Genomic DNA, 261,170 nt, shown 5'->3' with positions numbered 1-261,170 from the left:
AGCATAGAGTGGACTCCTCGCTGTGTGCTTTTATTTGGTTACAGTTTGGTGTTTTTGTTTCTTTTTGCTTGGTATTTTATCTTGTTTCCTTGGTTTAGGAGGATTCTGTTATATTGATTTTTTTCTTTGTTTTTTGAGAAATAACTTAAATTTGGGCAGTTAGGGAGGGGAAAAGGATCTGTGGAGACTAGGGGAGGAGAGGATATGATCAAAATATATTCAAAGTTAAAAACTATTTTAAATAATAAACACTATAAAGCCACTATCATGCATGTACCCATTACATGCACATGTAGCATCTATGTATGTACACATCTGTCATTTATTATCTATCAATCATCTATTAATCACCTATTAATTATCTAATAGCCATTTTCTATCTATCCATCTACTTTATTGATCATCTATTGGTCATTTACCTATCATCTATATCAATCATTATTTGTATCCATGTGACAATCATCTATCAGTCATCTATTATTGATCATCTATTGGTCATTTACCTATCATCTATATCAATCATATGAGCCAGTCATCTATCATTTATCATCTTCCAATCACCTACCATATAACCTAGTATCTATCTATCTAGCTATCTACTTAAACATAGGAGGACTGACTCAAGTAGTCATGGGGACCGCTGGGTTTAAGCTCTGCTGAGCAGGCTGGCAGGTTAGGGTCAGAGAACAGCAATGCTGCAGTTTTCACAGTGAATGAGGTCTTTGAGGCCGAACTTTTTCTCAAGAGACCTAAATCTTTTCTCCAAAGGCCTTCAGTTGCCTGGAAAAGAATCACACACTTGTGGGATGATAACTGTCTTTGCCCAGCCTATTGGTTTAAAGGAAACCACCACTGGAAAACACCTTCACAGCATCACCTGGAGGCATGTGTGTATGAGTAAAATGACATAAAATTAACATTACACCGAGGTTGTGCACCATTTCATGAGTTTATAGCAATCGATGTATCCTTTGTGTGCTGTGGATTGACTTGGATAAAAATACCTTATCAATATTCATGAATATTTCAGCTGAATTGCTTATTATTATTAAATTGTATCGATAAACGCTATGTTACAGATATAAAGCACTTACTAGAAATACCTTGAAGTATCTATCTGCTTTTGTTCTGTACGCTTTTTATTTTCCTCGTGGTATTAATTTAAGCACAAACATTTCCCTGGTATTTAATTTACCATCTCCTCCCTTATCGCTAATGTCCTATAGGACAAATCATGAGGCCACAATTATTTATTCTTGTTTTTTTTACTAGGAGTTTTTAGTCTTCAGTTTGTATAGTTAGAGTCATGACCATTTTGGAGTAAACTTTTGCGTGTGGTATACGATTCTTGAGTTGTTCTACTATTGTTTCTTGAAGAGATTATCCTTTCTCGTCAAATTGTCAGGGCATCCGTGCCAGAAAGCAATTGACCATAATATTAAAGCTTTCTTTATGAATGCTCGACTCTGTTCCATTCGTTTGTGTGTTAACTTTTAAGCCACAAGATGGCAGTGTTTCACGGCCAGGTCCCTCGAGGCTGACAGTGAGGCAGGGTCACTACCCAAACGGGAGGGAAGCGAGGGATTCTGGGACAGGTGATTGGACCAGGTGACTTTCCTCACAGGCAAGACGAGGTAGGGGTGGGGACGCGGGATGAGGTGCAGGTTGGGGGTGGGGGTGGGGGCTCCCAGCGTCAGGGAGCTCCAGAGTGCAGAAGTTTGGTTTTTTAATTGCCACAGAGTTTGTCTAATGTAAGGGTGAGGGCGTTACTTGTGTTACGTAATCAGTCTTTACCCAGCTAAGCAAGTGTTTATCTTGCTTGTATTTAATGGAGTGCATGTGTAAGAAAGACCTTGAGGTTTGCCACTAGATAGCTTTGATGGTCTCACTGCTGTGAGAAGGAAAACACACAGTAGGACACCACTTGATTACCACAGACAGAGGTGAGCCTTAAGCTTTAAGATGAGGAAGTGAATCCTCCAATTCTGTTCTTTGCCAAGGTTACTTTGGGTTTTAGGATCAGTTCCTTCAGTTTCCCTGGATGAGCTAGCTACAATTTTGGTAGGAAAACTATGCTGTCATGTAAACAGTCCTACATTTTCTGAGCCTCAAATATGAGCAACCCTTTCCCATTTATTTATGCCTTACTTAATTTATTACAACAATATTTTATAGTTTTTAGGGGACAAGTTTTTTTTAACTTGTCCTGCTAAATTTATATATGAATACTTTTTAAAAATATCTTTTATTATTTGCAATTATTTATGTATCTCTGTGGTGTGTATGTGTGTGTGTGTGTGTGTGTGTGTGTGTGTGTGTCTGTGTCTGTGTCTGTGTCTGTGTGCACGCCTGTAATGCAGAAGACCAGAAAAGGACATGAATCTCCTGGAGCTAGAATTTCAGGTGTCTGAGCCACTTGATATGGATGCTAGGAACCGAACTCAGGTCCTCTGCAAGAACAGCAAAATCTCTTAACTACTGAGCAATCTCACCAGCCCCCTATACCTATTCACTTTGTTGTCACTGTACACAATGCCATTTGTTTCGACTTTACTGTGAACTGTTCAGAGCCGGTGTATAAAAATAGAACTGATCTTCTGTATTGATCTTACCAAACGCTTTTGCTAATTTTTAAAATTTAGTGGATTCCATAAGTGTCTGGGAGGAAGCTCGACCAAACTGCTGGTTTATGGAGAAGTTTAAGTAAAACCAAAGAACGCACATCGCCCGTTAGCTGGTAGCTTACATTAACAATCATGCACGAACCCTAAACAAAAACCAATAAAGCAAACCAGAGAGACAGAAAATGACGGTGCATCACAGACAAGTTAGGTTTAATGCCTCAGTGGTGGTTTTAACATTTCAAAAGCAAATATTAAGGGCGGGGCATGCAACTCAGTGGTGAGCACAAGGCCCTGAGTTCTACCCCAACTCTACATAAGCCACACACGTGTAACAGCACACGCCACAATCCTAAGCAGTTTGGAGGATGAGAGGGCTGAAGTTCAAGAGCATCTTTAGCTACAACTTGAGACCAGATTGGGCTACATATGACCCTTTTTAAAAAAGAAACAGGGATGGAGAGACAGCTCAGCAGTTAAGAGCACTGACTGCTCTTCCAGAGGTCCTGAGTTCAAATCCCAGCAACCACATGGTGGCTCACAACCATCTGTAATGGGATCTGATGCCCTCTTCTGGTGTGTCTGAAGACAGCTATGGTGTACTCAGAGAAATAAATGTTAAAAATAAACAAAAAAATTTAAAAAACAAAGAAGTATTTTAAAAGGAGAAATAATAACACAGAAGTATCTGAACAGCACAAATTGGAGCCAATAATGATGATGATGATGATGATGATGATGATGATGATGATGATGATGATAATAATAATAATAATAATAATAATAATAATAAGAAGAAGAAGAAGAAGAAGAAGAAGAAGAAAAGTTTAGAAAAGGCAAGGAAATAGGCAGTTCTGGGAAGAGATGGGAATGTATGATCAAGATAACTGTCATTTCTCCAAGAAATACTAAAAATATTTTAAAAGAAACCATTAAAATTAGTTTCATTACTCTAATGAAGAAGAAAATACATATAAGCACATGAAAATATGTAAAAAATACATTTGACAAACATCAACATCCAAGGTATATCATTTTGAAAACTTTTCGTTTTGTTGTTGTTCTTTTGTTGTTTTTTCTTTTTGTTTTTGTTGTTGTTTGGGGGTTTGTTTGTTTGGTTCGTTTCGTTTTTGAGGTGGGGTTTCTCTGTGTAATCCTGGGACTCTGTAGATCAGGATGGCCTAGAACTTGAGATCTGCCTGTCTTTGCTTCTTGAGTGCTAGGATAAAGGCATGCACCACTACATTAAATATACTACCTGGTTAAAGCATAGATATTTTAATGTATGAGAAGAACATAAACACTACAGTAAACACCTTACTTTGTGCTGAGAGCAAGAATCCACACCATGGTGGTTTGAATAGGAGCGGCCTCCATATTCTTGAATGCTTGGTCATTAGGGAGTGGCACTACCTGAGAGAGATTATGAGGTTTAGCCTTGTTGGACAAAGTGTGTCACTGGGGCATCGGTTTTGAGGTTTTAGAAGCCCAAGACAAGGCCAGCAGCTCTTTCTCTTTCTGTAGCCCATGCGTCTGGATGTAGAACTCTCAGCTCCTTCTCCAGCGCCCTGCCTACCTGTGCGCTTCCCATCACGGTAATAATGGACGAAACCCCTGAAACTGCCAGCCAGCCCCAGTCAAATGCTCTCTTTCACAAGAGTTGCTGTGGTCATGGGTTTCTTTACAACAGTGGCTCTTAACCTACCTAATGCCCCTTTATACAGCTCCCCATGTAGTGGTGACTCCCCAAATTATTTTATTGCTACTTCATAACTGTAATTTTCTCCTGTTATGAATCATAATGCAAGTATCTGATATGCAGGCCATCTGATATGTGGGGGTCATGACCCACAGGCGGAGAACCACTGCTTTACAGCACTAGAACACTGATCAAGACACACACCAAGACCGGGACCGAGTCCACATAAAACTCTCACTGTGAAGGCTTGCTGGCCACGAAGGCTTGTTCTTTGTGCTCACTGGCCAGCTCAGCAAGTCCAAAAACAAGCAAACAAAAAGTAACATTAGAGTGATTACAGGATTATCTGCAAATTGTACAATTAGTGCTTTGAAAGCAAAACCAAATATACTCATTTATGCCTGCAGCAAACAATTAGAAAATGTGACCAGTACATGCATTGAAGTGAGCACATTACATCTTACAAATAGCTAAAATTATCATGCACTGATCAAACAACCTAAATGTTTAAGAAAGTGAAAGTGCCAATCACTCTGGTTTGATAATTACACATTGTATACATGTAACTAATTAACATACTGGGCCCCACAAATATGCATAATTATTAATAAAATTAAAGAGTATTTAAAATATTAATTAAAACTCTCAAATGTGTATAGGAATAAATACACTAGGCAAAACAACGCTTAATGCAAAATCATTGTATCAAAATGTAACAATGTAGCATGGCTGGGGTGGCTGTATTTGAAGTGACTGCTGCACACAGCATGGAGACCTGAATCTGCAACCTCAGTCCTTCTGTAAAAGACTCCGGTATGGGTTAGCACCTATGATCTAAGTAATCAGAGGCAGAGACGCTAGGACCCTCAGGGATCACCACCAGCCAACCCAGCCAATCAGTGAACTCCAAATTCACTCTGAAAACTTGTTTCTAAAAATAAGGCGGAAAGTGAGAGAGGAAGATGCCTAGCGGCAACCTTTGATCTCCACATGTGCACACATGGGTGCAAGTACTGTCAGACATGCATGCACACCTATACATGCATACACATGTGTAGGTATTGTCAGACATGCATACACATATATACATGCATACACGGGTGTAGGTACTGCCAGACATCCATGGACGCCTGTACATGCATACATGGGTGGAGGTACTGTCAGATGTGCATGTAATACCTATATATGCACACACATGAATACAGTTACTGGCGGATATGCATGAACTCCTATACATGCACACATGGGTCATTTACTAGCAGACATGCATGCGACATCTATACATGCCACACATGGATACAGTTATTTGCTGACATACATACATACCCATGTACATGTCACACATAAACACACACCAATTCTAAACATGTTAGTGAAACCTAAGGATGAATGGAGGGCATAACAGGCTAATGTATGAAAGGCTGTGTATAATGATTTTAAGGTATAGAATCTATATTAATGGATTAAAATATGCAAGGCAGCTCTCCAAAAATTGATCAACGTATTCAATACATTTCAAACTTATAATTCCAGCAGGTTTCTTTGTTATAAAAGTTTGCAAGTTAGTTCTAAATTTTACTTGGAATTGAAAAAAATGCCAAGAATATTGACGAAAATTAAAGGCTTCCACTGCTGGATAGGATTTATTATAATGTCACAGAAATTATCCACAAGGATAGCTACATGCACAGAGCAGAGAACCCACACTCAGCCCACACCAAAGTCGATGGCTGATGTATGGAAAAGCACACACAGCTAACTGGTGCACAAAGAGTAGCCCGTCTAACCAAATGCTTTGGGGCAAGTGGGAATCTAAATATACAGAATTATTCTTGACCCCAGACAAAAATTCCAATCTAAAGGGGGAAGGAAGGTAGGCATGAAATCCTATAGAGAGGCCATTGCCATTTGGTGAAGTTTCTGGGAGATGGAGGTTGTTTCCTTTAAGGGTCCCCGGTAAGTCGAGCGGGCTCTAGTGGATGACCTCATACACAGGAGTATGTGGATGACATAAATTGGACAGGATGAGTTATTTTTTTTTAAGAAAGGACAGACGCAAAGTTAAAGAAGATAGGGAGGTGTGGACTAATCTGGGAGGAGCTAGGAGAGAAACATGTCTAACATGCATTGCTTCACAATTCTGAAGTGTGTGTGTGTGTGTGTGTGTGTGTGTGTGTGTGTGTGTGTGTGCCTATGCGCATGGATATATATGCATGAATATACATATATGTGCTGGTTTGAATATGCTTGGCCCAGAGAGTGGTATACTATTGAGAGGTGTGGCCTTGTTGGAGGAAGTGTGTTACATTGTGGGTGAGCTTCTCCTAGCTACCTAGAACAGAGAGTCTGCTCCTGGCTTCCCTTGAATGAAGATGTGGAACTCTCAGCTCCTTCTGCAGTGCCATGTCTGACTGGATGCTACCATGCCTCCTGTCTTAATGGTAATGGAACTTCTGAACCTGTAAGGTAGTCCTAATTAAATGTTGTCCTTTATAAAAGTTGCCTTGGCCATGGTGTCTCTTCACAGTAATGGAAATCCTAACCAAGAAAAACAAAACAAAACAAACAAATATATACATATATATACATATATATGTGTGTGTGTATATATATGTGTGTGTATATATATAAACATATATACATATCCCTTAAAATTATACACACACACACACACACACACACACACACACACACTCACACACACACATGCCTTAGAACCAGGTGCTGCTCATGGGTCATTTGCCAGCCCTCTAGTGGGTCCTCAGGATATGGGAGATCTTAAAATCTGGGCAATCAACAAAACAATTTTTCTGTGGATAGGACCAAGTAGTCTTATGCAAAACCATCACTTTATATCTTTGTAGTTTTCAAGTTTGGAGAATTTGGAGAATTTGCCTTTAAGTTGTCAGATCTTACACTGTTAAGAGTTAGGGGAAGCGGGAGGTTAGGCCATGCATCTGTAAGACTACCTCATGCAAGTTAAGGAAGTGTTTTATTGTATCAGAAGAGAAGAATGGCCACTGTGTCCTTAGAAATCCAATTTGCTCAGAAACAAATCATCGTACAAAATGACAACTCATGCTCAAAAGGTCACAAGGCCAACTCAGCAATATTCCTGTGTTGAATCACTCATTCAATAATATTGACTCTCGCCTGGAGGTTACAGTCCAAAAGGAAAATATCACATTATGCACGATTTTTATCTTTACTACATACATCAAACTCGAAAGAAAATCACATTAATGCAAGGAAGAGAAAGGGCTCGAATGACCCTTCTAAACCCCTGGAAATGGCACAATGTCTCTGGCTCCTGTTAACATCCTAGGCTGCTGCTTCCTAGCTCAATGCAGAAGAAATATCTCATCCTCTGCTTCCAAAGCTTTGCCTGGCCTAGGCTATAAAATTACAGTTGTCAATGCCAGGAGTAATAGAAAACTGTCAGGCCTGGTTCAGATTTACAGTTAGATGAAAACCATACCTCTTCTCTTCTTCCCCTTGACGTCCACCAAAATCCTTCTTAGGATGGTCTTACATAGCTGACTTAGGAAATATGGCACGGGGAACAGATGCAGTGTATTGGATCTAAACCATGTATAAAAATTCCATTAAATAACCATTTGTATATAGTCTAAAGGGGAGATTCAAAGGCCAGAAGTATGTCATGGGCCATTACCCCCATTTATTTATTAACCTGATAACGTATAAGTACAACATGACATGAACTGGAGGTTGGTAAAAGGAAGAGATCGTAAAGTATGGCATAAGTACACAGAATGCACTTTGATGTCCTGGGACTCTACAACTGGATTCTTGATGGCGTAGCAAAATATGAGGCATAGAAGTGTGGAGAGGTTCCACTGAACTGGAGAATATAATTTTTCTAAATATTGCAAGAAAATCGGTTGAGTCTCTAAGCACACAAGGTAAATGATCTAAAGGAAGCTAATCAAACAGTTTAATTTTAACATCCTTAAAACTAAAATATTTAGGAACAAGATCAACCAAGGAGACAGAGGATTCATCCTGGACAGCAACTGTCCTCAGATGTGGACTCGGTGGTGAGCCCACGGGACTGCAGTGGGTAGTTCCAAACTTGTGGCCATGCAGACATCACTGGATAAAGTCATGGGTTACAAATCAGGAAGACAGGAATGTGGGAAAGGGAGAGGTGTGTTTGGGAAGGAGTGATAGATATATAAGAGAGGGGTGGGTAAGAATAGATACAATGTACCATAAGAATGTATGAAGTAGTCAGTGAGCAAATTTAGTCAGTTAATGAGAGTTTGGAAATGGATGTACATGGAAAAGCATTTTCAGTTTGTGGGTTGGAAAACTCAATGTTCTGAAACATCACATTGCCGGAAGTCATTCCATCCACGGCAACTCTTTAAAGATTCCGTTTTTTTGTAGCAATAAAAAAAGTCCTACCCCAGATGCATTGTTTTTTAATCACAAAGGATCTGGGACAGCCAAAACAATATTGAAAAGGAAGAACAAGTGGATATTATTATAATCTCCTAATGTTCAAACCTATAAAAGCCAGGCATGGCGGGGGCATGCCTTTAATCCCAGCAGTCAGGAGGCAGAGCCAGGTGGATCTGGGTTAGTTAAAGACCAGTCTTGTCTACACAGTGCATTTCAGGATAGCCAGGGCTATGTAGAAAGACTCTCTTTTAAAGAACAAACAAACAAACAAACAAACAAACAAACAAAGAGTTTATAAAGTTTAGCAAGCAAGATAGCGTGGTGGAGAGAGACAGAGACACAGACTAATACAACAGAACAAAAAGCCTGCAAGTAACTTCATGTGTGTAGTTGCGTGTTCTCCAGCAGATTCTGAGAGCACTCGGTAAAGAAATGAAAGTTCCTTCACCAAACGACATTTGGCCCATTAGACATCCATACTCGAAAGACCCAAGGGCAAAAACTACCTTAAATGAGTTAAAGTCACAAACACAAGACCTAATATTATAAAGTACTTAGGGAAAAGCACTGGATTTGGCAGCAGTTTCTTGAATATGATATAAAAAACACACGCAATTAAAGTAGATGAACTGGGCTCCCTCACAATTTAAACACTGCACAGATCAAAAAGCACTATCAATAGAAGAAAAAGGCAATCCACAGAAATCGAAATGGTCCCAATTCTTATATCTCATAAGAAGTTCATATACAGAATATATAGAAAAACCTTCTCCTGGTTCAAACATTCTGATTTTAAAATGGATAAAGAACACGAATAGACACTCGATCTCCAAACAAATACAAATTATTATGTAGTACACAGAATATTCAACTTTACCTATGAACATAGAAGTGCAAATCACATTTAGAATGAGATGCCATGTTGTGCCTATTCGTGTGGCTATGAGTTGCATTTTAAAGTACATGCCAGAGAAAACTTTGTGATGGTTGGAATGTAAAAGATGTGGCCACGGGGTTGGGGATTTAGCTCAGTGGTAGAGCACTTGCCTAGCAAGCACAAGGCTCTGGGTTCAGTCCCCAGCTCCGAAAAAAAGAAAAAAAAAAGATGTGGCCACAAAGGAAAACAATCTATAGTTCCTCAATATACTCCAAATAGAATTTTAATAAAGTTTAGCACATCTACTTCTGAGCGTATGCCAAAAGAACTGAAACCAAGCTCTTAAAGTCATACATACCCCCCCCCCCACACTGGCATTAATCATAGTAGTCAAACACGAGAACCAACCCAAATGTCCATAGTAGGATGAATGGGTGAGTCAGATATCACACACATATATAAGGCAGTCATAATTATCCAACTTCACAAAGCTTTGAAGTAAGGGAATTCTGATGCGTGCTCACACATTATAGGCAAACCATGACACTAGATGAAACAAGCCAGTCAGAAAAGGGAAAATGCTGTATGAGTCCCTCAGTACCATGTAGCTGGAGTAGTCCAATTCTTAAAGATAGAAAGTAGCCTAGTGGTTTCAAGGGATGAGGAAGGGGTGGGCAGTGGGTGTAGAGTGGTGCAGAGCCTCATCTGAGGGCAATGAAAACTCTGGAGACAGATGGTGATGACGGCTGGAAAGAATGTGTCTAAAGTCACAAATGACATATTTCAAAATGACTAAGGTGATAAAACTTTATGAAAAGTATATTTTAGTGCAATGAAAACTGAAGACAAACTTACAAGAACAGTTAAGGATAATATAAGACAACTAAGTTATTTTGTATCTCTTACAACCAAAGGTCCTTTTTTTTTAAAAGATGTATTTATTTTATCTATGTGAGGTCTGTGAGTCTTTGCTCTGTGCTTAGGTTAGGAGAGCAGCGTTGGCAACTGTCTTCCCAGGTGCTCAGGAACAGAAAGATACTGTAGCAATGGAGGAGAGAAGAGATGTGTTTGTTTCCAGAGGGACTTCTTGGGAGGGTTTTGGGGCCCCTGTTGTATAGAATTAGATCTGGAAATGTTCAAGTCTCTGGGCCATGGAGGCAATTCAGAAAAATGCCAGAAAAACAATGAACAATGTACACAGATGCACGTGTGTGTGTGTGCGTGTACACACACATGCCCACATGCACACACACTTAAAAATGATAGAAGTAAATGTCTTTAAAATCTAATATTGCTCTACCCTAGTATTCCTGAAGTAATGAGAGTCGGCACCTACTTCATGTACAGCACTCTCCACAATGGTCTACTTACGGAATCAGCCTGGGCATCCACCATGGATCAACAACTGAAGAAAGTGCACTGCATATAGAAGCACATTTGTTAGCCATAAAGAGGAGGCAAATTATGCCATTGTAGTAGTCAAGGTTCTCTACAGTTATGGAACATAGGGAATGTCTCTATAGATTAAGGGAATGTATTGTGATGGCTTACAAATCTGTAGTCCAACTAACCCAACAATGGGCAGCTGTGGATGGGAAGTCCCAGGATCTAGTAGTTGCTCAGTCCCACGGCAAGGCTGGTTGTGTCAGCTGCTCTTCTGTGCAGTCGGTTCCAACAGATGTGCTGGCATGGCAACAGAAGTGCAAACAGTGGAAGAGGAGGGAATCTCCCTTCTTCTGATGTCCTAGAGTAGGCCTCCAGCAGAAGGTGTGGCCCAGATTAAGGTGTGCACCACCACAGCCAGATCTGGCTTATTCCAGGCTGACCTTGAACTCAGAGATCTCCTTTTCTCAGTCTCCTGGGATTAAAGGCATCTACTGCCTTTCCTCGGCCTAAGCTTTCCATGGCCGCTATACCTCAAGACCTCTATGCCAGGATCCAGGTCAGAAACGTGTGTCTTCCAGCCTCCAGATCTGAATCACAGGCTCCTATTCTGGGTTGTAGTTAATTTCTGCTGTAGTCAGGTTGACAACCAGGAGTAGCCACTACAGTCCTCTTCCAGAAACTGGACGGAACCTGCAGAGAGCATCATTGAAGCCGAGTCAGGCCAGAAAGACAAACGTCCTCTCACATACGTAAAATCTAAATGTTCTTTTAGAAAGAATATCAAAGCCAATGAGGACCATTAGGGAAGGAGGGGACGTGCATTGGAGAGGGACAAAAGGAGTGTCCTGTTAACTGTGGTTGAGATACATTAAACACGTGTAGAATGTCATCATGGAAGCCATTGTTTTACTGTGAGTGAATGCTAACAGAGGGGGAAACTTGGACCGTGCTTGCTTTGCTGCCAGTTCACTTTTCTTAAGGATGAATTATTGGTGGCTAGTGAGAGAAGAAAGGAAGACAAACCTAGCTGAGCTTCCTGGTCAGCGGGGGACTCAGTAATTAAGGGTTGGCAACATCAATGGATGTTATTTAAAAATGCATGACGAATGCCCAGCTGTCACACTACCACACTAGCCTGCGAAATGCCTGCGGTGCCCAGAATGACTCCTGCAGAACGTTTTGACAAGTGCTATGTATTAAGAAGAGTGAACATCTGACTTCAGCCCTCTGGGATGTGGAAAAAGGAAAATGCTGACACCTCTTCCAAGGCCATGCATCGTAGCGACCGACCTCTAAATGCTTCTCCACCCCACACATCTTTAAAGTTTATATGTTGCTCAACTCACTCACCCCTCAGCCCATAGCACTTTCTCTCCCCAGGTTCTAATGCCAGCCTTGGGTTGGGATGTTTGGGGAGTTTCCACATCATTGTTGATCTCCCCCAGGCCGTCTTCCTAGTTGTTCATTCTCTGACATCCCACCTGAAGGTGCCATTTGTTGCCACAAGAATAGCTGGCACTGTAAGCTGTCCATTAGCTTTGTGGTGCCAGGCGAGTAGTTTAATATCTCCTTTCAAGTCTGTTATGTTAAGAACACCCATAAAGTAATAGCTCAAACCATGTCAGAATGACAACCTGTGACCAGTCCTGACCTACGTACGCAAGGTGCAATTTCATATGCTGGGAGAACTAATTAAACATGGACTGATTCGAATGGTGCCGGGCACAACACTCACCCTCTATAAATTCTGCCTTTGCCCAAGGGTGGCAAACTTGGGATCTGGGCTGCCTCTTCCTCTGGTGTGCCCAAGTCAGCACTGCGAATTGATTGGGAGACTCTGCACATTGAATGGCTGGGGGTACTGCGTGTCCGCTCCATTCATACTCTTCTGGCTTTGTTCAGCTTGTCTATTAGAAGGATACTCCTGCTCTTCTGTGTGGGCACAGGGATCCTGGCATTTCGTGTAGTTGTCCTGTGTGGTGCTAAGGGCTTACGCTCTGCTAATACTTGGCACCACTGCGGATTTCCTATTGGGTAGTTGGGTTTTGCTGGGTCCCTTAATGACCAGAGAAACGTGACACAATTTTGGCTCCTTAGAACATTAATATCTGCAGTTCAAACTCTCTATACTCTGGCATAAGGGCTTATGGGGAACTCGATGTGTAATCTGGTTAGCTGAATACAACCCGTCCAAGGCTAAAGAGCAGCCAGTATGTGTGAAGGGGCAGTTTCCACAGATAAGGATTCTCCGTACAACTTAAAGCATGCATGTGTGCCTAGACACTTCTCACTACCCCTGTCTCAGTGTCAGCCTCGCCTGCAGTTCGGTTGTTAGAACTCCTCACTCACCACGTAAGCTGTCAGTGTTACTAGCCTCTAACTTCCGAAAGGGCATTCTTCACCACCTGGGCACTGGCAGGGACCTTCCTGACCCTGTCCTTTGAGGTAGGTTCCATCGATGTGCCAGGTTCCCACACAGCTGGACGAGATGTGGGAGCACGTTAATGAAGATGGAGTGGTGAAAAGCCAGGCTTACCCGGAACGTTGAAGAAAAACAAGAAAACAGAGGCTAAGCATCCCACCCTCTGGAAATGAAATGTTGAAACAGAGTGCCTCTTTTTTTTTTTTAATTAAATGATAATAGTGAAGTTCACTTTTCAAGACTTGAGTGAGGTCTGGTGCCAGAGACTCGGTTTCTGGCCACGCACACAAGACAGGCTTTCCCACGCACACAGCAATTATTTTCAGGTGACAAAATGAATGGCTTTCCTGTCACACAGGCAAAACCCACTGGGAATGAATGCAAATCCAATCAACTTAAAGTGGAAACACTTGTTTCTACACTGTTGCTCAGGGGTATGGAAGGCACCCGCCCTCAGGAGGAGGAGGGTAACAGCAAGCAGATTCAGGCTGAAGAAAAGACTCGTCTGGCTGGTCTGGAGATGAGACTGGGGCTGATAAAACAGCCTACTGGAGATGCTTTCAAAGTTGGTTGTCTTGTCCTGTTACAGTTAACTTTGTCATCTCCACTTTGAACATGTAGCCGGACAATTATACACTGATTCTGTTTCACACACAGGAAGTTTGTATGCATGCCCTAACTACACCCTAAGCACAAGCTTAGCAGATATTTCCCTTAAGGATCTGTGAGCTTCTTCTGTACGTTAAGAATCCAAGCACTGGTGAAATTACGTCTGGGGACTCGGAGGGAACACTAATACTGGGTTTCCAGCCTGCCTGGGCAGGTTTTTTTTCTTGCTAACCCAGGTTTAACCTTCACACAGATCACATTTGTTCTAAATTTAAATGCTGCCGGATTTGTATCACACTTCACGGTTCGGCGTGTTTGAGGCACCGCTTTAAGAGGCTGCGATATTCTGGGGAGAGTTTGATTCCGCTATCCACAGTTTTGTTGGAAGGTTTGGATTTATTTTTGGTTTGGGTTACAAACTTGAATTTCAAAGGTCTTGCTCTTGAATATTGCACAGCCAACTAAAAGGGGCATCTGGGGACCAGGGGGTGGGGCTGGTCAGTTTGCTGCCTTGTGTTAAATGTGAGCGTCCTGCTTCACCCGCAACCACACCTGGACTTATTCAAGCCTGAACTTATTCAAGCCTGTGCTTCCAGATTGCCACCCATGGCTTTCAAGGTGGCTTTTTCGGTAGCCTCACATAGTGGCCCATTTTTAAAAGGTAATCTGGACCACTCCTTCAGAGGTGCCCCTCAACTCTGATGACACAGGTGGGCATAAGATGTAAGCACCAGGTTTTATACCTGTGCGGGCGGCATGAAAACCTACACGACTGCCCTATTCTGTTCAAGTCTCAGGTCCACTTGGCTGCATTTGTCAAGTTGTTTTTTTGATTTGTTTTGTTTTTAAGAAAGCAGTAGAGGCAGAGATTATAAAATCTGGAAAAGGGGGTGCATGGAAATTCACCTTCCATGCAGCAATTGCTGTAACAAAGACGTGGGCCCATCATCTGGCTTTTGAAATGCCAGTAACTGCGGTTCCATAGTTTGCAAACCACATTTTCCACATCGAGGCTAGTCACGACCGACTGAGTCCAGCTTCTTCACTGTGAGCTCAAAGCCATTCTTAATGACTCTCCTCCACCCCACAACCCAGACTGCAAACCTGCCCATCACAGCTCGTTTTTAATTTTATTTCCTGCCACTGTGATCAATTCCCTGAAAAAGGCCATTTCTTAGAGAGAAATGGTTCAGTTGGCTCACAACCCTAGGTTGAGTCCTTCCTTGCAGGGAAGTGAAGAGGCGGGAGCTTTAAACAGGCACCCCGGTCATACCCACTGTCGAGAGCGGAAAGCAATGAAATACTGTATACAGCAGGTGCTCAGCTTCCTGTCTGCCCTCATGCAGCCCCCCCCATCCCCGCCCCCGCCCCCATCCCCACCCCCACCCAGGGAATGGTGCTGCTCACAGCGAGTGAGTCTGAGCACCGCAACTGCTTATTCCTCTCGGAAATGCCCAGGAAACGACCAAATCTAGACAGTCTTCATTGAGCTCAGACCCCCTTCTCGGGTCTCTCTAGACGTGTTAACAGTTTAAACCACTGGCCACTCTGTGCCTCCACAGGGTTGTCATGGCGTTCGCTGATGGCAAACACTCCCTTACACCACTTTCTAACATTTTTACTCAATGACACACATAGTGTGCCATCATTTCGCATGACGAAGGGGAGTAAAAAGGAGTATATTAGGATATTTCTCTTCTTTTATTAGATATTTTTTATTTACATTTCAAATGTTATTCCCTTTCCTGGTCTCCCATCCATAAACCTCCTATCCCACCCCCTCCCTCTTCTTCTATATGGGTGTTCCCTCTCCCCAACCACCTGCCCTTGCCACCTCCCCACCCTGACATTCCCCTACACTGGGGGGTCCAGCCTTGGCAGGACCAAGGGCTTCTCCTCCCATTGGTGACCAACAAGGCCATTCTCTGCTACATGTGCAGCTGGAGCCATGGGTCTATCCATGTGTAGAATATTCCTGGCTTTTAAAATTAAATCGATTTTTTTCAGATGGCGATAATCATATAATGCACGAGATAATTCTAACTTTAAATAATATTTTGAAGTGACATGTTTTAGGTAGGGCCTGGAGAGACATATCAGTGGTTAAAAGCTTGGAGTCATGATTCAGTGCCCAGCACCCATATCGTGCAGCTCACAGCTATCCGTGACACAGCTCCCAGGGATCTGTCACCTCAGCTAGCCTCCAGAGCCACCCCCACGCACTCATTTCTGCACGCCCCCCACAAAGGCCTGCATGAGCACATAATCAAAAGCAAAAGCAAATCTTTCAAAGAAAAATCCCTTTTCAAATGTTAGTGACTGACCTTGTTCCTTCCCTGTATATGGATTTTAAATACCTGCTGTGTGTGTGCCTGAATGGTTCTATGGTTCCCAAACATGGGAAATTTCAATGAAGATTTCTTCAAATCATGGTAATCTTCACTGACAAGAGACTTTCACTATCAGCAACCGGTAGAGCTTATAAATCAATGATGGTGCCTTCATTCAGGATTTGAAAGGCAGCTGATGTTTTTAAACCCCTTAACAACTCATACTGATAACTACACTCTAATTCCTTAGATGATTTTTCTTCTCCAACTATACATAGGAACTGCTCAATACATTCACTGAAGTGCTCATAATTTTTATTGACTTTTAGATTATTGCTTATTAATTTTCAAATTCTACTCTACTTTCCAGTGAACCCACCCCCAAACACAGGGACCACGAAGAATCTGTTCCCCACAGACTTCCCATCCTACTCAGAGGAGACAAACAGTAAATTTAAGTAGAATATTTAATGCATCCAGTAAGCAATTTTGTAGTCAAAACTAGCTGGCCAGCTTTGATTAGTCTCACTAAGAAAAACCTTACCAAGAGAGGTGGCCTCGTCCTGGTACATGTATGGATCTCCAGGTTGACCCGAGTTCCTACTAACCCAGTATCTGGATAGCAAAGTTTGGCTTTGATACAATCCTTTGCCTGAGTTTGATGATGTGGGGAGGAACTTATTAATCCCTAAATAGTGGGTGCTGTGCAACAATCTTAAGGCCCAAAATCTCTTCCCCATTTTCCTCCACAGTTTCAATTGGTCTCATTCTTCAAGATTTAACCCAGACCTCAGTGCCATGTGTTCACAGTGAACCATCACACCAAGTTCCCTTCAGCATGTGGCTAGCACCAGATGTGGGACAGTATATCGAAAGCGTCCTTAGGTCTTTACTGCCAGAGACGATGGTAGAACTGCCTCTAAATTGGAAGCATTGCTATGTTCTTGGCTGTCAGAAATAATACATCTATTTCTAACTTCCTAAGATCTACCACACTTAGCTCGATTAAGAGTTGCAGAATCCAAGCTCCCCTGCCTTGTAAATGTCGTACAACCAGCTCAGATAGTTCGAATTGACTTTTTCCTCCTATGAAATCTAGCCAGAACCGAAAGAGTTAAAGATGTACATTTCCTCTAATTATTGATCTCGGTGGGGGCTTCCTCTGTTGTTCAGTTAGACCTAAGCTTCATGATTGTGAGAACTATGCCTGTGGGCAGTTACACAGGGAACTGTATCTGCCTGGTGTCTGACACCCACATACTCCAAAGACAAAGCCTAGACCCTCCATTTGCTCATTTATTTCATCCTAGGTGAGAAAAGTTGGCTGGAAGCTCTGCTTCAGTGACTGTGAACATCATTAATATTCAAGATATTACATGGATGTTTTATCAATAAAAAGTGGTTAAAACTTGGGACTTTATTTCAATATTAGATTCACGTTCTTTCTGATCTCTGAAAGGAAATCCATTGAGATCCCCGTGGATAAACCCTACAAGGAATTAAAAGCTACATGTTTGCCTACACTTTTCCAAAGGTTGTAGGTTTTTGACACTTTGATGTTGAAATTATTATAAGAAACAAAATTATTATTAAAAACTAAGTTCTATGTGATATTCTCATGGCTTACAAATATAATTTGATGGGTATTGCTATTCTCTAAAATTAATGTTGGTATATGAAAACTAATATTATAAAACCTGCATTAAAATATAAAATCCACATTAATTTTCACTTTTTCCTTCCTTCCTTCCTTTCTTCCATGTGTATCTGTGTGTGTGTGTGTGTGTGTGTGTGTGTGTGAGATCAGTTAACAGAAAGAATGAAGGACAGTTAACAACTCTAAAGTATATTTTCTAGAGCCAGGATCATATCATGAGACTTCTTTGTCATGGTGAGAAGGTAAGAGCTCCATGGGAACCTGCTGACATCAAGGGTAGAGGTGGATTTGGGGGGGTTGGTCCGGGGGGGACAATGGAAAAAGAGAAAAAACTCTTGAAAGTTGAGCTCTGATCTCTATCCACACAGTGTGGCATAAATGTGACTGAGTGTACCGGTTAGAGCACTTGAGTGCACATGCACAGAAACTGGGGGGGGGGGGAGTCAGAGAGTCATAGTGTATGTCAGAGAGAGTGTGCGTGTCAGAGAGAGAGTCAGAGAAGGAGAAGAGTGTGTGTGTCAGAGAGAGTCAAGAGAGAGAGAGAGAGAGAGTGTGTGTGTGTGTGTGTGTGTGTGAGAGAGAGAGAGAGAGAGAGAGAGAGAGAGAGAGAGAGAGAGAGAGTCAGAGAAAGAATGTGTGTATTGGAGAGCGAGACAGACAGACAGACAGAGAAGTGGGGGGAGGTAGGTTGTTTTTAAAGATTCACATTTAGAACATCAAATCAGCTTGGAGCTGATTTGGGGGAAAGCAAATACCCTGTCTATAATACACCTAATGGACAATATGAGAGAAAGAGTTTTAAAAATCATTTAATACGTTTTGTTACTTTAGAACATTGTGGCTTTTGAAAACCAAATGCAAAATTACTGTAAAATGTTTTCCAATCCAGAGCTGACTGCAAATTCTCAGCAGCCTGCAGAGTTTGAACAAGTAGTTATTTTTAGGGGCTCCTATTATTGTGTCTGACTTTATATTTAATGACCCGCCTGTCAGGTTGCTATACATGTTTCATTTCACTTTCTTACAACATGACAGGAACTTTGAAGTTTCAAAATAACAAGTAGTAGACTAGAGAGTTAGATACAAGGAAATGTAGCCAGATGATACTTTTAAGGCATCCAAAGGGCAATTAGCACGCCCACCCACACACACTAGTATATTGGAAATGGTCTTGAAAGTAACTATGTTTTAAATAAGGCGTTGTTACATTTTTATTCATCACTGCGGAACAGCACCGCACACGTCATCCAGGCATCTCGTCTTACTTGGCTCTCACCGGGGGCGTTTGAATAACTTTGTCCTTCAAATCTACTCAAGGAAGAGATCAACAGCAGCAAACATCCCTTACATTTAATTACTTCAAAATAACTTTCTAACAACCTCTGAAATATGTGTTACAGCCTGCAACAGTTTTGAGAGACCAGATCTTTTGGGCTCAGACTCTTAGAGAACCTGACCTAAGGTTGACCGAGTTAACTAACAGGCAGGTACCTAGCACCAGTTTCCAGGTTATTCCCCAACAAATCTGCACCTCCAGGTTACAGTCCTGCCCCTGACACTTTACTTCCTAACAACCACCAATCAGGAGAAAAACAGAAGTTAAGTTTAAGGTTTGACTCTCAGCACCGTACAGTTATGTTAAAGGTCATAATGCCTCCCACCTCCACCCCACCCCCAATCAAAGGTATGCCAGGCTAGATACCCCCTTCTTGCCTCTACCTGAAACTGGGTTCACTGCTGCCCCCTCCCATTCTGCTACATCAGAGAGGTAGTGTGACCCAAGCTCGAAGTTGAATAAAGAGACCCTAGTGTGATTGCACCTGAATCAGCTCCTTGGTGGTCCTTTGGGTGTTGATGGTCTCATGTTTCCTGGCACAACAGTGTATGTTCTGAAGATCGAAGGCCAGGGGTTCTTCCCACTGCTGTAGCTTAAAACTCGAAATCTTCCCACCCTCCAGAGGCCAACATTCAGACGCTTTGCCTTCAGTTTGGTGCTGTTGGAAGGTAGAAGTCTGTTTGATAACTAGGATCTGTCTAGTGGGAGGTTCTGGGTCGCAGAGGACACATCTGGGAAGGGGTGGTAGAAGGCTAGCCTCTTACTCCTCGGAACCCAGCAGTACCCACTCCCAACAGATGTATTGTGTTGTGACACAGCCCAGGGCAGTGAACCACATCAGGGATTGAAACCACCAAAGCTGGGTTCCATTCTTCTTAGGTTCTTCTTCTTAGGTCTTTGTTGAAAACCGAAAATTGGAAGTCTACATAACATACCCGGATAATTCCAGTCCGGTTCAACAGCCCTGGAGCTGTTTGTAGTGTTCGGGTCTAAAGCAGGTTCACCGAGCAGATGACGTGGCTCAGTGGGTAAAGGTGACCGTTGCCAGGCCGGACAACCTGAGTTCAATTCCAGAACCCACGTGGTAGAAGGAGAGAACTGGCTTGTGCAACCTGTCCCCTGACCTCCATAAGCTTAAACGTGCCTTAAGATAGTGGTTCTCAAGCACTTTGCTTCCTGGACATCTTTGCGCTGTTGACATCACGGTGAGCCCTAAGCCTTACTTCACTAGTCTCAACAGAGAGCTGTGTCATCGTATGATTTGTGGCTCATGAAAAAGAGATGGCAGTTTCCTTTTGAGAGATTGCAAGAACAACCTAGAACCTAGGGCTTTATCCCTGTGAAAAGTCCCACTAATTTCTTATGTGCTTCTGAATGTTGGATTCATCTCGACTTTTGGTTAAGCCATTTGTAATTTCAAATTCGATAATTCCCTTCTCTTGGCGCCATGATCCATAAATTTCCTATTCAGATTAAATTAGCGTACCTTAGATACTTCTTCGTGCCTCAGGAGATGTTGAGACGTTTAGAGTTCTTGATCTGTATAAAATGCGAGGTCTCTGCATACTGAAGTCTTTGGCATTGCGTTTGTAACTCTTTACCCTGATTCTCTTCTGGATGTTAATCCCACAATGTGCGTGTGAGATAAGCCTGTCTCTGAATAATGTTAGCATCAAAACTACTCTAAACATAACTACAAAACGATAACTTTCATTTTGTTTTTCTTCCTCTAAACTCAGAAAGACAAACTGTCCCCATGTCTGTGATGATCATTTTGACCATAGGGATGGTAATTTAATTTTGATATTTATTATGAATACATGAATATTCTTGTGTTATTTGGGTGATCTATGAATAGTACATTCTGTTAAAAAGCTGTAAGGCCTAAAGGCACCATTACAATTTCAATTCTAACTTCCTTCAAGGAGTTTTTACATTTACATTACAAAATACTGTCTCATTTCCATCTGATATTTTATAAGTTGTTGTAAGGCAAGGTGTTCAAAGGGAAAGAAAATTAGATCAGAAATTGTGGAAATTTGTAGCTTGTTGTATAATGCAAAGTGCTAAGCTTTGAAGCTCTGACTGAATTTCACCCACTCACATTTCGTAGACTGTCTTTACCTCAACAAGTCACCCTTCCTTCCTGAACCTTAAGCTTCCTCACCTATGAGTTTGGACACAGTACACAAGAGGCTCTCCTCACCTTGGTACTCACCTGTCTCCACCATGAGTTCTGAGACGCTGGGCAGCTAATAGCCTGCAAAGGCACCAATTTCTGTATTTATAGCTAAGAGACAGAATGAGTACATTTTAAATTCCCCTTCAATGCTGCGTTTTCTATTTCAGTGTCTGATATACATTTCCCACTATTTCCATCTTCTCCTGGAATCTGTTCACATTAAGGTCTTTCAAGGTTATCAGGTGGCTCCATCTCCACACAGCAGACCTTGCAAACCCCTCCACCATGCCCAGATCGCCTTGCCTCCTGAGAGGAAAATCTCCTTAGACCTGCTGTGATGCCACTTGCCATCAATCCTGGCACCGGGGATGTCGAAGCAGGTGGGTGATCTTGGTGAGTTTCAGCACAACTTGGTTGATGTAGCAAGTCCCAGGCCAGCTAAGACTACATAGCAAGGCTCAGTACCAAAAAAAAAAAAAATTGTGTACATACGTACATGCATGCATGCATACACACATACTCTTTAGGTATCTTTCCCACCTTTGCCTGCTGAGAGATACCTGCACCCAGGTTCTATTATTAATTTATTACTTAACAGTGATTTGTTTTTTAAACATTAAACATTAAAACATCGCCGTGGCACAAAATAGTATGTATTTGGTAAAAGACATAGTTGAAATTTTTAATTTTGGCAACTTCTCTAAGCTGGTGATTCTTCAGCCTGTTTGGTTTTGTTTGTTTGTTTTGTTTGTGTGGCCATTATGATGCTGAGCTGGGGCAAGCAACCGCAGCTACCATTCTGTTCCGTAAGCGCGATTGATCCAACCGACGCTCTTCGGGATCCCCATTGCTGGACGCGGTGTCCCGTAGGCTTGGTGAGTTAGGCACGTTTTCGGCTAGGGCTGGTGGGAACAAGTCATTCAACTGTAAATCATCTGCCCGTGGCAATTGCTGTCATTTGAAGTAATTAATTGAAGAACAAACGGGTAAACAGAGATGCGAGCCCAACTATGACAGATGGATGTGTGGACGGTGCATCTGCTTCCTCATGAAACAAACAGGAGCTTAAACAATAAATATATATAAGGTCTGGGGATAGAGCTCTAACATGCAGCCACTGGCAGGGCCACACCCTCTCTGAAACCTATGCTCTGCTCTTGTCCTTCCTGATTTGGATATTCTGCAGTGATCGTTGGTGTTCCTCCGCTTGAAGATGCGCTGAGTCAAATCTCTACTGTCACATGATGCCCTCAACTCTTCATCTGTGTTTTGGTCCCTTCCCATAAGGGCACTGGTCATACTGAGTTAATGAATTACCCCGCTGTATGGTGAACTCTTTCCTCCTTATGTCTGTGGCAACCATTTCCAAATAAGGCGGCCTCAGAGGTGCTGGGTTAGAGCTTTGAGTTGCCTTTTGAGTGAGAAGTTTCCATTTCTAGATCAAATCCTCATCAGACTACCTAAACTCTCTTCTCTTGACTTCTGGACTCCGTGTCTACCTTAATTATCCAATTTTCACAAGAATCTAGTCAGAGTCCTTCATAAACACCTTCAATATCTACCAAATTCTTTTGTTTCCAGCAGTAAGGCTTGAATGAGTCTCCTGCGTGCTGCACAAGGTCAGTCTGGGCCACACCAAAGTCTGTCTTCAAGGAAAGGAAATAGGGGCTGGAGAAATGGCACAGAGGTTAAAAGCAACTGTTGCTCTTCCAGAAGATCCCAGTTCCATTCCCAACACCCAGATGGCAGCTAAGGACTGTCTGTAACTCCAGTTCCAAAGAATCTAATGCTCTCTTCTGGCCTACACATACACTGCACGCATGTGGCAGAGGGAGAATAACAATATATACTTAAAAACACAAGTTAATACATTTTAATCAAACCTTTCTGTAATCAGGTAGAACTTAATGACTTAATAGAACTTATAATACCATCACAGTAGAACTTAATCCCTGGATAGTCCTGCATAAAGTTAGGAGTTGGAGATTGATAATGAGAAAAATAAAATAGACCCAGGTAGATAAAAAAAAAAGAGCCCAACCGTTAGCTATCCTGTGAGGTGGGTCTTCTCATCTGTGGGTCACTCTTCAGGCAGGAGAAAAAGATTCATTTCACACCCTCCATCTGCAACTGGAAGCCTTCAGTGACAGGACTGGGATCTGTGGTGCTTTTGAAAGTTCAACCTTCCATCAGATGTCACCGAAATTACAGGCAGGGGGAATAAAGTGGAACAGGCGCCGTTGGCATTTCCCACTTCCTGCCGAAGTGCTTTATCTCCGTGCAATTATTGTAAAGTACCAAAGCCCTTGTTTTTACCTCGCCCTATCATCTTGTACTTAATAGAGACAGTGACAATGCAAGCCCTGCCCTCAAATTATGCAAGCACAAAGGTGCTTTTATCTATTTTGTTCAGTTTGCCCTTGAATACAGTGTCCATTCACGAGATGGATACAATAGGAGAGGGTATTCAGCTGTGCAGGAAGGTAACATTTCCAAAGACATCTTCAAAATACTGTGTGGGCCCCCTCTGGGATCCAAGGTCTATTTGCTACATTTTCTGTTTAGAGACCTTCAAAGAGTGAATAGATAATTCACTCCTAACACAATGACCGCCTGCTGATAATGTAGAATGTACTCAGATGTGACCCTGACCACCACAGCACAAAGGAAGGATTTGAGGGTCCACACATGCTATATCCCTAACTGCCTGTTGACTGAAACCAGGCCCTCCTAACAACCTTTCAAATAGCAAACTTTTATCCTTCTGTAAGAACCTTAGCCTAGATACTTTTTGATTGTTTTGTGTTTAATTTGTGAAGTTCTTCACAAACTCTGGCTAATAGCACCCTGATATGAAGTATAGTTGGGAAAGACTTTCTCCCATCCTGTGGGCCACCTGTTTGCTCTGTTGATAGATTCTTTCTCTGTGCAAAAATAAATGTCATCCAAATGGCATAGCGCTAAGGCAAACATTTGGTCTTAGAAAAGGGGTGAGATTATATCCCTGCAAACTCGGTGATATTTAGACAGTTTTTTCTCAATGTTATTTCTTTATCAGATTCCAAATACATACTTGTGTCACTTTTATTTCCTCAGATGAAGTGATGAGACGAGAGTCATACCCAAACTGTGTGAATACAGTATTTAGGCTGAGCTCAGAGCATTTCCTTCTCTTTCCTAACTATCCCTTGGCCTAGGCCTGGAAGCTTCTAGCCTTCTTATAACCTAATCTTCCAAGCTGATTGATTCAGTCTGGCTTCTTTCAGCTTTTGCATCAAGTGCTCTGTCTAGCCTCATACTCACTCTGGCCATCTGTTCTAATCTTCTGGCCCCTTCTCATTCTCTGACTCTTTCTGTCTTCACCTGTGTCTAGCTTGTTCTCTCTGTAATGTCTCTGTAAAACTATCCCAGTAAAACTGCCACACACACACATACACACATGCACATGCACACACAAACCACACTGCACACATTTTTTCTCCTTCATTGCTTTTAAGTAGCCCCTCTTTCTCTGCTGTTCTTGTGTGAGTTGGGTGGATCGTATCTCTCACTCATCCTGTCAAATCCTTCTCTGAATTGTCACTTTGTCTGCCCCTCAACTAGATGTTACTTTTAAGCATGGCTGCTTCCTTCTACAAACTAACCTTTCCTTCACTGTTAGAGATTAAATGTGTGTACTAAGGGCATGTCTGTATTCCAGCTGGATCGTATCTTTGGATGCCATCCCTTGCCAGAGTAGCCATATTGCCAGACTAAAATTCCTCTACACGTATTTCCATGACGCAAAAAGGAAGGAAAGCACAACAGGATCTTCTCATGGGGACCAAAACAGAAGCCAAGGAAAGCAGTCAAGAGCTGACTTGATAGGGAGCTATAAAGGAGAGTGGAGGTAGAGATACAGAAAAGAGAAATGGACTCAGAAATGTAGACTTAATGTGTACAGGCTCTGTGGTACATTACCTGGTTTTTGCCCTTGACAGTCTCTTTAAGTGACTTGACAAAGATGGGATGAGCCAGGCCTCTGTTTTCTAAGTAAAGACTGAAATGCACTGGAAATGTTCCACTAGTCTTTTTCTTTTCCTTTTTGTGATAGATGTCTGGCATTATGTTCCCTAGGCTGGTCTTGAACTCATGGCCCAAGTGATCATCCCGCATCACCCTCCAGAGTAGCGTGTGTCCACTGAAAATGTATTCCAAACTAATATAGTTTATTTTAGTTAGCAAATACCATTCCCATAATTCTGAAGATATTTGGCATTTGTCTAATTATGATAGAAGACCAAGAGTTGGTGGAGGCAGGTGCTGAGGAAGGGGGTCGGGAGAACAATGGGACACGTGACATGAAAGCAAACAGGAGACTGGAGGGGGAGGTACAGAAAGTAGGGAGACTGAAGGGAGACAAGAAGATAAAAGAATTAACTAAAACGCATGCACCTAGGAAAGGCTCACATGGCATCCAGTATTATGTATGCTAATTGAAGATTTTATTTAAAAAAATAAAACAATGCCATTTGGGATTATTTTTAATCCGTTCCGAGATCTCTATGCAGAAAGAGACGTAACACAACAGGCTTGAGGAGAAAATTCTATGGCTTCTATTACGTTCCTTCAATTCGAAGATGCTCCCTAAAATCTCTGCAGTTGGGATGAGTGTTGGAACAGATTGTGTGAAGTCCTACAAACAACAGTATCTTGAGTGAATAGAATAATATATTCCTTGGAGCACAGGAAAGTCTTGTTTGACCATCATAAGTTTATGATTTGTTGTATATCAGTTTTCTCACTAGACACATATCCAAATCAGTAGTTATCTGTGGCTGTTCTCAAGATCCGGGGTAGGCACTGCCGGAAATAAAGATCGTTTATTGATGCATGTGATAATTGCACATTAACTTGTCAATATTTGCTTCATTCACAATGACTTTTGATGATTTAAACAGGAAAGGTCTCTGTATTCAAGAGCCTGTACTCTCATATGGAAAAAAAATGAAAACATAAGCAAAATGTACAAACAAAATGTGACATGCTTTAAGTATTTTGGGGCAGAATATTTACATTAAACAGCTCCATTGTTCATGTATTGAGGTGGGGTTTTGTCAACCGGCGTACCTCTTCATCAACATCTTTAGAGAGCCATCATTGCTTTCTCCGCAGTGTGTGTTTGAAGAACCACTACAGAAGGTCTAACGCGAGTGATTACAATAAACGGAGAGTAGGCACCTTTTGGGGTTCATTATAGTATTTTGTATAATTATTGGTGTCCCCTTGAAAACTCTTACCTTTTGTCACTTTGGTTATTTCTGTAATCCTTATAGCTGCCCTCTCATTGCCTGAGGTACGGAGCCCTGCACTTCCGCCCCAGGGAGGCTGTTGTTGATTGGCGGGTGCTGATGATTGGCAGGTGTTGCTGATTGATTGGAGAGTGCTGCTGGTGCTACTGCTGCTGATTGGCGGATGCTGAAGATTGGTGCTGATTGATTGGCAAATGCGTCTGGATGGGCTGCTGCTGCTGATTGCATTGCCCTGCCATCCCTGCCTCTTGGAGTTTTAGCAGTCGCCCCATTTGATCTCCAGGACCCCCAAGATGCAGCATATCAACAGGCATCTGCTTACACCATCCCATAAGGTGACTTCAGAGTATCATCTGCACACAGCTCTACGGCAGTGTGGATGTGGCGGATTTGATTCCCTTTGTAGAATAAAAATCACAGCAGGTCAAGAAGGCTGTCGCTCAGATCTCAGTGTAAGCCAGTGATTCCCACAGTCTGAACACCAGATCATGAGAACTTGCTAAATCGGCTCTTTGTTGGGAATGAAACCTAGGATTGTAACAGCCCTCTCAGGTGCCTCTGATGCGTGCTCAGGCTTGACACCACTTTACTCGGATGATCTGTGCACTTAAAATAACAGTAAGCTCAGGCTCCTACCTGCAGACCGATTACTTTAGGCTCCCTGGATTGAAGATGCAGTTTCAGGATTATTGAAAACACTTTTAGGTGATGCTCATGTGAAGCTAGAATTGAGATGCATTGCTGTGGTCTCTCTGTAGTCCGACTTCCTTCTGTCTCAGTGATTCCAAGCACTAAGGCGTCAGACAGGAGCCTAATCAGACACACGAAGCTTGGAATACAGTCATTTGCTGACTGTCACGTAAAAGCTGTCAGTGCAGACATAAACCTCAGTGTAGGAAAAAAAAAACCCCACTGAACCCACAGATAGGTGCATACCTGCTTAGAAACGCACCCTGTCAATTGTGATGTGTTGGTCATGAGAACATGCAGAGTTAAGTTTATGAATTCGAAGCACACATTCTCAACAGGCCCTGACGGTTCATGCCAGGTTCACTATTTCATTGACAAAATTAAATTTTCACCACAGAAAAGCATAAAAACAGTAACAGAACTGTGCCTTTTTTTTTTTTTTTTTTTTTTTTTTTTTGCTGCATGTCTCCACAAATTGGTCCAAATGACTGCAGATCCTGGAAAAGATCCTGTCGCTACTATTATTGCATAATATACTGTTGTTATTGGTCTCTTTGTTTAAAAATTATAATTTGATTTTTTTTTTAAACTTAAGCTATGTTGTCAACTTTGGAAAAAAAAATCCTGATTTTCTGTATTGAGTTTGGCATTACAAAAATTAATAGCCGGGTGTTTACTGGGAGTCCCAAACCCTCGGATCCCGGCCCGCAGCAGCTCTCTGCTCCCAGACCCCGTGGGAGAGAGACCTCACCGCCTGGTCAGGTGGGCACTCCTGAGGCTGCAGAGCGGAAGAGACCACCAACACTGCCCACCCCTGCCCACATCTCTGGCCCAAGAGGAAACTATATAAGGCCTCTGGGCTCCCGTGGGGGAGGGCCCAGGAGCGGCAGGACCCCTGCGTCTGAGACACCGCTGGAACCTGAAGGGACTGACCGGATAAACAGTTCTCTGCACCCAAATCCTGTGGGAGGGAGAGCTAAACCTTCAGAGAGGCAGACACGCCTGGGAAACCAGAAGAGACTGCACTCTGCAGACATCTCTGACGCCAGAGGAAAACACCAAATGCCATCTGGAACCCTGGTGCACAGAGGCTCCCGGAAAGGGCAGCACAGATCTTCCTGGTTGCTGCCGCCTCGGAGAGCTCGTAGGCAGCACCCCACGAGCAAACTTGAGCCTCGGGACCACAGGTAAGACCAACTTTTCTGCTGCAAGTGACCTGCCTGGTGAACACCAGACACAGGCCCACAGGAACAGCTGAATACCTGTAGATAGGAAAAACTACACGCCCGAAAGCAGAACACTCTGTCCCCATAACTGGCTGAAAGAAAACAGGAAAAGAGGTCTACAGCACTCCTGACACACAGGCTTATAGGACAGTCTAGCCACTGTCAGAAATAGCAGAACAAAGTAACACTAGAGATAATCTGATGGCGAGAGGCAAGCACAGGAACCCAAGCAATAGAAACCAAGACTACATGGCATCATCGGAGCCCAATTCTCCCACCAAAGCAAACACGGAATATCCAAACACACCAGAAAAGCAAGATCTAGTTTCAAAATCATACTTGATCATGATGCTGGAGGACTTCAAGAAAGACGTGAAGAACTCCCTTAGAGAACATGTAGAAGCCTACAGAGAGGAATCCCAAAAATCCCTGAAAGAATTCCAGGAAATCATAAATAAACAAGTAGAAGCCCATAGAGAGGAGTCACAAAAATCCCTGAAAGAATTCCAGGAAAACACAATCAAACAGTTGAAGGAATTAAAAATGGAAATAGAAGCAATCAAAAAAGAACACATGGAAACAACCCTGGATATAGAAAACCAAAAGAAGAGACAAGGAGCTGTAGATACGAGCTTCACCAACAGAATACAAGAGATGGAAGAGAGAATCTCAGGAGCAGAAGATTCCATAGAAATCATTGACTCAACTGTCAAAGAGAATGTAAAGCGGAAAAAGCTACTGGTCCAAAACATACAGGAAATCCAGGACTCAATGAGAAGATCAAACCTAAGGATAATAGGTATAGAAGAGAGTGAAGACTCCCAGCTCAAAGGACCAGTAAATATCTTCAACAAAATCATAGAAGAAAACTTCCCTAACCTAAAAAAAGAGATACCCATAGGCATACAAGAAGCCTACAGAACTCCAAATAGATTGGACCAGAAAAGAAACACCTCCTATCACATAATAGTCAAAACACCAAACGCACAAAATAAAGAAAGAATATTAACAGCAGTAAGGGAAAATGTCAAGTAACATATAAAGGCAGACCTATCAGAATTACACCAGACTTTTCGCCAGAAACTATGAAAGCCAGAAGATCCTGGACAGATGTCATACAGACCCTAAGAGAACACAAATGCCAGCCCAGGTTACTGTATCCTGCAAAACTCTCAATTAACATAGATGGAGAAACCAAGATATTCCATGACAAAACCAAATTTACACAATATCTTTCTACAAATCCAGCACTACAAAGGATAATAAATGGTAAAGCCCAACATAAGGAGGCAAGCTATACCCTAGAAAAAGCAAGTAACTAATCGTCTTGGCAACAAAACAAAGAGAAGAAAAGCACACAAACATAACCTCACATCTAAATATGAATATAACAGGAAGCAATAATCACTATTCCTTAATATCTCTCAACATCAATGGCCTCAACTCCCCAATAAAAAGACATAGATTAACAAAATGGATACGCAACGAGGACCCTGCATTCTGCTGCCTACAGGAAACACACCTCAGAGACAAAGACAGATACTACCTCAGAGTGAAAGGCTGGAAAACAACTTTCCAAGAAATGGTCAGAAGAAGCAAGCTGGAGTAGCCATTCTAATATCAAATAAAATCAATTTTCAACTAAAATTCATCAAAAAAGATAAGGAAGGACACTTCATATTCATCAAAGGAAAAATCCACCAAGATGAACTCTCAATCCTAAATATCTATGCCCCAAATACAAGGGCACCTACATACGTAAAAGAAACCTTACTAAAGCTTAAAACACACATTGCACCTCACACAATAATAGTAGGAGACTTCAACACCCCACTCTCATCAATGGACAGATCATGGAAACAGAAATTAAACAGAGATGTAGACAGACTAAGAGAAGTCATGAGCCAAATGGACTTAACAGATATTTATAGAACATTCTATCCTAAAGCAAAAGGTTATACCTTCTTCTCAGCTCCTCATGGTACTTTCTCCAAAACTGACCATATAATTGGTCAAAAAACGGGCCTCAACAGGTACAGAAAGATAGAAATAATCCCATGTGTGCTATTGGACCACCACGGCCTAAAACTGGTCTTCAATAACAATAAGGGAAGAATGCCCACATATACGTGGAAATTGAACAATGCTCTACTCAATGATAATCTGGTCAAGGAAGAAATAAAGAAAGAAATTAAAGACTTTTTAGAATTTAATGAAAATGAAGGTACAACATACCCAAACTTATGGGACACAATGAAAGCTGTGCTAAGAGGAAAACTCATAGCGCTGAGTGCCTGCAGAAAGAAACAGGAAAGAGCATATGTCAGCAGCTTGACAGCACACCTAAAAGCTCTAGAACAAAAAGAAGCAAATACACCCAGGAGGAGTAGAAGGCAGGAAATAATCAAACTCAGAGCTGAAATCAACCAAGTAGAAACAAAAAGGACGATAGAAAGAATCAACAGAACCAAAAGTTGGTTCTTTGAGAAAATCAACAAGATAGATAAACCCTTAGCCAGACTAATGAGAGGACACAGAGAGTGTATCCAAATTAACAAAATCAGAAATGAAAAGGGAGACATAACTACAGATTCAGAGGAAACTCAAAAAATCATCAGATCTTACTATAAAAGCCTATATTCAACAAAACTTGAAAATCTTCAGGAAATGGACAATTTCCTGGACAGATACCAGGTACCGAAGTTAAATCAGGAACAGAAAAACCAGTTAAACAACCCCATAACTCCTAAGGAAATAGAAGCAGTCATTAAAGGTCTCCCAACCAAAAAGAGCCCAGGTCCAGACGGGTTTAGTGCAGAATTCTATCAGACCTTCATAGAAGACCTCATACCAATATTATCCAAACTATTCCACAAAGTTGAAACAGATGGATCACTCCCGAATTCCTTCTATGAAGCCACAATTACTCTTATACCTAAACCACACAAAGACCCAACAAAGAAAGAGAACTTCAGACCAATTTCCCTTATGAATATTGACGCAAAAATACTCAATAAAATTCTGGCAAACTGAATCCAAGAGCACATCAAAACAATCATCCACCATGATCAAGTAGGCTTCATCCCAGGCATGCAGGGATGGTTTAATAACCATCAACGTGATCCATTATATAAACAAACTGAAAGAACAAAACCACATGATCATTTCATTAGATGCTGAGAAAGCATTTGACAAAATTCAACACCCCTTCATGATAAAAGTCCTAGAAAGAATAGGAATTCAAGGCCCATACCTAAACATAGTAAAAGCCATATACAGCAAACCAGTTGCTAACATTAAACTAAATGGAGAGAAACTTGAAGCAATCCCACTAAAATCAGGGACTAGACAAGGCTGCCCACTCTCTCCCTACTTATTCAATATAGTTCTTGAAGTTCTAGCCAGAGCAATCAGACAACAAAAGGAGGTCAAGGGGATACAGATTGGAAAAGAAGAATTCAAAATATCACTATTTGCAGATGATATGATAGTATATTTAAGTGATCCCAAAAGTTCCACCAGAGAACTACTAAAACTGATAAACAACTTCAGCAAAGTAGCTGGGTATAAAATTAACTCAAATAAATCAGTAGCCTTCCCCTACACAAAAGAGAAACAAGCCGAGAAAGAAATTAGGGAAACGACACCCTTCATAATAGACCCAAATAATATAAAGTACCTCGGTGTGACTTTAACCAAGCAAGTAAAAGATTTGTACAATAAGAACTTCAAGACACTGAGGAAAGAAATTGAAGAAGACCTCAGAAGATGGAAAGATCTCCCATGCTCATGGATTGGCAGGATTAATATAGTAAAAATGGCCATTTTACCAAAAGCAATCTACAGATTCAATGCAATCCCCATCAAAATACCAATCCAATTCTTCAAAGAGTTAGACAGAACAATTTGCAAATTCATCTGGAATAACAAAAAACCCAGGATAGCTAAAGCTATCCTCAACAATAAAAGGACTTCAGGGGGAATCACTATCCCTGAACTCAAGCAGTATTACAGAGCAATAGTGATAAAAACTGCATGGTATTGGTACAGGGACAGACAGATAGACCAATGGAATAGAATTGAAGACCCAGAAATGAACCCACACACCTATGGTCACTTGATTTTTGACAAAGGAGCCAAAACCATCCAATGGAAAAAAGATAGCATTTTCAGCAAATGGTGCTGGTTCAACTGGAGGGCAACATGTAGAAGAATGCAGATCGATCCATGCTTATCACCCTGTACAAAGCTTAAGTCCAAGTGGATCAAGGACCTCCACATCAAACCAGACACACTCAAACTAATAGAAGAAAAACTAGGGAAACATCTGGAACACATGGGCACTGGAAAAAATTTCCTGAACAAAACACCAATGGCTTATGCTCTAAGATCAAGAATCGACAAATGGGATCTCATAAAACTGCAAAGCTTCTGTAAGGCAAAGGACACTGTGGTTAGGACAAAACGGCAACCAACAGATTGGGAAAAGATCTTTACCAATCCTACAACAGATAGAGACCTTATATCCAAAATATACAAAGAACTCAAGAAGTTAGACCGCAGGGAAACAAATAACCCTATTAAAAAATGGGGTTCAGAGCTAAACAAAGAATTCACAGCTGAGGAATGCCGAATGGCTGAGAAACACCTAAAGAAATGTTCAACATCTTTAGTCATAAGGGAAATGCAAATCAAAACAACCCTGAGATTTCACCTCACACCAGTGAGAATGGCTAAGATCAAAAACTCAGGTGACAGCAGATGCTGGCGAGGATGCGGAGAAAGAGGTACACTCCTCCATTGTTGGTGGGATTGCAGACTGGTACAACCATTCTGGAAATCAGTCTGGAGGTTCCTCAGAAAATTGGACATTGAACTACCTGAGGATCCAGCTATACCTCTCTTGGGCATATACCCAAAAGATGCCCCAACATATAAAAAAGACACATGCTCCACTATGTTCATCGCAGCCTTATTTATAATAGCCAGAAGCTGGAAAGAACACAGATGCCCTTCAACAGAGGAATGGATACAGAAAATGTGGTACATCTACACAATGGAATATTACTCAGCTATCAAAAACAATGACTTTATGAAATTCATAGGCACATGGTTGGAACTGGAAAATATCATCCTGAGTGAGGTAACCCAATCACAGAAAAACACACATGGGATGCAGTCATTGATAAGTGGCTATTAGCCCAAATGCTTGAATTACCGTAGATGCCTAGAACACATGAAACTCAAGAAGGATGATCAAAATGTGAATGCTTCACCCCTTCTTTAAAAGGGAACAAGAATACCCTTGGCAGGGAATAGAGAGGCAAAGATTAAAACAGAGACAGAAGGAACACCCATTCAGAGCCTGCCCCACATGTGGCCCATACATATACAGCCATCCAATTAGACAAGATGGATGAAGCAAAGAAGTGCAGACCGACAGGAGCCGGATGTAGATCTCTCCTGAGAGACACAGCCAGAATACAGCAAATACGGAGGCGAATGCCAGCAGCAAACCACTGAACTGAGAATAGGACCCCCATTGAAGGAATCAGAGAAAGAACTGGAAGATCTTGAAGGGGCTCGAGACCCCATATGTACAACAATGCCAAGCAACCAGAGCTTCCAGGGACTAAGCCACTACCTAAAGACTATACATGGACTGACCCTGGACTCTGACCTCATAGGTAGCAATGAATATCCTAGTAAGAGCACCAGTGGAAGGGGAAGCCCTGGGTCCTGCTAAGACTGAACCCCCAGTGAACTAGATTGTTGGGGGGAGGGCGGCAACGGGGGGGGATGGTCGGGAGGGGAACACCCATAAAGAAGGGGAGGGGGGAGGGGGATGTTTGCCCGGAAACTGGGAAAGGGAATAACACTCGAAATGTATATAAGAAATACTCAAGTTAATAAAAAAAATTAATAGCCACTTTGTTCTAGAAATATTAAACTTATTTTTTCCCACTAGCACAAAGGTTACATGCTATACTAAATACATAAGGTCTTATATATGGAGGGTCTGATCATAGAAACTAATGCGAAGTTCTCTAAATATACAATGTACATAAAAGTAATCATATATTTCTGGCGTGTCCCTGAAAGGGATAAGACCTGACTTCCGTACCGGAAGGGATTCCGGATGTGAACACTCTCGGCACCAGGATTCCAGTGCAGGATGGTGGTTTTGCACAGTGGAGGGTCTCCATTCCCAGGCATGTTTTCCTAAGTAGAGGCTACTATCCGGAACTGACATAAGCCAGCTTGAGTTCTCATTACAGATTGACACTGAGAATGAGAACATTACCAGGAAATCAGACGACCATCGATGTCATCATTGGACAGCCAGTGACGTCATTGTACGTTTTGCAAATAACTCTTCTCATAGGTTCTTGTCTGGTCACCTGGTTCCTCTCACAGACTAAGCATTCTTATCACGGCCCCTCTACCGCCGTGGATCTCTACTTAGCACTAAGTCATGAGGAACACGTGAGGAGCACGTGAGGAACACGTGAGGAGCATGCGCCCTGAGGCTACAGGTGGAAGAGGTAGATGCAAGGGCGCTGACCCAGACACTTTGCGTATTTATTCAGGCCAAGCTTGCTTAAACAGAGATAGGACAGCTTTATGTATAGGAAAGGAACAGTTAAGCAGAACCCAGGGAGGCTTATCTTTGAATTATCTGGTGGCGATACTTAAATTTACTTTTATGGCACACTAAATAGCATCCCTAAAAAGCAAACGTAAAAGCCTATGTTGCTAATGTGCCTCTAAGGAGCAGCTTATCCATTTATAAAGACCCCAACATCTAGTGTTGCTATAAATAACTTCGTTATCTATAGTAGAAACCCATCTATCACCATTTTAATTAGAAGGTGACTAAGAAAGTCAGCGTTTAACAAAGGCATCTGTAACGTTCCGTGATGGTAATAATGGCCTTGAAGTCCAAGGGAAAAGTTCCCCAAATTTCTTCTCATTTACATGTGCTTTGTGTTCCATTATTATTAGTTTCTATATAAAATTATTGACATTGTTCCTTTAATTGCTTTTCTAAACACAGTATAATCATAGTGATGGGGATTTTGGAAGACTGGGAAAGCAGAGAGAAGAAAGCACTCAGCCGATGCTCTCCCACTTGACTCTCCCAGACATTCTTTGCACAGACAAGCATGCTCTAATTAGTACCATTGTCTGCACACGTTCAGGTTACTCCTTGGGATTATTTAACAACGTATATTAGGTTTGGTTTCCTCTCTCTTGACATTTTATAATTTTTTTTTGGTGGTTATATCATATTCTATGACTGTAAACGCAACACAGATTTCCCTCTTTGTGGACATTTGGGTGCTCACTTGTTTACTCCTGTTAAAAGTAGTCGGTCATTTTCATACATCGGCTCCTGGCTACATCATCTTTAAGATCCATTCCCCAGGGGCGATGAGCTAGGTCTCAAGCTCTGGTGTTCATGGCTACACATCTGCAGGAGCGTTGCCCAGATGAACTGCAGACCAGGCAGAGTGCCCCGACGGTTTCTGCTTTGCTCCTTGCTAATGCTTAGAGCTAGAGCTGTTTTAGCTGGTTTGATCTTTGGGGGATTACACTGTACCCACGTGTATACTTCTTTGCTGTTGCTCGTCTTAAGAATAATTAAGAAGGGGAAGGAGTAGGTCTGAAATTCAGGCAACAAGTATTCTAGCTGTTGTCCAAAGATTTGGACGATTTTAGAAATTTATGTAACACTGCTCTTCTTTGGGGTTACAAGAATCTGACTAACCTCTTACAGGGTGCAGTTATCTCAAAGACACTTAAGAGGTCATTCATTCATATATTTTCTCTCTCTCTCTCTCTCTCTCTCTCTCTCTCTCTCTCTCTCTCTCTCTCTCTCTCTCTGCTACTGCTTCCATTAGATTTTATCGACTATTCTAGAAACTGGAGCTGTGATGGTTTGGATGAAAATGTCCCGATATAGTCTCAGGCATCAGGCATTTGAATGCTGGGTCCTCGGCAGTGCCAACTCAGGGACTCTCAGGAGGTGGGGCCTTGTTGGAGAAAGTATGTCACTGGAGACGTGCTTTGAGAGTTTAAAGGCTTGCACTAGTTCAAGTTTGCTCTGTCTGCTTTGAGCTTGCTGTTTAAGGTATGAGCTCTCAGCTTGCTGGTCCAGGCACCAGGTCTGCCTGTTGACGTGCTTCCCCACCTCGATGATGATCAGCCCTCGCTCCTCTGAACTGTAAGCCCAAAATTATCCTTATAAATTGCTTTGGCCATGGTGTTTTATCAAAGCAATAGAAAAGTAACTAATGCAGGAGCTCAAGGAATTTTTGGAAACTGGAGAATTTACACACGTGGACCTCAGTACGCACATGCGCCTCACTATACACTGGGGTCTCAGTACGCACATGCGCCTCACTATGCTCTGGGTCTCAGTACGCGCATGCGCCTCACTATGCACTGGGTCTCAGTACATGCATGCGCCTCACTAGCATCTGCTTCCTTATCCCAGGTCTTTTAATTAGCTACACATTTCCTCTCATTAAAGAAAAGACAGGGGTTGGGGATTTAGCTCAGTGGTAGCGCGCTTGCCTAGCAAGCGCAAGGCCCTGGGTTCGGTCCCCAGCTCCGAAAAAAAGAAAAAGAAAAAAAAAAAAAAAAAGAAAAAGCGCAAGGCCCTGGGTTCGGTCCCCAGCTCCGAAAAAAAGAACCAAAAAAAAAAAAAAAAAAAAAAAAGAAAAGACAGTTGTTAAATATGCATCCTTGAAACTGCGCATAGGACAGTGTAAAATGTATTCACAGAGGTAAAAGAATAACGCTATGGTTTGAATGAAGAAAGTCTCCTTCTCCCAGACTCAGGGGTTTAAATACCTAGTCCCCGAAGTAGAGATTGTTTTGGACATGGGGTCCAGCTGTAAGACATAGAGCCAGCAGGGCCAAGGGTGAGGGTTGTAGCTCGGCTCTGTTTCTAGGCTCCCTACTTCCTGGTCAGTTGCTAAGAGGAGGGAATTGTATGAGCCTCCCTTAACCCTCAGGAGGCGTCTGCTGTTGACCTGCTCCATCGTGGTGGGCTGCATTCCCTGAACTGGGAACCATAGCCCTTCCTCCCTTAAGGTACCTCTGTCAGAAATGTGGGCACATTATTGAGAAAAGCTACTACCATTGACAGCATCGTTAGGAACAGTCCTTAGCTTCCAGGTGAGCTTTCTGATCAGATCTCTGCCTTCCCTCTTTTCAAAATTATCCCGATTTTGTGTTAATCATTTTAATGGTTTTTAAGTATTAGTAATCTTTCCAATACACACATCTTTCCCTCAGTAAGCATAGTTGGGGTGACTAGGAGAGTAAGGGGAGGCCACTTCCTGTGATTTCTTAAGAGACCATGGATTGTGGTAATGATCCCACTTTCAGCCACTTCATAGCTGTGTGGATGGTGCTTCCTGGATGAAGTAAGGCCAATCAGCAGACGTGCACTAGTTCACCCATCCGGTAAGGGAACTAAAAGCAACACGCCACTCTTAATGGTGAATTTTCAGGACGAGGCCACGCCTTGCTCCTGGGGAGTGTCGCTTCTCCCCCCTTTTAAGGAGTGGCTCAGGGATGATGGAAATGGAGCTCCTGAGGGCTTTGCAGAAGGAATTGTTTCTGTTAGGAGCTTCTCCTCCAGTTGAAACATTTCCTGTTTCAGTCCCATAAACATTTTTATGCTTCAGAGAAAATCCAGGAAAAAAAAATGGTGTCTCAAAGTTTGTAAAAAGAAACCCTTGCCGATTCAGTCCCATGTACAAATATCGAGCACCATTCCAAAGGGTAGGCACTGTGACGGATGGGCTACTTTCTCTGACTCATGGCATCCAGAAGAGATACCATCGGAAAACCCACAGATAGCTCAAAATCGTAACCCTGGCATGTTATATTTGGCAGCGTTGGTTCCAGACACGATGTGCAGCTAGAGTAGCATTTGGGAGGCTGAGGAAAGACAGCGGTGAGTTCAAGGCTGGGCAGGCTATGCCCAGAGATCTTGTCTCCAAAATGAAAGTGGCTATGCCGTTTGGGAGACACAGAACAAGGAGAGCTGAGAGGGACGTTTGAGGTTAGATCTGAAGTGAAATCAAGGCTGTGTGAAGAGCTGAAGATAACTCCTTTACTCAGAGAGGGCTGCAGCAAAGAGTGTAGAGGTCAGAGAGTGGGTAACACAGTGCCGGTCACGTGACTCAAAGAGTGGGTAGGAGCTAACCCATGCACAACCTCAGATCTGCTAGGCGGAGCCACAAAACGTGACAAGTCCTGGTTAACCTTACCTGTCTGTGAACCCCGTGAGCAACAGTAATAACCGTCGGACACGCTCACTGGTGGAAGAGTGTCATGCGCATCCTGGGAGCAACCAACTGATTAGAGTCTTTTCTCATCAAGATGAAGCCCATATTTGGCCTCAAGCCTGAGCAAAGAACCTATGGTTAAAGACAGGCACTAGGGGGGAACGACAGCTATTACTCTGTTACATGGACGTAGTATTAAACCAGCCCTTAATGATTTATTGTTATGTCTGTAAAGAATGGTATCTTTTCAACCCTAGTCAAAGAAGCCTCTCCCTTCAGAGACTCACAACTGGCAAAGTTGCAAGAGAACAAAAGACTTCAGAATGTTCGCCCCTAGAAGGGCATCATGCATACCCTTCTCACCTCCTCCCAAGCCTCAGGGCTGAGGTGGCATGGGACAGGAAGGCTGTAAGAGCCAGAGGCAGAGATGATTACAAGAAAATGTTCTCTTCTGGAGATAGCAGGGCAGTCACATATATGACCCCACGGCAGTTGTGATAGCATGCAGAAGACCCGTGCAAACTCAAACCATACAGAATGCTGGCCTGGAGGAGGGATGTGCACGAGGTCCCAGCCCTAACCTAGGAGAGACTTGCAATTGACAGCTGTTGGCTGTTGACAGTGGAGTTTGTTTTCACTAAGTGTAGCCCCTGGAGGTCAATCATGCTTCATGGGAAGCCATACATCCCAGTGAAAGTGCCTGGCATTTTCTGTTTTTTTTTTTTTTTTTTTTTTTGATGGATTTGGACCAAAGACCGCACAGTTTGAAGAGAGGGTAGAGCTGGGAAGAGTTGTGGGATAGGTTGGGGAGCCTCAGAGCACATTGTGGGTGAATATTTCTGAGAACTGGCAAACAAATAATTCAGGGACGAGCCACACACACATTTCACAAAAGCGATAAACTCTGCTTCTTAGAAGACAGCAAACTGGGGCGGAGGAAGCCAGGGAACACTCGGGGGTCGACAATGGGAACATTTGTCAGGGGGCTACGGGAATGGGAATGGTCGGGGTATGGAGCCGTGGTTAAAGTGAGGACATCCAGGAAGTGTCGTTGGTAAGCTAAGGAAATCGTGTGAGATAGGTGTGAACAGTCTCCCAGGTTCTTGGCTTACATAACAGAACGAGTAAGAACGAATACAAATGAGCTGTTTTTTTGTTTTTTAATAGACTTCCATGCTACGCTTATTTATACATCTGACTTCTTCAAATTAGATGCCCTCTAGTGTTTGTTATGATTTTGATATGAAATGTCCCCCTGATGTGTTCAGGGCATAGACAGTCTCCAGTGCAGCGTATACAGGTCAGGTTTTAGAAAGTGATTAGGGCTTTGCCCTCACTGAGGGCTTAGTCTGTTGATGGATTTATAACTCACCAGACTGTGAAGGGGTATGGAAACTGGTTTACTGAAGAGCACGGGTGGCTGGAGGTGTGCCTTTGAAGGATCTGGCTTATCTTGAGCCTTTTCCTTCTCTTTGTTTCCTGTCGTGAGGTGAGAGCAGAATCATCTGTCAAATGCCTCTGCTGACGTCATATCCTGCTTCACCACCGCTTCAACGCGGTGAAGTCAGCTGAGACCAAAAGCCAAAATATTTCTTCATTTACCCTGTTTATCCAAGGCCTGTTGTCATAGTGATAAAAAAGTGACAGATGTCCTTGTCGTTTGGTGGCATTAAAGGACCTGTGAGGCACAATGTCACAAGAAGGACAAGGGAGACCCTGTGAGGGAGGGCTGGGTTTCTGCTGCGCTCATCCTCATTCCCGGAGCTGAGTGCCTGCGTGTGTGCACATGCACATGCGTGTGTGCACAGCACAACGCCTGGGGGATCACCAGCTCTTTCTCCTCCCCACCTAAATCACAGGTCTCCTCTAGGATTCTGTCTGTCAGAATGCCATTTCCAAGATCAAGATGGGTTAAGAATAGAACACTCTGGTTTGACTTCACGAATAAACATCTAGCAAAATGCATCTCTATGGCAAACCAAGGCAGGCACTTCTTATATGGGTTAATGGAGTGAGAAAGAATATAATTGAGACATACCTAATCATGTTTTATAAATTAGAAATAATTTCGAATTTAAGTTCTTTCTTTTGATATTTAAACATGTGGCTAAATTTGCTATTAACTCTCTATACCATAGGAACGCTTTGAAGAAGTTCATATATAACAAAGACTGAAGACTACAACCATCATAAAATGAGCCCAAGGGTGCGTGACCTCCGTCACCCTCAGAAGGAGCTCTGAGATTTAAAAGCCATTGTCTTAGTTAGGGTTTTACTGCTGTGAACAGAAACCATGACCTTACAGGTGCAGAGGTTCAGCCCCTTATCATCAAGGCAGGAGCATGGCAGCATCCAGGCAGACATGGGGCTGGAGGAGCTGAGGGTTCTGCCTTTTGTTCTGAAGGCTGCTAGCAGAAGGCTGGCTTCTAGGCAGCTGAGGGCATTAAAGTCCACACCCACAGTGACACACCTATTCCAACAAGGCTACACCTCTTAATGGTGACACTCCCTGGGTCAAGCATATACAAGCCATGACAGCCCTACAGTTGAGAAAGGAATACGTTCTTTCAAGAAAGCAAAATGATTTGTGATGCCCATATCAGCCATCTGTCCTCATTCCCCTCCCCGAGAATGTGTCTCTTAGCATCTCTAGAGTTGTCTGTTCATCCCTGTGCAAGGATGTCTCTCCACATAGCCAGGTACCTAGATGAGCCATGGATGGGAAGTATGAGTATTTGATTTTAAGATTTATTTTTATTTTATGTGTATCATTGTTTCACCTGAGCATATTCAACCTGTACCATGTGGTGTGGTGCCAAAGGGGGTCAGAAGAAGGTGTTACATTCTCTGGAACTGGGGTTGCAGACCAATGGCAGCTGCCGTGTGGGTGCTGAGAACTGAGCCCAGGTCCGCTGAGAGATTTACTAGTGTGCTCTTTGCCTCTGAGCCATCGTGGAAGCAGGGATATTTTACCTGCATGGTTTTTCATTGGATCCAGGGATTCACTTTGTATTTAGAGAAAAACACAAAAAAGTTTTTAAAAGCTGTCAAGACAAAGCTAAGGTTTCTGTAGACCACGGTCAAAACCATGTGTCACGTCACAGTTTGTATCTTTGCAACTTTGTGCTTATTCAAAATAATTGTACATTCTGGCTTTCTTGCCACCCTGGGCTGGAATCTGAGAGCAAACTGAGAAGCACACTTTTCAGCGAGGCAAACATCTTCCAGAAGTGGAATTGTTGTAGCTTCTAAAAGTATACCTGAGGACATTTTCATAATATCGTAGCGACACTAAACCCTTCAGCATTACTTAAGTCTTGCACATGACTAAGCCAGGTTTATACATGAGTGAAATCGAGGAACAGGGGAGACTTGATAGTGGCTAATGAATTACTGAATCGAGAAATAAAATTTGCAGACACTGCGAGCAGGAATCACGTCTTGTGTCTAATTAGAAGCTGTCGTTATAGTGGGAGCCACACCCTCGGTTGGGCTATACCATATATGGCAGTGCCGTGACACAGCCTCATCCCTAACAACACTGAATGCTGGAGTTTCTGGTGTATAGTTTTTAAGAAGCAAAAAAGAGCTCCATAGCATTAAAAACAACCAAGTGTAAGGAGGGAGACTTGTAAGTACATCCTTCTCCAGAGACAGACTGGAAGTACAGAATTCCCCAATGAAGCCTCCAGAAGAGACACCAAGACCCAGCAGACATCCTAACTCTAGTGGTACTAAATCAAATACATGTGTGTGCATGGATGTGCGCGCGCGCACACACACACACACACACACACACACACACACACACACACACAGAGAGACAGAGAGAGAGACAGAGATACAGAGAGAGAGACAGAGAGACAGAGAGAGAGACAGAGATACAGAGAGAGAGACAGAGAGACAGAGAGAGAGACAGAGATACAGAGAGAGAGACAGAGAGACAGAGAGACTGAGACAGAGATACAGAGAGAGAGACAGAGAGACAGAGAGAGAGACAGAGAGACAGAGAGAGAGACAGAGATACAGAGAGAGAGACAGAGAGACAGAGAGAGAGAGACAGAGATACAGAGAGAGAGACAGAGAGACTGAGACAGAGAGACAGAGAGACTGAGAGAGAGACAGACTCCAGACCCAGAGAAACCACAAGGCAAAGGTATGTTTTGTCTCTAGTTGCTAATTTTATAGTAATTAACACATAACAACAACAAAAATCCTCAGGTTTTAGCATTTAACAGAAAAGTACTTCTAGTAGAAAAACCTAACTACGTAGGAGAGACATTTGGAACCTGCTGAGCATGGCGGAAGCTGGGAGATGTGTGTGAGTGTTGTGGAGAACAAAAACAATACTGGAAACATATGACTCTGTTGACGACGCCTGTTGCTGCTAAGGTGAGGAACACGAGAGCATTTAAGAACGAATGCCCGCCCTGCGTAAAACTTGGGACATCAACCTGGCAGGCAGTTGCAGGCAGTCTGAGGACACCCTGTGCCACTTTTATATGTTAACTAAAGTATTAACGTTTGTGGGAAAACTCTGCTAATTCAGGTCTGAATCCACCCTGACCGGATAGCCTCTGGGCTCAGTGCAAATGCGAGACTCCCTTTATTTAGCTGGGCTTGTCCTTCTCCGACCTCGTCTGAGGACTTCTAAGCCCCCACATACCCCTCTACCTGAGGAATGCCATGCAGCTTTAGTCTGATTACAGGATCAAATTCCTTTCTCCTGATAAAATGTTCGGCCAGCACCTGAGATTCCTGAAATGCTTCCCCATGCTAATGAGGCATGTCATGTACCCACAATCCTCCAGCCAATGACCTTTGCCCATCCTGGATGTTCCTACCTTCAGTTCCCCCAATCTTTGTAAGCCTTGAATCACCCTTAGTAGTTCATCGGCCTCCTGATTGCTGGTCCCAGTGTGGTCATTCACTGTCCTTACTCACAGGGCTTCTGCCCGTCCATCCCCACACTGTCTCTGCTTCCCCTGTCCTCATGGACGGAATCTGCCAACAAGTCACGAGAGCAGGGAGACCCACACACTTTCTGAATGTAGCGTGGGAAGTTCTCCTTCGCTACAAGCTAACCTTGGATGCTCCTTGGGAGCTGTCCACCTTGTATTTTCGAGGTAGGGTCTCTCACTGGTCTGGAAGTCATTGATTAGGCCAGGCTGGCTGGCCAGTAAACTACAACAATCCTGTCTCCTCCTCTCCAGCACTGGAGCCCAAGCACACACGACCACACTGGACTTTAAGAAGGACTTAGTTTTATATGTATCGGTATTTGCCCCCCATGTCTGTTTGCACACCATGTGCATGCCCGGTGCCTGCAGAGGCAAGAGAGGGTTTTAGGGTTCTTGGAACTATGGTGACAACTGCCATGTGGGTACTGGGAACCAAACTTGGGGTCCTCTGCAAGAGTAGAATAGAAAGTGGTCTTAACCATTGAGCCATCTTACCAGCCTCAGACCCCCTCCCCCCAACCCCGTCTTATGTCAATTCCGGGGCTAGAATTCATTTCTCACATTTGTATGACGGCAACTTGCCCACTAAGTTGTAAATGTCCTCATTTTTGAAGTCAGAACTCATGGCAAACCATGACACGAAGACGTCAATAAAGGCAGGCATTCCTTTGGATCTTGGCTTTCATGTTTACGACGTGAGGAACGTGACAGGATGAGGTCATGCAGGCCTTTGCAATGCTATCTGATTTATTCTGGTGGAGCCGGTGTCTGACAGAGCAGTGCTTCCTGGCTAGACTAAAAGCATTCAGAAACAAAAAGCACCCTTTCTCCTAGAACTGAAATATGACAGCCCACAATGGCCCTTTTGAAGCCATTGTAGGGAACTGAATATTTATATAAATGTATTTTGCTATCATCCCTAACCCATCAAAGTCTGCATACCACAGAGTGAATGTGTGAATCTCTAACCCCGACTACAGGATCATTCCGAATTTCAGTCAGACGGGGCCTTGGATGTGAGGCATGAGGTGCGTGTGAACTCTGGGCACTAAAACCACACAGAATGGCAACCACTCCACACTGGAGACGAGAGCTTTCAATGCATTTGCCATTTTTATTTCGCGATGCGGTGACATCATTCACGACGGGCTGTGATGCAGTTGACAGTGTAGTGGACAATATATCTTTCTGGAGGCTATTTATAACTGAACACTAAATATTTTAATTACAGTGGAAATTCTGTACAATTTAAGGCTTGGTTCTGAACTAGATTGTAAGTATGGACCAGATTTGTAAATAAAACACCTTTTTGTTCAAGTAAAAGAAGAAAAAAAAAATCAATGAAAAAGAAAAAAGAACAGAAAGTAAAGGTAGCCAGACAGGTATTCCCTGGAGTGAATTTTCATAATATTATAAACTAACAAAAAATATGTATTTTCTTCCCACACAAATGATAATTTACATTATTGAGGGTTTGCTTAGGTAATTCTGGGAATCTTTCTGGGTCGAATAGAGACCAGAGCAAGTGTGGAAGAAGAAACCACATCAGTGTGCTAAAACCAATGCTACCTTACAGCAAATTAGAGACATAAAGCAAGGTTTGTAAGCATTAAACATTTCTAGAGGGTCAGAGAGTTGTAACTGCTTATGGGCGAGAATAACAAAACCAGATTAGACAAGGACACGATTCAAGTTGTTTACTGGATAAGGTTGGTTATTGGCACATCTAATCTGGGGTAAATCTGACACACCAGAAGGACCTAGACGGCTGACAGCATTGTAGGGTGATTACCATTTATTGTAAACAGAGAATTTGTCATCTATGAAACTGCAACTTTGTTGAGACTTTTAATAATAAACTAGGAAAGGCATGAGTTGTCGATGGGTTACATGAGATCACGGCTTACACTGTTGGTTATGAACGTGCAGGTAGAGTTGAAAACGGAGATATTTTGGTGAAAATTAAAAGTGCTGCTCCTTTGTGATTTTTTTTTATCGTTGCTTCATGCAGTATCAGTTTAATGATGCTGATTTTGGATTGCTTTATTATGGGAAGATCTCTCTGCCAGGGTCTTTCATCTAACGGTCAAAGTCAGCTTTCCTGGATCGGAATTTTCCACGGACGGTTATGAGTCAGTTGGGTTAGAAGAGGGAATCCCACATAGGCTCCGGTTTTCCTGACGGCTTACACGACTGGGTTCACGTGCTAGCTGAGTTATTCCTGTGGGAGGAGAAAAAAAAGATTTCACTACTTTCTCGTTGGAAAACATCTGAGTAGTCACAAAAAGTACCTCGGAAGCTCGAGTGCTCACATCGGCAGCCTGAAAACTGCATCATCCAAGCCCACTGCGGGGGAGTGGGGGGAACGATCTTTCATTCCCTTTTGTTTTCAAGAATTGTATTAACTTAAATCTGAGTGGGTTTAGCATTTACTTTCTTATTTTAAAGAGATATTACTCATGAATCTAAATGCTAAACCTGAGATGAAACCGGAAAAAAAAATCCTTTTCAATGTCTTATTCCAGAAGCACAGGAGCAAGTTGCTACAAGGGCATTAGTCAGCATTCACAGCACACCCAGGGATGCGCACGGCCACCTGAGTGTCTGCATGGCGGGTCGGCATACACGACAAGGCTGTGCACACAGAGGGTACAGTTTGCTCACCACGCCGACCACACAGCTTGGCAAGGCATGCACTTCCAGGAAGGAAACAGAACCACAGGTCTGCATGTTTGCCCCCTCCCCCAACCCCCAGACAAAACAGTGTACCCCAGAGAAAGTCACTCACGAAATGCAGGAGATATAAGACATTCAAAAAAAAAAAAAAAAGTTAGTGCTCAGTTCCGAACCAAACCAAACAGTCGGAGGCACAGACATTTATCTTGGAAGCGTGAGGGCGCTTCCAAGGGGCGATGCTGTATCAAAAGCAGGAAGGGGCACGGCTAATCCCTCTACAGCTCCAAGCTGAAACATGGATTCAGCTAGTCGTTAGAACCCGCCGTGGTTCTTACCAGGCAGAAGGGCAGGGGAAGTCAAATTTGACAATTCAAATTTGGGTAACGAGGACAAGGGGAAGCCCAGACGGCGAGAGTGGCGGCAGTAAGGCCTGTGCAAGCAAGGAGCCTCCTTTCCCTTTTCCTCTCACTGGCATGGGTGCCCCCTTTCCCCCTCACTTGAGTGGGTGCCGACACAACCCTGAAGACTGAACCTCTACAACCCGGGACCCACGAAACAGTTCTCCTCCTTCTTGCTTGCCAGGCCCGACAGGCGCCAGTGAGAGAATGAGGGAGAGGGCAGGTCAGGCGAAGGGTGGGAGGGAGTGCCCCATGCCGCATGCCACCGAGGCCAGCCTGGAGAATCCGTGCCACCTCTTACCTGCGGTCAATCCTCTCCATCTTCTGGTGTGATTTCTGTCTCTTTATGGACCACTACTTTGGTTACTGACATGTCGGGGTGCTGCTCTTTGGCCTCTTTAATTGCCTGAGCCAGCGCCTATCCCCGGGAAATCACAGGAGGGCAAAAACAAAAAGGAGGTGGGACATGCATGAGCGGTAGCAAGATGTAGACTTACACACGCTAAATCTATCCCCACAGCTAACACCGAGGCACAACGGTCGAGGGAGGGGTCAAAGGCATCTACTGGAAGGTTAACTCGGAAACTTATTGTCGAATACGCACTGGGCTGGGAAGATTAGCACTGGGAACCCAAAGGGCCAACATGGTCACGTTTACCCCTCTGACAGAGCGTTTACCGTCTCGCCCATACTACCTGGTCATGGTCAATGTCGGCATCTCCCGTGATGACTATTCGCTTCTCAATCCTCGTCTCCGAAATGCCTCCTTTCACAGTCTAAAGGAAGCAGAAGAGCTCTGTGAGCTATCCGCTGGGGTGACGGGGAGGCCTAGCTGCCATTCGATCTTATAGAACTAAAATAGGAGTCGACCACAGACGTTTAACGTGTTTACTTTCAAAAGTGAGGGTAGGGTTGAGTTCTTCGGGTTTGGTAGGGCCAGTTTCTGTGAGATCCACTCTACGCCCACCACTGGAGAGAACACTGAGGACCCTCAACAGAAATTAGCATACCGTGGGAGATGCACGGTAAATACATGTGTTTTTAAGCTTACTTTTTTGTATTAAGCGTTTTTTTTACTGGGTGTTTTATGTATTTACTTTTCAAATGTTATCCCCTTTCCCCCCTCTCCCATATCCCCTCCTTCCCCTGGTTCTATGAAGATTAGAGCTCACTTTAATAGAGCTATCTGTGCAGCCTAATCTGTCCAAGGCTCTGAGGAGCGATGGCTTTCCCCAGTGGTCAGGAACGCTGTCGGGTGTCTCCCCACTTACTTTGGTGATATGTGTGGTGGTGGTAGTACTCGTGGTTTCAGACGTGATCGTTTGGGCGCTCATTAGCACACCTGGCTCCAGATCTGCCCCAGGATCGACCTAAGCGAGACAGGAACACACAGAGCACACGGGCACCGTTATATTTCCTCTCCTCAGGACTGGTCTGTTCTTTAATGCACTACAGTGAGTGAACACAGCCCTCCCACCTAGGACTCAATCAACCACAGACAGAAAAACACTCAAATCTATCTGCAAGCAGACCGAACGTGTGCAGACCCTGGCCAAGTAGCGGAGCGTGACAACTGCCCGCTCAGCATTCATGTTGTGCAAGGCTGTCCAAGCCACCTAGAGATTATTTAAATGGTGCCGAGGACATTCGCAAGTTACAAGCAGATGTTGTAACTCTAGGTGAGGGACCGCAGCACCCACGGAAGGAACACGCTTCTTCGGAAGGAACAGTTGCTTCTCACCATCCTTGCACAGTTCAGATGAAAGGTGAGAGCTGCCAAGAGTAAGCTCTAGGCAATGAGGGTCAACAAACTGAGACTTAATAAATGTGAGCTGAGTGTGGCTGAGTGAGCCCTCTTCCTTATCCATAGCTGTACACTCAGGTTATCTGAGGCCCAGGCTGAGCACCGACACCTCCATAATCAGCGATCAAACTAACGGTTGCACTGCACTGTTCTTCAAGACGAGGCTTGGCTGCAGGATCCTCCAGCCTCTTAGACTGATGCCATGTAGTTAAACTTGAATGCCCAAAGCCATGCAGTCGCCAGGTTCTCACAGACCGTCTTACCTGAGAAGACTCGTACGTGATGGTTTTCGTCTCTGTGTGGACCACTGGCACCTCCTTGGTAGAGGTCTCTAGCTTCACTCCTCCTGGAGAGACACTGCCCACACTTATGCTTTCTACCTTCACAGTGGACGACTGTATCGTGGGAAGCAAGGGGAGAGGTTATGGAGGCGGGCGCACAATCTGAGCTGCTTGCTCTTGGTTCACTGTGCTCAGGACTAAGTGAGGGGGTGACGTGGGGTTCGTGGCACAGAACAAATCTACGTTAGTCTCTCCGAGTTACAGTGTTGCTAATGTAGATTGTTCAAGGCAATGGAAACATTTGAAAGGAAATTAAAGAATAAGCTCTTCCTTCTGCCCAATCGCATATGCGAACACTGATGCTGTTAAACTTATAGATGAGTTCTTAAATTAGCAACCAAGGATGATGAGGCAAGTATTACATCATCGGTTGCCACCCACCGATGTTTGGAGAATCTCAGTAAAAGGATAAAGGATGAGGTTCTGTAAGTGGGAGGAGAGATTTCTGGTATTCCTAGTAAAGTCAATAATAGATCAGAAATAAATGCCAAGTTTTCTTTTTAAAATCTATTATTATTAGTGTGTGTATGTGTACATGTGTATGTATATGTGTGTATATGTGTGGGTATGTGGGTATGTATGTGTATGTGTATATATATGTGTATATGTGTGGGTATATGTGTATATGTGCATGTGTATATGTATGTGTATGTGTGTATGCATATGTGTGTATAGGTATGTGTATTTGTGTGTATATGTGTTGGTATTTGTGTATGTATATATGTGTATGTGTACATATGTGTATATGTATATATGTGTGCATGTATGTATGTTGTGCATGTATGTATTTTTGTATATACGTGTGCATATGTACACATGTGTATGTACATATGTGTATGTATATGTATGTATATGTGTATATGTGTATGTATGTGTGCATGTGTATATGCATGTATATGTGTGTATGTGTGTGTGTGTGTGTGTGTGTGTGTGTGTGTGTGTGTGTATTTTAGAGGACAACTCTCAGAACATGGTTCTCCCCTTCCACCGTAAGTCCCAGGGACCAGGGATTGAACTGAGGTCCTCAGGCTTGTGTGCCAAGCACTGCTAGCCACTGAGCCATCTTCGTGGCCCTCCAAATCTTCAATGTGTAATCATGGGTCTCCCGTGTTTTCACAGTCATAATTTCAAAGACAGAAATCGCATCCTAGAATTACACATCAACACTACTAGTTTCTGTGAACCAAAATCGTGGAAACCCTGACATGTGATGCAAAGGAAAAGAACAGAAAGAAAGACTAAAGGCCGTGCACGACGGGGCGTAACGTTAAATCTAGCTGCACGTTAACTCCGATCTGAATCTCGGCATCACAGGAAGAGAGTAACGACCACTTACCTCAAAATGAGACTTTTGTTCCAAACCCTCAGAAGAGTGGATGGCCGACACCTGATCCTCCTCCTGGGAGACAGTGGCTGGTTGTTCCTGCTCCGGGGCAGACTTGTCAGCCTCCTCTCCTCTCTGTTCCTTAGCTGCTTCTGTCACAGAAGAGCCCTCCTTCCCATTCCCACTGTGACGGTCTGCGGGTGCTGATTCTGTGGCATCCACATCATCCCTGGCTGTGTGAGAAGCGTCCCCACTGGCGTGCACGTTCATCACGTGCCTCTCCTCTACCAGCACCGTTTCCTGCAACACCTTCTCCGTGCTGAGGGGCTGAGGGTGTGGGGTGGGTTCCACCTCTGTTTCAATGGTCTCAGTCTTCGTTTCCAGTTTCTGTATGGGAAGAGTACAGGGTCTGGGTGGGTGACCTTTTATAAAATGAAACAAACAAAACCCCTGAAGTTCCCCTGCTAGGATGTTCACAGCCACCATCAAGAGCTCACAGGCACAAATGCTGATGGAAATAAAAATTAGCTTTCCTTCCTTCCTCTCACCAGCTCTGAGGTGAGCCTCTTTGATATACACACTGGGTCTTGCATAGCTTCCTCGGAGCACAGTCAAAAAATACACAAGTAGAGAAAAGAAAGGAAGAGCATTTTCTTAGACCCAACAGATGAGACAAAATGTTTTTAAAAGTTAAACGCTATTGAAGTCTCCTGACACAGTTGCTTTTGAGTACAGGAAGCACGTTCTTGAAGTGGAGTGGAAGGAACACGATGGATACATGGAGCAGCCAAAGCGCAACTGAGGACACCTTTGGGATGCAGGAAGGCAAGGCGGCTTGCATGCAAAACACACACATACTCAATGCATGCACCTAGGAGCGCACCCATCCACCACAAACTCACAAAGCAAAGCAAATGGATACATTCAGAAACAAATGGCCACCTGCACCCAGCTCTGGGTAGTAGATGAAACCCCTCCTATGAACTCTGTGGGTTTCCTCGCAGACTCTAATAGACTGAGGATCTCCGAGCCATCCATGAGCTTCTCCCCAGAAGATTGTTTAGTCTGAGTGAATAAAGAAATGAGAGTCAAGGAGGAGAAAGACAGCTAGGACACATAGTTGCAGCTTGTTAGACAAAACTGGAGGCAGAGGAAAGGGAGCAGGAAGGAAGGAGTCCAGGAACAGAGCTTAGAAACAGAAAAGAACGGGGCGTAATGGAGCGGACTAGGCGACGGAGCCCTCGTGTGCTAAAGCAGAGAGTTATTGGGATCAGGGTGGTGGCGATCTAAGCTGGTCACTTCCCCTCATCATTGCAAGCCACAGAAGCATCATCGCACCTTGGGAATGAGCAGCTGGAAATAAAATGGGAAAATGTTTTAATGCTGACTTTGGACTGCAATATTGATTTAATCATTGGAAGGGAAAAAAAAAAAGGGTAAGCTGGGCTCGCTGCTGCTCTCAACATAAAGCTAAGCGGCAAGAGAAACGGAAAAGGTTCAGGGTGGAAGGGCGCCGTTTCAGAAACTGTCATGCTGGAATCTTAAGCGGTGACCGAATGAGAGCCACTGGTTACCACCACTTGGGATGCGGACGACTCGGTGACGTAGTGAGCAGTAGCTACTGTAAAGGCCGGCTCTCGGGAGTACCGCCACTCAGACAGGCTCTTCCTGCGAGGGCCAAAGGGCCCCACCTTGAGGACCTCACACTCCGGCACCTGCTGGGTTTTGCTGGACCGGAGGTGGGCAGGTGCATCCTCTCCCAGCTTTGGAGCCTTCTGGGTATCATCTTCCTCAGGGCTTTGCCGACGAGATTCAGCCTCCTTGATGGGTGCCAGGGATTCTGACAATCTCCGCTTCGGGGTCTGGACCTCGGGTGCTCTTCCGGATTTCTCTGTCAGGGCTTCCAGGACCTCGTATTCCACCAACAGGGGGCCCACCCTCAGGGCCTCCGAGGCACCACTCTCCATCTTCTGCAGGCCTTCCAGCGTGGAGGGCTGCGGTCCTCTCTCGCTGTCTTTAGCTTTCCCAGTCATGGTGACGATTCTTCCGGAGACAGTGTCATAGGATTTCCCCAGCGTGTATACCTTCTGCTTGTTCTCTTCTTTGAGCTGCATTTCTCTGGCCAAGTCGTCGAAGCCATACATGTCTACCATGCCCGATTTTAGCAAGTCGGCTGGGATCTCCCCAGTTTTACTGCTCACGGTCACCACCTTGTAAGTCACAATCTTTTTCGAATCACCATCAACTACCTCAGTGGGTATTTTGTCTACAATAACCCAATCCTCTGTGCCCTATATTCGAAATATAAAAGCTAAGTTAGAATAGCCCATGGTATCCGGTTTCTAAAATAAGAATTCTTTACTAAAATGTCAGAGCATAACCTACACTCAGGCATGGGACAGGACAGAAGCAAAGGACTGCTGTCATCTAAGGATTTGTGACCTCAGTCTTTGTTCACCTAAAATCTACTAATTTCAACCTAGAATATGTTCTATGAGGCAGCGTTCCAATTTTAAGTTTCTTCAAATAGGAATGTATTTTGACAATGAATTTTATAAAAAACCTATTGACCCTATGGTTGGCATCTGGTTGCTTTTTAATCTAAGGTTGGATGGTATAACTGAGCTCCCTATCCTTGAACACACATATAAGTACAAAAGACACATTTCCTTGTTTGCTGCTGTTACACGGCGCTCCGCATACTGGTATTTTTCACAAGGAAGTTGCCGGTGTCCTCCAAGTTTCTGTAAAAACCATTTTCCACACATGCAAAGTCCTTATCTAGGGACATCAACTCGTGACGATATATGACATCAACGCACACTGAATGCACCTGGATTCAAGGCACTGGAATGGCACTTCCCCTGACGTGATACTACTGACCGGATCATCCTTTTATAGATAAGACTTAGTGGCTTTTAGGGTGTTCCAATCTTAACTATGGTCCGATGTCTCAGTAGTTTCTCTCCCGCTTTCTTTAGCACTAGTTCCAACTAGGGAGAAACCTTGGCCTACATGGAATCTAAGAGGGTAAGATGGGCTAACAGCTAGGCTGCCTGCCAGGTTAAAGAAGGAAGGGCGACCAAGGTAGGGACAGCTGAGCACCGTGTTTCACGCCTCACACTCAAGGTGCTCTCTCGTCTGCATTTACTGTTGCCTGAGAACTTGAATCTGGACACATGTTTATGTGAAGCAAAAAATAATTACAGGTTGATCTACATGCTGTTGTTGGGGTAAAAAGGAAATGAATTGGAAAAAATAACCTCTAGGGTCGATGGGACGCTTTTCTGGAAGATTATTTGATGGGAGGTGGCCGCAGAATCAGCAGAGACTCCCTCCCGCGTTTTCTTAGTCACACTTGGCTAGTAAGGAAACCAGTGTAAGTTCAGCGTGTTCAAAACCAGTCAAAGGCCATTTACAGCAGCAGCTTCCATAAAACAGGCACCGTGGAGGCCACGATTACCACAAGTAGAACTGAAGCTTCGAAGCAACTTTTGCCATGTAGAAGTCATAAGCCATAGGTAATCGACTATGGACACGCTCAGAAAATTCCCCTCCCCAAAGCCTAAGCGAATTAACATACCCACCTTAGCTTCCGACAAGAAACACTAAGGACGTAAAAACTAGACATTCTGATGATGCTGGAGAGTGATCCTTTATGCAACTACCCCGTGTTTGCCTTTTACCTGAGACTCAAGGAATGGCGAGGTTCCTTGCTGTAAAAATACAACTTTCTCAGAAATCTCTCTCTCTTCTTTGGTCTGTTTGAATAGAAGGGTTGGGTTGGGGAAGAGGAAGTAGACATTTTCCAGAAAGATGAGTTAGGAAGCAATGCCGTGTCTCATACACATGCACATCATTCATGACCTCCTTGAAGAAGTATGAATTTGAGAAAAGTAAAAACCGATCTAGAGCCATTGCGAGTGTTAATAAGCCTACCTAGAGGAGAGGGCAGTGCTATTTTCTGATATGGATGCTCACACAACTCCCAACATTTTTTACATTTCCACAGACACAGAACACACGAGAGCGATGGGAAGGGTTTCCTAGCATTTCTATGGGTCCCTATCATAGCCCTCATAGTACTGAGAGGAAGTGTGAGGAAAATATTTCTAAAGGTAAGTTAGGAGGAAACACTCTCTTTGCTTCTCCCAAGTAGCCAACCATATCCTTCCTCACTCACATGTTGCTTGGTAATGAAGAAAATGTGTACACATGTGGTTGGCCTGTTAGCCACTTGTCCTGGTTAGCTTTAACGGTTAACTTGATAGAATGGAGTCATTTGAGAAGGAAAAAACGTCAGCTGGTAAATCCCCCAGCCCCCCAGGTCAGACTGGCCTGCAGGTGTATCTGTGGGGGACTGTCTTGAGTGTTATTTGTGTAGGTGATGTCATTCCCTGGGCAGAGGGTTCTGGGATGCACGAGAAAGAGAGCTAAGCTTGAACCTGCGGGTGAATCATCAGGGAGACTACTCCATGGACTCTGCTTGAATCCTACCCTGACTCCCTTCAGTGACGGACTGGGAACTAGATAAGCCAAATAAGTCTCTTTGTCCCTTAAGTTGCTTCTGGGCAGAGTGCTTTTTTTTTTTTTTTTTTTTTTGAAATCACAGTACAGAAAGCAAACCGGGACACCATTCACTTGAATAAACCCAGTTAGTTTTGGAAAGACGTCTTTGCTGGCCACTAAGCAAACGAGAGTCAGGCTTTGTTTGAACATCTACCCTACAGTGAATAAATGATTTTAAAGTTAATTTCAGATGATCTGATTGGAAACTTTATATCAAACCGTGGTTTTCTCTAATGTATAGAATTGAGGAACTACATCATCCTTTGATATAGGAAGCAACCCTGGAGTTTTAAGTGACCCCTTTGTTACTTCCGTTACCCTTAAACAGACCTAATTCACATGGTAATCCCATTACTATTAGGCCAGACTCTGCAGGGCGTACAACTCCATACGGTAGGGACAGAAAGAATATTTTTAAAAATTAACCTTAAAAAACTAATCAGGCAAATTTCCAAATCTCTGGAAGAATGGAATTCTTTTAACAGTATCATCATAAACTTTATACTTTTAGGAAACTAGAGGTTAGCCCACATTCAGAACCACGTGCCACTCACAGAAACAGCCAACACAGTTGGATATGTTTAGAATTAAATTCTATACACGGTCTGCCTCCCAACCTAATCAGCCCTATTGAAGTGACTTGGTTTGTCTACTAGTCATTTAGTAAGGACAACGCTGAACTGCTTGCCTATAGGAGGTTGTAGGGGAACATCTAGAACATTCTGCAGGGCCTACTATAGATAGTGACAATACTATTCTCAGATGATTCTTTTTAAAAGAGCGGTGAGTAACCAATTTTCATAGGAGAAAAATAATTCTCATCCTGTTGCAATTCTGGAGGAAGACTATTACTGCAATTATTAAATGCAGATATATAAAAAAAACATTTCTCACTCACAGCCTCTATTTTTTTTTCAAATGGAAGTGGGGAGCAGGAAGAGAAGATCAAAATTATAGGTGCTCTTCCAGAAAAAAAAATTTAGACCTCTAATTACAATGACTGAGATAAATGTTAACCCAAAGATAAAAGCTAGGGGCAAAAGTCTGGCAACTAAATGGTGGTTTCCAGGAAATGTCCTGGCTGAAAAATAACCAACGAAACCCTAATTTTAAGAAACACGTGCCTGCGGTTGGACACGTCAACAAGTCATGTTTAGAACTGTGTGTCAATAACAGAAGCAGCTAACATTTGTAACCCAGCGGTCGCCTCTACTAATGAAGTGACATGCGTCTGATGAATGCGAATTCTCTACACAGGAGCCTTCACGACAGCCAAGCAGACAGTCACGAGCACGTGACAGCCATTTTTTTTTTTGGTTCTTTTTTTTCGGAGCTGGGGATCGAACCCAGGGCCTTGCGCTTCCTAGGTAAGCGCTCTACCACTGAGCTAAATCCCCAGCCCCTTGACAGCCATTTTTATCGAATGGCTAACCATTACTCTGCAGTGTACTTGGATGGCCAAGTCCAAAATTCACAAACTAACCTCTGGATTATTAATGTTTCCTACTAATACATGTGAGAGAGTGGGTGAAGTTGAAAATATGAATGCTGCCAATAATGGGAGTCAACCAATCATTATCTATCTGTACTGTCTTAGGCTCACTACGTGTATCGGGCTCCCCATATCACACGGGAAGTGCATCTGTGAGCTCAGCACTCACACGGAGAGAGGGACAATCCTGGTTCTGCACAGGTATTAACACCGCTCTTTTAATCGGGATTTGGAAAATCTGGGTATCCAAGTAACAGTCAAAGAGCCCGTGTGCTTGGCCCATGAGCCATGTGCAGGGTCATTGTGGAAACTCAGTCCTCAGTGGTTCTGATCACACGCCTCGTTTACACGAACCAATCTGTTGCTAGTGTCGTGAGGGAGTGATTTTATCCACTGCTTTGGGGGCACCTCTGCTATTTCTCTGCTGTTTCTTCACTCAGACGTATGAAACGTGGACACACCAGCAAGCAACGTCTGACCTCACAAACAGTGAACACATGGCATTCTCAGAGTAATCATTATCAGTCGTTATATAGTCACTATTATTAGTCAATAATAACCATTATTAGTTCACTACACAGTTGACCTCAGTATCTTCCTAATTGTTCACAAGTGGTAGCATCTTACAGAAATAACGGTTGGCATTCAATCACTACAGATGAAAAGAAAACTACGTTAAAAATAAGTTATTAGATTTTTTCCCCCCCAACATATCGTTTTCTCACCGGAATTCACCAAAAGACAAAAACAAAGCAGAAACCATTTAAGTTGGGCCATAAATTTGAATCTAAGTCTCTTCCTGGTTCTGACACGAAATAGCACTATTTTATTTGGGATGTCAATTAAAGAATAAATTAAATATTACTCTGTAGGCATAACCGGGCTTCTTTCTGCACTGGATAATTAAAGTGGCCACATCAAATAATAGAGAGATACCAAATAATAGATATTCTTTGAGAAACAGTTCCCATCCAAAACAAAAAACAAAAAAAACTGATTGCTTATGTGTCTGTGAACCAATAGGTTTTGTACATGCCTAGGTGCAGGCTAAAACGATTGCCTGCTTTTCAGAAAGCCAGAAGGAAAAGCCAAGGTGCAAACATAGTTACTGGAGTTGATTCGGACAACAGGAATGTTTCAATTGCTTTTAAGTGTATCTTTAGGGCTCTGGGCTGAACTACAGTCACTGACAACTGTCTGGTCCTAGTCTGGTCCTAGGAGTGTAGAGGTCGCTCTGCCTGGCTTGGGCCATGTGAAGACTGCTCTCACTCTGGCTATCCAGCATGCCTCACTCTCAAGCTCATTATACTCAGACAAGCGCCTCCTGATTTCATCTGTGTAAGAGAGTGATGGCATATGGAACTCCTGCACACTTCAGGGGAGAGTGAAGAGTAGCCACACTGGGCCTGCTCTGAACTACAAAGGGATGTTTCTATTCGGTTGAAAAGACCTTTCTGGGCTGTCTCTGTTGTTTGCATGGACACAGAAGGCATGGCTATCTACGGACCATTCAGAGCACCATCTCCTTCGATTACTAATTCAACACCATTCCCTAAGATTCAAGAGTGAAAGGTTTTGGGCTGGAGAAACAGCTCAGTGGTTAAGAGCACTGACTGCTCTTCTAGAGGTCCTGAGTTCAATTCCCAGCAACGACATGGTGGCTCACAACCATCTGTAGTGAGATCCGATGCCCTTTTCTGGTGTGTCTGAAGACAGCACACTCAGCTAAATAAAATAAATCTTTAAAAAAACAAACCTTTAGGTCGAGAGTAAAAGGTTTTAATCAGTCTTATGTCTTTTTTTTCAGTCTTATGTCTTTGACTTTTAAAGTCTTTGCATTTATTAACATCTCCAATTACCCAAATTATCATTCAGAAAGTATATCAACCGTGACTTTGTCCAGTATCATCATGGAAAGGGATGCTGGCCTTTCGTTTTTCTCTGTTTTGCTTTGGTGGCTCTTTGTTTTGTGTATTTATAACTTAAGCTCTAACATGTTCAGAGCCAGAACACTGTATCCAAAAGAGATAACTGAAATAAAGTGTGTGTGGTCATGCTCGAGTGCACACACGTGTATATGTGCGTGAGTGAGGCACACACGTGTCACGGCGTGTATGGGTTCTAGTTCTTGTCTTCTAGCATGTTTGAGACAGGGTCTGTTGTTCACTGCTGCGTGTGCCAACCCAGGTGGCTCAGGGCCTTCTGGGGACTCCTTGGTTTCTGGCTCTTTTCTCAGCATGGACTCTGGGACTACAGAGACACACTCCACATCTGGCTTTAGGAAGCATTTTGGAGACCCAAACTCCTGTCCTCAGGATCGCACAGCAAGTGCTTTATTAACCAAGGAGTCATTTCCTTAGTCGGTTAGTGCCCTTCTTGATAATGCAAAGGCAATAACGATTAAATCGACAAATGTGAAACTCTGTCTCCCGGTACTTAAGCAATTTGAGTGGAACAACCGGTGTTTAATGGTACGGGGAGACTTTGGTGACAATACTTTTATTCTACCTAAGGGAAAAAATAACTTCCTCACAGTAACTCGAATGGGTATCCATCTCTTCTCTTTTCATCCGGGACAGGCTTTGTCATGAATACAGTGATAATGAGATACTGGCAACTTTTGATAAACAGTGTTCAAAGGAGGATAAGGAGATGTTGAACAATACATGTAATTTGATTCTTATTCTCTCTGCAAGGACTTAGCAAATGCATATACGGGACTGCTTAATGGCTTTCTCTCACACAGCAGCTGGAGTTTTAACTTTCCATTCTAACACAGCTTCTTGGGCAAGCATCTCACAATGAAAGGATCTTGATAAGGAGGGCAATCAATATGGCGGCGCTCCAAAGATGCAATTTCCAGAAACGATTTATTTTGAAAGAGAGCAGGATGCTCTCTAGTGGGTGACTGAATGGTCACTACACAAGCTGAGTGTGAGCCCTGGGGTGACACAGCTGTCCCCATTCTGTAATTTAAAGTCAGTTTTTCTTATCTGAGAAAGTTTTACTGAAAAAGGGGGGGCTTCTCTCACTTGAAAAAAGGAAAGAATCACTGATTTAGAGTTGGTTAAAATAACCAGTTACGATTAAAATAAAAGACATTAAATTAAATAAAAGCCCAGTATTGTATGCCAGAGGGACGTCTGTCCTGACGTGCTATCAACTTCTCTCATTTAAACAGCAGACAGTCTCATCTTCTCATCAACGAGAAGAAGACACGAGTGTTCGTGGGCAATTCTCAACGTAGGAGAGGAAAGTGTGTTTACAGAAGGCACCGGCTCATTAAGAGATCACCAGCTTCTCCCAAGTATAAAACTGAAAGTCCGGGTAAGAACCTGGCAATGAGCTCTGGAGTCCCCTGAACTTGCCCAGTTATCAGCTCCATCTGAGGCTGAGGTCCCCTGCACCCTTTAGCCACCTGCTCTCTTTACCTGGTAGCTTTCTTGGGAGCCCTGAACACCTACTGTTCCAGAGGTCACCACCCCTCTGCCTAGTCCCAGATCCTGCACCACAGAGCAGACAACCAGCCGAAATACTGACCTCCTCAGGTACAAGTGGCTCAATCATGGGCGCATCCTCCTGCCTGGCAGCCAGCCGCACGGGGGATGTGGAGAGCCTCTTTTCCCATTCGTTTGTTAAGGCAGTTTCTGTAGAGGTTTCTAAGAAGGTTCTTTTCAGTTCGCTAATATTGGTTTGGTGTTTCACCAGCTCATCTTGAGTTTTATCTAGCTCCTATAGTCAGAGCAAGACAAGAGTCCAGCGGTCAGACTTCCACAGTGATTTTCTACTCCTCCCCCACTCTCTCTCTCTCTCTCTCTCTCTCTCTCTCTCTCTCTCTCTCTCTCTCTCTTTCTCTTAAAAGTATATCAAACATATTAGCAGTCAAACGGAAATGGGATTTGGATCGAGGTTTCAAGACACTACCACAAACGCACTAGTGAAAATGTAGTATTTCCAGGAAAAGAAAAAAAAAAAAGAAAAGAAAAAGAAAAATAATTTAGGTTCACACAAGCATTAAAAATAAATAATAAAAAACCAAAAACCAAAAAAAAAAAAAAACAAGTTAAAGGTAAATTCTACAGAGTGTGGAGCATGGTTTATGTGTAACCAGAAAGTATTAAAACAAATACACACGCAGGAAAAGGGGCTAAGTCTAGGGGAGAATAAGAAACCAGAGTGAGCCAAGAAATCACCCCGTTGCTGACAGCTGGGCACACGGTCATGCATCACGGTTCAAGGCCACAGGGATGCCATGGGAGGAGACCACCACACAGAAGCATGCACCGGTATACACCAATACCAACCTCTAACATAAGATTACTATGTTTGACATACACATTTTCACCCTTTATTCGCTTAATCAGACTATTCTGAAAAAAGTGGAGAAGAGAGGGAAAGGTAAGGGACACACGGTAGTCACGGGGACAAACGCCATTCTACACGCTGCCGGTAACCGAGAGGGAACATGCGGAAGATGCCTGGACACGGCAGACAAACAATGGTTTATCACACACTGGTCGTGGGGGGGGGCTTGCTGTATCTTTAATCTTCTACCTGTGCCTTGAGCTCTGCGTCTTCCTCCTGGTCCGACTGCCAGCATCGAGAAAGAGTGGGAGATAAAGACTTAACCAAGGGATTCGCTCTAAGGTTGAAGACCTGTGGTCTACACTCGATGCTCACTGGCCGTGGGCACCACAGTTCTCTCGTATGCAGGTGCAATGCTATCTTAGACAGGAAGGGTAACACTCACGGAAGAGGCTTCATTAAGAACAAGGGGTTCCTTGCTCAGTGGTTTGAGAGGCAGAGACGCCTGTGCTCTGGAAAGGGGTAGGGAAGGCTTAGCAGGTTGTCCTCACTGAACATCAGCAAAGACTTTGGAGTCTGGAAGTTGGGGAGTCAGTTCATTACATGTAGAATCTTACAGGGATCACATGTCAGCTATTTCAACTTTGTTTGTAGACCGCAGGACCGCAGCTGAAAGAGCTTAATACACAGTGTCCTGCATTTCTAAGTCGTGAGGAATCTTGGCTGCCTCGTACCTACGAACTTTGCTTTTTAAAATTATTATTTATTTTGTGTGTTAGTGTCTTGCTTGCTGGCAATTTTATTCTTAATTAAAATATACCTATCAAAAACATCCCACAGCCAATTCACTATTCTTCCTTCCCCAGTTTTAAGGGCCTAGTTTTTCCCTTGGCCTGATACTGAAGGACCAATGTTCAAGCACGGAAAAGCTGCTTCCCACTGCAGCTCTCCGACCTGAGTCGGCTCTGGATCCTCGTAAGAGTCACAGGACAGATGAGAATCAGGTCATACTCAAGCAAGCAGCCACGGGTGAAGCAGTCAGTCTGTTGAGGGCTCAGCATGTCATTTTGTTTTTGCTGAGACGGAGTCTTGCTACATAGCCCAGGCTGGCCATATACTTTGTTTCCATTTTCCAAGTGTTGGGATTACGGGTATGTATAGCCACATACGTCTTAACTGGTCTTCAATGTCTTATCAGCCAATGGGACCATGGGGCCTTCTCTGCACAGCTCCATAGTATATATAGCAATGCCCAGTGACACGAAGGGAAGGGGATGTGTTCACAATGGCAACAGGACAGCAACCCTGGACAGGTGGTGTGCTGGTTCTTATGTGTTGGGTCCCAGCTCTTTATTTCATCTCTAGGTTCCCAAGTATACAGGGCTACATAGACACAGCCACTTGCTTTAATGCTGTGCAACAAACTTAAAAATTGCTATAGAGATTTTTTTATCGCTATAGGCATCGTTGGTGAATTGCCATTCGCTTCTAGCACAGATCAGGTTTGGAAGGCATCTCCCTAATGTACTAGTCTGTGGTTGCTTACAACCGCAGGGAATTGCCTGTGGATATTTACAACCGTCTCTCACAGTTCACTTAGTTATGGCAACTGAAGAGAGTCTGCAAAGGGATTCTACGCTATATCCTTTCACTCTAGAATATGATCTATAAGCTGTGGCATTTCTAAAGGAAGAAACCCTATAGAGTGCCCACCAGAAAATAAAGTCTCTCTGAAGGCATTTTCAGTTAACTGATCTATGGAGATAACATAGCATTTTTCTCCTCAAAAATCCAACCAGAAAGTGTGATTATTATTGAATTGCGTAAGAAAAGATCACATTGCTTAAAGTATACTTTGTCACCAAGTAAAACAGGTTCATCCCGCATTGTGAGAAGCGAGTCCACCTTGATTTCATTCCTATAGAATGTTTTTACTGTTATTTGAAATATTTGGATGTTTTAGCCATATGAATATGTGTGAGAGGGTATATACATGAATTTAGGTAACTGTAGAGGCCACAAGCATTAGATGACCCCAGAGCAGCCTGATGTGATGCTTGGATGCACTCCCAATTGCTAAGCCATCTCTCCAATCCCAATTTTATAGTATTTTCACTGTTCCTAAAGGGGCAGATTTTTAACAACAACAAGTCACATACAGGAGAAATAATAGGATTCTGTCTGAATGCAATTTTTGCAAGTAGTAAAGCTGCTGGTCTCCTTTCTTTAAGGAATTCATTTCCTAAGAGTGACTTGTGTGGTAGCCAAGGGCTCAAAATGTGTTAAGTGTTACTTTACTAAGTGTTAGGTGGCCCCTGGGGATTTACAAATGTATCTGTATGCAGCCAATCAGCTAATTCAATTATCCATGGACCTTCCTCCTCATTCATCATGGCTGCTAGTATACACAAACAGCCTCCTATCTGAGCCAGGAGTATCACTGTCTGCCTCTCCTTCCTCCCAGCATGTTCCCATTTTGTCTTTAAGATACCGTTAGTTAGATAACAGTTTCTCAAAATGCAATCCCAAGACCAGACATTTGGGAACCGGTTAGAACTATAAATTGCCCTTGCCTCAGCCCGTTAGAACCAGAAGCAGGAAGCGAGGACCATTTCAGACCACTCGGACAGATGTCAGAGTCTGAAAACCACTGGCTTAGGCAAGAACAAACAAACCAAGAAACTAAAAACGAAACAAAACTTATTCGGTTTCTGCCCAAGGCCAGCATTTCCTTCCAGTCCGAAAGCTAAAGCAGAAATCTTGCGCTTCTGGTCGCCCTCAGTGTATCTGTGCTAGGAACCGTCAGCTCTCGCCCTGACTCTGTCCTCACCTCTGTGGCACTGGTCTCTCCATCAGCCGCAGTGTCTGTCCGCTCACTGTCAGTCTGTGGATCACAGAAGAAATCAGATCCAAGGAGGAAGCAGGGATAGAAAACAAACCGGTCTGGTTAGAGAGCACGCACTGGTAGGGCCATTCACATTCTTTCTCTGGGACCTGTGGCATCCTACCTTCCCACGGGGGTAAGGGGATGAGCGAAGCAAAGAGGAGGCAGAGCTTGGGGTCTTCAGCAGAGCCCCTCCGAGGTCAAGACCCGAGGCACACACACAGTGGGCCGCCCTGACCTGTCTGCTTTTACAGTTCAGAACCTCAAGTTGTTCTCCGCCTCCCCCAACCCCATTTCTACAGATGCCTCACACAAGCTCTCCTAAAAAACCAGTGAGCACCAATCAAATGGAGGTTCACGTACACACATCTTACTCTAGGAATGCCACATCTTAAAAGTACATGAATTTAGATTTATGCTCATGGCTACTGAAACAGTCGCTGGACTTTCAGCCCCTCATTTATTCTATTGGATCATTTGCACCCACTATATGACCACCAGGCTGTCTGCATTACCAATTAGTGATTGGAGCATACGCTGGTGATTCACGGGCATGTATTTTATATAGAAAGCATAACTTAATTTTCAAACAGCATCGCTAGTGGGTAGCAGCTCTGGTCGCTTTGCCCCATTCTCCAATATAAAGAGGTAGGGTTGGGTATGCATTTAAACGTCTCATTGCAAAAGTACCATTCAAATGATGCAAATGATAGCAGTACTAATGAGAGAGAGAGAGAGAGAGAGAGAGAGAGAGAGAGAGAGAGAGAGAGAGAGAGAGAGAGAGAGATATTTTTAGAGACACGTAAAACAAAGCACAGCATTGGGCAGAGCAGAGGATTCTGGGGGACTGCGAGAGCCGGTTCTGGCTCACTTTTGAGGTCTATGTGTTTCCATGTGTTTAAAGGGGCTCACGGTTTGAAACAGACACTACATCCTCTTAGGAAGATGAGCCGTCAGATACAAACCGATACTTTTTTTCATCCACAAATTTCAACCTGTTAGTAAGTTTCTCTCGGTCAAAGCCTTGCGGCTGATAGTTTGAAACTAAGTATCTGAATCAGAGGCTGGAGAGTTGTGCTCTAAATACAACTCTTACCTAAAAGGGGTGTTAGACATGGTGGCCAGGACTGCTTTGCCTCTCTTGACCTATCTCTGGCAGGACGGTGTCCTGGCTCTACCTCAAACTCCGGTTTTATATATTCCTAAAACAAAGGAATTGAACTGCGCACTTGGCAGGTGTGCCTGAGAATGGAGGACAAGGTTTCAACAGATTTTTCATGGCCTAATCACTTCAGCTTAAAAAGTGTGGCAGGGAGGCCAGGGGTGTCTATTAATTCTCCTTCAGGACTAAGGCATGGCTGTGGTGATCCCAGAGCCTCCACAACTGACAGCCAGGGAAGGATGGTTCGGGATAGTACAGAACACAGACTAACTGGAAGACAGTTTAGGTTTTCAAGAAAACAGGAACCAGCCATGCCTGGAATCGTAATTAGCTGTGTCGGACACAACTGATGTTATGGAGGAAATCCTCTTCCTACCTTAACGGGTTTTCATACAATTTTAAAATTTACTTCATGAACTCTCCAACCTGATGAGCATTCAGTCACAGGCAAGAGTGAGGAGTTGACGGATTAAATATACTCAAATCCTTGCTTTTCAAGCCTGGGATACACTGGTCATGTTTCATAATTTAACTCCTGGGTTTTTTTTTGTTTTTTTTTTTTTTTGGTGAAAATGGAGACAGTAACAGCTGTAGCTACATTGCACCAGGGAGGCCAAGTGCTTTATGGAATTTCCACCACACAGAATTGAAAGTCGCGAATGAGAAACTAAAATACAATATACTGTTAGTTGTTATTATTCTGGTTTTCCTAGTTATCGGATGTTGCTGGCCATATCTAAACCCTCACAACCTGGGTGCAGGGCGTACACCCGTAACGAGGCATAAGGACCCAAAGTTCTATGATAGGGGGGTTGGATAGGATGGGATCCTGTGTTTAAAAACTCATCTGTAGACCCTGAAATTCCTACTTTATAGTCCACTCTATCAACAAAAATAATAGTTCGAATAAGGCGGTTTTGACAGCAGCCGTTATGTATACTGTATATTATTAATAATATATACTATGTACCTGTGAGGACACAAAGCTGTAGGGCAGAATGTCATGAATTACTTATACGATACTATGTCTACACAATTTAGAGTTATAAATCAGTTGGCGAATCATTTTTTTCCTTGCATAGTTGAACAGATCTCCCTCTTCTTGGCACTAGAAAGAACTACTCAGAGACTCAGAGACCATCGTACCCGACGCCACAGCAAACTAAACTCATCTAAGCGTCTCCTGGAAGGCGACTTGATTTTCTGCCTCTCACCTGACCATTCTGAAAGCTAAGAGGAATACGGCTGGGCCAGTTACCGCTCCATTATCTGAAGTGATTGAGTGTTCATATGCTGGGCTTTGCTTTGGAGAAAGGCAGTAACTGACTGACTCCCTGTGGCAGGAGGGATGTGTTAAAAGGACCACTGTCTTTAGTGGTTTTGCAAAAGAGCGAGGCAGAGATGAACTGTGTTTTAAGAGGCCATCCAGTTTGGCTGCCAGAGCAGGTGAGGCCTACAGAATTAAAATAAGCCATGTAAACAAATGCCATTTTAAGAAATGTAGTGACCCAGATGTTGGTGACTCTCAACACCGGGGATTGAGAGTCAACACTGAACAGATGGCCAAACCCAGAGCCTGGTGGCCAGAGCTCTCTCTCAGGAGGCTGGAGACACATGGAAGGCTGCTCTGGTCAGCGCTGACTCAGCCTCAGAGTTTGCAGTACCGAGGACGGAGGGCCTGGGAAGCCCCTACTCTTCGTCCACTAGCTTAAAACAGGGCTGCTGTGATTTGCTTTGCTGATGTAATGCAGACATGCCCAAGTCAACACTGGTTCTCATGCACCGACTCCAACAAGATGTAAACCCTGGATTAGGCACAAGATCTGTGTGGTTAGCGCTGGGAACGTTCAAACGGCAATTCAGAATTTAGAAAAAGCGTAGAGCAGGAATCATCTTATCATGTGAGCATGAGGACTTTTTCCTCCGCTAAGAGGAAAAATAGAAACCCTAAATTTCCATGTGAGAGACCCATCAATGGTCTTTGTACATAATATTCTATTTCCAATGGCAGCACGCTCTATAGACAATGTTTGATAACGCTGCCACTGTGAAAACGTCACATCGAAAGCCTAAGGCTGGAAGTGTCCAAAGTCTGCAGCAGAAACATGGTTATCTATTTATGCAGCAGAAACATGGTTATCTATTTATGCACACGTACCCAGAATATGGAAAGGGACTCGTCAGCAGCCTAGACTCCCCTTTAAAACACTGGTGAGATGGTTTGTATTTTCCCCTTTGCTGCTCAGAAACAGTCACACTGCTACTAAAAATACAGGTACTAACACCTCTGGCAGCTCCATGGGCTAACGGGCAGGGGCAGGTCAGATTACGGAACCACATAATTCTCTTCTCTCTTTCTTCTTCTTCTTCTTCTTCTTCTTCTTCTTCTTCTTCTTCTTCTCTCTCTCTCTCTCTCTCTCTCTCTCTCTCTCTCTCTCTCTCTCTCTCTGTGTGTGTGTGTGTGTGTGTGTGTGTGTGTGTGTGTCTGTCTCTCTCACATTGCCTTGACTTTGTGATTTTCTTCTCATGCAAGGAGTGCCTAGCATGTCTCCTGTCATATAAAATGCTTGCCTTGTGGGTCTGGGTAAGCTTGGGGCTCCTAGGGAGTGGTACAGGAGACACAAAAGCCAGTGCCTCTGGGGGTTTGGCGGGGGCCAGAGTCTATTCTTTTCCCTCTGCTTTGACTGAAGTCCTTTGAAAAGAAAACCGCTGTGCTATTCACAGGGCCGTGGAGCCAGGGGAGGGGGAGTAATCAAGAGGGAAAGGTGCTAGTTACACTGACTTACCTAGGGGCTGGGAGGAGGGACGAGATGGACAGGCTCAAAGTTCAGGTTTTTCTCCCTGTATAAGAATACCTAGCCAAGGGCCAGAGATATCAAGACGATTTTCTGGCCGTACCTCACTACAAAATGTACACATTTTGGGTCTTATGCTGCTGTCAGGTACATACAAAGGTACGGCCAGCATAGGAGAGGAAAGAAACATCGGCTACATCTTGCCCCGAGTTTCTGCGGAAACCACAGCACTGCATCTGTGGTTGTTCATGTGGTTCTTTCTGGTCCTATTGATGGCCTTCCAAGATGAGTGATGTCAAGTGGGTGCTACAAACTGTTGTAGGCATTTCCTTCTGCCTCAACAGCAAGAACTTTTATCTCACTTGACTGTGGAAGCACCTTGGATGGTGGCAGGAGGAGAAACGTGGACAATCTGGGGATGCTTCTTAGAAGGTGATATTTAACGCCCAGTACAATTGCTTGGTAACTAAGACGTGACCTCTCTGCCTTGAGTGAGTTATGTGAAATCGAATTCCAGCTGAGTCCTTAGCCCACGTAGAACTCAGTGGGTAGCAGAATGGCTAGTCGGCTACAGGCTGCCACATCCCACATGGTGTTGTGCCTAACCCTGGGGCCTGGCTTGGACTCCCCAACACAGAAACCCTCAACGTCGTGGCACACACAATAAATGAGGCTCTGAAAGTAGGACCGCTATGGCAGCAGCCAGCTAAAACTGGTTCGGACTGAAGCACAGAACACGCAGGGAAATGTGTTCTATGCTGAGGTACACACCTCTTCCTCTGAACTGTCACTCGGGTCATTGTCTAGGGAGGCGCTCAAGGAGGCCGCCTTGGGCTCCAGGAAGCAGAGGCACAGAGCCAGAGGGAAGGAGAGAGTGAGGGCGTATGGTACTGAGAAGGAGGCAGACAGCAGGAAGAAGAAGATGAAGAGGAAGCAGGGAAGGAGGGAGGGCGAGCGGATGGGCAAGAAATGCTGCCAACTCTGGGGCAGGAGGTTGGTTTCAGACAGGTTGGGGAAAGAGAGGTACCCGTCTTCATCTAGGAGCGAGGGGAATGACTCTGGGAGCTGCAAGGAGAAGGAAAACAGTGTGGTTCCTTTGCCAGCCGGCTGCCTGTAACTAAATGCCACATCTTGGTCCCCTAGGTAGGCCTTCCCCTGGGCATCAGACTCCGAGGACAGCTCTGCTCTAGGCACAGCAGAACCTGGAGAGGCCCTTTCTTTCTCCTTGCACCTCCTACGGAGCTCTGTGGGAGAGGGAGGGTCAAGATGGGCTGATGGAGGTGACAGGGGACATGAGTCAGAGCCATGCCCTGGTGACTGATGTGAAAGAGGATGGAGGAAGACAGACAGGAAGCAGTAAACGTGGATGCAAAAAGGACAAAAAGAAAAGTGCAATTAGTCAACTTTCTCATGGGCATCGGCATAAAATCCGTAAAACAAGAGCTTTAAAGTAGTCAGTGCTGCTTGGCAGCGACCCTGAGGATGACTACGGCTCTCCCAGTAGACCGTCTGTCATTCAGAGGCTGAGACACCAAACCTCAGAACAGAATCTGCTGCGAGGAATCCCCCCGCAGAAACATGCCTGAAGACTGGACAACTCTAATAAACAAAAGCCAAGACTTTCAATAACGTTCTTCTGATCTCCAGGTAACAGATCAGCCTGTAGCTTGGCTGGATTGAGAAATGGAAACAAAGCACAATTCACATTTTGACTGTGTTCAAACGTTTTCTAGTCATCTTCTTTTCCTTGGTTAGCCAATTATACCCTTCTAATTAGGAAGTTTCTGGCCCCACTCCTGTCTGAAAGCAGTTACCGATGGGATGAGGGTGTCAGCAGTGAGCACTTCAGGGTCTCTGGTTCTCCATGGAGAAACGAGGTTCCTCCAAGTCACCCATCTGTGGCTTCTTTATCTATGCTGCTAAGGAGGACCTCAGCTCTCATCAGTGGTTTAAGGCAGTTAACCAGCAGAGAGAACAGGTTTCCGGTTTCCTGTACTGTGGTTTCTATGTGTTTGGTTTCTGCCACATACGGTCTACAAATAACAGAATGATGAAATTTTGTAGTCTTCCTATTTCTCTGAGCAGACAAAGGGTATATTTACAGCTGAGGTTTGACTCCTTCACACAGTGATAAAGCGGGCATTTCCACTGAAGTGCTCCCCATGAGTGCCTGCCTTTATGAGCTTGGAGAATCGACTCCATTCCCAGCAGTCTCAATGGCCAGAGCCCAAAGCAAAGAGTCCCTAAACAGGCTGGGGCAAAGCACGGGGGCTGGTATAGCTGATACGTTCCAGACTGGGGCATGTGGAGCCTGAGATAGCTTTCTTCAGCTACTCTGCCTCTGTGCGTGTGTGTGTGTTACCAAGCATCTTAAGAACATAAAATTATTCCGCCTCTGCTTGGTGGTGGCTATCCAATCCTGAGTTAGAGAGATGTGATAAATGCATCGGCACACGGGAAGAAAATGTACAAAGCAAATCACATGTGAGGCACCGGGAAGGGAGACAATGGCCTGGATAAAAGTTTATCTGGATAGGTCAACCTCTGAAATTTTTCCCTGACACTCATGCCTGATACTAAAGCATCCCCCAACGAGCCATTTGAAGAGGGAAAAGAAAGGAATTTTGGGAAGACAGCTTTGGGGTGGGGAGATAAAGACAGCCAGCACTGGAATTGAGCTACAGCCCTCCAGAAGGCGCTGTCGAAAGGCTGTCTTCCAGGGGCCTAGGGCTATGAGGGTCGTAGTTCTCTATGTCCTTCATTTCCCCTGGGGATGGCGATGGCGCAGAGGGAGGTAGACGGGCGCTGTGCATCCCTGCATGTAAGGATCACGGGGTGGTCTTTAGAAAACAGAACGAAGAGCAGAAAACCCAGATCTACTTTGGAAGAGAACATAAAATCCTTTCTCTCTGTTGGCCATTTAAGTGTCTCTTCCCAGCCATTGAGAATCCTCTGCAGGCACCAATTATCTCAAGAGAACGGGGAACAAACCAACCTAAGAACAGCCCATGTTTACACTCCTGGTGGGTCATCTCCCCTTCCCACGCCGCCCCAGTTATAAGATCTGACTTTTGGACAGCAGAAGTGACCCGAAGGTCCTGCCAGCCGTCACTTCTGACTCTGTGCTGATTTCCGTGTTTGGGAAACAAAGGATCAGTTCCTAATGGGAGAAATGGGATGGTCCATGGGGTGACCTGAAATACTTTTATCTACTACAGAAAGTGTTTGTCTCTTCTGCTTAGGCTTTTGAGGTCTCGGATATTAAACTAAGGCGCTGTGCATGCTAGGCCAGCTCCTCACCACTAAGACACAGTTAGAGGACTGAGAGATGAGATATAAACACACAGGTTATGGTCATGCAGGGTACACGTCATCGGAAATGAAGCTGTGTTTCCTTCCTATCTAAGCTAGCATAGCATACTGGGGTAGGGGGAGAGTGAGGCCAGAAACATTCAATAGCTTTAGTGACGGTTATAAACTGGGAGCCCGGGCAAAGTATCATACCATCCAAGAACATTTCTAAAGAGACCCATACAGAACGGCTGTTGAAAGTCTCGTAAAACACACCCCCTGCTAAAATTATCCAAAAACGTCAAAGTTTTTAAGGAAACAACTTTTAGAGAAAAACGCTGAAATAATAATAATAATAATAATAATAATAATAATAATAATAATAATAATAATATAAAATCTGACATGAACATGACCAGTGCTGGAGTCTGGGTACCCCTCCACCCTAACGCACTCCTGGCCGACCATCTCGGAATGACCGAGCTGTTAGTACGAGCTGCGGGCAGCTCTGGAAGGCAGCCGAGAGCTGTACCTTTCCCTCGTGCCGGAGGGCTGCGACGGGCGTGGCTTCCTCGGCCTTCTTCCTTCTGTCCTCTTCCTCCACGTGCTCCTCCTCAGCCTTTTTCTCCGGGGTCACAGTGGTGATCAGGTTGGTCTGAGAGATGACCTTGGTTGTGGCGTACTGGCCTGTACCAACCTCTGCAGCAGACATAGAATCCTTCATGTATATTTCATGGTTTTCATTCACTGAGGCTAAAAGCAAATACAACCGGGGAAATAAAATCCCAAACAGTTACGTCAGGAGACAAAACAACAACACCACGTGGTATCATCCCTAGGAGTAAAACCCCAGTATAAACTATCAGGCTGGTTTGAGGAAAGCAAGGGAGAGTTCTGCACGGACCTTCATCCCTCGTCCAAGCACTGCATCTTTCTACATCACAATACTGGTGTTTTAAGATGATTTAAATGCCGTGTCTCAAACCCTCCTGCTCTCTGGTGGGGTGGGGAGGACTTGAGGGAGAGGAGGCTGCTTTCACCGGCAAGAGCAGTGGCTGGACCCTTGGACCAGATTCACACCAAGCCCAACAATTCACAGCAGTATTTACGGCAAAGGCTCCAATCACTTGGCTTTGAGCATGTCCGAGGAAGTGCCCGCCATCAAAGGAGCGGTGGGTTGACTCTATTATCTTTTCAGTGTTGAACAGTCCGGCACACTTCCGGTACGAAAGCTCGAAGCACAGTAATGAGGTTTAAGCATTTTGGCGGAGACTGTAGAATTTGGAAGGTCATTCCTCTCAATGCTGATGTAAGGGAGTGTTTTCATTTCCACCGCCATGAAGATGTGCCTGAACATTCTCAGCGCTACTACGTGGGGAAAACAAGACAAACACTGCCAGCAAGCCAAACCCATGCAAGGGCAGAGCGTGGGAGCGGAGCGTGGGGATGCAGGCTCAGCCCCTCATCCCAGCTGCTGTCTTAGTGAAGGACGCTTCATTCTGGCCAGCGCTTAATTCAGATAGATTTTAAATGTTTTCAGTCATTCTTTTAGAGCTTGAATGTCATAAAAAACAAACTGAGACCTAAAAGCATTGCTTTTCAAATACTCCACAGCTGATCACGGACAAAAATAGGACCAGAATTCACATTTCTGGCACTTTAAGACACCAACTAAAAAACAGAGAAGAATTCTAAAGGGAAGCCTTCACTAAGATAGACGCTGCCTCTCTATGCTGATGAAAGGCTCACACAAGGCATGGCTGCTTAGTGGCCATTTGTGCTGTTATATACAGGCTGCTGCCTTGTCAGAAAGCAGTTTAATGCTCCCACATGCAGGAATGGCACCCGCTCCACAGCAGGGGACAGACTCGAAACGTCAGAAGGGGACAGCACATACTAACGTCACTTTTGGGCAGAAAGGAAGAGATAGCATGGTATTAGTCCACTGAGTTCACAAGTGTCTTCTGTTTTCTCAACAGTCATTTTCACACAAAGACCAAGAGGAAAGAAACAAGACAACAACAGCACCTTTCCCTTGGTATCCAGGGGAAAGGAAGGCTCGAGTCTATGCAAGTCCCTTGAATACCGACACAGAGGACATACAAACGGTTAGCAAAGAGTCTCTAAAGGGCAGGAAAAAAGTTCTGGCGCCAACGTGGAGATTTTCACGTCCTAATACAATCCTGCAAGCGGACCTGGGTCTAGAAACACAGAAAGGTATCTAACGGCAGTATCCTCTCTTGACATCTATTGTGGGTTGTTGCTGGGACGTCTCTGAATAGAGGCTCAAGTCCCTTATGGAGAATGACACGTCTTTTATACACACAATTTGTCTCTAGTGTTTAGGCCACTCTCTACTGGTTTTAATGCCTAGCACAATATAAATAAGACGTGAGTAGTTAGCACAACGCAATGTTTAGGGATGATGAAGGGAACACAGCCTGTGTATTCCGTATGGATATAATCTTCTAAGGGGCAGGAATACTGGAGGTTGTAGTTATCTGTTGGCTGTCTGTAAGTCTGTCTATTATGTTTTCTGGTGCTGGAGATGGAGCTGAACCTAGGGTCCTGGGCCTGCTTGGTAAAGGAAACCCCTATCCACCCTGGAGTCTCTCATATTTTCAACCCACAGTTTCGATCTACACTAGGCTGACTGCAGAGCGAGAACCTTTACACGTGGAGACCGATGGTAATCATGCTGTGGCCAGCTCACAGGAGCCTCTAAGAATAACTACCAACATAATTATGGCGACAGTTCTATTAACACGAAGACTGCTTTCCACATATCTTTCCTCTTCATAACAACCCCGGGGAAGGGTGAAGCTGTTCTAATGTCTTTTTTGCTTGACTAAAACCTAGGACCACATAGCCCTGGCTCCAGTTGTATTTTCCTACGTATAAGCCTTGTTTCTGTACTAATAGCAATATATACAACACAGCACTCACAATAAAAGCATGGCTGCTTCTTAATCAGGGGTTCTAGGGAACCCCTCACCCACTGCTACTTTGGGATAAGGTAAGTGGAATGGGGGTTGTTACGACCCAACAAGGAACAGCAGAAACACACAGACGAGGAAAGAGGGCCCAAGCAACCTAACTTTTCCCATTTTAATTTAGGTTTACTTATGAACACTGTGTATACTTTTCAGAAATGTCTAATTCTTTATCCATTCAGAGGACAGAAGGAGTCTTCCAAGGGCCAGCCAGGCCATGGCCAGGTGCTGAATTAGATCCGCCCACACCCAGGTCCTAAGTGTTACTATTGCTAGCGTACTCTGGGGCAAAGAGCAGAGCCCTCTGTTGTGAGGGATAATACCGCATGCCATAGACAAAACTACCCCCTACTGAAAACTCAGGATGAAGCTCTTCCTGACCAAGGGTCATCGTTGGCTGGACTTGTCTGACTAGACAGCAGACAGGGTCATCGACTACAGCAATGCTTTCTCCCAGGTATGATCATGGTTTTTAGTCTCCCTAATTTTTTTTTTTTAGAAACAGAGATGTATTTAATGTATAGTTTTCCTCCAGTTAATCCCTGAAGATCTGCCTGGAAGAGAATGGATTCCGGGAGGCTAATCCCTGTCCCGACAGTGAAGACATCTTCCCCAGGTTCTTATCTGAGGTACCCTACTCCTACATGAGCTCCCAATAAAACCCACCGACCAAGACATACTGTGGAGATGAGATGGTTCAAAAACCCGCCCTTCAGCCGTTCAGACTCACATAGTGACATCTTGCAGTGTTAGGAGATGTCTGTTTAGCCAAAACCCACAGTGGTTTCACACACCCTGCTGTGCGGCTATCAAGAGCTACTGAGACCAGTCAGCAGTGCCTACCTCCATCCAAGCTGCGAGACATGGTGTATCGTTTGCTGGACGAGCGTTCGAAGTAAGGCGCCGGGCGGTCTATCAATGCACTGGCTCTTCTCGTCTGCGCCTGGGTTCTGCCACTGTAGCGGAACTTGGAGCCCAAGGTCAGGAATTTCTTTGGAGGTGCTTCTGGTAGCAGTAGTCTAAGGGTATTCAAGAAAACACCAGAAATGGGAGCTCACCTTTAGATGGTGTTTGAAGCCCAGCACTGTGCTTTCTGTGCTAAAAGTTTAATGCACAACTTGCAGCTAAGTGAATCTGAGTTGACAGGAAACACTATCAACACATACAGCACACATTAACTGGGGGTGCATGTGGGGTTGGGCAAAATAGGAAGGAATGTTCTGAGGATATAGCTTGATGGTAGAACGTCTGCCTACTATGCCAAGGCCCTGGGTTCTATCCCTAGCACTACAAATTTTTTTATAAAAAGATAAAAGATATAGTAAGTCAGGCGAGGTGGTACATGCCTGAAACTCTTGCAGTTAGAAGGTGAAAGCAGAAGGGTAAGAAGTTTGAGGTCAACACACACACCTACACACACAAGCACATACACACACACACACATATATACATATACATACATATATACACACATATACACACACATACACATACACACATACATACACAATACATATATACACATATGTACATACATATACACACAGACATATACACACAAGCATACATAAATACATACATACAGGCATACACACAGACATACACACATATATATACATACACATACATATCATATATACACACATATACACAGAGACATATGACATATACACACATATACAGAGACATACAGACATATACACATACACACATACATGCATATATACACACATACATATACACACATACATATACACATATACACATAGACATACACACATACATATATACACACATATAACATACATACACAATTCATAATACATATACACATAAATACATATATACATACATATACACAGAGATACACACATACATACACACATATACATACATCATATATACATACATACAAATACATATACACATATATGTACATACATACACACAGACATATACACACATACATACATATATAAATACAGAGATACACACAGACATATAGACATACACTCATACATATACACAAATACATACATGCATACATATACACAAACACACAGACATTCACACATACATATAAACACACACACATAGAGGACCAGACAGTATAACTGACAATTATGAAATATAATGTTGAAGACACACAACATAAAAAAAGGACAAGAGCAGGTAAGTCAAGATAAATTACGGAAAACCTTCACGTTTGTCAGATGTTCCTTTAGAATTTCACACCAGCTCTCAGTGTGTGAGCTGGGAATAGAAGCACAGGCCTGCGACCCCAGCTCTCCAGAGGTTGAGGGAGTTGGATTGGGAGCCTCAGGACAGCTTGGATTACATAGTGTGCTGTCTCAATACGTGATGTACTTGCCTCGTAAGCATGAGAACCTGAGTTTGGATTCCCCAGAGCCCACTTAAATCTGGCAAGGCAGATCCTGTAATACCAGCATATCTATAGGGAGCCAGGAGTTGAGCCAGGAGAGCTCAGCTAGCTGTATGAATAGCACGTAGCAGCAGTAAAGAATGGACTCTGTCTTAAAGACGGTGGGAAGGGAGGAGGGATATATCCAAGGTTATCCTCTGGCCTCCATGTGTAAAGTGACATGTATAACCTACACACACACACACACACACACACACAGAAACACAGGCACACATATACATAAACATACACACATGCACACATATAGGCACACACACGCACATGTACACACACACATACACACACACGTGCATAGAGAGAGAAAGAGAGAGAGAAACCGACACACACACACACACACACACACACACACAGAAACACAGGCACACACACATAAACACAGGCACACATACATAAACATACACACATGCACACACACAGGCACACACACGCACATACACACACACTCGAGCATAGAGAGAGAAAGAGAGAAACCTACATACACGCACACGCACACAAACACAGGCATACACACACATACACATACACACACACAGGCACACACACACATACACACACATGCACACACAGGCATACACACATGCACACATATGCACTCATATAGGCATACAGATACACACACGCACACACACACGTGTGTGCACATGCAAGCATACACTTGCACACACACATATACAGAGGGGGGGGGGAGAGACAGAGACACTCATCCATGTATATTTTTAAAATGGAAGGAAGGGTCCATGACCCTTTCCTCTATAAACTTTTTGTTTTCCCCAAGTAAAAGTATCTCCAACAGTTCAAAATTTTGTTAGGAAGAAACAAACATTTGCTTCCTACCTGAAAAATGTATGATGTTCCACACATACTTTCCAGAGGCGCTTGGCAGCCCTATGGTTCGGCAACTTGAAGCCAATGGTGCTTTCGAATTGTTCAAACTAGAAATTAAAGAGAGAAAACCAGGAGAGATTAAAATGACCTTTGCTATTATAAATAAAAACTCTGCAAATAACATACAGACATAGAGTCCATCCTAACTCTTTCTGTTACTCACAGATTTGGTGATTATGCACAGACTTGACTCTAAGGAATCCATTCATTTTTACCTGTTATCTTTCACCTTAAAAATGCGTGAAGTGTAGATAACTGTGTTAGGCATGGGGTGCCTATACGATCACGAGTCTTGCAAAAGTCTGAACTCAAATCAAGGAGATGCATGGATCCCCTCCAGAGACCAGTTCATCCTGATCTCACCTCGAGCTTGAACTAAACTAACAGAAATGTAGCAGTTGTTCACTGCAGACATAGAAATAACATCTTCCAGTACCTGATGGAAATATATATATCCTTTCTCCATAGCTGATGCCTTGCTATTTACATGATATTGCTGAGGTCTCCCACGTGGTCTGCTGTGGTTACAGGACTGACTGCTAACACATCTCTCTATTGAACATCACAGACGAGCAGAGCAAATTTTTATATTTCCCATCTTGTTGAGAATCTTCATAGGATACTCTGTCAGCCATTTTTATGCTTTTGAAGATAAATATCTACTCTTCTGTATCATGTTTTGATATTATTACAGATGCACCACCACCTGCTTTTGGCGTCTGCAGGAGTCATAATCCATCAGGCCAGCAGAGGGCAATGACCTTAAACATAAAAGCTCATTCCACCGAGCACAGAACAACCGCAGCGTTGGTACTGACAGCAAAAGTTACTTATGAGGCAAAGTATCAAGGTGAGGGAATCATGGGAGATGTGATTACCCCTGACCTCTTTTGCTTGTCTGCTCAGGTAAATGGGGGAATCAGGAAATACATCAGAAGTGGCCTTCCCCAGTTTTGCATTGGATTCAGTCATCCCTGTAAAGTGGTAGTTGGAAAAACTGCTGTTGTCTGAAGGTCCCAGTAAGTACTGTGGCTGTGGACTAAGCACCACCGCCTTTAGCAGTGCATCTAACATCTAAGAGCAGAACACCCAGGCCAGGGGGTGTTGAGAGCTGGCCCATTCTCCATGCAAGACCAGGAGAAATTGCTCTTCTCTTTTTAAGAAAATCTCAAAAACATTTATGGTCATACAGTAACTGTCCATATTTTTGGAGTATCAAAAAAATTAGGGGTCGTTTGGGATACTCATCTCCTGAAACGGGCTCATGATTTAATGCTGGGGATATTCGAAATCGTCCCTACTAGGTGTTTTGAAATGTATTCCCTGTCAACTCTATTTACAGACTGAGCTACAGAACACTGGAGCCCTTCCTCCTATCCAAGTGCAGATGGGTCTGATAGCTATTTTCTTTCTAACTCAGCTGCCCCTGTAACCCTTTGGACGCACCCCCATCCTTCTCTCCAACTCTAGCGGCTCGTTGGTGGGAACAGAGAGGCTTCCCACTCTGGTTTGTGTCCGCAGAGCTTGTATGCCATGGGTAATTAACTCAAATGGGAGTAATAAAGGGTGCACATTTCTATGCGCCTGCTTCTGACACACCCCAAAGCCTTATTCACTGTTGTCTGTCATACCTTAGGATACTGTCTGTCACCCCCAAGAGCTGACCACTCACTGACCCTCAAGCCTCTGAACTCTTACATGGTCATTGAACACTTTTCCCTGGTTCCCATTCTGCACGTCCTCTGTGTAGTCCACAACACCACTAGTGAATCATTTGACACAGAGACTCATGTGGAGATTAGTCCCTTGTTGTCTGTGGCTGTCAGCTCCTCCATATGTTGCTTCTCCATCTGTCCTCTCTTTAAGGCACCCTATGATGGTTTGTATATGATTGGACCAGGGAGTGGCACTATTAGGAGGTGTGGCCTTGTTGGAGTAGATGTGTCACTGTGGGTGTGAGCTTTAAGACTCATCCTAGCTGCCTGGAAGTCAGTCTTCTCCTAGCTGCCTTCAGGTGGAGATGTAGAACTCTCAGCTCCTCCTGCACCATGCCTGCCAGGATGCTGCCATGTTCCTGCCTTGATGACAATGGACTGAACCTCTGATCCTGTAAGCCGGCCCCAATTAACTGTTGTCCTTCTAAGAGTTGCCTTGGCCATGGTGTCTGTTCGCAGCAGTAAAACCCTAACTAACACACATCCACACACTGTTTTTATTAAGGCCTCCTTTTGAACCCTTCTTTTTTTTTTCCTGTTCAATTTATGCCATGCCTAAGGCCTTCGATAAGTTGTATACAGCTGGTGACTCATTATTGTCTACCATGCAAGAATGAACCCTTAAAGTCTGCCTTCACTCTGCCAAGCTTCTCAAGTGACTGAGCGGTTTTTGTGTTTTTTATTTCATGATGTCTCCTGACTTTATTTCTCCATTGTGATCCTTAAAACTCAACATCAAAACAGACGTCAAAGTGTTAATAACTAAGAGACCCCAAAGAGCTGGGAGTAGATCCGCGTGAAGAGAATTTCAGTATCATTTTCTGAAAAATTTTGCCAACTCTTTCCTCACGGTTAAGATCATGTCTGCCAATGCCGCTCATGGGAATAGAAGAGTCATGGGAAATGACTCTTTTAGAAGCTTCTCCCTTTATTCCCATCCCAATCCTGCTCCAGAGCTTACCAGTTCTGCCTGGAACCCTCTCGCAAGCCTGTTCTGTCCAATCTTCCCTCACAGCCTCTGAGCCAATTGGGTCTTAGCATTGTCTCATTAGAGTTGGGATTTTGTTATGAAATTTACAAAAGCAAAGTATTCCTCCTGGACATTATGCCCTTATTTAAGCCTCCATGACTCATGGCTGTCCGGTCAGCTCATGTCACCAACTCTCCCCTCGACCTCCCCCAACACTTCTTGCTCCACATCTACAGAACGCCACGTCGTGTGCAGCGTGGTGTTACAGCCTCAGCTCCCACTGTTCCTCTGCTCAACAGAAGGCAAATGGAAAACGCCTTAAGTGAAAGAGCAGGTAACGTCTGTCTGTCTCTCATGCTCGACCCTGGCTGGGAAGAAGCTGCTGCTCACCTAGGTTTTCACTGAGTTCAAGTGAGTGCAGGTGCATTAAGTTTAAAAACACCACAACTTCAGGTGCAATCACGTGGAAGGCTTACGTATTACACCATTATCGATAATTATTGCTTTAAATTCATATTGCATTTGATCCTTGCTGTATATTTTAATTTAATTTTCAACTTTCTAAAGATATATGTGTGTGTGTGTGTGTGTGTATGTATATAAATGTTTTGCCTGCATGCTTTGTGCCCGAGGAAACGTCTGGAAGAGGGCATTGTATCCTCTGGAAATGGGGCTACAGATGTTTGTGAGCCACTGTGTGGGTGCTGGTGATAGAATCTATCTGGTCCTCTGCAAGAGCAACGAGCGAGTGCACTTAACTACAGAGCCCGTCTCTCCAGCCTTACACTTTCATTTTGAGAAATGATTTTCCACTAAGAGGCTTCAGTGGAGGGATGAAAGCCTCAGAGAGATTATGCCAGAAAATGTTCAGAGATACAAAAGGGCAGGGATCTTTGAGGCTTGAGAGCCTTTAATATATTAAATCCCACCTGTTAGAAATTAGAGGTACTTGTTAATTTTCTCCTAAGGGGGGGGGACAGCTGGCATTCACAGCTCGCTGTGCACAGATCGTCAAGGATGATGGAAGTTCATTGGGTAGACTGTGGCTTAAAGAGTATTAACAATTCTTATTCTTTTACTGGTTTCTCTAACGAATGAATAAAATAGATAATAATTGGCATTCAGAACTCCACTCCTTAGACCTTAGAGCATGTATCTTTAAGTTACTGGTGTGAAGAACACCCAGATTAACAGGAGAACACGACGACAAGACACCAGGGAAGAGAGATATTCACCACAGTTTGAGGCATCTCGATTCTACATTAAAATATAACTTTAAAGGTCCTTTCAGTCAATGTATGCCATTGGTTTAAAACAACAAAACAAAACAAAACAAAACAAAACACTGGACTAGCCTAATAAAGAAGAGAACATGTTGTTACCATTTCCTGGAGAAACCTACAATGAATTCTCAGAGGCATTTAGACGTGAAAATTCCCCGTGTCCCACAGTGCTTGCAATTCCCCAACACATGGTTTATATTTCTGCTTGCACTTGGGAATCTTCCTTCCAAGAGCTTATGGAGATATGGACTACTTACCTCTCCTGGCCGGATTTTAATGTAAAAGTTGTTCCGTTTATAAGAAATTTTTAGGACCTTGGGCCAAGCAAATCTGTTTATTCGAAGCCGGTCACGATAGATCAACAGGCCGCTGGCACAGACCCCTAACATGATCTCCACGCCTTCCGAATCCTGGAAGAAATAACGGGGCAGGTTCTCACTCATTTCCATTTTCTTGCAGGTACGAGATTATTTAGGACTCCATGACAGAAGGTATAATTGACTAATTTAAATACAAAAAATACTGTTGCAGTTTGTCAAGCACCACTACCACATAATAGCATTTTAATGATGATATTTTTCACTGTGGAGGGCTGGAAAAGTTAAATCAATTCCCCGAGTATCCTCAGACTTACAGCACTAATACTGCATACAGAGTGTGCAATACATGTGTGTGTGTGTGTGTGTGTTTGTGTGTGTGTGCAGACATACACATATGCACAAGCACGCACAAGCAGGCACACACACAGAGACACACATGCACAAGCATGCACAAGCACACAATACACACACATGCACACACATACACACACATGCACACACGCATACACATGCACACACATACACACACACACATGCACACACATGCACACACATCCATAGTCTTTATAATGAAATTCTGAGGTGTAGAGTGGCCCAGTCACCTTGTTTACAAGGTATCATTGTGACATCTGTCCCGCCTTGGAATGTTTTATGCATGGAAGTCTGTAAAATGGACTCTGCTGTGGCTTGTGAAGGATAAGACAGGACAACATCACAATGTATGTAAGGGGCAATGCCCCAACAGCTCTGGAAGCAGAGGACAGGAAACTTCACAAGCAGGTCCAGCCCACCCAGGAAGTGACAGGGAGGTCTCTGCTAGCTGTCACGGGCCTGCCATCTTGGAGTCACTGTGCAGCACCAGATAGGTAAAGAGGGAAGAACAGAAGAGCCAGACATGGGCACCTCATTCTCCTATGTGGTAGGAGTTACTAACCCCAAGACCCTCGCCATAAGCAAAAAGGAAGGGTCTTGCCTCTGTAACTGGCCAGTGTTGGGTCCGTCCAGCATGTATCAATCAACATGTTTGTTAGAAGCAAAGGTGAATAAAACAATGGAACTATGGAGTCTGTAGCTCATTAACTGCATACGAGCAAAAGATATTTCTGTCAAAATTCTGCCAGGGGCTACCCCTTGAGCCAATCTCAAGGATCTCAGGCAGTAAAGTTTTCATCGTTCTTCTTGGAGGCATCTCCCTGTGACGGCATTCATATACCTACTGCACTGGCTCTGTAGACAGACCTGAGGTGGGTCTGCCTGTCCTGGTGAAGGCAATGGGTTCTGTTATCAACTTAATTGATTTTAATTCATTTCTTTATGATTTCTGGCAGCAACAAGGAATTAACTTGGATCTTTGCTTTGAACAACAGACTTGGACTTGATTGTCTGAGGTCTTGCTACGTGGCTCTGGTGGTCTTATACATGCTCAATCTTCCTGCCTCTGTCACTGCAATGCTCACAGTGTTTACCAACATATGCAGTCTTTCTCTCCACTACTGAACTATTACTGTCCTTCAATATTTCAATCATAGGGCACCTGAGAGGAATACACACACATGCGCGCATGCACACACACATACACACACACACAAACACACATATGCACACACACATATACACACATACTGCACACACATGTACACACACATACACACACACATATATATACACAAATGCACACATACACATATACACACACCACACACATACACACACACATAGACACATACACACATATATACACACACATACCACACACACACACACACACACACTTTATAAACTTACATCAAATAAAAAAATTTGACAAAACCTAGTAAGACAGATATTAAGGGATTAAACAAGCACATACAGATTTCCTAAGAGAAAACAAATTATTTAGGGTCGGTTTTCCAAACACAAGACCATTCTCAAATACAGGTATTTCTTATGGGGTCCAAGGTGGCAATCTGGAATGTTTAAATGAATCTGGAGCTTAAAGACACACGTGCCATCCACATAAGAGAAGCATCTCACTGATGCCATCCACATAAGAGAAGCATCTCACTGATGACCGGAGATTAGCACTAATTTAATCAGTTTAATTTCCTTCTTGAAACGATGGAGCACGGCTTCACGAGAAAGTGAAGTCTACAACCGAATCGTTTGTTATACTTAATATTCAGATAAAAATCCTGTAACAGGATGCATTCCACTTCCATAACTCATTCTTCTTAATTGGCATAATTTCAAATCATATTATTAAACAAAAAGCAGCCATCTATTTAAGTTCAGTGGCTACTGCTATGTTAAGTGGTTTGATTTCCTGGTAGCAATGACCCATCCGGTGCTGCACTTCCCTAAAGGATGCACTAATCTTTATTTCTAGGTAGTGAAAGGATCACGGTGTGTGAGGTAAAGCAAAACTTGCTGCATTCACTCAGATTATCTTGCCATGCTCGTTTCTTCACCTTTTAGCCAACTGGAGAAAACATGAAGATTTAAAATAAAGTTTCACTGGATGTCTTTAGTTTTATTTTGAAAGCACTACCCAGATATATACCTGGCATAGCAGAAAAGACAAAACAAAACACCAAAAACAAGCAAAAAAGGACCATGCAGCTGACATCACCCCCCCCCACACACACACACACTTACACATACACACACACACACACACATACACACACACACACACACAGCAAGGAGATTGGGCATGTAGCATATTAGCATCCGCCTGGCATAACCCATCAAATCAAACAGACATCACCCATCAAACCACACAGACATCACCCATCAAACCACACAGACATTACCCATCAAACCAGATGCCTACCATTTTCCTGTCTAATCTCACAGTAGACTTGCCTTGTTTCCCAAGAGCTCCCCCAGAACAGGCTGACACACCCCAACTCTGTCTACACAGCCAGCACAGTAGGCATGTGAATGTCGTCATAGAGAGATGCCCCCAAGGACAGAGAAAAGTTTATTATCCACAGCACTTACAGAGCAGAGACCTCATTCTCTTTGTTTATCATGGTTGTGAGATTTGCTTGACCTTGGCCACCTGGAATCTCTTTATCCCTAGGCTTCAGGATGGACAGTGAAAAAGACTTTGCTTCCTTAGAAGCTGTAATCACACATTCTTTTGAGTTCTAGACTGTAGCTGGGGACATCTAACAGAGGTCAAATCCTTGTTCCTTTATAAGATGGATATTATCTTGTGAGCCTCAGGCAGATGGAACTACCCAGTATTGTTAAGGACCAACCCTTTGAAAAGGTCAAAAGAGATTCCGTCTCTAGAGTCCCAACCAAGTTCACGTATTTTGTCGATAGGAGCTTTTAAAAGTGCTTCTTATATTTTCACAGCATGTTTGCTCCCAGTTGTCTAAATAGTAGACTTGCAGTCATGTACTCAGTCTGGCAATGCTGAGGAGGATAATTCTAGAAAAACCATCACAAGGGGTCAAAACTGTTCTATGTCCTTGAACGATCAAAACGCTCCTGCGACTTAATTCCAACTTCTTCCTTCCCAGATGCACTTCAAACATTACTAATAACTACGTCCCTTACTAGTTGGGAAGGCAGTCCTTACCCTGAATGGCTACCCCCTAAGTTGCTGTACTTTTAAAGAAATCTCATTTCAAAGCACTGTTATATGGGTCAGAGTAGTTAAACTTCAGAGACAGGATTCTTTAAATTAAACACAAACTCACTGAGTGGTTTGGTGGGTTCAAAACGGGAGAGTTAGAAACAGTGCACAACACATAACAGATGAACGTGCGTGGCTTTGGACAACGTCAGACAGACAGACAGGAGCAGGACTGTTCAGATAAGGAGGGTATGTTTAAGGACGGGGGGGTGAGACGGGGTAGGGGGCACAAAGGTCACATGTCAGCGGAGAGTGAGAGATAGGTTTATATCAGGGAGGCAGGGAGAGTTAGGGCTCCTAGGTCAAGGGCAAGTACTGTGAATCAACAGGAAACAGAGACTTCACCTAGGCCTGGTTCCCATGAATGTATGTCTGAGCCAGGAAGTGTGCCTACCTCCCTATAAAGATGAACACTGTTTTGTTTGTTTGTTTGTTTGTTTGTTTTAACATGGAATAGAGTTCAAAAGCCCACAGGTTTGAAGCACAGAAATATTCGTTTCCATGAAGTGAGTCACAAGCACCTACCTTTGCGTGGTGTAAGTCTACCCCATACATGGAGAGCTTTTTGGCATTCTCCAGGAAGTGCATCTCTGCCTCGGCTGGCGTCATTCCTCTGGTCAGGAAAAATTTAAGTGTTACATCTTTTCCAATCAACTAGAATTGAAAATGGAAAAGCAACTGGCCCGCTCCTGCAGGCCCGTCTGTCTGCTGCTTCCCTTTACCTGGGAGGCCTGAAAGATCTCTCACTTAGTTCCCTCCTAATCTGGTACAAAGGCCTCCACTGGGAAACCAGCACATTCAAGTTTGAGCATCCCTAATTCAAAATTCCAAAGCTGAAATGCTCTAAAAATCCCAATCTTTTAAAGTATTGAGATGATGGTTTGAGGCATTCCAAAAAAATACTGTATAAGGTCACCTGGAGGTCACGCACGTCAGGTGTTTATTAAACATAACTGGGATTTCCTATTTAGATTCTCATCTCATCCCAAACATAGTTACTATGCCATATGTCCATAGTCTGAAAACATCTGAAATCTGAAACACCTCTGCTCCCAACCATTGTGAGTAACAGATACTTAGCAAAAGCGTGGGAAAATAATCTTGAGACATACAGCTTTGTAGGAACATTAAAAAAAAAAATGCCTGGCTACTTTGAGAGCGAGTTTACCTAGGCCACCATTTTAAGCACGTGTAGGCTCCGCCCCTCCCTTAGACCCTCCCACCGCAAAGCCCACAATGAGCGCACAAGGGCTCTCGGTACCGACCTGTGGCTCTTGTGCAGCTCGATCACTTTATCCTCCAGTTCTTTCGTGTGGTTTGGCGCAAAGCGGAACTCGCTAATGTAGTCATTTCCACATTCATCAGGATCATAGTCCCCAAGCTCTGACTGCACTGTGTAGGAGCCCAGCAGGGCGAGGGTCACGAAGGAACAGGGTAGGCGTCCAGACACAATATCATCTCGCAGCTGCAAGCAGAGGTAGTACCTTCCAGGGGCCAGAAGAACAAAGAGAAAGCTAGCGTTACTGCGCGCTGAAAGATGCGGAAGGGGCCATTCAGGGAGAACACGGTTCTACAAACACCATATTCGTGCATGAGATTACCAAGGAATCAGACTTAGTATTCATAAACAATTTCTCCCAGGCCAGTTAACTCTGTAAGGGTACATCTGCACACTCTTTTAACAATGTCAACTATAATCAATCAATCTATGTAAGGAGAAGCGAGTGGGTTATGAATGGTATTTAGAGAACTTACAAGCAGGACCTTTTCATAATAAAACAAGGCTTAATCAACCAAGCTCAGAGTGAAAGACATTTAAAGATGTATTTTCCTAGTATTTCCATCAGCAGTTGGGGTGAGTTGAGGATGGCCTTGTCTGGCATCAATTCGAGGAGATACCCTTGGTCCTGTCAAGGCTCGATGCCCCAGGGCAGGGAGGTGGGTGGATGGGTGGACACCCTTATAGAATCAGGGGGAAGGGAGATGGGATAGGAGGTTTCTGGAGGGAAAATTGGGAAAGGAGATAACATTTGAAATGTAAATTTAAAAAAATCCAATAAAAAAAAAAAAACAAAGGATGTTCTTATGTAAAATCACCAGAGCCAGGCAGCCTTCCGGGAGGGCTTATCCTCCTGAAGTCTAGACAACAGGACTTGTAATTCAACCAAGCCAACCCGAGATAACCCAACAGCTGAGGGTTAGGAGCTCTACCTAACCCTGGTTTTCTAAAAACCAGCAATTTCTACTCTTTTATATCGCTCTCTCTAGTATGATGTCTTCCTGGAATCTTGCTGACACAAATTCTATAAAAGTCTCCTACCTTGAAATCTGGGAACATTGTCATCATAGGCAAACAGTTTTAAAAGGAAGAGATATAACCCCCCTGTTTTTCATATAATTCTGCCATGATGTCGTAAAGCAACTGCATTAGTGGCCGATCTGTTTTTTGTTTATGTGAGATTCATAGATAGAAAACATGAAATAATAAAAAGATTGACAGATAACCTCCCCACAGGTGACAGTAACAAGCTTTAATGGTTATATAGTCATCTATGTGAGAGAAGTCTGCAGTAAGTTTGGCCACAGACAGATGCAAAGTCTGTGTAACTCAGATATTAGAATTCTTACACATCCCACGGTTCTAAGGATTCTACACCAGAAGGCGGGAGCTGTGCATTAATTGATAAGTCCAAGAATATTTAGGGTCTATAAGCACAAATCAGTCTTAACTAAGCGCTCAGTCCTGAGCAGAAGCGTCTTTATAAAAGACAAAGCACACATTTTCTCTAATTCGTTACAAACATAAAAGATATCCCTGGAACTGATCACTACTCTTTTCAAGAATTTTGATAAAATTGTCTTCCAATGCAGCAAGTGGAGGGGCACTGTTTTGAGAAATTTCTTTTCTTTGAAAAACCTTCCAAAAAAAAGAGTATGAGGCTTACACAGAAAATCGTGTGCACACGGGACCAAGTCATCTTGGTCATAGCCTCACCACTATGCATGGCAAGGGATGGGAAATTGAAATCACAGTGTGGAAACATCAACTGAGACATGCAGACTGAGAACAACGGTCCGGAATGCCCACGTCTTAGTGTCTGCCCCGAGATCCAAACGCTGAAAGGCTAGTCCAATCCCACGTGATGAGCTGGGTGGGGCTTCCAGGGGTGGTTAGATTCGGAGGGAGGAGCTTCATAAATGCGATTGGTGCCTTTAAAACAAGCTACAGGAAGTCTCCCCAGGGAGGGCACAGTAACAAGTCAGTGGTCTGCGACTAGGAAGCAGACCCTCACCATAAAGACTACCACTAGCAAACTTGTCTTGAACTCGTAGGCTCCAGAATGTATCAAGTAAATTTCTGTTTGTCAACCACAGTCTCTGGGGTTTGGGGAAGGGAGCAAGAACGGACTAAGTTACACGGTATGATTTTTGTAAAGGGAACCCCCTTTCGTTCTCTAAGCTCAGCCACCAATCGGGAATATTTGTCTGTTAGACCCATTTCTTAATATCTTCCCAGATACTATATTATATATTCCCAACTCTTTCACTGATTCGTGTCTTCTCCTCCCTCCTAATCTCTCCCTCCGTTGGGCTGTGAACTTTCAGGTTGGTAACACAGAGAGAAGCATGTAAAGACATTTGTAATTTAAGCTTAAAGCAGGATCCCTCAGTGTTGCCGCTATATCATGTATGGCTGGATCCCATGCAGGGTGGGTGGCTATCTCCGTTTTGCACGTTTCCCCGAAGTCCAGACAGACGGACATATCAGCCTCTCACTGGGGGATACAGTGGTGGGAACCCACGTTTGAGCTCATTTGGTTGCCTTTCCTTTGCCCTGTGCGAGGCAGTGACTGTCAGGCTACCACAGACGCTCTTTCTTAGCACACCCAAGACAGGCATGGCTCTCCCAGCATGCTACTGTTCCCACAGCCAACTTTCAAATACCTGGTGATATCTTCTGATAGCTGGGCAGGGTCTGGTGGGTAAAACTTCACATTAAATGAAAAATGCCAAGCACCACCTGCAGGGATAGGGCAGAAATCAGAAGAAATCCTTAGGGAACTACCATCTACGTGTGATTTTAAGTCAAAGCTCGTAGTGCCCCGACGACGCAGGGCAGTAACATCAGGTACCTTTGGACCACTGTTATCCGGACTCCATAGATAATTTAATTTTAAACCTTGACCCCAATCAAGTCATTTACTGGCCCCTTTAGGAAACAAGGAAAGTGACCAAATTTTCTCCTTTCTCTCATAATCAAGGATTTGCCTCTGTTGAAGGGAAGGGAAGCAAACCACAGAGGTGACCTTGCACCAGAGAGCTGGAACTGGCTAGATCCACTGCTATGAATTTCTCGGTAGCATGTATGCCAATCGCCAACAGAACTCACGTCTATTAGGGCCTTTCCACTCTGTTATTGCAAGCCAAATCCCATTAGGATAAATGTCAAGGTATGAGCAAACATATATTTATTTTATGGGAAAGGTCTGTGGTAGTGAATACTGCTTTCAATAAATGGGCTGCTCTGTAGCTGCTGAGAATTCCTTTCTGACCCAAGAGAACTTTCGTGGATACCCGGATGCATCAGAGGGACATCATCCAATCCCACTCACACCTCACACCAGCCTTTTTATACATTGGGCTATGTTTGGCCCATGGCATCGTTTAAGTCTTCTCCAGAAGCAAAAGTGTCAAGCAGATGTTGGCATCTCCATTCCCTGACCCGTCTGTACACTGCTACCCTTAAAGTGTCACCTTGATTTACTGAGTTTTTGGATTTAAGATGTTCCCTCGGAGCTCATGTTGAAGGCTTGGTCGTCACTGAAGCTGTGCTTAGGCAGGGCCTCTGGGATGTGACTGGATTATGCCAGCTACAACTTCATGACTGGATCAATCCCTTTACAGATTCATAGCATCATGGGAGGTAGAGGAGGGACACTTATAAAAGTAAGTCCTTCTCCTGCCACCTCCCCCTCCCTGGGAGTAAATGAGTCAAGCGACCACGGAGCTAAAACCAACCGTTTTTCCTTTAGGCTGGCTCCTGTCAGAAGCTATTGGGCACACTGAACTCCATGCTCCGGTAACGGAGCAACTGCCGTCAACATAAACAGGAAGCAGAGACACACTCGCTTTGACCTTTTCTGTATCTTTGTTTTTAGACATAATCTCTTATTTCTCTTGCTCATTTCTCTTGGCTTTAAGATACAGTGACCTGTCAAATTCTGGGCATCCCTCCTCTGTGACACCGAACTTGTTTCCCTCCGTCAGTGAGTACACTAATGGTTCTCTAGCATTTCCTCTGGAAGGATCTGCAAAGCTCCTCAAAGGTGCACTGACATTTGTGCCATGGGCTTGCTCATTCCGTGTTTCTGTGACCTAGTCCTCTCACACTGTCTTCCTCTGCCTGTGGAAGGACTTTTGGGAACTCCAGGTGCCCCACAAGCCATTCTCAGACAGCCCAGACAAAGGAGCACCACCATATATGTTTCCCCACTTCCGTCTCCTGCAGGGGTGGCAATGCTTGGCTCTGTCAGTGTCTACATTTCTGTCACCAAGGTCACAGCTCCACTTGTGACTCCTTGTTTATTCTCAGAACTACCACCACCTACCTCCTGCTTAAGGTTCTACATGCCAAAGAGTCGACAGCATCCAGTCAGCCATTACTGGGTGCTCAATACCATTTTCAAGATATTCAAGACACGAATGAAACACGGGCTTTAAGAATCATAATGCATAAATGTCTGCCATTCAAATATATTTTTTGGTGATCCTTTTCCTACCCTTTCAAAAAGAATCTTTATTATTGTGAAACCTGTCTTATTTTGTTTTATGTTCCTATTGATTCTAGCTCGGTTCTCACTAAAACAGATCCCCTTCAGTGTCTAACAATAGTCAGGTGACATCAGGAGCTGGCTTTACACCAAGCAAGTGGGATTCAAACTAATGGATTACTCATGGGAAGAAGATTGATTGCTCCTCGTAATTTTCATGGACTTCAAGTAAGCCTTGGCTCCATTGACAACTCAGAGTTGGAAACCAATCACCAGAGAGTATAAGCGACTTTTCAACACAAAACCCTCATTCTACTTATTGATTTGTAGACGACAGTGAGCCCAAACGTGTTCTGAGAAATGCCAAGTTTCTAAGCTTTATTCTGGAGGCTTCCATTCCTAAGCCTTGGAATATTGTGTTGAACCTTTGGTTTTAGTAAGCATCCTAATTTGGGAGGTGGCTGTGATGACCTCTATTACAAAGGAGTCACCTTCTTAAGCTCATGCTGGAACAACTCCAAAGTCTTTCAGTGCATTTGCAAACAAGTGGAAATTTTAAGGAGAGAGTGACACAATCTACATGCCAATCATGGACCCAAACAAAAGCCAGGGAGATGAGACACTGAACCAGAGATTACCGAGAAAATGAAATTAGGAGAGAGGAAAAGCGAGGGAGAGGAGGGGGTGGGAGGGAAGAAGGAAGGGAGAGAGAGAGAGAGAGAGAGAGAGAGAGAGAGAGAGAGAGACAGACAGACATGGTGAGGAAGGAGGGGCTCATGTAAAAGGACTGACAGCCTCTGCTCCAAGGATGGCCTAGAGGGAAAGAGAAAGCAGTCCCAACACAGTGATGTAAATACTGTGTGTGCACCATGCAGTATTTCAAATGATAAACTTTTGATAAACAAAGGGCTGCCTTTTATTAAAAGGTTATTAATCTTCAACACTGGTCAGATATTCAAATCTAACCATCTTTTCCTAACACAAGTCACTGTATATCACATTGCTATTACAGGTCATAAACTACCTTATTCTATACCATACGATTCACATTATATAGTAGAAGGCAAGATTTTTAAGCTCTAGTGTGGGTGTATAAAACACACGACCCTGAGTGCTTTCCTAAGAACAAGCTGTCCAGTGTCAGCATTTACATGAATCCGAGACTTAAGAGTTCACCAGCTTGGTCTCCAGTCTCTGAAAGATCTCATCCTACCAGTTGGGTAGGGTCTTGCTAGTAAAGATGTTGACCTTATGCAATCTTCACTAAGACAAATAAGTGGAAAAACACTTCCATTTTAATCTACATCTGAACACTAGATCTTAGCAACTTGCTTAATATCATTAGCTACTTCTGTCCCAGATCTGAGCTGTGCTTATGGAATGGTCTCTGTCAATTAGGAGACATACACTTTTTTGTTGTTCATGACTCTCTGTCTCTTTGAGACGGAGTCCTACTTAGTATCCCAGGCTGGGTATTGAACCCATGATCATCATGCCCTAGCCTCCTCAAAGCTGGGATTTACAAACATGTGCCACTAGGCCCAGCAGAAATGTCCATCTCTTGTCCTTAGGGAGAGAGGAAAGGTTGCCAAGGACAACGGATTAACTGGTTTGCTACCCCCTTTCAAAGTCACCAAACAGTTAATTTTAGCGTGGCTCTGTACATTAGTGACCATTTTAACATGAATAATTAAGTTTGGAACTTTAAATACTTAAGTGGTAAGTGCGGCAAAACCTGATTAAATTGTATTTCACATCTGGGTACAGGCAAGAAGCAGGTCACCTGTCAAAGCCATTTTAGTTTCTGAGCTGTGAGGACAAAAACAAGCCTTCCTGGAGCCAGACCCATGTGTCAGACCACATTTCACCTGGCAATGGTCTCCGAGCCCTTTCTTCTTCTTAGGAGCCACTTGGGTGTCGGTTACCAGTCCACGCAACACCCCTTCCACACACCGCCGCCATGCCACATAAAAGAACTAGAAGGAACTTACTTCGAATCTGCTTTTTAATTTCCTTAGCAGGGTCCAACCAGTTCTGAAAAAAGAAATGGACAGTATGAATTTGAATCAAAAAGAGGAGATAAATCGAGCAATGATTGGACATAGACAAGCCTTGTGAGAGCACAAATGCTAAATCAGGAGACACGTGCATTTACAGGGCCTGATAAAATTCTCCTGGGAAAAGCCAGATGTTTAATAATAAATCAGATTTTGCCTGTCACTTCAGTAGGAATATTCTTGACTTGTGTGCAATAAAAACAAACGATCCGTATGAACGGAACTTCCACACTTGGCTTTCAGTGTCCACGCAATGGAAACAGGGCCCCTCTTTGCTTCCTGCTTAGTTATGGGATAAATCTCTGAACTGCTGCACTTAGTCAAGTATAAGCATGTAGAGATATCATCCTAGACACCGAACACCTACTCACACGTGGTACAGGCGCTCACACACTGCACAGGTGCTCACATACTGCACAGGTCCTCACACACCGCACAGGTGCTCACACACTGCACAGGTCCTCACATACTGCACAGGTGCTCACACTGCACAGGTGCTCACACACATCGCACAGGTCCTCACACATTCTACACAGGTGCTCACATACTGCACAGGTGCTCACATACTGCACAGGTGCTCTCACATACCACACAGGTGCTCTCACACACCACACAGGTTCTCACACACACTGCACAGGTGCTCACACACACTGCACAGGTGCTCACGTACTGCACAGGTGCTCACACACACCACACAGGTGCTCTCACACACCACACAGGTCCTCACACACTGCACAGGTGCTCTCACACACCACACAGGTCCTCACACACCACACAGGTGCTCTCACACACCACACAGGTCCTCACACACCACACAGGTGCTCACACACTGCACAGGTGCTCTCACACACCACACAGGTCCTCACACACCACACAGGTGCTCTCACACACCACACAGGTGCTCTCACACACTGCACAAGTGCTCACACACACTGCCCAGGTGCTTACACACTGCCCAGGTGCTCACACTGCACAGGTGCTCACACACACCACACAGGTGTTCTCACACACCACACAGGTGCTCACACACTACACAGGTACTCAAACACTGGATAGGTTACCAGTTGGCAAATATCATTCTAATTTTTTATGTCACATCCACAGTTTCTTCACAGAGTTGGGGGGTATACATATGTTTTCCACATAGGATCTAAATATTTGGCTACCATGAGATCAAGAGAGATGTATTATGGGGAAAAGCCCTTGATCAAATGGTTCCCCAGCATTAAATCTAGAAGATGAAAACTGCCGCTGACCTACTGTTTCAAAATTCAAGGATACGGGAAGTTGCCTAGGATTCTCTTCATGAAGGAAAAGGGAGACAAGTCACATTTAGGGACCCAAAGATGCATGCGCATGGGGCAGGGGTTGTACACAGAGAAAGCTGCATGTCCCTTTGATTTCACGTCACTTCTGTACAGTAACACACAACCAGCCTTTATGGTTCACAGTCTTTGACCTCTCACCTTCTGATTCTCTGCGTCTCGATACGTGAGACCGAAGTAGTCTTTTTCTAGCAAGTTCAGATGTTCGCACACTTTGTCAAACAGCACTTGTCCTCGGGAGCGCTTCTGTACAGGAGGGAAGAGAGAAGAAGCTATTCAACACATGCAGAAAATCTCCCAAGAGACTAAAGCACAACAGGGCCAAGCATAGAAAGCAGACTGTTGGAAGGGGTTGGTGAGTGTCGGTCTCAGTGGCCCATGTCTGTGACCCCAGACCAGGGCCAGATGAGACAGGGGGATGCCCAGTGCTCTCTATCTGGCCACTCAGTGACTTCCAGGCTCAGCGAGAGGCTGTGTGAGCTCATGCTCATAGCTCATCACCGAGCAGACAGCATGGAGATAAGCCTCAGGGCGTTTCTGGTTGGATTTACCTAGATTAGGTCAGCCTCTGTGTGTACCTGTGAGGGTATGTATGAAGTAGAGATGTTGACGCAGGAAGACCCATATTTACTATGCATCCCACCTTTACACGGGCAGGGGTTCTAAACTATGAATCAAGAGAGAAAGGAAACCAGTTTGGTGTGAGCGCTCGTCACTCTGCATTTACAGCTCGGGAACAATAAATAGAACAATCACTGTTGGCAGAGCAGACTCCGAGTCGGTGGTTAGAGGCCTCTGAAGCACGAGGTGGAAACAGAAGTTATCACGATCCGATTGTTCAGCTGATGGCTATCTCCCCCACCTGATTAACCTTTTCCCCTCCCAGAGATTCACCCCACAACAAAGCCGCGATGCCCTGCTTTCTCCACCACAAGAAACTGTAGCCCCAATCTGTGAGTCAAAGTGAACCACTCCTTCCTTCCAACTTGTCATCACACGATGAGACAAATAACTGGTATTCCTTCTATCAGAAGATGAGGGGCAAAGTGATAAAGACGGCTGAGGTTGACCTCTGGCCCTGAAACCCGGAGTCATGCCTATGTACATCCACACATGACACAAATACACAAACATCCATGCACCACACCCCTGCACACACACACCTGTATATATACACATACACATCAACACACACACCTGTACACACACACCTACAGACACCCACCTGCACACACACACATCTACACACAAACACACCTGCATACACACACCTGCACACACCTGTACACACATACACCCATACACACACCTGTATACACACACACCTGTGCACACTTGTACACACACACCTGCACACACACACCTGTATACACACACACCTGTACAGACACCTGTACACACACACCTGTACAGACACCTGTACACACACACCTGTACAGACACCTGTACACACACACACACACACACACCTGTACAGACACCTGTACACACACATACACACACACCTGTTCAGACACCTGTATACACACACCTGTACACACATATCTGTACACACCTGCACACACACATACCTACACATACACACCTGCACACTGACACACACACACAACTACCACCAGCAGGCTTAGCAGTTTTATGCTCTCAAGATGCTAGGTAACACACACACACACACACACACACACACACACACACACACACACACACAAAGAGATCCTCATCCTACAAATGAATATACAACAACAACAACAACAACAACAACAACAACAAAATGTTACTGGTGTCACCAAGGAAGAATGGGTGACTGGGGGCTGACTCTTACGTAGAAGTATCTGGAGAAAGCCTGATGCTCAGTGTCAAACGCTCTGAAACACAAACCGTCTGAGAGCTGGAGAGAGCACACAGGACTTACACAGCCATGTTCAGAATGATCAGACACAACAGCTCCCCGGGTCTGGGGAGAGCTAGCTCTGTGTCTTATCCCTTCACATTCTATTCCGATCTTCACTCAACTTCTTATAGGTGATGTCCCCCTTAGCTGTGCTCATTTCTGTAATTTCGTTGTGACATTCGGTCTTGTGTAATGGTAGTCCGAATTTTCTCACCTCCCTTGAGAAGAAATAAGGCGAACATGACGACACGGAGGTAGCAAAACACTAAGTTTAAAGATTACAGTTAGGTCACACGAATAAGTGACACCAACGGATGTGCTGCACCGTGGATCCTCAAGCAGTCATCTAGCAAGGGGGGGCATTAATCACTGGGGAAACGGCCATCAGCTGGAATATTGTGCTAATGTCCATCAATTTCCGTCAAGTGCTTCAAAGGCCTTTAAACGCAGCCATGGAGTCTGCAATGTAACTGCCAACGATTAAGCTAAATTACTTTCCTGCTCTGCGGTATTGATATTTTATATGCAATATGCTAAGCATATTTATCTTTGAAATTTGATGTATTAACAGTGAGATAAAAGAAAATTGGTAAACTCTGTCCGTGACAAAATAATAACCATGAAAAGACCTGTGAGTGGAGCGGGTAACTGTGCATTTGTAATTATCCTGAAAGCTAGTCACTCAGTCCTCCCAAAGCCTAAGTGTTTGAGGAAAGGGATACATTCTGATGGGGAGGTAATGTGGAAATTATAGCAAGCTACAAAAGCAATGGCGTGTTCCACGGAGTAAGAAAATAACGACTCGCTGGCCAAACTAAAACACACGACTCAGAAATGTGAAAAAGCGGTTTATTCTACAGCATTTCTGAACTGTGACTGAAACACTGTAAAGTCTGTCTGTTAACACGGGTTCTTCCACCAGGGTGACCGACTCAGGAAGATGACTTCCAGTGTTCTCCCCTTGACCTGGCAGGGACACAGACAGCCTGAGGACTTCGTCATTTCCTGTTTGTCAGAAATGATTTACATTAATGACTCCTAGTTCCCTCTGTAGTAGTCTGCCTTTTTTTATAATTTGAACATATTCTGTTCATAGTGGTCCCTCCCTCACAGCCATGATATCTCGTTTCTTGGCCTTAAAAACCTTTAAGCCAGTTACTGAACAACTACTATACACCCATCTCTGATACATGTGACTACTACATCCATCCATCTGTCCATCCATCTACTACAAGTGCATCTACCTACTACATGTGCATGTACTATACGTCCATCTACTACACGTGTATCTACTTACTACATGTGCATCTTCTTACTACACATGTATCTACTACACATGTATGTACTTACTACATGTGTATCTACTTACTACATGTGCATCTTCTTACTACAAATGTATCTACTACACGTGTATCTACTTACTACACATGTATCTACTACATGTGTATCTACTTACTACATGTGTATCTACTTACTACATGTGTATCTACTACACATGTACAATATGGACTAGAAACAATGACATCTCTACCTCTAAGTGTCAGATACTCAGAGGTTCGAGAATGTTTGTCACCTCTCCATTTTCCTGCTGCCGTAGGGCCATGACAGGCATGAGGCTACTTGATGGTGTAGGGCTATGGCGGGTGTGAAGCTATAACTCACCTCCTGAGGTTGACTGGGTTTAAAATAATTTTCCTTGTCTCTTGGGTCTCTGGCAGCCCCACATTCTGGCAACAAAGAAGCTGCTAGTGGTGAGAGCTAAGACTTTAAACTTGTTTTCCACATTGAGACTGCTCCACTCCCTGAAATCTCTTCCTGATAGGAACAGGTCTTGATTTTTCTAACTCAGATTTTGTTTTTGAGTGGATTACTCAACTATTCCTACTTCTTGACATCTGTTACTTCTCCACTGCTGTGATGAAATACCACAGTCAAAAGCAACTTCAGGAAGAATTTTATTTTGGCTTATAGTTCCAGGGACCTTGGCGCCCATAATGGCTGGAGACGCAGCGGTGCAGGGGCAGGGAACTGAGAGACCACATCTCGTCTGTACACCGGAAACAGAAAGACAACTAGAGGTGGGGTGAGGCTACAGGTTCTCAAAGCCCGCCTCCAGTGATAATACTTCCTCCAACCATGCTTCACATACTAAAGTTTCCATAACATCCCCTAAAACACCACCAGGGGACCAAGTGTTCAAGTACCAACCATAGGGAGCTTTTCTCATTTGAAGCACAACTCGTAAATAAATACACGACTAAGGCCCAACAGATGAGAAGTTTTAGAGAATTTGTATTTATCTGTGATAGCTCTCAAAGACATGCTTTTCATTAAATGATTAAATAAAGGTTCCTTGTCATTAGACTGGGGGCCATGCGATTGCTTAATGCCAACTCGATGGGATTTAGAATCAGTTTGGAGACCTGGAGATGTCTGTGAGGGATTTACAGAGAGACGTACGTGAGGATAGAGGACCCACCCTGAACATGGGCAGTGCCATCCTATGTCCTGATTGTCTGGACTGAGTGAAATGGGGGAGGGGTAGAGTCCTGCATTGGCACTCATTCTGCCTGTTCACCGCAGACTCAGTGTGACAGTGCTCCTACATTCTTGCCACCATGTTGTCTTCCTCTCAAACTGTAAGCCAAAATAAATCTTCCCTTTCTGAGTCACCTGTTCTTATCTACATCATCACAGCACGAGAAAAATAAAAGAATACAGGGACATAAATGGATATTTTGAGTCAAATGAGGAAATGTATGTATATATACACATGCACACACATACATATATACACATATGTACATGTATATGTTTATACATATATATATACATACATGCACACACATAAACATATGTACATACACACATGTACACATATACATATGTGTGCATATACAAACATGCACATATACATACATGCACATACATGTCTACATGTTTATATGTATGTTTACATACACATGTCTATATGTGTATACATGTAGATATATGTATACATACATGTACATGTATATATCTTTGTATGTAGCTATGTACATATATGTGTGTGTATGTATGTGCATATGCATTTTTTCACTCATTCCAAATTAATGGATCAGTTACCTAACCAGGTAAGATTAAGTTTTAACGCTTGTCCCTTGAGAGTTAAGTCATCTTTGACTTTCTCAAGGAGTTCCTTGTTCACATGCAGCATTTCCTATGGTATCTTCTGTGGAAGAAGTTGTTTTGGTCCCAGAGGAGCATACCTGTGTTCACACCTACTTAGGTTCCTAATTTTAAAATTCCCCAACAGGAGGATTCTAAAGCAACTTTAATTTCTGTGAGAAAATACTCACTTTTTCAAATTCGCTTTAGGCCCACTTGGGCACATTTCAAGCCTCTTGTATCAATACTCTGTGTTATGAGAAAACTGACTTACCTGCATTAATGCTTAAAATCTGACAACATCCCTTCCCAACAAACATTCTCAGAAAAAAAATGTTCTCAAGAAATGACGGATGAACCAGCCAGAATCTTCAATGAAATGATACAAATAACCATCTAAAACACTGACAAAATCCTACAGAAGATTAACTTGCCTTTGAAGCTATTCTCAACATGTGTGCATGAAAGTTACAAATGTCTTACACGGCTTCTGAGTTCTGCAATTTAAGGAGACATCTAAAATGCACATTGTTTTTGCCTGGGTTCTGGGGATGAAAACCAAGTGCCCTGAATGCCTGGTCACCAGGCAAGTGTTCTACCACTGAGCTCCATGCCCAGCATGCACAGGCTTTCACCGCAGTGCCTGCTAGCTGACAAATGCTGTCAGGCAAGATTATCAGTGTGGCGATCTCCTTCCTACCTGAGCAGAAGCGTAAGCACCATTCCTGGCAGGCTGAAATGACTGACAGAACAACCCCACCCCTGACTGAAGAAAGAAGAGCAAAGGGGGAGCCACTCCACTCAGGGGTGCCCCCCTCAAACAGGGTGACTTGTCCACCTTGGAGCCCCTGGAAATAATTTCTTAATTCGTGTTTACATAAATAGTACAAAAGGAGAGACACAAAGTTGCATGCAGTCTCAGCCCAAGACCGACAGGAGGGACTGGTGTGAAGGAGGCTCTCCCAAAAAGACTAAACCTGAAATGAGAGAAGTTTGACACGTCAAACATCACCCTCTGCTTTAGGAACCAGGCTGCAGCTAAGCATCAGAGCGGGTTGATCAGGGCAGAAATGAGAAATGGGTTTGTTTGAGAGCACGGGGCTGACCAGTACCACCTAATCCTCAGTGATGCGACTGGGAGCCACATTAGATGTGCTTGTCATCAGAGTGTGCATTTACAGACCTGTGCACAAGCACACAGAAAATGGAACAACAACAACGACAACAGTGAGAACAATTAACAATAAAGACAACAATGACAATGACAACAGTGAAAACAAAGACAATGACAATAAAAACAATGGTGATGAAGACAATGACAATAACAACAACAACAGTGAGAACAACTACAACAACAGTGAGAACAACAATAAGAACAACAACGACAACAACAGCGAGAACAACAACAACAGTGAGAACAACAATAAGAACAACAACAACAGTGAGAACAACTACAACAACAGTGAGAACAACAATAAGAACAACAACGACAACAACAGTGAGAACAACAACAACAGTGAGAACAACAATAAGAACAACAACAACAGTGAGAACAACAACAGTGAGAACAACAATAAGAACAACGACAACAACAGTGAGAACAATAAGAACAACAACGACAACAACAGTGAGAACAATAAGAACAACAATGACAACAACAGTGAGAACAATGACAACAACAGTGAGAACAACAATAAGAACAACAACGACAACAGTGAGAACAACAACAGTGAGAACAACAACCTCGACAACAACAACAGTGAGAACAATTAACAATAAAGACAACAATGACAATGACAACAGTGAAAACAAACAACAATGACAATAAAAACAATGGTGATGAAGACAATGACAACAACAATGAGAACAATGACAACAATGACAATGACAACAGTGAGAACAACAAAGACGACAATGACAATGAAAATAACAATGATGATGAAGGCAACGACAATGATGACAGTGAGAACAATGACAACAAAGACAATGACAACGATGAACATGAAAACGACACTGACAACAATGAGAACAACATAAAGGATAACAACAAAAATGACAACAACAGTGACGATGACAAAAACAATGACAATGACACTGACAACAGTGAGAACAGTGATGACAATGATGTTGACAATGACGAAGATGATGACAACAACAATGACGAAGTCAACAAGAAAGATGGCAATGACAACAACGATAATGAAGCCAACTACAACAACAATGACGGTGAAAACGACAACAATGACAACACGAGGGAGGTAACCCAATCATAGAAAAACACATATGGTTTCCACACTGATAAGAGGATATCAGCCCAAAAGCTCAAATTACCCAAGATGCAATCCACAGACCACATGAAGCTCAAGAAGGATGACCAAAATGCAGATGCTTCATTCCTTAAAAGGGGGAACAAAAATATTCATAGGAGGGGATGTGGAGGCAAAGTCTGGAGCAGAGACTGAAGAAACGGCCATTCAGAGCCTGCCCCACTTGTGCCATATATATATAATGTATAGTCACCAAACTAGATAAGATGGATGAAGCTAAGAAGTGCAGGCTGACAGGAACCGGATATAGCTCTCTCCTGAGAGACACAACCAGAACATGTCAAATACAGAGGTGAATGCCAGCAGCAAACCACTGAACTGAGAACGGGACCCCCGTTGGAGGAATTAGAGGAAGGACTGAAAGAGCTGAAGGGGCTGCAACCCCATAACAACAATGCCAGCCAACCAGAGCTTCCAGGGACTAAGCCACTACCCAAAGACTATACATGGACTGACCCTGGACTCTGACCTCATAGGTAGAAGAGGATGGCCTTGTTGGGGCACCAGGGGAAGGGGAAGCCCTTGGTCCTGCCAAGGCTGGACCCCCAGTGCAGGGGAATATGGGGGGGGGATGCATGGGTGAGGAGAACACCCTTATGGGGGAGAGGGAGGAGATGAGGGCTTATAGGCAGGAAATCGGGAAAGGGAATTATATTTTAAATGTAAATAAAGAAATATATCCAATTTAAAAAATAAAAAAAAAGACAATGTCAACAAAGAGAAAAACAATGACAAGGACAACAAGAGAAATGGTAACAACAACCACATCCAAATTAAAAACAAAAGCCAAACAAGCCATACTGTGACAACTTAGCTACAAGCCGCAGGGAGGGGACACTGAGGCTCCACAGCCTCTCACATACTCTGAATCCAGATGGCCACACTGGTGCCCCTCACGTCCCATCAGGAGCCTTCCTTACACAGAGCACCGGTTTTCCTGGGAAGTTCCCCTCTTGGGTGGCTGCAGTGCCCATTCCTGTTTGTATTTCTGCTGCCTGAGGAGGGGAAAGCTCTCACTTTCTATTGCTGGGTAAACAAGGAAGGGGCCTCTGTGCCACAGAAGCCTGCTGGCCGGATCCTAAGGAAGAATTCCTGCTCACACCATGTTGGATTAATCTTGAGGCAAAACTCCACCTTTAAAAACAATGTCTCCCCCATGCGCTTCCTTTTCTCATTGCATTTTCTCATTGGATGCTTGAGTATTCCCTGCATCTCTGAGGATCATTGGAAACTTCATTTCTAAGGGATTGCACTACTGTTTCCCTTGGGCCCCGGGAGCTCACGAAGACCTCGATGGACTCCGTGTGCCAGGGCTCCAGCCTCTGTGGCCAGCTCAGCTCTGTTCACCATCCTGCCCTGGGCCTTCCTTTTCTCTACCATGCTCTCGGCAAAAGCATTCTAACACCGTGTGTTGTGGGAGTGGGTTTGCTCTTCAACTTATACGTGACTGCAGTCAAAGCCAGGGACAAACAGAGCTGGTGTCTGGACAACTGAATCCACAAGGTCTCTTAAAGGAGCTGGAGACAGACGGAGCCCTGGGAACCAAGACGTGCTATAAGCTGTCCTTGACGCAGCTACCGTGCTTTATACTTTCTGTCTCCAGTGTACAGTCAAAGCCACATCCAATAAGCACGCTGGAAAGTTCATTATCCCCATCGCCCCTGCCACAACCATTCCCACGGGAGGGGGGCAGGCATAATGGCAGCTACCAGCATATGCAGGCCCATGTGGGATGCGGGCTGCACACGCATGAAGACTGACACGTGAGGCAGAGATTAAATGTATAGAGGACACATATGTCTGCTTCCAGCCTCCTTTTTTAATTTTATAGGCTACCAGCTCCCCACCTCACCCCCAAACAGTAGTCCTTTCAAACAAGAAGCTAGCAATTAGTCAACAACTATCTTGCCATACTCTTCCTGTGTGGTTAGGTGATCACCACCTAGGGCAGTCTGTTGAAATGGAAATATGGAATGGTGTCCTGGTCCTGAGATGATTTTAGGAAAAATAGTTAATATGTGACTTATTTACCTGTCTAAATTGACTACATGTTCGAGTTTACCTAACGTCACTTAAACATCTTAAGATGGGTAATTTCACGTTTATTTTTACGTTTCATTGGAGCACATTAGACAGCCCCAGTTTAGACTCTGGTTGTGCAACTACCCGGCTATGGGTTAGCAAAGAGGTCACCCAATGTCTCTTGAGTTTTACTGTCTCCATCACAAGACAGAAGTGTGATTAGCGCTCCTTTGCAGGGTAGTGTGTGAGGCAAGCGGAGAGGCATACAGCCCAGATCCTGGAAAGCAGTAAGGAAAAAGCACTGCTAATCATCCTTAGGTCCCTTCAGTAAGCTCAAGGCAGTTTCTAATCCCGAAAGTCTCAGAAACTCAAGTACTTCTATCGAAGGCCCATTTCTTCTATGACGAATCCGCAAAAATCATTACGCTGCTCTTATGACTCACACGGTCATACTCGCCGTAGAGGTAAAAAACGACAAAATGATCTTTGCAAAACGCCATCCCTACCGTCAGTGACATGGGTATGCTTTCAGCCTTTTACACACAGGATGGTTCTGAATATGCATCGGGGAGACTGGCACATTTGGCTATCTCTTAGGCCAAGGCATAAGACGGGCATATATTGTCATGGAGACGGCATGCCACACCGTCAAAACAGAAGTGAGTGATGAGAGCGCATTAGCATCATCCCCCCCAGCATCTTCCACAAGATTCAAGGCACAAACACTTCCGGCACATACATCATCCAAGTCCCCTCTTGCAATTAAGCCCTGGGACCTTTTTATTTTTGTAAAGCTGCCTCTCTCTTTCACCCGTAATTGGTTTCTGCCCTCGTTTGTTGCAGCAATTGGAGCCTGTGTTTGAAATCAGACTTTTGTGTTTAGAGTTGAGTGTGGTGGCAGATAATAGCATTTGAGTGGAGCGTGCTTCTTCTTGGCCAGCAACCACACTTGGCTTCATTTCTCACAAAGGCTCGCACAGCACACGTGAGAGCCTGGCAGCTGCTAGACAACATTTCCTGTTGTCAATCTGCTACAGATTCAGGTCACTATGCCAATGTGTGCAAAGCGAATGCGGGAGGAGCAGCCGAAGAAAGAGGAATTTATGAGAGATACACAACAACTTAAACTCGACTTGTGTCTAAGGCCCCCATCAGCTCATTCTGAGTAATAGGCTTTGGGGACTTTTGCCTTTAACAGGATACAGTTTTCTGATATCCCCAAACCAACTGACTGACAGACAAAACCCACACAGACATCCACACTGTCATTTCCAATTCAGCAATCTACTTGGTCAAATAAAGAGCCACGGGGAATGGGACTGCAGAGAAGGAAATGTGACTTCTAAGTGTGCCAGCAGTCTGGATTTGACACACCTTTTAACCCTGTAAGACACTGAGGATCAAAATGATACAGTAATGGTGCTGATACTGCTCTAAAATTATGCATTAAGTCAAGCTGTGTCGTTTATTTCCATAAGATCTTTTAAGCTATGAACTGGGCAAGGTTGTGATCAACCTTAAAAGAATGTCCAGATCACTACAGAAATGCCCCACGATTGTTATAGCATTTACCAGGGGGAAATGGTAAAGGCTGCAGTACATGTGAAAAGAAAGGATGAAACTGGATGAGATGTAAGTGACTTGGACCACTCTTCATTTTACTTCACATTTAAAGCAAAAGGCATTGCTATTAAGGGCACTGTTATTCTATCTAATCCCACCCCAAGGTAACGAGAGACCTGCTAGATCACACCCCCTTCCTCAGGAAGTCTTTTCGTGAATGCTGATCGCAGGTTTTGAAAGTTCTACATAGAGTTACCATACCACTAAAAGGTCTCTTTTTCCACACCCAACTACAGAGACATCAGAACAACACACTTGGAGTACTACTCATATATTCTACCACCTGTATGCGTCATGGCCACTTATGGAGGTCTCACAGCAAGGTTGATGTTTTTGCTGTAGTCACATATTTCATGGGCTTAAGCTCAATAATTTTATATGGAAAATAATCTCATTTGCATATCTGAGCACAATGCTTGCTTTGAGCTTATCCTGAAGAGTAAAGGAAAGCATTGTGATGGTTCAGCTTCAATGCCCTGAGTGCTTTGGGGTTTATATGGCATGGAATGACTGAAATCATGTCCTGTGAACTGCAGTTTGGTTGTCTTGAGCCTCCTGTGGTCTCTCTACAATGGTGTTGTTTCAGATGCAAGGTGAATTTAAGTTAAGGCTCAGGGATTGTATGGCCCGTGTCCTTGAATAAGGAGGGTGACAAACTCCGTTAATGTGTCCTTGTCAAGTCCCCATCTCTCAAGAGAAGATGTCAATCATCTGAGAGTTAAACAACAGTTCTGATACACTGTTGAGACACTGAAACTACATGACTCCTTCTCATCAGCTTCAACTAGGAGGGTGGTAGCCTAATGTCACTCGGCTGCTATAAGGTCATGGCAGCTTTATGTACACTGTGTCCCAGTCCTTCAAGGGGGACAGCCAGGGAAGTCAAGCTGGGAGCCCAGGACATCTCTTGTGATGTTCCTGTCACCTTGAACTTGGGCGAGGGGGATGGGAAGTCCTACTGGTATCCCATCCATGCCACTGTATCTGGTTTTATGCACAGTAAAATTCTGTCGTGGTAAAAATAAAAAGGGGCTGGCAGTTGTGCTCTCTCACTAGTTCTGGCTCCAGTGGGTCACTGGAACTAGTGTTAATTTATATCAGCGTTGCCACGTTGTCCCCATCCACTTTCTAACCTGCTGTCTGAGAGTCATTCTAGCATGACATCTTGTCAGGCTGCCCCGCCCTCACTCACAGCTTTCTTGCCTGGTTTCTACCATGCCAGGCATACACATCCCAATTCCGTGGCAGCCCTGTGTATCTTGCCACTATACACTTTCTTGAAGTCAATTAAGTTGCAACACACAAAAGAACACATCACACAATATCCTCTGATCTAATGATAAGATATAATTTGCCCATCTAGACAACATAAAATTCTATACTCATCCATCCCTTAAGAACAGTCAAAGCCACCTCTAATATGTGTAAGAAAAAAATCTTAACATCCACCACAATGTTCTCTCAGCTCCCTCCTTGCTCCGGTCTCCTCTGCCTCTCTAAAACCCTTTTCCCACCCATCCTTCCTTCTCGTCCAATGACAGGCCTCTTTCTATCCTGTACCTGCCTTCACCTGCATAATGACATCAACCTACAAAATTCCTGTTGAATAAAATGTGTGTGTGTGTGTGTGTGTGTGTGTGTGTGTGTGTGTGTGTGTGTGTGTGTGAGAGAGAGAGAGAGACACAGAGAGAGAGACAGAGAGACAGAGAGAGGGAGAGAGAGACAGAGAGACAGGGAGATAGAGACAGAGAGAGACAAAAGGAGAAGACAGGTAGATAAGAGACAGAGAGAAAGATAGACGGTAGGTAGGTAGATAGATAGATAGATAGATAGATAGATAGATAGATGATAGCTAGAGATAGAGATCTTTAAATACCAACAAGAAGCCAAATCGTGGATATTTCTCTTATAGAACAACATACAGGAAGCTTATGCTGGGAGGACCGACCAACACAACTTGCTGACCGGGAAGGAAGGTACCTTGTGTGGCCGTAATCTTAACCTGACAGGTAATTACCCAGTGCATTTCAGGTTTGACTGAGAGAAGCATGAATCAGCACCAACAGTTATTTATAATCAGTCCTAGGGTAAGACATGGGGGCTGCAGCCGCAAGGCTCCAATGACTTCCCCGGCATAAGTGGGCTTCTCCTGAACAGCCGGTTTGGACACTGAGTGGTAGCAGCTCTCCCATCAGAGCCTTCCCGGGAGAGATCAGTCTGTGAGCTCTTCTCACATCCAGGTTTATATTCATTTTCTCTTTGTTGGTGTTGTCCATCTACTTAGCACCTTCTCGTTACACTCCGTGTCCTCATGGGAAGTGAAACATTAAAAAAAAAAATCCTTGGAGAGTGAGACAAAGCCCAAGTTAAACTGTGTCTCTGAAACTGACCAGAGCTCTAGCTGGGGGTGGGGTTAGGGGCCCTCTTGCCATCAAGACAAATTCCTACTGCTGTATTCTTTAGGAAAACTCTGCAAGCCATGACGTTCTAGGCAAGACTTTATCTAAAGGGAAAACTGGGGACGTTCATTCGGCATTTGGCTTGGGGTGATTATCTCAAACTATTCATGCGTTCTCCCAGCTCAGGCTAATGGCATTTCCCTGAAGAATGTGGCGCCTCTTTGGTGACTTGTATTTGCTGTCACCATGGCATTCCATAAGAAATAACGAGTCTCTGTATGCCTTTCCGTTTCCCGAACATCAGGACAAGAACGGTTTCTTGTGTGGCTGTACATCTGCTCTCTGTCACTCATTCCCGAGAGGCAGTCGGGGGGAGCAGGGGCCTTGTTACCAGTAAACATGGCTCCAAGAAACGGTCTCCTTTGCCCTTACTGAGGAATTTCAAATATACATACCAATGAGGGAGACACAGCTGTCTGTCACACGGAAATGCAACACCCCCATCCAACAAAGATATCGTGCACACTGGGAAGAACTCTATACCCCACGGAATAGAGTAGTTCATAAATTAACAGCTACCCCAGGCTGTTTAGGCTCAAGTTCGTCACCTATAGGGTTCTCTCTGTCCTGAATAGCAAAAGGTCACAGATGACACCACACACCAACCATAAATTACATTCATCTGGAAGCACATGGTCCATTAATACTCATCCAACAAGGAAAAGCGCAGTTACTGGAGGCTAACTTTATTGACAGAAATGTTGTGTGTTTCAAGAAAGGTTGCTGCAACAGGAAGTCTGTGACCTCTGGTAGAAAAACATGTTAAGAATCTGATGATGCAAAAGCTGACAATATGACTCTCCGAGTGGAAAGAGAAGACAATCTTTTGCTTTCCTGAAGAGAGGGAGTGAGACCAGATGTCTGTGCAGGGACCAGAGGGGAAAGACTCCCAAAAGAGAGGCGAGGGAGTGGGGGACAGGGTACTAATTTAGTTTCATGCTGGGTAAATATGAGGTTACGCTTACAGAGATTTACTTTTTTTCTCATTTGAAGAGTGTGTCTAGAAGAACTAACGGAATCATGTCACTTCCTCCTGCCTCATCATATGATGGCACAACCTTTAGAAAACAATACTGCAGAACACCAGTAGAGCTGCTAGTGCTCCCTAGTGTATCGACATGCAAGGTCGATACAAGTCCAAATTCAATAAATAAGAGAGACTTGGCAACAGGTTCAAGGAAGGCAAACTGGGACCAACCTCAAAGCATGACAGCACTCCACTACTCTTCCACAAGTGGCAACCTGTCCCTTTTCCTGCACCTTACAGAGAAACACCTTCAGTGGGAGACAAAACAGAAAATGCTTTCCTATATAGTTTTCATATAGTTCCTATATGAAAACTGCTTGAAGGAATGTAATTCAACCAGGGCCACGCACAGTCATCTCTCTAGGGAACAGCATACCCGGGTGACTCATCAGGCCATGCCTACATGTAGAGGGTGGTTCTGATGCTAAGGTCCTGTTTCCCAATTGGTTCGTGATCCATCAATCAAATTGCTTGGCTGAAGGAAAGAGGTGGGACTTCTGGGTCCCTGGAGGAAGGCTGAGACTCAGGGAAGGAAGGGAGATTTTTTTTGCCATGTTTCAGAGGAAGAAAATGTGACCAGCCATGTGAGATCTCGGGCACAGCAGCCATAGGCCACTTGCCCAGGCGGAGATTAGAAACATAACTAAGCTGAAGGCAGATTGAGGGGGCTGAGCTGGGACTAAAGGTAGCTGAGCAACTGAAGCTGGGGGTAGGTTAAGAGGTGCTGAACTACAGAGAACTGGGAAGAGCACACCAGCCATCGAGGATTGGAAGTACCCAGCAATTGAGCCAATAGGACAGGTTAAAAATAGTGTGTGTGTGTGTGTGTGTGTGTGTGCGCGCGCGCACGCGTTTCATTTGCAGATCCTAGAAAACCTGGTCGGGGCTGGTAGTGTGGTCCACCCTGAGCTTAAAGGGGGGTAGCAAAAATTACATGCTACACCTAAAAGGAGAAATGGGTTCTGTGTAGGAGGGCGACCTTAAGAGCTGACTGGTTGGATGAGTGGGGAGGGAGGGGGAAAGGTCTCCCCACTCCCTTACTTTTAATGTCAGTATTCCCTAGACTGAGCTAGAAACTAATGACCTTTTCTTTCCTTCACTCACGCCATGTTTGAATTAATGTGGAATATAATGGCCCCCACAGCCTGCCGGTCTGACATCTTTCTGACACCAAAGGAAACATGCAGGTGCAGCAAATCGCCACTTTCCTAGTTGAGATCGTAAGCATTCTTCCTGCGTCCCATGCCTATGAGTTCAGATTCCACATTGTTTGAGTGGTTTGCGTGCATCTCCCAAAAGTTCACAGGATGGAAACTTACTTCATAAACTCGTGCTAATGGTCTGGGGAGAGGGGACCCTTGAGAGGCAGCTGGGATGGGACGAGAACTCGAGTGTGAGGCCCTTATGAGAGGAGGAGCAGCGGTGGGCCCTGGGGTGCCTGCTCAGTCTGGAGCCATCCCTGGCCGTTTTAAATCCTGAGAAGGCCCTTGGCAGATGTCAGCCATGTGCCTCAGATCTCAGCTGCCGGACCACACGTTAACTGAGCCCCTATTTTTTAACCTGGTCACGGATGATCACGGTGACACAGAGCAGACTCAAAGAGAAGTTACGGTGTCCTTCTGTCTTGTTACTAACCCACCTGCACAAACCCAACCGATTCAGTTTGCTGACCTTCGAGGCAGGCCTTTGAGATACACTTTCACCTCTACGCTGGACGCCTCTGCTTTGGCTGGCACCTCAGCACCCCTCGACAAGTTTACTGCAAGAGGACTAAGCGGCCTCCACGTTTCCGGTCTCTTCCATTAGTTACTGCTTCACAGAGCCCAAACCTGAAACACGTAGGTGCGTCAACCGACTTCATGATGCGGTGCGTGGAACCCAGCTGTGATCGGGAGAATGCCACGTGCCCCTTACTCTTCCTGCCTCTCTGGTGTGTAAGCCCTTCTACTCCTTGAGACTATCAAGAAAATGAACCCCGCTGTGATTAAGTGTGATTCAAGGCCCATGCTCAGGCTTTATGCGTTGAATAGGAAAGCCATGTACCAGCGACACAGATGGCACCCTTCTACCACACGCATCGAATTGATCCTCATGGTCCTCTGGTCCTCCCCTCTGGCTCTCCTCACCCTAACGACAGAAATGCAAACAGTGCCCGCCCCTCACAGCCTCGTATCTGCCTAAGGGATCGAAGCTCTGAGCAGTGTGACGTAAATATTATGTGTACAGTATGGATTCCGTATGCTGGAGGGAAGAAAGGGAGGCAGAGGTGTGAGTATACCACAATATCAAGAGACCCCAGTAAAACACACATGAACGCTCCTCCCCTCAATCCTGCCTCAGCACGGACTGCCAGCGCGTTTTGATAATTAATTCCTCCCTGCCAAGAGTAGCTGGGGACCCATTCATCATGGTCAACAATCTGAACCACTCTGGCGGAGTCTTCACTCCCAGGGAAGTATTTATAGCCAGCTGAGGGCTGCCGGTCCTCCATCAAAGCCTAAACCTAAAAAGACACAGAAGAATCCAGTCCTCAAAGAGCCAAACCCTCTCCAGACAGGAAAGTTCCCGGGAGAGCAAAGGATCCGTCCCAAGGCAAAACAGAGTGACAGCCTGGTTTCCATCTCTTTTCTGTTCCCGGGGGCTTCCACTGTGTTTCTCATTGTTTTAAGAAAACTCATCTTAGTACAGAACTTCTCGTGAGATGAGGGGCAGGAAGAGAGAGGTCCTAGCCTATCCTTGGCTTGGGCAGGCAGGTACAGGATGAGCTACAATTTCAAAGATGCTTCTAATCAAACCGAACACTGAGGAAGCCTCTACCCATGCGGGGTTACTAGGTAAGTTACCACGTAATCCAACAACTGGAGGCTCTGTGGAGAAGAATGTTCCACACCACCTTCAGAGGCACTCAGCATGTAGGAAAAGCAGGGTGGATCCCGTCATGTGGTTCCCTCCATCCACTGACCATCCTAGGCCATCTGAGGAGTTCATTACAGAAGGGAAGAACTACAGTTCCTTGCTTGCCGTAAAACATGAATCAGCAGAGAGGCAAGCACTGCCTGCTGGGATGGCATGTGCGTAATTTCGCACACAGCGTGTCCATGCTTGCTCAGCACCTCCTGGTGTCTGACACGGGGGTCCCCAGGTTGCAGCGGGGTCACCACAGCTGTCTGTGTGAGCAAAAGCTCCCCGGGTGGGCTGCTCCGCCCTCCACTGTCTGGTCAGAGGGCACGACGACTTCCCACGCTCTCATGAAATTGTCGAGTGTTTCTAAACGTGCCGAACGAAAGGTTAGCACAGCGAACACCCTGATGCCAGTTCCTGGTTTCGAAAACACTGGAAATGGGGAGTCAACATGGAGCTTCCTTTCTCAGAAGGTGAAGCTCACTGTCCAGTGTCTGATACAGCATAACGAGGAAGGTGGTTTTTAAGACAGCAGGAGGGAGGTGACTCCAGTTCACCAGACACAGAGTGTTTTATATTCACACTCATTCTTAGCTACTTTCCAGAAGGATATGCTTTATGCTGTACGGGATGACCACGTCACTAAGGCGGGGTAGCCTCTGAACTTGCAAAGTGCTGCAGACCATTCCCTGGCATCTGAAGAGCATTCGCTCTCCCCATTTCTTACGGTGACCCCGAGCCTATGTTTTACAGAGGGAAGAACTGAGGACTTCGAAGGGTGAGACAAGTACAGGTGGCAAAGGTGACAAGCCACCAAGGTGAATAGTGACACACAACTTTCTGAAGGCTGGGACACTTGAGCCCAGCACGCACTTCTTCTGTAGAGCGGGCCAGGGAGACCTAGCTTAGATGGTGTGACAACATCCTCGCCCGCCTTTAGTCATCTTTCTCTCTGCCAAGACTCAGTCCTCCCATTGTTAGGGTATTTATATGAGTTTCAAAAAGATATATTTAAAGCCTGGGTATGTGTGAGTCCTTTAAATAAAATGCTAACTTGTGCCAATTTCCTACCAGTGAGTGAGAGGAGAGAAGATGTGATTTTTCACATCCTGTCTTAATGAACTCTAGATAACTTCAGGAGTGGATCATGAGACAGACACAGCAAGTTCCTCTCAACAAGCCCTTAAGAAAACACGAGTTTGTTAAGTTGATTTCCCAATTTCGGATGGCTGTTTGCTGGAGAAAGCAGCTGCTGTCAGCGTGTCTGACGCAGAAACCAGAAGAGATGGCTAGATGGTGTCAGAGAAAAGCCAGGGACAGGGGAGGCAGCGAGTCAGTGAAGTGTTTGTTTTGCAAGCCCGAGGACCTGAGTCTGAACATTCAGGATCCACTTAAGAAACTGCACCTGGTGGTCACCTGCAACCCCAGAAACCAGGAAAGGAGAGAAAGGTGGATTCCTGGAAGCTCACAGGTCATGCAGCCTGGTGTATTCGGAGAACCACCAGGTCAGTGAGAGAGTCTTCTCAGACAAAAGGACTGACCCTTGAAATGCCCTTTGGCTTTTCAGGCACCTTGCAAACACCCTTCCCCCCATCATAACCCCCCTACCCCACCCCGGACACCTTCCAATCCAAACCAATCCATAAAACAACAACAAAAATCCCAGGCAAGAATGATTAGTAATCACTTACGCAGGTGTAGCTGTAGCCTCAGATCCAAAGGACGGCTGGCTTTATAGTAAACACACCCTTTGCCTGAAACAAGGGGCCAAACCAACCGCTGCTAGAATTTACTCAGTTGCCTGTAAATACTAACTAGGGAGGGAAGATGCTTTGCCACCATTAACAAACCGAGGGGTGGGTGTCTGTTAAATTCCACCACGTAACATGAAACAGGGCTTTCGCTCTATTTCGTTTTCATGTGTTGCGTCTCCCAATGAATTATTTAGTTGGGAGCCGACAACACTGGGCGAAGACGTTACCATGGCAAATCTTTCCTTTGTGTCTGCTGTCAACATTAACAAGATCACAGGAGCAGTTCAGCCACAAGGTACTCATAAATCCACTCGAACATTTCCCTCGAGTTCGAAAATGTCTCCAAACCAACGGCCCCATTTTTCCCTTTGGTGATGAAAGCTAAAAGAACGTGTTACCTGTCTTAATCTGCCAATCAGATGCTGGACTCCAGTACAGGCAAGCGAGCCAAATTTAGAAACTAATGACTGCCAATGTGTACCTGCACCTCGGCAGAATTATCCAGCGTGTGACATCCCCAGAGCTGGGTGAATCGCTTTGTCAATATTTTACTATCCATATGACAGGTCCTCCAACAGTATGCCTACCTGGATCTTTCCTAGATGTACATCTATATTTTGCTGAATTTAAGCCACACACCCCCACACAGATACACACACAGATACATACACATAGATACACACACACAGAGATACACACACACACACACACACACACACACACACACACTGAACCAAATAAAAATAAAAATTTAGAGACTGAACGATGGACTGTGTCCCCCTGTGCTTCTAAGAACAGAACTGTGGTCAAAGAGATCACAGGTGTCATTTGCAAGGTGCATGATTTGGGGACAAGGGTTAAGATAATTCTTCTCCAAAGCAGACTGAAATAATGGAGGAGGAGCGTGAAGCCAAAGAGGCAAGCGATGTCACTCCCAGTTGAGTTCTATCCATGCAGATTTATCCTCATCTCCTGGCTAATGCCGGCAGGCTGACTTCCCACATGTCCTCAAGGGCTGAGCGTGCGCTCATTAAAGCCTGGCATGGACTTCAACACTCAGCTGACACCAGTGACAATTTGGCAAAGTCGTAACCTGCCTTCGGTGGGGAAATACTGTGATTATGAAATGAACTTGACTAGGGAAGTTGAAAAGGAGATCACTCCACGGTGAAGTTTTCCTCTCAGGAAATCGTGGTTGGGGACCCCAGGCTTGCTGGGGAATGCCAAGTGATGACTACAGAGTTCCCCTGATATGGTCCCACACAAAGATAAAGACTGAGGGGAGTCTTGAATCTTGCTCCATGCAAGGGCTGGAGGAGCACTTTACACATTTTATCTCTCCACCTGTCTTCCTCTTCTCAGTGGAAACAAAAGGCGGTGTTTTCAAGCTCCGCCCATCCCATCCCATCCTCAGAGCTCAGAGAGTGGTCTGCACTGGAGCTGACCATTCATTTTCAGAAATAAGCTTTTAAGAAATACTGGGAGACTGTCCTGTAACCTTGCGCTCGCTCTTGAATGGGCTCTGTTCAGAATCTCAGCTCATCTGCTCCAAGATACGACTTGAAAGGAATCCACTGCCAGCTCCCAGCTTTTTGAGAAAAGGCACTTGCTACGCAGTCCATTACAGCTCCCAGCCACAGGAAGGGGACAGGGAGGACACATTAAAAGGCGGGAGAGCTTTTAGGAGCCTCTCTTCCTTCTCTCAAGCTATATTTATGATAGTAAGAAAATAAATCGATCAGCCTTGAAGTCATATGCTTACAGAATTTAAATAGAGTGAGTGACCAAACATCTATTTCTTCTTTTGGGTGGTGCATGTGTGTGTTTGTGTGCATGCACACGTGCAAACGGGTGTGCCTGCATGTGGAGGCCAGAAGTCGATGCCAAATGCCTCCCTTAGCTGCTTACCACCTTATTCTATTGAGACAAGGTCTCTCACTGGACCCGAAGCTCACCGATGGAGCTAGACTGCTTGAGTAGTGAGCCTCTGGGTCCCTCCCAACTTTACATCCCTCCTCCACACTGAGATCCATGCCACACCCAGCTCTTTACAGGAGTTCTAGGTGACTGAACTCAGGCCCTGAGGCTTGTGCAGCTGACGTTTTACCAATGGAACCCTTGCCTCAGCCCCCAAATCTGTTTCTTCTTGAGAGACCACTGGTACTCCACATAGAAAAGTCCTCCCTCTTTTTCTTTCAAGTAGAGTTTCCTGAGTCCAAGCTGAGGGCAAATCATAACATTTGCTCGATACCTCTTCCTGGTGTAGGCTTTGCACTTTTTTGGTGAGGTGGTTATAGAACCTTTGGGTCGGGGGGAGTGGTGTGTGGATTCCTGTCCTTCTCCACCCTCCAGACAGTGTCTTCTCAGGCAGGATATTAACTTCTCTGAGCCGATTTTCCCAGTCGAGAAACAATGTAAAGCCATAGTTATATCCGGTGCTTCTTGTGATCAAACAGCCTGCCTCTACCATGAAGTATCCACTCAGCTGTTCCACAGTGACTGAGACAGAAGGTGCCCTAAGAAACACTTCCTACTAAAGCCTTTGTGAAAATTAGCATAGGTTAATATGCTCGGGCAAACAGAAGAGGTGCACTGTTTGAATACTTGATGCCAGCCAGCACTCACCTTGCACAACGCATCCCTGTGTCTGAGAATAGACAATTTTAGTAGATGCCCGCCATTTTTACTGAAGAAGGTTTTGAAGCCATACGTATAGACACGCTGTTAGGAAGGAGTCTGGAACAGCTGCACTTGCCCTAGGGTCACGGAGCACCTAGAACTCCACAGATGAGAGGCTCTGCTGTCCATGCATGGCACGGCCGCAGCCACCATGTTAGAAAGACTTTCCTAAATAAAGCAGTTGAGTGATGCTTTAGACTAAAGCCTTCCCCAGGACTCAAGCCAGGAAAGGCCTGGCCTCAACTTGGAGCCATGGAATGGGGAGAGTAGCTAGCAGTGGCCATGAGGGAGCACAGTGAGTTCTGTGCAGGACAATGAGTAGCAAAGTATCCTCTGCTTTGGTCTTCTGTGAGATGTGCCATGGGGTACCAGGCTGGCTTTTACGTGACGCTGGAGCCAAGAGTGAGCAGCCTTCCTCTGCAGCCATGGGTTCAAGGCAACCCCGCATGGCGATGTCGGCATCTCACGGGCACTGAGGTAACTGCGTCACTCACTGCTGACAAGGATTTCTCTCAGGGGACACATAACAGCCCTCAGCTGCAAGGACGGGAAAGATACTGAAAGACATGGGTTCTGAGCTCGTAAGCTAGACAGAAAGTACAAAGCAAGACTTGAACTCTTGCATTGTCAGTAAAGAAGGAAGTCGTGCATATGACGCCTTGCAGATGTGTGACAAGACGCCTGGACGGGCGGCAGAAATAGCAATGAGGCAGGCAGTGGTGCTGTGGGAATCGCAGACAGAACAAGTTTGTCAGCATGGAACCACAATTAGCAAACAGTGGCCCAGTAACAAAGTTAGGGAATGAGGGCTCACTAGGTGGGTCGGTTAGAAAAGGGCGTGTCGTAGAAGCCCAAGGACCAGAGTTTGATCCCCCAGAATTGATCTAAAAAAACTGGGAACAGTGCTGAGGCAGGAGGATTCTGGCTTACACACATACACACATGTACACATACATATGCAGTCAAATCCACCTATACAAGCAGGCACACATACATGTTTACAATGTTGGTAGCTGGTGTAAACACTGAAAGAATTCCTTAGTGAGTTTTCTTCTGTAATGTTTAATGTATTGCCCAGCACCTGATCACTCAGTATTCCTTAGTAAAACTGAATGTATTACCCACCATCTAATGACTTAAGCTCTCACTCAAGCTCTCGGAGTCTACTTGGCCTTCCGTACACAACCTACAACAGATGACACAGACGGTTTTGCAGTTCCTACTTCTCTAAATATATGCTCACCATTTTAACATCTAATATCCCTTAGAGGACTTAATAGGCCATGACCACCCTCACAATGGACTATAAAAGCTTATTACTTTTAAAATGTGAATACTAGGAGAACAGTTTTAAATTATTTTAGTAAGAAAGTCTGTCACCATGGAGCTTTAATGAAGACAATCCTCAGTGCCTTGGGGAACACGTCATGGCATCTCCCTCAGGCACCTCTCTCAGGCACGAGAGACAGTAACCGCCCTGTGTGCAACGTTCCTATGGCTGCACACAGAGTCATCACGTGAAGGAAAAAAGGTGAGCCAATGTCCTCCCATCCCCCAAGAGTCTGGGAGTGGGTCATTCTTCAAGCAGGAAATTGCTGCTGCCGGATGGGGCCATTAGGTTAGGGCATGAGACAGACATGTGGTGTGATAAGCCATTCCACTGAGAAGAGCAGCGTATTACAGGAGAAGACTGAATCTGCAGTCACACAGAGTGGAATCCTGATTTATGAGGCTTTTTCCTTGAAAGAACAATATTTGTACAGACTGTGAAAATGTCATGTTTCATATTTTATATTTATCTGTTTTAGGTAATTCAAGAAAGGTAATGAGCGTTTCGAGTCAACTTGCCCAATTAGGGTGATTCAAATGGTCAAGAAACCCTCCCCCCACATAACCCACGGAAATAGAGAGGCTTAGACATGGAATCATTTCTTCTAGCCAAATCTTGCTCGGTAAAGAGAGTGAAATAAGACAATCAAACAGCCACAGAGACAGACCACGGGCAGCTTCCGAAAGCATTTTTCTGATCACAATTAGAGGACCAAGCACACTTAACCCTGCTTGCTCAACAAAATCCCCAGGTTACAAGAGATGCTGCTGTCCCTACCCAAATTTGTCCCACCGTGGAGGGACCTCATGAAGTCTCTAAAGAGGGGCTAAGGCTTTTATGATGTCACTAAACCTTTCAAAAGCTACATTTGATTTGTTCCACTCTGGATTCAATTCTTTCTCCAGTGCGACTGGCTCAAAGGCACTTTTCCTGGGCTATGGGTCTAGAATGGATATACCTGGGTTGCTGTCTCACTGCCTAACTTGAAATGATTGACAGCCTAAGTAACTGGGAATTCAAATGGGGAGAGGAAGCCAGCAGGACCTCTTAAATAACCCTTGCAACAGAAACCTTCCCCCTTTCTAGTCATTTTTCATCTGTTTCCCAGGAGCTGGATAGGTCTCAGGATAGCTATGAATGTACCACCACCCATTTGTATACTACAATATCCGGCCAAAGTGTCAGAAGCCTGGACGCCCTCGCCATTCCACATGCAGGGACCTGAGTGAAATGCAAGGCAAACTATGCTGTATAATGTTTCAAATATTTTAGCCAAACTCCTGATAGAGTATGAAATACAGAATCAGGTCCAAGTTATTTTTCTAAAATCAAGGTCATATGAGATAAAGGGGTCCACCAGTAGGATATATCAAATGTCTTATTAGATGATATGATTGTGGGGGATGTTATCTATTCATCAGTGAGAGGCACAGCTGTCTGCCTCATGTAGAAGCATCCGGGTAGCAAACAGTGAGGTGAGGACTGTGCCCTGTGCTGTATGGGATGGGACATTTCTCTTTCAAAGGTCAACAAACTGGAATGGGAAGTCATGTGTCTTCTCCCGGAGGTCAAGACTACAAGGTGAATTCTGTTCATAATTTTGTTCACACATACAAATTTCGGAGGCATATATGTATTCCACAAACACGCATCCCGTGAAGTGGCCAAGATGACCTTTTTTATACTGTGATCGGTCAAGCAAAATGCCTGAAAAAAAATGACAGAGGCAAAGACCTCTCAAGTGGAAAGTCACTGCACACAATAATGATGTAAGTCAACGGTCATAAGGACGTTTAAAGAACTCACCAACGTGAGCATCAAGGCACGGGGCTTGCTCTGAACATGAGAATTCAGTCATGGTGTCAGAGACATGTTCCTTAAACTTCCCTTTCCTGGGTCTCTAGTTCTCTTCCCACTGTAGAACTTCTGAACAAGGGAAAATACAACTTTTAAGGTTTCAAAAGAAAAGAGGAAGGGTGCGTGTGCATGTGTGTGGGTGCATGTGTGCATGTGTGTGTGTGCGTGCATATGTGCATGTGTGTGTGCATGTGTGTGCATGTGCGTGCATGTGTGCGTGCGTGTGTGCATGCGTGTGTGTGCGTGTGCGTGTGTGTGTGTGTGTGTGTGTGTGTGTGTGTGTGTAGACAGGTGCCTTCTGTAGGTGACAAGCCTCAGGATTAAGTGACACAGCTGAGCCTTGTTCATTTTGCTGAATTAATGGCAGCATTAGGTTAGCTATGGGGAAAGACACAGTTTCATTAAAGTAGAACAAAGCTTTATTAAGTGCACAGAGAGGTCTTGCCTTTTGTTCCTAATTTCCCACAACTACACATCTTGGGGCAGCTGCCAGGGAGGCGATGCTGCTTCTCTCTCTCAGGATTGTGGCCTTTTCGTTCTACCACAAGGAGGAGGTTGGAGCCTGTCTGAGGGAAACTTGGTTTCTCTAAATGCGTCTAGTTTCTCTCCCAAGCTCCTTTCAGTGAAGGTCTGAGCATGAACAGCCTAACCCAAGATTAACATTTAGAAATTCTCTGAAGAACGATTTCCTATGCCTATGGCCTTAAGTTTGCTTTCTGTAAACTTTTCCCCGTTCTGAGCACCTTTCAGTGGGACTTCTCTAAGTCCTTGAGAATGGGTCATCTAGTCCCTCTGAGGACTCATGCTCAATACATCCAGTCCTTCCTGAGAAGGGTTTTGGATTACCCCCTTCTAAAGTTCTCTGATTTACAAAAAAAAGCTGCTATCGGATTCTGTATCTCTTACTTTCATTATAAAACAGCTCCTGGAGAATTGCTTCCTAGGAATAGGCTACATCAAACCCAGAAGAGACTGCCAAACAGGGTCTCTCTGACCCCAGAGAGGCAGCCTGCTGATTCATCACCTCTTCTCACCCAACCAAGCAGCAATGAATGAATCTTGTGAACTCAGCCACATCCCCTCTCTGCCGTCCCCAGAACGAGGCTAGTAGTGAACACACTCCTTTTTTGTTATACCTGTTATGAAACTTACAACTATTCTGCAAAGGAAGCCATCATCATCGTTTGGACAAAGTTGGCAGCCTACAGAGTGGGAGAAGAGTTTAGGTGCCCGACATGCACTGCACAAGACTGAATTCTATGTACATCAGCATATGACAGAGCAATTACCTCTACTTAATGTAAGGATCTAATGTTCTATGCTCCTGCAGGCTGAGATAACTTAGCAATCCATCTTTTATTTTCATCAAGATGATACTAACTCTGAAATTAATTTAAATGTTCTGTTGCAAAAATTAAAAAAAAAATAACGCACTACACCAAATATAACCAGAATGATACATCGGTTATAAGCTGAGGAAAGAGAGATGGGAGCTAGAGAGAGGGCTCCCTGGCTAACAGTTCCTCCAGTTTCCAGTACCCATTCCTGGGGCTCACAAGTACCTGGACCTCCCCACCCCCAGCTCCACAGGATCTGATGCCCCCTTTAGGTCTCTACAGGTACTGCATTCATGTGCACACACACCCACCCACATAGACAAACACACAGAAACTTAATTTTTAAAATAAAATAAACATTTTGAGAAAGAGAGAGGAAGAGGGGGCGGGACAGATGGATGTGAAAGAAGAGAACCCACAGACAACAAAGAAGACCGGGATGGGGGGGTAGGGGGTCGGGGAGGCTCGAAGTCTACTGCATGTGATATTTTTTGTCTTTTTGTAAAGAAAGAAATTACTCAGAAAGAAAAGGGCATGGACATTTTAAGTCATCCAACTACTGCTATCTGAAGGATTGGCACAGGGTGTCGGCCCTAAGTGATGCCAAGAGGAAGGGTAAAGTCGATCGAAATGTTTTTCGTAGCCAGAGTATTAGAGCGAAGTTCCCTTTGACGTGGGAACGCTAAGAGAGCCCATCCAGTTCTGGGTTTAGAAACACTATTTCTTAAAAGGGCGTACTTTTCACTACAATATTTTGGGACACTGCAAACTTGTGGTAATTTAATCTCCCATTAGAGCCGGATAATTTCATCTTTTGAATTCAGATGAGTGAGCTTTAGCATTCTGGAAAACGCCATCTGGCAGGTTTTGGGGCAGTTTTCCGTGTTTAAGTGCACACTTACATCTACATCACAGCCGTACTCAGATCCATCCAGAAGCGTCACTTTGCACTGCATGCTTTTAGGCCTTTTCACGATCTTCAATGGGGACCGTGAGAGTTTGCTGCTGGATGACTTCTGAGAGAGCTTATCGTCCTCAAACTGCTGATACTCAAGCTGTTTCGCAGCTGCGGCGGCGAAGTCCCGGTCTTTGTCGCTGACCTGTGAACGGCAACAATGAGCACCTTTCATAACAGGCAGGAAATGGACACTGGGCTGCTCAGACAGCGCGGCTTCAGAGAGGCAGGCTGCACTTCCCACTTCCAGAGGATGAGGGCTGTCTCAGCTGTGAGGCTACAAGTCAAGACTCAGATGTGAATGTTCCTGAAGCTCAGTTACACCTATATAACTCCGCCCACTCAAATGTCCCACTGGGCCCACTTCTCAGTCACCCCAAGACTTGACAGAGAAGAGAAGTTGCCAGTTCTGCTGAGATCTCACCAAATGAAGAAGGAAAGCCACTCCTGACATTTAAAAGGCATTGGGTAGGGGAAGGCCCTCGATCACATCTGGATCTCCTTTTGCACTCTGTTTTCGGAATTCATCGGATGCTCTTACATCCCCTGGCCTGCTAGATCCACCCCCCGGACACTTACAAGATGTACTTATAAACATTAAGGCTTAGAGGGTTGCAAGTGTTAAGCTTGTCTGCAATCTTCCAGCTGCTGAAATGTTTGATTCTACTCTGAATCAGTCCAGGGAAGTCAGCAAGGTTAAAGCTCAACGCAGAGTAGTCTCCTAGGCCCGTCTCTCTTCCTGGTGTGTATAAAGACCTCGGTCTGTCTCTGAGTCTCTTCCTCTGTTCTAGATCAGCCTCTTAACCACAGAGAAACGCCTCACAGAACGTGAAATTCTCCCTCACGTCAGCTCCCCAGATGTTTCTGCACCCCTCTGTTGTCCAATCATGAAAACAGTGGCGTGCAAATCTGACGCATGGTTGGGTGGTCTGTAGTGATTTCCTGCCTCGTAAGCAAGTGCTCAGTGCCATGGTGACGTGTTAGAACACCGTGAGCTCCAGAGCATTCATGGACAGGCTAATTCCGTGCCCACTCACTAGACATTTTCTACAATTTCTAAGTACACAACCGCTTCAGAATGCTGAGGCCGGTTAGGCCTCAGGCTCCGGATTCCTTCATTACCACAAGTTAGTGCTCTGACACATGCTGATTCCTGGTGTGACGTTTCAAGACTGCAGTGGTTCATCCTAACCACCCTCGGCCTTTATCCTTTTGATTGGAAGTGTCTGTACCTATTGATTGTGTTTTAATTTGGTAATAGTGGTGATGACACCAAGCTTCCACAGGCTAAGTGTGTACCCTATCAGTGAACTCCGTGTCATGGGGGTGTAAGTACACATTCATGCCGCGTGCAAGGAGCAGCAATGTACCTAGAGATGTATAGGAGGGAGAGGGAGCCTCGTCAAAACAGTCTTTTAAATTAAACAGTAACGCTCGGGTCAGAATAATGGCCGGGGAAATCAGTTTTGGCCTCGCACTTTGCAGCTTGAAATACGAAAACAGCCAGAGGCATAGTCAGGGCTGCCAGCTTGCTGTCTGTCTGTCCTGTAAACCCAGATCTAAGGGAGTTCAGCTGAGTGTAACTTTTTATCAAAGGTGGGATGGATGAGTGCTGTGGTGGGACGGTGGAGAGACGCCACACACTGGAAGCCTTCAATGGCACCACCGTTATCCCTCTGGTGAGAAGGCAAAGGGAGGTGACCTTCACAGTAGGGCTGACAGCAAGCAGCACGGCTCAGCCAGGTTGGCCTTCCCCAGAGATGTCCTAGGCTCACCTCCCTCTTCACCGGCGTGCTGTGTGCAGCAGCTTCAGGGAACTGCTCTAGTCCTGGCTGCTCCTCGACGTTTCCGCCAGCAGGCTCAGGTGCAGCCTGTGCCCCTGCTTGCTCCTGAGGTCCTGCTGCCTCCTGGGGCTCAGCCTCCTGGTCTGGCTTGGATTCTGAGTCTGATCCTGATTCGGTTGTCATGGTTGATTGTTCTGCAAGCAGAAAACAAGGCAGGGGCTGGTCACTAGAGGAAGCACAGACAAGCACAGTCTTACACCACACACCAGAGCAGCTCTGTGCAGAGGTACCCAGAGAACTTCTCGAAATGCCTTCCCCTCTCCCTCCATCCCATGCCTTTCCTGGGTCCCCAATACTTCCTATGTCCACTGGAAAACGATTATATCACATCTCATGTGAAATCTCATGTTGCTACACCCTAACAACACATCTTGGGGTGCAGAACTACCATCTTCTAAGGGAGGGCTAGGCCACACGAGGATTCTGTGTCTCGGTTTCCACATATGCCAGGTGAGAAGGCTGAGCATGTTCAAACCTAAACAACAGATTTGCTCAGCCACTTCTGTCTCTGGCTTGCAGATCTGCCTGATGTCTTAAAGCATATTCTTGTTATACGCAGTAAGAGACACGCTATGCCAAGCACACTGAGCACATTGTGCAATCTGTGTATGTATGGTAAATGCTCTAAAGACAACGCATCTTTTACAATTTCCTCCCACAATTCTAATCCCCCTTGTGAGAAAGAAAACATTCTGGGCAAAGGGCTAATGTAACTCCTTAAGTAAATGACAGATGTACCGGTGTGATATGGGATTACGCAGCTTTGACTCTTAACTGCACCGCAAACCCATCACTTAGTAATTTAACCATCTCAGCAAAGGGACGTTACGGACACCAATCATTGCTTTATGTACGCTCTTTACATAGGGCTCCTTCTCTCAGTTATCAACGCCAATCATTGCTTTGTGTATGATCTTTACATAGGGTTCCTTCTCTGTTACAAACACCAATCATTGCTTTATGTATGATCTTTATATAGGGTTCCTTCTCTCAGTCATGAGCTGTTCCTTTTGTTGGAAAAAAAGAAAGACATATCAACTTGGCATGTGCTGAGCTACCCTAAGCAATGTAAATATCAAACCTAGAATAAGACTGTGTGCTAACCTCTCCCCCAACCCTGCCCATCACAGTTTAAAGCTTTTTAAACACATCTTGAAAGCAAATATTATCTTTCCTTCGTCTGCTTATCCTGGAAACTGGTTTGAGTACCACGACATTGTGTGTGTATGGGGGGAGGTGGGGCAGGGTTAACCGTGTGGAATTCAGATCCCATGTGGATTCCAGGCTTGGGAAGGCCAGAGGATAATATTAGTAGTCAATTTATCTGAATATTGACACACAAATGCAAAACAGTGAGCGTGGTTTTACAGCAGTTACAGCATAGTATGTGAGGATAGGATCAAGTTTGAACATCAAGACAACTGAAAATACATGCAAACACCATTGGTGGGCTAAGAACCTATGGCTAGATAAGTCACGGGCTATAAGGAGACCTTAATATTAGCATTCTGTTAAATGGGCATAGTAATAAACAGACTCCTAGTAACTTATCCTTACACCCAGACATTAGTGCATCTTCAAACTTCACCAGTGAGGCTATTTTTAAAGTAGATGATGATTAACACATTGATCCACAACTGGTCAAGGGGAAACAAAAATCAGAGTCCAGAGCATTCGCTCTGCCCAGAATGGAAGGACTATTTCAGAATTCCCCTCCTATGGCTCACTGAGGAAGAAGAGGCAGAAAGATGCTTCGATGGTTTGTAAATGCTCGGCCCAGGGAGTGGCACTCTTAGGAGGTGTGGTCCTGTTGGAGTGAGTGTCACTGTGGGTGTGGGCTTTAAGACCCTCATCTTAGCTGCCTGGAAGTCAGTGTCCTGTTGTCAGCCTTCAGATGAAGATGTAGAGCTCTCAGCTCCTCCTGCACCAGGCCTCCCTGGAAGCTTCCGTGTTCCCACTTTGATGATGATGGACTGAACCTCTGAACCTGTAAGCCAGCCCCAATTAAATGTTGTCCTTGGTCATGCCTTGCCTCGGTCATGGTGTCTGCTCACAGAAGTAAAACCTTAACTAAGACAGATGCTAAGAGCCGGAAGTGGTGAGCAAATGCAATAAGAGTACCTTCTAGATATGACGGGGCAGCTGCACATAGGCACTTGCAGCAGTCAGGACAGCACACACAGAACCCATGCAATCTCAAGGCAGTCAGGAGGAGGGCACCAAGTCCCACCCATAAGTGAGGCGCTACTGGCAACTGAATACAACTAGGAGAGGTGGTGGGCGTGGTTCCTGGAAGGTTAGCCATGCTCCAGGGGATGGCCCCCAACACAAGTATTTGTGTGTCTATAGCCATCTATATACAAACCACTTGTCCCTGACTTCCATCTGACTGGAAAGTGACAACAAATTACAGAGTCTCCTCAGACATAAGAGGACATGCGAGCCTCCTGTTTCTGATTATTCTGAGACACGACTGTGTCCTCCTTGTTTGCGTCTTAGCACGCACACCTTCCGGCAGTCTACTACACAAAAGGCAGATCCTGCACCCCCTTCAGCTACCAGCATGTTCCTATCTTCCTTGCTCCCTCTTTTCTGTGACACCCCCAATATGAGCTGGTGACGTCACCCTAGCAGCCACCGTATCTAACCATCAGCTCGGGCCTGTTCCTCATCGGATTCCTTGGCAGTTCTAACTGGGTAAGATGCCCTGGTTATTGGAGCGTTCTTCTACACCCCAGTGCATGTTGGTCTTGGGGATCAGGCACACCATTCACTCTCTTCCTGCCTTGGTTCCTCTTCTAAGCTGCAAGCTGCTCCTCCAGCCAGGTCGTATACCCAGTCCAAGCAGGGAATTCTATTCTACACCTTCTGGTCTCCTCACCTTTCCTCTAAGCACACACAGCATGCTTTCCTGTAAGACAGTGGTTACATGTTCCCATCTTCAGCTCAGATCGCTGCTCTGTGCTGGGAGCTGGGATCAAGCCGCCCACTGCCAACGCTCAGGACTCCCTTTCTGATCTACTAAAGCAGCTTCTCCCCATCCCCCCTTCCCTTGCCTCAGAAATGGCAATGTTGTTTTCTTCGAGTCAGAATTTCAGAAACCTGTTATTTCCCTTATCTTACTTATAATTTTTTTTTTGGTTCTATTTCTGGAATCCATCTGGAACTGGCTCCCCATCACTACCTGAACCCCATTATTTTTCTACTCTGTTTTTTTAAAGCCTCCAATTGATCTTCGCAGACCCACTGCTGCTTGCCTGTGTAATCTTCATAAAACATAACCCTGATCTACAGCTCACTGTGGGAACCCTTTAACCACTTCCCAGTGCACACAAGTGGAATCTAAGTCCCTAGCTGCTATGGCCTTTTAACACCAAGGTCCAGGATCCAATTCCCTGCCTGGCAGCCACTGTCCACCCCCTCTCACACAAAAGGAGCTCTCTCTAAGCGTCTATATCATTTCAGTCTTCTGCGCATGAAAACTTGTTTCTTGTCACCCTTAAGTAGTTAAGAGTGTTGACTAAGAGAAACCCTTTTCAGTCACACAGCTGCTCTGTGTCTTAAGAGTTTCCTCTTTATCACTCCCCAATTTCATAGTAATTCTCTGCCCTGTAGAAATTCCATCTATATATTTCAGAGTGAGAGTCATGTATACTTGTGCTTCAATGTCCTCGGCACCAGGATACAAGCAAGAGTATACTCCTGCGATAATTATTTGCAAACCCAGCTTCTCTGGTTCATAGGTATGCATAAAGGAGAGACAGCTTAATCTTTGGGGAAGTCTCTCAAGCGTTTATACAAGTTTTTGTTTTATGCCTAAGAGAAGTTGCTTCAGTTTCCGAGCTGATGAACCTGAGGAGAAAAGAATTATATAAAGAATGAAAATGGCATATGTACGTCTGGGAAATCTGAGAAAAGAAACCTTTGTGTTTCCCTCGACAATGTGAGAAACATAAGGCTATACTCAACGTCCAGTGGGAGGACACTGGTGTCTGCACTGTGGTGCTTTGGCCAATAGAATGAACCTTCCCAACGAATGAAAGGCAGGGGTTCAGCTGTCTCTCAGAATCTCTCGAGACCACAAACAAAACACCAGTGGCCAAGTCATGAGCACAGCAAACTATAAATGACTATGAAAAAGGCGTGCTGTAAATAAAGCTCTATTTTCCTATGCCAAGGTACTTTTTACATATAAATCATGTTCACACTACCAAAATGATTTGGGGGTATCATTAAGGCCTTTTAATTATGTTTTATGAATATCATATTTGGGATTTTTTATCGTGTTATTATAAGTGGTTGAGCAAATGACAGCTATAATTTAATAACCGGATGTCAAAATTGTTACTAGGGACAGGCAAGGGCACCTGCTGGCAAGCCGACAAGGCCTGAGTTCAACTTCCAAAACCCACGTGGTGGAAGGAAGGAACTGACTCCCCAGAGTTACCTTCTGACCTCTACCTGTGTGCTGTAGCATGTGCGCACACACATGCACATGTGCACACATACAAACACTATCTGTGACAGAAAATTCAAAGCACATAAACTATGAGCAATTAAAAGTCTAGGACCTCATCTCAAGGTAGAAATGCTTCTGTCTCTTTCTCTGTACAACGTTATGGACAGAACCCCTGGAAATGACTGCCAGCAACATAAGTGTCACATATGATGCGTTTTAGTTTTCAGCAATGTATCATGCCTCTCTCTCATGGTCCTCATGGTTTCTGTATTTTCCTACCTTTTCAACGTAAGGGCATTCTAAGAAGAGCGCTTATACCGTAACATATCTCTCATATCCACGTGGCGTAAATGTAGTTACATGGAGAGTGGAGCTACAGCACTGTGAATCACTAGTTGTGCAAGGAAGTACAATACTTGAGTCAGAATCCCAGCAACCATCTGAAAAGTCAGCTGTGGGGAGACATATTATCCCACTGCTGGGTGGACAGAGATAGGCAGATCCCGGAAGCTCACATGCCAGCCGGCCTGGCTCAATCAGTGAGTCCCAGTTCAGTGAGCGATCCTGTCTCAGTAATAAAGTCTAAAGTGACAGAGGAAGACGCCTAGCGTTGACATTTGATCTCAAAATGCATGCATACACCACAGACGCAGTACGCATATGCACACACATGCACACAATATACAAACACAGAAAAACCTCTTAACTGTGCCTCCAGACAGGAATCTTTCTAAACATGATGCCGGTCTCCAGATTCGCTCAACATGAAGTGTAAGAGGAAAACAGTGCAGGGTTCAGTGTGGATGCCAATGCCGTAGGTCTAGTTATAAAACTAGTTCTTGCTTTGTCTTTACTTCTAAGACTCATCTCCAGGACAGTGAGTCAGAATGCTGGCTAGTTTTTATGTTGACTTCACATGGCCTAGAGCCATTTAAAAAGAGGGGACCTCAAATGAGAAAGAGCCCCCACGAGAGTGGCCTGTGGTGGACTCTTTGATGAATGATTACTATAGGAGCGTCCAGCTCACCGTGAGTAGTTCTGCCTTGAGCAGGTGGTCCTGGGATCTATAAGCAGGCTGACCAAGACATTAGGAGCAAGGCAGTAGGCAGCAGCCCTCCGTGGCCTCTGCATCAGCTCCTGCCTCCAGCTTCCTGCCCTGTTTGATAAGCAATGAGGTGGAATAGTAACCTGAAATAAATCCTTTCCCCTTCAAGATGCTTTTCGATGTGGTGTTTTCTCACAGGAATAGAAACTAGAAGAAAAGTGCAAGATAAACAGAGTTCAACAGCCACCCACTAGCTATTTAAATAAAAAAATAAACCCACCATCAGTTTTTTTAACCTATGAATATTCCATATCACACCTTGTCTATCATATACTACATGAATCGTAGAACTCAATAACTCAAAATAAATGTGTATGGTGCCATCAAACCTCTCTTAGGCATGTTACTGTTTCCAGCCCCCACACAGATGATAGAGTGAATGAACACCTCACTGTGATTTGATGACCTTTTATAAAATAGAACTTTCAAGGGTATGAGAGACAGCAGGGCAACATGCCTTTAAAAATGTAAGGCTTCTTAATGCTGTATTCTCACCAGAATCAAAAAATCAATATCCAATTTCACCTATATAAAAGGGCATAAATTCATCTCTCTCTCTCTCTCTCTCTCTCTCTCTCTCTCTCTCTCTCTCTCTCTCTCACACACACACACACACACACACACACACACACAGTGAATCCACCTTATGGCCTAGAGTAGTAAATTCCATCCCTACCCATATGCCAATATAACCAAGAAACAAATGATGCTGTGAACAGCAACCAGAACCAATCAACCAAAGACACTACTGATATCTTTGTTACCTCAACAAGTTCACAGCACTTCCCCACTGGGCCTCGGCATCAAAGCACTTCTGCAATTTTGACTTTTCATGGTTACTGTCCATATGGCTTTTTCTTCTGTTCCCCATAACTTGCTTCCTTGGGAACTTACAGCATCACTGCCCCCTTGCAGTGGACCTGAATCAGCATCAGGACCCCACCTATACCATCCAGGATGCCTTATTCTCTGCTTGTTCTTACAGCCAGGGATCTGGAAAGACTTTCCTCACACGACCACCACCTCCTCTTCTCTGCTCAAGTTTTAGACACTCCACATTATCCTAGAAAACTTACAAAGGTCCCAGGGACCTTTCAGGAGACAATGGATCCTAGGTGACACTGACTCTCCAATGTTCCCTGTGTGTGACGCTGTGGTCTTCCCTTCTCTCTTTTCTGCTCAGTCTGTCCCCTTTCTTATCACCATTTCCAAGTCAAGCAGAAATCTGTCTCACACTCCCCTTTCTTGGAAAGTTTTTCCACTTAAAATTCAAATACAAAGACAATTCCAAAATACACATCCCTCCATGTGTGGCCTCTCCCTGGATCTCAGACTCAACTGGGCAGCTGTCCTTCTTCCCACTCTACCTAGCAACCCCAGGGGAACCTGGGAGCAGCCATTTCTGCATCCAGACCTTAGATTGCCTCCATCCAGCAGGTATCTCTGCCACTGTTGAGTCCTAATCTGTTACATTTCTGTCATACCCACTTTACCAAGCAGCCTCCTCTGGGTTCACAATACCTCCTTCCTCCCATACATACAAGTTTAATCCTCTGCCTATTGAGTTCTGTTTAAAGAAATAACAGTATGCAAAAAGGAAGGAGTCAAAGGCAGAGACTACCAGACAGGTAAATGCAGACCAAGGGTGAAGCTCACACTTCTGTGAGGTCACAGCGTCTGCTGTGGGTGGCACAGCACCTCACCAGAGGCAGGTGAAGGCAGCTGCTAGGCAGAGAGGTGGGAGCTCTGCAAGGTCAGTTGTGTCAAGCTTTCTGCTCTCATTCCAAGACTTCACTCGTTCCAGGACAACACTGTTGCAGCCATGAGGGGCAACAGATCAAAGGGTCCAGCTAAAGTCTGTCAGCCTTTAGGTCAAAAGCAGACCAAACATCGAGATGGGTAGCGGTGGGGCAAGTTAGTCCTTAGAAGGCACAGAAGCTGCACTCGGGGCTGCTCATCTCCTATCTCCACAAGTGTTAACAGTACAGAATTGACATACTGATTACTGCTAATGACAGGGACAATCCTGACACACCCATGTGCAAGTACACACACAGGGGCGTGCACACACATACACACACATGCACACATGCATTACATATAAATCATATTGGCTGACATATAAAGATCATGCAAGAAGCTAAAAGTTGGAGTCTTTGTGAAGAAGATCTAAGTCAAAATCCACCACAATTATGGCCGTTGCAAACTCTTGGAAGATGTTAACACCTACCAACAGGGAGAGAATTTGACAGTCATGTTATAGCTGCAAGTTGGTGTTGTAAGCTGAGAAGTTAACCAGACCAAATACGTAAGTAGATAAAATACTCCTCTAATTCAAGAATATGCACTCTGAGTGGTAAAGGCAGAGGTCAAGCAATTCCTGTATCAGGCTAGGACTCAGCCCAGAGAGGAGACTTTCAACAGATCCGTGAAGCCAGGAAAGGTTTCCATAACAAGCAGTACACACGCACCTTCAGTCCCTAACTAGGTTGCTAATTTTAAACTTTAGATATCATTAAAGTCAAAGCCTACTTCAGAAAGATCAACTGGGAATAAAAGTGTCATGGAGGCACCATGACAGGGGTGTGTGGTAATAGAGCAGGAACATGCAAAGTGGTCAGGAGACCCTTGGGGGTATCTGGACCCACCCATGACATGGTTCTGTAACCTCAACAGATTTTGATTTTACTTTCTGTTCTAAAACTCCCAAATTCTACGTTTACAGAGAGACACTGGGGTGGGAACAGCCTGAGGCTGAAGGAAGTCATTTGTGTAAGGGAGGTGACTAGGTACAAGGCACATGCTCCCCTGGACACGCAACTGTTAACATCTAACAAGCTGCTAAGAAGGCTAGCCTTGTCCCACTGCCCAGGTTGGCTGAAGCTTCCTTAACTATTAGCCCATTAAGGTTCACTCAGCTCACTGAAATACTACACAGACCATGAGGGAAAACTGGAAGACATACTTGTACCTAACAAGATTAGAAAACAGGCTCCTTTTCTGAATTAGCTTTTCAAATTAAAAAGTTTTTAGATCTATGGGTAAGCAGAAACAGATTCAATAAGCATGCACATTTAAAAACATACAATAACTGTGTAAGCGTGAGGGACAACTGGTCTACCACCATTCATACTTTACGTCCAACTGGCGCCAGATTCTAAAGTGTAAAACTCCCTCTCTTTAAAATACTATGAGTCTTCCCTATTTGTTTCCACAAGTCTCCCAAATACACTTCAATAAAATAGGCTGTCCCTCTTCGGAAAGGGCGATTTGAGCGCCAGGGGACTTTTAATAAGAGTTCAGGAACCCTACTGAAAGAAGAGAAAGGATCCCGGTGGGTAGAGTTTTCTGGAATCAAGTCTATAGAGGGAGCAGCCAGTCAAACTTTGTTTTAGGATCTTTGCATCTGTGTATTCCATCGGGCACCGAGGTGTCCACACTATGGACTACTGGCCCTCAGAGATCTGGGAGGGAGGCTGAGCACACTACAGTATAGCTACTTAAAGGACAATACACACAGCCACCCTGACCAACACACCTGCTCTAAGGCAGAGGAGAATCTGCGGAGGTTATAAATACTGCCCTCATCCCTGCTCCGTGTATAAGTACATTCCTTCTGTGAACATTCCTAGAGCAGCCGTTCCGACACCTGGGGACACGGGATAAACCCGTATGAGTTCTCTGTTCTGATAGAACCCGCCTTCTATTTGAACTAGAACAAGAAATTACGCTCAGTCTGCGAGGGTTGGATGTTTTCGAGTTGACCTGTTAAAGTAGACTCCGGCTACTTCTAGTTGAGGGGTTAAAGATGGCTTTATCCAGGGGAAGGGGCATTTAGGTGAACTTGCTGTGGTCCGGTCACAAGGCAAATGTGGAGTAGCTGGGATGAGGAGGAGTGGGAGAGGGGGAGCTTCAGGGAAGATGGAGTAGGTCAGGTCCAGCTGGGTCCTTCCACAAGCATGGAGAAGCCTTTGAAGTGGGCAGGGAGAGTCTTCTGCACACTTAATGGGTCTCTTTGGCTTCTTGAATGGATGAGTGTTAGCGAAAAGGAACCAGATACCAGGCAATGCCAGCAATTGAAGGGGCGGGAAATGCCACCCAGGCCAGGGAGCAGAGGAGGCACAGGCAGCAGCATTGCCTAAGGCCATTCCACATTCTCCCTATGGCTTTGTGATTTAGGGATAGGAGAGGTTGGGGGGTTGATGCTATGGACCAATCCTCCAGGCAAAACGAATGTCTTACAAATGTTAGGTCTCATAAAGAAAAGGGTCTTCAGGGTAAAAATGTTTCACTCTCCTACAGACCGTAAGGCAGGGGCAGGCATCACAGGGTTAGGGTTAGGTCTTGTCTACAACAGTGGCTCCTCCATTTTTTTGACCCCACGAGTGATCCTAACAGTCCTCAGGCAGGGGAGAAGCAAGGCTTGCCCTCCTCTCTAGCAGTTGTTCCTGTGGCTTGGGTCACAGCTCCAGCCTCCCCCACAGGTAAAGGATTCAGTTGTAGGTCTGCAGTTGGACTTCTAGCCTTCACCTGAGAATTCACTAGAAGATGAACTGCAATTGTACCTAGTCTCCACGGATTTAATACGACTCTGCCTGATACTGCCACCGGGAACCCAAACAGGTACTATTTAGTTTCTGTCAGGCCCATACAACAATCTCTCTGATGCCACCAATGTCTTTCATTTTCTACACTGTGGACTTGCCTATTCTGTCTTGCTCTGAACTAGAGCAGAACAAACTCCTCACATCCAGCACGGGGCATGGTTGTTCTGTAATTCATGTATGTTTCTCATTTTAACAGAGTTCAGTGTACCACAGAAATACTCAAGGAGTTGTTCCTGGGATTAGAAAGTAGTAAAAAAAAATCTGTATTTTTAGATGTTAACACGAATACATGGGTTCTTTTTCCTGATAGCTACCATTATGGCAAATCATGAGTATTCCCTAGCCCTGAAATGGAGATCAGAATTGGCGATGGCTTCATTTCCTTTACCCAGAGGCAACCAGTTAATAGCATTCTGGAGATTTCATGAAGAATCCATTAAATCAAAATAGAAGTCTCAGAGCACCATGAAATATATAATAGCAAACTCTTCATGGTGAATTAAATCCTGGAAAGAGTCCGTGGATAAACTAAGGACCACAACTGTCAAAAACTATTGTTATGTCCTAAATGTATACAGTATAACTTAAACACTTGTGTGTGGAGGGGCGGGGGTCAGTTCTCAACCAGTCTTTAAACAAAAACTGCCTCTAAGCCAAAGGCAGCCTCTTGGTTCCCTAAAAGACAAGGACATTGGCTCTTCAGAAGCTCGGCCTTTTGTGATGTTCCTGTCACTTACCAGCAAGTTGTACCCATCAAATAAAGGGAGGCTGGTCACAGGGAAGACGTCTGTGAGCTTACTGTGACAGCTGGGGACACACGTCTCTCTAACACAGCTAGGTCTGTGCACAATTCACACAGGTCATAGGACACTGTTTAAATGATGTGTATGATGAGGCTAGTCTACAAAGAAAGTTCAATCTCTGCCCCCAACAGCATAGCTCTCTGTCTGTCTGTCCATCCATCTACCTATCCTGCACGAGTTGTACATGCTGTAGGACCACGAATTCTCCACTTGACCCATTTTTATTGCGGAACCGAACAATTTCCCTAACTTACTAGATTACATGTCCATCTGTAATTCCATCGGCTCATCTGGTTACATCATCCTTTTTTACTTAACAACCCAAGCACTAGCAAATCAAACCTTTGGTAAAAATCATATTTTGTCTTAAAGCTTATTTTCCCTAGTACTCGATGATCTTTTGAATCCAGGTGCGAAACCACAAGACCCCACCATCTTCCTTCATAAGTCGGGGCCTGAGGGGTAATAAGCCTTCAAGATTCTATCACCGGTCGTCTTGTAGCAGGCCGAGAGGTCAGAGGTCACCGGGGTCCAACCCCACCGCTCAGAATCCCCAGGCGTTCCCTTTCAGAGGCACTGGGATGGAGACGGCCCATTTACTTCCCTGCACTCTCGCCCAAGTCCATCTGGGAAGAACTTATTAGCAAAAAGATAAGTTTGGCACCTTAATTCAGGAGCATGTTTTTCTATTACGCAGCATCTGACTTTGCGTCTGTGAGAAATATGGTGTGAAGGAATAAATTACAACAGGCTCTGTTAAAGTCATCACCCCCTCCCCCGTCCCCAACCCAACGCCAAGAGCTCTTCCTGGAGGAGGCTTCCACTTCATGCAGGTCTCCCACTCACCTAATTCACTAGGTTTAAGGACAGGGAGAAGTTTAAGACTAAGATGTCCGACTTAGGCACCCAGGGAGGGGGGCAGTATGTATCTCTCCTCCTATCTAAGGACCTGTGGTCATGACACTGGTGAGCAGGTGCTGCAGACAAATAGAACAAAGATGGCTGCCGCCACTGCCGCTAACCTGTGAGTCCAGTGCCATTCTGTCCGGGAGAGCTTTTCCAGCAAGTAGAGCCTGCATGATTAGTGATTAGAGCAAAAAGAGCAGTCTGCTTCCCGCCCCTCACAAACACAACAGCACAGAGGGCCTCCAGCACTGTTGGAGTCCTGTTAATTCAAACAACAGGCAAGGCAAGCAGCTAGCCTGCCTGCTTTCCGAGGCCCTTGGCAAGTCCCAAGGCTTTGATCTCTGCGGTTAGCTCTTGACAGTAAGTTTCACAGTACCCCCCCCCCCCGTACACCCCCAAAACCAGTCTCGGTCAGGACACATGGTGATAATTAGAAACAAAAGAGACAGAGAAAGAAAGCAGAGAGCCAAGGGCTGCTCAGGAACTCAGAGCACCAGGCAGGCAGTGCACAAACGTCTTATCTCTAGGCGGTAAGTCCTGACGGCCTGTGTGTATCAGGCACAACATTAGGTCGAATCAACAAAGAGGAAAAAGCTACTCCTACTCTGATGAACTGAATGTGTATAAAATCCTAGAAGTCTATCTCTGTTTCTATTTAGTGCTCATGAAAATCATGCCTGGTGGTGGCCATTAAGTATTCAAAAGGACTAACGTTTGGATGTGGTGCCTCTGTTAGCATAAATGCTGCCTAAGTGACTAATGACAGTCTTGGAAAACCAGATCCAGGTCAGGCTGACCCCAAGCCCTTGGCTGTCCGGTGGTCTACTGAACTGAGCCGTAATGAATACAGATTACCAGCACTCAGTTCCCTTTCCACAGAATATGCTCCATTGCCTCAGTTACCCTTCAGCCCTAACATTCCCAGGACACTTATGGTATCCCAAAGACAAATTAATAGAATTTAGTCTTCCCGGACCTTCTGCAGTATGGCGCCTCTCATGTCTAACACCTAATTAACTCAAAACTGTGCCTAGCCTGGCTCACAGAGAGAGAGGAAGCAGAGAACCCTTCTGACATGTTAGACTGCTCTACACGCCGAAGGTCCAACAGACAACTGAGGTTTTCAATCTCTAAGATGAGTCTGAGGCCAACTGTTTAATTATCCTGATTTTCCTGTAATGTGCCCTCTCATCTCCCTGCTAGCTAGAAAGGACGGTGACTATACGGAGTGTCCTTATAACGACCTCGCTGGCATACAGAATTGGTGCATGACAATGGCACCTCCTCAAGTTCCCTGGAGGCTCAGATGAGAGGACTTCCTTGTCCAGGGCTGTTTGTGTCAGGTCTCCACCACTAAGAAGGTTCCCAATTTGCACCTGAAATGCGTGACCAGGAACGCTTTAGGAAAGGAGCCCATGTCTTGTCTCCTTTCTGCATGGGAGGGAACTCAGCTTGCAAAACAGTGGCTAGTGATCAAAGAATCTACCTGCTGCTATCCTGATTATAGGGGCTGGTTGACTCACACAATTTACTGGGAAGAAAATGATTGAACAGCTACAAGGTGTGATATTTTGTTCACATTACTTTTCTCCAAGGGGCAACTAAGCTGATAAATAGCTCTTTCCATTTTCAAATCCACATATCTCCAGGTCAATGAGAAGCCAAAATCTTCCAGTCAAAAATAATACATTTGAGGGGAAACTGAAAGGCTAACCTGCAGCTCATCTCTAGAATTCTTATGGGGTTTTTTTACTACTTTGTTTAATGTCTGATCACAGCAAAATGTGCTACCTGTCATGTGTTGGTGGTCTTTAATTACTGTATTTGTCACAGTGAAATCAGTTCAGATCCTTCAGGCTGTGTATTTGAAATGTTGAGGTGAAAGCAAGTTTGTCCAGGCAAAACCTTTATGTGCAGCATATGAGATTCTGCACTGACTTTCCACCCGCCCCACCATCATCAGTGGGAAGCAGTGTACTGACTCTTCCACCTGCCCTGCCATCCCGAGGGGTCTGCACACAGTAGGGAAGGAGCCACTGATTCCTTCCTCCCACCCCACCATCCCGAGGGGTCTGCACAGAGTAGGGAAAGAGTGCTTGCTTTTCACAGTCTCCAGTGCAGAAGAAACTGAAAAGGAAGTGTGTTGCTGTTCAAGGAAAAAACTGGAACTGATAAGAGGGTATTGTTGGTTCTGAGGACCATGGGGGTCTTCAGTCATCAGCCACGAGTGCTGAAAAAGATTGCATCATGGTTTTTTCCCATTATTTTTGAAAAAATATATTTGAAAAATATCTGAATGTATTTAAAACTTACTTGAAAACTACATTCGGAAAAAATAATGTTCAAAGTATTCTGAGCAAAACAAAATAAGTATGCCAATAATGTTTCAGGTTTTCTGTAAAATGCTACTTTGATAAACCAAAGGACATGTGAACTGAAAGTTCCCCCCAGAAAGCCACGTTACATTTGAGATTCTGCAAAGGCTGATTGGAGGGGATTCCACTGTTGTGAGAGGTTGGAATGTTACAAGTCCAACGCCCAATCACAAATTATCTTGAACTTTCTCTAGCCCCTTTAACAGCTACTTATGGCCTCCCTGAGCCTGACTAATGTCCTTGTCACATGAAGCATGTCCTTTGGGATGTATTAGTTTGACAGATGGCCAGCTTCCAGGAGCCCCAACACTGAGGATGTCATCAGATAAAACACACCACCTGTATCCAATGTCTCCCTGCACTCCCACCAGTGTCTCTGAAAGGGTTTTGGTTTATGACTTTATCTTTTACTATCAAAACTTCATGAACCTATTAACATGTAGGAACATGGAGTTTGTGGGGGAAGTTAAATCACTGTTCACAGGCCATCGCTGCCCATATTTGGCTCCAGACTAAACTATTTTGTATCCCTTTCAAGGTGGTGGGTGTGTTTTTGACATCAAACCATCAAGAACAAATTAGTGAAATAGATACGAATAATAGTCAAAATTATATTTATCACTTTCTGTGCATATAGTACACATGCATGCTGTGATCTGTATATGTTTGTGTTTGTGTGTGTGTGTGTGTGTGTGTGTGTGTGTGTGTGTGTGTGTGTGAAAGAGAGATAGAGAGTCAGATACTCAGACAGACAGAGGTAGACACACAGACAGACACCCAGATACCGGTAGACAGACATAGACAGACAGACAGATTCTGTATTTACCCAGAAGTTGCCATTGGGATGACTTCCTCAACTGTTCCTCCATTTTTGTTCCTAGACAAAGTCTCTCATTGAACCTGTACTGAACTCCGCTGGGCTGACTGGACAGTGAGCCTCTGGGATCCACCCATGTCTGCCGTAGAGCTCTGGGGTGCATGCATGTGCTATCATTCCAGCTTGTACAGGTAGGCATGTCCCCAGTCCTTCACGCTTTCTCAACAAACTCTTAGCTAATAATGTAGTTTACTACCAAGTTACTTTGTATGGAAATAATTATAATTTTGATTTGTTTTGATGATTCTCAAGCAAATCTTACTTATCCAGCTTCGTTAATGAACCCAGCGGCAGCACACAGTGAATGGAACAAAGAGGAGGTTAGAAGCTTGTGAAGGATAATGTTCTGGTCATCAGCTCAGATGCATCTCAAGCCCTATTAGACTTTTAGATCGTTCAGGCCTACGTATACGTGCATAGAACCTCTGAGTGGAGAACTCTTACATCCCCATTGCTACCTCAAACTAAATCCTCCCAAGTCCCTCCCTCCCAGCCTGCAGGCTTCCAGGGGCTTACACTCAGAGCAACAAAACAAACAAATCCCCACAATGTCATCTCCTCGTGCTACAGCTCAGTCTTCAGCATATCCTGTGGCCATCTTATCACCTTCACCAGGGTACACTACACCTTTACCATCACCACGGCAGCCCTCCATGCCTCCTCGTCTGTTGAACACCTCTTCCTCAAACTGGACTTCCTGGCTTGGCCATTTCCTCTAGTAATTACCAACAACTGTGCACCAGATGCCTCCATGTTTAATGTCTGATGGTCTCCACGGTGGCTCGATGTGGAGTGGATTTCTTGGTGGAGACGTCTCTGGAACCTAATCTTTGCCCGTCCCTTCCTCTCTTCCCAAAGACCCTGGGCAAACAGCTCCTCTTGGTCCTGCCATGATGGGTTGGTTGTGTTGTGCCTCCAGAGACACGGAACCACACAGCCAAGTGACCACAGACTGAAACCTAAGCCATGGCTTCACAAGCCTTTGCTTGGGCATCAAGGGAAGCTGTCAGGGTTTCAATTCACTAACGGTAAAACTGAAAGGTGGGGGACTGTTGTCCCTCTGTGGATGGCGGCACATTCAGTCCTTGACAACCGCCTGCACTCTAGGGACAGCGTCATGGAATGTGACCAAAGCCACATGCTCGTGACATACTGTGGAGGTGGTGACACTCCTCAACCAGATAGATCCTTCCATGTCTTGTGAAAACAGGGCTAAATGATGGAATGAAGGCCCCCGCCTCTGGGCCTTACGGACGGTCTGACTCACCTCCCCGAGGCCTACATGGAGGAATGGCTCCCAAATGCAGGGAACCTTCATGACAGTTTGCATGAGGGAATGGATGAGACCAGACTTAGAGCACAGCCTCAGCTAACTGGCATTGAAAACACCTGCACAGTATTCAACGGTCCCAATGCACGGAGGTGGCCATGAGTGCTCCAGAAAGAGACAAAACTGAGGAGGAACACTTCATTCTGTGTAAAGAGCACACATGTCTTTATGATTCCTAAAGTCACTTTAAAGAATGACATACCTGTCCCAAACCCTGACTCTCTCGGGAATTAGCGTTTGTCTGAGGGCTAACGAGAGCATACTAGCCAAGGAACAAAAAGCCCAGATCAACCATAGAAGCACACTAGCAATCAACAGAGATGACGTGTGGCTTTATGCAATTTGGGATGAGCCCCATCTTTCACACAGATTCGCAATCAGAAACAAAGACAAACACTGAAACGCCAAGGATAACCCTGATCGGTCACTTGCAGATTCACATCAGTCATCCTTCCACATGCGGCTACACTTAACAGAATGCGTTGGTGGCTGTGTGAGTTCACATTATACTAGCTCTCTCAAAATCAAATTATATCAGTTGTAAAACACAGACAAGATATGTCATAAGAGCATGCAGAGTGATATCCAACATGGGGACATGCCCAGGAAGCACCCAGCAAATGGCTGTCACTTTTACATTAAGAGGACGTCTCCTGTGACCATCTCCTGGCTGGAATTTATGCCAGTCCTAATGAGAAAAAGATGGACATCTTGTTAAACTCAAGTAACGAGTGGGGTCAGGTTCTTTAAGATTAATGACATACTGTGCACTCTCCAGTAATCGCTAGGCTGTAAGGATCACATGTGCTAACAAGGATCATAGTTAACGTGAGCTAAATTACGGGACAGGCCAAACTCTAAGTGTAGACCTGTCAGGACAGTAACAGCAGCATCTATCAGTTTGGGCACTTGTCATCTCCAGTGTCCTGCCTAGATGGCACTCAAGAAAGACTGGGCCCCTCCCCCACACATTACACACCTTCATTAATAGACGCTGATATAATGTTAAGAAATACCTCTGAAATGATCTAAATGGCTTTGCATTTGCCCGAAAGAATAAATGCCTCAAGATTTCTTTGCAGATTTCTGAAAACTGAGGTCTCCTTTGCCAGGGCTCTACTAACTTAGTTTTTTGTTTGTTTGTTTGTTTGTTTGTTTGTTTTTTTAAATCACTGAATATGTTAAACGAGTAACCTCAACCCGGACTCTGGTCACAAGTTGCCTGCCTTACTAGAACCCACAATTCCACTAAACCCCATATCAGAGAAAGTTGATATCTAAACCTCGATTTTAAAGTAATGGTTAAGAGCTGACAAAGGTCTCCTCTATTTCCTCTCAGGAAAGGCTTTGACATTACATAGTTAAATAAGTGCTGCTTAACTTCATTATGAAATCAGTGCCGGGGGCCCAGACAGACTCGGGTGCGTGTGCTTAATGGGGCATCCTTGGAGCATCATGGTCTGGTTGGCATTTAGACATAGCACGCTGGTATAAAGAGAAGGACGAAGAGGGTGCAGACCTGGGAAAAAGTTAACGGAAGTTAGAATAGAGAAGAGTAGGTTTCTGTGGTGTAGCAGGAGGAGGAAGATCAGGGCCTGGAAGACTACACACGTGTGAAAATAAGAGGACCTTTTGGGAAGAAGCAAGGAGAACAGGGTCGTCATCATCACCACCAGCGTTTAAAATGGTGGACTGTATAGACACCGTGGAAGGTACACCTTTGAGTTCCCCATTTCACATACTTTCCATGGTTAGGTTCCGCCCACATAAAAAAGCTACAACCAATATTGAGACATTTGAGAGGATTCTAGAAAGGAACCGCAGACTGTTGTGGACTCAGGACAAGAAGGTCCTATGGGATGGTCAGTGCACCTTACCTCCCTGCTCCAATTGGGCAGTGCATCCCACTTCCCTGTTCCAATTGGTCAGTGTGCCCCACCTCCCTGTTCCAATTGGTCAGTGCGCCCCACCTCCCTGTTCCAATTGGTCAGTGCGCCCCACCTCCCTGTTCCAATTGGTCAGTGCGCCCCACCTCCCTGTTCCAATTGGACAGTGCGCCCCACCTTCCTGTTCCAATTGGACAGTGAGCTCTAGTTCCCTGTTCTGATGGGCAGAGCGCCCAACCTCCCTGTTAAGGAAACCAAGGTAGAGAACCACATTGCCCTCTCCCAGACATTTCTTTCTTTTCTTTCCACGCAGGGTCACATTTACCAGTCACGCTGACTCCCATCCCCCATTATTAGAGTAACTAAGGGCGCTTTGTAAGCTCCGATGCCTGTAGAGTGTCAGTAAGAAATGGATGTTTTATTAAGGACCTTTAAAGAGATGTGGTGGTCACCACAGCAGATTAACTGCCTGCTCTTGGGGGGCCGAACTGGAGAAGAAGGCCATGCACTTTATAAACAGAGAGAGGACAAAGATGGCGGCATTTGTGTTGAGTCTGAAATACCTGGGAAAGGAGAAAATGTGCGCTGGTGCGATGGAGACAACGTAGTGGGGGAAAACCGATCAGCCCTTGTTTGTCTCCTCCGTGGTGCTCGCAGCCTATTGCTGGACTCCCGGGAGACTTGGCAGGGAAGGGAAGAAGTTTGAGGCCTGCAGCCATAGTCCTGGGAATCAACTACCTCAGTAATTTGCTGTGTGACTTAGGGTAACTAACAGTTTCCTGGTGCCTTGGATTCATAAACGGGAATATCAATCATATTCACAAACTCAAAAAAGAATCATTGGTTTTTGAGAATACAGAGGCAATAAAATTCTTTAAAAATCCAGATACTACTTATTATTTACATATAATGTTCTAAACCCAATACATACAGAAACCAAATTGATAATCTGACCAAAAAAAAAAAAAAAAAAAAAAAAAAAAAAAAAAAAAAAAAGGATGAGGCAAAGCCAAAGTTCCATTTTCTCCCAATTTTTAAAAAAATCAGTTGTTTGAAATAGCATACACCATATCTTGATTATATCCCCCTATAACTCTTCCCAGATCCCTACCCTCCCAACCTTGTTCCTTTTTAAAAAGAAATAACTCAAATGACTCCAACATGTGTTCCCTATATGCTCCTGGGTGGGGCATCACTGGATGTGGTTCACCTACTAAGGGTCACCCCTTTCAAAGAATTCCCACCAGATCAACCGTTCAGACTCTCAGTTAGGGGCAGCAGCTCACGGATCCCTCTCCACTCTGCTCAAGTCACATTTTTAAACCTTAAGGTTCATATCCATAAAAAAAAAGCAATAAGCCCCTCATTCACGTCAGCGCAGGAGCAGAAGTGTAATTATAAGGCTACAAAAGTGGGAGAGAACGACCATTTCTCCCAGCATGTCTTCTGTATTAAATTACAGCCCTTAGCGGCAACGGAGATGACATCAGCCCTCAACTCGGTGATTATTTCAGTACCCGAACACTTCTTCTGATTTCTAGCCCCACCTTAACCGAAACAGAACGCCCAAACATCTGGCAACACTTGTGCATCTTCCCCTAGTGCTGTGAGAATACACGTTTGTGTGTGACGCCGACAGCAAATGGTATACATTCTTGTACCGGTTCTGGGCAGTTTGAAACTATAACCAAGCTCAAAGATACATTACACTCAAATGGTGGAAGCATAGGCTCCTTTCCGGAACATTCTTGATATTTTCTTCCCCCATGGGAAGTACGGTGGCTCATTTGCACAAATACGGCTTCTATAACCAAAGTGACTGTCTAAAGAAGGTTTAGACAAGAAGCCAGAAGACCTAGCCTTATACGCATGGCAGACTACTGAACATGCCTGTCTTACGCTTTATCAAAAGGCCTGAAAACTAGTAAAGACTGAAAAAAAATGTAGTTATAAATTGATTTTTTTTAAATGAAAACTGCTAAGACTTGAGCACGTAGCACCTCATAGGAATCATTGTTACTTTTCTGGTAGTCCTTGTGCTTGAGTTTTTATTTAAATAAAATAAATGAAGCAATAAAAACAAGACTCACACATATGCTAGAAGGTGGGATTTCCTTCATGTTAGAATTCATGAGGGCAGGCAGGGTACAGCTGTACCCATAATATTCTGATATTCCAAATGACCTTGTGTAATATTCATCTCCTCGGCTACCTTTCTGTTAACGTGCCCTGGGCAAACCTATGCTTTCACGGCATAATTCTAAGCTATCAAAGATAAGCATGTGTCCCCTTGCTCCCAGACCTCTGGAGCCAACGCTTTCAATAATTGGCCACCAATCTATTATTATCAGCCATAAGTAGAGTGATTCTGCAAGTGTGTAAGGCCGGCAAATGCTGGATAGGACATGTTATTTTTATTCTACATGAACCTTGGCTCCCTGGTGCCCAAGGCAGACAGCTGTCATTTGCTTCAGGCCTTTTGCTAACACTTTCTGAAATTCCTCAGGGGCTTCCCACACTATAATTAGGACCTGCCAGCTGCAGCCATGGATATTGAGGGCATCGCAGAGGTCTCTGCTTTACTGCGGTCCCTGCAAAGATCCTCCACTGCTCCAGTCACACTGCTTGGGATTCAGCTTGGATAGAAAACATGAATCCTTAGCCATTTGCTACGAACAAGTCTGTTTAACAGCAAGGTCTGCATTGAGGTGAACTCTGGGTCAGCCACGCGGGAGAGGAATCGAGCATATATGAAAGGGAAGAGAAATGCAATTGCATAAGCTCCTGACATGAACATTCAGACAGCGCTGGGGCTGTCTGGGTTAAGGCAGTCCTCTAGGGGATTCGAGTAATTCCCCTTCCCAGACAGCGGCATCAGAACGGAAATGACGCAGCATGAATGAACTAAGAGAGGCATCCTACTTCCGGTTCACAGTACCAGAGCAAGAGGAAGAAGCAAGATTTAGGTTAGGGTTAAGTCTTCCAAATGAAATGTAAGGAAAGCATTTAACCCAGCTTAGCCACTCACCACTATCCTCAATCGGCCTGAGTGTCCCAGGAAACACATGCACAAGGAAGATCTACCCTATTCCTCCCGAGCCACAGGGGTCTGGCAGACCCCGTGCAACTGCAGAAAGCAGCCTGGGTTTCAGTACCATCTTCCACCTCAGAAAGCTGCTGTTGCCCTGACTATGAAATCTGCTAGAACCGGGGTTGTGGGGTGGGGAAAAGAGCTCATTGGTGTCGCTTCAATCCCCAACACCAACGATATAAAACAAAAACAAAACCCTGCCTGTATTCTAGGAAACCAGATAGCCAATAACTGATACAGAATTAGGCAATGAGATACAGTTAGACGATCCCGAGTTCTTGGCGCTGTAGATGTCTGTGGTCTGAGGTCCTGAAACCTGCCATGTTTGTCTAGCACAGCTGTGCCCTTCCAGGCAGGTAATTCCTGCCCACTACTGGGAACTCACTGAGGTTCTTAAGTCCCAACAGACCAGGGAAAACCATGGCTCCCTTTACTTTATGGGAAGTGTCAAACCCTGACAATGAGGCGAGGGCACTTTTGTTAACCTTCTGTGACTACATCGAATAACCCAAAGGATCATTTACAGAGAGACAAGGTTAATTTTGGGTAGATCATCTTTGAAAGCTCTATTGAGAGCCCAGGATGTTATGAATGGTGGACGAAACTTCTCCAGGAGACTGAAAACAAGAGACCTCAAAGGACCTGGACCCTCTAAAGCAGTGGTTCTCACCATCCCTACTGCTATGAACCTTTAATACAGTTCCTTATGTTGTAGTGACTCCCAAACCATAAATTTGTTTTCCTTGCTACCTCTTAATGGTAATTTTGCTGCAGTTATAAACTGTAATGTAAATATCCCATATACAACTCCTAGAGGGGTTGCTACCCACAGGATGAGAACTGCTGTCCTCAAGTTTCTATCACCCCCCTTCAACATCAAGCTGGGTACCAAGCCTCGACAGCAGACCTCTGGGGGCAATCAAGTTATAGGAAAGTTGTACTGGGGTCTCTTATTCCGACCTTCTGCTTGCCAGTAAACAAGTTGTTCTTCAAAGGCTTCCCATTGAAGTCTTATCCAGGACAAATGTGGACAGTGTTTAGTGGAATCTTGCAGACCTGTGTGAATGGACTCCTTAAGCTCTGTGGGAGAAGCCAGCCCCATAGCATGATAAGAAAGAACATTTGTCTATTCTGCCCATTTCTGTCACCACATGTTTCAGGCAATTTCTGGAACATATGAGACTAACCCAATTGAAGTTCTGAAAGTGATTACAGTGAGCGGTTGGATGGTTTCCACATTCAGAAAAATTCAAAGCAGTTACAAGGAGATAAAGGAGGGCAGGAGACTGGGGTCCGTTGTCAACTCAAGGGCTTGACTGGAAATAGCCTATATATGTACTTAGGACTAGCCGTGACAGTTGGATGGAAATGCCCCATCTTGCCCTACTACAGCCCCAGTTTCATATCATAGAAGAAACAATGTCAAGCTTTGAGGTTATTCCAAGAATTTTACTATCATATTTAAGCATGCATGTGTGTGCAAAACACATTCATTCTGAAGCACATAAAGGAGAGGAGGATGAGCTGGAGGAGGAGGGGGAGCAGGAGAAGTGGGAGGAAGAGGGACTGAAAGAAAAGGGATGGGAGGAAAAGCAGAAAGAGGAGTAGGAGGAGGAAGAAGAAGAGTGGGAGGAGCAGGGGGAGCAGGGTCAGGAGGACCCACCACACAGAGCTCCTTGCTATGCCTTTCTGTTGGATATCACTTCCTTCTCCGTTGATCAGTTCCTTCTTTAAGAACCTGCGTGCTGGGCTTCAGGATCTCTGCCCTCCTCACTAGCGGACCACAGCCCTACAATGGGCTCAACATCTTCTCTGTGAGCCTCTCCCTCATCCCCTTTCTCACAGAGCACTCTATGGACTTGCTAGAGGTTTCTGAAAATGTAAGGTTGTGTGAATGAATCCCTGTGGCTAAGACTTCCATCAACTTCCCATGATTCGCAGGGAGGCCACAGCCTTCCCCTGGCAAGCACAGCCCTCCCATGTGTGATCTTTTCTGTACGATTTGCCATCTGTCTCACTCATGGATCTCCCCTAAAGTATTCCTGAACTGTTCTACCCAGACTCTCAACGATGGATCCCAGTCCTATCCTTGGCTTTATCCCACCCCCATGTGTAGGATGATGTCATTATACAGGGGAAGGCAGGTACAAGACAGAATGAGAACTGTCATTGGATGAGAAGGAAGGATGGGCAGGAGAAAAGTTTTACAGAGGGAAGGAGACTGGAAGAAGAGAGGCAGCTGAGAGAACATGGAGGCGGATGTTAAGATTCCCCTCTGCACACTTACAGGTTGTTATGAATATTCTAAGGGATGGATGTGTACAGGGCTTTGTATGTCTAGGTGGGCAATTATATCTTATCAATTGGATCAGAGGTTATGGTGTTGTGTGCTCTTACATGTGGTGATTTAAATGAATTCAAGAGAGTTGTGTGGTGGCTGGAGACGTGTGTTTCTGGCATGGTGGCAGCCTGCCTTGGGAACTAGATGGGTAGAGAGATTGCCAGGCTCAGAGAGAAGTCATCAGCAGTGTGATGTGGGATGGAGCAGAGTGGGTGAGACGCTTTGCTGACTGAGATGAAGATGTCTACCAGATGTCTTGGGGCACTAGGGTACCGGACCTAGTGCGAGGTAAAAGACAGCATTTTTTATTTTAATTGTACAGCAACACCCATGATACATACAGATTTCATATCTGTATAGATCTTCCACTTATTTTCTGTGTCCCACCTCAGTAGTATAAACAAGATTTCTTTCAATTCTTTTTGTTTGTTGGCTGTTCAGCTGCTAAAAACCAGAACTTGGGAAGTACAGGCTGAACGCCCATAATCTGAACACCCCAAACCCAAAATGTCCTAATGCCTAAAACCGACACACACTACAAGTGGAAAATCCTTTAGCATGAATCGAATGCCAGGGCCACATCAAATGCACTAACAACATACTATAACATCACCCTCAGGATATGCATTAGATTCAAACAACACAAAAGTGAGCTGAATTTTACATTGGAATGGCCTCACTGCCAACATATCTCATTATGTATTTATGTATGTATGTATGTATGTATGTATGTATATATATATATATGTATGTGTGTATGTATCACCCAAAGTCTGAAAGAAGTCTAAGATTCAAAACCCTTCTGGCCCCAAGTATTGCACATAAGGGCCCTGCAATCTGTATTTGTTACAAAAGCAGATAAAGTCGTGTCCCATCAACTTCTCTATCACATAGCTAGAATGTCCTCCTCACAGTTATCACAGGGCCAGCTTGCCCACCTCTGGGCTCCCAACATGTATCTGTGTCACCAGCCACAGAAGGGCATCTGGGGTTCCCCAGTCATTCATTGTCCAGGAACAGGAGCTCAGCCTTTCACTGAACAGACATTTGTAAAGATGGGATACTAAAACGCAAACCGTGGGCTTCCCCTTCCATGACATATACCTTAAAATTTAATAAGAATAAGCAGAAACCCATTTAAAAGTAGGTAAACATGTCTGTGGGCCTACGAGCAGGCAATCTGTTTGCTGGGCTGAGATGCATCTTAGATTGTGTCAAGTGACATCCCATAGCGGATTATTATGTTAAATTATAGGTTTGATAAAAGAGAAAAATTACAGGGAAAACGTCTCATGTTAAGCTTTGTGGAGGGCAAAACACAGCGCGGAACAACAGAAAGCCCCCAACAGTTGTTTTTGGTAAAGGACGGATCACGTTTCTAGAAAAAAAACAAAAAAACAAAACAACTTCCCTTGTTTTCCGGCAAAGCATTTGGCCCTCTTTATGGGAACCTGGCAGAAAGGCAGCGAGGATGGAAACACTCAGGTCTGATTGTCAGAAGAGGGGACATCTGTCAGAACCCAACTGTCCCTGTGTCAGAGCTATTCAAGCCGGCCCACATTGAAGCTACTTCCCAGCATGCCTCACTTCTTCCTCTTTTTCCCTTCACAAAATCCTCAAGGAAGAGTCGCTCGGTTATCTGCTATAAGCAGCACCAGACATCCACAAAGCAAGTGCCAACTGTGTTTGTAGAACAGAAGTTGGTTCCCTGTAAGTGTTCCACTCGCTTTTTGCAGAAGGAGGTGACGACATAAACTGTGTCCCACACACAGAGATGCCCTTGGCCCCCGCAGTTATAGAGCCACGTGCCAGTCAGGGCAGGCGGACAGGGGCTTGCCCTACTTTCAAGGCAATCACCAGCTCTTCCAGCCCTCTCCCTGCATCGGAAGGAGCTGCAAGCTCAGTAATCAGGGATGCGTCATCTCTACTTGTCCTGATTCCACAGACTCTCTCCGTTTTCAGGGCAATCACACAAATGCGGACTGGCACCGGAAACACCGCACACATCCTGGTTAGTGCAACGCAAACCTAAAAGGTCTGTGTGGTTTGGGGCAAGGGATTCTCGGTCCTGGAACAGTTTTCTTTCTGAAGTGAAGTCCAGAGCTTTGTCCATGATGTAGTGTTAAACTTCCCAAATCCACTGCTGGGCCCAGGGAACCGACTAACTATGCAAATTATCCTGCTATCTCTACTTTTGAAGATGTCACAAATTAAGACTCAGCCCCAAAAGAGACGCAACTCCAATCAAGGAGAAGATAATCAAAGCTGAATAAACTAGGTCACTGGATTTACTTCTGAATTCAGTGAGTTGGACATGTGTCTCAGTATTAATCTACAAGAGCAATCACACTGCCCGCCTCACATTATACAGAGGAAGAAGCCAGGAACGAGGTAATGGTGACTAAATGCTTTCTAGTAAACTACATTGCTCTCTTTAGATGATGCCACAGTACAATAGTTTGCAGTGTGATTTTTGTTGTTAAGCTTGTGAATAATCAAGCAACTTTTCAAGCCAACATTTCTGTAGTCCTTACAAAGATGAACACTTCTGAGGGACGTGAACACTCTTACTGGTGCTAAGGTGGTGTGATTAAGGTTGCCCCCTATAGGCTCATGTGCTTGAATACTTGGTCCCCAGCTGGTAGAACTGTTTGGGAAGGATTGGGAGGCGTGGTCTTAGAGAAGGTGAGTCACTGGGAGGTGAGCGGTGAGGTTTCAAAAGATGCAAATCTCATTCTTTCTCTGTGTTATGCCTGTAAATCAACAGGGAATGTGGTGCTGTAAGCTCTCTCTTCACCCTATCATCATGGATACCCAACCTTCTGAGATCATAAGCCAAACTAAAGACTTTCTTTAAAAGTTGCCTTAGCCTAGGTGTTTTATCATATCAATATCAAAGTAACTGAGACAGATGCCTATCATTTGGCAACACAGATAAAATGGTACCTAATTAACACCAGCTTCCCTTCTGAATACTATCATCCCTGCACCATGGACATAAATATATATATATATATATATATATATATATATATATAATAACATACATATGTGGTAGAGAATATATAATATACAGACAGCTGACACAAGATTAAAAAACAACCCCTAAGATTTAAAATTCTGGTAACTCAACTTCCACTCTACTGACCAGACTATTCTGTCACCAAAATAAATGCAGAGCAGGGAGCTTCCACTGCCCAAGGCTGGCAGCCCTGAGCAGGACTGTACTCTTCAACTTTTGTTACATGACTCGTGATTGGAAGCACTCGGTAAGATAACCCCAAAGGGCCTCTCAGCTCTTATAAAAAATAAAGCACTAAATACGTAATTTTAGCTTGTCAGAACTAAATAGATAAGTTTTGAAAGAAAAATATTTCCCAAAATGGGGCCTCAGTCACAGGAGGCAAGAAGAAACCAAACCAAACCAAAACAGAAGGCTGCACACTCCACAAGCTCCTTGTCACTCAACTCTTAAAATCAAAACATCGCGAGAAATTAGCAACATTATCGGAAACGGCTGTGACTGAAACTAAATAAACTAAAATGAAATGAAACATTTCTAGAATCCCTCATGATTTTAACAGAGACCCACTCGTAAATAAGAGCCCCCACTCCTCCTTTGTTATTCAAACCTAAATACTTTCAAACAAGTGGCTGCTAAAGAATGAGCCAGGCACTGATTAATTTTCTTTTAAGCGCTTCGTCTAAATGATTGATTAACATGGCATATTCTTCACCAAGGTACGCTCACCTCGGAGCCCCAAAACAGCACATGGCCTAGAATTTCGTGTCAGATTTCTTGGGGGTGGGATGAGTACTTACTGGTGCCAACTAGAAGGATCTTGCTTGAGTCTATATTTAGCTAACACATAGCCCATCCAATTAATCTCAAATACTATCTGATTTAACACCAAACAGGAGGAGCTTGTATTGCTGGTCCCCATCATTTGTGTGTATGTGCGCGCTCGTGCGTGTGCGTGTGCATGCGGTATTTACGTGACAATAAATACAATAAATACTATCACGACAGTGACCATGGCTAGCTAAATACTGCAACTGTCAAAAGTAGAAATGTTTGAGTTTTAAAACCATCACAGCACTGGTCAGCCACACTCAGAGGGCACTTTCTCACAACGAAGGGAAAAAAAAAATAATCAGTGCCAAAGAAATTGCTTTGAAACTGGACGGTCTCAAATTCTAAATCTGCCTTCGCTAAACGTATGCTGTTGGACAATTCGTTTAACTTCTTCAAGTTCAGTGTCCTGTGTGTGAAACCCAGGTGGATGACAGTTAGCAGACGGCTGTGAGCTCACAGCTCTCAGGATCCCATGAGAACAGACGTTCAGTAGGGGCACACAAATTTGCTTCTGACTCACTGTCGTAGGCAAAAACTTTCTGGCACATAATGGGTGTTCAAGAAGTGAAGAACAACAATATCAACCAACCAGAACCCCCCAACACTCCGAGGGACTAAACCACCAACCAGAGAGTACACATGGAGGGACCCATGGCTCTAGCCACATATGTAGCAGAGGATGGCACGGTCAGACATCACTGGAAGGGGAGTCCCTCAGTCCAGTGGAGGCTTGATGACCCACAGTAGGGGAATGCTAGGGCAGTGAGGAGAGAGTGGGTGGGCTGGTGGGGGAGTACCCTCATAGAGGCAAGGGAGTGGGGAGGGGAAACTGGGAAAGGGGGACAACATCTGAAATATCAATAAGTAAAATAACCAATAAAAAATGAAAAAAAGAAAGAGAAGTGTTTGGGTGAACTGGTGAATCCACGGTGCCAGAGGAATGCTCAACAGGTAAATGCACCTGCCTCTGACTAAGCCTGCAGACTTGAGTTCAATCTCTGAGACTACAGAACAGACGAGAAGGAACTTCTCCGTGTTGTTCACATTAGTGTGTGAAAATACAACACACACACACACACACACACACACACACACACACACGATGTGGTCAAAGCATTTAAAAGACCATCACACCTGGCACTCAAAGTATCCCTGGGTTAAAACATACATAAGCTATCAGAATGTTGGTAATGAATCTTAACACAGGAACCTTAATCAGGGGGCTGGAAGGATAGCTTACCATGTAAGAGGGCTTACCGCTTCAAGAGGACTTGAGTTTGGTTCCCTATGAGCACACCCTAAAGTTCATAACATCTGCAATGCAATTCTAGTTCCAGGGCTCTGATACTTTCTTCTCACTTTCATGGGTGGGTGTACGAGTTTGCATGCACACGCAGAAAGAATATTAAACAAACACACGTATGAACAAAACTTCAAAAGCAACCTTAATTCGTCTCAAGGATGCAACAAAACACTATGAACAGCAAACCCCATGGGGTTAGTGCACGTAAGAGTGTTATCTTTGTACAGCAAAATGATCTCTCTTTGAAATGCCAAATACATTTTAGCTGAATTATAATACAATTCATCTATAAAATCGTGATCCAGATGGACGTAAACATTTGTCATTTCCACACCTACAGGCTTCTATTTCCCCTCTCTTCTTAGACAGAGTCTAAGGTGCACAGGTGCGGCCAACAGATGCTGTGCATCAAAATATCACACAGCAGGCACCTAGACGTTAGGTTTTTGGTTTTTTTGTTTTTGTTGTTTTACCAGTGCCTACTACATATGATGAGCCAGAATGGGGGTGGGGCATTGGAGTTACTTTTAAATCCCATGCTAATGATTGTGGGGGACTCTTAAACAATGAAAAAAAAAATCAGAGAAACAGATGCAGAACAACAGATATGTTTTTCGTTCTTTATCTCAAAAACCGTACACCGACTTGTTTTAATATTGAAAAAATGACAAGGATCTAACCAATATCGGCAACTTCTTAGACCTTAACACAGAGATATAGAACATGAGCAAGTCTGATGGGAAAATGAGTTTACGTTTATTTAGCGTGGGTCTGGGTGCTGAATACTTGGTACAGCATCCTGTGGAGGTCAGAGGACGACTTGTAGGAGGTGGTTCTTTTTCCAACAGATAAGCCCCAGAGACCAAACTCAGGATATAACCAGTCCCCATGAAGATCTTTCCCAAGGGCAGCCTGTACCCTGACATTACTATTTGACACGCGTTGACTCCATAGACTGGTAATACAACATTATGTGACATCAGAGGGATTCAGAATGACGCTGCAGCAAAATGTATCCACGCTGGCTTCTGAATAAAGGCCTTGGAAGTGTCAGCAAAATGTATCCACGCTGGCTTCTGAATAAAGGCCTTGGAAGTGTCAAGTCTTTATCCTTCTGTCTTCTCAGATCTTCCCTTGACTCTTAGCCACCATATGAATGAACAACCTCACCTCAACATTCAGAACTTCTTTTATAACACAAGGCTCCACCCCGATCACAATATGCAGTTATCATATGCATATGCATATGCATATAAAGATGATTAGTATCTGTTATCGGTAATATGTAACTTAAAATCTACATAGATTTCAAATCTTTTTAGAGCTCAGAAGGAAAAGAAAGATTTCAGGTGGAGCAGGCCTCCTGCATTTTCAGTTGCTAGAGAATGTCTCGGTTGAAGTCTCTTTGCTGCTCAAACTCTCCCACCATGATCACTGCGGAGGTCTTAATATGCTTGCTCCGTTCAGAAGGGTGCCCGTGGCATGCTTCTCACTTATGAGCCCTGTGATGCGGCCGTGACGACGTTAGAATTCTGTCTACTGAACACTTTCCATCTTACCCACCTCCCCAAAAGGACAGAAAGCGATGAAATATTACACACCCATTGGAGACCCTAAGAGCTTCTGTTAGCAAAGCTACTGGCGCAGGCTTGAGACCAAATCCTGGCTTCAAGGTACAGTAACTTCCAGTGGACTCATAATTAAGAGACATTCCAAACTCAGTGAGGCCAGTTTCAGGTGAAGCCAAAGAGTGTGAGCGTCCGTGGTTCTCCTTCAGACCTTCTGGTGCCGCTCAGCGCTGGCGTCGTTCACACAGAAGACTGAGCAGAGGCTGGGTCTCACATGCCTCCAGTTGGTAGAGAATATATCTAGGTTGCTGTTTTTAACACCCCACTTCTCCTCACAAGGCAGTTGCATGAAAACCACTGCATTAACCCTACACCTTCATTTGAAAAACTCACAGAACGACTCAGAACAACTGACATCAAGAACAATGGGATACAAATCTAAGAACGAGTTAGAACAGTCAATGTCACCAACATGTGGAGTGAGCGATCCAGGATCTAAAGGGGGATTCTTGATTTTTGCCCTCCTGAGTCTAGATGTGATGAAATTTAAAGAAACATTCAAGTTTCTAGAAATAAAAATAAGGCAGAGAAGTCATTCTTCTGGATGAGAAGGTCTTCAAAATTGAGTTTAAAATCCTTTGGCCAGAAAGGAAGCATGTATACATGACTTTAGACTTTGGAACTGTGCCATAACAGAGGTCCGGATGGAAATGTATTCCGTTCTCGTTAATCAGAACTCCAACCAAACTCTTGTTTACACATGAAGTGCTTAACTAAAGAACTCAATAATGAGAACCAACTGCATTTTGATTTCCCCAGCACTGAGTATAGAAGTGAAAGTTAGGTACACAGTTTATTTTTCAAATTGTAAGGCAATGGGATATTCACTGGTAAGAAAAATTGCGTTTCCTGGGGCTGTGATAGAACCGGGAGAATGTGAAATGAGCAGACCAGATGATACAGCAGAGAAAGTGCTGGCTCAGCAATGCTCATTCTCAGGGAGCACGGAGAGTCCCATGATTCCCATGTCCTGGTCACTCTCAGTGCTGTGTGGGCAAAGTCCTCCCATACCCCTAGGAAGCTTCTGGGGGCATTACAGGCAAGCTCTCCTCCTCAGGAAGGCCCACATTGAGGTCCTATTTACAATTTACAGTCAAGTTGTTTTCAACGAAGCCATTATCTTTCAGTGAAAACATCAAGGATTGATGAAGAATTTTCCTTCGTAAGTTCATCAGACAATTTCACATAGTAAACTCCTTTATTTATTGAGGACCGGAGGGGCAGAGTTAAGTGATGCTTAGAATAAACAAAGCCAGACAAAAATTCTTATTCTCTTCTCCCTCACTCCCCTCCACCACGCTGTCTCCAACCCCCAAAATATATATGCTAACAGTCATTAAATAAAATTGTTATGATTTTTTTCTAAAAGAGCTAGAGAGAGGGTGCCTGTGGCAGGACACAAACGCACGATTCTGAAGACAGAATTGTAAGAGGAAAATGCATCAGCAGGGTGAAAAGCAAGCAGAAGAAGGTCTGGGCTGGGTTGGGTGAACAGGGGGAAGGAGAAATGAAGCCAAGGATTGTTAAGAGATGAAAGCTCAGGTTTGTACACTGGGAGAGGAGATTCCAGGCTGAGGAGTTGGTGAGTACAGTTCTCCCGAGGCAGACGCATATCACGGGACCTTGCTTAACTCCACTTAATAATACAAAACATATGAGCCCTTCAGATAGAATGTAGGCAGGCTCTAATCATAACGTCAAACCAAAGGGCGGGAAACTCACATATTAAAGTATTTCGAGCACTAAAAGTAATACCACAGATGATGACCTAGTGATCCAGTCATGGAAAGAGAACTTACGATTGTGACAAACACAGACTGGGAAGATTCTTCCCAGGAAGAAGGGGTGTCTGGAGGAGGGGAATGTTGGGAGACTGACCAATTTCGGAAATGCTCACTTAAGATTAGACGCTATCTTATACTCCCATTCAATCTTTTAGTGTGTCAGAACTATTCATATTGCTTTTCAAACAGAATCCACATCGCATTTCAGCAGGTCATTCTTGGCTCGATTGACACTTCAACTCACGAGGAAGGCAACCCCAATCCGCCTTGGTCAGCTATGATCAAGAACACCCTGCTATTGTTTGAACAGATTTTGTTATGAGCAGAAAGAGCAAACTAAGGGGATTAAGAGGTGTCTTGGGCCTCTTCAGTTCTCTGTAACTGCACATGGAGCAGAAAGGGGCTTCATGAAAGAACATACAGCAAATCTTAGGGTCAACGCTCTCAGCTGAGATGCCTGTCTGAGGGCAAATGCAGCCCTTGATCTACATAGGAGATACAGACTCTCAGCAATGCCACTTTGCTTCTCAATAAAGTCCTTGAAACAAAATCAAACCCGGTGAATCAAAATGGCACCTTATTCCCCATATAACTATCTCTCGTCTTCTCTTTGGGTTTTCTGGAGTTTCCAGATGGCCCTGCTGTGTGCATTGATGTTTCCATGTCTTGAATTTCTCTCACTGAGCTACCATAACCTGGCGTTCACCCCAAGAAGAAAGCACTCAGGGATGAAGAGAAGACAGAGATGTGGAGGCTGGGTGTGCACAGCCTGCATAGTGATGCCTCCTTTATACTTCCTCACCATCAGCTGGGCCAAGGGAAGCAAGGGCTCACAGGACCATCTGAATCCCTGAAGGCTGAGCAGATCCCACCTAGAATCAAGTTTCCCGTGTTTTCCCTCCCTGTCCAATCTTTTGCTGTTCCTCTACCAAGGTTCATTCTGCTCTACTGCAGTCCTGGTGAGTTTGCTTTCCACGGTCAGAGTCACCTTCCTATTTCAGTGATTTTCAAGTTTTAGCTGGACCTCTCAGGCTCTCAGACTGACGAGGCTTTTAAGGCATCACTACACAGACATCCCCAGGACCTTCCCGAAGGACCTTCCCTTGGGTTCTCCCACTGTTATCTATCCAATCCCAGTAACTCCTCTGACGGATGCAAACTCTGGGAACGGTAGGGTCATCCACCCTCACCGGCCTTGGCAGTAAGCATTAAAATTACCCTCCTAAACAAGCAGGATTCTTCATGCCTCAGTCTCTCTCCTAATTTTCACGATCTTTATTCTTCCTCGAAGCACCCGTTGCCACCGCTGCCTCTGTCCTAACCAGGAGCAGACTTGCACACATGCTTGTCTCAGGACTGAAGCTCGGTGGTGATTGGTCTGACCACTCTGATTGTACAAAAAAAGAATGTGAAGCCTTTAAAATTAGGCACTTTGCATAAAGGTACAGAGTGGTGGAACCAGGGTGTGTTCATGTGTTCTCCAAAAGCTAACATGGCCCCTAATCTAAGGCATTTCTTTTCCCAAAGACAATATAAAATTGTTTAAATGGCCATTTTGGATTTAGTACTTGAATGACCAAACAAAACACTGAAAAAAACTTAATAGCGTGTTACATTTCTTCACAAATTGCATTATTTTTTCCTATGTGAGTTTTAGCTTATGTCGGTGATTTTTTTTTAATTTTTTTCTGTATGTGTGATATATGCACCTGCTAGCCTGTGTGCTGTGTGTGTGTGTGTGTGTGTGTGTGTGAACATGTGTGCAATGTCATGCATGTGTGTATGTGTATGTGTATGGAGGCCAGAGGTCAACATCTGGGGTCTTTCTCATTTTCTATCTTATTCTTTTAGACAGGGTCTCTCTTACTGAGTCTGGATTTCACCAAGTGATCAGACGAGACCATCAGCATTGAGCTTACAGACGTAAGTCACCACATCCGGTACTTGTATGGTCAATAGGGATCTGTATTCAAGTCCTCATGCTTGAAGTGGGAGGTACTTTAACAGCTGTGTTATTTCCGATTGTGAATCTCAATCTCAATCTCCCTCCCACCCTCCCTCCCTCCCTCCCTCCCCTTTGTGTGTGTGTGTGTGTGAGTCTGTCTGTCTGTCTGTCTGTCTGTCTGTCTGTCTGTCTCTCTTTAATGGGCGAATGATTATCCTGCTAGGATAAATCATAATATGAGAATGTCAGTGCACACCCACAGGCTGAAGGCAGATCAGGAAGCTGACTCTAGATGGTTGGTTTATTTTGTGCTGCTGTTTCTTTAGGTCAAGAGACACTTGAACTTGACATCTAGAGACAGGATAATTCTAACGTTGGCCCGGATTCCTCTTGAAGGACAGGAAAACAATCCACTCAGATAAGGAGCCTAGGGAGCTATCTTTGATCAGACCGGTAATACAGGCACTCAACTACACTAATGTGACCAAATAAGACATTTTACAATTTTAGCCAGAAGAGGCCCCAGGCAAGAAAAACACTAAACTGAAATCCAACTCCTAAATGGGAGTCTGCAGGAATAACAGGTCTGATGGTAAGCCAATACAATTACATTTCCCCTCCATTGAATATTTTACTGAAAATTGAGTGGGAAAAGTTTAATTTACTACTATATGTTTAGATTTTATTCTGGACTACAGGGCCTTTTAAGGTTCTTCTCCATAGGCATTTGTAGAGATGGCCTCCATTTTGGAAATGTGATGTGGCCCCGAAGAAGGGAACATGAGGGAAAGAGGCTGATGCCCAAAGGGGATGACAGCTCACAGGTGTGAGAGCGCAGCAGCAGGTAAGGCCAGACTCTTAGAAAAAGTTCAGCTTCATGACCAGATAGATCACTGCAGCTCCAAAGGTCTCCTTTGGATTCTATTTTGAATTCTAAGGACCAACTAGGCTGTAGTTTACAGTGACTAAGGGTTCCAGGGTGTGGCTCACATTAGTGTATCTTCTCCAGATATGAATAAAAGGGAAATAACTTTGTATAACCACAGTGTACCTGCCCCCTTCAGCCCCAGCACTACTAACATCAAGTATAACATCTGCACTGAAAAGTTCTGGCCCCATTGAGTTCCATATATATGAGAGCTTTGTAAGACAGAAAGATATCTTCAAGACCCAAACAGCTCTGGGGGAGGACCCAGCTTAAGGGCTTCAAACCCTTAAGACAAACGTTTCATCACTGAGCTACACGCTTGTTGTAATTTTGATCAAATGATCCTATCTACTCAGACAAATATCCTATCAGGGTCAAGGAAAATTAATTCCAGCTGCAGATATAGTAAGAACATATACTTTCAATTTTTATTTAATCCTTTTGGATCATCTGGCTATTTAATTGTTATCATTCCTATTTAATAGATAATAAAATCTATTTAATAGAAAATAAAAACCTTTATTCAACCTGTTTTAAACTTAAATTTTACAGAACTTCCCAGGGCAAGTATGGGTCCCAAGTGGTAGACCAGTAGGCTGGTATGGATTACAAGTGGTAGACCAGTAGGCCATTCACAATGAAACCCATACCTTCTGAGTCAAGGCCAGGGCTCTTTGACTCTCTCTTGAACATCTGTACTATTAATTTACTATTTATTTATAGTGCACCATCTCCCTAGAGTAAATGCTCACCTAACAACAACCAGAAAGCTGGAGAGTTGCTGAGTCAGCAGTCCCTAAGGCACTATCACTGAAATGTGTCTCAGACCCAGTTCTATCAGAGGTCACCAGAGACTCTAAGAATAATGGCTGCCCAGACCCAACTCCAGTCTCACTAAAGGTGAATCGATGAATGCCCCTAGAATTTCCTTTTTCACTGCCCCCCTCCCCTGATCATTCTGTTACATTTGAAATCCATCGTGTCTTATTCTTTGCAAAGCTGTATTGTCATTTGGAGTCTTGCACTTGATGGAAACCCTATATTCTGCTAGGTGATTATCTTTTAGATTCTGGGAATTTTACACAAAGCATCACATAATTGTCTTTGAGAGTCACCCTTGGATCAAAATCCCTAATGTTTGCCTCTATGGAACAAAGCAGGGAAATAAACATGGTAGCAAAAGTGTTAAGGCATGTACTCTGAACAGGCCTACCTACTCTGAACACACACCTAGAGATCCAGTCAGCTGATCTCATTTGATCTTTCAGGTGGCACCAGCACCACTTCAGAGATGGACAACTTTGTGAATTGATGACCAGCTCCATATCTTTCCGTTGGTGGTTCTCTAACTCATAGCATTCTCATCATTCACAAAGACAGCTGCTCCCTGTGGGTTTCTGTTATCTACATCTCAAGAATTTCAAGTGTCTTAGGCTGAACAAGTAAGTCCATCCCATTTCAAAGCCGTATACTTAGCCCGAATAGAGAGCTACAATCAGGCTGTTCATTGTCCTCTAAAAGCACACATTCCCACCACAAGGACCCACCTAGCCACAGGCCCAAAGCAACATGCCCACGTAACTCTGGAGGTGCAGGGTTGGGGGCAGGACACTGAACACTGAATAACTCAGAGTAAGCAGGCTGAGATCATCCCTCTGTGAAGAGAGGACATTAAAATTGAAGAAACTGGTAAGTAGGTAGTGGACATCTGGTTGTTTTCCTTCGTTAAAACTAAATGTCCACACATAGCAAAGAGGAATATATATTTACCCTTAGAAAACTTAATTGTGCTTACTGTTTGCTGTGTGTCAGGGAAAGCCTTTTGATGTGCAGCCCAGAAGGGAACAACTCAAAGTATAGAAAGAAAGAAGCAGAGAGAGGTGGGGCCGGAAGACATGGCTTCTAAATTTCTCCTTCTTTAAGGTAACGATCAACACTGTGCAAGACCGACAGGAAATAATTGTTGTTAAAGAGTGTGAATAAGAATTTGTGTTTAATAACTATATATTATTAGACATTTCCCTTCCCTTCCCAGTCTCTTTACTCTTTACTCTCATAAAACGTCCATGACTTTACTGTCCAAGGTGTGAGGGGACCCATGTATACGTGAAAAATCTTCTCCCGAAATTCTGCGATGCAGAGAGAATGGCTGCCCAGCAGCACTGAAGGTGGAATTCTGTTGACATAAGCTATGATATCATTCATGTGGATGACTCTACATGCATGGAAATAATATCACTGGTTCAAACACTTATGAAACCCTACGCATCCCGCTCAGTGTTTGCATGTGGTGACATTTAACCCTCACGCCTTGGAGAGTTAAGAGTCAGGGAAAGCTTATAAATGAGTAAAGAGACTAAGAAGGAAAGGAAATTGACCAACATGATAGAGTTATTTACAAAAAAGGCAACAATGGGGGGCTCACACCGGGTGCGCCTTATTTTTAGACACAATGTCATGCATTCGGGAAGATGCTTGTCAAGGATGCATCTCCAGACAGCGACGAGATCTCCGTGTTTTCAGTGCTGTCAGAATACATTTTAAAGTGAGTGCCTATTACTTTTAGGAATGAAGATGTTTTCGTTGGAAGGGTAAATAGAAAGGAAGATTTTTCTCATCTTCTGTCTATCTCACTTCTGTCTCTAATGACTGGGAAGTAATATTTAATCTCTAACTACACACACACACACACACACACACACACACACACACACACACACACACACACACGTATTTGGAGTTAAATGCCAAAATGTCAATCACTCAGAAGAAAAATTGTTACTCTTGATTTCTGAAAAAAAAAAGTAAAAGGATTAGTTAAACAGGAAAAATATCCGTTGCTAGATCCTCGGTCTTGTGGTTCATTCTCCATGGATCACCAGATGAAGTCTTCCTCCCTGCTCGAACACTTTCAATGGCTCCTCCTCTCTACAGAGCAAATGCAAAGCCCTTCCACAATCACTCATAGCTTCATCTCTCACTACTACTTCCTGGTATGAAAGGTAAATCTTAAATCTCACTAGTCTTAGGCTCCTTACTTCTGAAATGTCTTCACAATGTCCATATCTTAATAAAGGCCAAACTGTCCACCAGGGTCAAAACAGTCAGATATAGGGGGGAAAAAAGGGAGGGCTCAGTCTTCCAGCAAGATGGCGTATCTAAGAAGGGTAGTTACCTCTCACACACACAAAGACACAAACATAAACACTCAACAACATAAGGTGTCAAAAATGCACAGCTGGGGTTGGAGAGATGGTCCTGCATTTAAAGCACTGACAGCTCTTACAGAGGACCTGGGTTCAACTCCCAGCATCTCCATGGCAGCTCACAACCGTCCTATTCCAGGGGATCCTACACCCTCTCTGGCTTCCTTGGGTAGCAGGCATACATAGGGTACACAGACATATATGCAGGCAAATCACCATACACATAAAATAACAAATGAATTCACAAAACATTTTTATATGTTGCCTCTGGTTCAGATTTGGAATGGTCCCCACAGGCCCATTCTTGAAGCACTGGTCCCCAGACTGGGGCATGACTAGAAACTTATCGAGTAGATAGAGCCTAACTTGAGTGAATTGGGCTGAGGGGAGGGTCTTTTGGAAGGTGACATTAGGGTCTGTTCTCTTCGCTTTCCTTTTACTTCCAGCGGATATGAGGAATTTACACCATCAGCCCTCCAGTCATGATGTGTTGCCCCACTACAGGTCTGAAACCAAAGGTCAGGGACTGAATCCTCTAAAACCAGGGCTCAAAATAAACATCTCCCCTTTCAGTCAACCGCCTCAGGTATTTGGTACACCGAGAGATCCCTACCATACTCCACACGAATGGCAAACCATACCCATGTAGATTATGACATCAGGTATGTGGCAGCATTAAGTTACGGAGCACTCCTCCAACTGAGTGATGGCCCATGCACTGTTTTTTAAAACCAGAATTTTAAATTTCAGCTGGTTTAAAGAACTCTGGGACTTCTGTGTGCATTCGGTGCATAAAGAAAACGTAAGCAAAACGAAATCATCTAGGCATTTATGAAACTACAAAATACTTGATTGATCCTATGGCTCGTGACTGCACAGTCACCACCACTGTCTTTCTGCATGCTACCACCCGTGTGTCGTCACCAGGAGCACCAGACGCGTGCATGCTCCAGTGCATTCTTCTGAGTGTCTGTAGATGCAGCTGGTGTCCAGCTTCCTGTTTCTAACACACAGACCCTAACCTATGAGTCAGAGCCTCAGCATTCTCTCGGCCGCACAACTGACACCGTGAAATACAACCCAGCACTTTGAGTCTTTAAGAGGAGGAAACTGGGGATTTATGTGATGAGATTTGGAGCTTGGGTTAGAGGAACACACTACTTGAGAATGCAAACTATATATATATATATATATATATATATATATATATATATATATAGTTATATATATATATATAGTTATAGATATAGATACAGGTACAGGTACAGATACAGATAGATATAGATATAGATATAGATATAGATATAGATATAGATATAGATATGGATATGGATATGGATGTAGATGTAGATGTAGATATAGATATAGATATAGATATAGATATAGATGTAGATATAGATATAGGTACAGGTACAGATACAGATACAGATAGATAGATATATAGATATAGTTATATAGATATAGATAGATAGAGAGGGGGGCATACACAGGGTATACAGATATATATGCAGGCAAAACACCATACACATAAAATAATGAATGAATTCAGAAAAAAGTTTTACATGTCGCCTATGGTTCAGACTTGGAATGGTCCCCACAGGCCCATTCTTGATTCACTGGTCCCCAGACAGGGGCATGACTGGAAACTTAAAGAGTAGATAGAGCCTAACTCATATATACACACACACATATATATACACACACATATATATCTTATGTGTGTATATCTATATATATATATATATCTTATATGTATATATATATCTTATATATATATCTTGTGTGTATATCTATCTATCTATATCTTATATGTATATATATCTTCTATGTATATATATATCTTGTGTGTATATCTATCTATATCTTGTATGTATATGTATATATGTATATCTTGTATATATATATCTTGTATGTGTATATATATATCTTATGTGTGTATATCTATATCTATATATATCTTATATGTATATATATCTTGTATGTATATATATATCTTGTGTATATATCTATCTATATCTTGTATGTATATGTATATATATATCTTGTATATATATATATCTTGTATGTGTATATATATATCTTATGTGTGTATATCTATATCTATATATATCTTATACGTATATATATCTTGTATGTATATATATCCTGTGTGTATCTATATCTTGTATGTATATATCTTGTATGTATATATATATATTGTATGTATAATATGTATTTATGTATCTTGTATATACACATTATATACATACAGCGTTTTCCCCCTTTTGTATCACAGGAAGGACCAGTACCATCGCCCAGCACTGAATTACTTCAGCTTTTGCCCTGCTTCCATCTGCTACCTCCCTTCTCAGTGATCATCTCCCTACACTACACTGGTTCTCCCTGACACCGACTAGAGTTGGTGGGAAAGGAGACAGAATGCCCACAGTCCTCCCTTGGAAGGTGCCATCCTCCTGTGTGCTTAATACCTTGTAGCATGCTCTTCTGATACAGCAAGCCTGCTGGAGCCTGTGCACTATACGCTACAGCCAGGGAACACGGAGGACACCAGAGGATCTTTCTATTAGAAATAACCGCTGCATATATGACCAGGTGACTTCAGTGCTGCGAGCGGTAGCGATGCTTCCTGGGCATTTCTTCTTAAGTAACATGCCCCAAATTATCTCTTATTCAGTTGCATAAATACTGAATGAGTGAGGAGTTAAAACTGTTCAGGGATAAAACCCAGGACGAATAAATCCCAGCCCATACCATGCACTCGATCTAGTATGATTGGAGGGAAAACAATAATCACAGAAAAAAAAAAAGTTAGACAATGTATTTGTTTTCTAGGCTTAACATAAGGCTACCTCCCTCCGTGTGTGTGTGTGTGTGTGTGTGTGTGTGTGTGTGTGTGTGCACATGCACATGTGCAAATGCTTCTGTGGATGCACATATGTGTGGTTTGTAAGAAAGTCTGTAAGAACAATGTATCAAAATGTCAGCGATCTTAAAATTAAGTTGTCAGCCTTTCTTCCACACTGCAAATTACAAAAGAATTAGGGGGTTTGGAACTAATAGAAGCTTCCAGTCCTGCAGCGTGCAATTTAACCAATCATCGCAAGGTCTAAAACCACAGCACCAGAGACATTTCACCAGTGATCTGCAGGCCTAGCGCCTAATTTAGACTCCTCTACCTCCACTGTTCTCAAGTCCTTTTTTCTTCTCTCTGCTTCAGAAGCGTGTCCTGGAATAGCCGAGTCATTTAGTAGGAACCACCCTGACTTCCTACACCATTACCTCATCAAGGCGAAAGCATGGCAGTCATCTTTGCAAAGAGCCGTGCAGAAGACAGCTGTGACCCATGCACGGCTCTTCCCTTTCCCCTGCTGAGATCACACCAGGTTCATAATCAAAGCAGCAAATGTACTTCCTGGTCTATAAGGCGCAACGGTAGAGCATAGGGACACCCTGAACCTGAGGTCGTCTTATCACCCGTTAGGACGAGACGACGTGTCTCCGCACTAGAATTCTACAAGGCTCAAAAGGTCAAATTACAAGATAATATCAGCAAAGAAAGCCAAGTTGTAATGGAAACTAATTACCCGCAAATCATGGCAGAGAGCTCCTACATCTGTCAAGTCCCTCTGGCTTTTCCACCTTTCCCCAGTCAGCAACAGTGAGTACATCGCATAGTGCCACCAACTTGGAGGGTATAAAAGATACTAGATATTTCAAAGACAGCCCTAATGATCTAAACCCCCCAAAAATGTAAGTACGACATTGCAACAGAACAACAGCGCAGACAGGATGAACTACCCACTTAATGAATCGAAAGACGACGGACTTGCTCCTTCTTTAATTTTTAAAAGACCCTTAAAAGAAAAAACCCACAGTATTTTCTTATGGAACAGGATTATTCAATGATTTTTACTCTTTCCCATCCGTATGATACCTTGTGGTGCTGTTCACCGTGAAAGCCTCATTGCAGGCATCTGTAGGCTTCGATGGTACTCCAATGGTTCTGCCTGCCCCGCCCTAATTTCCTTTGAGCCATAGTGATGTCACAGCCCCAGCCCAGGGATGATGTCACTGCTCCAGGCCCTGCTTCCTTTGTATCCATGACAAAGGCAGTGGCAATGGAGCCCTCCAAGGGCCCTGAGTGTCTGATGAACTCCCAACAAATCAGTGACCAGTAAACCTCTGGAAAGGAAGGGTTGCTGCAGAGAAACCTGAGATATGGGTCTCCGTGAGGAGCCTACACTCTACCCTAAAGCTGACACTCAGAGGGGAAAGCTGTGAAAGGTACTTGGAAAAGACTCTGAGGACGGAATTATTAAGATGGCCAGCGTACTCCACTTATGACACCTCTCTTCCGTTATACTTGAACTCTCACCAGAAGAAAATATTTCTCAGGCTACTCTGGGACCAGGTCCACTTTCACTGCCATGCAATCACCAATTTGCACTTATCAACTGTAGAACTTCTGCGGCGCTAACTTTAAAAAGATGGCCGCACTGGCCTACAAGAGGGGAAAGCAAAGCTAAGCCAATCTCTCCACACTCACTCCAGCTCAGCCACCAAGGGCAGCAGCAACAGCTCTCTGAGGTCACAGGTGTCTGCTGCCTCTCTGCACCCTACCTTAGTGCACCCTACCTCAGTGCACCCTACCTCAGTGCGCCCTACCTCAGTGCACCCTTAGTGGCTTTGCCACTGGGTTTTCTTTAAAATAAGGTTTTCTCATAATTTATCTGTGTTTATTTTATGTGCGTTGATGTTTCCTCTACATGCCTGTCTCTGTGAAGATGTAGGGTCCCCTGAAAATGGAGTTATGGACAGTTGTGAACTGCCATGTGGTTGCTGGGAATTGAATCAGGGTCTTCTGGTACTGACTCATCTCTTTCAACCCTGACATCAGAGTTTTAAAAAGACACACACACACACACACACACACACACACACACACACACACACCCAGTCAAGAGAAATAAACTCGAATCTTGTATTTCCACAGAAACCAAAGTTGGCCTCAGTCCAAGGACCCAGTGGGAACTGGCAAATGCACTCTCTAATCTAAACCATATTTACACCTAAGGAACTTCCTAAAAATTAAATGTAAATATGTCACGGGACACTGGCCTTTGACCTTTAGCTCTACAGTCCTTGGCCTAAAGGTGTTTACGCGCTACAGAGGTCGCTCTTCTGGTTTCCGATAAACCTCTCAGAACACAGGCTCTGTTTCTGAAAGAACTTGCTGCGAGACCAGTTCACGCAGTTGCTTGTGCTTCTAATTATCTTGCTTCTCTAAACCGTTGGGGGAAAAAAAATCATAGTGTAAATAATTCAATACTAGGCATTCAGCTTATTCGATCAGTGTTTTGAAAACTAACAAGGGAGAAGCATGCTTCTTCAATTTAGAGATTATTTCCGCTCACAGTAACTTTGTTACTCCAAACAAAGGTTTAAAGGTTGATGCCACAAGGACCATGCAAGTCAAAGACAACAGTAAGGACCACTGCTGAGTCAAGATTAGGATCATCAAATCCCTTCCTTGTCCTCAGGTTCACTCCTGCGGAGCCCCACTAGACAGTAATGGCGCTGCATTCATGGCCTCCGGATATACGTGGAGTTTCATCAATTTTGTTTCATGGAGGATTTAAAAGGCCGAGTAAGATGCAAAAAAGAAATTTCTTTTTAGCACCGTACATCATGACTCCTTTTCTTGGTTAAGTTATGCTACCAAGAGTAACTCTCAGAACATCCAATCGCCCTATAGATCCCGAAAAGGGCCCCTGAAAACCACAGCCAAGGATGTCTGCAAAAGCAATTCCATAAAGTAATGTAAAAAAAAAAAAAAAAAAAAAAAAAGCTGAAACGCCAACTTAAACACGTAATGGAAGCATTGCGTTATATTAGCAGGACTGCCTGGCCCTCTCAGGACTGCTCAGACTCCGTGCTTAATTAATACCACATGTTCCCTTTATCATTCGATTTGTTCTGTAGCACTCTTCCCAACTTGAACCCTGTTCTGCAAAGACAGGAGGGTAAATCCCCCCGCGACCTCCAAGAAAACTTCAGATCAGTAAATCTAAAAGGAGAAAGGGCAAGAATGCTCCCACCAGAAGGACCACACTTACAATCTGAGAGGTAACCACACCCACCGCATTGCAGAAGCTGTGAACTTGGCACCCGGTGCAGGGGGTAGGGGGAAGGGGAAGAAGTAGGGCGCGATTAGAGAGCAACCCGAAAAAGCAAGCCCCCCTGGTGCAGGAGCCTAGGCGCGCCACTCGCAACTAGTAGGGATCCGAGTCCTGCGGCCCCCCAGCCTCCCCGCCCCCACCCCTCCCTCGACCCGCAGTCCGGAGGGCGCCAGGTGAGCCGCGCCCGCCCGGGTGCACTGGTCTGCAGGCCCGGGCGCGTTCCCGCCCCATGCAGGGAGCCGTCCCAGGGGCGCGCGGCCGGCAGGTGCCCAGGCCCGGAGCAACCTGGCTGGCCGGCCAACGGCCCGGGGACGCTGGCCACTCGGGGAAGGAGGCAAGTTACGTAAAACCGGCCGGCCCCGCCGCGGAGCCGAGATGCTCCGAGCTCCGCCGCGCCCGCCCAGGGCAGGGACGCAGAGGCAGCCGCAGCCTGCAGGCGCACAGCCCCTCCCGCGCACAGTCCCCGGCCTGGCGCCGCAGTGTCGCCCCGAGCCCCCGCAAGCTCCGAACATGGCGCCCCGACCCTGGGCTCCGCGCCGATGGCTAGAGAGGGGCGCAGGGCCCGGTCGCCCCCGGGGGCCGGAGCTCGGAGGGAGGCCCCCAGGGCGGAGGCCGAGCTAGGCGAACGCAGCGCAGCGCAGCGCACCGGGGTCCCGGAGCCCCGCGCGCCTCGGAAGTGAGCCCCCCTCGGAGCCCCTCGGCCGCCAAGGGCAGAAAAGTTACCTGGGGGAGACGCGAAGGCCGGGCGCGCCGCGGCGTGGGGACCGGGCTGGCGCTGGCGTCCTGCTCGGCGGTGCGCAGGAGACTCCGCGCGGGAGGAAGCCGCAGCTCAGGGCTCCCCCGCCCCCCTTTGCAGGAGGCACGGAGGCTCCGCGGAGCTGCGGCGGGGCCCACGCCCAGACACCAGAGCGAGGGAGGCCAACCTCGTCCCGGCTTCCCTCCCGCGCGGGGGAGGGGGCCGCCGCAGTTCTTTAGGACACCTAGGTCCTCTAGATCCTAGCTCTGGGGACCGCGACCGCGTAGCAGTAGCCTTTGGATTTCACTTGGAATATTACAGGGCCTCTGGGTCCCCTCCACTCCCTTTGCAGAACCCCGCAGGGAGAGTGGAGAGAGGCTTTTTTTTTTCTTTGACCTTCCGGTGAATTCTTTATGGGCTTGGGAACTGCAGTATCTCCCCTCCCTGCCCCCAACCCTCCCGTTTTGAAATTGGAAGCGTCTTACACAGGTTCAATACTCCAGATATTTAAGTTCCTAGAGAAGACCCGAGTTAATTAGGATGGTAACTAGGTTTTGGGTCTCTCTGCAGCTCCCTCTTTCCTGGCATCTAGAAAGCTGAAACTGAAATGGAGAGAGAGATAGACATACATCCTGACTTGCTGGTGAAAGAGACTGCTTAGTTCTCTGGTCATCTCACACACACAACTGCCCTGTTTCTTTAAGGCTCCTAAGGCCTTTCTCAAAGCACCTAGTCACTGGCCTGAACTCCTTAAGGGAGGGAAAGAGATTCACGAACTATTGAATTTACTAATGGATGGCATAGATACACTGCAAAATGAATGTCTCCAGCAGAGATGTGTGGTGGCTCCCTCTGTGAGCAGGCCTGAGGAGATAGAGTCTTGGCCTGGGTATCTAGAATAGAGACTATGTCAGTAGAGACTATGTCCATTGCCTTGGCTGGAGAAGAGGGAACTTTGATACCTCTCTGGAAGAGAAGGTTAGGAAATTATGTTACTAGTCTGCTATAGAGTTTAGGGACTTGTGTTCTGTAGATGTGCACCTCTGGGAATTTAAATTCTGAGTGAAGTAGTCTGACATAAGCCATGCTTAAAGAAAAAAAAAAAATCACAGACCATAGGGTAGATAAGCAGATTCCCGGCTGCAGAGAGAAGGAGCCTATGGTTCAGATCCAAGAGCCGGAGGTAAAAAGCACCCAGAGTTCTTTACGATTAACGTGTAAGGGTTCAAATATCTAGTATGCGCGAGGGCCACCCATGTTAGTATAGAGACATGTGTACATGTTATATATGCACATCCGTGGCTATGTTTCATAAATCAATGAATGGAGGCAGTGTGTGTGTGTGTGTGTGTGTGTGTGTGTGTGTGTGTGTGTGTGTACAATGAAGGCCTCTTCTTTGAAAGTGGACACGAACAAACCGTATCGTTTACAACAAACACAAACTTAGCAATTATCATTTGAGACCCAGATGGCTCCAGGCTTTCATTCATTTTGATGCAATGTTTTCTAGATTTTTTTTAAAGGAGTTGAATGCAGACTGTTCTCTCTGTGACTCATGAATCCTCGTGGATACATCGGTGGTGGCATGTGGGTGACTATTCTCCAGGGAGGAGGGAAAAAAAGCAGTAGAAGGCTAACTGTTCTGTTTGGAAGCAGGAGTACCTAGTTAGTTATCCTAACAACCTGCAAGTTTAAGGACTGCATTAAGAACTATATATGTAGCTGGGTTGGTAGAGAACTTGTCCTGGTGTACAGGAAACCCCAGTGCATGCTGGATCCCTAATCTCAGCACTTAGCTAGGTAGGGGCAGGAGGATCAGAAGTTCAAGTCTTCCTCGGCAACACAGCAAATTTTAGGCTAGCTCGTCTCACATGAGACAGCATCTCATCCCCCTCACACACCTCGCCCCCTGCATACACATCCTGTATTGCAGGAGCCTTTGGTAGTCCTCTCTGTCTCCCCACGGTGCCTCGCAGGGAGCATTGCAAGCCAGACCCATATCTTTGCTAAATGAATGGAGAGATGTTGACTATTGGCCGATGCTGCCTCTTTACATGGAGGATTCAGGCTCCTTATGTAGGCAACAGCAAGGCTATTTTCAAAATTCCTTAAGCTTCCATGTTCTAGGATTCCATAAAGCTCAAAAGACGCCGTGGACTGAGGAGCTAGCCACCGCTCAGGGCTTGCCTTGTGATCGAGAGGACCTGAGTTTGGTCATTCAAAACCAGGATAAGAGAATCAGTCCTGGTGATGGCACATCAGCACTTTGAAGGTGGAGACAGGGCTTGGAGGAGAAACAGCAAGAATAATGGATAGGACTTCCAGGCCTATCAAAAACTCTCATGTCAAAAAACAAGGAAGGTCAGGCATATAAGGAGCGACATTCGACGTTGACCTCTAGCCTGTACAAGCACACACACACACACACACACACACACACGCGCGCGCGCATGTATCCACCTACAAATAACATATACATCTTAAGGCCTTCCCAGTACAAGTAATATACTAGTAGCCCATCTAACGCCCATTGGAAAATAAAATATCCAACTCTTCCACATAGAAAGGAGAGGGAGAAATAGTAGAAAGTAAAAGTTTGGGTAACGCGATTCTATCGATCACAGCTGGATTTGCCTGAATTCTTCACAACCCCTTTCACTATTGCAGGTAAAGTGGCTCAGACCTCAGGGAAGCCCTCACCTTCCTAGTGCAGAAACCCCGTGCTGCTTCTTCTCCAACAGGTTACAGAGAAGTGGTTTTGTAGTCCATTTCTAACTGAGATTTACAGCAATGCTACCAGGTAAAAGCCTCTCTGCGCTGCCCCCAGAACGAGTGGTCATTTTACAGGAGAATCCGGGTTTGGTATAGACGGTATCACATGGGGGACGCCGCGCAAATGCAGAAGCCTACGAAATGCAGGGAAAGACTCTGTCTCTGCAGCTTAGGTCTCAGGATCCCCGTTCTGTTCTCCCCCACACACACTCAGGCTTGCTCGATAACGTTTATGTTACTTCTATGCTTCCTACTGTTGCTTTACTGCGTACACTATGTAAGCATCACTGAAGGCCAACAGCCATGCAGAATTCTATCCATGGCTCGACCTGAGAAATGCAGCCTCTCTCTGATACAAAATGAAGAGGCAGGTTTCCCCAAGAAGCTCCATCCATATGCAGGCAGCTGTGTGCAGCGGATTCCTCCGTACTCACAGCCCCTCCACCGTCTGAACAACAGTGATTGCTCCCACTCAATAACCAAGGCAGGGCGAACAGAATTTCCAGGTGGCCTTGGCGGCAAGATACGTCAGCTTTACGAACAAGATACCACAAGAAGTGATGGGAATCTGACTGTTGACCCTATCTGAAGATCCTCCAAACATTCGAGGAAGGAAGACTGGGGTTTGAGCAAACCCCCGGACGTACTGCTTCATTAGGCAAACACACCATTTGTTCTCATCTGCTCACTTTAGGCTGCAGGCTTAGTAACAAGTTAACAGCCTTTGAAGGAACCAGTCTAGGCCTGCTTTACGTTCAGAGGAATGTCGGGCACCCGGATTGCATATCGAATCCTTGAAATCAGGACACAAGTCTTTAGTCACAGTGTTACCGGAGATCGTAAATAAGAAATACGAGGATGGAGGCATAATTCAAAAGCAACGGGCGTCTCTCCCTCTGAAATAAGAATTCATTTAAGAGTGCCTAGTGTCTAGATGCTCAGAATGGTGCTAAGCTTATAGCTCATTAAGGCTTCCAGATGCTGGTCCCATCGTGGGTGTGTGTACTGATCAGTTTAGAGGCTGGATAGATGCACGGCACAGACGGAAGGCACGATTCTAAACCCACCAGCAGCTACAAATGCACCACAAAGTGCGCAGAAAAAAAAATATGAGCATTTGCGAAGGAGCGAGTTTTGACATGCTAACATCACTGAGGGAAGTCACTCCCGTTCGGCAGAATTCCTGACTTGTCTCCTTTCCCTCATATAGAACCTAAAAGTCGGGTCAGTACACCTTGTGTTTCACTTTATTAAAACACACCCTTATAATTTTATTTTCTCTAAATGTTAGAGCTTGGTCTCGGTGCTTTTCAATAGAGTAACACCTAGCAATACAATTGTAAGAGTTGTTTTAACACCTAGTCCTTTGTAGAGCTGAAAACACTCAATGATTTTATTCTTCTCTTAAATAAAAATAAGACTCCATTGTGAATGGTTTCTATCTGGGAGTCTGGTATATAATATAAAGAAGAGAGCTGCATGGAAGAAATGGAAGCTAGAACGGTGCAATTTCATCCCACTTCCAAATAAAATAAATACACACACAATGTTTTGACTCTTGGGAATTCTCCATTTTGGGTAAAAACATTGAGAATGGAAGATGCTAATATGTAATAATTGCTAAATTCAACTCCCAAACAGCTGACTTGCACTGAGCTGTTCTGAGATGTTTAAGGTTCTTGACATTTTCTACCTCCCTAAAAAGGCACAGCAATAACAGCAGCCAGCCTCCAGCCTCCGTGTCTCTCATACAATCGTCAATTCTCCTAATCACCAATTATATTTCTTTCAGTGGTTATTAACAATTAGTGGAGGGAGCGAGGAGTGAGAGGCATCCGGAAGCTGGCTTGCTGACTTGCCAGACAAACTCAGGTTTACATTGCCCTCTTTAGGCAAGCTGGGGATGGTGGCCAAAGGAGACAGCTTTGGGTCTTAATTGGTTCCTGATGTCCAGGACTCCCCACCCCCACCCTGAACCCCTGTCCCTGCTCACTGCTGTTTTTGTCCAGCATGGGCCCACCCTGAAAATCTGATTTCATTATAGTGTGCAGCTTCCAGACCGCTTTCAGAATCAACAAAAATGATATACGGGATGTCTGTGTCACTTGAAACCAATTTTCAGGGCATTTCAAAACAGCCATAGTTGCCGTCTCTGCCCTTATCAGACTTGTATCAGGGATATATCCACATATCCATGACTCGTTTGCAGACGGTAGAGATTGGGAAAAAATATCAGTCTCCCAAACTAGATTGCACACAAAACCACCTTCTGAGCTGATTCTGTCTCCGGAACAAACATAATCACAGCACTTATGTCAGACTCACCTTGACATATGACTAATAATGAAATGTTTACGGGTGGTGGCCCAGACTATGCAAATCAGAAGAGGTTGGGTAGCAATTCCCCCAAGTGATTATAACTCGCTTAATCTTGATAGCCACTGATCTAGGTGATTGATCAAATGACCATGGGTCCCCATGGGTGACATGTTTCACAGAAAGGTAAAAGAATACAAACTGTAAGAAGAACTTTGCACACACACACAGACATGTGTGCACATACAGAGACACACACGACATACACACACACACACACACACACACACACATACACACTCACACACATACAATCTGGACTGCAGCAGCCTCATTAAGACCCAGAAGTGAGATATGCCCAAAGCATCCACACCATGCACATACACACACATACCATATATACACACCACACACACATATACATACATACACACATATACATACATACACACACATACACCACATATACACACCACACACACACACCACACACACACCACACACATACACACCACACACACACATACACCACACACACATACACCACACACCCACACCCACACATACACACACACACACACACATACACCACACACACACACACACACACACACACACACACACAGGGGATCTGGACTGGAACAGCCTCATTGAGACCCAGAGGTGAGCTATACCCGTGGCACCCACACCACGCAGTTACTTCACATTTTCCAGAAGAGCTATTGCTTGGAACTTGTCCTTGGATGCATCAGCCTGCAACAGCAGTTCATTAGCAGTAAGTGCAGCAATAAATAACAATGAGAGATCGTTCTGTTCCCAGCCCCAGCAATAATTGCATTAGAAGGCCATTTATGGAAGACTGCAATAATGGTACATCCCTCACCTTATTTTCCAAGCACAGGAAACATCTTTACAGAATTACCAAGGGGTGCCACACTGAGATGGGCAATCAAGGACTCATGTCTGGCTGTTTGGGGTAAGTCTGGCATTTGACTGATTGAAACCCAAGAGATAGATTTTCCTAGATTAATATGTGTTGGGTTAATGTACCCAAAGAGGCATTTCTCATGCTAACTAGTAACCACATTAGGTAAACTGATGAGAGCTTACAACTTTCTCTCCAAAGGCATAGAACACAGGATTTTCATGAAACAATGCTTTTAAATCAACACGCTGTTGATTTTTTTTCTATGAACCTTGTGTTTGTACATCGATTTAAAGCACTCTTTGGTTTTATGAAAGGACCCACAAGCATTAGAAATCAAGGTGTGGTTTCATATCTATAGTGTGTGGAACCAGTGATGCTTTCCTTGTTCAGGCCATGTCAAAGAATTAGGATTTGGCTCAGTAAGTGAGGATGGATCATGGTTGTGATGTGATCAGGGCTGTCTTGAGAGCACTGCATCCTGTGGCTGTGCCATTCAAGGAGACACCAGCAGCTACCTGTTAACGCTCCAAGGGACTCCTCTTGCTACAGGGTATTTGGGCAAGAGCATCCATAAAATACTATCCAATACAGAGATGAAATTGATCTTCAAGGGTCTGTCACCCAGGAATACAGGGGTGTGTGCCTGTATTTCCCATACCTGCAAGCTTTGCCTATTACAGATTGAGATACATTTGATGCTGTGGTGGCGCTTTCCTCTAGGAGTCTAAAGACACCCCCCCACCTCCCCTTCCCTGAGAAGGCTCTCTCAGACCCTCCAACCAATCTGATCTGCTCAACTTACTGTCGCTCAGAAGACCTGTTTTTAACCTCTGAGCCAGACTTTACCAAGTTACTGTTTGAAGTCAAGGCATAAATACTCAAAATGGAAAACCCAAAAGGTTTTTTGCTGAATCCTTCTGAGGCATCACAATGTTGGTTCCTAAATTGTATGGTTGTTAAAATCTAAGAAGCACACACACACACACACACACACACACACACACACACACACACGTGTGTGTGTGTGTGTGTGTGTGTGTGTGTGTGTGTGTGTTCTCATGAGGGCCATTATAATTGATAGGCAGAATACTAGATAATGTTAGGACCTATAGGCTTCAGATTTTTTTCTTAGTATCATCATCTCATCATCCCTCAAAACATTCTTACATTTTCTGATTAATTAAAATAGAGTGGTGCTTCTGAACTGTGAATCCATAGTAGGACCCGGTGAGAAACTTCCTACAGCAGCTGAAGTTAATTATTGTGGCTGGAAGACAAGAATATGTGGTGTATGAAAACATTCTCCCTGTGTGGTACACACTTGAAATATATTACAAAAGTTTCAATGAGGAGAAATTTAATACAATGTGGACATGTCATGACTAATCTTAAGTATCAACTCCACTGGGCTTTGATTGACCATGGAAACACACACCTCTGTCCATGACTCTAAACATGTTTCCAAAAAGGCTTGACTGGAGAGAGAAGACCCACTCACTGTGGGTGCTGCCAACCCATGAGCTGGGGTCCCAGACTCTAGAGAAAAGACAGAACATAAGCAGAGCATTCTCTCTGCTCCACAACTGCAGATACAATGTATCCATCTGTGTCATGCTCCCTCTGCCATGCCTTCCCTGCCATGATGAACTGTATCTTCAAGGAACCAATGTAAGCCTTTCTTTCCCTGAGAGGCTTTTGTTAGATCTTTTGTCAGTGCAGTGATAAAGGGAACTGACTGGGTCTCACCAGGTAGCTCTTTGTCTGTGCTTTGGTAACAGTGAACAAATGGTCACCAACACGGGTATTCAGTGTGTCTGTTTACTGAATGGAGGGAGGGAAGGGAGGAATGAATAAGTGGATGGGTGAATGAGTGAATGAGTGATTGAGTGAATGAGTGAATGAGTGAATGAATGAATGAATGAATGAATTAGACAGGATTACAAAATATGGGATTCTATGTGAGCCATAACTATAGAACTGGAGCCCGGACCGCAGCAGCTCTCTGCTCCCAAACCCCGTGGGAGAGAGACCTCACCGCCTGATCAAGTGGGCACTCCTGAGGCTGCAGAGCGGAGGAGACCACCAACACTGCCCACCCCTGCCCACATCCCTGGCCCAAGAGGCAACTGTATAAGGCCTCTGGGTTCCCGTAGGGGAGGGCCCGGGAGCGGCAGGACCCCTGCGCCTGAGACACTGCCGGAACCTGAAGGAAACAGACCGGATAAACAGTTCTCTGCACCCAAATCCCGTGGGAGGGAGAGCTGAACCTTCAGAGAGGCGGACACGCCTGGGAAACCAGAAGAGACTGCACTCTGTGCACATCCAGGCGCCAGAGGAAAACACCAAACACCATCTGGAACCCTGGTGCACGGAGGCTCCTGGAAAGAGCGGCGCAGATCTTCCCGGTTGCTGCCACAGCGGAGAGGACTTAGGCAGTACCCCACGAGCAAACTTGAGCCTTGGAACTGCAGGTAGGACCAACTTTTCCCCTGCAAGAAACCTGCCTGGTGAACTCAGGACACACAGAGGCAAAATTCCTCTAAGGCCGGGCACTTCCTGTGTTTACCGGAAGTCCCACACCGGCGGATCCCGGACCGCAGCAGCTCTCTGCTCCCAAACCCCGTGGGAGAGAGACCTCACCGCCTGATCAGGTGGGCACTCCTGAGGCTGCAGAGCGGAGGAGACCACCAACACTGCCCACCCCTGCCCACATCCCTGGCCCAAGAGGCAACTGTATAAGGCCTCTGGGTTCCCGTAGGGGAGGGCCCGGGAGCGGCAGGACCCCTGCGCCTGAGACACTGCCGGAACCTGAAGGAAACAGACTGGATAAACAGTTCTCTGCAACCAAATCCCGTGGGAGGGAGAGCTGAACCTTCAGACAGGCGGACACGCCTGGGAAACCAGAAGAGACTGCACTCTGTGCACATCCAGGCGCCAGAGGAAAACACCAAACGTCATCTGAAACCCTGGTGCACAGAGGCTCCCGGAAGGAGCGGCACAGATTTTCCCGGTTGCTGCCACAGCGGAGAGGACTTAGGCAGTACCCCACGAGCAAACTTGAGCCTTGGAACCGCAGGTAGGACCAACTTTTCCCCTGCAAGAAACCTGCCTGGTGAACTCAAGACACAGGCCCACAGGAACAGCTGAAGACCTGTAGAGAGGAAAAACTACACGCCCGAAAGCAGAACACTCTGTCCCCATAACAGGCTGAAAGAAAACAGGAAAACAGGTCTACAGCACTCCTGACACACAGGTTATAGGACAGTCTAGCCACTGTCAGAAATAGCAGAACAAAGTAACACTAGAGATAATCTGATGGCGAGAGGCAAGCGCAGGAACCCAAGCAACAGAAACCAAGACTACATGGCATCATCGGAGCCCAATTCTCCCACCAAAGCAAACACGGAATATCCAAACACACCAGAAAAGCAAGACCTAGTTTCAAAATCATATTTGATCATGATGCTGGAGGACTTCAAGAAAGACATAAAGAACTCCCTTAGAGAACAAGTAGAAGCCTACAGAGAGGAATCGCAAAAATCCCTGAAAGAATTCCAGGAAAACACAATCAAACAGTTGAAGGAATTAAAAATGGAAATAGAAGCAATCAAGAAAGAACACATGGAAACAACCCTGGACATAGAAAATCAAAAGAAAAGACAAGGAGCTGTAGATACAAGCTTCACCAACAGAATTCAAGAGATGGAAGAGAGAATCTCGGGAGCAGAAGATTCCATAGAAATCATTGACTCAACTGTCAAAGATAATGTAAAGCGGAAAAAGCTACTGGTCCAAAACATACAGGAAATCCAGGACTCAATGAGAAGATCAAACCTAAGGATAATAGGTATAGAAGAGAGTGAAGACTCCCAGCTCAAAGGACCAGTAAATATCTTCAACAAAATCATAGAAGAAAACTTCCCTAACCTAAAAAAAGAGATACCCATAGGCATACAAGAAGCCTACAGAACTCCAAATAGATTGGACCAGAAAAGAAACACCTCCCGTCACATAATTGTCAAAACACCAAACGCACAAAATAAAGAAAGAATATTAAAAGCAGTAAGGGAAAAAGGTCAAGTAACATATAAAGGCAGACCTATCAGAATCACACCAGACTTTTCGCCAGAAACTATGAAGGCCAGAAGATCCTGGACAGATGTCATACAGACCCTAAGAGAACACAAATGCCAGCCCAGGTTACTGTATCCTGCAAAACTCTCAATTAACATAGATGGAGAAACCAAGATATTCCATGACAAAACCAAATTTACACAATATCTTTCTACAAGTCCAGCACTACAAAGGATAATAAAGGGTAAAGCCCAACATAAGGAGGCAAGCTATACCCTAGAAGCAAGAAACTAATCATCTTGGCAACAAAACAAAGAGAATGAAAGCACACAAACATAACCTCACTTCCAAATATGAATATAACGGGAAGCAATAATCACTATTCCTTAATATCTCTCAATATCAATGGCCTCAACTCCCCAATAAAAAGACATAGATTAACAAACTGGATACGCAACGAGGACCCTGCATTCTGCTGCCTACAGGAAACACACCTCAGAGACAAAGACAGACATTACCTCAGAGTGAAAGGCTGGAAAACAATTTTCCAAGCAAATGGTCAGAAGAAGCAAGCTGGAGTAGCCATTCTAATATCAAATAAAATCAATTTTCAACTAAAAGTCATCAAAAAAGATAAGGAAGGACACTTCATATTCATCAAAGGAAAAATCCACCAAGATGAACTCTCAATCCTAAATATCTATGCCCCAAATACAAGGGCACCTACATATGTAAAAGAAACCTTACTAAAGCTCAAAACACACATTGCACCTCACACAATAATAGTGGGAGATTTCAACACCCCACTCTCATCAATGGACAGATCATGGAAACAGAAATTAAACAGAGATGTAGACAGACTAAGAGAAGTCATGAGCCAAATGGACTTAACGGATATTTATAGAACATTCTATCCTAAAGCAAAAGGATATACCTTCTTCTCAGCTCCTCATGGTACTTTCTCCAAAATTGACCATATAATTGGTCAAAAAACGGGCCTCAACAGGTACAGAAAGATAGAAATAATCCCATGCGTGCTATCGGACCACCACGGCCTAAAACTGGTCTTCAATAACAATAAGGGAAGAATCCCCACATATACGTGGAAATTGAACAATGCTCTACTCAATGATAACCTGGTCAAGGAAGAAATAAAGAAAGAAATTAAAAACTTTTTAGAATTTAATGAAAATGAAGGTACAACATACCCAAACTTATGGGACACAATGAAAGCTGTGCTAAGAGGAAAACTCATAGCGCTGAGTGCCTGCAGAAAGAAACAGGAAAGAGCATATGTCAGCAGCTTGACAGCACACCTAAAAGCTCTAGAACAAAAAGAAGCAAATACACCCAGGAGGAGTAGAAGGCAGGAAATAATCAAACTCAGAGCTGAAATCAACCAAGTAGAAACAAAAAGGACCATAGAAAGAATCAACAGAACCAAAAGTTGGTTCTTTGAGAAAATCAACAAGATAGATAAACCCTTAGCCAGACTAATGAGAGGACACAGAGAGTGCGTCCAAATTAACAAAATCAGAAATGAAAAGGGAGACATAACTACAGATTCAGAGGAAATTCAAAAAATCATCAGATCTTACTATAAAAACCTATATTCAACAAAACTTGAAAATCTTCAGGAAATGGACAATTTCCTAGACAGATACCAGGTATCGAAGTTAAATCAGGAACAGATAAACCAGTTAAACAACCCCATAACTCCTAAGGAAATAGAAGCAGTCATTAAAGGTCTCCCAACCAAAAAGAGCCCAGGTCCAGACGGGTTTAGTGCAGAATTCTATCAAACCTTCATAGAAGACCTTATACCAATATTATCCAAACTATTCCACAAAATCGAAACAGATGGAGCCCTACCGAATTCCTTCTATGAAGCCACAATTACTCTTATACCTAAACCACACAAAGACCCAACAAAGAAAGAGAACTTCAGACCAATTTCCCTTATGAATATCGACGCAAAAATACTCAATAAAATTCTGGCAAACCGAATCCAAGAGCACATCAAAACAATCATCCACCATGATCAAGTAGGCTTCATCCCAGGCATGCAGGGATGGTTTAATATACAGAAAACCATCAACGTGATCCATTATATAAACAAACTGAAAGAACAAAACCACATGATCATTTCATTAGATGGTGAGAAAGCATTTGACAAAATTCAACACCCCTTCATGATAAAAGTCCTGGAAAGAATAGGTATTCAAGGCCCATACCTAAACATAGTAAAAGCCATATACAGCAAACCAGTTGCTAACATTAAACTAAATGGAGAGAAACTTGAAGCAATCCCACTAAAATCAGGGACTAGACAAGGCTGCCCACTCTCTCCCTACTTATTCAATATAGTTCTTGAAGTTCTAGCCAGAGCAATCAGACAACAAAAGGAGATCAAGGGGATACAGATCGGAAAAGAAGAGGTCAAAATATCACTATTTGCAGACGACATGATAGTATATTTAAGTGATCCCAAAAGTTCCACCAGAGAACTACTAAAGCTGATAAACAACTTCAGCAAAGTGGCTGGGTATAAAATTAACTCAAATAAATCAGTTGCCTTCCTCTATACAAAAGAGAAACAAGCCGAGAAAGAAATTAGGGAAACGACACCCTTCATAATAGACCCAAATAATATAAAGTACCTCGGTGTGACTTTAACCAAGCAAGTAAAAGATCTGTACAATAAGAACTTCAAGACACTGAGGAAAGAAATTGAAGAAGACCTCAGGAGATGGAAAGATCTCCCATGCTCATGGATTGGCAGGATTAATATAGTAAAAATGGCCATTTTACCAAAAGCAATCTACAGATTCAATGCAATCCCCATCAAAATACCAATCCAATTCTTCAAAGAGTTAGACAGAACAATTTGCAAATTCATCTGGAATAACAAAAAACCCAGGATAGCTAAAGCTATCCTCAACAATAAGAGGACTTCAGGGGGAATCACTATCCCTGAACTCAAGCAGTATTACAGAGCAATAGTGATAAAAACTGCATGGTATTGGTACAGAGACAGACAGATAGACCAATGGAATAGAATTGAAGACCCAGAAATGAAACCCCACACCTATGGTCACTTGATTTTTGACAAAGGAGCCAAAACCATCCAATGGAAAAAAGATAGCATTTTCAGCAAATGGTGCTGGTTCAACTGGAGGACAACATGCAGAAGAATGCAGATCGATCCATGCTTATCACCCTGTACAAAGCTTAAGTCCAAGTGGATCAAGGACCTCCACATCAAACCAGACACACTCAAACTAATAGAAGAAAAACTAGGGAAGCATCTGGAACACATGGGCACTGGAAAAAATTTCCTGAACAAAACACCAATGGCTTATGCTCTAAGATCAAGAATCGACAAATGGGATCTCATAAAACTGCAAAGCTTCTGTAAGGCAAAGGACACTGTGGTTAGGACAAAACGACAACCAACAGATTGGGAAAAGATCTTTACCAATCCTATAACAGATAGAGGCCTTATATCCAAAATATACAAAGAACTCAAGAAGTTAGACCGCAGGGAAACAAATAACCCTATTAAAAAATGGGGTTCAGAGCTGAACAAAGAATTCACAGCTGAGGAATGCCGAATGGCTGAGAAACACCTAAAGAAATGTTCAACATCTTTAGTCATAAGGGAAATGCAAATCAAAACAACCCTGAGATTTCACCTCACACCAGTGAGAATGGCTAAGATCAAAAACTCAGGTGACAGCAGATGCTGGCGAGGATGTGGAGAAAGAGGAACACTCCTCCATTGTTGGTGGGATTGCAGACTGGTAAAACCATTCTGGAAATCAGTCTGGAGGTTCCTCAGAAAATTGGACATTGAACTGCCTGAGGATCCAGCCATACCTCTCTTGGGCATATACCCAAAAGATGCCTCAACATATAAAAGAGACACGTGCTCCACTATGTTCATCGCAGCCTTATTTATAATAGCCAGAAACTGGAAAGAACCCAGATGCCCTTCAACAGAGGAATGGATACAGAAAATGTGGTACATCTACACAATGGAATATTACTCAGCTATCAAAAACAACGAGTTTATGAAATTCGTAGGCAAATGGTTGGAACTGGAAAATATCATCCTGAGTGAGCTAACCCACTCACAGAAAGACATACATGGTATGCACTCATTGATAAGTGGCTATTAGCCCAAATGCTTGAATTACCCTAGATCCCTAGAACAAAGGAAACTCAAGACGGATGATCAAAATGTGAATGCTTCACTCCTTCTTTAAATGAGGAAAAAGAATATCCTTGGCAGGGAAGGGAGAGGCAAAGATTAAAACAGAGACTGAAGGAACACCCATTCAGAGCCTGCCCCACATGTGGCCCATACATATACAGCCACCCAATTGGACAAGATGGATGAAGCAAAGAAGTGCAGACCGACAGGAGCCGGATGTAGATCGCTCCTGAGAGACACAGCCAGAATACAGCAAATACAGAGGCGAATGCCAGCAGCAAACCACTGAACTGAGAATAGGTCCCCCGTTGAAGGAATCAGAGAAAGAACTGGAAGAGCTTGAAGGTGCTCGAGACCCCAAAAGTACAACAATGTCAAGCAACCAGAGCTTCCAGGGACTAAGCCACTACCTAAAGACTATACATGGACTGACCCTGGACTCTGTCCCCATAGGTAGCAATGAATATCCTAGTAAGAGCACCAGTGGAAGGGGAAGCCCTGGGTCCTGCTAAGACTGAACCCCCAGTGAACTAGACTATGCGGGGAGGGTGGCAATGGGGGGAGGTTTGGGTGGGGAACACCCACAAGGAAGGGGAGGGGGGAGGGTGATGTCTGTCCGGAAACCGGGAAAGGGAATAACACTTGAAATGTATATAAGAAATACTCAAGATAAAAAAAAAAAAAACTATAGAACTGGAAAGAACATAATTGTGGAAGTGTGATACCCAGGACTGAGATGAGACGCTGAAGATTCGTAAGGGAGAAACCAAATACAATGGTAACAGTCGATGTACGATAAAAGTGTGTGCAGAGCTATATGGGACACAGAAGAAGCATCTATTTAGCTGGGGGAGATGCATAGGGTACACACTGAAACCAGAGTCGGTATTGAACCCATATATGCTATTGTTCTTGTGGATTTAACTGCGGTAAAATTTAATTTACACATTAGACATAGTACGAGACTGATGGTAACAAAATTAAAGTATAAGAATACTCTGTAATAAAAGTGCAAATGTGGTCTGTTCACATCTCTCTTGAGATAGCTTACTATTCTCTACTCATCCTTTTCCTATTAACTAGGGGTAACCCAAGCCTTACAAGTGAAGCTGAGGGTAAGCAGGGCAACTATATGTCGATTCCAGCCAACCGTGCTAAGAAGTACCCCATCCTTGCTCCGAAGACAACTGAGGGTCTACCTGCAGGGTCCTTCACTGTGCACCCAGAGATGAATATAGATCTGATATACTGAGTGTGTAGACGCCCTGTGCACAAGTCACTGGGCCATTCTCTAACAGCTGGGGCATTGACAAGCACTTATCTCCTCAGAGCAAGAGACAGCATGACAGGATGGGAGAAGGACCGTCTTTGCTCGTGTGCACAGACCGTGGAGATGACCACAGCAGTGGAAAATATCAGATCATCTGAGGCAGAAGTGTCCAGGCTAATATTAGTTTTCATATCAATGGTTGCCATGGTGATACCTATAAAGATTTAGTGATGGCCAGGCGGTTCGCGGCTTTAAAAGAGGCTGCTGCTGAAGTAAAAAGAAATTGCGACCCACTTTTTGTCCTCGGATCACTCATCCCATGGGTTCCCGTGAAACAACTCACGTCTTTTAATTGTTCTTGGCGTGCCTACGAAAGACCCAAGTAGAGCCTGCCATTTGACGCTCGAAGGCTCCCATGTGGTTTTGAGTTAAGGTTCGACTCGGTGGTTCTGAGCATTCTTCCATACACCGCCAGGCCATTCGTGCATCTGCGTCCTGATCTCCAGTCTTTTCCTTCTAAGAGTTTCTTCGCTCCAGTTTTAGGGCCTCACTGCCCTATCACCTTTTAGTGGGGCATTCATATGTAGTGTCCTTTATTACTTACAACTAGCATGCCTCAAGCATGAAGACAGCGTGGTGTCAGATAATCTTAATTCCCCAGTCTCCACAGATAGACCGCCAACTCCGTCTTCCGGTGTCCTAAGCCCGGGACATAGATGATAAAAAGAGGAAAGTCCTCAAACCACGTGCCATACACCGTAAGAGCCGAGAAGAAAAGTTACTAATCCTGGCTCGTGCGAGTTCGAAACTCTCAGTATGAAATTGGCCTCCGTACGATCTGGCTTTTGGCAAGCCTAGAGCGCATGTTAAAAAAATGAGCGATTGATGGAGGTAGGGTGGACCCCGCCCACGGTGGGTGGAGTCACTTCTGGGCTGGTGGTCCCAGGTTCTATAAGCAAGCAAGCTGAGCCAGCCACAAGCGGCAAGCCGGTGAGGAGCACTCCTCCGGGGCCTCTGTATCAACTCCTGCGTTCACACTCCGCACCTGACTTCCCTGTCATACATCTCGAAACGCAAAATGAAGCAAACCCTTTCTTTCCCAGTTTGATTTTGTTTCTGGTGTTCTATCACAACAATGGTAACCCTAACTAATACAGATGCTTTCCTATAACTTTATTCTCCCCAACCCTCTTGGCACATCCAGTACCAAGTCCTCCAGACTTTACCTTGGATACTCTGCGTCTGTCCATATCCAGTCCTAAGCTGCACTGCTCTCTCCTCTGGTCTCCTGCCCAGTTTCCCCTCACATGAATGAGTTCTCTGGTTACAAAGGAGATGCTCTCACCTAGGCCTCCAGCCTCCACGTCCCATCCTCGTGGCAAGGACAGCATTCTCCAATGCCGAGCGTTTGCTTCCTTCACTCCAGTCAGCAGAACCACACATATCCATCTGCTTTTTCAATGTCACGAAGGTCACGCCTCAGGGAGTATGGTCCCTCTACTTTTCTAAGGCTACCACTGCACTTGTGCACTTGGGGACTATTTGATGGATCCCTTCATCGACTGAAAGTTCTCCTTAGGATCTTGGGACACTGCTGTTTGTGCCCCCAGCCTGTACACTGCCTGATGTGTGTGATATGCACACTGGATACTGTTGGTAGACACTGATGGGTTTCCAGCATTGGAAGCAGTGTAGTACACACAGTTGGGGGTCAGCCTGCAGAGTTGCTGGTCAGGGGCTCCCTACTTCTGCTGCCTACACAAGGAAAAGCAAATCCACAGACAGAAATCAACAGGCTTTGTAGATTTTGCTCACATAAATGAGGCACACAGCTTATACTCAAAGATCCAGATATTTTCCCTTATCATTTGCAAACACGGATGGGACACCTGTTCTGAGGAGAGGAGAGGACAGGACAGGAGAGAACAAGATAGGACAAGACAGGACAGGACAAGACAGGAGAGGACAGGACAGGAGAGCACAAGATAGGACAAGACAGGACAGGAGAGAACAAGATAGGACAGGACAGGACAGGACAGGACAGGACAGGACAGGACAGGACAGGACTGCTGATGGTGCTTCAGAAACCCAAACCTTGCCACTCTTCTTAGCTGGATTGGGGCAGGGTTGAAACACAGCTTCTTAAGGTCAGCATAACTATTCTTCACTCTGGAGTCTGAAGTCAGGTACTGGTTCACACTCCACAAGCACTCCCTGAGAACCAGTGACTAATTGTGACGGGGAAGCCCAAGGCAGAAAATCAAGAGACTTTGGTCTGAAGGTCCTGGATGGGTTAAAGAAGCACGGCACAGACAAGTTTTCCTGTCTGCCTATGGAGCTTGGGAAAGTCGGAGTAGGACTCTTGAGGTCTCCAGACCCACCAGCTCTTCTCCTTGTTCCTGTGTTAACCTTAGCTGGCCTGCATAGCCTAGGTTACCTTTACCCGTGTTCTTGTTGTCCACCTCATTGACTAAACCTGTTTCAAGAGCATAGAGAGGGTTAACTAAAGCAGCTGACTTAGCAAGCACCAGGCTCTAAATACCACATGGAGCTGTACCTCAGCCACTTCCCTCTATGGGACAGAGGACTCTCATTCTTGTTTGACCTCCATGGACACAGAGTACAGGATGTTGAACATGAAGCTCTTGTAGAGCCCTGTCTTTGACAGTGTGAGGGGGGAGGGCTCTCAGCCTTTCTGAGTTATGCTGCACCAACTCCACTTCACAGGAGAAGAATGCTGAGAAAATGCAGTCAGCATTCCAGGCAGCTTGGCTGCTGTGGCTGCTGACTGGGTTACTTTTATTTTGCTTGAGTTAGGGAGGCAGATGCAGGAACTGCATTAGTTCAGAGACACCGGGGCTGACATGGAACCGGTGTGTGAGAACGGATGGCAGCGTGTACGTTCCCGACCCCTTTCTCCAGCTGGCAGCCAGTTTCTACCCCTGTTTATTGGATGACAAGATCTTGTGTGGTTTAGATTAGCCCAGAATTTACTTCATATTCCAGGCTGTCCCCAAATTTGTGATTCTCCTGCCTCAGTTTCCTAAGTGCTGGGTGCACCACTCTAGCTGGAAGGTAAAACCATGTTTGAAGTATTTATTTGAGAATATTTCTAGACACCATACACTACACATAAATCAAATAGACATCCTGTTAAAGTTGGATCTTTTCTTCTATTGTTTTTAAGGGACCCAACGTGGCTTAGCACCAAGATAAAGAAGTAAATAAAATGTTAAGCCTGGTCAGAGCCCGTTGTCATCCGTCAAAAGAAAACCACGGAACAGCAACAACCAACAAAACAAACTAACAAAAAACAAACACAAAGCAAACACACCTTTGGACTGTACAGAGCTCAGCTGTATCATAAATAATTCTTAAGATAGTTTGATGAGCTACTCACAGAGAAAACTCAAAAGTTAGTTTTCAAAAAGGCTTTGAGCTACAGGATCATCTTCCCCTCAAAATAACCTCCTTTCATTGGTAAGCACTTAGTAGGTGGCAGGCTTAAGTACATAGTGGGTGACAGGTACTCTGGGAGCACTGTACATCTATCGTTTAAACGTCAGAGAACCCCTAACCCTATCACTCTTACCTCAAAAATGAGAAATTAACAAAATGGTCTGAGGCCACAACTAGGGAACGCATTTACTGACATAGGTGTACTTCCTTCCCTTCTCTGATTATCTGGCCTCACTGAAATTTTGAGATAAAAGAAACCCCTTGTCCCTGATGGTGCTTCAGTCAGTCAGTCAGTCATTTGAATGGGAGGTGATATCACCCCTCACCCCGCAATACCCATGGTTGAACACATAGTCCCTAGCTGGTACTAGGGGAGGTTATAGAATCTTGTTGGCCAAGGGGGGTAGCTGATGGAGTAGACCACTAGGGTGAGTCTTTGCAGTTATGTCTTACCTTGCTTCCCATCTGGCGGTCTCCTTCCTGGTCGATGCCATGTGAGAGACTACCACACTCGAGGTCACAGGCTCCTTCCAGACTCTGTGCCCTCCCTATTGTGATTGAGTCAACCATCTGAAATGATGGGACAAAAAAAAAAAGCTCTCCTCCCTCAGGTGCTTCTGTTAGCTACTTGGTCACAGTGAGAAGGCAGGAGACGAATAACACTATGTCTGAGTTTCCTGCCTCCATATTCTCCAATCACAGATCAGAAATACTCAGAAAAAATAGAGTAGGCTGCATAGACTTTTCCGGTCCTTATTCCTAAATTACACAGAGAGCGACCATTTACACAGGAGTTACACTGAATCGGTATTATAAGTGGTCTAGCTATGGCTTAAAATATATGGGATATGTGTGCTGGTTGAGTGAATATTCCATGCCTTTGGCTAGATGAAGCTCTAGTTTGTGTTGTCAGGATACCCGTGAAGTAACCTCAGAACTGTGCCCCATGGATACCAGAAGAGCACGCGTACTTTATATCGCCCTCCTCTTCAAGGAGACATCGTCCCTTTGAATGAAGACAACTTACTTTGTTTTGTTTTCTAAAACCCTTTTATCCCTTACCAAGTGGCCTTCGCTGAGCCAGTACACAGCATCCCTGAGGAAGATAGGCAGAGACCTTTGGGTCTGTGAGAAGAGAGCTTTGGAAATGTACAGCATCCCCTAACGCTGAGACCAAGAGTAATGAGAGCCTTCCAAATGGGAGGCAGAAATGAACCTAATAGAAACCTGGGGAAGCATCCCCATGCTTCTGTGCAGAGATTGAGCCCTTCATATTTATAAACAGTATGCGTGTGTTGGTTTATTTACTTACATAGTGCTTACACAACACTCAGTTTGTATGGTCTGGACATTAAGCGCTCTGATTGATAGCAAGAGTAACGATTAGTAATAGTGAGATTAGGCCTCACTAACCAGTTCCTAAGTGTTAGCATTCCCTTAGAATATCTTCTAGGCTCCACCTCACAGTTACCTGGCAACAGCTAGAAATACCTGGCTCACTATAAAAGGGCTGTTTGCCCCCTCCTCTCTCTCTTAGTCTCTTATTCTCTTACTCTTTCTGTCCCTTCCCTCCCCATTCCCCTCCTTCCTCTCTCTGCATGTGTTGTTCATAGCTGGCATCTATTCCTCTACTCTCTCTCTCTCTCTCTCTTTCTCTCTCTCTCACTGTCTCTGTCTCTCTCTGTGTCTCTGCCCCCCTCCCTTTCTCTATCTGTACTCTCTCCTCATCCCCCATCCCCATTCCCTAAATAAACTCTATTCCATACCATATCTGTCTATGGCTGGTACCTCAGGGAGAAAGAATGTCTCAGCATGGGACAGCAGAGACACCCCCTTCCACCTCACCATACCGTGCCTCAGCAAAACATATCCCTGGCTTCCTTTTCTTTGGTATAAAGCACATCAGTGAGGCCTTAGTTTATACTTGGTTCAGGGAACTGCTGGCAGTGAAGAAAATTACTGAAACCTTAACACCTCATTGTCTTCATCATATACTGCACACCATTGTACAGTGAGGACAACCAAGTGTCCTCTTTATGGGGCTGCCTGGGAATCAAGGTCATTGAACGTATCCAGCTGTGCCTAAGCTACAGTGGTAAGCACACTGTGGTGGTTTGAATGAGAATGGCCCCATAGGCTTATGTATTTGAATGCTTGGACCCTCAGCTGGGGGAACTGCTTGGGAAGGATTAGGAGGTATGGCCTTGTTGGAGGAGTTACGTCACCGGGGGGTGGGTTTTGCAGTTTTAAAAGAGCCATGCCAGATCCAGTCTCACTCTCTGCCTCCAACTTGCAGATGAGGGTGTAAGCCTCTCAGTTATTGCTCCAGCACTGGGCCTGTAAGTAGACCCCCATCAAATGTTTTATTTTATGCCAAGAAGTGCATGCTGGCAGGAGCCTGATATAGCTGTCTCCTGAGAGGCTCTGCTAGAGCCTGACAAATACAGAGGCAGATACACGTAGCCAACCATTGAACTGAAAACAGGGTCCCCAATGGAGGAGTTAGAGAAAGGACTGAAGTAGTTGAAGGGGTTTGCAACCCCATAAGAAGAATAACAATATCACTCCCCAGAGCTCCCAGGGACTAAACCACCATCCCAAGAGTCCACAGAGATAGACCTATAGCTCCATCTGCATATGTAGCAGAGAATGGCCTTGTAGTGCATCAAATGGAGGAGAGGCCCTTGGTCCTGTTAAAGCTTGGGAGGCAAGAGGGAGTGAGGGAGCACCCTCATAGAAGCAGGGGGTGGAGGGATGGGATAGCAGGTTTCTGGAGGGGAAACTGGGAAAGGTGATAACACTTAAAATATAAATTAAAAAATATCCAATAAAAATGTTTTATTTTACAAATTGCCTTGGTCATAGTGTCTCTTCACATCTATAGAAAAGTAAGGCATAAATATATTTAAATGTTGTTATTAATGTCTATGTGAGCACATTAACTTTTGCTCATAGTCATTATCTGTAGGAGATCATAACGGCATTTGTCTTGGACTTTAGTAGGCTAACTTAATTTAATTTAATTGGACTACATTAAGTATGAGGAGTTTTTGTTTGTTTAAGATTAAGAGTGATTTCTTTGTCAATATTACTGTGTCTGGGATTAATGAAAAGATCCTTGGACCATTCCTGTATAAGTCCTGGGAAAGAAATCATCTGGTGTGTGCTCTTCAGAATGTGAACAGCCATCTTTACTTTCCCGTGGAAGGCTTTGTGATGTTTAGAATGCATGGCCACAGTTTTATAACATTTTACAACAAAGTTGCAGACCAAGGAAATAGAGGAAATATTTCCTTGGATCATTAGCCTTGATCTTATTAGAAGAAAATTCCCTCATCAAGAACATCTATGCTATGCTAAGAGAGAAGTATGGACAGCAGAGAGTCTTCTCTGAGCAAAGGAGGTCCCTGAGGGACCTGTGGTGTGGGGTGAGAGGGCTCGACTCACAACAGCCATCAGGTAGAACAGGGAAGGCAGACTCCCACCTCAGAGAGAAGGGCAATGGATTTGATGTGACTGACATCAGGCAGTTTTCCCATACCTGAAGCATGTCATGGATTTAAAGGGCTTTTGTCCAGTTATCGGGGATACCAACCAAAATAATCTTTTGAAGAGAAGATGTTGTCAGGGTTACAGATGATCAGGCTGTATATATATAAAAAGGTTCTGTTATCTGTTGTTCCTTTTCACTTCTTACTTTTTTGGGGATTGGGAATCGCTGTGTAACCCTTGCCAACCTGGTGCTCAGTATGTATGAAGCTCAAACTAAGGGAGTCCTCCTGCCTATGCCTCACCAGTTGCTATCATTACTGAGTACACCATCAAGCCCAACCAAATAAAACACTCTCTATCTCTTCCATAAGCACCAATAAGACCACAGAAAATCTCCCTTGTCTATCAATGTCTGTCTGTATGTCTATATATCCTCTTTTTATCTCTCTATCATCTATCATTGATCTACATAACATCTATTTACTACCTATCAATCAATCAATCAATCATCTATCTACCCATCTATCTAGATATCTCTCTATACTTCTCTTTATCTATCTGGCATCTATATTATGATCTCAGCTTTCATATTTAACATTTCCACATATGTGCTCTTCACCAACAGCCCATTGCTTAGTAATTTCAAATGATTTTTCTTTTCATCTTATTTTCTTGATCTTTTGCCCAAATGCAGATGCCATGCAGATATTAAAGCACACGCATCTCCATTGATCTTGTCTGAAATGATCTGTTTCCACCAGTTTCTACTTAAATTCTTATGCTGGAGTGGAATTTTCTATAACTTTGGGTTACAGAAATAATAAGAGTAATTTAAGGTGTGTTTTATAGAAAGATGATATAAAAATAGAAGTAGCAGAGGAGCTGACTAAAGTGAAACCTAATGTTCATATGGGTTCCCTTGATTGATGGCAACAGCCTGAAGAGGGATGGGTGGGAACAGCCCTGCTCTAGACTCACTCTCTCAGGAGGAAGAGCTTGGGGTTTCACTTTCAAATTAATGTCAAAGAAGACTCTCCCCTGTGAGACACAGCTGCTGCCTGAACAGTTTTGGCATAACTTTCCATCTTGATAGTTGTTTTAACTTTTCACATTTAATTCACTTTGAAGGAAGAGACAACTGACTACTGAGCTCAGTCACAGCCTCAGGTGAAGAAAAAGATTCACCTGAGTGGGGCACTAGGCTTACAGACACTAAAAGTTGTTATGAACGCAGCAGGCACCCTGCCATACCCCCTGTGCCATTCCAAACATCTGCATTTGTTTGGGAACGTCTATTAGGAAGGAGAACATTTGCACAGTAATTGAGAGCAAATTAGAATGCAGGCATTTGAGACGTGGTTGGAATATGCTACACTCCACACATTACAAAGGTAACTGTCAAGACGTTATGTTGGGGCAGAACCTGGAGAAGAACACGAGTTACTGTTTCTGAGGTCACCTGAGAGAAATCCTTCACAATAGATTCAAGCAGCTAAAAATATAGTTAACAGACCAGGTGAGTGAGATAGACTAGGAGAACTCTTTTGACATGGAGTTTTACTAAGTATCCGCTGGTGACTGCAAACTTGTAACAATCATCTTGCCTCAGCCTCCCACATTCTAGGATAGCAGGCATTCACTGCTATGGGGGCCTCCTGATAATACACTTTGGTGTCTAAGTATGATATGAAGTTGCAATTAAAATTTTAAGGTTTTTAATTTTCTGAGCATCAGTAAGTGACAAAAGAAAAAAATCCCAAATAAACAAAAGAAAGCACTTTAAAAAAACTTTTCTAAAAAGGACAAACTGAGGGCCTATTGAAAGGACCCTGAAGACTTCCTAATGGTGAGGGTCAGACCGTCCCCAGAAAACTGTGATATAAAGACAGTATAGAATCAAACTCAAGAACACAGGACTTGATGTTGCTCTAAGTGATTGAGCAAATAAAAGGAGGGGGAGGGGCGTGTCTTGCTACAGAAGATTTAATTTAAAATCTGTAGGAGGGTGGTAGAAGCAGAAATATCATCAGAAGCCCACTGTACTGGTTCATATATGCTCGGCCCAGGGAGTGGCACTATTAGAGGGTGTGACCCTGTTGGAGCGGATGTGTCACTGTGGGTGTGGGCTTGAAGACCCTCATCCTAGCGGCCAGCATTCTGCTAGTAGCCTTGAGAGGAAGATGTAGAACTCTCAGCTCCTCCTGCACCATGCCTGCCTGGATGCTGCCATGCTCCAGCCTTGATAATTTTCATGGCGCTAAGCTGTGATTCAGTAGCAGGGACAAGAGGAAGCAAGAGAAAGAAGCATGCTGGTGGGAAAATGCTCTTTGAGATTTGACCACTTATTACCATCTATTTTTCCTTTGTCTGCGAATCGGCAGGTTAAATTTTTGATAGACACATAGAGGTATACTTATTTGCGGTATTTACTAATGTATATATGGTGCTCGATGGTTTGATCAGGGTAATGAGCCTCTTGAACATCTGTCATTTCTTCATATTGAACATCTACAAGTCTCTGCATCATAACACACAAGCCGCCATAACCTGTAGTCACACTGTGCATTGCAGAGCATTAGAACACGCATCCTTTTATGCTTCTAATCTCATCGTCTGACTCTCTCCAGCCCCCTTCTTTGATGTCAGGTCCTTTGCACAGTGTTGATTGTATTAACTTCTGACTATTGAAGGAGGGGTCTGCGTTGAGCCTACCAGGTTTCCAGATGAGGTGCTGGCTTACTTTATCAGTGAAAGAGAGAAGAGTAGACTAATGAAATGTATTTGGAAGAAGAGTGGAAAGAGTGTCAGATAAGCTAATAAAATCTTTGGGGTACATATTTAGTCTAAGTCATTCCTATGATATTTAATTCAGACTTTTAATAAATGATCAATAAAATATTTACCTGCGGCTCACAGGACCCGGAACTAGGTAAAAAGCTAAGCTACTTAGGAGCACAGAAAATGTCACCAAGAGGCGTGGAAATAATAACGTGGCTAAAGATGGTTTTCTCAGGAACAGCATGAGTTCCTGCCTGGTTGGGAAGAGAAAGATCAAGAAATAGCCGTCTAAAAAATTAGCTCAAGAGATTTTTACAGGATTTTGAATGTAAAAGTTACAAGTGACCACATCTGAGACATTTCCAATGAGTTGGAGGATAAGTAATTCAATGGATTGAGGGGTTAAAGACACCGAGACTCCAGACCTGGTGAAATAGGTTTGTAATCCTAGGTGTTCAGGAGGCTGGGGCAGAGGCAAGAGCATTGTGAAATTAAGGCCACCTTGATTACAGCATAGGTTCAAATCTAAAGTAACCCTCAAAGCTCACCCTTGATGTCATAGTTCCTTCAGCAATGCCACACCTCCTAAACCCACCCACACAGGGAAAAGGAACCCACTCACAAATCATAAAGAAAGGAGAAAAGGTCAACTTTTCATCTTACTTTCCAGAGAAATTTTGCTGCTCACCCCATTTCCCCCATTCTCTTCCATCCAGCTCCCTGCCACCCCAGCGACCACAAGGGCTCATATGTCACAGGGCTGACCAGCGGGGAGGAACATGGACATCAGAATTCTACCCCAAAGGACAAATGCATTCCTAATCAAGAACTATTCTCCAAGAACAAGCAGCCACACGAGAACTATTCATCATTTACGGTGGAGAGCGTCTTCATCTTGGAGCACCAGATCACTCAAAGAAGCATGCCTAGGCTTACCCAGTCCCATCTCACTTTGCTTGGCCCTTTTTCTTTTCTTTTCTTCAGTGCTGGGAATCGAATTTAGGACCTGTCCATGTTGAAATAGTGTTTGTCTCATTTTAAGAGGCTAAGTTTCCTCTCTGGAGGAGAGCTGTCAGGAGGACTTCCTCTCTGCCCTCTTCTTCACAACCTTCCTTTTCACACTGGGCAGTACAGAGGTAGGTCAGCCTCTGTTTCGTCTGTGCAGTGTCAGGAAGTGACCTCCAGTGGTCAGAAGGGGAACCTTCTCTAATACTTGTGCCAGATTTGAGAAATTTCTTTCTTCAATTATCTGAATTATTTTCAATGCTAATTAACAAATTCTCCACACCTCAGGTAAGCAACTACTTTTTCCTTCCTGCAAAATTGAAAGAGAAAATGAAGTAGGTGATAAGGTGATTCAGAAACTTGGAGGGCAGATGGGTAACATGGGTTCTTTGAGAATGAAAGGGGGAGGAAGGGAAGGAAGAAGGGGAAGGAGGGGAGGGAGAGAGGGAGGAAGAGGAAGGAAGAGAGGGAGGAAGAGGAAGGAAGGAGAGAAGGAAGGAAGGGAGGGAGGGAGGAGGAGGAAGAAAGGAAGGAAGGAAGGGAGGAGGGGAGGAAGGAAGGGCAGAAGGAAGGAAGAGGGAAGCAGAGAGGGAAAGAATTCTAAATTCTATTTCATTATGGCAAAATGTCAGTTTTCCACAAACACATGCAATAACAGAAAATACTGTGCTTGTACTGATATTTTTTAGCCATTCTGTTTTTTGTATTTTATAAGTATTCATTTGTAGTATATTTTGTGTTGTTTATATCTAATATATATCACTAATAATCATGATTATTCTGTAATTCAGAAGTTATTTTCAAAACCTAGTGTTTTATTCAGATAAAGTAACAATGGAAGTCCCTCTCCCTCTCCCTCTCCCTCCCTCCCTTCCCCCTCTCTGTGTGTTCATTTTATTGGATTAAGTTATGAGGCAATTAGCAAACTACTTCTTCCAGCCTAAAGATATTGTTAGGGTAACATTCTGTAGAGGAAATAGAATGTAAACAAAAGTTTTTGGAGGTAAAAACATATGCATGGTATCTTTTTAAAACATCCTCCTGTGGTTATGAAGTATATGATGGTATATGATGAACTGTTATGGAATTTAAAAGACATAAAAAGGGAGGTGTGTTGGCTATAAAAAGTAAGATATATACACGATGTCTGAAATTGCGTGCTGTAGGACTATTTAAAGATAAAATCCTTAGATGTGAATTTCTAAATGTGTAAGGAGTATATAGCTTCATCAAGTGGTGCTAAGTAGCCTACAGTCACAACAGGAAAGACAAGGGGAGAGAAATACCTCCAAAGCCCACCCACAGTCTTCCCTAAAAGCAAAGGTTCTGTTGGTATTCCAGAAAATGTTCTGAAACTGTAAATGTTAAGTATGACTCTAGCTTTTCCCAAGGGGACATCCGCATTTGACCGGCAGGGGGCACTCTCAAGTCCTGATTAGATGCAAAACATCCGTGAGTGGCACTGACTATATATCAACAGGAAAGCAACAGAGTTGCAAGTTCCCCAAGGAATCTCCCCAGAGGCTTGCCTTCAAAACAACCACGGGCTCTCTAATGGAAGAAGCCTGTTCAATGGTTTGTTCTTAGCGTTCGTAGTTTTGGACTCCTGATTTTCCAAATGGCGAAGTTGTTAATTGTGCTGACCCTTTTTGCATCAGAATATTGTAAAAGCTTTGGCATGACACTGACATGCTTCAGGACTCTTGTAAGAACTTGAGGTGGAAGCTATACACGGTAATGTCCACCTGTCTGTCATCTGGGAGGCTGAGACAGGTATGCTGTGGGGGTGGGGCCAGCCAAGGCTAAATGATAAGACTCAGCCCCAAACAAAACAAAACTCAAAGGACAATATAGAACAGCAACAATGACCATGAAGGAAACTCAGATTGAACACCTAGGAACGAAAACTCGAAGTATATATAGTCCTAAAAACCCTGCAGGAGCTGGTTTGAGACGTAGCTCAGTGGGCAGAGTACTTGTTTAGTATGCAGGAAGCCATGGGTTCGATGCCCAGAGCTGTATACAGTAGTAGTTCATACTTGCAATCCCAGCATGCAGAGGTGGAACCAGGAAGATGAAACTCAGCCTCATAGTGTATCTGGGCCAGGCTAGGATAGATAAAACCTTCAAACAAAATCCAAGAAGGCACTGCAGAATGAAAGGACCAGTAAAGCTTGATTTGGGCTCTACTTATTGGGTCTCCTGAGGCAGACTTCCCTAAATCCAAGGTTACAAAATGTATCCTGAGGATAGACCACAGATAGACACACAACTACATGCTTCAACAGGACAGCACAGTGTTCTTAAAGAATTTGCACATCTGGAACATATAGTCAGGTCCTTCTGGTATGAGGCAATCTACAGAGGCAAAGATAAGACAGTGACAGTGTCCAGGCTCCAGGAAACAGTTTCCCCTCAGCCATTTGCAGCCTGAGGAGGAGCGAGCTGATGAGTTTCGGTACACATATATAGAGTTAATCAAGTGCTTAGTACCAGTCGCTCACCTTTTAATTTGGAATTACTCTTACTGCTGCGTGCATGACAAAAACAGTAATTATGAGTCTGCAGGGTTCGAGAACAATTAGATTAAAGTGTTGCCGAGGCATAATATATAAAGTATTCTCCCTAATCGGAGGCGTCCCTTGGGAATCAGTAGCCCTGCGAACAGGCACTTGAGGGACGAGGGTGAAGTAAAGAGTAAAGAGGGCCATGTACAGTCTTGGGTTCCTTGGTGACAAACGGTTTTACAAAAGAATTTTAACACCTTAGAGACTCCTCTGAGGCAGGAATTTCTCTCCTCAGAGGTGAAAATATCTCTCTGTGTTTCCTCAGAGCAGGCAGTTTTCTGCGGTTAGTACTCAATGTCTGTAAGTCGGGGATACATATGTGACATGTCTAATTCCAGCTCATAATAAATTTCTCTGACCGTGCTTCAATTACAAGTATAATTAACTTATATAATTACATAGGAAACTCCAACTTATTGTGCCTTCTACATTAATTTTAGGTTAGCACATAAAACAATTAGTTTCATTCTGGTTTTTCCATACATATATGTCAGACATATATGATACGGACTATTTGGGCCTGGGATAAGGAAGAGAGCCAGCCTGAGGTGGACAGAAGGCATTGGGGAGAGAAACAGCAGAGAGGAAAAAATAAGAATGCAGTAAAGTTCACCTCTGCAAACTCTTGAATTTTGTCACTAAATGAAAGAGGTCACAATAAATGCTATTTTCAATGTCAACCATAAGTAACGCAAGCTTTCCAAAGTACACAGTTGAGAATCTAGAAATGGAACATAATTTTATTTATTATGATTGTTCTTTTAAAAAAAACACCTTACAGGATAGCCCACGGTGACCTCCAATTCACTATGCCACTAAGGTCAACCTAAAACATATAGTTCTCCACCTCAGTCTCCTGAGTTTTGGAGATTACAGGTATGTCCCACCAGTTCTGTGTGGTTATGATGGTTATGATAGTGTGTGTGTGTGTGTGTGTGTGTGTGTGTGTACATGTGTGTGCATGTGTGTGATAATGTGTGTGCACGTGTGTGTGCACATGCATGCGTGTGCGATGCACAAACACATGTGAGCATGTACATGCATGCCAATGTTTGGGCAATCCACCACATATGTGTACAGGTTAGAGAACAGCTTGTGGATTCCATTTTCTCAGTCTACCAAGTGGGTGCTTAGACATGGCTCTTGGGTTTTCAGCCTTGGTGACAGCCACCGTAACCTGCTGATACAGGTATGACAATCCTTGCATGCAGGGACAATACTGGGAGCTTTCAGGAGTTTTGAAGGCAGAAGTTGCTTTCTACAGCTGCAAAAGGCAACAGACAGCTGTGCTTAGACTGCAAAAGGCATTCAGTGCCCACTCTGGCCTCATCTACTAGTGGTCATTTCTAAATTTTGTCTGTCTATTTCCTTTTGTCACCCATCTCCATACCCTTTTAAATCCAAAAGCAAGACTTAAGAATGCCCTGAGTAAGATACTCAGGCTTAGACTTCGCCTAGCTTCCCCCATAGCTAAGAAGGCACATTCTATACACAGGCTTTACAATACCTCATGGCTGTTCAGTGATATTTCTCATTTCCTAGGATCTGGCATTTGGAATAAAAGAATCATCAATTTTCTAGATAGTGAAGGTATTTCTGTTCAGTGCTTCAAGAGAGTTATGAATTGTATAGGCGTATAACGAGTAGATTAGGTACAGGGGAAAATGCTTTTAAATCCTTAAAACCCGGCTTGCCTGCTTCTACAGTGCAGCCCATTCTTAGGCTGGGAACTTCAGTCACTCAGGTTTTATTTCTGCTGCTGTTGCCTGGCAACAAGATATGGCCAGAGATGTCAGAGGTCAGAGAGCAAATCAATGTCATGGAACATTGCCCTATCAGCATTTCCCATCAAACTTTGGAATCTTTGCAGCAAAATAGGTCTCATTGTATTAAATGCCTGTATTTCTCTTCTTATCAAATGCCAAGTTTTTAGAGACATTTTTTTCCTTTCTGAATATGATTCCATTACACATGGGGAATTATGATGGTGGACGTGGCTTTGTGACAGGCCTCTCTATTACAGCAGGCTACTTTGAAGGTTAAAGTGAACAGCATCTGGTGTTATGAAGCCCAGGCTATAAGGGACATGCTTGTGGACAGTTTTTGAATGTATTCCAAGTATTAGAAACAGTCAGTCCCTCGCTGGGAAGCATCGGTTAATATCACATTAAATTTATTTTTTGAAGTGTAGCTCTCTACTTACTAGGAAAAAAGTAATTAAAGCAGACCTAGAACCTTCTTTGTCTCTACTTCAAAATGGGAAAAGTTGTGTTCATGATTTAAATGTCATCCCCAGTTCAGTTTTTCAGTCAGTTCTGTACCAAGCTCCGGAGGGACACTCTGTGGGGGTAGTAAATGAAGTGAGGTTTTGGTAGGATGAAGTCTAAAGGTTAATTTCCGGTCTGGATAACACACTAGGCTTCAGTGACAAGTCACTCGAAAGAATGATCACAACCCCTGGTCCAAATGCTTAGCGTTTCCAAGTTAACCTCAGTCTAAACAAGACAGCTGAGTTAAGATCACTTCCTATATTGGTTTGAAAGAGATCTCTGATGGTTAGTGCCCCTCTCTAGGTGAAGCAATGGCTACCAGCCACTTAAGAATGTACCCCTTGACTTTATCAGTGAAAAATACCTATGTCCTTCCTCCTTTCTCAAAGGCTCTGGAAATGCTGACCCTTAAGTTCCAGCTAAGTCAGTTCTAAACCAGGAACCTACACTGAGTAATTTCTTACCAATTATAAATAATTCCTATTCATGGGAAAGTATGCCCATGAATATAATTAGCTAAAGGGATCTGCCTATTGTTCCCAAATTTCATCCCTTTTCTCTTCTAAAGAGATACAGACACCATGATGCCAGCTGTCTACTTATTCTCGCTGTCGCTTCCTGCACTAGGGGACATAGGGCTTCTCTAGTGTACAGGCCTGCTTTGAAGGTTAGAGTTGATGCGTGACATTACGAAGTCATGTAGTGTGTGAAAAGTAATAGCAGTTCTCTAAGAAGTAGCAGACGTAGGTGAGAGCCACACCAGAGGACAGGGAGACCTCATTCTGTGATACTTGTGATTACAGGGTCCCCTCTAAGGAAAGTACAAGCTGGGACCCACTTGTATTACATCCCAAAGTGACATTTAAGATCCGAACACACACTACACTTGAGAGTGTCACGCATGCAGTCCACATTTATGATATAGTCGTGTTGAAAATGATGCAGGACATCATCAAAGTCCTGAATGACAGCCCTGGGAAGAAAAGCTCATTTCTCCATCGAATTCCAGCTTAGAAAGATTTTTTTTTAATTCTACAAAAAGAATGGATTCATTGAAAAGGTATCAGAGATACTTCATAGTTAAGTGTGTAAAAGAAGATGGGGTGTGCTGTAAATGTAGGAATGCTTAAAATGTCACATGCCCTGTGGCTTTCTCAGAGTCCAGCTTGGTGTTTTGAAAGCCATGATCAGCAGAGGAGGGGGGAGGGAGGGAGGGGGAGGGGGGGGGAGAGAGAGGGAGAGAGGGAGAGAGGGAGAGAGATGCAGGAGACAGGTTGGGTTCTTATGCATTCACTGCCCCATGACCCTCAGGATGAGGCATGTAAAACAGATAGGCACTGTCTTGGGACATTAAGAGCCCTTTGTGAACTAGATAGAAAGACTAACGCTTTCCCCAAGAGAAGTTCCTGAGGTCCCTGAGTTTCTGCTGCTTCTCTCTGGTCACCAGTCACTTCTAGTCCCGGTCACTGCTGACATCCACTATTTAAAGATCAAATAAAGATCAACACAGGCTCCAGGAAACCCAGGCATGAGGCGCTCTCTCCTGAAATAGCTGAGCTGGGTTAAAAGCAGCCACATCCTTTGATTGTTGGGAAATTAACAACCATGCATCAGTGAAGTTGGGTTACCAGTCATTTTTTTTTTTTACAATTACTTACAAAGTAAACTTAAATTTCATTGCACTGTTCTTCTGTTTAATTCTTGGCACAGAATGAAATGAATCACAACTTGTGAGCTGCAGGGACGAAGCCCGAGAAGAAAATACTCTTGTCTTTGGAGAGAGTTCAAACTTCTCTTAACTACTTCCTAAACTCTAAGTTGCCATCACAACTGGAAAACTGTTTCCAGATTGTTCAAACATGTTTTGCCAGAGCAGAGAATTCCTAACGAATGGGTCAGACTGCTGTTTGCAAGGGAGGAAAAAAACCCAGGTAAGGTGACATTGTAGCTAAGTTCCATGACCTCTTGTCCCCAAATTTCCCTGCTAAAACCGACAAGCACAGCTTTCTAAGGGGAGGACCGGAAGCAGAGCAAAAGTCACAAGCGAGCAAACGTTTTAAGAGTATCATTCAGTAAGAATAATTTCCATGTTCCCCTTGTAGAATCCATATGTTAATTTGTTTAATGGCTTATCATATTCAGACTCTGATTACAATTATAATTCCTAACTGCTGTCACTCCGAAAAGGTACGCATTTGTGTTAGTGATAGAGAGAAAATTTACCTCCGAATCCTAAGAGAGACTTTGAGCACAGACATATGGAGGAAGGCATATTCTGCAGTACAGCGACCTCAGTAGTACAGCGACCTCAGCAGTACAGCGACCTCAGCAGTATGGTGACATCCACAAGCAGCAGCTCCACTCCTCTAGAAAACTGCACTCCCAGGAAAACACGGAGCTCCAGGCGGTAAAGGCAACCTTCTACCTTCTACCACGCCTTCTAAATTCCCCTCCGGAATGCAGCCTCAAAGATCAAGCCAGGAGCCAGAATCGGCTAGTAACTGTATAGCATTTCTGAACGTCCTTGGGATTCTGCTTCTAGCTCTTCCCCGGGTTCCCAGTGCAGCAGCTGGCTCTGCATGACTGTGCGGTGTTCTCCAGAACTCGGTAGAAGGAGATTCTAGGAGAGACACGGAAACCCTGAAGCATCTAGGTTTCCCTGTGAGCCTGGCTTCTAGGCAGCAATATGGAATCTGCCGTTTGGTACCAGCTTTGTGGTTTTCTTGGGTATAATTTCCAAGTCATTTCATCCCCCAATTGTCATATTAATCCATGCATCAAACAGTCTACAGGAAGACTGTTAAGGTCACAGAGCAATTACAGCCAATTTCACCCCCCCCTTTTTTTTTATCTCTTCTTTTTGATTTGTTTCCTTACTGATTTTCCAAGTAGGTCTATCTATACTGTCTATAAGTTGCTTTAGTTCTAAAATATTAATGCTAGCAGAAATATGCTGGTCACACCAAATCAGCGAAGTCTCTCCTCTAAGAAGATGGATGGGGCAAATCTCCAATAGAATCAGTCCATTGATGGGTGGTTCCTGTGGGAAGGGGGAAAGCTCACCCAGCAAGGAAGAAGCAACCTTTCACAGTGATCTAGGATGCTCTCTGGACAAATACCAAGTACCATTTGCAAACACTAACTTATTTTCAAGTCAACCCAATGAACATTATATTATCATTCCATCCTTAGCTGATGAGGAAAAATGTCTCCAAGCAGTCAAGTGATACGGTCCAACATATTCCAGCAAATCAGCGAGAAAATCACAACTCTGCTGCAAAACAATGGGAACTGGGAATACACGTGTCGTGCCTGGAAGGAGATGAGCTGTTGTGTGACAAGAAGTCTTTATCACCGTCATTCATCAGAGAAAAACAAATTCGGGATGGAACAGGGGACAACTGCATCAAGTAATAGAAATTGAATTTCTTACCCACATACATCAAATAACAAGCACCAAAGAACCGAATCCCAAAAAATCCCAAGTCTTGGGAGAAGCATAGACCCACACTCTAATGCCGAAGTAATTAAGACAGCAAGACAGAGCTGGACAGTTAAATACCCTGTGGTCCAGCAACCTGCAGGGCATGAATTATTCTTATTGTCAATTGAAAGATGAGGTGACCGAAAGCAAAGGGGGTTAAGAAATTTCCCCAAAGTCAAATAGTTATGATGAAAGGTGGACACGGGTCCATCCTGCCTCGTTCATGCCCTTATCATCTCACATGTATATATGTGCAGCCGGCATGCATGTAGACACATGTGTAGATATACACATATACACTCATAGGATCAGATACACACATGTGCACATGCAAACACTAATATTGCACATAAGTAAACATATACACAAGTATAGACTGCTGAGTGCATGTGCATACATGCCTTTTAGTGGGAAGAAGCAAAGAGTGGGGAAGGGCCTGGGGCTTGGACGTGATCTTCCAGGCTTCGGGGGGTTCCACTTCCTGTAGACATAAGTCCTCCCGCTTAAAGTTTCCAGTCTCCCAAAACAGTGACATGTTGTTCACGAATTATCCTGTGAGTAATATACATTCAGACACATATATAGATATACAATCACGCAACTGTGTGGAGGACACATCCATACATATATGTACAGTCACACAGGTATATATACATGCATGCTGTCCCTCTTAATACAGAAAAAAAACAGACAAGTGAGTACATGTGACTGTGAGTGTGTTTTCTACACCTGTTTGGGTATGAACACATCACTCTATATTGTGTAGACATGTATAAATGTATGCCTATATACACACTGATACACGCATACATACAGGTGTATGTATTTTCACATATGCATATACAGACACATATATAGAAACATTTAGATGACAGGAACAGAAAAATAGTTTGGAAGTTAAGAGAAGTTGCTACTCTTTCAGAGGTTTGGGGTTTGGTTCCCAGCCCCCACTTTGGGTAGCTTATTACTTCCTCTAACTCCAGATCTAGTGCACCTGACATCTTCTTGTTTCCATAGGCGACTGCACATATACATGCAGACAATACTGTGGTCGGCCTAGGGAGTGGCACTACTAGGAGGTGTGGCCTTGTGGGAGTCAGCGTGGCCTTGTTAGAGGAAGTGTGTCTTGTGGGGGTGGGCCCTGAGACCCTCCTCCTAGCTGCTTGGAAGACAGTCTGCTCCTGTTTGCCTTCGGAACAATATGTAGAACTCTCAGCTCCTCCAGCACCATGCCTGCCTGGACCCTGCCATGCCTGCCTGGACGCTGCCGTGATTCCCGCCATGATAATAATGGACTGAACCTCTGAACCTCTAAGCCAATCTTAATTAAATATTGTCCTTTATAAGAGTTACCTTGGTCACTGTGTCTCTTCACAGCATTGGAAACCCTAACTAAGACAGATACATACACATGCACATAAAGAATAAGATAAATTGTAAGAAACACAACGCACACACATATACACACATTCATGAACAAGCATGAAGGTCAATATACTTCCATAAGTACTGGACTGTCACGGTATTCATACATATGTATGTATAGGTGATTACACCTATAGCTATATAGATAGACATGCATGGATGCACATAGATACACATAAACATGCACTAATACATATGTTCATACACACAGGTATAGATAACACACATGCACACTCACACACATATGCATACACACGCAAACATGGGTCTGGCTTTTTTTCTGCGCTGCTCAAGAGGTGCAGGAACTGATGCCTACTCCGTCTCCCTCCAGCATATGTGTCACAGCCTTAGACTCGAGGAAAGCAAGGTGAGTGGATTCCATGGAGCCCTCAGCCCCGTAACTTCCATTTGGGGTCTCCTGCTTAAATCCACCATACATCTGTAGCACACAGACCTCAGCATGGCTTGTCCTTTCACCTCAGAGGGCAACCACAGGCACCTCTGGCTGTACACAGTGTCTAATTCTATGGAGAATAAGAGTCAAACCCATAAGTGACTACACAAGGTAAACTTAGAAGAAGCTAAGTAGCCAATATTTGAAATCATGCGTTTGGGGAAAAGTTATGAAATATTATTTATATATAGTTCAGCTACAAAAATTATTTATATTTGTGTATGGAAGACAGAGGTTAGATTAAAAAACCAAAATGAATAGGTAGCAATTCTTATCATGAAAATAATTTAAAACACCAGTAATTATTATTATAATTACTAAGAAATTATAAATATATTTATATAAGTATATAAATTATAATTACTTATTATTATATAGGAAACTAATTATGGGCCCTTTGAGAGCTAGAGCCTAGAGTATGTTGGTCTTTGGAGAAATAGCCACAGGAAGTAATGGATCCCAGGCTACCCTTCCTCCCCTCACTTTCCAGAGAAAGGTGAGAGTTTCCTCCGTCCTGAATATCCATCATGATGCCCTACTCCACAGGCCCAAAGGCCACAGCCAATCAGCTGTGAACTGAGGCATCTGAAGCCAGCAGTGAAGCAAACCCCTCCAGCTGACTGTCTCTCATGTTCCGTCACAGGATGGAAAGCCAAGGAGGAGAAAGGGACACACAAGAAGAAGAAGGGTGGCTATGAGACCCTTTCCACATCCGTGCTGATGTGATTAGTGAGATGGCTGAAGAGTCAGACACAGAATGCAGAAGTGCCAGCGCCCAAAAGGGGCCTCCTCAAACTCTCAGAATAGACAGAGGGATAAAACTATGTAGTTAGTACAGGAACAAAAGTGAATAGACAACACACGTGTGTAAACATGTGCAGGCATGTGCACACATATATGCCTGCATGCACACATACATACACACATGCATATACACACATGCACAACACTGCACACATGCATGCATATACACATGTGCACACTCACACACATACATACACACATTATAGTTTACTTTGACACAGTCTGTCAAACATCCTCTAGGTCTCAGTATATTAATCTAATTTCCTAACGATGAAGATGTTGCATTTCCAGCTAGACTTTCAACATACAATGCAGGAAAAGAAAAAAAAATACATGTGTGAACTTTTATCTCGAACTAGAAATTTTGGTTTTCTCATGTTTTTATAGAAAAAAAGTCCCAGGAGATTTCAATTGAAAGAGCAAAGCATTTTCTCTCAAACTCATTCTCAAGGCTAGAGACCGCATGGTCTCTCAGTGTCTTTTTTTCACATGACAGCAATCAGCAAACGGGTCAAGAACTATAATCTGATAGCTGCAGGGAGCTGTTGCCAGAGGGAGAGGTACAAAAACCCCACATGAACTGTATAGTTCTTCATCCCAGATGAGGAAGAAGGTAGAGGAAGGATCGTGGTGGAAGATTCAAAACTTGGCAGCTGCCTCGAGGCTTGTTAGAAAGTTGCAATTTAAATAAATACTGCCACAGAGAATCGAACTACATCTGGAGTCTACAGTTTAATCTCTCTCGGCATTCAACAGATGTTTACGTATTGAATTTTAAATAGGATATGTTTAAGGATAGTTTAAAGCTAATGTTTTCTAAATACTGTAGATGGGACTTGGTATATTTATGCTGCTCAAGTGATCTTTATCCTAGAACAACAGCCCTAAGAAAGTCCGAGGCAGTGAGCTCACAAGCCCTCCGTTCTGAGTTAAAGAAACTGGGCCTCCAGGGGTTAGGTACCGAGTTACCGGACTGTACAAATTGTGTCTGAGCTGCAAGCAGAACCTGAGTGGTGAGTTTCACCTTAAATGTTTAAAATCTCCTGAAAGTTTTTGCGCCTCTCTCATAGAATGTAAAAGCACACATCATAAGTGTATACACACAAACTAGGACTATCTCCCAAGACCCAGGGGCACCACGAGACTAAGCAACACCCAGTAGAAAGCTGAGCCCACAATGGCTGAAAGGGTGGCAGAGAAGCAGCTAGCCACGCCTACCAGCCGCTGCAGACCTCTTGGCAGGGAGCCACAGAGCAGCCAGGAAGCTGGCAGGTACCCTGGGGGAACTCAAGGGTCCCAGAGGTGAGACAGCCCTGTTGGACAGTGTAGGGAAAGCTTCTAAATACAGATAGGAGAAACTTGAAAGATTTTAGAGTTCTTGAGCCGTAGACAGAGAGGGGGAGATTTCGTCAAATAATCATTGTTCACTGTTTTTAACGCGCTAGTCTAACTCCTTGGTAAGGCGGCTGAGACCTATATGCCACAAATCAGTGCAGAACACTGTGACTGTCCCCACCAGTGTATGTTAGCCCCCACTAAACCGAACCCAGCAGAGGTCCTGCTGAGCCGCTGTATGATTTCTCCATCAATTTAATAACAGCTTTTTATTGAGGGGGATTTGCGAGACAGGCAATCAGCTTCTCACTGTGAAAATGAAGTCTGAAGACTCAGAGTGACAGAGTGCAGCTGAGTCTCGATTTTGCACACATCCACCTAAACTGGGGCCCTCCTCCCACCCATCCCCACACTCCCAGGCATCTAACCTCACTGCCATTCTCTGAGGTCACATGTAAATCTCTAGACAGCCACATAGTTCTGAACCAACAGCCTTTGCTCCATTTCTAAAGATGATCCAGGGAGGCTGACCACAAGCGGAGAAGTTTGCCACCAGAAAACATGGCAGAGCACCTCTTTACTTCCTCCTCTTCCTCATTCCCTTTCCCCAGATGTATCAGCATATCTGCACACCATATGAAGCCAACCTGGCGTCCATTGCTGTAGTGATTCGTCACTAACCACAGGCATCTCAGAAGAGGAGAGTCAGGGTGTCCTCGGCCAGGCAGTCAGTACCTTTGAAACGGATGGGCTGAGAACTTGTGGCGATATGGCTGTGAAAACACAATTCTCACGAGTTTACCCTGCATGTTTCTGATCTTGATCAAATCTTTTGTGTGCAGGCTCTTTACCTACAACGCCACTGGAAATCAATGCACAGAAAAGCTGGCCAATAACCCGACTGTATTTTACAACCATAGGAGTATATGCGGATCAGTTAGGCAGATCCAAAATTCTTGGAATACATTTGCCACAAGGGTCAGATTCTTTTTTTTTTTTTTTTGGTTCTTTTTTTCGGAGCTGGGGACCGAACCCAGGGCCTTGCGCTTCCTAGGCAAGCGCGTTACCACTGAGCTAAATCCCCAACCCCTCAGATTCTTTTAAAAGGAAATAAATCACATTCTCACAACCCCACAGCACTCACTGGATCTGACACGTTTCACTATTTTGTTAGCCAGTGACCGGATTCCTTATCAGCTTTCGTCTAAATGCATGAGTCCTAGTGATAGTTTTTACAAAATCATTCCACTCTCTGAACCTTCCTTTTCCTCATCTTCAAAGTGGAATGGTAGACCAGCCAGTGCTGTAAGGGTTAAAAATGTATCAACAAAAAATAATTTCAAAATTCTTTCTAGAAAAAAAAAGTGAGGTACTAGGAGAAGACTAAATGAAAAGACGAAGATATCATGGCAGGTGGTAGGCAGTTAAGTGGAAATTTCTTACCAGAGCACTTAATAAACATATGAAAACAATTTAGACCCATCCGTGGCCAGGCTTCCCCATTTATCAAGTGAGAATGTGCCGTAAATTAAAACCAAAGCAAAGCGCCTCAAAGAGAAGACGGACTAGAATGAAAACAAATGGGCACTAAGCGCGAACGGAGACGATGACTCAGGAAATCGGATCGTGCGCAGAACCGCGAGGCTCCTCTTACTGTATCCGTCAATGGCTGCCTTGTTTCCAGGAGCGAGCTATTTCCCAAACATTAATATAATGATCTTTTTATCCCTCCGGTGTTTATCTGATACTTTTTAAAAAAATGAACTCAAAAACTGAAATCTAAAACAAAACTGGAAATAAACACTCCTAGTGCTTGGGTCCATGTTACCTTCCGATCTTCGGAATTTCCCTTTTGCTTGACCGGGCGGGGCTTGCTTCTAAGTGCGTGTTGGAGTCTGGCTGGGGAAAATCTATCGCCAATGTGTGAAATCTGTCTACTTGCTACATACAGCATCTATGGCGTGTCAGATTATGTGTATTTTTATGTATGTACACTTACATGCTCATGTGTACACTTGAGTGTGCATCCACGTGGAAGCCAGATGTTGGCACTAGCTGTTTTTCTCCGACCGATTGTCTTTGAGACAGCGTTTCACTGACTCTGAAGCCTTCAGGTCAGCTACTCTGGTTGGCCAGTGAGCCCCAGCATCCCAACTCTGCCTCCCCGGGGATTACAAGTATACACAGCCACACCCAGATTTTTTTTACATGGGTTCAAACATCTGTTCATGCGTGTATAAAAAGTGCTTTGTTGAATCAGCCATCTCTAAGCTCATATGCATATTTTCAAAGACATTTATTTGTCAAGGCCGCACTAGACGGCGAAATGCAGACTCACTGACGTTATGAGCAAGTAGTCTAAAGAGAGTTTAAAGAACTAATGAATTGTATTATATTGTGATTGTGCGTGGAGTTATTTGAAATAAATAGGATTTCGTGTATGGTAATTTAAGCTCTTCCTGAAGAGAATTATTTGGCAGCTTGGCTATTCAGTCTGCTTCATGAAGCCTGAAAACACAGCACATTTACAGGCAGGTGTTGGAAATACAGACTCTGTCTTTGAATCCTCAGTGTCCCGGATAATCAGAGCTATCAGGCTCCAATCTGTTCGGAAAACTCACAGTTTATTAGCCGTGTACACGTGTAACTAGGTAGCAAATCTTTAATATTCTAAAGCAGCTTGAGAAATCGGACGAAGTTGTGTGTTTTGGTTTAGAGAATGTATAAAATTCCCTAAAATAGACGTGGATGTACATCTTGAACCCCCCCAAAATTCAATTAAGTCACCATTGCTGCCAGATAACCATCGGTCAGGGTTATAACCATGCAGCTGTGGGGAACTAGAAGTCTTCGGGGTAAGATAGGAAAGTGTGGGGGCTTAGTCCGGCAGAAGGCTGAGAGAAGGTAATCCTGGGGAAGGCATGTGCCGGTGTGGACCAGACCAGGAGCAGCCAAGAAACCTTGTCCTCTTCCTGCTTCTGCTCTTGAGGAAACGTTTATAAGAATTTCCCAATAGCATAAAAAGAACCAATGGAGGTTAATATTTTTTTAAAAGGACATTTATTTGTTTTTATGTGTGAATGTAAACCTATTTGAAGGAAGGACTTAGGTCCCCCAGGCAACACTGAAACTCCACTTAACAGGACCACAACTTAGCTCACACAGGAGTCCAGGAATGCTCTGGAAAGCTGTATCAGTTCACCACCACAGACAATGAAGGCAGTACTGAGTGAACCGAGTATTAGGTGCCATTGCTCAACCACTGAGCTAGGAAATGCAAACTAAAATGACAATTCTCTTCTCTGCAGGAGTTGCAAGGACTCACCTAGCCTCCTGAAAATGTGTGTGGTAAACTCGGAGAACAGCCATGGGGTAGGCTATAAGAATATTAAGGTCATCCACAACTCAAGACCCAGTGATTCCAACGTTAGAACTGGTATCCTCAAAATGCAAAGAGGTTTGGTGAACAAGGATATTTCTTAAGATGCTTTCAATGATACAAAATAATGGCCTTTTGCCAACTACAAACAAGGAAGAGTAGTTTTTAAAAAACAATACCTCCAACATTTAAATATGAAGCATACACCCTATGTAGGTATTATACAATGGCACGTGTGTGTACATATTGAGTGTAGGAGTAGGAAGACAATAGTGGGTTCATTTCTGCATCAGCAAATACCTACACGGTGCTTCTCCTGTTCCCCAGGTTGAAGTTCTGCATGCTTTAGATGGGAAAATAAGACAAAGACAGAGAAGAGACTGAGGGAAGGGAGGCACAGTGACAGGCCCAACTTGGGATCCGATTCAAGGGGAGGCTCAAAGGCCTGACACTATTACTGATGCTAAGGTGTGCTTACACGGCTGCCCTCTGAGAGGCCCTACCAGCAGCTGACTGAGACAGAGGTAGATACTTACACCTAACCAATGGACTGAAGTTGGGGACCTCTGTGGTTAGGGAAAGGTTGGAAGAAGCTGAGGGGGAGAGAAACCCTATAGAAAGACCAGCAGTCTCAACTAACCTGGACCCCTGAGATCTCTCAGACATTGAGCCACCAACCAGGCAGCATACACCAGCTGATATGAGGCCCCAGACATGTATACAGCAGAGTCTGGCCTCAGTGAGAGAAGATGCACCTAACCCTTGAGAAACTTGAGGCCCCAGGGAGTGGGGAGGCCTGGCAGTGGAGAGAACATCCTCCTAGAGGGGGTGGGGTGGGATGAGGAACTGTGGGAGGGCAGACAGGGAGGGAACAATGACTGGACTGCAAAAACAGTAATAAAAATAAATGAATAAGACACAAGGACGTCACATACATGGCCCAAGGTGACAGAGCATAGGTTGTGAGTAAACTCCAGCGTCTGTGTCTCTGAGAGCTGAAGGTCATCTCTCTGCCACAATTAAGCAACATTCTTATTTCTTTGTGTTGGTAAACTGAAGAAAAAAAATACTAAGTAAAATCTCAAGGCATCCAAGATAGGATCCATTAAATAAGTATGATTTTAATTTTGGAAGAAAGTAATAGGTGTCGCCAACCGTCCTGAGATTTATTTCTAGAAACCTAAGTATTTATGATGTCTTAATTTCATAAAAAAAGGAGAAATGGTTGTAGTGCAATGAGGAAATGTTTTTAGTATCTGTGCTGTGCTGCACATAGCAGGATGAAGGCACACTGTGTTCCCATAAATGTGTAAGTGATTTGGCAGGTGACACCGGAAGTTAACAGATAAAGCCATGTACAGTGACAGCAAAACAAAAAGACACGTTCTCCCCCTTTTCATTGAGGGCAACTCAAATTTATCTTATGGCACACACTGTGGTCTTAGAAACTCTAATGGTTACAGGAAACCAGGGAAGCGATCAGCAAACCATAGCAGACTTTCTTTCCCTGTCAACTTCCGGTGCCAAAAAGTAACGGTCAAATTACTTAAGCTTCATCTAAAGGACGCATAAGTGTGGCAATTACAGAAAGTTACTTCTCAACTCTACCAGGTCCCTCTACCTGAAGCTGTTGCCAAGAAACCTGGGATCCGGGTCACCAGCACGGAGGAGTTTGAGGGTAGGAATACCATTCGGAACCATGGCAACGATGAGAAACAACACAGCCTAGTAACGTGGATGGGATTTGGGGTGTGTCTTTTTCTTTCGTAAAATTATACGCAACTGCCTCTCTACTCAGACCCCCAAGTAAAAGGTAAAAACGTAACATCAAGAGGAAGAGAGCAAAGACTCTCCAATTGTTGTTGTTGTTGTTGTTATTATTATTATTATTATTATTATTATTATTATTATTTTGGTTCTTTTTTTCAGAGCTGGGGACCGAACCCAGGGCCTTGTGCTTCCTAGGCAAGCGCTCTACCACTGAGCTAAATCCCCAACCCCGACTCTCCAATTATTTAACCCATCATTTCTTTCTTTCTTTCTTTCTTTCTTTTTTTTTGTTCTAAAAGCAAGGAGACCACATTAAAGATACACAATGTAACCTTTACAACAATCCCGTAGTCCAGAAAAATGGGGAAACTGCCAAGCCACAGTTTGTCTACTCTAAAGAATATTAAGCTAAGTAAAGTTTTTATTTATGCAAAATGCTTTAGAGAATGGGATATTTCCTCAGTGTCTTATCTTTGAAAACCGAAAGACAGTGAGCTAATCATCAATAACTCAGCTAAATTAAAGCTGTATTAGAAAAATCATTCCGTTGTAGTGGAGATTTCTTCTTTTTTGCTTTTGTTTTTGTTAAATAAGAACACCCATCAGGGCACCAGTCTTCCACGTTGCCAAAATTAAAAGTCACAGTTTATTTAACAAGTAGACGCTGTTACAAAAGTTTAGGACAAAAATTAAGCACAATGAATTTCAACACAAAAGCGGTGCGCAAGTGTACAAACTCTAGTGCAGAGTTGCAAAAATCAAAGGATTGGGAAACAAATGTAAATCATACTATAAATCACGTCAGAGGGACACGAGGGACCACCTAGTCCACAGTATGATTGGCCACAGCTCTGCATCACCACAGGGAGCTGGAGACTTCTGGGAATGGGCCGTGCTATCTCTGGCTTTATCTACCATATACTCCCAAATCAATGCCATTAAAAACCACTCTGTTCCTCTTGGCCGTATCGCTTGGCATTTTTCCATCAGTCGCATCACTATACTGACCTGGCTCCCAAGGAAGGACCAAACAGGCTAATGCTACTGCACTTGAGAATTGCCCAAGCCCTTTAGAAAACAATCACCAGGGCCCAGACTCAGGGCATAGGGGCTTCATCATGGATGGACTTCAATCACAATATGGATAAAGGAACAAAGTGGCTGACAAGACATGGGTCTTTTCCTCCCCTGGCTGACTGTTTTCGTTGATAAACTTTTTTTTAAAGATGTATTTATTTATTATATATAAGCACACTGTAGCTGTCTTCAGACACACCAGAAGAAGACATCAGATCTCATTACAGATGGTTGTGAGCCACCATGTGGTTGCTGGGATATGAACTCAGGACCTCTGGAAGAACAGTCAGTGCTCTCAACCACTGAGCTATCTCCCCAGCCTAGACAGACTTCTTAACTGCAGATAACAAAGCTAGGATACTGAACTCTAATTCCATGTGACTGCGGATGATAGGTATATGAGAATTCTTGTAGGGTCTTACACTGAAATAAAATAGACAAAAAGGTATAACACCACACACACACACACACACACACACACACACACACACACACACACACACTATAAAACCTTGATGTTCAGCAATATCACCCCACATTTTGATACAGACTAGATGTCTTTTAGCTTTGGGGTAGACATGACATCATGACATATGACTATGGTGCTGGGGATTGAACCTGGGGCCCTGTATATGTCTGCAAAGCATTCAACCCCTGAGTTGCTTCCAGCTCTGTTTCTACATTGTAGTTTCAGGTGGCCTCTCACAAGCTGCCCAGGCTGGCTTAGAACCCCTCTGTATCCCAGGCAGGCCTTGAACCTGCAGTATCCCTGCCTCACTCTCCAAAGCTTCTGAATCACAGGTCTCTGCCTCCAGGTCAGCTCACCAAACTGTTTAGAAGGCAGACATAAGAACCAGCTCTGGGGGATAAAGAGATGGCTCAGCTGTTAAAGAGCACTGGCTGCTCTTCCAGAGGTCCTGAGTTCAATTTGCAGCAACCACATAGTGGCTCACAAGCGTCTGTAATGGGATCTGGCACCCTCTTCTGGTGTGACTGAAGATAATGACAGTGTACTCACATACATAAAACAAACAAATCTGAAGAAGAAAGGAGGAGGAAGAAGAGGAGGAGGAGGAGGAGGAGGAGAAGCAGCAGAAGCAGCAGAAGCAGCAGCAGCTCTATAAGTGGCTTCCTTCACACGGAGTTCAAGCAGCCCTCAGTGCCCCCTCCCGTGCCACACACACACACACACACACACACACGAGCCCAAAGGTGATCTAGCAGGGAAGACTAAGGCTGAGCAATTAATTAACTCAGAAAAACACTTCCCTACTGCCCTTATTTCCTCCAGAATTGAATGATCAAGAAATAGTGCTGGGTGATGTGAGGTCACCAAGACAAAACTATCATAATTGGGAAGGTCTATGAATTAACGAGGAAATTACCTTCCTTGCAAGAATTAATTAAGATCGTGTTGGAAGACTGTAAAACACTACCTCACAAACACCTATTAAGTATGTAGAATTAATGGATTCACACCAGGCGCCTTACTTGCCACTAAACTCTCAATGCTAAAATAGAACTACCGTTCAAAGTGCTGGGCAGTGTCTTCTGGGTACACAGCCATAACTTACGCAGTACGGAGGGCAGCCTAACTGTTGAAGACCCAATACCTTCGGTTGGGAGGAATTCTATTTCCAAGAGACTCCCTGGAGCTACAGTAGGGACTAAAGAGTGCAGCCAGTGTAGGAAAAGGCTTAACCTCATCCCTGCTTTGGAGCTGTATAACAGCCTAACAGGAGCCAGGAGTTCTCACTGAAAGCTTCTCATTGATTCTGACAGCCTAACTCCTAATAATCTTCTCACTTTCCATCTACGTCTCTAGCCATCTTCTTAGCATACTGAGGCTCTTCCTCTTCCTGTCGGACTTGAGAACCACCAGAAGGTCAGTTCCTGGGCTTTGTCTGTTAAGAAACACCTCTCCTTAGAATAAAGAATCTGCTAATCATCTGGAATCTATGCTGCCCACGTTCACAACCATACTATGAAATTTATGAGGAGTAGAGAGACAACCCTCCCCAGGGCCCAAAACTGTGCCTTCCCTATTAGAAAGAACTTGGTACATAGTCTACAAGCAACAGACACTGGAGGCATTTATAGAATGTGTTTGTTTTCCTTAACCTTGTATCAAAACATTTAATAAGTCAGTGCTACTTAACCATGAGCTTGAGGGGCAGGGATGGCCAAAGGGAAGGCTGTCACCTCCAGAAATCACACACAGCTAGTAGACCTAGTAGCCCCCACTTTCCACAGATTCCACATCTAGAGGTTCAACAAACTGTGGATGCAACATATTTGCAGATCTTGTGTCTGTTGTTGAAGATACAGACATTTTCTCTTCTCTAATTTCCTAAACCATGGCGCATAACAAACTCTTGCATACTGGGTAGCATCTATGTGACTCGGTATGAAAACGTAGGTGGAAAAAGACTTTCTCTTGTAAGGTCCTGCACTGAAATAGAATACACGAACAACTGTTTTTTAAAAAATATAATTTCTCTTTTTAGTCTGTATTTCGGTAGGCAGCTGTACAAACCAGCTCTTTGTGTGGCTTTTCACGCTCATACATCACTTAAATCATATGTAGATGCTTTCAAACCTGAGATAATGTGCATGGGGTATAAGCCAATTATATTGTATCTGAGGGACTTGAACAGATGCAGGTTTGGGTATCTAGAACATATTGCCCATGGATATTGAGGAAATGTATTCTGCCTGCTGGCAAACATGATATACTTTTATTATGTGATTCATTCTCTCTCTCTCTCTCTCTCTCTCTCTCTCTCTGGAAAAGTTTAAATTTTAAAGCTACTATAATCTTGGAACAATTTAGAAATCTTAGTGTATTTTTATTTTAGTGTAAATTTAGTGTACTTTTGACAGTTATTTTCTTTTTTTCCTTCCTTCCTTCCTCTCTCTCTTTCTTTCTTTCTTTCTTTCTTTCTTTCTTTCTTTCTTTCTTTCTTTCTTTCTTTTCTTTCCTCCTGTCTTTCTTTCTTTCCTTCTAAGACAGACAGGGTCTCACTATGTAGCATTGGCTGTCCTAGACTTCACTCTGCAAAGCAGTCTGGCCTTGAACTCACAGAGATCCATCCATCTCTGCCTCTCATGTGCTGGAACCAAGCCTGTGCACCGCCGTGGCTGGCTGACAGCTATTTCATTTTTATTAATATGTTTTTAATTGAAAGAGAACGGCATTACTTTGCCCTTCCCTTTTCTTCCTCTAACCTCCCCTATGTCCCCTACTCTCAAGTTGAGAGCATTTTCTTCTTCGATGAGTATTGTTACACACACATGTATATGTGCACACATATACAAATGTACCCTGTGAAGTCTGTTTTGCTCTAACTGTATTTTTGTGCAGACCATACTGTCTGAGAGCTTTATGAGATGACTCATCAACGGGAGGAGACACCTAAGATAACCCTCATCTTCTGGATATTTCAAAAGTACAACTCTCTGTTCTGATTGGTCCAGACAGCCCCATCCCTCATCTTAGTTAACTGATCTGTTGCTGAAAGAGACACAGTGGCTATGATAACTCACAAAAGTAAGCATTTAATTGGGGCTTGGCTTGCGGTTTTACAGCGTTAGTTCATGATCATCAAGATGGGAAGGAGAGAGGCATGTTGCTGGAATAGGAACTGAGTTTTACATCTTGATCCACAAGCAGCAAGGAGAGGGAAGGAGAGGAGAATGGACAGGAGGGGAGGGGGAGGGGGAGGGGAGGGGGAGGGGGGAGGGGAGACTAGGTCTAACCTGAACTTTTGAAACCTCGAAGCCCTCCTCCAGTGATAAATCTCCCCTAACACGGACACACCTAATCCTTGTAATGCTTCACCAACTGTGGACCCAGCACATTAGTATAATCCTATGGGTGTGTGGGGTGTGTGAGATTTTCATTCAAACCATCACATTCCTTAAGGCCAGAATAAAGCATGCGACCTCTCAGAATCTTAGGCTGAGAAAGTTGCAGAGAACCTCAGAGGGCAACCAATCCAGTGGGCCCCGAGCTGTGACATGCACAGATGTCTGTAAAGCTCGGGAAGGCACGTCTCGCCATCTCCCGCCTCTACAATCTATATTCTGGTAGGCATGGGAGGGGCCCACGACGCATTTCTAACAAATTCTCGTCAATGCTGATGTACACCTCGTGGAAGACCATCTGAGGAACGCTTGACCCGACCTTGTCTCCTATAGCATCAGTCAGCAGATGGAGACCCTGTAGATCGGAATGTGTTCTAATCAAAGTAGCATAGTCAAATATGAGACCAGAGGTCTGGCCACATTCTGATCTCGGACCACGTCAGACATTAAAATGTGTCTCAACCAGAGACACTCAAGCTTGATCACGCCAACTTCACGTGGTTCCAGTGAGAGGGTGTAGAGAGAGGAATCCCTTAACCGAAGAGTCTGTGAAAGGCCGTGCCCTCCTCCCCTCTCTCCCCCAACTTCATAAAGATGAATTGTTTGTGGTAATTTTATTGCCACAGCTAAAGTGTTCTTTCAAAAATGAAAGCATGATGCCATCTTTCTGATAATGCAATGAGAAAACTATTTTTTATAGGTCACTTGCACACAGCTTCAATAATTAAGTAATTTTCCATGAGCCTCCTGAATGCATTTTAAAAATGACTTTTCAGAACTGTATTTCCCAGCATTTCACAGTCTCCCTCTCCAAGCCCTTGACGCCATTCAGCAAGATCATAAAATGCTCAACAAGCTTTGGTTTAGCGCAAACTTCCACATTGCATGGCAACATTCCCCGTGGCAGGTTGCTAAGGGTCTAGCTACAGTCGGTTCTTCGCCCACCTGTGATGTCATCAGATCCATTCAATACCCGTTTGCTTTTGTAGGCCGTGCTTCACTGACCTGTCTTACGATCTCAGTACCTTCTAACACTTACACTTACACTTGGGGTTCTTGGACTAGGGTGGGGTCTCTCCTGTTGGTCCCTGGGCATTCCTGTAACTGTCAGGTCTCAGAGCTCCCACCCACAGAGGAGAGAGCTCTGGAGCCCCGGGTACTGCTCAGTGCCTGCTGTGTGGACTGTGAGCCTTTGCCTCCTCAGGAGTTCTCTCTTCATTTTCATGGTGTTTGTTCTCTATTAGTTTAGGGGAAACTACTCATTATTCTGTCATTCGTTAAATATTGAATCCCACATTCAATATGAACGCACAATATAAAAATCCATACACACATAGACATACACAAACACACACATACACAAATACACAAATACACACAGACACATACATACACAGATATATACACATACACACAGACACACACAGACATACACACAGACATGCACACAGACACATACACACATACACACACAGATATATACACATACACACAGACACACACACAAACACACACAGACACATACACACATAGACATACACAAACACACACATACACACAGACACATACATACACACACAGATATATACACATACACACAGACACACACACAGACACACACAGACATACACACAGACATGCACACAGACCCATACACACATACACACACAGATATATACACATACAGACATACACACACAGATATATACACATACACACAGACACACACACAGACACACACAGACATACACACAGACATGCACACAGACACACACACACATATACACACAGACACACAAACACACACACAGACACATACAAACACACACAGACATATACCCATACACACAGAGATACACACAGACATACACACAGACACACATGCACAGACACACACACAGACACACATACACACACAGAAACACATGCACAGACACATACACAGACATACATGTACACATACTCACACATGCACCTACACTCATTACAGAATAATGCCCAAATATAAGAGAATACAATTGTCACACAATTGTTTTCTGTTAAGATAGATGAAAAAAAGATGGCCAAGCAGTTCAGAGACCCCAGCTTCAGCCTCCAGCATCCACATCAGGAGACTCAAAGACACCCACAAACCCCATTCCAAAGGATCAGACGCCCTCCTCTGGCCTCCTGGAGCACTTGCAGACAGGTGGTGCCCATACACACCCTCTAGTTTAAAGCGCTTTAGAGTCACACATAAGAACCCTTATATCACCAGAGTCACATCTGACTCTGTAAGCCAGCTAGTTGAGTCACTTCTGATGGTGGTCCCATGATACCATACCATCCAAGGATATCCTGGGGACACCAGCATTGAGGCCAGCTCAGCTTGCACTCTGTAGTGTTCACTCAAAAGCAAAACCATCTAGTGACTGGGGGAGGCAGAGAGACAAAGAGACAGAAACAGAGACAGCTACCTGAGAACTGAGTGGGCTTTTGAAATCAAAGATCATTCCTAGCGACACAACTCCTCAAAAAGTATCATGCCTTCTTTTTTTTTTTTTTTTTTTTCGGAGCTGGGGACCGAACCCAGGGCCTTGCGCTTCCTAGGTAAGCGCTCTACCACTGAGCTAAATCCCCAGCCCCAGTATCATGCCTTCTAATCCTCCCCAAGCAGCTCCACCAGTGAAAGACCAAGAATTCAAATCTATGAGCCGCTGGGAACCATTCTTGTTCAAACGTCCACACTGAACCACACGTAGCACCTGAATTTCCTCTCTGTGAGCAGAAAATAGGAGGGAACCCAGTTCTATTTTCAAAACTGAAGAAGTTACCATGCCAACTGCAGGATAATTCCATTTGGTTACTAAGTAAACAAGTCTAAATCATAAAGTGGCATATAACCCAGGAGCTTTCCAAATGTAATTTAATGACATTGTTAAAATTTTAATCAAACTGCCCATCAAAACCCAATCCCCAGTTTACAACAACGAAGCAAACCAGACGGTGACTGTAAGCCAACTGCTTGAGTCATTTCTGAGCTTTTTAATTTTAAGGTATCTCCCTTGCTTTATCACCAGAAAATTACATCTAAATCTATTGACCACAGGAGAAGGTAACAATTACAACTTAAAACCGAAATCAGATACATAATTGCCTTTAAAAAAAAGTCTATGAAATAAGAACTTTTGGAGAAAGGAGGGACTGGTTAAGAACTTTTCTGTGGACCAGTGTGTAAGTCACTTGTCACCAAGCTTGTAACCAAATGAGAGAGAGAGAGAGAGAGAGAGAGAGAGAGAGAGAGAGAATCAACTCCAAGAACCTTCCCCATATACACAATAAGCACATGCAGAAAAGCTTTTAGAAAAGAATGCCTCCATAGCCACAATCTCCTGGATGTTCAGAGCCAGGAAAGCACCTTATGAAATAGCAATGACTTTTGTTTTACCATTTTGTAAAGGGGAAGAGTCAGTAAGTTCACGTTTGTCCCTTTGAAAGCCCGTGGGATTTTCTTAACCTGAAAGCGACACTAGGTGGCGCTCGCGGCACAAGATTTGGATCAATTAAAACAAGGCAAAGTAAGTTACTGGACAGATCTTAAACTCAATAGTTCTACTACAGAAAGGGGAGGGGAAGTGGAGGGAGGGAGAGAGGGAGGGAGGGAGGTAGAAAAAGAAGATTTTCTAATCATTGGAAGAATTAGAACTAATATTTCTGAAACATTTACTATGGAGAGACGCTCACTGCAAAGCTGCTGTCTGCAAAGCTAGATTGTGTGATTTGGGGACCAGGCTCTGAGGGGTACACAGAATACAGTCTTTGAGAATACCCCCCTCCAAAAAACCGGTTTAACAAGGTTAGCTTTCTCATACATAAAAAACAACTTGCGTTCAGAAAATTAATGACATTTTCTTTGTATCGATGTTGCAGGGCGGGGGGGGGGGGGCGCACTTTCCCAAATTACCCTCAAACCTCTCTGCTTTTCGGAATGTGGAAAGCTAGGAAGCCGGTATCCAGACCTTCTGAGTGCGTAAGAGAAAGGAGAGTCTGCGGAAGGTACAAAGTGCAGGTTTAATTACCGGTAAGCAGGGCTCGCATTTGAAAGCAGACTCTGGACAATACTCCTGAGCCTGAGGTAGGCTCCAGCTAGAGCAAGATATAAAACTTCCAGATAAGCAGCCACTCCAGGACCTCTTGTCCCTTCGGGGTAGATAGAAGCTTGCCTCCAAGGCTAAGCTGGCTCCCTGAGCTATCTCAGACTGCCTCGACACCTGCCAACCCTACTGGGAAGGCAAAGTTCAGAACCGCAGCGTCAGACTTGTTCAGTCCCCAGCGCTTCTGCTGACACCAGTGGACCTGACAGGCGGTAAAATGTTGCAGGGTCATTTTCCCCCCTTCTGTGGATTTAAAAAAAAACCCATGAGACAGGCAAGATGTTCTGCTGACAGCTGAGTATGTGCCGGGGTGACCTTCGAACGAGCATGACTCACACAGTTCCCATGAAGTCCAAGAAACAGTTTGGATCAGGGTCAGATAAGCATGAAGGCAGGGAGAACCACCCCAGAACTGCCGGTCTGTGTGTGGCCAGACTTTTTTATTCTTGGGATGGGCTACCAATCCCTATGTTTTCTTCACAGCTTGCAGATGTAAAAAGTGAACTCTTTTTCCTTTGTAAACTGTTGCTAAGTCAAAGAACCCAAGTGTTAATGCTGCCACCATAACTGATTTCTAAAAGCACCCTGACCAGAATAAACAAGGACAGAGCTTCGGAGTGTTTCTTGTTCCAGAGATAGCTCTTTTCGCTTTGCCATGTGTATTGGGGGTAGGCTGTGCTCCTGTGCTCTTGAAATAGGTGTGTCCACCAAACCGGGAGCTTGCTTTTTTCACCTAGGCTGACTCACCACCAAGCCTCCACCATCCTCCAGCTGCCCCACCCCAGACCTCAGTGCTGAAGTTGGAAACCAGTGTGGCAACAGCAGCTCTGGAAGTGGGTCCTACTCGCCAGAGGTGGTGGCGCAGGGCTTTAAATCCCAGTGAGTTCGAAGCCAGCCTGCTCTATAGTGAGTTCTAGGACAGCCAGGGCTACATAGAGAAACCCTGTCTTGAAAACCAAAAGGAAAGAAAGAATGAAAGAAAGGAAAAAAGAGAGAAAGAAAGTCAGCCTTGAGGATCTGAGTTCAAGTCCTCCCATTTGTGCAGAGAGGGCTCACAGAGTTGACTGCAACAAACAACAAACAAACAAACAAACAAACAAACAAACTCCTATGAACAGCCTGAAGCTATGAACTCTGAAGCTATTTACCGGCTAAAATTAGGATGAAATGAATTGGATAAATTATTTAAAGTGGCCCTTTTCAATAGCTTTAAAACTGAGAGAGGCTTTCATGTAAAACTGGCCATCAACGTGTGGGTTTTCACACCAGTTCTCAAATGGATGGCCAGGCAATTTGACCTATGATGCAATGGAATTTTCCAATTACATTTTTAAATGGGAGTATGTGTGTCTGTGGGGGGGGTAGCTAGCCACATGTTCTGTGATATAGAAGCCCCATACTTCCACAGTTTCTCCTTAACACGGGACTCTTTCCACAAACCCTGCCAGTGTCTAGTAGAATAACAGATCCTTGAGAAGAAAGTTAGAGGTGATCCTGGTACCATATAAAGAAGGTGAAGCTAAATCAATACAGATACAAAGCTTTGCAGTTCCCTCGTGGTCTCCTGTCTCTATCCCTTGAGCAAAGGCTTTGGAGAAGGAAAAAGTAAGCGATGGATGGTTTTTAAATATAGGGGTTTAGGAATGACAGAAAAATGACTGATAAATAAAGCTACACAAGATCGAAATAGATTTTAAAGTCCTGTGGCTAATCAGCCCACTCCCTCTCTGTCTGGGAAGAAGAACTTGATGAATCAATTGTTTCTCGTTTTGCTGATGTTCACTATTGGCCCTGAGTACAATTACTTTCTAAGCAGAGTAATGTTTAATGAGACCTTATCGTGCTCACCACCTCATAAACATCATTTAGAACTTTGCCTTGGACTCCAGGATGCTGGCGTTTGTTTGTTTCCTTTCTCTGAAACCTTTGAAAGAGGCACACAGTATCTCATTCGTCTGCACCATTGTTATCTGAGCAATAATTAAAGATACAAGTTGAGAAAACAAAGGAACAATATAAGCACTGAAACCCTGAGCAGGAGACGGGCCTCAGGTAGGAGAACAAAGGCAGCTTCTTCTTCCAGAACCTGGTAGAAAGGATCAGAGGCCCTTCCGTTCTGTGGCCTCAAGTCACAGAAGCCAGGGACACAGGGTTAGTCTGGAGTTCTGTGCAAGACTAGACCTGTGTGCAGAGGCTGAAGAGCCCAGCCCGGGCATGAAAGGTGTTTGCAGATGTAAGAACCTTTTCCATTTATAGGAATCAAACCTGAGGGTCCAGAAAAGTGACGGCTCTGACATCACTGTTAGCCTGTCCTGTGCCTCTCCTTCATCATGCAGATGCCAGCTGCAGCAGAAGCTATAGAAGCTGAACCAGTGTTTTAGGAAGGAAAAAGGAAACGCTAACATTTCCTGGGAAAGCCAAAATGAAGACTCTGGAGACTTAGCTCAGATAACTCATTCCTAAGGTGTCTGACCACACATACATACATACATACATACATACATACATACATACATACATACATACACACATACACACATACACACATACACACATACATACATACGTACATACATATACATACATACACACATACACACAGACATATCCATGTGCACGTGTGCACTTGTGCACGTGTGCAGACCACTCTGCATGGTCCCCATTCTTCCGCCAGCATGATTAGTACATTTACTCTCTGTGTATAATAATATTATACTTCCATTTTCCCTGTACTATGGCCTAGTTGACCCACTGTTTAAAGTCCCCTTAACTCCCTGGTATTTGACTTAAGTTTTAATGAATTCATAAACTTGAAATAATCAATGTGTTTGTAGAATGAGCAAAACTCCATTTATTTATTTATTTGTTTGTTTGTTTTGTGGGGCAGTGGTGTGTGTGTGTGTGTGTGTGTGTGTGTGTGTGTGTGTGTGTGTGTGTATTGGATTGAATACAAGGCTTTTCATGTTAGGCAAATGTTCCATCAATGAACTATATCTTTAGCCCAGAGTTTTCATATTTGGAAAGTTAAAAACTATTAGTTACTGCCTTTAGAGCTAGCACACTTAATTAAACGTTTGTTATGTGTGTGTTTGTGTGTGCATTACTATGTGCATGTATATAGATATGGATTTGCATGTGCGTATGTATGTGTTGCTAAAGACAGAAAGCAAAGGCTTAAACATGCAAAGCACACACTCTGCCACTGAGCTATATTCCCAAGTCTTAATTAAACCTCAAGGGCTCTCTAAAAATCATATCTTCTTATTCAGAGAGAAATCCGTTTTACTGAAAACCTCTTCCATTAAAATTGAAATTGCCTAATTGTTCCATTTCTTTTTACTCCTTCATGCCCCAAATCCATAGGCATTTTCCCCCCTTTAGATAATGTCACAAAAAGTCACATGTACTAGGATTTAGTTCCCAGGTCCCCTGTAAGAAAGTATTCTTCAGTTGCTGGAAGTGCTACTAGCAAGTGGCCCTTGGGTATCAAGCTCCTTCAGAAGCTGCCCTACCAAAGACAGACACCTCATACCCCTCCAACCTTGGAAACCACCAGTCAATGTGGGGGCTTCCTCAGTTAGAAATGGCTGGAGTTCAACCCAGTTCCCCACCAGACTGAGCTCAGAACCAAGCTGAAGCTTGGCTGTCCCTCTGCTTGTACCTGCGTTACTCTTTGATGTTTCCAGCCACACGGGCTGAAAGGCTCAATGTCCTCAAGGTCCGCTTCAAAGGCCACTTATGAGACAGCCATGATGGCCTGCTAGCCAGCAGGTGTTAGGCACACAGAAGTCACTAAAGAGGCAGGCTCAGCTTCAGAAACCAACACGGGGTGAGGAAGGTAAATCCCTCCCTCATACATAATGAACAAAGTTGGGTGAGAAAGACAAAGACCTGGTACTGTGAGTGTCTCGTGGGAAACCCGGGAAGAGTTGGGGACAGGAGGGTCAAAACATATATGACGTTCTCACAAAAGTACTTTGAAAAATAAAAAATTTGGAAGGAGTCTTAATCCAGAGAGCTGGGAAAAGGAAGGCTATTGGATCTCTGGCAGGAGCTGGCAGGAGCCGGCTATAATGAACTGCAGCAACTGTGAGGTAAAGAGAGATAGAAGAAGGAGGGTGCAGAAAATGAGAATGTGAGGCCCTCTAGGATGGCCAAGGCCAGATAGAGGAGTGGGCAGGTAGGGCTGACCAGGCAGGGATTAACAGCACACCGGTGTAGAGGAATCGGGTAGGCAGAATGGAATTGGAGAAAGTGTGTGTGTGTATACATGTATGAATGCATGTGTGTATATGTGTGTGTGTGCATGTGCACGCACGCATGTGAGTATGTGTGTGCTTGTGTGTGTGCCTCATATGTGCATCTGTATGCCTGTATGTGTGTGTGCATATGTCCATGTGTGTTTGCACGTGTGTGTATGTATGTCTTCATGTGCATGGGTGTGTCTGTGTGTGTGTATGTGCATGTGTGTGTGAGTGTGTATGCTTGTGCATGTATGTGTGTGAGTGCATGTGCATATGCATGTACATGTGTGTGTGAGTGCATGTACATATGCATGTACGTGTGTGTGTGTGTGTGTGCGCGCGCGCGTGCGTGCACGAGAGTGTGAGGCTATCCTAAAAATTCTGAAATTTTTCTCACTCTGAGATACAGAACCCATGACTTTTCTACAGAGAACATATTTCTGAACTTCTCATCTTCCAACAACTACCAAAATTACTGGGCGTGGGGTGGGGAGCAGCATTGGCCATTTGACATCTTTATGTAAAAACCTGGATGTAGTGATATCTTCCATTCAACGTGAAAAATTCTCAGTGCAGATTATTATTTTACTCAGAAAGCCTTGTTTTATGCTGGAAAAGGAATCTGACACTTTTATCTCAGACCTCTGCTGACTGGTTGACATGAAAAGGCATACCGTGTCCTAGTGATAACACTTGATTCTGACTGAAATTAAGGGAAAGCCCAGACCATAATCTTTCTACTACAGTGTTCACTTTCTCATTTGCCGGTTTTCTTGTGCCTTCTCTCTGCCGCTTACTTGGTGACAATGACGATTGTCATCTGGGGGGGAGAATGTTGGCGTGTTACTATGCACAGTATACATGTTGGAGCTTACTTCAGACTTAGTCTCTCTTTCTACCTACAGATAATCTATGAATAAAACTGCACAGATAACCAACATAAAATCATGTCATGTAAGGCACTGAGGAAACTCTCCATGACCTGAATTATTGGCTGTACCATGTACTTGGGCAATAGGGCAGATATCAATTCTGATGACAGGAGGCAATCTCTGGTGCTTTGCTGGCACTGATACCTGATATCATTTCTCTCTCTCTCTCTCTCTCCCTCTATCCCTCCCTTCTTCCCCAACAACACACTAATACAAGGTTACAAGCCAGTGTTGGCTTTGGTGGAACCACCATTCTAATCTAAGAGCTCAGAGGATAAGCTGATCTCCACCGAAGCATGAGGACTACAGTTGAATCCCCAGAACCATATAAAAAGTCAGACAGGGAGCTAGGGAGACAACTCAGTGGTTAAGTGCACCGGCTGCTATTCCAGAGGACCCAGGTTCAACTCCCAGCACTCACATGATGGCCTACAACCATTTGTTGACTCCAATTAAGGGAATAAGATGCCCTCTTCTGGCTTCTGAGGCCACTAGGCATGCGTGTGATGGTAGACATACATTCACACAAAACACTCGTACATTTAAAATAGATATATTAAATTGATGATGATGATGATGATGATGATGATGATGATGACGACGACGACAACGACGGTGGTGGTGGTGGTGGTGGTGAAGCCAGACAGTTGAGAAAGTACTTGCTACACAAGCATGAGGACCTCAGCTGAATCCCCAGAACCCATGTAAAAAGGCAGCCTAGGCAGTACTCCCTTATAATTCATGCCAGGAAGCCAGAGGCAAAGGGTCCCTGGGATTTGCTGATTGATGAGCAAGTCTAACCTACTTGGTGAGCACTTGGCCAGCTAGAGGCCCTTTCTCAAAAAACAACATAGAAGACATCTGAAGCATAAGGCATGAGGTTGACCCTTGCTCCCACATGCACAGGCATGCTCCGTTGTGTGTGCACACATACGCACACACATGCACACACATATCCATACATATGCACATATACACACATATGTGCACAATGCACACACATGCATACACATACACACATACACATAAGCACATACATGTGCATACATATACACACATACACATACACACATATGCATACATATACATGCATACATACACAAATGCACACAGACACACACGCATGCACACACACGCACATACACATGTACACATGCATACACACACACACTAGAAGTATACATACATTCACACACACACACACTTTTTTTAAAAATTAAGCATTCAGCTTATTAGTGCCACTTGCTGTGACACCCCCACCCACGTCCTACTCCTTTCTGGGTTGCTGTAGTACTCTACTAGAGAAACATTACCAAAAGCAGCGTAAGACCACTGGGCTGTTTGAAACGGGAGACAATTATGGCCTGGACATGACTCTGGAGGATTCAGAGAAAAGATGTGCTGAGAGTGAGAGGAAGACAGTAGGGATGGTAACTGACACCACAAACCCAGAGTAGGTGACCAGAAATGCAGGTGCTCTGGCCAACCCCTACCCCACCCCACCCCGGGGCTCAGCCCGTTCTTGTCCTCGCTGAGGTTCTCGAAAGGAACATGAGGGGCAATCGACCAAGATATCGTTCCACTTATCATGTCTCTCTGATTTTGAGAAGGGCCTTATTATCCTGCTTAATAAAGCAGAAAATTAGCCATTAGAGAAGGGCCCGTGATTAGATTTAGAAGTCTTAACACTCGATGACAGGAGTCAAAAATCTAAATGGAATTTGTAGGTGAAAGATTCTATTGGAGCCTACAAGAGGATTAGAGTCTGTTTGCTTTTGTGTGCCTAGCCTGTGTGTAGTTGCACTAAAATACGAATAATACAGTCAGGTGCAGTTAGATAACGCAGTCTGTGTATCTAGAGACAGAAGCACTCTGGGCATCACTGCCTTCTAACATGCTTAATAACCTCGCCTGTGATCCATGCTCTACCGCAGAGGCATGGCCACTTTTGTCTCATGGAAGAACTTGGTCGCTATGTGCTTAACACGAATCAGAATGAAGTGGACATGACCTAATGTCCGTCATGTGTCCTCAGAGCATGTCTTGGTGCAGAGGGTCAAGAGGGTCAAGTGAGATTGGTCAGCACTAAGTGTGTAAGGTAAAAGGATGCTATGACCCTGACACTGACTCCACTGCCCTGATTAAAGCCAGGCTCCTCGGTTTGCTTCTTCTTGCCCTTCAGCAAGCTGATCTCTGTACCTCAGTCTGCTCTCCTGGAAAGTAAGATAATTCCAGTTCTTGTAACCAGATTGAATGATAGCAAGACTCAAATCAAGTCTAGAACCTGGGTCTCAGGAACAGGTAGGAAAGTGGTGGTAACTGGGCTCATGGCCCTGTGATAAATCCATCCACCACTCACCCTTCACTACCGGACCAGGGCAACCTGTTCTCTGTGCTTGGTGGAAGAGTAAATTTAATTAATTTAATTCCATTTAATTAAAGTGGAAAAGACACCAGCCTAGTCTCTCTTCCAATACCATACCAGCCAAAGGCTTCCTTGGAATCCTGCAAAACTAGGAAAATGTGTTTAAAATATATATGTTTATGCCTATAGGCATGCATTTACATACATTGTACATACATGTTTCCCCCATTTCTCCATCTTTGCCACACACATAGGACAGCAGGGGGTTTACGCCTCATTCCTCCCAATGTTTGGGAGGACAAAGTTGCATCCATATTCAACAATTTTGCTACTATGGAGTTTAGATTCCTGTCTCCCACGGGACAGCTGAGAAGACCCGACTCACTCAGGTGAACGCCACGTTCAGTATAAACACACCCACCCGATGCCATTCCTGAGATGACACAGTCCATCCCAGAACCATCGCAGACACCAAGCCGTTCGAACTTACGTCTGCCACACAGGGATTTTAAAGATCTGAGGCATGTCTCACCAAAAGCCCTAGAAAACAGCAGATCTAAACCATGGAAGAGGGTGAGCCTTCTCAAAAGGCTCTGAGGTAGGATGCCATAAAAATACAACATAAACCCAACAGAAAAAGGCAGAAAAGAGACCACCAAAAATATCTCAACCTCGTCTTCCGTCAGAGTGACTGGCTGGTTTCTGTTTCTTGGAGCTTGGGACTTTCCTCTACTTTCGCTCTCCACTTCAGGAGGCTGACCTCTGACCCCAGTCACATGGGCTCCATACAGACATAGACAGGCAGCAGGAGCTAAAGATAACTGTCAAAGAGCCACTTGAAGAAGTATCCTTCCCCCAAGAGAGAAATCAAGTGCTTAAATATTAACTTCGGGACTCACCATTTTAGCCGCATCCCAGCAACCAACGGTAGCATTTTTCCAGATGATAGGCCATCCAGGTTCCATGTTCCCCGAGGCAGTGAAACAGGAAGATAAGGGAAGGAAAAAAAACACAGAGAGAGAACAGGGTTAGAAATGGCTCAAGGACTATCATCACACCCCCTTGGGGACAGACAAACTGCCACTCCTCTCTAGGACCCCTCCCCAACTGGACATCTCAAGTTGAGAAGAAAGTGTCTATGGGAACAAGGTGCAAACAGAATGGGTGTGAGGTGTGCTTATAATAGATAAGAATTGAGTGAACGGAGGGAGACATAAAAATAATTAATACAAGTCTGGGCTGGAGGTGGGGGAGGGGGACCACATCCATGGCCTAACCAGAAATGCAGTGAAATTCATCTGAAAGAACTTTAACCTACACCTCTCGAAGAATAGAAACTATACGTAAGTTTATACATGCTGCGGGCCAGGCCGTGGAGTGGATTTAAATCCTTCAAGCACAAGGGAATAGAACCTTATTATTATCTTTCGATCAGGGTAAGTACACTTACTAATATGCATCTTGTAGGAGTCCAGACCGCTACCCCCCCCCCAATAAACCCGTCATTGAATCTAGAACCGTAGAATTTAAATGGTTTAAAAACCACAGTCACTGAGATTTCAAGGTCCATGAAATCACATAGACATGCATCATCCAGGGAAGGAACCCCCTAGTGCGAGGGTTTCTGCCACAAGGTCAGGAGTTCTGCTAATTTTAGGAGCCTTGGGCCTCCTGGGCTTCTGCCTTACAGAAGAACTGTAGACTTACTCCTTGAACAAACAACTGCTGCCAACTTAAAGGAAAAAAAATTCTTTTGTTTGTTTGGTTGGTTTTGTTTGTTTTGCTAACTGTTTTTGTCAGCGCCTGTACACTACAGTTAGTTCCTCAAGGGCTCCTACTACTGAGGGTCCATTTCTTTTGAGAACTAAAGGTGAACAATGCAGGTATTCAGACTCAGGCCCCTCTCCTCTCAGTGGGTCCTGTGAACAGGTATCTCATGCCATCCCTGAAAGTTAGGGCCACTTGAAGTTACCAGTGTCTGGGGACACAGCTCCAGATGGAATTCCAGGAGACCCAAAGCCCTGTCTAGAAAACCACTGGGCCTGAGGTGACACTAGGAGTTTCTTCTGCCTGTGCCAAAGGAGGTCCAGCCCCAGGAAGTGGAGCTGGGAACAGAGGGCCATCCTCAGCACACGTTGTCCCCTCCTGGTCCTGACATCAGGTCAGGGTTTAGTGTCAATGTGAGCACTTTCAACTGACAAAGAAAAGCTGGGCCGGTGACAATAGCAAAGTCTTTCCCCTCCGCCTTAGTGAGGTCTACCACAGCATAGGGTCTGGAAGAGCATTCGCACGCGTGTTTCTATAGCTGCGTTATCCACGACAGTCAAGTGTGGGGGTCCACGCAAGTGCCTGTCAACGCAGGAACGGAGGAACACAATATGCCACTCCTTTGTAAAGGAAGGGGATTCTGACACCGTAAATGCACTCCAGGGTGTGAAATAAAGCAGGCTTAAAAGGCGGCCAGGATAATACCTCAGTTAGCATGAAGCCTCCCTGGTAGGCACGCTTAGAGCGACAGACAGAATGGAGTGGTGGTTAGCAGGGAGGGAGAGATGTGTAAGGGAATAGAGACTTAGTTTTGCAAGGTGAAGAGTCTAGGATGCTGGGTGGCCAAGCCACATGAATACACAGAGCTTCTGAATTGCACCCTTAAATATGGCTGTCAGCAAAGCTGTGACTTACCCCACAGAGGCTCCATCGTCACCGTAAAGCGTTAAGAGACGCTTTTAGTAATAGAGCCCATGGCAGCTTAGTTTTAATTAAAAAAAAATTTAGCTTTTCTCTTCAGCAGATGGTAGGGTGAGAGGAACTACACAGTGTGTGCTGGAAGAGACCGTGTGACAAAAATGTCTACAAAGAACAGTCAGTCCGGCTGTCAGCCTTCAGCACAGGACTCACAGAAGACGGGGGAGCCACTGGCTTGTGGCTGTGGCCTCAGGGGCATCTTAGCCCTCCCTAAACCTCTAATGCTTTTCAAATTGCCATCGAACACGAAGGCTTCTGCACATGGTTTGTGCAGTCTTAAAATTCAGTCAGAACCTTGGCCTGTGGATAACGTTTTGGTTTTTAATTCAAGACTGGATTCTTGTTTTTTCTTCTTATAGAACTCAAACTTTACTGTACAGGCCCAAGAAGTCACACAAAGGTCACAATTGATCCTTTCTCTTACATTGAGTAGTTTTTATCTGGAAGAGGTTGCTGGAGGTGGTGGTATACTTGGGAGGCTAAGGCAGGAGATCATGAGTTCAAGGTCAGGCTGGGCTACAGAGTAAAATCAGGTGAGTCTTGAAAAAAAAATCCAAAATGTAGCACAAAAACAAAGATCCATAGCGGGGAAGGGAAATCCATTGGTAAGCAGCTGAGCTGACCCTTGCTCAAACTCAAATATCTGCTTGCAAACCAGGATTCTCACGGCAGGCTGACCTGGATGGGGTGGGAGGAACTAACCTCCCTAGGAAAGGACTCAGGGGTGAGAAGTGTGGGCACAGGGGTCCCATTACAAACCAGATGACCTTGAGCAAGCCGCTGCCTGCACATCTCCCTTCCATGAGTGAAAAAGGAGAGAAATAGATTGAGTTTTTCATGGAAGTGGGACCCAAGAATACCTCCCAGGGACACAGGGACGCAGGCAACAGAAATGCAGGGAGGACTTTGGAATGTCCTTGTCCTCAGGTCCACAGAGGAGGAGGGTCCATGTGGGGCAGACGCTGCTTCCTGCCTTGGTTTCTGCTTGGCTTGAGTGTACTCCAGTGGCCTCAGGGTCTGAGTGTGGGCTACCTCAAAGGCTAGGAACACTTCAGCAGACATAACATTTTGGCCTTGTTATATTTTAGAACCCAAACCTACAAAAGTAACACAAAACAGACAGATGCGAATTCTGCTTCTTCTTCTTCTTCTTCTTCTTCTTCTTCTTCTTCTTCTTCTTCTTCTTCTTCTTCTTCTTCTTCTTCTTCTTCTTCTTCTTCTTCTTCTCCTCCTCCTCCTCCTCCTCCTCCTCCTCCTCCTCCTCCTCCTCCTCCTCCTCCTCCTCCTCCTCCTCCACCTCTGCCTCTTCTTCTTCCTCTTCCTCCTCCTCCTCCTCCTTCTCCCCCCTCCTCCTCCTCCTCCTCTTCCCCTCCTCCACCTCCTCCTCCTCTTAGCTTATAATGTAATCACAACATTCTTAGTTCTCTTTCCTTTCTCTAAACCCTCCCATATGCCATTTCTCTGTTCCCCTTTAAATCTGTGGCATCTCTATTTTTATCTTGTTTAACTTTTTACTGTTATTTCACACAGATAAGTAACCCTAAGTCTACCTCTCCAGTCTGTGTATTGTTACCCAATGGATGTTTTGAGGGCTGGCCATTTGATACCTGCTGATCACTTTTTAATCTAACAAAGTCCATAGGTCTAAGGTAGTGGTAGGGTCTAATGTCTTGGGTACCCCTAAAATGCAGAGGCGAAGCCATGAGGTCAGAATGATTTTTCTGGTCACACTTAGATATTATTTCCCTTTTATTTCCTCATGAGGCTCATGGCAGTTAATAGAAGACCTGCACTAACCTAACTTCCATTTTTCAAAAAAACTGATTTATTTCATATATGTGAGCACACTGTCACTGTCTTCAGACACACCAGAAGAGGGCACCAGATCTCATTACAGGTGGTTGTGAGTCACCACGTGGTTGCTGGGATTTGAACTCAGGACCTTTGGAAGAGCAGTCGGTGCTCTTCACCACTGAGCCATCTCCCCAGCCCCCAATCTTCCATTTTTAATGCAGAAACAGATGTAAAACTCCCTACAGTCAAGCCAAACACCAACAGATTTACAACACCAATCTTTCCATTTTGTAAAAGCTTTTATTTATGTACATGGGCGTTATGGCTGCATGCGTATCTGTGCATCACGGGAATGCCTGGCGTCCAAAGGCCAGAAGGTGTTGACCCCCCTCCCCAGCAAGACTGAAGCTACAGACGGTTGTGAGCCACGATGTAGGTGCTGGGAGTCGAACCTGTGTCCTCTGGAAGAACAGCCAGTGCTCTTAACCACTGAGTCGTCTCTTCAGCCTCTACAGTGCTATACTTCAGTCAGATTTATTTTTATTATGGAAAACACAGTCAGCCTTGAAAACTATTTGTGTGAAAATGGAATGAATTTATTATCTGCAGTTTGCAATTCATTCGAAGGGAACGTTATTAAAGCTCCCCTTAAGCAGTCCCCTAGCGTAGTTAACACACGCAGCACGCATAAAGAAATGTTCTTTGCAACTTTTGATGATCTACAGGTACCCTTCCTCCATACATATACATATTCATGTGCATGTGCATGCACATATACATCATATACACACACATACATATACATGAGCGCTAGAGTTATCAGCTCTTGGCTTACTGGGGCAGTCACACGGTCACTTACATCAACAAATCTTCACTTCCCTGGAATGCCCCTCAAGGCCTTTGAGAAGAGCAACTCTGTTGCAGGACCAGATGGGCAGGAGAATTGAAACTCTTTTAACACCACCTCTGGCTAAGCTGTGGGGAATGTGTCTAGAAGCGCCTCCTTCTCTTTCTGTGTTCCTAAACAGCCAGAATCAAGGTCAAGGCTCCTGCTTGGGGGATCTTGCACAAAGCTGAAGGAAAGCCACCACTTATGCAAAAGATGGGCTTTCTTCGATGTTCACACCACTCCACTCTGTGTCTGGTTCTTTCCCTCATCTCCCCTCAGAAGTTGTTGTGTGCTCAATCTGTTCTCAAGGTCCTCGTGTTGGAGAAAGAAAGGAAGGAAGGAAGATCCATTCAGCTTCAGCTCCAATAAGAAGCCAGGGGCAAACGCTGGTGGCATAGTACTGCCTGACTCGAGACTGCAGCGTTGGAAGGATAAAAATAGGTCTTTTAATATTCGGTCTGCGGGGATAAATCACACCTGAAACTGTGATTATGATTTTAATAACAAATCGAGGGGTGTGCGTTAGCAGAGAGGAGTGGCTGGCTGTGGCAGGGTCAGCAGTGTGTGAAGACAAAGTAGTTACTTAGCCAGGGACAAGGCTAATCGTGACAAAATGTTTCACTGACTGACACTGTCCATAGATGCCTGCTGGAAACTCAAGTAACAGAAAGGATAGAACACAGTCTAAGCAGAGAGATGGAGAAGTGGTCAGAAGCAGGTTACATCCCCCCCAGAGGCCCATGTGATTAAGGTTTGGTTCTCAGGGTGGGCAGGGCACTTGAGGAGTAATGAAGCCGTGTAAGGTAAGGCCTAGGAGACCTATTCAGCTCAGGTCCCTCAAAGGGACAGACTCCCACACTGCACTCGCACTCTCTTGCTCCTAGACCATGCGTCCAGAACTTTTCACCATAGCACATTCTCACCACAATGTCCCACCTCGCCATAGGCCTGAAAGCAATGGGTCTACTCAATCACGGATAGAAATTTTCAAAATTTTGGACTCAAAGAAACCTTTTCTCTCTGTACTTATCTCGGGTGTTCTGCCATAGTGTTGGAAGCTGACGTTGCAGAATTCCTTTGTTAGTCGATATGCCTAATTTGTTTTCAATGATTGGTTTTATAACAATTTAATTACTTTTTTCTAGTTATAGGTAAGGTTTGGTATTTTCATAAGAGCCTCTCTGGTTTCATAAGAGCTGACTATGGTTTATGCTGTGGTAATTGGTCTTTACCTACTAGGTCTCTCTGCAACATGATGAATAGCATTCTTTTTTTTTTGGTTCTTTTTTTTTTCGGAGCTGGGGACCGAACCCAGGGCCTTGCGCTTCCTAGGTAAGCGCTCTACCACTGAGCTAAATCCCCAGCCCCGATGAATAGCATTCTTATTGGCCCAGATATTCCCATATCCTGCGTTGCCACCTTGCTTCATGATATGATTCACAACTATCAAATTTGAGGACATGCAGAACTCTCACTTGCTTTGAGTCTCAAGGTATTTCACGTTTTATACAGAGTCCTCTCTGTAAATACAATAAATTCAGGTTGCCTTTTACATATTGCTTAGACCAGCATAGCTAAGACGATGGTTGTTTTATTTAATAAAAAGAGAAGGTAATAAATTTTGTGTAAGGAGTGCATCCTGAAAGGTAGGACCCTGGTAAAGTGTGTCTGAGCCTGGTGGACTGGTGCTGGCTGCCAGAGAAAGCACTAAGGAGTGGGTGCTGTGAAGCTATTCTCAACACGGTCCTACCTTAGGCTGTCCATGTGGAGACACATTTAACTTCCTACCCCAAGGTCTCACAACCGATCCTAATAGTTTCCACTAGCTCAAGACCTAACCATATTTTTATTTTATAACATCTCTTCTCTAGGCAAAGAATTCAAAATTGTGGACCACGAGAATACTTTTTGGGAAAATGAGTCATCTCTCTGTCCACAGGGATGCCTGTGTTCAGAAAGTAGCTCTCTGCCTCTTATCACCCTAGGCTTTTCACCCCAAAGGCTAAAGAAGCCAGAGGCCAAAAACAGGTGACATTTTCATGCTCTTGAGAGCAAAATGTGTAACATTCATTAAGATAAAGTACTGTTCGCCCATGGTTTTTCTTCTGCTTTGAGGAATTCGCAAAAAGGGGTAACGTCACTTCAGGGGCAACGTCAAGGTTTAACAGAGACAATGGGCTAGAGATGGGAAGGACTATGTCAGCAACATTTCCAGCCTGGGTCAAAGGGTACACAGCCATTGGAACCAACTTTCTTCCCCAACACGAAAGTGGTGCGTGAGGAAATAAAAGCCTTCTAAACCTTTCGAAGTCCCTGACCTTGTCTCCCCGGGTCTCTGATGCTGGCTTGCTTAAATCACTTGCAAAAGGATACTTTACTAGGTCAGTGCCAAAAGACCAAATTCCCGAATCCAGTGTGTATCTTTGGGAACAGAGACAAGTCAACTCAGTTAAGGGCTACACCATAAATCGCCAAAAAGCAACCTCATGTGCACAAACACATATCTATGAGGAGACCATCCAACCAGCAAGACAGTATCTTGCTTTTCTTGTATTTAAAAAAAAAAAAAACTAAGAAAGAGAGTATGCTTACTTAGCACCGGTAGAATGCTCAGATTCAAAGAGAGCCCGTGTGGTGCTAAGAATGCACTCAAAGCAATCGTTAGGCACAGGGAGATGATAAAGGCAGCAATGTTTAAAACAAAGTGGCCAACTCAGCGGCTAAATCACCTTGAATAATACAGAGCTGTTTATTGACTTCAATTTCAATTCTGAAGAACCAAGTTGTGTTCTGTGTAAAACAAACAAACCAGCAACAACCAGCCCCACAGTATCTGGCTTGCAGTTATTAAGAAAAAATTTTGGAGGTGGGGGTTGGAACTTGGTTAATCTTCAGGGAAGGAAATGTTTAATTGACCCTTAGCTTCCCGAGAGCCTATGATATGGTCTACTGAATGCCTGCTACGCTCACTGGCCTCACCTCCAGCCCCCGAGATATAGCCTAGCAAAGTCTAATGGCGAATGGGGGCTGTGTTCTTCTGCTTCATATCTTTCCCTCCACTGTCAAATCTGCTCCTTAATCTTATACTTCCGGTGAAAGTAATCATTTTATAGGTCAGAGTCTTCCCCCTAGATCAGCTGTATTTCAGGCATCGAGGTAAGCAGTGTGCACAGAGACCTGTTTCTTCAGCCCAACTGTCCCTGGAAGAATTTACATAAGGGGATCCCAGCAGGAATATGCCACTTGCTACCTCCCAGCAGGACCCAGGGACCTTTTATCTTCCGCTAGGGCAACTGTCAGATGTAACAACTGTTCCTCCTAATGCCAAGCAGAGGCCAGCTCACATAGTTTCAAGGATGTGCTAGCCTTCGGCCATTTATTTGTCCCTTTTAATTTACTCTAGATAATTCCTTCTGCGGCTCTGCTTTGAAAGAAGAAAAGAAAAATGTTGTCCTGAGTCTCTCCGAATCCCTTCGAAGCCAGGAAGTGGTCAAAGGAGGGGTATTTACAGGAGACCCTCAGATAACATGGCAAGTAATGACAGCTGAGTTGACTCCGAGCATAGCGTTTAATCAGCCACCGGCGAGGTCTCGGGACTACTGCCCGGAGAACTCAAACCCTCAGGATGGGTGTATGTCATGGCTGTTCACAGAGCTGAGTAGAACTTACACGGCAGCAGAATTTGCATGTGCAAAGTGACGCTGTCCTTCCCTTATGTCCGAAACGTGTTTCCACGGCGCAGGACTGTGCTCAAGCTCCTGCCAGGCTGAGGAGACAACAGTCTTCCATGGGGGGCAGCACTGGAGGGCTGCAGGTTTGAAAACTTAAGCAGCTGTGTGACTCCACCGTAAAGAAGCACAAACTATCATCCAGGGAAATCAGGCAGCGAGGAGCCCCCCCCCCCCCCCACGCCATCTGGAAAGCAATGTTTGGCTTGTCTTTCCTGAAGCACACCTCATCATCCTCTAACTGCATGCCACAGAGAACAAAGCTGTGCTTAAACACTGTGTGGGGGAACCTGCAGGGAGCAGCGCTCACACACTGATGTAGAGGAGATGAAATGAACACCAGGACACTTTCCCGCTCAGAGAGGAGCTGTGGCCCTACTCTGTCACCCTGCACACCGGGTGACCTCACTCACTGCACCATTACCTAATCCGTTCCAATCTCCGATCCTTTTTGTTTTTCGTTTTTAAGGAAGCAAGCAGCTAAGAATAGCACGGATTATTCATACTGTATAAACACAATCTGGAAGATGTGTGACATGATAATATTCCCCAAGACTCAAGACTCACACATTTTTTTTTCTTTCTGAAAGGAAAGCATCCCACTCGTCTGACCACTTAAAAATAGCATCTGGGCCCTGCAAGAGGGCTCAGCAGGTACAGGGGCTTGCCGCCAAGACCAAGGACTTGAATTCGAGCCTCAGGACCCTCATCGTGGATGGAGAGAATGGACTCCTGCACGTTGTCCTCTGACAGTCACAGAAGTACCAAGGTGCATGGACACCCCTCTCCCATAATAACATAAATAAGTAAATAAATGTTTAAAAAAAGGTATTTTCAGGCTTAATATCCCAAGACTTAACCATCATAGAAAAAGTAGAGTGTAATAAAAGAAGCCGGAAGAATCAAGACATGGGATGACTCTAGGTCACTGTGGGACCTGGTACAGTGCAGAGGCTTCTGGTTGGCCCTCTCTGAACTCTGGTTCTCTGGGGTCATCCACTGCTTCCCCTACTGTTCTTCATAGAATTATCTGTGGTTCCCCAGACTGCTTGGTGAATTCCAGAATGTCTTGACCTTATACACTGTATATCTTAGTTTAAACATACATAAGGACCACCGGACCTCACAGTGACCCTGAGCCCTCTACCACATCCAGATGGCATAGAAGCCAGAAACAGAACCTCCCAGCAATGCTGATGCCAGTGAACCACCAGCCGTGTGGATTTACGAGTATCCACCAATGCCTTTGGCTCTTTGATGTTAGATCTTATTTTGGTGACCAGAACAGGAGCATACTAAAAGACCAGAGGCATTTAACACAGAGACGTTTCTGCTTCGACTTGCAATGTTTACATTTTGAATTCCTAAACCATGTTGGGAGGATTTGACCATGGTTAGAATTATATCATTGCAGAAGAAAGAGTCCCACAAATACAGGTATATTACACCTCAAACTCTTGTAACCTGGTTACATCGATATCATAATGTATGTGCATAGGCATGTGTATGTGTATGTGCATGTGTATGTGCATAGGCATGTGTATGTGCATGTGCATGTGTATATGTATGTGCATGTGCATGTGCATGTGTATGTGTATGTGCATGTGCATGTGTATGTGTATGTATATGTATGTGTTTCCAAAAACAAGACTAGTTCTAAACACTTAAAAAAATGGAAGTACAGCAATTTTATCTAATTACTTGATAATAAAATAACCTAGATAGAGAGAATAAATTCACTGCAGCACAGGGCTAATCCTTGAGATTTATCATTCCCTCCAAATCGAATGATCCAGAAATACAGGATGAGCGAATCAACAACACAGAGAGAGTAGTCATGTGCTTCTGAGGCGCAGAAACAGTTTGCACGAGGAGTATCAGAGGTATCGACCCAGGGCTAAGGTTTATTTCTGGATATGTCTAAAAGTAAGCAGTCAGAGACGCCATCAAAGGGTGAGATGTAAATACTGAAATAGGCGGACGTTAGTTTGTTAAAGTGAATCGTGGATTAGGTATCAGTCACTCATCTCACATGGAAAGAAGAGCAGTGTTTGCATGAATACTTAGTGTGCGCTTAGCGCTTAGTGGGTACTCTCTACAGCAGCTGTGCAGGTAGGTATTACCAAAGCAGCTTCAGAGAAGAGAGTGCAGCCCAGAGGCCTTGGCAAATGTGCCCCAGGCAGGTGGTGAGCACCCGAAGTTGGGTACAGTGGCAGTTAGCGTGCACTCGGTGTGTGTCGCATGTGCTAATGTCCACACTGCTCGTTCTAATGCTGCATCCCCACTTGCAGGCCGGATACAGGCAAACTCACTTGCAATTGTTCATACTGAGGCCGGATGATATGGAGGCCGTGGGAACTAGAATTTGGATTTTTTGATGCCTCTTCCCAGGGTTCATGATGATGCAGCATGGTCTTCTCCTGAGATGCTGGGCAGGGTCAAGAGCCATTGCTCTAGTCAGCTGTGAAGTGTGCTGGGGCGCTGAGCTCTGGTGCCTCAGGCTAGATGCATTAAAATCCTTGCCAGCTTAAAATATTTTTAACTCACAATGGTTTGTCAGGACTATGAACTCGTCATAAGCCTCTGAGTGGTTATGCATTCTCATTTGTATATATCATCTTATTCACCGTGCAGACTTAAAGGAGTACCTGACGTCCAAAGAAACCACTTGCGGGGAACAGAAATGTATTTTATTCTGTGGGAGCCTTTACTCCAGACCTCAGGCCTATTAAAACATTCACAGCCCAACCCGACTCCCACACTCACTATTTAACTGCAGAACTGGTGTCAGTTTGTAGAGAAACGGACAGGTTTTCTCCTTTTTGTTGTTCTGGGTTTTGTTGGTTGGTTTGTTGTTTGTTTTTGCTTTTAATTGGACGGTGCTGATGCCTCATGCGTTCAGGCTGTGCTTGAGCTCAGATCCAATCTCATAAATGTTTCCCGTTGTAGCTTTATGAAGGGTTGTGGAAAGAGCAGTTTGCTGTACTGCTGAACTAGCATGAAGCTAGCAATCAAACTGCCGTGAACGGCTCGCTTTATCACAGATAAAGCTCATCCACAAATAAGATGTTATCTGGTTTTTTGTGTCCTCTATGGGATGTGGGAAATTCCGTTATTGCCGTTTAGTGAGGGAGTTGAGTCCAGGAGAGGCTCAGTAACCTTCCAGAGGCCTTCCTGGTGTGAGACACATATGTGTGGCCAAATATTTACACACAGTGAGCAGACAGCATTCTGTCCATTTTGCTGCAGTTATGGGCACTGTGCAAATACCACACGTGCAGTGTGGATATGCCGGTGCAGAAGCTTTACTCGCTCATAGCCACACAGGTGCTCTCATTCCAGGACAGTTTTGAGTACATAACTCCAACATTAGAATAAGGTCACTAACTCCACAGTATTTAAAGCCTCAATACTGGACTATGTCAATTCCCCACATGAGCTGTTCTCTTAGTCACTGTTCTGTCCGCTGAAAGCTACAGCCTGATCCACAATCAGGGGAGGAGGGGGAGGGGAGAGAGGAGAAAAGAGTGGAGAAGGGAAAGGAGAGAAGAGAAGAGAGGAGAGGGGAGGGGAGGGGAGGGAGGGAGGGAGAGAGAAACAGAGAGAGACAGAGATAGAGACAGAGACAGACACACAGAGGGAGAGAGAGACAGAGAGACACACATACAGAGGGAGAGACAGGGAAAGAGAGAGACACAGAGAGACAGACTGGGTGCACCTAGTATGGGCTTCTGAAACCTCAAAGCCCACCCCCAGTGACACTCTTCTTGCAAGAAGGCCACACCTCCTAATCCTTCTAAACCTTTCAAACAATTCCACTCCTCCATGACTCCTCACTCAAAATATGAGCCTATGGGGGCTGTTCTCATTCAAACCACCATCTCTCTTTACAAGGATTTGATGACTGCAGAGCTACATATGTGCTCAAGGTTGAAGGCTTGTATATTTAAGACAGTGTGCTAGCATTTCTGCCGCCAGGATATTGAAACCAGCAATCTTTTATTATAATAATTTTCCCCACTCTTGACTTCAGACATTTAATATGCACATGAGAAAAATGGCTTCATCTTTTCACTCTTAAAAAAGGAAAGAAGGAAGGAAGGAAAGAAAGAAGGAAGGAAGGAAAGACAGACAGACAGACAGAAAGGAAGAAAGAAAGAAGGAAAGAAAGAAAGAAAGAAGAGGTATGCAATCACAAGAAATCCCTCATCCCTAAAACTTGGGATAAAGAGTTTCATCTAAGACCCGAGGCATTTCAACATCCCAACGCACCAGCAAACACACGCACAATGCTACTTTGTAAATCACAGGAATCAGAGGGAGAGCAATTGAATAGGAGGCAAACCCTAGGCCCACACGCTGAGAGTCTTTTACCGGATTGCTGGGTGCACCCCACACTTCCTGGTATCTGGCCAAGCATTTCCGTTGTCTTTCAGCCAGATCACTATCATCCTGGCCGGCCGTGTCTATTCTGCTTTTGAAAGAGCTGTGGTGCTCACATGGCTCTCCTCTCGTCTACACAATGAAGAGATTCTTCCTGCTTCTGAAAGCTTAAATTATCCACGCAATTAGACAAACGAGGCAGAGGACCATTTTCTAAGTTTCTAAATAATGGCTCCTGCCTATCGGGATTGGCTCCTTCTTCCTCCTCCTGACTCAGCTCGGGTAAGACACCTCCCTTCCCTCTTTTGTCACCACTTCTTCTGATGTATCTCTGAACAGTCATTTACTCCGGCGGGACTTATGAGGAACCCTGATGTTGGGCACTGTTCGTGCAAACAGGGTGAAGATAACAGACATCGAACTCTCCATCCATAAAGCCCAGTGAGGGATGAAGGCATTGCAAATGCCATAGACGGGGAGAAACAGGGGAAGGCCTTCCTTGTAGACATGAGACTTCACACGGGTAGCGCCTGTGGATTTGATCTAGAAAACTGATAGGTACTCAAAATGGATGGAAAGAAGGGGTCAAGCACGGGAATGACACAGAAATGAAACACGGCACGAGTAGGCATCGCTGAGAGTTGATATGGGCCTTCTGTAGGACCCACGGGGACAGTATAGAATGTTAAAGACAGGGTACCGAGGGCACGGCTAAAAAGTAGGAAGAGTTTTGAAGTAGGGAGGAATGGAGTCAAAACCACACTGCCCAAGAGCCGATGTGATCCAGAATAATATCCTTGTGGTTTAAGCAGGAGCAACGGAGTGGACAGAGGCTGACAGCACTGTAGTGGGAAGGGCTGAAGTAGCTGGTCTTGCCACACAGCACTGACATTTCCACAGTGTGTGTTTACGGGGGAGCAGTGCATGGAAAGGAAGCTGTGAGAGATGGAGACCAGTCTCCGTCTGGGGCGACTCAGGACTTGGAGGTTTTGAGCTGGGGGTGGAGAGGTTGGGATCTCTAGGCTACCTTAGACTGCGGTGGCTGTGGGATAATGGGATGGAAAAGTCACTCGGAACCTAAAGAGCAGCCGAGGCTCGATTTCGAATGGAAGTCGAGTCATTTCAATCCAGATCTGTCAGTCATTCAGCCTGCCAAGGACCTCTTCCCATTCTGGAAGCCGGTGACCTATTTCTGGGGAGCTAACCTGGAGGCCAAGCCCAGAACTGGATGTTGCACTGCATGTGTGTGTTACTGAGTTCTCTAAAGGCCACTTTGTCCACTCATTACAGATGGGGGGGACTATGAGGTCTTAGATACATAGAATGAGCCCATGGCGGGAGCAGTGAGGAGTCCAAATTCTGGATCATTCTCTTTGTAATAGAATTAGGCTTATTGACATACCCACCACCTCAGACACACAGGAAATAAATTCATTCATTCATTCTCTCTCTCTCTCTCTCTCTCTCTCTCTCTCTCTCTCTCTCTCCCTCTCTCTCTCTCTCTCTCTCTCTCTCTCTCTCTCCCCCCAGTCATGCCCAGGCCATTCGCCTGGATCACCACTGCATTTCCTCTGCTCCCTCCCTCATGCCACAGCATCCTAAGATGGGCTTCCTTCAACTCCATGTCTTCAATTCTTTCCCTCGGACACTGTCCCTTGCCTCGGCTCTAGGCCGTGACACATTTAGCTTTCCAGAACATATTCTGCACACGCACCCACCTTTCTTTTTACGAAACACCATCGAAGCACTGAAATCCTCCGAATAAAATGTTCAGGTGCTACACAACCAGCCTTAAGCCAACACCAATGCTTTTCTTTTCCTCTGGTTTGCTTTTCCACCGGTTTGCACTGATGAGATGACAGATCATAAACTCCGCCTCCTCACTATCTAGACTTTTCTCCCATCTTAATTGTGAAGAGTAGGTTCAGCGCCTTTCAAAATCTGTAGTCTCGTTAGCTAGGAGCTTTTCAATGAAGTCATATTTTCATCCATTTATTTGTCTATATTTAAACGACAGATCATGACTGGAGTCTATATTTAAACGACAGATCATGACTGGACGTATCTGCGATGCACAGTGCGATATGTCAATGAATGCTTACAATAATCAGTTAGATAAGGCAGAGTAATTGACTTATTCATCACCTCGAAGACTCGTCATGTCTTTGCGTTGGGAGCACTCACAGCTGTCTCTTACTCCTTTGAAACACACAACAGCTCACTTTCAACTGCAGTCGTCCTACTGTGTCTCAGAACTCTAGAAGGAGAGTCCGAGTCCCCGGCAGAACTGCATTTTTGGCGTTGGGGATTTAGCTCAGTGGTAGAGCGCTTGCCTAGCAAGCGCAAGGCCCTGGGTTCGGTCCCCAGCTCCGAAAAAAAGAAAAAAAAAGTGCATTTTTGCACCTGCCAACCCACCCTTCTTCCACTCCTCCCTGACCACTCTGCTACTTTCTACTTCTGTGAGATCAATTCTTTTACTTCCACATCTGGATGAGATCATGTGATATTTGCGGACGTCCGTCCGTCCGTCCCATCCTTCCAATGGTGGTTCTCACTACCTCAGTAAGTCACCTCTGAATCAGAAAATCCTCTGTTCTCATGATCTGTCTCACACTTTCTTCTCAGTGTCTCAGATAGCTCTGGAGTTGCAAATTAATTCTTACAGACAGAGTTGTAGAGGAATTATTATTCTCCCTGTAGATGAGGAAGTGGCTGTCTGGACCGGACTGTGACTCATCCCACTCTCTGGATCTTTTTTTAATGAACCATTCACAGCCCGCCTGCCCTCGCTTTAAAAAGTCCTACACAAATCACACCCTTTTTTTTTTGTTGTTGTTGTTGTTGATCTTTTTTAAAAAAAATTTCTTTTTGTGCTTTCAGAAAAAAAAAATGTGTGCTCTCATGTAGCATATTGTAAAGAGGGTGAACCGTTTGGGGCTGGGGTAATATGAAAAAGCTATGGCTTTGCTTTGTAGAAACAGAGGCATGGGGAATTTTTGCATTGGTTACTTTTCTAGTCTGTGGCCTAACACTGTAACAAAGACAATTTATAGAAGAAAAACGTTTAATTGGGGTAACTGTTTCCAGCAGTTAGAGTTTATGGTGCCAGGAGGAGTAGCTGAGAGCCTATGTCCTAATCTGCAAGTAGATTGGGTCAGGGAGGGCATCACTGGGAATGTCCCAGTCTTCTGAAACTTAAAAGCCCCACCCCCAGTGACCAACCTCCTCCAATAGGCCACACCTCCCGATCCTTCCCAAACAGTTCTACCATCTTGGTCCAAGCAGAGGCCATTTTCAAACCACCACAGATGGCACCAGATTTTTCCAGATTTTTCCTGTTTTAGAATAGGCATGGAGCCCAAAGTTGGAATTGACATGGGGGCCAACTTTAACACAGGCTGGTGTACTTCTTGCTTGTCTATACAGTCCTTCTCGTCCTTAAGACACAGCCCACAAGACTGGTCCTTCCTGGTGTCTTCCCTGTTGCTGTTACTCGCAGCTGAAAGCTGTTGATTTCCCTGTCTGCCTGTACAACAGCATCAAGGTCATGTTTTCATTGTGGACCCACAGAGTGTAAGCTTAGTGTGTTTATTCTCCAAACAGGGATGCAACACAGCTAAAAGTAATGAGATCCCCATTTCTAGAGACATTCAGTCAGGGACTATTATAGACTTTAAGCACCTATATCATCTCTCCCCCCCCCATATTATGTAATTGCCTATGTGTCTTCTCATTTGAATCAATTTCACCAAGCAGATATGCAACTAGATAGTGCAAGGTCCTCAAAATAATTATTATCAATAGTTTAAAATGATTTCAATAATGATTAAGTCTGGATCCTAGAAATTATTACACGTCTTCCTAGCTCAGTGGTTTTCTTTACAAGTGTCAGTTCTCCTGTGGTTAGATACCTACTTGTACGTGAAAGAGCTCCACTTTTAACAGTTTATGTCCCAGAGAAAGAGATATCTCCATTGTCTGGACGGAGACCTCAAGGTATAAGGATAGCTTCTCAGCACCAAGAATGCCCCTTCCAAAATCCCCAGCGAAAGGACCTGTAGCATGGTCTAAGTGCTCTGTGTCACCTAGGTCAGAACTTCGAAGGAAGCAGTGCCTAGGGACAACAAGGTAAGGTAGACACCTAGACCCCAGTATGGATTTAGAACCAGTCTGAGCTGGAATCTTTCTTACTTACCCAGCTCCCAACCTTCCCAATCCTCCTAGGCAGTAGGTTTCCAGCCTGGCCTGTGCAAATCTTAACCTATCCTTCACCAACTGTCACAAGAAATGCAGGGTAAGGGGCCCTCACACAGACCTGCTCTACTAGATTATAGAGTCTGTTTGTATTCAAATGGAATTTAGATTTAAATCGCAATCAGATCAGGGATTTGCAGTCCTTTCTACTCTCATTCGTTTTTGTGGATTTCAGCCCTCTTCTGGCCCAGTCTTAATCCAATGCACTTCAGAGGGAATTATGGGCATAGTTGACCAGCCCAGTGTTAGTGAGGATGAGGCAAGGTGTATATTAAACACCAACTCAGCTTAGGAGAGAACCCAAGGCTGGATCCGACCTCTCCTCTGGGTTGGGTTGACCTTATTTCCCTTAGAAACCCTTGACACTCTACCTGCCCTCTCCCGATTCAGTCACATATGGGGTCCTGGATGCCCTGTGTCCTTAAGTGCCTTTGGGGGTCGCCCTTTGCTCCCAGCAAAGAGAGTTTACCACGGGGACCTAAGCTTTCTCAGAAGAGACTGGAGGCGAGTGACAACCCTATCGTCTTCCCTTCTGCAGAAAGAAAAGCAAAAACCACCAGCGGGGGCTCCAGTCAAATGCACTGCGTGGCTGCAGCCCTTAAAGCCGCAGGGGTGATCACCAAGCGGTACAGACCGGGTCTCCACTTCGCCTGCAACTCGGGTACCCAAGAACCAGACTCAGCTCCAAGACTGGTGTTTCTGCTCACAGATCCCGGCTCCAGAAATCCCGGCGAACCCAGTGTAGCTCTGCCCTGCCAACCCCCTGCGGCGCAGCTAGCCTGCGCGCCCCTGGCTTTCCTACTTCTGAGTAGGGCGCGCCCTAGGGAGTCCTGAACCTTGAACTTCTGCTTTCCCAGAGAAGCGACACCCTCCCCGGAGCCCAGTCAGCCCCCTCCTACCCCCAGCTCAGGTCCTGACAGCCCGAACCCTTGAAGATGAACTGCCCGGCAAGGGGCGCTCCTATGCAATTTGAAAAACAGCCCAATTCGCCTCCCGAACGCCTGGATCCCTCCAGTCTCCAGCCAGAAGATTTTCATCCCCGGACAGGCTTAGATGGAGGGTACTAGAGTTCGAGAGCGAAGGACGCCTGAAGCCCCGCATATCTCATCGCAGTTGGCTGCAAAGGACAGCGGACACACATGGGTGCGCGAGAAATGCACACACACACACACACACACACACACACACACACACACACACACACACACAGAGGAAAACAAGCATACCCTCTCATTCTGCCTTCAATGCCCTCCGTGCAGAAAGCCTGGAACTCGGAGGTCAAGCCACTGACCACCCACGCTGGGCTCAAGTGCTGAGGTGGAGACGAAGGTTCTGGCCCTCAGCTCCAAGGCTGGCACCTTCTTAGGAGGCTTCCCAATTCTACCCAAGACGGGCAACATCTAAGTTCCAAGATTCCCTCTTTGAGCAAAGGGTTTGGACAGCAGGGAGGAGGGAACACGGAAGGCACTGGAAAGTGAGTCCTCGCAGAAAACTAGCTAGGCTCACAACCAGGTAGCGGGGGCCAGGGAGTGCGACCCCCAAGCGCCCCAACTCCTGCAAGGGCAGAGAGCTGAGTGACAGTAGTCACCACTGCGCGCGTTGGCACTGGCACGAAATCTCCGAATCCGCGGGCTAGAGGCAGTCAGTGCTGAGGGGTGGAGGCGAGAGGGAGGAGGAGTTGCCAGAGCAGAGAGGGATGACGTCCTCCAGAGCCTTTGGCTCCTAGGGACAGAGATTCGCGAGCTCTCCGAATTCGCTTGCATTAGGTCGGGGGAAGGCGATCTCTGGGGAGCCGCGCCCCACTGTCGCTGCAGCTTCAACGCGGCGAACTGTGGGCCGAGTCCCGCTAGAACGCAAGCCCGCAGGCTACCCCCAAAGCACCTTTCTGCGGGTCTCTTGACTCTTAGCGTTCGCTTCGTAGAACCTATGCATTCCAGAAGGGCGCTAGCAGGTAGCCTTCAGCCCGGCCATCCTCGCCTCTTCCAGGCTTCTCAGGGATCGACCTCAGCCAAGGGCAGGCGCCCCGGCCACTGCCCACGGGGTAAACCGGCGCACTGCACTGGCCCCTGCTGCAAGGAAGGATGGAAAGGCGCTCACCTGGATAGCAGAAGCCTTGCTCTTGATTCCTTTCCGAACCTGTTCCCAGCCCCCAGGCACAACCTTCCTCAGAGAAAACAAAGTAGTGCAAGGGCACCGAGACCGAGCGCTGCTCTTAGTCCCTGCACAGCGGCTGTTCCCTTCGGCTTTTCCCGGGTCTGAGCTCGGACTCAGCGGCGGGAAAGGGCTCCCGGTAGCTGCAAGGGGTTGCCAGACCCGGGCTTCTCCTGCAGCGTTGGTGGCAGCGCCTCCAACTTGCCACCTGCAGCGCGCGTCGGGCGCCTGTGACTACCGGTGCCGCTCAGTCTCAGCTGACCCGCCCTCCGGGTGTGCTAGTTGGCTGCACCCTGCTCCTGGGCGGACCCCATGATCGGCTCCTCCCTATTTCGGCCTCGCAATAGGGAACGCTCGCAAAGTCTTAATGCCAGGCTTCCTTCAGCTTGCTAGCCAGCAGTCTTTGCTAGCAAGGAGAGATCCTTCCTACACATACCCAGACACACAAGTGCACACACAATTCTGTTTGTAAAGACTAGAAGAAGGGAAGAATTTGTGAGTGATGCCCTTCAAGTGGATTCAAGTGTTTGAACAAGTAAAATGTTCTATGACGGTGGCACTGGATTTTTGCAATCTGTGGAAAGACTTAAAACCATTGCAGCAAGAAGTCAAGGGATGGAGGCCAGATAGTGGCTTGGGGATGCCTTGGGTATGTTTCACCCCCATCAGCATAGTACTGCTGTTGCTCTTCCTCCTCGGAGTCCCAGCTCCTACCTCATATGTGGCCTAAAGGCAGATTATGTCAGCTTCCTTTAAGATCCTATCTTTGGTTTACAGTGTCCCAGCCATGCAAACCCATGCCCAGGCATTTGTTTACACAGCCTGTACTTTATATGACTCCTTAGGCCTTTGCGGGTTAACAGTGGTTGTATTATCTGCGGTTCTTTTGGCTCTACGTCTACCCGGGACACCTATTCCCCCTGCACCTGCACAATCTGCCTGGGCCATTCAGGTACATTCCTCTTGCACTTTGGCTCTTAGCAGCTCCTGGAGTAGAGCCTTTTGGAAAGCTGATTTGGTAAAGCCTTCCCAGGGATAAAAGCTATTAAAAAAAAAAAAAAAAAAAAAAAAAAAAAAAAAAAAAAAAAAAAAAAAAAACAACTGACAGGCACAAGTCTGAAGAGCCATCCAATCAACCAGAAATGTCTGACTCTTGGGTGTCTCTATGAGAATGTGCTACATTGCCAAGTGCCTATCAGTTTAGAAACATTACAAAATTAACTGCCCAAATAGCAGTTAATGGTCCATTAGGGAGACGTCTATGCCTGAGAGTGCAGGTGTGACACTGTTAAGTGTAACTGGATTGTGCACACACGTTTTGTGAAATTCTCTGTGCCCTGAAGTGATAGAAAAGATGATTAATGAATCAGACATTAGGAGCTTAAAGGGGGGATGCGTTAAGGGGGATTGGCACCGCTCATGTTGACTTCTTGTCAAAAATCAGTTAATGCTACTTTGTAACAATGGGTATATTATCTGCTACTTTGTAACAATGGGTATATTATCTGCTACTTTGTAACAATGTAAATTTACGATAAAGAGTTTGTTTCCTGAGACCTCGTGAGTCCACCTTGGGGACCAAGAACACTCCCTGCCACCAACAGAGAGTATTTGCTGTCTTGGGCCAGTTCAGCATTCACAGGAGATTTTTCAGCAACCTGGGCCTAGTGTTCCCTTAAAGACTTGAACTTTGACCTGAATTGAGTAAGACAAGCAACAGAATGAAGGTGTGGCTTGCACAAGCTGGACTCCAGGTTTACTTACTCACCAGGGCAACACCTGATACAGTGGAGGACGAAGCAGGGTTTAGATGGTTACACCATCTCGAATCTGGTACACTGACACCCTGGAGGGGTGCGAGGACTTGACAGACCAAGTGCTTTGGAACTACCATGGAAGTGGTAGTTCTTGCTCAGGGGAACTTCTCTTTTTCTTTCCTGTAACTGTAGAAGGGTTAAGGGGAGGGAGAGTTGATGTAGGATAGAAATGAATCAGAAGAGAAAATCAAAGTGCCTGTTGATGACGGGAGAAATTAGCAGATGCTAGAATGCTGAATGCTGAGTGGTCCCAGCTGGTGCCGAGCAGGCAACAGGAACTGCTGGGGCTTAGAGGCATCAACTGTCAAAGCAGAGACCAGGAATAGTACTTCAAGGAGCCAGCAGTCATGATATTAAAGCTGTATAGACGCCTCTAAGTCCCCTGTAGGCGAGCATGCAGGGCACATCATTAAGCTCCACTTTTTCTTATTTATAAAAAGGAGATGCAGGTGCCTACAGGATAGAGCTGTTGTCGGGACTAAGATAATTCACCTGAGATGCTCTACACAGAGTGAACTTCCAATGTGTGACAACTTTACTATGGAGCGTTTAAAGGGCTCAAAGACCGCCTATAACTTGTACTGTTTGTTGCCAACAGACTACTTTTTATGTAGAGCCCATGGTGCCTGTTTTCTCTTTATGGTTGAGAATTTCACTTCCCAGAATGGCTCCTAGTTGAAGGTGACGTGTGTGTCAATAGCTTTTTTTACTGGCTGACTTTGTCTCTATGCATGGTGGCCATCCAAATGCGTAAATGTCACCTGATGGGAGAGTCTTCTACATTGTTTAATCCAAACAGCAGCTGCCTTGGGTGACTTGCTTGGCTAAGGCTACATTTGTTTCTGTTCCTTTAGCCTCTCTTCACATGACTGTCAATGTCTTTCCCCATCGTCCACTCTCCACACTGCCTCTGACCTTAAATTATCAACACAATACTCAGTCCCACCCGCTCAGAAAAAAAATGCCCTTGTTAACATTTGTTATGGTGAAATCTGTGCCTTGGTACACATTCTCATTGGGACATTCCACTCCCAACACTCACTGAGTTTCCTTCCATTTAAAACAGGGCCTGGTGGCACAGTGTGGGGCTGAAGCAGGAGGATGCTGAGTTTGAAGCCAGTCTGGGTAGAGTCGGTAGAGACAGAATAAACAGAATGAGAAAACACACCGAAGAATTCCTTTTCCATCTTTTTGTATGGTACCTTCTATTCATAACTTCGATGGAAGTCTTAGCTTGCCCTTTAATGTTTCCTTTTCTGTAAGAAGGTAGACTTACACGGGAAAATGAATAAGGTCCCATTTTTGATAGTTTATTTTAAAAATAATTTCAAATGGAGGAAATGGGGATCCTATGTTTCTTCCCTGGTTCTCTCAATTGTTATCTCTTTACATTTGATATATCCCTAAACGGATGTTCCGCAGATGGTCTGCAGATGTGCTGCAGATGATGTTTAAACATGTAGGTGCTCTCGGTCACTATTCTTTCACCCACTGAGGAGCGAGTGCAACCTTAGGGGTCCAGCGCCTTCAAATTCTCCAATCATTCAAAATCGATGTTTGGCCCTGACTGTTCTCTCCAACTGGTTTATTAGTTTTAAACTCTAGGTCTTCTGAGAGGACAAAGCAGGAAATAAATGATTCATACCTACACATAGCAACACGCAAACATCTCTATTCTTTATGTGTCTATCTATTCAGTGATATCCCTAACGTCCACTCGTAAACTAGTGTATTTATTTATCGAGGTTGTGAGTTTGTGCCAATAGACACAACCATCATGATTCTTTCTAGCCTGCTCCTTTCTCTGAGGATGTTTTCTCGGCAGAGCGATTCCTGACTCCTACTTTCCTCAGCACATTGACTTATGGCTGCATATGTTTCCTTAGAAATCTGCCCACCACAAGCCCCACCCCAGCCTTGCCTCTGTGGCTCTTTTGTTTTTTTTGATCGGGCTCCTTTCCCACCAGAATCTCTCCACTCCATCTTCTTGGTCTGCGTCCTCCTCAGATACTGGCCACCCCTTCAGGGAGTGGTTTCCTGTACTTGGGATCTCGCAGTCATCGCTGACCACATCTACTCCTAATCTGTGGGAAATTCTGTTGGCTCCATTTCAAACAGGTCCAGCATTCAACTCTCTCTTACCACTTCCACCAGACTTGTCTCAGCGCCGTCTTCCCTATTTCTCCCTCTGTGCTGGCCATTTCTGGCCATTTCTCATTTCCTGGGACTGCTGTCAACCCTCAGCCTAAATAATACTTGAAGAAGAGAGATGTGGGAAGAGAGCTCAGTTGGCAAAGTGCCTGCCTGAAAGCACAAAGACCTGATTTCAATCCCTAGAGCCCATGTGAAAATTGGAGAAATGATTTCACACCCTTGCAATTCCAGCGCTGGGGCAGCAAAGACAGGTGGGTTCTTGGGGCTCTCTTGCTCACCCAGCATAGCCTCCATGGTGAGCTGAGGCCAGTGAAACAGAGAACCAGCACCGGAAGTTATCCTTTGACTATAAGGCTCAAAGTGGGTCTTAACTACCCCCAAGTAAGACATGAGAATGGAGTTCGATGCAAATGCAAGAGTGTCAGGGTTGACCTTCAATCAGCCCCTGTGTCCAGTGACTAGAAGGTGACCCCAAATGGCTATAACAAGCAATTTTGATATTTTTTTAGGGGTACAGGTTACATCAGCAAGGTTACAGTTTAAACTTATTGGCTCTCTTTGAATCTATTGGCAAGCAAGCATATGACATGCATTTGGACTCTATCTGGGACCAGAAGGTCAGGTGACTATCAGTCAGTACATTCTGAGGATTTTCAAGAATGTCCCTGCTGCTCCTGTGGGTGGAGAATGGAACTTGTCCTAGCCTTGACCCGAGGCGGGAAGCTGGTACTTGGCCTAATCTTGACCTGAGGCGGTGGGTGGAAAGCTGGTGAAAGCCCTTATGGTCCTCCACAGGAACTCCATAGCCTACCTACTTTCTACCAGGTCAAGCCTCTTAATAGCTCTTACACTTCAGTAAGAGCTAGGGTCCTTCGTGACCTCCACATGCACACGTGTGCACAGACAAGGCATGTGCGTGCCTGTGTGCAGGCCGCCACACAGATATCTCAGGAGTCATTTTGCTTCTTTGCTCGATCACAGCCACTTCTCCCACCGAATAAATAGGCTGATCTTAATGCCAGCCTCCACTCTCTGCCCTCCATGCTCTTTGTACTGTGCCCTCAGGGCACACTGCCTTCAATACTCTGCCTCCTGCCTGGGACTCACTTTTTCTGTAAGGCTTGTGACTTGCTTTCTCACCACTTCAGGTCCTTGCCTGGAGGAGTATTCCTCTAGGACACGTCATTTAGGCACCATGTAGAAAAATCACATTGAAAACTCACACCCCTTTCCAGCTGCTCTCTTTCTCTCGGGCACAGCTCTTTTCAATAGCACACCACAGTCTAGTGCTGCTGCGCACTGTCCCTACCCAGTGGTTCTTGCCCCTTCTACCTTTATAGGAAGACTTCATGGAAAGGTGATTTTGATCGTATTTTGTTTCTTCCCGAGTCTCCAAATCTCGCAGCAGAACCTGGTGAAAAATAGATATGGGGGAACTGGGAAAGGGGATGGCCAAAGAATGGCTGAAATTACAGAAATATAACACATCCAAGAGTAGTTATAGATATAGTTACACACTAAGTGGCTGCCAGAGTACTTGAGAAATAACATTTAAAGTGTTCATCCAGAGGAATCACATATTCGTTAAAGGCAGGGTGAAGCAAAAGTGTGCCCCAAATGTAAAGGCAGGAAATAATAGAGAATATATTTGATAAATATGAACTAAAATAGAAAATCTGGCAGCAGGGAGTTGTTGGTATTAACCAATCTATTATCAAATCAAAGACTAGATTATATACCCCTAAACATAGAATTGAAGATATTTCCAAAAATATTTCCCACCATAATCTTCAAAGTCAGGGATTCCATTGAAAGGTTTTAGTCTCTTTCTTTCTTTTCTTTTTTAATCTGAGAACAATGGTTTCTTGCAGCATAAGAAATACATTAAAGAGGCTCAGGAGATTTTTAAATCTAGTACTTTCTTTGGTAAGGTGACCACTCAGCCCACAAGGGAAATAAAGCTCTTTTTGTTTTATTAAAGCTCCGTGTACAACCTGGTCCTTTAAAAGCCAAAAGCCCTTGGAAAAGATTTCACAAATGAAATGGAAACTCATACACGTTGGGCAAGCATGCAGCATTGATTCATCATCGGGTTTTTAATACACCGCATTCTGCGTTGTTTAAAAGGTTCTGCGTGCTCATCTGAGAAGCGATTATTAAGCGTCACTGTGGCCAGACCTGAAGTTCCCTTCAGGCTGCGCTCAGGGACTGCGTGGAAGATACAGCAGTTTCATTTGCAGTTGCAAAATTCATTATTTCAATTTCCTGGAAGTCCCCACAGATATACAGATATATATATTTCAACAAAACATATAGATCCAAAGGAGATCTGTATGTCGGATAGAACTTTCGCTCTCCTGACCTTGAAAGATCTTTAACCCTAATGAGATGATGGGATGAATGGCTGAGAAAAGGTTATTTCTCCTATGTTAGCATGAAAACTTCAGGACGAATCTTGGGGAAACAGCTGTCTTTGAGAGGAAGACCTCTGCATGGTTTCCTGTACAGCTACCAGTGTTCACTCAATGGCTGGCCAGCTCCTCACTGGTAACTTGTGCCTACCCAAGCATAGCCAGGGGACCTGGCTGCCCTATGTAAATCTCATCTCCTTTCTGCTGCTCTTCCAAGGCTGAATGCTTCCAAATGCTAAGCAAAACACAAACAAGTTATGATTCAGGAAATGCCTCTTGAGTTCTTCTGCTAGCTGTGTGGTTTCAGCTTAGCCTATGTCTTCATTTTCTTGTATAAATCGAGAGTGGCATTATGCACCTCAGAGAACAAGCAGGGATAAGGGAAAAATTGGTGAAAAGAGTTTGAAAAGCAGGCGGTTCACCTCACTCTTCATCAAGCTAGCTACACTGGATTACTGGAAATGCCCTCGGGGAGATGTGCTCCCCTTTTCTGTTCCTTGGCCCCCCTCCCCTTCTCTCAATCACCTCTTCCCTCTCCTACTTTCATACTTAGAAGTGATTCCTCTGACATCTAGAACCTGATAAATCTGTCATGGTCTAAAATAGCTCTAGAGAGACTTTTTTTTTTAATTCTCTCAATTAAAATGTTAAAGCTTAGTTTCTGATCCCAGAAACTTCTAGAGTCAGCTCCACCCTTTGCAGCTGCTGATCAATAAGCTTTTCCATAATCGCCGATCATGAACTCTCTACGCAGATTGACCCTTGACCTGTTGACTGCTCGATGAGCTCCAGTCTTCAAGTAGAACTCTCCCAGTGCGAGAGAACGCAGAGGCTATTCTCTGATCTAGAGCAAGCATGCAAACTCAGCAGTGAGCTGAAGTTAATTATCTTGGAGGTGAAGCTTTTGCCAAGAAAGAAGTTATCACGATTCGAGATAAGACCAGTTACAAGTTGGCAGCCGTTGACATCTGTATCAGCTCAATCCACACTGGTAACTGGACTATGAAGGCTTATGACACTTTCTCTCCCTTGAAGTTACAAGCAAACAGTGAGTGTGGTGAAGACCTGGAGACTGTGGCTGGCTAGTGGGATTTGTTCTCATTCATTTAATTTGGTTATTTCTTATTTTTATGGGAAAAGATTTCCAATTATCTTTCTGTAAGCTAGAAGCAAGGGCTAGAAGCTCAGCTCCTGGTTAGTAGGTGCTCTCTTGACTCACACATTTTTATTTTTCACACACACACACACACACACACACACACATCTCACACATACCACACACACACCCACCACACACACACACCACACACACACCACACACACACACAAACACCACACACACACACACCACACACATACCACACACACACCACACAGACACACAAACACCACACACACACACATACACATCGCACACATACCACACACACACACCACACACACCACACACACACACACACACACATACACATACACATCGCACAAATACCACACACACACAAACACCACACACACACACACACCACACACACACACACAAACACCACACATACACACACACACACACAAACACCACACACACACACACCACATACACACACACACACACAAACACCACACACACACATACACATCGCACACATACCACACACACACACACACACATACACATCGCACACATACCACACACACACACACACACACACACACACACACACACACTTTGATTTTTGGAGGACAAAAGGCAAAGCTTAACTGTGATACCAGGGGTTGAAGTACAAGACCGCTGTCGACCGGAACAACAAAACATTTGAGAACGTCTTCCATCCAGGAGAAGATGTGACAGGACCCATCTGTTGTGTCCCAGGCAAATCACTAGATGGATTGCAGCCCACACCAGCCCTAGACCTACTGGGGACTTTAAAGTCATGCATCTATGTCTAACAACAGCTGATTTTTGCTTAGTCAGTCCTCGGCTGCTGCTGATTTTCAGGAATTCCTTCCTGGAAGGTGCCCCGAGTTTAATTGCAGCATTAGAAACTGTCATTTCCTTCAACTGGGTTATATTTAGGGAAGAAAGAAGGTAAAAGAAAAGTTGATCTGAAAGGGAGTTTTGGTTAACTAGACATTCAGTAGATCTGGAATGGACCTATAGATGTTATAAGCAATGAGTGCATCTTTTTAATGCTCTCATAAATCAGTGTTTGTTGGTTCAGAGTGGCCAATGTTAACAGTGACAGGATCTTCTACCCATGCCTGCATGTGAGACCTTGTCAGTCTTTGTCTTTGTCTTGGCCTAGGGCCCTTTTTATGAGCTGTTTCTGTTTGAAGTGTTACAGCTGTTTATAGGAGAGCCCACAGAATTGGGCTAATGTCTAGTTGATGAACTGGGAGTCCAGAAGGGATTTTGCATACAAAATGGGGTTTCCATACAGGAATCACATTGGTGTCCTGGAAACACATTGGGATTCTTTGGAACTAGAGAAACTATATTATGAAGTTTCCTAAGTAGAAACTATGAGTGATTGTCTTAGAGTTTTACTGCTGTGAACAGACACCATGACCAAGGCAACTCTTGTAAGGACAACATTCAATTGGGGCTGGCTTCCAGGTCTAGAGGTTCAGTCCATTATCATTAAGGCAGGAGCATGGCTGTGTCCAGGCAGGCATGGTGTAGAAGGAGCTGAGAGTTCTATATCTTCATCTGAAGGCTACTAGGAGAAGATTGGCTCCTCCCCCTCAACTCCCCATGGTGGTTAGAAGGAGGGTCTAGCCGTCCATCCCCACAGTGGCACATTTCCTCCAACGAGGTCACACCTACTCTAACAAGGCCACATCTCCTAATAGTGCCACTCCCTGGGCCAAGCATATTTAAACCAACACATTCTACTCCCTGGCCCCATAGGCTTGTTCAAACACATGCATCTATAGGGGTCATACCAAGCCATAGCTTAATTAAAAACTACATTTAGTCCAACTTCCAAAGTCCCACAGTCTACAGTAGTCTCAACAATGTTAAAAGTCCCAAGTTCAAAGTCTCTTCTGAGATTCATCCAATCACTTAACTATAATCCCCAAAGCAAGGCAGGAAACCATCTGGGCAAACTTCAAACTCATCATCTCCATGTCTGATGTCAAAGCTGTCTTTAGATCTCCAGCTCCTTTTTCACCTTAGTTGACTGTAACAAACTTCTTTTTCCTGGGTTGCTTCTACTCCCTGTTAGCAGCTTTGCTCAGCAGATATCCCATGGCATCTCGAAAATCTTGGCGTCTCCAAGGCAACTTCAATGTTACAGCTTCTTGTTCCAATGTTTGAGATCCACACATGATCTTCTGGTCTCCTCCAAAGGGTTTGGGTCACTTCTTCAGCTCTACCCTCTGTGGCACTCTGAGCTCAGGTTGATCCACTCCACTGCTGCTGCTGCTCTTGGTGATCATCCTAAGGTAATGGCATCTCTAATTCACTGGAGTCTTCCACTGCAACCAGGCTTCACCAATAGCCTCTCATAGGCTCTCTCATGGTGCCAAGTCTCAATTTCTTTGCATGACCTCTATAGACCTGGGCCATCAACTACAACTGAGACTGTACCTTCCCAATGGCTATTCTTGGCCTCAAACAGTGCCAAGCATCAGCTGCTCTCCATGACTCCTGCATGTCTTCAAAACCAGTACCACCTGGGTATTTCTTACACATTATCAAGTCCAGCTTCAACATGAGGTACAACCTTGGCTATCTCTGGAACACAGTTTCTTTGTGCTCTCCGAAGACACTTCCCAGGTTTCGCCTAGGCGATCCTTTTCTTAATCACCACTAAATTCTTTGCTCCAGCTAACCAGCTTCAATTGTCCCAGTAGCCCTTTTATTTTGGACTCTAAAAACAGAGTCCAAAATAGAACACATGGCCAAAGCTTCTGAGTTCTGCTGCTTGCTGAGGCTCGAACATGGCTCCGTTATTCTATTACATTATCACCAGCTTTCTGTTTTCCAACTCATTTACCGAGTAAGCTTGGCTGTCCTGACACTTGCTCTGTAGATTGACCTTGAACTCAGAGAACTGCATGGCTGTCTCCTGAATGCTGGGATCAATGTCATGTCTACCATCACACCTGTACTTAAGTTTTTCTTTACCTAGAACTTGCTCCGTCTTAGGCTGTCCTTGAACTCAGAGATCTGCTTGGCTTTGTCTCCTGGGATTAAAGGTGTGTACCACCATGCCTGGGCCTAAGCTTTTCATGGTCACTGTTCTTCAAGATCCCTATCAAAAGCCTGTGTCCACTTCAAGATTTGGATCACAAGTATGCCCTCCATTTCTGGATTGTAGTTCATTCCAGATTAAATGTTCAAACTATTCCTTGTTCAACACAAACAATAAGCTTGTCTGGGTGGGATCCTGCCCTGCGATCACCACTACCTTAATCTCTTTATCTCCTTGAACATAGGATTGAGCTCCACTCCACTTCCTGATATTCCTTTATTATGACATGAACCATGAGTTTTGTATGTTTTCTTTTTCAGCTTGCCCTCTTTCATTAAAACACTCTTCATAAGAGTGAACTTTAGTAACCACACAACAGAATTCCTACTAGGCTGTTCGGAGACTTCCTTTGACAAACTAATTAATCTAAATCTTCTTTTCACCTTTGCTTCTGGCAGACTCTTCAGACAATGGCAAAGAGCAGCCATGTTCTTCACCAAAATATCACAAAAACAGTCTCTAGGCCATATACTAACATTTTTCTCCACTGAAACCTCTTGGGTTGGCAGGCCTAAAACATTTCAAATCACCCTCAGCACCGCCATCTTCTATTTTCCTAAGTGGCCCATTAAGTCCCACTTAAAGCATCCCATGGCTTTCCAAATTAAAAGTCCCCAAATCCACATTCTTCCAAACAAAAAATATAGTCACGCTTATCACTGCAATGCTCCAATCCCTGGTACCAACTTCTGCCTTAGAGTTTGACTCTGTGAACAGACACCATAATGAAGACAACTGATGTAAGGACAACATTTAATTGGGGCTGGCTTATAGGTTCAGAGGTTCAATCCATCAAGGCAGGAGCATGGCAGTGTCTAGGCAGGCCTGGTGCAGGAGGAGCTGAGAGTTCAACATTTTCATCTGAAGGCTACTAGGAGAAGATTGGCTCCCATGTGGTTAGGAAGAGGGTCTTGTTGCCCATCCCAACAGTGACACACTTCCTCCAACAAGGTCACACCTCCTAAAAGTGCCACTCCCTTGGCCAAGCATATTCAAACCACCACAGGGTTGTTTTAAAGAAAAGCCTTGCCCACAGAATTTCCCCAGCCCTCACATTTCAAAGAACTTTTAGGGTACTAACGTGTCCCATGTCATTGACCCACAAAAAGGACAAGGCTTACTGGGCAAATCAAAATCTCTAAGAAAAGACACTTCTTTTAAGGACAGCTTTCAACCCTATTATTTATGTGCCTATGACAAGGATTCCATGGCTCTCAGCATTCCCTG

At 44.5% G+C, this 261,170-nt stretch overlaps 1 protein-coding gene across 51 annotated transcripts; it reads right to left on the bottom strand.

The window, feature by feature from the left end:
• Positions 1–45,113: 45,113 nt before the first annotated feature.
• Positions 45,114–249,560, bottom strand: Epb41l3 (erythrocyte membrane protein band 4.1-like 3). 51 transcript variants are annotated; one of them, XM_087564427.1, is made up of 26 exons: positions 249,252–249,560; positions 123,532–123,707; positions 121,704–121,901; positions 94,592–94,696; positions 93,060–93,102; positions 89,243–89,318; positions 86,563–86,781; positions 85,823–85,910; positions 81,607–81,759; positions 77,331–77,428; positions 74,897–75,072; positions 71,593–71,813; positions 68,541–69,086; positions 63,759–63,812; positions 61,178–61,213; positions 60,164–60,355; positions 54,249–54,323; positions 53,826–53,924; positions 52,137–52,853; positions 51,505–51,627; positions 50,575–50,949; positions 49,161–49,292; positions 48,365–48,463; positions 47,789–47,869; positions 47,395–47,511; positions 45,114–46,240 (listed from the first exon to the last, which is right to left on the bottom strand). In XM_087564427.1, exons 3-25 carry the CDS (start codon positions 121,755–121,757, stop codon positions 47,401–47,403), a joined length of 3,873 nt encoding a protein of 1,290 aa, XP_087420553.1. In that variant the 5' UTR covers positions 121,758–121,901; positions 123,532–123,707; positions 249,252–249,560; the 3' UTR covers positions 45,114–46,240; positions 47,395–47,400. The 51 variants fall into 51 exon arrangements, with proteins under 51 accessions (XP_087420553.1, XP_087420554.1, XP_087420550.1 ...); XM_087564428.1 differs by having other exon boundaries at positions 71,593–71,759; XM_087564424.1 differs by lacking the exon at positions 249,252–249,560 and adding an exon at positions 168,933–169,061 and having other exon boundaries at positions 123,532–123,734.
• Positions 249,561–261,170: the final 11,610 nt, after the last annotated feature.

The sequence above is a fragment of the Rattus norvegicus genome, chromosome 9 (assembly GCF_021556685.1).
Source record: "Rattus norvegicus strain SHRSP/BbbUtx chromosome 9, alternate assembly SHRSP_T2T, whole genome shotgun sequence".
NCBI lineage: Eukaryota > Metazoa > Chordata > Mammalia > Rodentia > Muridae > Rattus > Rattus norvegicus.
Note: the sequence above shows the minus strand (reverse complement) of the source record. Positions and strands in the feature narration are given on the sequence as shown.

Bases quoted from the DNA above. Each gene is read 5' to 3' on its own strand.
- Epb41l3 (XM_087564424.1), bottom strand. From the start codon at position 123,723: ATGACAACCGAATCAGGATCAGACTCAGAATCCAAGCCAGACCAGGAG. The intron at 50,950-51,504 runs GTGGCCATTTGT...CTTCCCATACAG, and splicing joins CTACCCAGAGCTGGGTGCAG to AAACTGGAAACGAAGACTGA. The intron at 47,512-47,788 runs GTAGTATGGGCG...TCCCGGGGATAG, and splicing joins CCGACATTGACCATGACCAG to GCGCTGGCTCAGGCAATTAA.